Source organism: Dama dama, chromosome 7 (assembly GCF_033118175.1).
Source record: "Dama dama isolate Ldn47 chromosome 7, ASM3311817v1, whole genome shotgun sequence".
Taxonomy (NCBI): Eukaryota; Metazoa; Chordata; class Mammalia; order Artiodactyla; family Cervidae; genus Dama; species Dama dama.
In genome coordinates, this window is record NC_083687.1 from 8,668,365 (window position 1) to 8,912,157 (window position 243,793).

The window sequence follows — 243,793 nt, forward strand, 5'->3', positions numbered from 1 at the left end:
CAGAGAGAGAACACAGCCTGGACAATCAACAGAAAATTGGATTAAAGATTTACTGAGCATGGCCCTGCCCTTCAGAAGAAGATCCAGTTTCCCCACAGTCAGCTTCTCCCATCAGGAAGCTTCCTTAAGCCTCTTATCTTTATCCTTCAGAGGGCAGACAGAATGAAAACCACAGTAACAGAAAACTAACCAAACTGATCACATTGGAGGACAGCCTGGTCTAACTCAATGAGACTATGAGCCATGCCATGTGGGGCCACTCAAGACCAAGGGATCATGGTGGAGAGGTCTGACAAAATGTGGACCCAGGGAGAAGGGAATGGCAAACCACTTCAGTATTCTTGCCTTGAGAACCCCATGAAAAGTATGAAAAGGCAAAAAGATAAGACACTGAAAGATGAATCCCCAGGTCAGTAGGTGCCGAATATGCTACTGGAGAAGAGTAGAGAAATAACTTCAGACAGAATAAAGAGATGGAGCCAAGGCAAAAACAACACCCAGTTGTGGATGTGACTGGTGATGGAAGTAAAGTCCAGTGCTGTAAAGTACAATATTGTATAGGAACCTGGAATGTTAGGTCCATGAATCAAGGTAAATTGGAAGTGGTCAAACATGAGATGGCAAGAGTGAACGTCAACATTTTAGGAATCAGTGAACTAAAATGGACTGGAATGGGCGAATTTCATTCAGATAACCATTATATCTAACAGTGTGGGCAAGAATCCCTTAGAAGAAACTGAATAGCCCTCATAGTCAAAAAAAAAAAAAAAAAAGTCTGAATGCAGTACTTGGGTGCGATCTCAAAAAAGACAGAATGATTTCTTTTCATTTCCAAGGCAAACCACTCAATATTGCAGTAATCCAGTCTATGCCCCAAAGAGTAATGCTGAAGAAGCTGAAGTTGAATGATTCTATAATGACCTACAAGACCTTCTAGAACTAAACCAAAAAGATAGCCTTCTCATCATAGGATGGAATGCAAAAGTAGGAAGTCAAGAGATACCTGGAGTAACAGGAAAGTTTGGTCATGGAGTACAAAATGAAGCAGGACAAAGACTAACAGAGTTTTGCCAAGATACAACACTGTCACAGAAAACATACTCTTCCAACAACACAAGAGAAGACTCTACACGTGGACATCACCAGATGGTCAATATAAAAATCAGATTGGTTATAGTCTTTGCAGCCAAAGATGGAGAAGCTCTATACAGTCAGCAAAAACAAGACCAGGAACTGACTGTGGCTCAGGTCATGAGCTCCTTATTGCCAAATTCAGACTTAAGTTGAAGAAAGTAGGGGAAACCACTAGACCATTCAGGTATGACCTAAATCAAATCCCTTATACAGTGGAAATGACAAATAGATTCAAGGAATTAGATCTGATAAACAGAGGCCTGAAGAACTATGGACGGAGGTTCATGACACTGTATAGGAGGCAGTGATCAAGACTGTCCCTAAGAAAAAGAAATGCAAAAATAGAAAATGGTTGCCTGAGGAGGCCTTACAAATAGCTGAGAAAAGAAGAGAAAAGGCAAAGGAGAAAAGGAAAGATATATGCATTTGAATGCAGAGTTCCAAAGAATAGCAATGGGAGATAAGAAAGCCTTCCTCAGTGATCAGTGCAAAGAGATAAAGGAAAACAATAGAATGGAAAGACTAGATCTCTTCAAGAAAATTAGAGATATCAAGGGAACATTTCATGCAAAGATGGGCTCAATAAAGGACAGAAATGGTATGGACCTAAGACAGAAGCAGAAGATATTAAGAAGAGGTGGCAAGAATACACAGAAGAACTATACAAAAATGATCTTCATGACCCAGATAACCACAATGCTGTGATCACTCACCTAGAGCCAGACATCCTGGAATGCGAAGTTAAGTGGACCTTAGGAAGTATCACTCTGAACAAAGCTAGTGGAGGTGATGGAATTCCAGTTGAACTTTTTCAGATCCTAAAAGATGATGGTGTGAAAGTGCTGCACTCAATATGCCAGCAAATTTGGAAAACTCAGCAGTGGCCACAGGACTAGAAAAGGTCAGTTTTCATCCGAACCCCAAAAAAGGGCAATGCCAAAGAATGCTCAAACTACTGCACGATTGAACTCATCTCACACACTAGCAAAGTAATTCTCAAAATTCTGCAAGTCAACAGTACATGAACTGAGAACTTCCAGATGTTCAAGCTGGATTTCAAAAAGACAGAGGAACCAGAGATCAAATTGTCAACATCTTTTGGATCATTGAAAAAGCAAGAGAGTTCCAGAAAAGCAGATACTTCTGCTTTATTGACTATGCAAAAGCCTTTGACTGTGTGGATCACCACAAACTGTGGAAAATTCTTAAAGGGATGGGAATGCCAGGCCACCTTACCTGCCTCCTGAGAGACCTGTATGCAGGTCAGGAAGCAACAGTTAGAACTGGACATGGAACAACAGACTGATTCCAAATCAGGAAAGGAGTACGTCAAGGCTGTATATTGTCACCCCGCTTATTTAACTTCTAATCAGAGTACATCATGCGAAATGCTGGACTGGATGAGGCACTAGATGGAATCACAATTGCTGGGAGAAATATCAATGTCAGGTAGCAGATAACATCACCCTTATGGCAGAAAAGTGAAGAGGAACTAAAGAGCCTCTTGATGAAAGTGAGAGAGGAGAGTGAAAATGTTGGCTTAAAACTCAACATGAAAAAAGCTAAGATCATCACATCTAGTCCAATCACTTCATGGCAAAGAGTTGGGCAAACAATGGAAACAGTGAGAGAGTTTATTTTGGGGGGCTCCAAAATCACTGCAGATGGTGACTGTAGCCATGGAATTAAAAGATGCTTGCTCCTTGGAAGAAAAGCTATGACCAACGTATACAGCATATTGAAAAGCACAGACATTACTTTGCTGACAGAGGTATCCCTAGTGCAAGTTGTTGTTTTTCCAGTAGTCATGTATGGATGTGAGAGTTGGACCATAAAGAAGGCTGAACACCAAAGAATTGATGCTTTTGAACTGTGGTATTGGAGAAGACTCTTGAGAGTTCCTTGGACTGCAAGGAAATCCAACCAGTCCCTCCTAAAGGAGATCAGTCCTGAATATTCATTGGAAGGACTGATGTTGAAGTTGAGGCTCCAATACTTTGGCCACCTGATGCAACTGACTCCTTGGAAAAGACCTTGATGCTGGGAAAGACTGAAGGCAGGAGGAGAAGGGGACAACAGAGGATGAGTTGGTTGGATGATACCACCAACTCAATGCACATGAGTTTAAGCATGCTCTGGGAGTTGGTGAAGGACAGGGAGGCCTGGTGCTGCAGTCCATGGGGTCGCAAAGAGTCGGACACGACTAAGTGACTGAACTTAACTCTGTGCCGTGGAAGAGGCTCGAGGACAGACCAGCTTCCAGGGTGATAAGTTGAGCAGCTGGCTTTTCTCTAAGTTCCCCTGTAAATACGGATAAATTCTGCCTTTTTCGGTTAATTTTTCCAGAGAAGTATCTGTCAGTATCATCACAGGAAGTTTCAAACTTTTAGTGAACGTTGAGTGAGGTTTTTCAGCACTCCACAGACGTATCCTTGCCTATCTAAGGCATTGCAAAGAGTCAGACACAACTGAGCGACTGAACTGAACTGAATCTCTCTATATACAATTTTGTTCATTGTCCTCCTATGTCTTTACCTCTTTATAGCTAGATTTATATTGGGGAGGAGGGTATTACAGAGGGATGGTTATCTTTGTTTGTTTAGCAATAAACAAAGGTAAAGCAATTCTATTATAGTCAACTCCCCAAACACTCTCATATTCTACATCGCAGGCGACATCAACTTCCTGAGGCTTCCCGGGATTCCAGAGAGAAGACTGCCTTGCTTCTCACAGAAAGAAACTGCAGTAACACTGGTAAATCATGTATCTTCCCTCACTGGCCCTCTACCATCATATCAGGATAAGAAGGCTATAGAAGTCTCCTAGACATATTTGAATTCAGAATTCATATCTCTGTCTTTTCCTTGATGCCTGGGATAGAAGTGGAAAGATATATTGACTTTGGTCTTTGAAATCTAAGTCTGGTTTATATATCAAATACATATTTTAATAGAATTAATATATTTTAGCCTGAACATCTGGATTTTAAAGAATAGAAATGATTAAAAATCCAGAATCCTATCACTCTGAAATAATCACTCTTGAAGTATATATTCTTAATTGGCATGCTATTATTCTGTCTTGCTGTTCTACAATTAATTGCTTGTCCACCAGGTCATCAATTTACACCAAGTAAACACCTTCCAGAGTCAGTTTACCATTTAATGTAATGACAGTTCCTTTAGGGTATCAAGTATATCTCTTTATTTCCAGCTATTTTTCTGGAAGCTGTTTGCAAACATTAGAAAGCATAATAAAGACTCGGATTCTAAGAATCAATATTTATTGTCTATAGAAATAAATAACTCAAGTTGAAAACAAAAATTTCCTGGAATAGAGAAAATGAAAAGTGTTAGTCATTGATTGCTTCTCTAGAAAGAAAAAAATTATCTGTAGTTTCACTTTCCACAGCTCAGAAACAATAACCCTTGTGAAGTTCTCATGAGCTATGTAATTAATCAATCATGATTCATGACATTGAGAAATTCCTTCACAACAGAGAATGTCTTATTTATCCTTATCTCCTTCCTGGTGACTAGATAACTGCTTTGCACATATTTCACTCTCAAGAAAAGGATATTAAATACCTGAAAAAAACATCTCTGACATAATTTAATAGACTATATTTTTGCATTCAGGTTTATTTTTCCCTTTGCTGATATCAATTTCAATTTAGACTAAAATATGGGAGAAATTAATTTATTGTGCAGATGGCATCTGCAAGTGAAAATAAAGTATAGCTTGCTTGACTTTCCTTTGAATAAGGGTTCTTTGCTTCTCTTTCAAGCAAAAAGGGTATTATTTTTTCAGAGATGTGTGAAAGAAGTCTAACCTTTGAAAATGCCAAAAGAAAAGTGGTATGTTTGGAGTATAACAAATTTGTTTCATGTATACTTTTTAATTCAATGATATATTTATTACTAGAAAATCTATATTGATTGCATTAAAATACAGAGAAAGCCAAAACAAAGGAATGAAGATAGAAAAGGAAACTTAGAATTGTAAGCCCAATAGTCAAAGATAGCCAATGTTTACCTTTTTTTCTCTTCTTTATGCATAGTATGTTTACCATATTTAAAAGCAAAGAATTGTATAATTTGCTCATCCAAATAATTGGAAAGTTCAAACACCATGGGGGTACTATAAAGTGGTATAGCCACTTTAGAAACATTCTGGCCCTTCCTCAAACAGTTTAGCATAGAGTTTCTGTATGACCTGGCAATTCTACTATCAAAGTGAAAGTGAAAGTCCCTCAGTTATGTCTGACTCTTGGAGACCCCATGAACTACACAGTCCATGGAATTCTCCAGGCCAGAATATGGGAGTGGGTAGCCTATCCCTTCTCCAGGGGATCTTCCCAATCCAGGAATCTAACCAGGGTCTGCTGCATTAGAGGTGGATTCTTTACCAACTGAGCCACCAGGGAAGCCCATTATACTACCAGGTATCTGCCAAAAAGAAATAAAAATATATGGCCACTCAAAAGCATGAATATTCATAGGAGATTTATTCATAACAGCCAAAAGTTTGTCTACTTTTCATATCATGGTAATGCTGGCCCCGTCAAATGAGCTTGGAAGTGTTCCTTTTTCTGCACTTTTTGAAATAGTTTGAGAGGATAGGTGTTATCTCTTCCTTAAAATCTTGGTAGAATTTATCTGTGAAGCCATCTGGTCCTGGAGTTTTGTTTCTTGGAAGTAGTTGCTTTAGTGATTCAATTTCAGAAAGATAATTAGTCTGTTCTTATTTTCTACTTCTATTTCTTTCTAGTTCAGCTTTGAGAGATTGTGTCTAGGAATTTATCCATTTCTTCTAGATTGTCCATTTTACTGGTGTATTCTTGCCCATAGCAATCTCTTGTGCTTTTTGTATTTCTGTGAGGTTGGTATAAATTCTCCTCTTTTATTTCTGGTTTTATTTATTTGAGCCATCTCTTTTTTGTTGATGTGTGCTAAGTTGCTTCAATCATGTTTGACTCTTTGTGATCCTATAGGCCATTCCCGCCAAGTTCCTCTGTCCATGGGATTCTCCAGGCAAGAATATTACAGTAGGTTGCCATTTTCTTCTCCAGGGGGTCTCCCTGACCCAGAGATTGAACCTGCATCTCTTACATCTCCTGCTTTGGCAGGCAGGTTCCTTACCACTAGTGCCACCTGGGAAGTTCTGGCTAAAGAATAATCAATTTTGTTTATCTTTTCAAAGGACCAACTCCAATATTTTTTATTGTGTTTTAGTCTCATTTATTTCAGCTCTGATCTTTTTAGGGTTTCTACTAATTTTAGACCTTATTTTTTTCTTCCTTTCATCATTCCTTTGGATATAATATTAGATTGTTTATATAGGATTTTTAAAAATTTCCTGAGGTGTGCTTGTATCACTATAAACTTCACTTTTAGAACTGCTTTTGTACAATAGCATCCCAGAGATTTTTGATTGTTGTTTTCCCATTCTCAGGTGGTTCTAGTGGTAAAGAACCCACCTGCCAGTGCAGGGAGACATAAGAGACGTGGGTTCGGTCCCTGGGTCAGGAAGATCCCCTGAAGGAGGGCATGCCAATCTACTCCACTGTTCTTGCCTCGAGAATCTCATGGACAGAGAAGCCTGGCTGGCTACAGTCCATAGGTCACAAAGAGTCGAACAAGACTAAAGTGACTTAGCACACATACATGCAGGTATTTTTAAATTTCCTCTTTGATTTCTTCAATGTACCATATTTTAGTCTTCTTTTGTGTTTTGCAAGTTTGTTTGTCTTTTTCTTGTAGTTGATTTCTAGTCTTTTGCCATTGCAGTTAGAAAAAATGCTTAAGATGACTTCAGTATCTTTAAATGTGTTGAGACTTGTTTTGTGGCCTAAACTTGTGATTTATCCTGTAGAATATCCCAAATTTCCTCAAAAAGAATACATATTCCATTGCCTTTGGCTGGAATGTTGTAAACACCACTGACCCTTGAAGGTTAACCTGTGTATAATTATAGCAAGACCTCTGTTTCCATAGCCTTTTACCCTGTAGATTCTACAAGCTATGAACCATGCAGTACTGTAGTATTTACTATTGAGAAATAGCCACAGATAAGTGAACCTATGTAGTTCAAACTCATGTCACTCAAGGGTCAACTGTATGTATGAAGTCCATCTGGTCTAATGTGTCATTTAGGGCCAGTGTTTATTTATTGCTTTTCTGTCTGGATAATCTGTCCTTTGATGTAAGTGGGATGTTAAAATTACCTACTACTATTATGTTGGACTTACCAGGTGGCTCAGAGAATCTGTCTGCCAAGCAGGAGAGCTAGGTTCAGTCCTTGGATCGGGAAGATCCCTGGAGAAGGAAATGGCAGCCCACTCCAGTATACTTGCTTAGGAAATCCTGTGGACAGAGGAGCCTTGTGGGCTACAGTCCATGGGGTTGCAAAGAGCTGGACACGACTTAGCGACTAAAACAAACAGAACTGTTACGTTACTGTCAGTTTCTCCCTTCATGTCTATTAATATTTGCTTTGTGTAGTCTATTAAATATTTGCTTTGTATATGTATATACACTTGTTCTGTGTTCTTGAATTGATCTCATTATCATTATGTAAGGTCTTTCTTTGTCTCTTGCTACAGTCTGTTTTAATTTCTATTTTGCCTGATAGAAACATACTCTTCCAGCTTTCTGTTTCCATTTTCATAAGATACTTTTCCCATCCACTCATTTTCAGTCTGTGTGTGTCTTTAGAACTGAAATAAGTCTCCTGTATGCAGCATATATATGGGTTTTGTTTTTTATCCATTCAGCAATGCTATGTCTTTGAATTGATACTTAGCTCATTTACATTTAAAATGAATCTTGATGCATGTGTTTTGTTGCCACTTTGCCCATTGTTTGGGTTTGTTTTGTAGTTGTTTTCTGCTCCTTTCTTTTGCAGTTTTTGTCTGGATTTAATGACTATATTTAGTGTTATGTTTGGATTCTTTTTTTCTGTGTGTATATCTGTTACAGATTTTTGGTTTGTGGTTACCATGAGGTTCATATGTAAGAAGGTATTTATTTATTCATTTAATTTGATGTTATTTAAGTTTGTTAGAAATGCATCCTAATAACCTTGCATTTTTCTCCCCCATCACAGCTTAATAATTTTGACATCATATTTTACATTTTATTTTGTGTATCTCTTAACTACTTACTGTGTTATAGATTATTTTACTAGTTTCTTTTTAAACTTCTTACTAGTTTTATAAGAGGTTGACCAACTACATTTACTACATTTTCACGCTCACCTATAAGATTTTCCTTTTTAAAATTTTCATATTTCTAGTTATAGCCTTTTCTTTTCTGCTTTGATACATCTCATTAACATTTCTTTAAAGCCAATTTAGTAAGGCTGGCCTCTTTTTGCTTTTGCTAGCCTGTGAAACTCTTAATCTTTCCTTAAAATCTGAATGGTATCGTTGCTGGGTAGAGTATTCTTTTTTGTGGGTTCTTACCTTTCATCACTTAAAAATATCTTGCTACTTCATTTCAACCTGCAGAATTTCCACTGAAAAGTCAGCTTATTGGAGTTATTTGTAAGTTATTGTTTTTCCCTTGCTGCATTTGTGTTTTCTATTTATCTTTAATTTTGGACATTTTAATTGCAGTGTGTCTTGATATGGTTCTCTTTGGGTTGATCCTGTTTGGGACTCTCTATGTGTCCTGGCCCTGGATGTTTCCTTTCTCAGGTTAGGGAAATTTTCAGCTCTTATGTCTTCAAATATGTCTTCTACCCCTTTCTCTCTCAGTTCTCCTCCTGGAATCCCTGTAAAGTGAATGTTGGTATGATTGATACTGTCCCAGATATCTGTAAGCTATCTTAATCTTTAAGAAATTCTTTTCTCTTTTTTTTTTTCTGTTCAGCTTGGGTTGTTTCCACAACTCTACCTATCAGTTCTCTGATGGGTAGAGTTCTTCTATATCATCTAATCTACTGTTGATTCCGTCTACTATATTTTAAAATTTCAGTTATTATATTTTCAACTGTGTTTATTATAATCAGCCAGTTTACATCCAATGCAAATCATGCTCATTCCCTTCCCAACTGAGTAGCAACGAAAACTTTGACTTAATTTTGCAACCAAACATGATAACTTGAAATTACTTTGAAGCTAATTTCTAATATCACAATATACTCTCTCTAATAATCCATTTACTTTCTAGTATTTTGGACAATACCTTACTTATGCAACTTTCCAAAAGACATTTTTAGTACCAGCCTTTCATTTTCTTTCCTTTGCCTTTATCTAGTTTCTCAGTTGACCTGGGATTCTTAGTCTCACAGACTAATCTGAACCATATTTTCTAAAAGGTTTAGAGATGTCATATTTTCTCAACAACATTCAACAGAAAATAAAAGAAGGGCTCCCAAAGCCCCTTAGTTTATCTAAAAATTTTCCAAGTTCCATAGTGAGGTAGCAGAATTATTCCCCCTGTCAACATAGGGATGATATTTTTGACTTGAGATGTCCAAGATTGCAAGGTGACAGCCACAGTCTACAATTCAGTGGAACTATTTTTATATTTTACATGAAATATAAATATAAGTGTGTCTTCCTTTAGATGTTATCCACATCATACCTATGATGCAGAGATTAGAAGAAGAATATCTTGAGAATAAGACATCAGGTAAGATGTAAAAAGCACCACACCTACTACAACTCAGTTCCTAGACCAATGTCTTTAGTTATGGCAGAGGCAGCATTGCCATTGTCTCAGATCGTGTCTTACACAACAAAAGACAAAGCAGACCTCCAGCTCTTTCACTGTGAATAAGCTTTCAACAGATCAAGTTATCATTATATAAGGACAATACTTACACATGGTGTGAACATGAGTAGTTCTTTTCATGTCCTTTTATTTCTAGGAATTTAGTGCCATGGACAGATGTAACATTGATGAAAGAACTTGGTGGTATATGAGGTATTCCATAAATTCATGGCATAGGCAAAAGGAAGTTGGTCATAAGAAACAAATTTAGATTCCAAATAGTGTTTTCAACTGAGTGTAGATAATTGTCAAATTCATCCTAAAGAAGACTTGATGTGATCAGCATTCTCTCAGTGGCTAACTGTTTTTTAATAGAGTATGGTCTATAGCCTCAAAGACTGTTGCTGTGGGCAGATTTTGTCTTCAGAAATGGCTGTAGTCAGAATTGCCTTCACAATGAGAAAATAAGCTACTAGATCAAGAAAATAAGCTACTAGATCTAAGTAGTTGAGCTTCGCAGCTGGCTCAGTGGTAAAGAATCCACCTGCCAATGCAGGAGATGCAGGGCACATGAGTTTGATCCCTGGGTCACAAAGAGCCTCTGGGGAAGGAAATGGCAACCCACTCCAGTATTCCTGCCTGGAAAATTCCACAGACAGAGGAGCCTGGTGGGCTACAGTCCACGGGATCACAAAAGATCAGACATGACTGAGTGCTCATGCATGCTAAATACAGTCCCTGTTTTTTTCTGGGAAGATAACTCAGCTCCGGCCTCTCTCTTAAAATATTTATCTACACGCCCTTATCCAAAACCCTAGGACACAAATCCTCCAATTGTACTTCTTCCAATCTTTGACAATTTAACCAAATGTCTGCCACTCTCTCCAAATCAAGGTAAATTCAATTCTTAATCTAGACATCCTTCCAGACATAACAAACTGTGGTATGCCCTACTTGAAGTTCTGCTGACTGGGAGAATTTCTTCACTCCACTATATGTGGAATTCACCCTTATAAGTGCTTTAATGCTGAAGCATTCCACTTTGGGGCAGTAAATCCATACTCCATATAAACATCTCCTAAGACTTTATCCTCTTTAAGTTGAACAGATAAAATTTGCTCTGAAGCCGTAGGCATAGACTGAGTGAAGAGAAATGGCAGAGGACCCACATAGCGTCAGTGAATGTAGGAAGGATTTGTTCACATAGAGTACCCAGAGACTTGACCCCAAACAGATCCCTTTCAGTTAATGGTGGACTTCATCTTGGTGTATCCAACCATGTAGCTTAGTGGATTGCACAATTGATTAAAGCCAAATCATATCATTTCATATCTCAAGGCTATTTGTATTTCATAATCAGAATTTTTTTCTCAAAGTGTGTGCAAAATCAAATATTCTTTCTCACAAGAGCAGCAATATTCTGGTGCAAGATATATAATTGTATGTCTAAACTTCAGGGGCCACATGTAAATGTCCACCTTAGAGGTTTTGCCACCTGAGAATTCTGCTCTATTAGAGACTCCAGACTTTCCCAAATCAGTGGTATCAAAGTGACTAATGGGAAGGGCTCAGACAAGACCAGCTTAAATTCTTCAATGGCTCTATGAAGTGTACCAAGTGAAGTATGATAGAATAGCCAAAATAAATCACTAAGCGGCAAAGAACATCTCAAAGGAAAAATAAGATACTTCCAAAACAAGAGGTCAGTTAAATTCTACACTAAATTAAAAGGAGTAAGAGCTATCCTTAACCTTGGAGGGGATTATAATTCACCTCATATTTTTAGACTGATGAAAACTTCATTAAGATATATATTCCTATGGGTTTCATATCTGGCATCAATCACTCACTTCAAAACATTTGTGATACCTACAGTTTTCTGTTCTCTCGGGCCAAGTATTATGACATAACTACATTGATAGAGAGATGAAATACTGGGGGTTCCGCATGCTTGGTGACGACTTAAGAGAAATCATCCCCTGGCAGGTACAGGTGTGGATTTAGTATGCTTTTAAAAAGAGATAGCTAAAAACACTTGCACAAAGAATTAAACATATGTCAATTTTAAAACTACTAAACTACTTATTTATATATCTGCTTTCGCCTGTGCTGGGTCTTTGCTGCCATTCAGACTTTCTTCAGCTGCAGCGAGCAGGGCCTCCTCTCTAGTTCCGGTGAGCGCGGGCTTCTCCTTGCGGTGGCTTCCCTTGTTGCAGAGCTCAGGCTCTAGGGCGTGTGGGCTGTGATAGCTGCAGCAAGTGGGCCCAGCAGTTGCAGCCCCCAGGCTCGAGAGGGTCGGCTCAGTACTTGTGGCACATGGGCTTGGTTGCTCCACGCACGTGGGATCTTCTGGGATCAGGGATCAAACCACGTCTCCTGCATTTGCAGCTGGATTCTTTATCACTGAGCCATCAGGGAAGCCCTAGCATGTCAACTTTTTGCTAAGCAGAGCTAATATTCTAGGACTCAATGTGCTTAATCCAGACCAAATTGAAGAAATAAAAGCTATTGGAATTACTCTCTTCGGTGGTGACTGAAATCAGAGGTATTTTCCTAGAGATGGCATGTCATTCTGTTTCATGAATTTAGTAGATATGAGGATTACTCATATTAATAGCTTCCTCCTGGTCATCAATATCATAACTCAGTCCAACATCATTTGCTCCATGAGTTAAGGAACAGCCAGCTTGATTTTTTTTCAGTTACTAAATATGTTTTCCAAGTGTATGATCTTGAATTTGGGACCTCACTATGGGAAAAAATATATAAACCATTAACCTCACCTAGTGTGAGATAAATTCAGTCACAATCATCTATCACTTGATACCATAAGTCTCCAGTGGATCCCTGGCGTCAATGTGTGAAAACAAAATGTCCCTTCTCTAGGTGTGCCTTTATAAGTTTTTCAGCTTTTTAAGAAGACAGGGTACAGTGGAGCTTGGACCTAAGGTTATTTTCTCATTTTCTAGTTATCTCCAGTCTTATAACAAAGGAGACAAAGTATCATTGTTTTAGTAATAAGGTTTAATATTTACAATTTCCAGAAAGTATTTACAATTTCCAAAATATTTGGAATTTTCCTGAGTATTTTATATGCATTCTCTTTATTCTCTCAACAACCCCTTGGAGTAGTGCTTTTACCCCCCACTTTACATTTCTTTGGAAGAGACTGAGGCCCCAAATCACATGACAAGTACAAGGGGAGCCCAATCCTTGCTCCCAGGATGTTTGCACTACACTGTTGATACTTGTTGGTATGAAGGAAGCAGAGCTCCCATCTCTTTCAGCAGTGCAATTTCCTTGGTTATAGAGATCAAATCAAATCTTAGGGAATACTTTTAAATTTTACCTTATGCTTTCTAAGCCATGCCCAAATGTCTCTGGAGTTGTAATTTCCTGAAGCTGGAGAACCACAACTACATCTTGCACAGGTCATCCCTGTGTCTCCCAACTCTGAATGGTCCCATTATAATCAACAGCTCCTTGTGGTTACAGCCTCTCCCACCAGTGAAGAGAGGACAAGAGGTCTTCTGACCCCTCCTGGGGCTTGTTTTAAGCCTCTTCTTCTGGCTATTAACAAGGAGGACACAGTGTGTAAGAAACATAATGTGAGCTCTAACAGCCAGCCAGGTGGTAGATACATTACATAAATTTTTTCTCCCCAAATACTGAATTTCTCTGCCTAAATTATGCCAAGTGCTAACTCTTCACAGCTGTCATTATGAACCAGGTATTAGTATAATTGTGCATCAGTTAAAACAGCACGCTGTTAAATCTCTTGAGAGCCGTCCATGACTATGCATTAATGTGCATTCCTGATGGATCCAAAAAAACAAAGTGTTCTCCAAGTACATGCTCTCATCTCCTGGACAAAGGATCTCTAAAACAAAGACCATTTCATCTCTTCTACCTTCTGTCAATACTTTGATGACTTGTACACTAGTCCTTGGTCTTATTTACACTCCTTCTGAGTATGGATTTGCATAGTGAGGCTAAGGTCAGGAAAAAAACCCCAACTCTAGTTACTTCTGTCTCTTGTAGTTGGACAGATCATCATTACTATAAACAAAGAAAGATGACAAGAGGAGTTAATGTGGCAAGGAAATGGTTAGAAATGATCTGGTGTACCAAGTTTTCCCAGCTTAAAGCCTCCCTTCAGCCTTCTCAAAGTCCATGCTTCAGTGAAACATGTCCTATTTGATTGGCAAGAACCCTGGCTTTTGTAAAAAGTTAATGAAACTTGGAATTCAGTTTTCCCTCACATCTTTGTATGTGTCCTACACCATTGCGCTGCCTGGAATAGCTGTTTGTCAAGGCACTGGATTCAAGCTGAATGTGTTTTCTCCTACAGAATCACATGGTTGTCGAAGTCAGGACACCTTTGAGCCAAAGAACAATAGACCTAACTCAATGGATTTCCTTCAAGTGACACTGTTTTCTTACACAACAAAAATCTGTAGTAAGAAGTTTTGGTGTTGTTTCAAGAGCTCTGTGTCTCAAACTGAGACAATTTTTATTTTTCATTTCTATGGTACTCAGGATGATGGCTCATTGTTCCTCTGGCTCTTGTGGTCAGAAGATAGCTACTGCCATTCCAAGCATCAGGATAGCCAACAAAGCATCTGATCCAAGAAAAGGAATATTTATTCAATATTTCTGTTATTACAGGTGAAAATCCTTCCTTTCAGTTTGCAAACAAAGCTGTGGCTGCAATGAGCCAAGATGTCTCACCACAACCACCTCACAGATAGAATGAGTACCTGGCATTTTCATCTTTGGCCAAAAATGTCCTTAAGAACATAGAAAGGGAGAGGTGGCCTGTTGAGTAAGCAGTCCAGCATATTTGACACAATATGGAGCTCAGTTTTTTAAAATAAATTTTCAATAGAATATCAATATTTGCTTTTTTTTTTCTTTTTTGTCTGTGGGGTTATTTTGGCTGCACACGCAAGATCTTTTATCTTTGCCATGGTGTGCAGAATCATTAGTTGCAGCGTATGGGATCTAGTTCCCCAGCCAGGGATCCAACAGAGGCCACTGCCTTGAGAGCAAGGAGTCTTAGCCACTGAACCAGCAGGGAAGTCCTTGGAGCTCTGTGTAGTTAGTTGTCTGGACTCAGAATATCTGAATAGATTGCTTTTTCTATGTAGAATACAAAAGGTCTGAGAGGAAGAGAACAAACAAAGGTGCGTTTGGAGTAAGATGTTTATTACAAGGGAGTTCAAGGGAGTGTCTCTTTTTAAAACCATTTTAATTGGAATACATTTGCTTTACAATGCTGTGCTAGTTTCCCCGTCATAGCAGTGAGTCAGCTACACGTACACATGTGTGCCCTGCTCAGTCACTCAGTTGTGTCCGGCTCTCTGCGACCCCATGGACTGGAGCCCGCCAGGCTCCTCTGTCCTTGGGATTCTTCAGACAAGGAAACTGGAGTGGGTTGCCATGCCCTCCTCCAGGGGGTCTTCCCAACCCAGGGCCAGGACTCCTGCATTGCAGGCAGATTCTTTACCATCTGAGCCACCAGGGAAGCCTCCTCTTTTTTGGATTTCCTTCTTATTCAGGTCACTACAGAGTATTGAATAGAGTTCCCTGTGCTATACATTATGTTCTCATTAGTTATCTGCTTTATACATGCGTGCATGCGTACTAAGTGACTTCACTCGTGTCCAACTCTTTGTGACCCTATGGACTGGGGCCCGCAAGGCTCCTCTGTCCATTGGATTTTCCAGGCAAGAACACTCAAGTGGGTTGCCACGTCCTCCTCCAGGGGATCTTCTTTACCCAGGGATCAAACCTGCATCTCTTATGTCTCCTGCATTGGCAGGTAGGTTCTTTGCCAGTAGCACCACCTGGGAAACCCATTTTATGCATAGTAGTGTATATATGTCAATCAAAACTACAGTGAGATATCACTTCACACTGGTCAGAATGGCCATTATGAAAAAAAAAAATCTACAAACAATAAATGCTGGAGAGGATGTGGAGAAAAGGGAACTCTCTTACACTGTTGGTAAGGACGTGAATTGGTATATTCACTATGAAGAACAGTATGGAGGTTTCTTTAAAAACAAAATATAGAACTACCATATGACCTAGTAATCTCACTCCTGGGCACACATCCCGAGAAAACTATGATTCCTAAAGATACATGCACCCCAATGTTAATTGCAGCACTACTTACAAATGCCAGGACACAGAAGCCACCTAAACGTCCACTGACAGAGGAGTGGATAAGGAAGGTGTGGCATATATACATATATATATATATGGGGAGAAGGAAATGACAACCCACTCCAGAGTTCTTGCCTAGAGAATTCCGTGGACAGAGGAGCCTGGTAGGCCGCCGTCCATGGGGTCACACAGAGTCGGACACAACTGAAGCAACTTAGCATGCATGCATGCATTGGAGAAGGAGATGGCAAACCGCTCCAGTGTTCTTGCCTGGAGAATCCGAGGGACAGAGGAGCCTGGTGGGCTGCCGTCTATGGGGTCGCACAGAGTCGGACACGACTGAAACGACTTAGCAGCAGGAGCAACAATAGCAGCAGCAGCAATGGACTATTACTCAGCCATAAAAAGGAATGAAATTTTGCTATTTGCAGAGACATGGACAGCCTTAGAGAGTGTCATACAGAGTGAAGTAAGTCAGAAAGAGAGAAAAAATACATATATATATATATATATATATATATATATATTTGTGGAATGTATGATATATGTAAAATCTAGGCAAATGGTACAAATGAACCTATTTGCAAAGCAGAAATAGAGACACAGACATAAAGAAGGTTTCTATGTCTCTGTAACCACACCATTCATCTGAGTTTGGGTTTCAGTTTTTATAAAAGTAAGATATCATTGTAGTGGTCGTCTGCACCAGACTCTTCACAGCTAAGTCAAATGGCATGCCTTCTCTTTGTTTGTTTCCTAGTTATAGATACAAAGAATGATCATTTTTCTTCCATCGTGTAGAATGGGTCATACCCCTAAACAGAGCTTCACCTTGGCCACCTCAGGAAGAAGTGGCCTTTTCCAAGAGCAGATGCCAGTGAACATGTTTGAATCAGGAACCATAATCCCTGATTCCATCATCTGTGGCCAGGCCAGAGGTTACCTTTATTCAACCCAGCTGGGATGACCATCAGCAGTTTTTTGTTAAAGCAGTATTTATTAGAAGAATACAGTGTATTTCAAATGTACTTTACATTTTATTTCTGAACCAGTCCAAAACGTCAACAGCAGGTATTGAGAGAATGTGTGCTTCAACTTACTGTGTTGAATATTTAATCAGCATAAAGTGGTAATATCTCTTATACTACAGATGAAGAAACACAGCCAGGGAAATACTGTATAATAGACAAACCAATTTATACTCATTATCTTTATTGACTTTGTGTAGCTTGAAAGAAGATAGTGAAAAGTTGAAAGAAAGCCCTTTAAACTTGATCACCTTTTAAATCAGGGGCATGTAAAAAGAAATAAACATAAGGAGACAGTAAAATATTAACCAGGTTTTAAATGGTTATGGCTAATGTTTTTCAAGTCTTTAATGATTAAGTCAAATAGTGAATGCAAGATACATCTGAATTTTAAATAATCATCATCCAAATAGAATTCTCTGATAGCCCACCAGGCTCCTCTTCCATGGAATTCTCCAGGCAAGAATATTGGAGTGGGTGGCCATTCCCTTTTTCAGGGGGTCTCCCTAACCCAGGGATCGAACCCGGGTTTTCTGCATTGCAGGCAGATTCTTTACATCTGAGCCACCAGGGAAGCCTTCATGATATGTCTGAACTAAGTAACCATCTTCATTTGAACAGAAATCTACTTAGAGTCTCAGCTAAAGGAATTCTATAATTGCTTTTGTTTCAGTTCTTTTCTTTCTTTCCCTTGCTTTCCCCATCCATTAAACTAGAAGGAAGCTAACTCTATTCTGACAACTGCATGCCAGGCATGAGGCCAGATGCTTTATATCCACCAGGTAACTGAATTCTATTAGAAGTCTTACATTTCTCAGGCTTCCCTGTGGTCCAGGGGTTAAGAACCTGCCTGCCCGTGCAGGGCACACAGTCCCCAGTCCAGGAAGGTCCCACGTGCCAGCGAGCAGCGAAGCGCACGCACCGCAACTCGTGAGCCCGAGCGCTAGAGCCGGTGCTCGGCCTCGGCAGAAACCCCCAGAGAAAGCCACACACCGCCGCGAAGGGCACCCGCGCGCCGCAGCCAGAGAGCCCAAAGCAGCGAGGAAGGCCCGGCGCAGCCAAAGTAAATTCATCCATTTTAAAGATTTAAAAAGCCTTCCATTTCTCTCATTTGACATGTATAATTCCAGTTCCCTATTGATTAAAAAAGTAGGTCACAACGGCATACATCTCGTGAGAGCTCCTTAACATGTGTATTTAAATATTGGATCATTTACCTGAGAACCTTAGACTAACTCTGAAATATTTCCCAATTTATAAATTACGGTTTTCCAAAAGTGATTCTAGGTTTTTGTCATCCTTACCATGAGCACAGGTAATGTTTCCCAAGTTATAGCCATTCCCTAAATGTTGGGGAACAAACCAACCTGGGGAACGATTTTGATCTATAGTCTCATGATGTGGATATGCTCCTCATTCCTAATTTGTATTCACACATTCACACCAGGAGGCAAGCGTCTAATTGATTGTTCTGAAGACAGAGTGCAGACCACATGAAAATAATTGGAAATCTTGGACTCAGCCTTGTATACATAATGCATTTTTCCCCTAGTTAAGATTTCTTTTGAATTTGAGGTTGTATGGTCAAAATGAAAAGTGTTAAACAGGCAATGTATTATTATGTATACTTTGCAATTCATAGCATGTGCATTTAAAACACCAAAAAATTAGATTTTAGGGACTGGCTTTATGGTATTGGCCTAAATTCAGTTTTGTTCAAAATTTACATTTTTCATTGTTAGATTGGTAAATACAGATGACCTGTGTTCAAATTCCAAGTATCTTCTTATGAGCTTACTTAACCTCCAGCCCAAGCTCATTAAGCTTCCTTTCTAATCCATAAATGCTCATAATAATTTCACATATTATCTGTGAGAATTACGAGATAACATAAGTGAAAATGCCTAGCCCAAGATAGGCTTTGGCAAATGCTTTTATGTTTCATTTCTGCAAAATATTAGTTTGTCTAAATGCTATAGAAGCTATGTAAATCACCAAGATCAAGGGAAATTAACATTTATGGGGGAAAAAATTCTAACCACTCCCTTTTTACTCTCTCCAAGTTAAACTGCTGGATTTCAAAGTAAAGATAAAGGATTAATCTGGTAACAAAGTGGCAAGACAGAACTGTTACTGTTTTCTCCTTAAGTAGCTGAGTGTTTAAGTTCCTAAGGAATAGAAAGACTGGCTTTCTAGCTTCCACTCCAGACATACTCCCTTGTAAAATATCCACTCCTGATATTGGTCCCCACTCTTTGACTCCAAATCCAATGTCTACCCCAGGATCTAAGTTTTCTTTTTTTTTGTTTCTACACTGAAAACGTGCCATGTTCTCACCTCCCATCACGTTTTTGAAATACATCACCTACTCTCTTATCCCCTAATAGCTCACATGTCAATCTACATAATACCTGCCTAGAAAGCCTTACATGAACACCATACTCTGCCCAAAGAGAACAAAAGTACTTGCAATTCTATCCTCTTTGTGGGGAGTAGATGCTCAATAAAGAAGAATACACATCTTCAGCTTCTCTCCCATCTGTAGGAGCCAAGAGACTGTGCTAAAGTCAGCGACCCAATTTGAAGCCTTCTGAGGGTTGTGAATATGATTTTATTTGCTCAGCTTTGCATTTTGGATTCTAACTACATGTCAAGTACACGGGCACAAATAAGGTCAGAGTGGCAAGGAGAGAAGTTGGAAAAACAACCTGATCTACATTATGAATTTATGCCTGACAGCATGCTTGGGTTTAGAGAAATGATGGCAGGGACTTCCCTGGCAATCCAGTAGTTAGGACTCTGTGCTCCAAATACAGGGGGAATGAGGTTGACCCCTGGTTGTGGAACTAAAATTCCTGCATGCTGCAGTTGAAAAAAATAATAATAATGGCATAAATAGCTTTAAAGGACAGGGGATTATTGGAATTTCTTCACCTGGAAACTTATAGGTCGATCGTCTGTCACAGTTCTGCTGTGTTATTTGGTGCTAGTCCTTGATGTTGACTTTAGAATAATATTTAGAAATTCTGACTGAGCAACTTAAAGCCTCTCTCCTATAGGTGTAATAATAAGAAACAAATACAATAATGAAATTTTTTAAATGTTGGGTAGTGTAATTAAATATTATAATAGTATTAAAAGTAATTAAATAGTAGCTTGAAAACCACATGTAATAACATCCTGCATTTAATCATGTTATATTCAGGAGTATGGTGAAAACACAGCTTCTTTATTTCCGATGAACAGATATGATGTCTACCTGAACCTCTACCTCCTGGGTAGCTGGGAATGGGAGGGTGGTGGAGGTAAAAAGTAGAAAATAGTAAATTTACTTTAATATGATAACAATGGTACATGATAATACACTGAAGGCATTTTAAACTTATATGTTTTCTTTTGGGTCTCTCAGGTTTCTCAGATCTACCTCTTCCCTTGCTTCTCTGCAAATCTAAGGGATCCCCTTCAAGCCAGACCTGGGGAGACTGAAAAATCATGACACTTAAGCCTCTGGAATTGCTTACCTGCACAGGTCCCTTCTGGGGCTCTTGAATCTACTCACAGGGTGACACATTTTAATGGAACTTGCAACATTAATACATTATTAACTACAACTGGTGAAGACCATTAGCTGTTTCCATAGCCATGGGAAGTTTTGGGATCAGCCTACAGGGACATTTAGCAGGAAATGCATACTGTCTAAATTTAGCGTAATCTATTTTTGCAGTTCGCAGTCATTTCTCTCTAAGTTAAATTATTGCTAGCAGTCTTGAAAGGTTTCTAGGACTACTTTAGTCAGGTTAAAAAGTATTTAGGAGACCTGAAATGTCCAAAAATGGTAAACCACACATATGACAGAAGCTTGACTGAGGGTTTTCTAGATTTGACAGCAATGGTAAAAAAAATCTACATGGCATTGCTAATTATTAGGTTGGCCAAAAATGTTCATTTGGGTTTTTCAGTAAGTTGTTATGGAAAAACCTGAACAAAATTTTGGCCAACCCGAGGCAAGTTGTGAAGCCGAAAGGAGATTCTGTGAAACATTATTTTTTAAGAAATTAATTGCAAATTGATGATTTGTTCTTTAAAAAAAAGAATTACTATTAATCATGCCAGGGGAAAAAAAGAGTTACTTTCCTAATCTGTCTGTAGAGAGATACTAAAACATCATGTCAAGAAGCAGTTAAGATATAAGCATGGGAAAATGTAGAGGTGGAAAGTCTTGACAGAGGTGAATAAGAGAGCTCATGAGTAATGAGTAGTTATATCCTTTCTTTCCTATCTTTTTTAGAGTCTCTGATAGCTTTTGAAAATATAAATGTTCTTTTGTAAGTTCTTTGACATTCTGACCTCCCCAGTGGCTCAGATGATAAGGAGTCTGCCTACAATATGGGAGACCCCCGTTCAACCTCTGGGTCGGGAAGATCCCCTGGAGGAGGTCAGGGCAACCCACTCCAGTAGAATCCCATGGAGAATCCCATGGACGGAGGAGCCTGGTGGGCTACAGTCCACGGGGTCTCAGAGAGTCAGACACGACTTAGCGACTAAACCACCAGTCCTCTTGTGCGTTAACAGCCATCTCTAAGTGCCTCCACACCTATCGGGGAGTGGAAGTGAGGGACACAGATGCCTTGGGCTTACCTTTTCACAGCACACCCAAGCCGGGGAAAGCAGGAGCTTTTCCTCAGATTCCCTAGAGGAATTACCTTTCACCAATACCTCTAAGCTCCTGCACGAAGTGGAAGGGACTCCGGACGAGGGCTTCTCCTGGAGGTTGTGGTCCCAAGAGAAACATAGAAAAGGTGCTTCTCAAACCACCTTTAACAAGCTATAGGTTCCTCAGGACCACCATCTCATCATTTAGCCCAAATGGTGAAATTCCAACACTTAACTTGATTCCATTTCCTGGATCCATTTAGACTGATTTTACTTACTTTCTGGTGATAACTTCTGGTGCATAAAATTCGATGCCTTGACTGATAGGAAAGAAGTCAAATTCATACACCGTGGAATCCGAGCTGATTTCCTCACTCAAGTTTTAAAAATCCTGTTTTGGGTATCTGAGACGAATGAACGATTTCTTACTCTCACTGCTGCAGTGAATCGTAATTTACTACTGTTGGTCCTTTAATGGACCGGAACCTGGTGGCCCGGAGAGTAAGAGAGAGAAAGAGGCTGATATCCCCTGGTTTACGCGGAAAGCCAATAGAGCCCTGTTCTTAGGGGTCGCGCTGCTGCACGTGGGCACCGGGCGCCCTCTCGAGTGGGTGAAGGCACAGTGCGCCTTCTCGAGAGGGTCTTAGAAGCCCAGGCAAGAAAGTGAGCTCAGCGGGCCTCCGCGCTCCAAGGAATTAGCCAGAAATAGAGAGAGAGAGAAAGACAGAAAGAAGGAATAGAAAGAAAGAAAGACACGGGGACCAAATCTCTGATGGAGCAAAGGTGTTTTAATCAACATGGTGTGGGCGTATATACTGTCTTACAAGGTGGTTATTCTCAGCAAAGACAAAGATTAAAATTCCAGACTTTCAAAACATAAGATGATCCCTATCAAAGAGAGAGAGTTGCAAACAATCACCTTTTACCATTTGGCTCATAAAAAGGAAGAGGGTACTTATCACTGTAATGAGAAAAGCCTGGATTCCTCAGCCCCAGGAAAGGTGTGCCTCTCCTCTTAATTCCTGAATATTCAGGAATCAATAAGGGCCAGAGGGTTCCTGACCTATCCAAAACAGCACACAGGAAGCCTCTTGTTAAATGCTTCCTGACAATCACCAACCCATCAGCCATAAGAAATAATGGATCTCGCGCTGATTAAGGAAAAGGTCTTCTACACAAAGGAGAAACACAGGTTTTACTGGGTCTGCCCAGTCTTCTTCTCGCCCTCACTTCACATGAGCAGGTGAAAAATAAGCAAAATAATTTCAGACATGATATTTCAGAGCTAACTGGAAATGAAAATGAGAGAGAAGAAAACCTATCAAGTTATAAGCATCATGCTTTCTTGCATTTGCTTGTAATTACTCTATTTTAAAGGCTTTCCAGGGGGTTCCCTCTTTCCTGAGGGAAACATAGAGGGGAGAACAGAGTGTTGACTCCACTGCAGGCTATGCCATAGGATAGGCATCCAGGGATAGAGCTGTGAGGCTGAGGTCCAGGCATCCAGGGATAGAGCTGTGAGGCTGAAGTCCAGGCATCCAGGGATAGAGCTGTGAGGCTGAAGTCCAGGCATCCAGGGATAGAGCTGTGAGGCTTGAGGTCCAGGCATCCAGGGATAGAGCTGTGAGGCTGAGGTCCAGGCATCCAGGGATAGAGCTGTGAGGCTTGAGGTCCAGGCATCCAGGGATAGAGCTGTGAGGCTGAGGTCCAGGCATCCAGGGATAGAGCTGTGAGGCTGAGGTCCAGGCATCCAGGGATAGAGCTGTGAGGCTTGAGGTCCAGGCATCCAGGGATAGAGCTATGAGGCTGAGGTCCTGCTCCTAGAATACCAAGAAGGTTCTCCTTCAGGTGGAATTCCGTTTTTAATGGCAACAAGGCAAAGAATATAATGAGCATCCATTCTAAATGGATAACTTATATATCTATAACTAAAATAACTTATCTTTTAATCTTTCACATCCTCCTTCAGTAACTTGAGGGAATCTATGCAATAAGAATTTTTAATTTCATAACTGCTATTAACTTTTCTGACAGACATGGAATAACATGAATTTCTTTTTTTCTTGCTTCTATTTGGCCAACTATGCTACCCACTCCAGTATTCTTGGGCTTCCCTTGTGGCTCAGCTGGTAAAGAATCTGCCTGCAATGTGGGAGACCTGGGTTCCATCCCTGGATTAGGAAGATCCCCTGGAGAAGGGAAAGGCTACCACTCCAGTATTCTGGCCTGGAGAATTCCATGGACTGTATGGGGTTGCAAGAGTCGGACACGACTGAGTGACTTTCTCTTTCACATGTCACAAAGTAGGAGCAATATGTCAATGTAAGTAAATATGCCTGCTTAAAATACAATACCAATCATTAATTCTGATAGCTGAAATGTGAACTCAGTCCTGAAATTGCTGAAAGATGACTTGCCTTCTCTTGTCCACCTATTTCATTTTTCCATCAACCATTCCATCACGACCACTGAAGTATTCAGTGGTGCCAACATCTCTTTTTCCCTGAATTTTCCGCTAATACTCTAAAGTTGCTCAAATTGTAATATTTTAAACAACTCCACTTATTTTAAATTGGAAGAAACTGAGGCTCTAAAAGGAAAAAAAAATTTTCTGAAAATAGTTGTTACTCTCAGACTTCACCTTTTCTCATATGCAATAGTTTCCTTCTCTATTTGGCTACAAATAACTGCACCATTTTCATTTCACATAAGGCTGACTGGGTAGAATGACAGAATTTCAGGTCTTGAGAGATACCTCATGAAAATACCATTCAGTGTCTTTATTTTACAAATGAAGGAACAACATCCAAAGAAGTTAAATCTATTACTCAAAGTCACATACCTAAGTGGTGACAGATATAAGACTCCCATTAAAGACTCATTATATAAAAATAGTTGAAATATAAATTGAAAAATACAACATAAGATAAAGGAAAGATGCTTATATTTGTCACTGGGCAAAACAAAAGTTCTAACTTAAGACCATTAAGATTTTGTATAGCATATGTACAAAATATATTGCTTTGTACATGTTTTCATATATGAAAATATGCTCAGGACAACCATCTTTAAAAATGGCCTCAAAGAAATTCCAGGTGAGCAAAAGAGTAAATATTGAATTAAACAATATAAAATTTTATTTAAAAAGTAGGAAACAGAAGTTGATAACTTTTCATCTCTGTTTAAAGGCTTTCTAAGATCAATTAGCAATATAGTGATGAAAAAAAAAAATGAATTTGACCACACAAAAATGTAAAACATCTCTTAGTGTAGAAACATTATATAATATAAAATAAATATTGTATATGTTTGAATACAATATTTACTTTTTTTTTATTTGTATCTGTTTAATTTTATTTTTTTTTCCATTTATTTTTATTAGTTGGAGGCTAATTACTTTACAATATTGTAGTGGTTTTTGTCATACATTGACATGAATCAGCCATGGATTTGCATGTATTCCCCATCCCGATTCCCTCTCCCACCTCCCTCTCCACCCAATTCCTCTGGGTCTTCTCAGTGCACCAGGCCTAAGCATTTGTCTCATGCATCCAGCCTGGGCTGGTGATCTGTTTCACCCTAGATAATATACATGTTTCGATGTTGTTCTCTCGAAACATCCCACCCTCGCCTTCTCCCACAGAGTCCAAAAGTCTGTTCTGTACATCTGTGTCTCTTTTTCTGTTTTGCATATAGGGTTATCATTACCATCTTTCTAAATTCCATATATATGCATTAGTATACTGTATTGGTCTTTATCTTTCTGGCTTACTTCACTCTGTATGATGGACTCCAGTTTCATTCATCTCATTAGAACTGATTCAAATGAATTCTTTTTAATGGCTGAGTAATATTCCATGGTGTATATGTACCACAGCTTCCTTATCCATTCATCTGCTGATGGGCATCTAGGTTGCTTCCATGTCCTGGCTATTATAAACAGTGCTGCGATGAACATTGGGGTGCATGTGTCTCTTTCAGATCTGGTTTCCTCAGTGTGTATGCCCAGGAGTGGGATTGCTGGGTTATATGGCAGTTCTGTTTCCAGTTTTTTAAGAAATCTCCACACTGTTCTCCATAAAAAAAAAAAAAAGAAGAATACAATATCTACAACACATACAAACAAGGTAGCAGAGGCAAAATTAAAAGCAAAACAATTACCAGTCAGAAAGAGAATTAAAACTCAAGCAACAAGCCTGGAAAATATATTTGTCAAAATATTGTAGATATTTAATAGCTTTAATATTTATAAGGGGCTTCCCTGGTGGCTGAGATGGTAAAAGAATCCACCTGCAATTCAAGAGACCCAGGTAAGAAAAACACTAAGACATTGTTCTGAGTTGAACTGTATCCCTGTTAAAAAAAAAAAAAAAAAAAATTATTGAAATCCTCAGTCTTACTAACTCAGAATATGGCTTTATTTGTCATGGGTTCTTTACAGAGGTCTTTGCCAACAAAGGTCCGTCTAGTCAAGGCTGTGGTTTTTCCAGTGGTCATGTATGGATGTGAGAGTTGGAAGAAAGCTGAGCACAGAAGAATGGATGCTTTTGAACTGCGGTGTTGGAGAAGACTCTTTAGAGTCCCTTGAACAGCGAGGAGATCCAACCAGTCCATCCTAAAGGAGATCAGTCCTGGGTGTTCATTGGAAGGACTGATGCTGAAGCTGAACCTCCAATACTTTGGCCACCTGATGTGGAAGAGCTGACTCATTTGAAAAGGCCCTTATGCTGGGAAAGATTGAAGGTGGGAGAAGAAGGGGCCAACAGAGGATGAGATGTTTGGATGGCATCACCAACTCGATGGACATGAGTTTGAGTAAACTCTGGGAGTTGGTGATGGACAGGGAGGCCTGGCATGCTGCAGTCCATGGGGTTGCAAAGAGTTGGACAAGACTGAGAAACTGAACTGAACTGAACTTTACAGAGATAATCAATCAAGCTAAAATGTAAAATCTTGGGGTGGGCCCTAATCTAATAGTGGAGAAGGAAATGGCAACTCACTCCAGTATTCTTGCCTGGGAAACCCCACGGACAGAGGAGCCTGGCAGGCTGCAGTCTGTGGGGTCATAAAGAGTTGACTGTGACTGAGCAACCAACAGTAGCACTAATCTGATCATACCAATGTCTCTATAAAAGGGGAAATTTGGACACAGAGACAGATGTGCATGCGAGCAGAATGCTTTATGAAGGCGTAGGCACAGATTGGGCTGATGCAACTATAAGCCAAGGTTGCCAGCAAGCCCCCAGAGGCGAGGAGACAGGCCTAAAATAGACTCTTCCTTGCTGCCCTTAGGAACCAACCTGGATGAAACCGATCAATACCTGGGTCTGAAATTTCTAGCCTCCAAGAACTATGAGTCAATAGTCTCTGCTCTGTAACCTATCAGGTGTCTGATACTCTGTTAAGGCAGACATAGCAGACCTCTGCAAACCCCAAATCATAAATAGCCAAGGGACACAAGCTGATAAATTTGAAAAATAGCCTATACTAGTGGTTAATAAGTGTTTTGAATTGATTAAAACTTGCTAATAATTTTAAAGTGTATGTTTAAGTAACACAATTTTCTTTTTCATAAAATAAATTAGCAATTAAAATGCTAATATTGAATGCTCTTGGATATCTTTGAAGGAACAATTTTTCATTGTGAATCATGAAACAAAAATAGTATTCATACTTTTTAACTGGGCATTTTCCACTTCTCTAAATACTTCTTTTATGGAAATAGGGAGACATGATGTACACAATGTTACTTAAAAGATCAAATCACTTTACAATATTGTAGTGGTTTTTGCTATACATTGACATGAATCAGCCATGGATTTACATATTAGGTAAAGTAATTAGCCTCCAACTAATAAAAATAAATGGAAAAAAAAAGATCAAATCACTCAAAAACTTGAATTTCCAAAAATAGGGAGAAATTTAAAGAAATTAAAGTCCCTTTATAAGAGATGTTAATTTATGAAAGTTGAAAATAATATTAAACAAAGCTTTTAATATTACTGGGGAAACATTATTTAATTTTTAAAAAAGAAAGAAAAACTCACTCATGATTATGTGTGAATTCACCATTATAAACTTGGCTATAATATTTTACTTTAACAAAATAGGCAAAGGTCATTTTTAAATGTGGAAAGTAGCTCTCGAGGTACAGAGGACTTTTTTTTTTTTTTTAAACAGATAAGGAAGCCCTATAGGCTTGCCTGTTTAATGTATATCAATGGAAGAAAAAGAATCAAAATGGGAGGTATTAGTTGACATAACAAATTATGATAAATCAGAGGTTTAAAACAAGAGAGATTAATTTTCTCACTGTTCCGGAGGTCAGAAGTCCAAAATCAAGGTTTTGGCAGAACCTTTGAGCAGAACCCTTTGAAGGGTCCAGAGGAAGGTCGTCCCTGCTCTGGCACCATCTGTGGTTCTGGCTTTGTTGGCTTGGATCGGCCCGTTCCCACCATGCTCCGTCTTCATGTGGCCTTCTCCCCTGGTCTCTGTACCTTCATCTCTTCTTGAAAGGAAGCTGCTCTTTGGATGTAGGCTACGCTATGCTTGGTTACTCAGTCATGCCCAGCTCTTTGCAACCCCGTGGACTGTAGCCTGCCAGGCTTCTCTGCTCATGGGATTTTGCCAGGCAGGAACACCAGAGTGGGTAGCCATTCGCTTCTCCAGGGGATCTTCCCAACCCAGCGATAGAACCTGGTCTTGTGCATTGCAGGTGGATTCTTTACTATCTGAGCCACCAGGGAAGCCCCTTTGGATGTATGGCCCACTCAAAATCCAAGATAATTTTATCGCAGGGTCTTTAACTAATTACAACTATGAAGATCGTCTCTCCAAATAAGGTCTCATTCTGAGGTTCTAGGTAGATGCAAATTTTGGTGGTACGCTTTTCAATACATTACATAACAGAGAAGAAGAGAAAAGAAATCTTTTTTTAAAAAAGTGGCTGTGTTTGAGTTGAGATGATGCATGATACATTTTACTGAGCATCTTTTTATCAGCTCAAAGGTTGCAATATTTTTTGTACACTCAGAGAATAATTTTAGATAGGTAAGATCTTGAGTCTCATGTAATTACAATTACATATGTTTTATGTAATTCATTTGAAAAGTTCTTTTTTTTTTGAAGTATAGTTGATTCACAATGCTGTGTTAGTTTCCTGTGTATAGCAAAGTAATTTACTTATACATACATATCTAGCTTTTCCCCCAGATTCTTTACCTTTATAGGTATTAAAAATATTGAGAATAGTTCCCTGTGCTATAATACAGTAGATCCTTGTTGGTTATTTTATATATAATAGTGTGTATATGTTAATCCAAATCTCCTAGCTTATCCCTCTCCCCCCACCACTTTTCCCCTTTGGTAATCATAAATTTGTTTTCTATGTCTGTGGGTCAATTTCTGTTTTATATATAGATTCATTTGTATCAATTTTTAGATTCCATGTATAAATGATGTCATATATTTGTCTTTCTTTGTCTAAATTACTTTACTTAGTATATAATCTTTAAGTCCACAAATGGCATTATTCATTCTTTTCTATGACTGAGTAATATTCCATTGTGTATATATATATATATATATATGTATATGTATATATATCATATCTTCTTTCTCCATTCATCTGCTAAGTGGACTCATTTGATGAAAAATCAGCGAGATGTTGAAACTGGTTCAAAGATACTTCCAAGCTTGAGGGCAAGTGACACTGCCTTCAGTACAGCTAAAGTGAGGAGAGCAGAGTCAAAAACGCTGAAGCCAGGGATGCTCTGGAGATTTAGTGTTTAAGCATCGGGGTCCAGAGCCCTGTGTCCTTCCCCTAAAGAAGGCATTCTGGGCTCCTGAATCTAAGGGGCCAAATTATCCCACCTACCTACCAACAGGGGAGAAAATTTGTGTGGGGTGAGGGCAGGTTGGTTGAATAGTTTCACATGGTTGCTAACAACTTGGCACTACAATGAAATACTGTATAGCCCGGGTTGGCAAGCTACAGCCCAAGGGCCAAATTCAGCCCACTGCCTGCCTTCATAAATAAGGTTTTACTAGAACACACATGCACACACACATACACCTAGTTGGACGGGCACTTGAGAAGCTCAATATTAGTAAGTAATATAAAAATAAGATTGCTGATTTAAATAGGAAGCTAGCTGAATTTCAAAGGACGATAAACTATAGCCTTTGGAATTCTCTATTTTACCAGACAGAATTGATGTGTACCTCCATAAATAACAATCTTGAGTCAAACAGATAACTTCACTGTCTCAAGACGTTAACCAGTGGTAAATGATAAATTAAATATAGTTCTGTCATGCAGGGGTGAGAGAAGAGGAACAGAGTAAGTTCCATAATGAAGAGAAATGCATTTTTTAAATGGAAAAAAAATCACACACTGAAAATTTCAAAAGTTGAGCTTTCATTATATTCTCAGAATAAAATAGCTCATAAAATAGTGAAGAAATATGATTGGAAGTATTTATTATTCATTCATTTTAAATATAACTAATGGTCCCATATGTAATTTTAATACTAACGGTCTTAAGTGATTGTTATATTAGGCTACAACTCTTGGGGTAATTTTAAGTAACAAACATATGTTAGGATGAATCATTAATTTCATTTCAAAAGGACTAAATTCAGACTTATTTACACAGAAGGTTTTTTGGCTATAATTAAAATTGAAATGTTATCTGCATAATTTCTAAAGTAATTTACAGTTATAAAAATAAAATCATTAACTCTTATATGTACAATATTCATTTGCTGTTTCAAAATATACATATTTTATATAATTTATATGTACATATGTAATCATGCATATCTAACTATAATGTAGCTTTAAAAACTATATATATGTGTAGCTTTAAAAGTATAGTTTTATGAAAAATGGGACAGAAGTTTTAAATTATTAAAACATTTTTTTCTATATGCAATAACACCAAAAGTAAAAAATGCATTAAAAAATGTATACGCAATAACACCAAAAGTAGAAAATACATTAAAATATATAGATATATACACAATAATGAGTTTCTCAGGTGGCACTAGAGGCAAAGAACCTGCCTGCCAGTGCAGTAGCTGTAAGAGATGTGGGTTTGAACCCTGAGTCAGGAAGATCCCTAGAGGAGGGTGTGGCAACCCAGTTCAGAATCCCATAAAGAAGCTTGGCAGGCTACAGTCCATAGGGTCACAAAGAGTTGGACATGATTAAAATGAGTTAGCATGCATACACACATACACAGTAACATCAAAACTATAAAATATATTAAAAATAAAAGTAGCCAGGGAAAGGTTTCAAAATAAACAATCTTAGGTGTAGACACATGTTTCACTAAAGGCTGTTAAGAACTTTCTTAGATGAAAATTGTTAGAATCTTTTGCTCTCAGGAGAATATCTGTGTTTTTTTTATAAATCTATTCTCTGGATCTTTACAATCATATCCACCAATTATGCCAACTTGGCAACATACGCACCAGGTTTTCCTTAAGCACTTAAATACCAAGGATGAGTCACAGGAAGGGATTCGGAAAGAAGACCAAAAAATTAACTTCAAAGAAACTCACTGGAATATATACCAGAAGAATTCTAAACCTTGTAAGCATTCACTACTTCATTTCAATACAACCAAATAATAATAGAGGCTCTTCCCTGAGTCTGTACTTGCTAGATGCTTTAGGAGAAACAAAAGTCATACTTTTCGAGCTTTCACGTTTCCCTTGGAAAATTCCTTTAGCCTGAAAATGCTGATAATTACAATATCTTCTCTGTATCGCAACTGGAAGTTTCTTTCTTTGTTGATCAGTAGTCTGAGAGCCCTGCTGATATGGCAGGACTCTTGCATCATCAAGGCTGAAATTAAAAAAAAGTATATAACCAGGGACTTCTCTGGTGGCCCAGTGGTTAAGACTTTGCCTTCTAAAGCAAGAGGTGTGGGTTCAGTCCCTGGTCAGGGAGCTAAGATCTCAGATGCCTCTTGCCCCAAAAGCCAAAACAGAAAACAGAAGCAACATTGTAACAAATTTAATGAAGACTTCAGTGCTAGCCTATTCTCAACACTGCTGTGAGAAAATCTGCTTAAAATTTAAACAGGTCATAAACCACCACCACCCTCCCACCCCCACCCGAGCCCATCCCCTTTAAAACCTGCCCACAACCTCTCATTTCATTCACAACAAAAGGCATCATCCCTACAATGGCCTGCAAAGCCCTACCTGATCTGGCCCCAGCTACTTTCTGAGTCATCTTTCTTGGTTCCCACTCCCTCTGCTGGGCAAGTCAGTCAGGACACTTCATTCTTTGAAGCAAAACAAGCCTGTTCTCACTCAACATTGGGTAGTTGTTTCGCCCTCTGCCATGAATTCTATTCAGTGAGGGTGCTTCTCTCTCTAACTTTCTCCCATGTCTACGTATAAACATCAGTCCTTCACTGAGTTCTGTACGTAAAATAATAAGAGACCTCTTCCTACCTCATCCTGATTGTTGTTCCTCGTAGAAGTCAATCACCATGGTTTGCAAGAGTATTGACTCTTTTTTTTTTCCTTCTTTGTAGTTTGCAAAAGGACAGTGAGCATTCTGGACAGAAGAAAAAAAAAAGAATTTTGAGGACTTTGGGTCAGCCAGAACTAGCTGTGTCCTGGGTCAGTGGAGCTGGGAGGGAGAGAGAGAGAGAAATTGGCTGGGGGGAGGGGTCTAAATGAAAAGATTAGCAGGAGGAGGCATGGTGAGAAGCTTTCTAGCTGTGATGAGTATTTTACTTTCAGATTTACAAGGTATAAATATATTATTGAAAGATCTGCTTACTGTGTAAAAAATGGATGGAGAGGAGCATATTGGATATTTTGTGGCTCTCCTTACCCACTTTCTTCCTTGTCTATCCTAGAAGGCTGATCTTTATAGAGAATATCAATCAGGCCCTCTGGCCTTCTGGATTCCTGTTAGATTCAGCCGATGGGAGGATTAAGAAGAAGAGATCAACTGGGGAAACTTTACTTCTGACGACATGCCTGCTGAGCTGAGGCTTGACAGCCCCAAGTTCTTCTACCCGAATCCTCAGCCGATGTCAGGAGGAAGCCTGCTACAGTCACTGCTCACGCTGGCCTGCAGTGACCACCGCCTTGCCTTGCCCACCAGGACATGGGACTGGCCTTGACACGTTTCATCATTTCTTGCTGGTTCCTTCGCCACAGTCACATCTTGTCACATGCCATCTGTTTCCTGCCAGGGTCCTGACCGTGGGTAAATGGAGGATGAGTTAAATAACTGTCAGGGCCTCCCTGGTGGTGCAGTGTTTAAGAATTTACCTTGTAACATAGTGGGTGTGGGCTGGATCCCTAGTCAGGGATCTAAGAGCCGGCAGGCTGCCCTGTGCTGCAACTACTGAGCCCTTTGCTTTGAAACCCACACAACTAGAGACTCTGTGCATTGTAACAAAAGAATATACTTGTTGCAAAGAAGAACAAATGCAGCCAAAAGAAAAAAAAAAAAAAAAAAACAGTCTGGAAGAGAGATGGCTTAGCCTATTAATTTGATGCAAAAGTAATTGCAGTTTTGCATCTTTGAACTTTGCCACTTGATATTGGAATACTTTCTTAAATAAATGTGACTATGTTGTACATCATTTTAATGCTCATTTATTGCTTTTTTTGTTAATAACTTATTACTTGCTATTTATTTTATATTTATTTTGCACTATAGAAATGATGTGAGACAAAAAGCAAATCTGAATGATTTTTTTTTTGAGTTCAAAATGAGTCATAAAGCAGTGGAGACAACTCACAACATCAGCAACACATTTTACCCAGGAACTGCTAATGAATGTAGAGTGCAGTGGAGGTTCAAGAAGTTTTGCAAGTTGGAAAGATGAACAAACTTGGTATGTGAGTGCCTCACGAGCTGACTGAAAATCGAAAAAATCATTGTTTTGAAGTGTTGTCTTCTCCTTTTCTACTCAACAACAATGAACCATTTATTGATCAGTTTATGACGTGGTGCAATGAAAAGTGAAAAACAGTGACCAGCAAAGACCAGTTCAGTGGTTGGACTGAGAAGAAGCTCCAGAAATGCTTCACAAAGTCAAACTTTCACCAAAAAAAAAAAAAAGTCATGGTCACTGTTTGGTGGTCTGCTATCAGTCTGATCCACTACAGCTTTCTGAATCCTAGCAAAACCGTTATATCTGAGAAGTATGCTCAGCAAATTGATGAGATGTACCAAGAACTGTGATGCCTACAGCTGACACTGGTCAACAGAATGGGCCCAATTCTTCTCCACGACAGTGCCCAACCACATGTCGTACAACCAAAGCTTCAAAAGTTGATGAAATTGGGCTAAAAAATTTTGCTTCATCCACCGTATTCACCATATTCTCTTTCTTGCCAACTGGCTAACACTTCTTTAAGCATCTCAACAACTTTTTGCAGGGAAAGTGCTTCCACAACCAGCAGGAGGCAGAAAATACTTTCCAAGAGTAACTTGAATCCCCAAACACAAATTTTTATGCTATAGGAATAAACAAGCTTATTTCTCATTGGCAAAAATGTGTTGATTATAATGGTTTCTATTTTGATTAATAAAGATGTATTTGAGCCTAGTAATAATGATTTAAAATTTACTGTACTAAACTACATTTACTTTTGCCCCAACCTAATAGCATGGTGTCAGCAGAGATAAAGATGGATCTGAGGTATATTTTGGAGGTAGAATTAGAGGGCTTTAAAGTTGGAAATGGCAACCCACTCCAGTATTCTTGCCTGAAAAATCCCGTGGACAGAGAAACCTGGTGGTCTACAGTCCATGGGGTCCCAAATGAGTCAGACACAACTTAGCCACTAAACAACAACATCAGTCACTAGAGGACAAGAGAAAGAAAGAAGAACTCCGAGGTTTGTGCTTGAGCTTCTGGCTGGACTGTGGAGTCATAGAGAGAGGGAAACCAAGATGGTGGAAACAGTAGGGAGAAGGAAAAGATGGAGAGTCCCTTTTGACATGCAGAGCTGAAACTGCCTCTTCAGCAGAGAACTTGATTAAGGGTCTTGAGTGCCAGAGGGACTCTAGAGCTGGATCAAAGTGTGGATGTCATCAACATAGGCGGGATGTTTAACATGAGACAACCAGAAAGGGGTAACTTTAGAAGAAAGCAAGGGTTTAAATGAAAAAGTATCCAGACACAGTCCCAGACACAGTTTCAAAAGTGGGAAACTCAAATCTTTCAAACCTTTAGAAATGGGGTAGAGAAGGTGAATTCAACAAAGATAATTGAGAGATATCTCAATTCAAAATATTCAAAAAACAAAGATCATGGCATCTGGTCCCATCACTTCATGGCAAATAGATGGGAAAACAATGGAAACAGTGACAGACTTTATTTTGGGGGCTCCAAAATCACTGCAGATGGTGACTGCAGCCATGAAATTAAAAGACGCTTACTCCTTGTACGAAAAGTTATGACCAACCTAGATAGCATATTAGAAAGCAGAGACATTACTTTGCCAACAAATGTCTGTCTAGTAAAAGCTATGGTTTTTCCAGTAGTCATGTATGGATGTGAGAGTTGGACTATGAAGAAAGCTGAGCACCAAAGAATTGATGCTTTTGAACTGTGGTGTTGGAGAAGACTCTTGAGAGTCCCTTGGACTGCAAGGAGATCCAACCAGTCCATCCTAAAGGAGATCGGTCCTGGGTGTTCATTGGAAGGACTGATGCTGAAGCTGAAACTCCAATACTTTGGCCACCTGATGCAAAGAGCTGACTCATTGGGAAAGACCCTGATGCTGGGAAAGATTGAAGGTGGGAGGAGAAGGGGACAACAGAGGATGAGATGGCTGGATGGCATCACCGACTCAATAGACATGAGTTTGAGCAAGCTCTGGGAGTTGGTGATGGACAGGGAAGCCTGCTGAGCTGCAGTCCATGGAATCGCAAAGACTCGGACACGACTGAGTGACTGAACTGACTGAACTGAGAAATATGATGTATGGGGGGGTGGTTATGCAGGACAGAAGCAGAGTGTGCAGGTCCAAAGGCATGGAGGCATGAAGGTGTGTTCATTGAAAATAATTTTACATTAGGTGTGGAGTGAAGGTCAAATGAAAAAGCTTTTATTAGCATCCCATCCAGCTCATTAGAGACCTTTCCTGAGGAGAGAGAATAGAATATCATCTAGTAAAAAGAAAAAAAAAGAATGCTCTTTTGTGTTCACTTATGTATCATTTTTCATAGTTAAGGGTATATTTTTCTTGACACCATCTAGGCAGTCTCACTGGTAGGATTCAGGAGGTCGATTTCTTGCCCCAAACACTATATATTTATTTATAAGTATCTATTACCACCACATCTTAATTGAATTATAGGGCAAATTATACTTTACCAACAGAATAAAAATAGCCACAAAATAAATTACAGATGTTCAAGATGGCATAACAATGAATGTGCTGTCACCAAAAATCCCATTCCAAAAGTTCCAAGTCTATTCAGAGACCTTATTAATTTTTTTCCACTGCCTCACTTTAATAGTGACTATTCCAAATTGGCATTTATAATTTTTTTAAAAGTTTTAGCTATAATAGTTATATGGTCTCTTTCACTGATGAATTCTACAAAGTGTTTCTATAAAAAAAAATTTCCTTGCTATCAGGTGAATATACAGATCATTTTTTGGGAGAAAAAATGGCACATTTATTTTTCAAGAACACTACTTATTTCTCTTTGCAATTAAATTATTCCATTTTTTTCAATATTAATGTTTACATCACCTTTTCTTTTCCAGATAATAAGTAATCAATAACATGATCCTACCTCAGTATTAAGATAAAATTTAACTATATAGTCAAGAAAATCTTGGTAAAAACAAAATAAATTTGATTTGTAGAAGTCATTTTTAAGCTGCATTTTATTATAAACATCATACTAGACCTTACTAGTTACCCTATTTTTCAGGTGAGATTTTTTTAAGTGACATTTCTCAAAGTAGTATAAGTAACATAATTTATGTAAAATCATCCATGGGCTAGCTCTAATTTTCCCATTCTATGTTTTAAGTGTTTTTTTTTTTTTTTGGATGTGTCAATTGCCTTAGTCCTTAAGAGAATCAAACAAAATTAAAATGCAAACTAACTGATTAAGTTTTTTTTATCTATATGAAAATGAATGCTTTGAGTCAAGACATGGACAGATGGCTATTGTAGTAATTAATTAAACCATGGATCTGTTTTTTACATTTAGACAAACAACATCCCAAAGTACTCCTTTTTTACTTAAAGACAACTGTAGCTCTCAAACATCCTTCCCAGCTTCAAAATTATATTTAAATAAACCAGAATGTAAACAGATTAAAAATGAATGATTCCAGCTGGGACAATGCAATGAAAAAAGACCAACTCTCACAATAAGAACAAAGAAGAGATTTGATTTAATATCAAGCTTTACCCATTCACTCTTAGAAAAGTCAAATTTTGCTTGCATTACTTTTTTTACAAGTAAGATAAATGAGAATCTGCTTTTTTCTATTTCAGGAAGAGATTTTTGTTGTTGTTGTTATTGTAAGGGAGACTTTTTTGTCTGTTTTGTTTTGTTTGTTTTGTTGTTTTGGTTCATATTTCTAAACTGAAGAAATATGAAGTACAGCTTAAATTAGTGAGATATGTGATGACAGGTATTTGACTGAATACATCCTGAAAATTTCCAGGCGTGATAGACTGTACACTTTAATTTTAATAAGGTGTCAAATTTCTACAGTTTGGATTTGGTTTTTTTCTCTAGGGGAAAAAGAACTGATTATTCCCTGATATCAATAAAAACTCTGTGGATCACTGGTATAGGAGGAACTTATGTTTGAATAGTTCATCAGCTCATACAGAAACTGGGAGAAAACACCCAATCTGATCACTCTCATGACAAAACTTGGAAATTACGGTACCTTATATAAATATTTTATTTATTTATGCATTTTTGCAACCTAAGCCCAACTTTATTTTGCCTTCTACCACCTATTTAAACTTTATTCAGTGGAAAAAGTTTTCTTTGCTGGAAGAAAGAATTCTGGCAGGATCACTTTTCTGGTAACTTGGGGGTAATAGAAAATCCTACAGTCACAGTAAATTGTAACCTATCTTGGCTTAGATTGTATTGCCAAGACTGTTGTATTAAACAATATATCCACCCGTACTCAAAGAATAGACTGTTCCCATGTTGCAGCTAGTATACGCTTCCCTTCAGGGAAGAGTGTGCTTTCTCTTCTTTTCCTAACTTTTTTTTAGACATATATAAGATTTACAGAAAAGTTGCAAGAATAAAACAAAAAAATCCCTTATGCCCTTCATTCAGATTTCACAAAGGCTAAAATGAATATTTTACCATATATGATATTCTATTTTCTCTATCTGCATATAATTTCTTCCTGACTGTGTCAGTCACTCAGTCATGTCTGAGTCTTTGTGACCCCATGGACTGTAGCCCACCAGGCTCCTCTGTCCATGGGATTCTCCAGACAAGAATACTAAAGTGGGTTGCCATTTCTTTCTCCAGGGGATCTTCCTGACCAAGGGATCAAACACAGGTCTCCTGCATAGCAGGCAGATTCTTTACCTTCTGAGCTACAGGGAAGTCCCAATATTTTCCTGAACTGGATGAGAATAACTTGTAGCCACCATGCTTCTCTAGCCTTAGATATGTTAGCATACATTTTCTAAAAACATGAACTCTACTCAATACTTTGTAATGACCTATCTGGGAAAAGAATCTGAAAAAGAGTGGATGGATATGTGTATGCGTATAACTGAGGCACTTTGCTGTAGAGCAGAAACTAACACATTGTAAATCAACTATCCACCAATAAAAATTAATTAAAACCAAACAAGGCTATTCTCAGCTCACGGACATAGACAGCAGACTTCTGTCTGTGAGGGGAAGTGGAATGGCGGTGGGATGGTTTGGGAGTTTGAAATTAGCAGATGAAAACGATTATATATAGAATGAATAAACAACAAAATCCCTCTGTACAGCACAGGGAACTATATTTAATATCCTGTGATAGTGGAAAATAATTTGAAAAGGAATGTATATATACATATACAAAACTGAATAAAATATGTATTATGCATGTGTAAAATATATGTATATGTGAATATACATGTATCGCTTTGCTGTACAGTGGAAATGAGCATAACATTGTAAGCCAACTATGCTTCAATCAAACAAATTTGTTTTAACAAGGCTGTTCTGCTATAACGTTAGTATTATTTTCAAAATCAGGGTAATATTGATACAACACTATGATCTGCTCTGCAAACCTTATTCAAATGTTGCTAACTGTCCCCATAGCATCCTTCATAGTAAAAGAAAATCCCAGGTCTATTCAGTTGTCTTGTTTCTTTAGTCTTCTGAGGCTCTGCTCAATACTGCAACAATTTAGGACTACTCTCCTCCTAGAGAAAGGACTACTTTATATCCTAACAAAATTCTACAACCTTCAAAAGAACCAAGCGTATCTATTAATAAAATAAATGGTTACACTTCTGAATATAAAGTGTTCAGGCCTCTCTTCTTCAAATTTAGAGAACTTCCCCCCCAGGAAGAAAAAACACAGTTCCACTCAGTCCCTTCTCCAGTTCATTCTGAATGTTTGGATGAAGTGATTCCAGTCTCTGGGATTCAGACCTGGTGATATGTGAACTAAAAGCAAAGAAAAGTGTCATTTTCCCTGTTTTTCCACAGATACCAGTTCTCTATTTGTTCACAAGAACAAAATATTTCCAATGAGAGTTCCCGCCAGAATAGAAACAAATCAATCTAATCAACTGAAAGTGATTTATCTAAGGTGCTAATTAGAAATCTGTTCTGTGTCTCTTGGATTCACCTTCTGGAAGATTCTTTCTTGTCCATTTTCTTCCTTGACCACAACTGCAGTGATTGTTGAAGGTACATTATTTTGGGTCACTATATTTTGAGATTTCTAGAACTTTCACAGTCTGACTTGCTCACGCAAAAGTGGGTCCCTTGGAGCTCTTTTGATGCTAGAATAGTACAGTCTTTGTTGCTATTGTTTTGCTTAGATTTTTTATTTCTTTAGCAAACTAATTCTCTAAAAAATGTAGTAGGCTTTTACTCTATTTGCTTCTAGGTGCCAGTAGGCACATTAAAAGTATTTTTCTCACACATGATTCCTGAATGTGATTTATTTGTTTGCTTTGCCCCATATCTTTTTCTCTCAACATAATTATGTCTGCCTCGGGCCTACTGCTATGAAACATGTCACTTTTCCCCTGTTGGATTCAAGCAAGTCAAAAACTCCACATTTTCTTTCTATATTTCCACTAACAAATTCTCTCTCTTTATATATCAACATTCTATGGGCCCTATTTCCATCTTTTTTTATTTCATTAATGAAGTCCTTGGAGTATTAATTAAATGTCAACTCATAAAAGCATTTTTCCTAACAAACAACGTAAAACAGTTTTCCACTGAGTTTGCTCTATAACCCAATTTCTCTTTCTTAACATTTTCACACTCTGAAATTTTAGTTATTCATTTTTTTTATAATTCATTTATTTTTTTATTGAAGGATGATTGCTTTGTGGAATTCTGTTGTTTTCTGTCAAACCTCAACATGAATCAGCCATAGGCATACATATTCATTTTCAACCTCACAAGTTTTCTGCCTCCCCAGGGGATACACAGAGTATCAGAGAAGTAGCAGGCACCATGTCCAGCACACAGAGACACTCAGCATTTACATCCTGGATGAGCCCGTGGATATATGAGCGAGAAAAATGTGCTTCAGGTAGAACCTGTGGCACTGTGTTCCAGAATTATAATTTTTAATGCCTCTTGAGCCATTACTTTTTAAATGGTTAACAAGAACAGTACATGCAAAAAAGAAAAATGGGAAGACAATTCTAGCCAATCTCAAAGTTGTGCATTTATTTTCTGAGTCATGCTGGAACACTTGACATGGGGCAGAACACCCTCTCAGGAAGAGTAAGGCATTAAGCCGATGAGTACCTTGCCCATACAATCTGCCTGGGAAACTCATTTCAAATGGAACGCAAGAGTCTCATTAACTTGTTCCTTCTAGTTTACCAGCATAGTGCCTTACTGTTAACACTATAAGAAAGCCAAAAGCGGCCTTCCTTTGTATGGAAATTTGGCAGAAACATATGAACTTCTTAACCTCACAGTTGTTTTTTCTTTTTTTTTTTAATTTTTATTTTCAGTACATTAAATTTACTCATAAAATCATTCTAAAAATGTACAATTTTTAAACAAAGTAGAGTCAGCACAAGAATAAAACGTGTGTGTGTGTGTGTATGTGTCTCATTCAGCCATGTCCGACTCTTCATGACCCCATGGACTTATAGCCCACCACACTCCTCTGTCCATGGAATTCTCCAGCAAGAATATTGGAGTGGGTTGCCATTCCCTTCTCCAGGGGATCTTCCTGATGCAGGGATCAAACCCAGGTCTCCCATATCACAGGCAGGTTCTTTACCAGCTGAGCCACCAGAGAAGCCCAGAAGAAAACATAACTCCCCCCAAAACAGAATAATTGACATTTGCAATTCAAAATCAAATTAGCAGAATATTAAATATTTACAAAACTATTTCTTTTAAAATATGTTACATTAATTCTGTAGAATTTACATAAAAGAATGGCTCAAAATGGGAAAATTTTACTTCATTCCTAAAAGAAAATACGTCCAATAGAACCTGCGAAGATTCTTGAGTACACAAGGTCTGTCAAAGCCTGTCTTGGTGCCTCTAAGAACTTTACATGTGTGGGGGGCTTCTTTCAACAATGGGCTAGAGTGGCTGATTGGTCCATGGGTTCAGAAGAGGCTCAGTTACTGAAGAGTCCCAAGGTTCTTGGAAATATCTTTAAACTCAAGGTTTTTAGGATATTGTCAGAATCAGTAATAAAGCAAACATCCTAACCATCCAAAGAAGATACCAAATTGAAAAATATTAGAGTACTTCTATGAGGATACAAATGCATACTGAAGTATACTACATTTTAGCAAATTATGTAGAGCAGAAAGGTTAGTGTAATATTAACATACTCTACTATTCTTTTCTTTTTTTCCCCAAAGAAGACATACACAGGGCCGATAGGTACATGAAAAGATGCTCCACATCACTATTCATCAGGGAAATATAAGTCACAATGACAATGAGATATCACCTCATACCTGTTAGGGTGATTATCATCGAAGACAAGAGGCAGCAAATGTTGGTGAGAATGTGGAGAACAGGGAACACTTGTGCACTGCCTAGGGTGGGAATATAAATTGGTACAGTTCAGTTCAGTTCAGTCGCTCAGTGGTGACCCCATGAATCGCAGCACTCCAGGCCTCCCAGTCCATCGCAAACTCCCGGAGTTTACTCAAACTCACGCCCATCGAGTCGGTGATGCCATCCAGCCATCTCATCCTCTGTTGCCCCCTTCTCCTCCTGCCCCCCAGTCCCTCCCAGCATCAGGGTCTTTTCCAACAAGTCAACTCTTCGCATGAGGTGGCCAGAGTATTGGCGTTTCAGCTTCAGCATTAGTCCTTCCAATGAACACCCAGGACTGACCTCCTTTAGGATGGACTGGTTGGATCCCCTTGCAGTCCAAGGGACTCTCAAGAGTCATCTCCAACACCACAGTTCAAAAGCATCAATTTTTCGGCGCTCAGCTTTCTTCACAGTCCAACTCTCACACCCATACATGACCACTGGAAAAACCATGGCCTTGACCAGATGGACCTTTGTTGGCAAAGTAATGTCTCTGCTTTTTAATATGCTGTCTAGATTGGTCATAACTTTCCTTCCAAGGAGTAAGCGTCTTTTAATTTCATGGCTGCAATCACCATCTGCAGTGATTTTGGAGCCCAAAAAAATAAAGTCTGACACTGTTTCCACTGTCTCCCCATCTATTTCCCACAAGGTGATGGGATCAGGTGCCGTGATCTTAGTTTTCTCAATGTTAAGCTTAGACCAACATATTCACTCTTCTCTTTCACTTTCATCAAGAGGCTTTTTAGTTCCTCTTCACTTTCTGCCATAAGGGTAGTGTCATCTGCATATCTGAGGTTATTGATATTTCTCCTGGCAATGTTGATTCCAGCTTGTGCTTCTTCCAGCCCAGTGTTTCTCATGATGTACTCTGCATACAAATTAAATAAGCAGGGTGACAATATACAGCCTTGACGTACTCTTTCCGATTTGGAACCAGTCTGTTGTTCCATGTCCAGTTCTAACTGTTGCTTCCTGACCTGCATACAGGTTTCTCAAGAGGCAGGTCAGGTGGTCTGGTATTCCCATCTCTTTCAGATTTTCCACAGTTTATTGTGATTCACACAGTCAAAGGCTTTGCATAGTCAGTAAAGCAGAAGTAGATATTTTTCTGGAACTCTCTTGCTTTTTTGATGATCCAGCGGATGTTGGCAATTTGATTTCTGGTTCCTCTGGCTTTTCTAAAACCAGTTTGAACATCTGGAAGTTCACGCTTCATATATTGTTGAAGTCTGGCTTGGAGAATTTTGAGCATTACTTTACTAGTGTGTGAGATGAGTGCAATAGTGTGGTAGTTTGAGCATTCTTTGGGATTGCCTTTCTTAGGGATTGGAATGAAAACGGATCTTTTCCAGTCCTGTGGCCACTGCTGACTTTTCCAAATTTGCTGGCATATTGAGTGTCACACTTTCACAGAATCATTTTTCAGGATTTGAAATAGCTCAACTGGAATTCCATCATATCCACTAGCTTTGTTCGTAGTGATGCTTCCTAAGGCCCATTTGACTTCACATTACATTCCAGGATGTCTGGCTGTAGGTGAGTGATCACACCATTGTGATTATCTGGGTCATAAAGATCTTTTTTGTATAGTTCTTCTGTGTATTCTTGCCACCTCTTCATATCTTCTGCTTCTGTTAGTTTCATACCATTTCTGTCCTTTATTGAGCACATCTTTGCATGAAGTGTTCCCTTGGTATCTCTAATTTTCTTGAAGAGATCTCTAGTCTTTCCCATTCCGTTGTTTTCCTCTATTTCTTTGCATTGATCACTGAGGAAGGCTTTCTTATCTCTCCTGGCTATTCTTTGGAACTCTGCATTCAAATGGGAATATCTTTCCTTTTCTCCTTTGCTTTTCGCTTTTCTTCTTTTCACAGCTATTTGTAAGACCTCCTCAGAGAACCATTTTGCCTTTTTGCATTTCTTTTCCGTGGGGATGGTCTTGATCCCTGTCTCCTGTACAATGTCACGAACCTCCATCCATAGTTCATCAGGCTCTCTGTCTATCAGATCTAGTCCCTTAAATCTATTTCTCACTTCCACTGTATAGTCATAAGGGATTTGATTTAGGTCATACCTGAATGGTCTAGTGGTTATCCCTACTTTCTTCAGTTTAAGTCTGAATTTGGCAATAAGGGGTTCATGATCTGAGCCACAGTCAGCTCCCGGTCTTGTTTTTGCTGACTGTATAGAGTTTCTCCATCTTTGGCTACAAAGAATATAATCAATCTGATTTCAGTGTTGACCATCTGGTGATGACCATGTGTAGAGTCTTCTCTTGTGTTGTTGGAAGAGGGTGTTTGCTATGACCAGTGCATTCTCTTGGTAAAACTCTATTAGCTTTGCCCTGCTTCATTCCATACTCCAAGGCCAAATTTGCCTGTTACTCCAGGTGTTTCTTGACTTCCTACTTTTGCATTCCAGTCCCCTATAATGAAAATGACATCTTTTTTGGGTGTTAGGTCTAAAAGGTCTTATAGGTCTTCATAGAACCAATCAACTTCAGCTTCTTCAGTGTTACTAGTTGGGGCATAGGCTTGGATTACCATGATATTGAATGGTTTGCCTTGGAAATGAACAGAGATCATTCTGTCGTTTTTGAGATTGCATCCAAGTACTGCCTTTCAGACTCTTTTGTTGATTATGATGGCTCCATTTCTTCTAAGGATTCCTGCCCAAGTAGTAGATATAATGGTCATCTGAGTTAAATTCACCCATTCCAGTCCATTTTAGTTTGCTGATTCCTCGTAGGTCAACATTCACTCTTGTCATCTCCTGTTTGACCACTTCCAATTTGATTCATGCACCTAACATTCCAGGTTCCTATGCAATATTGCTCTTTACAGCTTCGGACCTTGCTTCTATCACCAGTCCCATCCACAACTGGGTATTGTTTTTGCTTTGGCTCCATCCCTTCATTCTTTCTGGAGTTATTTCTCCACTGATCTCCAGTAGCATATTGGGTACCTACCGACCTGGGGAGTTCCTCTTTCAGTATCCTATCATTTTGCCTTCTCATACTGCTCATGGGGTTCTCAAGGCAAGAATACTGAAGTGGTTTGCCATTCCCTTCTCCAGTGGACCACATTCTGTCAGACCTCTCCACCATGGCCCGACCGTCTTGGGTGGCCTCACACGGCATGGCTTAGTTTCATTGAGTTAGACAAGGCTGTGGTCTGTGTGATCAGATTTGCCTGTTTTCTGTGATTATGGTTTTAGTGTGTCTGCCCTCTGATGCCCTCTTGCAACATCTACCATCTTACTTGGGTTTCTCTTACCTTGGACGTGGGGTATCTCTTCATGGCTGCTCCAGCAAAGTGCAGCCACTGCTCCTTACCTTGGACAAGGGGTATCTTCTCACGGCCGCCCCTCCTGACCTTGAACGTGGAGTAGCTCCTCTTGGCCCTCCTGCGCCCCACGCAGCAGCCACTCCCATAAATTGGTTCAGCCACTATGGAAAGCAGAATGAAGTTTTCTCAAAAAATGAAAAAGTAAACTACTATATGGTCCAGCAACCTCCCTTCTGCGTACATATCCAGAAAATGAAAATAGGGTTATCTGCACCATATGTTTACTATACGGGGTTATTCAAAGTAGCAAAGGTACAGAAATAATCTAACTGATGTGGTATGTATATATGTTATCCACAATGGAATATTATCCAACCATGTGAAAGAAGAAAATTTTGACATTTGCAATAACGTGGATGGACTTTGAGGGCATTGTACTAATTGAAATAAGTCAGAGGAAGACACATACAGCATGGTGTTACTTATCTATGAAAAACAAAAAAGAAAATCCAGTGTATAGAAACAGTTGAACAGTGGTTACTAGGGGTAGGGTGGGTGAGGGAAACAGGGAAAGACTGGGAAAAAATATATATAGTTTCAGGTAAAAGATGAAGAAGAAAGACACAAGATCTGAGGCTATAATATATTACATGGTGACTCCAGTTGCTAACATGTATAATTAAATTTAAATGTTCTCACCAAAACCAAAAGCAAATGCAAGCAAACAAAATACTTTATAACTTGCAAAAACTGTAAATACCATCCAGAGAGAAATCAATAAAATGTGATATATTCATACACTTGAAAACTACAGAATCACTGGAAGTTTAAGGAGGAATGAACTGCTGTAAATGTCTCACAGACATTAAGCAGAATGAAAGAATCCGGACATAGGAGTACTTATGTGACGTTCAAAGAGAGCAAAGCTAATCTATGGTGACAGGAGGTGGAGTATTTGGGGTTACCAAATGGGAAGTGTTCTGTAGTCATGTTCTAAAATATTAGGCTGAGTGTAAAATTTACTGAGCTGAACACTTAACATTTACGCACGTTACCATAGATATGACTGGAGAAGGAAGTGGCAACCCACTCCAGTGTTCTTGCCTGGAGAATCCCAGGGACGGGCGAGCCTGGTGGGCTGCCGTCTATAGGGTCGCACAGAGTTGGACAGGACTGAAGCGACTTAGCGGCAGCAGCATAGATATGACATAACTTAATGAAAAATATATTTAATCCATGGATGACGAGTATATATGTTAACCAAACATTTCTCATCAATGCTGTATTCAGATTAATTTTTACTGCCACAAGCCATTTCCATCTGTTTCATACACACTTTCAGGGTCAGTTTCCCCTCTTTCTGCCCCAGTTAAGTGTAGGACATTTACTTGTTAACTGCCATTCTGCTGTATTATGAACCAGCTCTGTTTTCTCCGGAAACTTCTTTCTAGTTCCAAGCAATAAGGAGCATGTGGAGTGTTGAAGAGTCTGAATTAATTTGCCTACACCAACGCATCACTTTCAAGGTCAAAATCCATTTGAATCATCAAACAATTCTGCACTAACCAAGGAGTATGATTTAAATTGCAGCAGAAACCTAGTTCCAGGGCAGGAATAGAGACACAGACGTAGAAAAATGACACGTGGACACAGTGGGGAAAGTGGAGGGTGGGATGAAATGGTATATTAGGCTTGACATGAATATACTACCATGCGCAAAATAGATAGCTAGTGGGAAGCTGCTAAATAAAACTGGGAGCTCAGCTTGGTGCTCTGTTATGACCTAGATGGGTGGGATGACCTAGATGGGTGGGATGGAGCGGGGGAGGGTGAGAGGGAGGTCCAAGAGGGAGGTCCAAGAGGGAGTGGATTCATGTATGCATATGCAGGAGACGCAGGAGACATGGGTTTGATCCTGGGTCAGGAGGAACCACTAGAGTAGAAAATGTCAACTCACTCCATTATTCTTAACTGGAAAATCCCATGAACAGCAGAGATTGGTGGGTTACAGTCCATGGGGGTCACAAAGAGTTGGACATGACTGAGCATGCATAGCTGATTCATTTCATCATTCAGCAGAAAATAACACAACACTGTAAATCAGTTGCACTCTTTTTTTTTTAAGGAAAAATATTGCAGCAGAAATAGCAAGGAAATTCATAGTGAGGAGATATGCTAGAGAGAAAGCATATCTAAGAATATCTTTCTTTCTCTTATTCCAGAAGTACCAGATTAAAATGATTACTAATGCCTTTGCTACTCAGATACTCACACTTCAAGGGACCAAAGAAACCACGGATATTAGCACAGGTTTTTCTTATGAATAAGAATACCATGTGCTTTGCCTTTACTTACTTGAAGACAAATATATAGAGACTAGAAAGACTAATACCATTCAAGAAGATTACAGAAAATGCAATTTTGAAGCATAGATTAAATTTTTTAAATAAATTATATATTTTGGGGGCAAAATGGTTGTCTTGGATTGGGCTGCTGTAACAAGATACCGTAGATTGGATGGTTTAAAAAAATAGAAATTTTTTTCCTCATAGGTCTGAAGACCGGAAGTCTGAGATCTGGATGCTGGCATGGTGCTTCTCTGCCTCATGGCGTTGTGAAAAGTAAGAGAGACGTCTTTTCCTCTCTTTATAAAGGCACCAGCCTGTCAGAGTAGGCTGCCACCAGTGCGACCTTGGGCTTCCCTTCTGGCTCAGCTGGTAAATAATCCATCTGCAGTGTGGGAGACCTGGGTTCCATCCCTGGGTTGGGAAGATCCCTTGGAGAAGGGAACAGCTACCCACTCCAGTTTTCTGGCCTGGAGAATTCCATGGACTGGAATGGGGTCACAATGAGTCAGCCATGACTGAGTGACTTTCACTCTATGTGACCTTGCATGCCTGCTAAGTTGCTTCAGTTGTGTCCAACTCTGCACAACCCTATGGACTGTAGCCTCCCAGGTTCCTCTTTCAAAGAGATTCTCCAAGCAAGAATACTGGAGTGGGTTGCTGTGCCCTCCTCCAGGAGATCTCTCCAGACCAGGGATCAAACCCGAGTCTCTTCAATCTCCCGCATTGGTTCTTTACCACTAGCGCTACCTGGAAAGCCTCTGTATGACATTATTTAGCCCTAATTAACTCTTAAGAATCCTATCTCTAAATAAAGCTCTTTGGGGGTTAGGATTTCAATATATGGATTTTGGGCTTCCCTGGTGGCTCAGAGGTTAAAGCGTCTGCCTGCAATGAGAGAGACCCGGGTTCAATCCCTGGGTCGGGAAGATCCCCTAGAGAAGGAAATGGCAACCAGCTCCAGTATTCTTGCCTGGAAAATCCCATGGAGGGAGGAGTCTGGTAGGCTACAGTGCAAGGGGGACATAAATCAGTCCATGGCAATAGTCTAGTAATTAAGGGTGGGTGCTCTGGAGTTATAATAACATATAATAATATATAACTATAATATATAATCAGAGAAGGCAAAGGCAACCCACTCCAGGACTCTTGCCAGGAAAGTCCCATGGACAGAGGAGCCTGGTAGGCTGCAGTCCATGGGGTCGCGAAGAGTCGGACACGACTGAGCAACTTCACTTTCACTTTTCACTTTTCACTTTCATGCAGTGGAGAAGGAAATGGCAACCCACTCCAGTGTTCTTGCCTGGAGAATCCCAGGGACGGTGGAGCCTGGTGGGCTGCCGTCTATGGGGTTGCACAGAGTCAGACACGACTGAAGCGACTTAGCAGCAGCAGCAGCATAATATATAATAAAAATAATAAAGTTCAAATCTGATATACCATCTCCTAACTGTAACCTTAAACTCTCTATGATATATTTTTCTCATCTGTAAATCAGATAATAGTAACAACCCTATAGCATTATTGTAATATTTAAATGAATACAGACATGCATAGCAGATAGCAATTTATTCAAGATATAGTTGATGCATAACATGGTATTTTTTAGCTGTGCAATATGATTTGATGTGACTGTCTATTGCAAACTGATTACCACAAGTTTTGTTAACGTGTATCTTCCCACAGTTACACTTTCTCTTATGGTGAGAGTTTGTAAGATCTCGTAAGATCTACTCTCTTAGCAACTTTCAAATATATAATAAAATATTGTTAACTATAGTCACCATGCTGTGGATAGCATCATCAGGACTTACTTATCTTCTAACTGAAAGTTTTTATCTTTCAGTTATAAAGATAACTCCTTTATAACTCCTTTCAGCTATAAAGATGACTCCCTTTACCCGTTTTACCCACCTGCAACCTCCATGTCCTGCCATTGGCAACCGCCAATCTGTTTTATAATCTACGAATTTTTTAGATGCACATGTGAGTGAGATAATGCAATATTTGTCTTTCTCTGTCCGATATTTCATTCAACATAATTCCTTTAACGTGCATCTATGTTGTTGAAAACAGCAGGCTTCCCATCTTTTACGACTGAATAATATTCCATTTTGTATGCATGCAAGTGTAGTCCATGGGGTCGCCAAGAATCAGACATGACTTGGCAACTGAACAACAATGGATGTAGGCATGTATATATATATATATGCATGTGTAGGGGGTTTCCATGCTGCAATTGGCGGCTGTAAATAATGCTGCAATGAAGACAAGCTATACCAATATCTTTCTAAGATAGATGATAATTTAAAAAACAAATATTAGTTATTATTACTACTAGGTGCCATTGCAAGAGTACTTCTCCTCCATAGGGGATAATCTTTTAAAAATAGATTGGATGAGTCAATGCGCTACTGAATATAATTTTTTTTTTCCATAAAAATTAGCTTGTAGAAATGCAGCAAAACTAATGTAGTGGTAGTTCTCAACTTTATGTCAGACCAGAAGAATCTGGAAATTTGATATAAATGCAAATTCTCGAGCCTACACCAGATGAAATAAAGACAAGTTTTAGGGATGACATTCAGTAATCAGTGTTTTAGCATGTCCTCCAGGTAATTTTTCCACACACACATTAATGTTTGAGAATCAGTGAAAAATAAGTAAGGCAGCCCTGTGAAGGAGATAACCTTCACAGAGGGAAAGCCTTCATAAAGAGGCAATCTTTGATGAATCTTTGGCCTGGAACACTGAGCCTTCTGTTACTTTCACTGTTGAATCAATGAAATTAAAATCCATGCTTTACTGCAAATACAAAAACAGTAAACTATAAAATAATTGACATAATTTATGCCAGTAATGAATAGAAGAAATGTAGAGGGCTATAGGCAACAATCACACTACTAGTAAGGTGGTTTTACTTAGCATAAAGGCTTTTAAATTAAATCTACTTCAGAGACAGTTCTGTGAATTCTGCTATCTCTGCTGAAATCTCCAGGATTTGTCTTTTTCTAAAAAAGGAAAGGTCACATGAGGAGCTCTACTGCTAGAATTTATGCAAGCTGTTTATGTTCTAGGCTAAGCCCTTAAGGTCAGCTTCATTTAATAACCCAATTGTGCAAATACCTGCTTGAGAATCAGAGACATTTTTGCATAATCTTACTTGATCTTTCCCTTTGGCTTTGCAAATGAGCATCACTGTATTTTAAAATGACATTATGTCATTTTTCAGTTGGAGTTCATATTGACTGAAATTACTAAATGAAAGACACCAGGCTGAAGTCCAAGTTATCATCTGCAGTCATATTTTCAAGGCACTAAAAATGAATAAAATGGAGTCAAGGCCATAAGCCTATTTCACAGATGAGGAGACAGAATGGATCAAAAAATTCCTCTGACTTGTCACAGCTGAACATGAAAGTCAAGAAGTGGGTCAATGTACATGTGAGTCTTATCCAGAAAACTCTTCACCATTAATTCAACTTCAGCGTTTACTTCTCTATTCACTACTCATGCCTGGCCTAAGGCCATGGTTATAAAAGAATCTTCTCCCAGTAATTAGGGGTGAGGAGCAGATAAGTGAGTAGGTCAGAGGGAGGAGGAAGAGTTAAGAGGGAAAAAAGCGAAGGTGAGTGAAAATCTTTAACATGAGACATCCTTAATATCCTAGAATACATGAAATGCTTTATTTTGTATAGTTGTGATGGAATCTTCAGACCATAAACTAATTGACAAGAAGTTTGTGCAGTTGCTACCCATCCAATGAGGCAGGGCAAAGAGAAGCCAAATATAAAGCTGTGCAGAGAGCGGATATTCAAGAAAGACTTGATTATTACTCTGACAAACAGAATATCATGGCGTACAATCATCAGATTGCCTCTCTCCACCAGCCTCTCAGGGGCATTTCATGGGGTTCTCACAATATTGCAAAAGCCCACCTTCATGCTTGAGTTAAATTCTTCCTGTTGTTAAAGCAAGTTCATGTGCCTGATGCACAGTGAGGCCAAACAAAGGGGAACATAGGATTTTGGAGCAGAGAGAGGTTTATCACAAGGCCAAGCAAGGGGATGAGGTGGCTCATGCCCTGAAAAGCCTCAAGCTCCCCAAGGGTTTAGGCAGAGCATTTTTAAAGGACAGGGGAGAGAGCAGGAGTTGCAGGGTACATAGTCTGCTTCTGCAGTCCTCCAAATGGCAGATGAGGAGGCAGCAGCTGGCATCACAGGGGTTAAGGGGGCACTCTAGTAGTTATTCCATTTGGTGGGGGAGGCTTTTACATCTGCAAAACAACTTGGGAAATTTGCATCAGATACTATTATCTTTACCATCTGAGCAAAGAGTCAGATATGACTGAGTGACTAACACTTTCACTTTCACTGTTATCTTGGTATTTCCGAGAGGAGCTAAAGCAGATATGGGGAAGGCCCCATAGGGGTCTGCTGGGTTACAGCTGCTATTCATTCAGTGACTGGTTTACCACGCCAACTTCATTTGTACAGGAAATGAGGTACTCCACAAGTGTTTAATTAGTATTTTATTGCAAGTGGAACTGAGGTTAATGGCTTATCAAAGCCTTTTTAAGTGAGAAGTTGGCTAAAAATAGAGCATGGCATTAAACACACATGCATTAAACATTCAGACCAGAGTTTGAGGTATTGTGTCATGTTAGTGGGCTTATTATCCTGACTATCCTAGTGCTAAAGTCCTTGAAACATTAAAGTTTTCTTTAAGATTCACTAACTGTCATTGTCACATATAAATCAGAATGGCATGCTTTAATTTAAAGCTTTACACAAAAATATTGTTCAGATATTAACTCACAAGAAAGCAATTTATAGTTAAAGCAAAACTGCTCACAGCCTATCAGTTTACAATAGACCATTTAATTTTAATTAACTAAAGCTCTCAGTACCATGCCGAAGGGCTTAAAAATAGGTCTTTCAGTTTTTAAAGACAAAGGAATCTTAAATGTCAAGAAAAATCCCTTGTGAGACTCAAATGCCTTTTGAAAATTTTACTATTTAAAAATACTTCTTTGGTAGTTATCTCATTCTTAAAGAAGCCACTTTGCCCCTTAACACTGAATTGTGTGCTTGTGTGTTCAGTCACTCAGTCGTGTCCGGCTCTTTGAGACCCCATAGACTGTAGCCCACCAGGCTCCTCTGTCCATGGAATTCTTCAGACAAGAGTACTGGAGTGGGTTGCCATTTCCTACTCCAGGGGATCTTCCCGACCCAGGGATGAAACCCATGTTTCCTGTCTCCTGCATTGGCAGGTGGATTTTTGATCACTGTGTCATCTGGAAAGCCCTAATGTTGCAGAAAATGAAAGTGAAAGTCACTCAGTTGTGTCCAACTCTTTTTGACCCCATGGACTCTATAGTCCATGGAATTCTCCAGGCAAGAACACTGGAGTAGGTAACCTTTCCCATCCCCAGGGAATCTTTCCAACCCAGGGATCAAATCCAGGTCTCCCGAATTGCAGGTAGACTCTTTACCAGCTGAGCCCAAGGGTCTACCATAAATATTCCTATTTTTAAAGTTAGATTTCCATTTTATTAGGTACAATATAATTTTAAGCAGAAATTTTAACTTATTAAAATTGTCTAATGAGATTTTACATGTAGAAAGTAAAACAACTTTGAGGAAAAGAAGTTTTAATTATACAATTTAATTAGTGTCAACTAAAAAAAAATTATTCACAATGTAAATGTCAGGAATGTTTTAATGGTTCAAGTCTGGGAGGCAGAACCTCAAGTAACCCTGAGAGAACTGCTCTGAGGACGCTTGGTGGGGAGCCAAGGTATATAGAAGTGTTGCAATAAAGGGCAGGTTATCTGAGCATCAAAAGATTATTGTTAATTAAAGAAAATCAGATATCCCAAGTTGAGGAATTTAGTGCTTTTCTATGTATGGGAAGATGCAAGAGTTTGGGCTCCCTGCAATCATTTCTTTGATATGCACCTCAGCTCTCTGGGGCCAGCATCCTGTTTTCACATCCTGAGTCCCTTCAGGGCTCATCAGCTCACCTTTAGCTGTGGCTGTAATAGCTGATGACCGTGACATTCTTTATTTACTATCATTAGCAATCAATAATTTACAGATATCCTATTTTAAATTTCAGTAGTCTGCAATCATTGAAAGTCTTAACTGCTCAAAACAATTTTTTCAGAAAAGAAGTCCATTGCTGCCAAAAATAATTTTGTTCTATTGGAAAGCTTTACTACTTGATACACAGTTTTAACATGTGTTACACATTCAATGTTATGTATTTGCTATAGCTGCCTCTGTTGCCTATAAGTTTTAATCAATTTTTCTTTTTTAAAGCAAAATGGTAACTCATGCAGCCCTGGATTCAGGCTGCCTGGAATTGATTTTTGGTTTTCCATTAAACTAGCTGCAAACAAGTTGCAAGTTACTTTTTGGTTTTCATGTCTGTAAAACAGGATGCATGTGCTATGGCATGAGCTCAGTTGTGTCCAGCTCTTTGCGCCCCCGTGGACTATAACCCACCAGACTCCTTTGTCCATGGGATTTCCCAGACAAGAATACTGGAGTGGGCTGCCATTTTCTACTCCAGGGAATCTTCCTGACCCAAGGATCGAACCTACGTCTCCTGTGTCTCCTGCATTGGTAGTCGGATTCTTTACCACTGAACCACCTGGGAAACCCAAAGTGGGAGGTATTAATGATCTACTGCTGTGAAACAAGTTGCCACAAACCCAGGGGTGTCCATCAGGCTCCATTCTCTTCAACACTTATTCAAGTGCTTGACAGAGTTCATTTCCTTGACGTTGAAAGACTGAAACCCTCAGATCTTAAGACTGCCTCTCCACAAACAGTACCTGAATGAGTGCTCCAAGGCCAGAAAAGAGAGTCCCTGCCACCTCCAGTCTCTTCTCTCAGGAAAAGGCTGAGCCTTCTTTTAAAGGGCTCACCTGATAAGGTCAGGCTCACCAAGGAGATGCTCCCTTTTCATCAACTCAACATCAGCTGATTAAGGACCTTTTAATTTCACCTGCAAAATGTCTTCACCTTTGCCCTATTCTGAGTTAGAGACAAGCTGCAGCTACCACCTGAACTCACTGAAAGGATTGAGGGACCAGGAGAAAAGAATTTCACAGAACATCTGATAATTTTGCCTAACATACTGGAATAATAACGGTACATACCGCTTTGGGTTGATTTTTTTAAACTTATTTGTATAAAGTATTTAGAATAATGCGTGATACACAGGCTGTTATTTACTATATATATATTTTTTTAGTTTGACAGTCATTTCTGCAGAAGCTTGAACAAGTAAAGTGGTGTCCTTACTGGAGAAGCCTGCACGTTGACTTGGAGGTGGCAGGTCGGAAGGAGCCTCAAAAGCTCACTGTACTCCGCTGAAACTTTGGCGGCGGTAAGTGTATTCTGTTACTTTCCCATATAGCACTAATGGAACCAAGTGACAAATTTCCATGGGACCATCACATAGTTCCATAAAGCTCCGTGGTCTATTATGTTTTTTTAAAGATGTTTTTGATGTAGACCATTTTTAAAGTCTGTGTTGAATTTGCTTCAACATGGCTTCTGTTTTATGTTTTGGTTTGTTTTTTTTTTTGGCCCCAAGTATATGAGATCTTAGCGCCAACCAGGGATTGAACCCATACCCCCTGCACTGGAAGACAAAGTCTTAACCATTGGACTATCAGGAAATCCGGGTCTATCATTTCAAACGTTAAATATTTTTCCTACTGGATATTGAGAAACTAAGTTAAAGTCTAGGAGAGGTGGGGAGGTTATTACACAGATTATTCTATAGGTCTCCACATTTGTATTTTCCACATTGTTTTAATGTAGGATCAAGAATTTTTTTTCTAAGGGAATAATTTCTGCTCAAATGAATAGTAATGTACTATATTAACCAAAGAAAGTATCTTAAAGACCTATTTCTGATGATTTTGCTTTTTCCTCTACTCCCCACATTCCACAGAAAATCTGAATCATCCACAGAAATGCTCTGTTTAATTAGAATAGAGTAAGCCAGCTATGGTTGTGTTAACTTTTAACTTTGAAAAATGAGAAAGCTCTTTTTCTTCTTGAAGCCTCAGGCTGTGGTGAGGTGGAGAGAAGTGGGGTAAGAAGGGGGGAAGAAAAATTGAAAGTGAAAGTCACTCAGTCCTGTCTGATTCTTTGCAACCCCATGGACTATACAGTCTGTGGAATTCTCTAGGCCAGAATACTGGAGTGGGTATCCTTCCCTTTCTCCAGGGGATCTCCCCAACCCAGGGATCAAACCCAGGTCTCCTGCATTGCAGGCAGATTCTTTACCAGCTGAGGCACCAGGGAAGAAGGGGGATATCCTGGTAAATAAAATTTTTATTTTCCCCAGTATATTTGAAAACAAAGCCATCATCTATTTCTCTCTACAGTATTCAACTCTGCATTCAATCCCTAGAGAACTCAGAAGGAAATAGGGCTACACCAAAACACAGCCCTATTATTTTTTCAGTAACAGTCACCAGAAAAACTTCCCAGCTTTTTCTCATTAATTCTCAGAAAATCCCAGTGGAAAAAGTAAAGTCTTAAAAACAAAATGTAAAGAGCTTAGTGATTCCAAAATGTAATTTAGATAGAAATATATCTTTCTTTGCTTTGATAAATCATCAACATTTTAGCTTAATTTACTAAATGTTTTAAGGGAACTTCAAGAGTATTCTCACTCAAATATGCAACATTAAAGCAACTCATTATGTTCTTCTTCTGACATCTGATTGTTACTCCCTTCTACATTCCTCACAAAGTTTCCTTTACTAAGATTTCTTGAAAAATAATTGGTTTGCATATACTGCCAATGCAGTTGATTAGTTTCATATTCTGGTCAAAAATGTTATTAATAAGTTCACTATTTAAATTTCAAAGCAGGCACACATGTTGAAGTGACAAAGAGAAATTGTTTTGTCAGTTGTCATTTTCTTCTCTTTCACTGAGTTTTGAGGTATTTCTTAATCCTTATAGCAGTTTTTAAAATCATTTTGGGTTTTTCATTATTTGATATCTACTAACAGTTTGAGTTTATTTCTTGATTTCATAATTTTAGTGATTATTGTCTTGGTGATTTGTTTCTGTATATAGAGAAATATTTTAAAAGAAAGAATTGGTTTATGCAAACATGTATACCCTCAGATATCCATAGCATCATAATATTCTGTTTATGTTGGAAGAGAAGGAGATTTATCTCCCCGTGTGGCATGCTTTCAGGTCTTTTGAGACGACACTATCACATATTTATAATGTTCAATTTATTCTCTTATGTGTAAGATTGCATATTCAGAATCTTAGTTTTTTAGCTTAAAATGTTGATGCTATTGAAAATCAGGTCCAGGTATAAAATCCAACTTGACCATTGTTTGACAGGCAGTTACTCTGTCTCCCTCAAATCCTTAGGAAGTTACACACACACAACTTGAAAGCAGATCCCTTCTTAAAGTGGGGCTGACCACCCACTATTTCCACTAGGTTCAAAGTCCATGGAACTAGACTGCAAGCCCAATTAGTAGCAGAGCCTGTGATATATCAGTAACTCTGTTGTTTCAAAATAGTTTGAAAAATCCTGTCTGCTCCCCTCTTTCTTGAGCTCTTGTTGGGTTGCCCTGCCCACTTCCTCCAGGGGATCTTCCCAACCCAGGGACTGGATCCAGGTCTCTGGCACTGCAGGCAGATTCTTTACTATCTGAGCCACCAGGGAAGTCCTTAAAGTGAAGTCGCTCAGTCATGCCCTACTCTTTGCGACCCCATGGACTGTAGCCCACCAGTCTCCTCCATCCATGGGATGTTCCAGGCAATAGTACTGGAGTGGGTTGCCATTTCCTTCTCCAGGGTATCTTCCCGACCCTGGGATTGAACCCGGGTCTCCCCCATTGTAGACAGATGCTTTACCATCTGAGCCAGGGAAGTCCTTAGATAAACAAACAAAAGAAAAAGAAAGCTGCCAACATTTCAACTCACGGCTACATGTCTAAGGAGCCAGTGGACTCCTCCTCTTTTTATAACCTCATCAATCTCTTCTACACCACTGAGAGACTAAAACGCTTGAGAAAACAAAAAGCAAGAACAGAGCAAGGAGACTGAACTAGGCGGGGAGTCAGCTAGAGCCGGCAGGTTGCTTAATGGGAATCGCGGCTCCTGTATTACAAGGTAGACTTGGCAGAAAGAGAAAAAGTTCCTAAATGCAGGCATTCTGAGAATTACAGTTATTATATATGTGCTTCTTGTATGCTAATTCACCCTAATGTTCAGAAAATGAGTCCAACGCTGATGCCAGAAAATAAAAACTTTTGGACACGGGGAATTGACTGAGCTGGCATTTCCCCAAGTACATATGCTCTTTAAAAAATGACTGTAAGATATCAGATATTGCATAAAAGTACAGAAAAAGTACAGGATTCTGTGCTCAAGCGAATGAAAAACAAACAGGTTAATTTTAAAGAGCAGTTTTCTTTTTAAAATTTTATTTTATTGAAGTATAGTTGATTCACAGTATTGTGCTTATTTCTGTTGCGCAGCAAAGTGACATAGGTATACAGTTATACACACTTTTTCACATTCTTTTCCATCATGGTTTATCACAAAACATGGAATGTAGTTCCCTGCGCTATACTGTAGGACCACGTTGTTTATCCACCTACATATAAACACTTAATCTGTTAATACCAAACTCCCATTCCATCTTGCCCCCATACCCCCCACACACACACCACAAGTCTCTTCTCTATGTCTGTGAGTCTGTTTCATAGACAGGTTCATTCATGCTGTATTTTAGAGTCCATGGGTAATTGATACCATACAGTATTTGTCTTTCTCTGAGTGACTTAATTCATTTAGTATGATCATCTCTGGGTCCGTACATGTTGTCAAAGCAGTTTTCTTAACTCAGATTTTCTCAGATTTCGTTATGCCAATGTTTATTGTAATGATAATCGTGGGGGCAGCCAGCTGCCTGGTTTGCAGCATTTATACAAAAAAAAAAAGTATATCATAAAATACAACCTTACCGCCCCCCCCGCCCAGAACATCACAGGGGATGAGTATTCAAAAAGCAGATACAATTATTAAAACTACATATGTCAACCTACCCTTAATCTGTAAATCTAAGAACCTGTACAAGTCAGACCCTTAAAGATAAGGATTTGTAGCAAAGATGAGTAAAATGAGACAGACAGGCCTTTGGTGAATGAGGCAGACAAACCATTTCTTTTCATGGCCCTGCATGATTACCAACTCTTCTCTCACTACTAATTGGCCAACCCTTTCCCAATAGCCTCGTCTGTCCCCTCTAGTTCTCGGTCTGAATTCAGGAGGAGCCAGTGTCTGTCTTTGATTAATTAACACACCCCATTTTGGACTTTGCTCTCAGCACCTTGCCAGTTCTCTGTCCTTTGACGCCTGCGTGGGGTCCTCTTTGGCCAAAGGACCTGCCCAGTGTCCAGTTAGAGTCTACCCTGACCTGTCCTGTGTTCCTGACCTAAGGACTATTGGAAAAGAAAATTGAGCAAGGCTGAAACCCTGGTAGAGTGTTCTATATTTGCAAAATAAAATTACAGAATTAAAGGGGGGAAATAAGCACCATCCTAAAAACACAGACAAGAAGCAAATCCCTGAAAGTGACCTTTCAAAAGAAGCACAAGTGTGTGAAAATATGGGGCGATCTCAAGATTCCAGGAGATCTCATTTGTCTTGGTAAAAACAGAAATCCCTAAGAAGTGAAAAGTGGAGAAAGAAGCAGGATAAGAAGGAGAGACAGGATGTCAAAGAAAAAAGAAATGGCATAATTCAAATATACAGAACAAGGAATAGAAGCAGAATCAATGCTATAGAAATTTAAATATATGCTGTGAAAGTCAAAAGTACAAAGTGATGCAAACAGGAGAAGATGGTATTTATGTAAGAAGACATTAGCTCAAATGCAAGCCCTCTCAAATCTTCCTAGTATGCCCTCTGGGATTCATGGTCAGTTACCAGCATCTTCTCTACATCCATTCCTTACTGAAACTTTTCCTAAGGGTGACACCTAACTTAGCAACTCTTTCAGGTCAAGGCTATATTTCATTTCATGCACCATGTATCCCAGTGCACAGAGATAAGCAAAGTGCTTCTTCATTCTCCATTGCTGTTTCCAAACCATTTTTAGTTCTTTTTCCTTTGCAAATCTCAACCTCTTTAAAAATCATGTTTTGGAACTCTGCAATTTGCTACCCTCTCTGAAGTGTCATCCACATTTTTTTTTTTTTTTTTTGTACAAGACGGTATCTCCCTCTCCACCAGTATTTCTGCAATTATACTTGATGCTTTCAACATTCATTTGGATAATTCCTTTTGGCCTTCAAGTTCTTTGACCTTCTAAGCTCCAGTTATATATATATATATATACATGCATATATAATGTATTATATATACATATGTAATGTATATATACATATATAATATATAATGTATATATATATATATAATGTATACATACGTATATATATTGTATCCTACCTTGACTAAGCATGTGGTCATTGACTTGATTTGTTTATAACATCTGCTCTCCCCCTTCAAAATCACAATAAGTATTGTGGGCTTCCCTTGTGCCACTGGGCTTCCCTTGTGGCTCAGCTGGTAAAGAATCTTCCTGCAGTACGGGAGACCAGGGTTTGATCCCTGGGTTGGGAAGATCCCCTGGAGAAGGGAAAGGCTACCCACTCCAGTATTCTGGCCTGGAGAATTCCATGGACTGCATGGCATCACAGAGTCAGACATGACTGAGCGACTTTCATTCCCCTCCTTCAAAATCACAATAAGTATCCCTTTTTCTGATGACCACCTCTAATTATTCCAGCTCACCCAACCTGGGATCTCCATGCCACCAACCCCTCAAGAGTGCTGAGAGCTCCAATCTGTGAACCCATCTACATTTTCTCATATTTTTTTAAACATTTTTTGATGTGGACCATTTTTTAAAGTCTTTATTGAATTTGTTACTATACTACTTCTTCTTTTTTAATGTTTTGTTTTTTTGGCCCAGAGGCATGTGGAATCCTAGCTTCCCAATCAGGGATCAAATTTGCACCCCTGTATTGGAAGGCAAAGTCTCAACTACTGGACTACCAGGGAAGTTCCCAGTTATATTTTCAGCATTAGTAATGCTTCTTAGGTCATCCAGCACTCCACTCCATGCTCTGCCTGGATTTCAGACCTCCTGACTCCCCATCCACCCAAGCTTTTCCCTTCTCTAGTCTCCTCTATCCATCCCTTTGTACAAATAAACAACCATGCAACAATTTTTAAAGCTTTTTTTCCTCAAACCCCATCAGCAAGTCTCGCCAGCTGTTCCTCCAAACCATATCCTAAATCCATGCACTGTTCTCTGTTGCCTACCATCTCCCTAGTTCAAATGACTGTTACTTCTCACCTGAACTGTGTCATGCGTTCTCACCCTAACCACACCTCCTACTTCTTTCCTATCGATAACCACTCATGATATACCAACAAGGCTAGACATTTAGAGAATGTAGACTGAATCAGAGGTTTCCACTTTGTAAAACCCTTCAATGGCTTTCCATCTCTCTGCAGGTCCCATTAGATCCTTTGTAAGCTGGACCCAGCCTATCTCTCAGACTTTAGCTCCTAGGAAATGATGTCATATTCACTGTGCCCAAGACTTTCTGGCTTTCTTTTGTTTATGCGAACAGTCACCACTACCATGATACCTGCACACAAATGTTGCATTTCAGAGAGGCTGTTCTTATACCTCTGTTTAAAATTGAGTACCTCCTCCCTCTTTTCTCACCAGTGCTTTCTGTCAGCTTCCCTGTTTTTCTCCCCTGTGTCTATGGTCCATCTATTTCTCATAGAATAAATCTAAGGATCCACTACAACAAGGATCTTTCTATTGTACATACTGTGGCACCTTCAACAGTACACAGTGACTGCTACTCAGTAAAAAAAAAAAAAAAAGTTAAAAAAGAAACTATCAAAACTGTCAGAGTTGAAAACTGATCTGAGTGTTCAGATTTAAAGTATTCAAAGTGAATGACTGAAGTTGTTCAGTCCTTTCCGACTCTTTGTGACCCCATGGACTGTTAGTGCACCAGGCTCTGTCCATGGGATTCTCTAGGCTAGAATATTGGAGTGGGTTGCCATTTCCTCCTCCAGGGGAATCTTCCCAACCCAGGGATCGAACCTGGGTCTCCCGCATTGCAGACAGATGCTTTAACCTATGAGCCACCAGGGAAGCCCAAAGTATTCAAGTGTATTAAGAAAAATCATCAACATAGTAAGGAAAAATTTATGAAAAGTTGCAAAATTTAAAGACAGGTTGTCCACAGACTTTTCAGCTGCAACAATAGGAGCCCAAGGACAGTGGAATTATGAAAAGGGATGGCTGTTACTTTGACATTCAGAGCCAACTTAATTTTCTTCCATATGGGATGCTTCTAAAAGACTCTCAGATGGGTTATAGCTGAGGAAGGTTGCCATCAACTCTTTTAGGATTAAAATAAACAATAAACTAGAATAAAATTGTATTTTATTTCTATTACTATTATTTTTTAATGTTTATTTGTGTATTTGTCTGCACTGGATTGTAGTTGTGGTATACAGGTTCTTTGTTTCAGCATGTGAGATTTCTAGTTGGGACATGTGACCTCTTAGCTGCAGCATGTGGGACCTAGTTCTCTGACCAGGGATTGAACCCAGGCCCCCTGTACTGGGAGTGTGGAGTCAGCCACTGGACCATCAGGGAAGTCCCTAGAATAAAATATTTTAAAAGAATGAATAAAAACTCAGAGATCAAAATAAGATTTTTTTTTTTTTAACTTCAAGGGCAGATCAGGAAACTACTTAGGTACATTTTATAGACTTACAAACCATGCCTCGGAGTGCTTCTATTAGCAGTTTAATTTTTCCTACAACTTCCTTCACATACCAGGAATTATAGTTCTCATTCCACATGCTTAAGATTTCAGATGAACTATCTTGCCAACCATGATAACCAATGAAAACAATAATTGGTTCTTTTCCATTCCAAGCTTGAAATATTTTTGCTATTGTGACACTGTGCAGGGGGAGGTGTAAGTAAAATTACTCTCTCCAACCTTCATTCCATGGAGGAAGAGATTCATCAAGTTCCGTCATGACAGTTTTCATTACCTAAAAGCATAAGTAATAATTTTAATTATCTTTGAATGACTTCAAACACTTTTTTTGCTATTGTTTGTTTGTTTTAATCTCAGAAAAGATGATAAATCACCCAGATGCTGTCATGAACAAGACTCCCTTTATGTCTTTTGCTTTGTTGTTGATTATATAAATGTTTCTTCATTGACAGTACTGAATGGAAAATGATCTCATCTATGTTACATATATGCAAAGACAAAAAGGCTGAAAGGAAATTAGCCAAAATTATTCATCATTTCCCTCTTTACATATTTCTGAATTTTTAAAATAATTTGTGGCTATCATTGTGTTTATGATTTAGTTTTGTTTTCCAGTTTGTGCTTTAGTTAGTTTTGTTCTTAACTGGTAGATATAATTATTGATTTCCTCTGTTCACTGGGTCAATCTACTTTATTTTTGTTGGGCTGTTTTGGCTTTGCTCATGGGTGTATATGTATATGAGCATAGTCCATTATTTTAATTACTATTTGCCTGATTTTGTAACTGCCATTTGTCTGGGGTTCATTTTTTGGTTTCTCATTTTTGGATATTTGTTTTAATCTCACTTAATGCCATAACAAACCACTTGTGGAACCTTCATTCCTAACCAGAAATCAAGCCCTGAGCCTTTACAGTGGGAGCACTGACATGAAGACCCTTGAATACCAGAGAACTAACCCTAGTATCAGTATCAAATAGTGAGGACTCACACAAAGGAAACCACTCGAATACAAGACCCGGCATCACCCCACCAACAGTAGCACCCTGTGCTACTCCTCTAAACAACCAACAAAACAAAAATACAAACCGAATCATCAGCAGACAGGATTATCACCTCACTCAGCCTTGCCCATCAGAGGAAAAACAAACAAACAAAAGCTCAGCAGAAATCTCTACTTATACAAAGCTTACGCAACCACTGGACCAACCTTAGGAGGACAAAAACCAAAAGGAAGAAAGAATTCAACCTTCTTCAAGAAAGAATTCAACCTTCCTTCAAGCCTCGGAAAGGAGACCTCAAACACAATAAGTTAAAAATAAATAATGAGAAGTCAGAGAAATACTACACAAATGAAGGAACAGACTAGAAATACAGAAGTCCAAATAAATGAAGAGAAAATAGGCAAACTACCTGAAAAAGAATTCAGAAAAATGATAGTAAAGATGATCAAAACCTTAAAAACAAAATGGAGAAAATGCAAGAATCAATTAACAAAGACATAGAAGAATAAAAAATAAACATACAGAGACAAACAACACAATTACTGAAATCAAAAGTACTCTAGAAGGAATCAAAAGCAGAATATCTGAAGCAGAAGAACAAATCAGTGACCTGGAAGATAATATGGTGGAGATAACTTCTGAAGAGCAAAATACAGTTAAAAGAATGAAAAGAACAGAAGACAGTCTCAGAGACCTCTGGGACAATATCAAATGCACCAAGATTCAAATTATAGGGGTCGCAGGAGAAGAAGAGTAAAAGAAAGGGTATGAGAAAATTTTTGAAAAGATTATAGTTGAAAATTTCCCCACACTGGAAAAGGAAACAGTCAATCAAATCCAAGAGGCACAAAGAGTCCCATACAGGATAAACCCAAGGAGAAACACGCCAAGACACATACTAATCAAACTAACAAAAACTAAACACAAAGAAAGAATATTAAAAGCATCAAGGGAGAAGCGACAAGTAAAATAAGAAGGAAACCCTATATGCTTAAGAGCTGATCTTTCAGCAGAAACTCTGTAGGCCAGAGGGGAACAGCAGGATATATTTAAAGTATTGAAAGGGAAAAATCTACAACCAAGATTACTGTACCTGGCAAGGATCTCATTCAAAATTGATGGGGAACTCAAAAGCTTTCCAAATGCACAAAAGTTAAAAGAATTCAGTACCACCAAACCAGCTTTACAACAAATGTTAAAGGGACTGATATAGTCAAGAAATATAAGAGAAGAAAAAAGATCTACAAAATCAACCCCATGACAATAGGAACATATATATCAATAATTACTTTATTATTTTCATTTATTTTTATTAGTTGGAGGCTAATAACTTCACAATATTGTAGTGGTTTTTGCCATACATTGACATGAATCAGCCATAGATTTACATGTGTTTCCCATCCTGAACCCCCCTCCCACCTCCCTCCCCATCCCATCCCTCTGGGTCATCCCAGTGTACCAGCTCTGAGCATTTGTCTCATGCATCCAATCTGGACTGGCGATCTGTTTCACGCTTGATAATATATATGTTTCAATGCTATTCTCTCAGATCATCCCACCCTCGCCTTCTCCCATAGAGTCCAAAAGTCTGTTCTATACATCTAATGCATTAAATGCTCCAACCAAAAGACTGGCTGAATGGATACAAAAACAAGACCCATATATATGCTGTTTGAATGGATACAAAAACAATACCCATATATATGCTGGCTACAAGAAACCAACTTCAGACCTAAAGACACATATAGATTGAAAGTGAGAGGATGGAAAAATATATTCCAAGAAAATGGGAGGCAAAAGAGCTGGAGTAATAATCCTCATATCACACAAAATAGACCTTAAAATAAAGAATATTACAAGAGATAAGGAAGGATACTACATATTGATCAATCCAAAAGGAAGACATAACAATTGTAAATATCTATGCACCCAACACCAGAGTAGGCAATGGCACCCCACTCCAGTACTCTTGCCTGGAAAATCCCATGAACAGAGGAGCCTGGTAGGCTGCAGTCCATGGGGTCGCTAAGAGTCGGACACGACAGAGTGACTTCACTTTCATTGTTCACTTTCATGCACTGGAGAAGGAAATGGCCACCCACTCCAGTATTCTTGCCTGGAGAATCCCAGGGATGGGGGAGCCTGGTGGGCTGCCATCTATGGGGTTGCACAGAGTTGGACATGACTGAAGTGACTTAGTAGTAGCAGTAGCATACACCCAACACAGGAGCACCTCAGTACATATGACAGACACTAACAGACATAAAAGGAGAAATTGACAGTAACACAATAATGGTAGGAGACTTTAACACCCCACTCACATGAATGGACAGATCATCAAAACAGAAAATTAACAAGGAAACACAAGTCTTAAATGATACTTTAGATGAGATGAATCTCATTGATATCTTCAGGACATTCCATCCAAATGAAGAATACACCTTCTTCTCAAGTGAACATGGAACATTCTCCAGGATAGACCACATCTTGGGTTACAAATCAAACCTCAGTAAATTTAAGACCACACGTTATGAGACCAGATATCAAATACAAGAAAAAAACTGTAAGAAACACAAACACATTGAGATTAAACAACACGTTTCTAAATAACCAACAGGTTACTGAAGAAATTAAAAGGGAAATAAAAAACTTTCTAAAAACAAATGACAAAACATGACAACTCAAAACCTATGGGATGCAGCAAAAGCAGTTCTAAGAGGGAAGTTTATAGCAATACAATCCTACCTCAAGAAACAAGAAAAATATCCAATAGACAACCTAATTTTACACCTAAAATGAATGGAAAATGAAGAACAAATAAATCTCAAAATTAGTAGAAGGAAAGAAATCATAAAGATCTGAGCAGAAATAAATGAAAAAGAAATGAAAGAAACAATATTAAAGATTAATAAAACAAAAGCCAATTCTTTGAGAAGATAAACAAAATTGCGAACCTTTGGCAGACTCATCAAGAAAAAAGGAGAGAAGAATCAAATCAACAAAACTGGAAATGAAAAAGGAGAGGTTACAGCAGACAATGCAGAAATACAAAAGATTATAAAAGACTATTATGAACAAATATATGACAATAGGATGGATAATCTGCAAGAAATGGACAGATTCTTAGAAGAGTTCGATCTTCCAGGCGTGAACCAGGAAGAAATAGAAATTATGAACAACCCAAATATAAGCACTGTAATTTAAGTTGTGATCAAAAATCTCCCAAAAAGCAAAAGTCCAGGACCAGATGCCTTCACAGGAGAATTCTATCAAACATTTAGAGAAGAGCTAATGCCTATCCTTCTGAAACTCTTTCAAAAATTCACAAAGGAAGGAACACTTCCAAACTCATCCTACAAGGCCACCATCACCCTGATACCAAAACCAGACAAAGACAACACAAAAAAAGAAAACTACAGGCCAACATCATGGATGAACATGAGCAAAAATCCTCAACAAGATTTTAGCAAACAGAATGCAGCAACACATCAAAAAGCTCATACAGCATGATCAAGTTGGGTTTATTCCAGGGATGCAAATCAATCAATGTGATACACCATATTAACAAATTGAAAGAAGAAAACCATATGATCATCTCAATAGATGCAGAAAAAGTCTTTGACATAATTCAGCACCATTTATGATTAAAACTCTTCAGAAAATGGGCATAGAAGGAATCTACCTCAAGACAGTAAAGGCCATATATGAGAAGCCTACATCAAACATTATTCTCAATGGTGAAAAACTGAAAGTATTCACCCTAAGATCAGGAACAAGTCAACGGTGTCCACTTTCGCCACTATTATTCAACATACTTCTGGAAGTCCTAGCTACAGCAGTCAGAGAAGAAAAAGAAATAAAATGAATCCAAATCAGAAAAGAAAAAGTAAATCTCTCACTCTTTGCAGAAAGCATGATACTGTATATAGAAAACCCTAAAAATAGTATCAGAAAGTTACTAGAGCTAATCAGTGAATTTAGCAAAGTTGTAGGATACAAAATCAATACACAAGAAATCACTTGCATTTCTATATACTAACAATGAAAAATCAATTAAAGAAATTAAGGAATCAATTCCATTCACCATTGCAACAAAAGAATTAAATATCTAGGAATAAACTCACCTAAGGAGACAAAAGAACTCTACACAGAAAATTATAAGACACTAATGAAAGAAATCAAAGATTACATGAACAAATGGAAAGCTATTCCATATTCCTAGGTAGGAAGAATCAATATTGTTAAAATAACTATGCTACCAAATGCAATCTACAGATTCAATGCGATCCCTATCAAATTACCAATGGCATCTTTCACAGAACTAGAGCAAAATACCTCACAATTCATATGGAAACACAAAAGACCCAAATAGACAAAGCAGTCTTGAGAAAGAAGAATGGAGCTGGAGGAATCAACTTTCCTGACTTCAGACTATACTACAAAGCTACAGTCATCAAGACAGTATGGTACTGGCACAAAAACAGAAATATAGACTAATGGAACAAGATAGAAAGCCCAGAAATAAACCCACGTGCCTATGGGTAGCTTACTTTTGACAAAGGAGGGAACAACATACAATGGGGCAAAGACAGCCTCCTCAATAAATGGTGCTGGGAAACCTGGACAGCTACACATAAAAGAATGAAATGAGAACACTTCCTAACACCATACACAAAGATAAACCCAAAATGGATTAAAGAACTAAATATAAGACCAGAAACTATAAAACTCTTAGAGGAAAACATAGGCACAACACTCAATGGCATAAATCCAATCAAGATCCTCTGTGACCCACCTCCTAGAGTAATTGAAATAAAAACAAAAGTAAGCAAGTGGGACCTGATTAAACTTAAAAGCTTTTGCACAGCAAAGGAAACTATAAGCAAGGTGAAAAGACAACCCTCAGAGTGGGAGAATATAATAGCAAATGAAACAACAGGCAAAGGATTAATTTCCAAAATATACAATCAGCTCATACAACTCACTATCAGAAAAACAAACAACCCAATCAAAAAGTGGGGAAAACACCTAAACAGACATTTCTCCAAAGAAGACGTACAGATGGCTAACAAACACATGAAAAGACGCTCAACATTGCTCATTATTGGAGAAATGCAAATCAAAACCACAATGAGATACCACCTCACACCAGTTAGGATGGCCATCATCCAATAGTCTACAAACAATAAATGCTGGAGAGGGTGTGGAGAAAAGGGAACGCTGTTGCACTGTTGGTGACAATATAAATTGAATCAGCCACTACAGAAGATGGTATGGCAATTCCTTAAAAAACTAGGAATAAAGCCACCATATGACCCAGCAATCCCACTCCTAGGCATATACCCCGAGGAAACCAAAATTGAAAGAGACACAGGTAATCTGCTGTTCATTGCAGCACTATTTATAATAGCTAGAACATGGAAGCAACCTATATGTCCATCAGTAGATGAATGTACAAAGAAATAGTGGTACATATACACAATGGAATATTACTCAGCCATACAAAGTAATGCATTTGAGTCAGTTCTGATGAGATGGTTGAACCTAGAACCTATTATACAGAGTGAAGTAAGCCAGAAAGAGAAAGATAAATATTATATTCTTATCCTTATATATGGAATCTAGAAAAATGATACTGAAGAATTTATTTACAGGGCAGCAATGGAGAAACTGACATAGAGTTAGACTTATGTACATGGGGAGAGGGGAGGAGAGGGTGAGATGTATGGAAAGAGTAACACAGAAGCTTACATTATCATATGTGAAAGAGATAGCAAACAGGAATTTTCTGTATGACTTAGGAAACTCAAACAGGGGCTCTGTGTCAACCTAGAGGGGTGGGATGGGGAGGGAGATGGGAGGGAGTTCCAAAGGGGAGTGAATGTATGTATACCTGTGGTTGATTCATGTTGAGGTTTAACAGAAAACAGCAAAATTCTTTAAAGCAATTAGGCTTCAATAAAAAATAAATTAATTTTTAAAGTTGGGTCATTTGTAGAGACATGGATGGTCCTAAAGACTGTCATACACAGTGAAGTAAGTCAGAAAGAGAAAAACAAATATTGCATGTTAACATTCCATATATATGTGGAATCTAGGAAAATGGTATAGATGAACCTGTTTGCAGGGCAGTAATAGAGATGCAGGGGTAGAGAGTGGATGTGCAGACACAGCGGGGGACTGGGAGGGTGGGGTGAGCTGACACATATGCACCGCCACGCATGCCACAGATCCCTGGTGGGAGCCGACATTGTAGCTCAAGGAGCTCACTTGTGCTCTGCGTGAGCTGGAGGGTGGGATAGAGTGGGGGGGCTCTATATATACATATATATACATGTATTCACTTTGTCTTACAAGAGAAGCTAATACAACATTGTAAACCAGCTATACCCTGACTAAAAAACTTAGAAAGAAAACCATGTTTTCCCTGGAAAAGTTAACATATCCAGCTGCAATCAGCTGCTTTACATCTCAGTGTGAATTAAGAAATAAAGCATGGAATTGATGGGGTGGCGATGGGATGATAGGGAGGGAGAAGACTAAAGAGAGAGCAAGGGCTTTAAGGTGTAGGAAAATTCTATGCAGTAGGTAGAGGGTAGAGGAGGAACTGTAATAGATATGCAAGTTTTCCATAATCACATTCCCCAGAGATGCTCTTCTTACCTACTTCCAAACAAAGTTGAGCTATTTACTTACTTTTCAGTTTTGCTTAAGGCAGACTGGACTTTGCTTAAGTGAAACCATGAGCTGCAACATTGTCAGAATGATATTCTTGACATTGCATTTATAATTACAATGCATTACAACAATCCATTCATTCATCTCCCAGGTATTTATCTGACGTCTACTTCTAGGTCTTGGAGTACATACTAAACTAGTATGCATTAAAAACTAGTGCAAGTGTATGAGAGGAGGATGATAAGAAAAGGTAAACACATAATCATGATAATTTTAAACATTAATTAATACTGTAAAGACAAAAAATAATTAATAGAATAGGGGCAATTAGAAAAACGGGAAAATCTGGACTTTGATATGAATCTAAGGGTTCTCTACATGATGCCTGAGTGAAATGTTTAGCAAATGTCAATTTACTGAGAATTTATGTTCAACACAGTGTGTTCAGGGAGATGAAGAATGATAAGAAAATGTTATTTTTGAGGGAACTCACAAACTAGTTGATTTATAGAGCACCTATTTTAAAAAAAAATTATTTATTTGAATATGCCAGGTCTTCGTTGCTGCATGCAGGATTTTTGCTTGTGGCGAGCAGGACCTAGTTCCCAGACCAGAGATGGAACCCAGCTCCTCTGCTTTGCGAGCATGGAGTCTTAGCCGCTAGAACACCAAGGAAGTCCCTAAAGCACCAATTTTTTAATGCAGTGGTTATCAAGGTGTGGTGCTAAAATCAGCAGCATCAGACTCTCCAGGTACTTGTGAGAAAAGTAACTCCTTGGATTTGACCCTACACATACTGAATTAGAAATGGGGGAGGGGCAGTGTGGGTGTTTTAACAGCCCTCTAGGTAGTTGCGATGCATGCTAAAGTTTGGGAACCACCGCCTTCTTTCCTGCTCAGCTGAATCTGCTAATTAAGATCCAATTCTCTCAACAAACTGGAAACTACTGGTTATTTAAATAAGTTCCCTGTTAACTTAAAGAAATGCACAATGTGCAAGTTGCAAGTTAAGTTTTATCGGGACAAAATGAGGACTGCAACCTGGGAGACAGCATTTCCGATAGCGCTGAGGGACCATACACGGAGTCAAGGGCAGGAGCCAGGATATTCTGAGTTTTTGAAACAAAAGGCAGGTAGTCCAGAACATTACCATTAAAGAAACCAGATATGTCAAGTTAAGGAATTTAGCACTTCTTTGTGTATTCCAGAGCCTGTGCTCACTGAAATCATTTCTTTGATATGCACCTCAGCTATAGAGGGTCAGTATCCTGTTTTTTCACATCCCGATTTTCCTCAGGGCTCACTGGTTCATGCTGGAGCGCTGTGACTGCTGACGACTGTGACATTCTTGTTTACTGGAAAGATTCCATTTCTTATCCCTTTCTCCCTCCTTATGTAGGACTTCTCAGAAATTCAAAGACACTGTCCAGTGACTCAAATAGTCTAAAAAGTCCCAGTCCCTTCTCAGAATCCCTAGGGAAGGGCACAGGCTTTTTTTCACAAATAACTCTGCAGAGTGACTGATTACCAGGCTGCAAGAGAGACCAAGTAGGAGAGGCAGGCAGTCCCACTTGTCTCAGAACACCCGGGCTGCTGGAAGGAAAAGGGGGGAATTGTTTATTTTAAAGCCCTGAACCCAGAGGAGAGCTATTTGCTTACTGTTTCTAAGAAAAAGCATGGATCTTTATACAATGTAGATAAATTGGTCTCATGAAAAACAACTCATTCTTGCAGTTTGTTTGCTGTTAGGGAATAACTGTGCAAAGAAAAAAATGTAAGATAGAATGTAACCTTTATGACCACAAGTAACTCCACTGGAAAATTCGCTAGAATGTTGACACAGCAAACTCTAATAATCAATATTTATCATCTCTGACATATATTGCACTTTCTCTAAAGAGACTTCCAAATATTTTTTTACTGTTATGACAAGAACAGGTATGCGGATGCCAGTTCCTGTCTCTTTACAACATTTAACTTGCCAGTACTGCAGTCCATGGGGTCACAAAGAGTCAGACATGACAGAGCGACTGAACTGAACTGAATGGAATGCTACAATCAATTTTCCAAATTATAAATGAAGTTGGCATGGTGTTGAGTTGTAATTATAAATGAAGTTTATTTGTTGGTGGGTTGTGGGTTGTACCCCCACAGACCTGGAAGCCTTGAAGTTACCCAGGCTCCAGATTGAAAAAATAGCCCAGAGACAGTGACAAAGATATTGGTACCGAGTCCAAGCTCAATCTGCTCACAACACAACAGGTTAGTAATTAGGAGATGAGATGTTGAGGCAAAGGATAGTGAGTTTATTCAGAAAACTATGCATCTGAGGAGAAGGTGGGCTAGTGCCCTATGGTATCATCATATCGGGGTCCAGATGTTAGTTTCTTTTATAGAGCAGAGGAGGGGAGGAGGGGAGGAAGTAAAGTAAAAAGGCTATTAGTCTTGCAAGACAGCTCCTGCTCGGCCCACATCAGGGAAAGGATGTGTTAATTTCTTTTTTTCTGCAAGCATTCACAGGTGGGCAGGGTCAGACTGTCTCCCCATTAGTTGACCAAAGACACTTTAACATTCAGGCAGAGGGGCAGGGTTCCCTGAATCAGGCCATTATGTACACGAACAGCTATAGACAGCATCCTTTTAGTGTTTACAATAACAAGAACAATGAAAAGCAAAGTTTAAATTAAAGCAAACAGATTCAACATGGAGTCAGAATTTGCTCTTCCCTGTTACAGTATGGGTGGTTTGTTAGATGATGGACTTCACAAAGGCTCCTGGAGTGATACCCCACTGTATGCAGCGAATGATGGGCATGGCATGGCACCAGTCTTGGCTCCTCGAGGGAAAAGGAGGCTACCATGTATAGGGAAGACTGATGTCAGATGGGCTCGTCAGTTGCCAGGGACGATTCAGCCCTGTGGCTGAGAGGACTGGACAGTCATGTGAGGGAAGCAGGGATGCTGGCTGAGCAGCGGATGTATAGAGAGCGAGAGAACAGCCATGCTGAACACCCCGACCACAGCGGTGTATCACGTTCGCCTCAGCCTCATTTTAACAGAAGAAAGAGGCAAGAGTAAGAAAGGAGAGAAACTGAGGTCAAACTCTCAGCTCCAGGGCCTAGTGAAACGTAAAGCAAAATAAAGTTCAAATTAAAAATCCTTCTCAATGAAGAAAATAAAACCAATCTCAGGATTTTCCTGTTCTATATTTTTAGAGCCCAAACACATTTAAACTAAAAGGGATGAAAACAATATAATGCTAGGAAATTCTAATCACCGGATACGGCCACTGTTGCTGAATGTGTAAACCAAACAACCATTTTAAAAAATAATGCTTTTAAATGTATGTATAAATTAGACTCAGCACCATGCTAGCTGCTTATTCTGTTATTTTCAGCATCCATGTAATTCTGAGAGGCAGTGTTTCATTGCAGTTTTGAATATTTACCTGCTGTGTGTCCAAATGGTCCAGAAGAAGGTAGTTAGCCAGAATTACCATCCTCCGTCCTGCTGAAGGGCTGTCACAGACGTTTTATCGCTCTTGGTGGGTTCTGTTCATTCTGTGTCCAAAACGTGTTTATGATGAAGCCAAACTAATTACACAATTTCAATCCCAAATTGTTCCAAGTTTCTGGTAAATTAGAGTGTACAGAGTGTACAAGTTTAATTCATTCACTCATGGATGTCGAAAGCGCTGTTAATACTACACAAAATCCAGTTTAACAAGATTCATAATTATTCAACAAAAAAAATACAGATAATGAAACTCCTTTGAACTATATAATATATATAGTATATAAAATATTTCAATTCCTTGGAGTAACATTTTTGTAAAAGTATGCATTAACATACATAGCAATTTGTGGCAAATTAATAATTATTTATAATTTCATATTTTGCATCTCATTGAAATACCTTGATTTTTTGATAGTTATCTAAAAAAGAAACAGTACAGAAAACACAAAACTCTAAAAGATGGAATTTCTGTAGTAAATACAATAATATGTGAAAAATAATAATTCTCAATGAAGTCTATAAGGATTACAAAAAGAAGGAAATAAAATCAAATATTGAATGAGGAGATTATGATTTAATAGGTATCTTGTAAAGAAAGCAAATGGACTTCCCAGGGGGCTCAGTGGTAAAGTAATTCACCTGCCAATGCAGGAGATACAGGAGATACCAGTTTGATCCCTGAGTCAGGAAGATTCCCTGAAGGATGAAATGGCAACCCACTCCATTATTCTTACCTGGAGAATCCCATGGACAGGGGAGCCTGGTGGACTACAACCCATAGGGTCACAAAGAATCAGACACAATTGAGTGACTGAGCATGCACAAAGAAAGCAAATAGGGACTTCCCTGGTGATCCAAGTGGTTAAGACTCTGGGCTTCCATTGTAGGGACTTGATCCCTGGTTGGGGAACTCAGATTCTACTTGCCATGCAGAATGGGCAAAAGATTAAGGAAAAAAAAAAAAAAAAGAACAAATAGAAAACCAAACCATTGTCTTAGAACAAAGAATATGAGAAGGCCACCATAAAGTCAGAAACACTGTGAATTTATTATTTTGAAAAGAAATCTCTTTTGCAGCTCTCTCAGTAAAGAATCCTAGTCCAAAGTCACATTGCTACCAATAGTATGAGGAAGACAATTTTATGTGTAACCTTAACAGTGATCAAGACCATCCCCAAGAAAAAGAAATGCAAAAAGGCAAAATGGTTGTCTGATGAGACTTACAAATAGCTGAGAAAAGAAGAGAAGTGAAAGGCAAAGGAGAAAAGGAAACATATACTCATTTGAATGCAGAGTTCCAAAGAATAGCAAGGAGAGATAAGAAAACCTTCCTCAGAAATCAGTGCAAAGAAATAGAGGAAAAAATTAGAAAGGGAAAGACTAGAGATCTCTTCAAGAAAATTAGAGATACCAAGGGAACATTTCATGCAAAATTGGGCACAATTAATGACAGAAATAGTATGAACTTAACAGAAGCAGAAGATACTAAGAAGAGGTGGCATGAGTAAACAGAAGAACTATACAAAAAAGATCTTCAAGATCCAGATAACTACAATGGTGTGATCATTCACCTAGAGCCAGACATCCTGGAATGTGAAGTCAAGTGGGCCTTAGGAAGCATCGCTATGAACAAAGCTAGTGGAGGTGATGGAATTCCAGTTGAGCTATTTCAAATGCTAAAAGATGATGCTGTGAAAGTGCTGCACTCAATATGCCAGCAAATTTGGAAAACTCAGCAGTGGCCACAGGACTGGAAAAGGTCAGTTTTCATTCCAATCCCAAAGAAAGGCAATGCCAAAGAATGCTCAACTATTGCACAATTGCACTCATCTCACATACTAACAAAGTAATGTTCAAAATTCTCCAAGCCAGGCTTCAGCAACATGTAAATTGTGAACTTCCAGATGTTTAAGTTGAATTTTGAAAAGGCAGAGGAACGAGAGATCAAATTGCCAGCATCCACTGGATCATCAAAAAAGCAAGAAAGTTCCAGGAAAAAAAATTTACTTTTGATTTATTGATTATGCCAAAGCCTTTGACTGTGTGGATCACCACAAGCTGTGGAAAATTCTTAAAGAGATGGGAATACAAGACCACCTGATCTGCCTCATGAGAAATCTGCATGCAGGTCAAGAATCAAGAGTTAGAACTAGACATGGAACAACAGACTGGTTCCAAATAGGAAAAGAGTACATCAAAGCTCCATATTGTCACCCTGCTTATTTAACTTATATGCAGAGTACATCATGTGAAATGCAGGGCTGGATGAAGCACAAGCTGGAATCAAGATTGCTGGGAGAAATATCTATAACCTCAGATATGCAGATGACACCACCCTTATGGCAGAAAGCAAAGAAGAACTAAAGAGTCTCTTAATGAAAGTGAAAGAGGAGAGTGAAAAAGTTGGCTTAAATCTCAACATTCAGAAAACTAAGATCATGGCATCTGGTCCCATCATTTCATGGCAAATAGAGGGGGAAACAATGAAAACAGTGAGAGACTTTATTTTTCTTCGCTCCAAAATCACTGTAGGTGGTGACTGCAGCCATGAAACTAAAAGACGCTTGCTCCTTGCAAGAAAAGCTATGATCAACCTAGACAGCGTATTAAAAAGCAGAGACATTACTTTGCCAACAGAGGTCCATCTAGTCAAGGCTATGGTTTTTCTAGCAGTCATGTATGGATGTGAGAGTTGGACTATAAAGAAAGCTGAGTGCTGAAGAATTGATGCTTTTGAACTGTGGTGCTGGAGAAGACTCTTGAGAGTCCCTTGGACTTTAAGGAGATCCAACCAGGCAATCTTAGTTATCAGCCCTGAATATTCATTGGAAGAACGGATGCTGAAGCTGAAACTCCCATACTTTGGCCATCTGATGCGAAGAACCAACTCTTTGGAAAAGACCCTGATGCTGGGAAAGATTGAAGGCTGGAGGAGAAGGGGACGACAGAGGATGAGATTGTTGGATGGCATCACCGACATGATGAACATGAGTTTGAGTAAACCCCGGGAGTTAGTGATTCACAGGGAAGCCTGGTGTGCTGCAGTCCATGGGGTTGCAAAGAGTCGGACATGACTGAATGAGTGAACTGAACTGAATTAAACTGAACATCACTGAAATAGAGAGACTGGGAGAGAAACTGAGTTCTTTTCTCACTGTAGGGAAAACTCAGTTTAGATTAGGACTGTCTTGAGTAAAAGCAAGGGATCTTTTCACAGGTTTCAAAGGTATTGCTGAAATGGAAAAGGAGCCTTATCAAACTTTCAGATGTTTAATCTCAACAAAAGAAAAAAGCCTACAATTAAATGTAGCAAGTTGAAACTTTGAAAAGCCATAAATCCCAATGGATACACAAAATGTAAAAATAGATGCAATAAAAATAAATTCATTCTGTTTAAATAAATTGCATATATAATTATATTGATTTTTAATAAGCTTGGGAGTATTTGAGCCTGTTTCTAACTTCAAGCCTATTTTCACTCAAAGTATGAACACTTCTCTGTCAATCAATTGAAAGAATGAAAGCAAGGATTACTCAAAATGGAAAAATAGAGGCAATAACATAAATGCAATGTGTTTAAGCAATTATTTATCATGCAATTATTTATCAGTTTATATATAATTATAATCATCTTTTAATAAGTTTGGGAGTATTTGAGTCTGTTTCTAATTTCAAGCCTATTTTCAAAGTATGAACACTTCTCTGTCAATCAGAGCAATGAGAATAAAGAATGTAAACTCCTGGAAATGAACAGAGAGAACCAATCAGCAGAGTAAACTTATGTGTACTAACCCATGGCCAGTCTGTACTAGAGCTGACATATTGACAAGTAAAAAGAGCTAGCAATGTGTCCCCAGATGATGTCTTAGACATGTGTTCTTAAGCGGAGAGGTCATTTTGCCCTCAATCCTTCATCTCCTGGAAATAAAGTCCTTAAATTGTTGGTAATTAAGGATTCACTAGTCAAGCCTGAGTTTTCACTTGTACTAATGGGCCAGGTCAATAGGAATGAGAACTAATACTGGCATATATGTAACACTGGAAAGTCAAATTCCTCAACAGAGTCACGGGAAAGGGAACAGGATCCCAAGGCTAAAGCTCAGTGGAAATGTCTGGGCTCAGAGTCGAACCAATGTAGCAGTGAATTTGAGTTATAAGAAAGTGCCCAGTTTCCTTGAGACAAGAATATTTTTATTTTTTGTTTTTTTCTGGCTTGGAATATGGTTGTATTCTAAGGAAAGCTTCCATGAGACAAGAATCTTTTTATTTTATTTTTTTCTGGCTTGGGATATGGTTGTATTCTAAGGAAAATACAGAAATGTATCTGATGAAATTGTTGCAACCCAAGCAGGCATAAGAAGCAGCCTGAAGATGAGCATGTTCCCTGAGACTGAGAGTAAGAATAAAAAAGATAATTAGAAATAGATCTAGAAATTAGAAATAGATCATCTTTTTTTTTTTTACAATTTTTAACTTTTATTTTTTAAATGATGGGCTAAAAATAAACAGTATTAAAAGATTAAGTTTATATAATACATATGTACATATTTAGTGGCATTTTCCTTTCAGACAGAATACTGAAACATATTAGTTTAAAAATGAAAACTATACAGAAGACTTCATACCATAACAATAGCTTAAATTTATAATTTCTTCAGAGGAAAGAGTCACATGTTCAATAACAATAAACTAGTAAATCTAGGATAATTTTCTAATCTACTTTTGAGGCTGACATTTCATTTTTAAAAAAACTAGAATATTTATGTAGGAGTAGCTATATACAGTAAGTTCTTATGTCAAGGTTTTGTTGCTTTTTTTTAAAAAATAAATAGATTTCTAGGAGTCAGTATACATTTACTGCTTTTCTGCCTTAAGAAAATAGAAGTTTAGGTCAAGTGTTAAGCTTTATCACTTTGACACTGTCCTTAACTCATAATGTAAGAATTTAAAAAGGACCTTAGCAGTTTTGTAAATATAAATAAAGCCTTAGTCACACTAAATTAAGATAACTCTAAAGATTTTTTTTAGAGTAATAAAGTGACTTTGTCATATAAATAGTTTGAAAGGGTACTTAAGTTTTTCGCCCCAATTGTGATGTACAAAGAGTTATTATAAAGCAACCTTTATGTCAAAGCCCCAAGTAGGAGCCACAGCTTTTATCTTGTTTATAATTTCTTTGGTATTCCCACTGTTCAGAGTACAGTTTAAACACCATGTTCATCTAAGCTTTACTGGTTAAAAATGTTTTATATAGCAAGGCAAATAAAAATAGTCAAAAAGATGAAAGTTCACCATTTTTTAAAAATTCAAGTTTTATAATAGCTTGCTTGCTACAGCAGCTATAGATAAATTAGTCACCTTATTAAAAAACTAAACCTTTGTAAACAAGTTTAAATTTTATTTTCAAGAACCAAATTGCACTAGTTAAGAGTTTATAAATTTTGAGAATCTAAAAACTAGATTCAAAGTACTGTATCATTTAATATACCCTTTAAGGTAACAGTTATCTAGTTGAAAATTCCAATGATGAAATTCCTAGTTTATCAAGATAAACAGAGCAACACTGGGTCAAAAGACTTGTTATGGCATAAATCGTGGCTGGCTTTTATCCAGCCAGTATTGGGAATGAAGTCATCTTTGTAAACAAGTACTGCTGTTTCTTTAAACAGCTAACATGGGAATTAAATACATTTCCTCCTTAGTGCCAGTTTTAAGTGGTTTTTAAATCAAAGAATGGCAGTGAAACTTCTGAATTGGCAGGACAGTCACAGCACTATTTTCCTGTAAAACTTAAGTTCCATGAAATGCTGTGCAGCACTTCATCAGTTCCAAGTTGTTTGCTCAGTTAACTTTCTTAGTGTTTTCCTGGTGGTTTTTCAGTGCTCTTCGGTGGTGTCATAATGCCTCCATTGCACACTGGTGACAACTGTCCCTCCTTCCTGAAGGTGTCTGCATAATTTACTTCATCCAGCATAGCCAGATAATTTGTATGTGTCTGTATGTTGTGTCTGTCTTCCATAGAAATCTTCTTAAAAATCTTAAGCTTCGCTGGGCTAGTACTTTTTACTACACTGACAAAAGGTACCATCCAGTCTACACATTCAGAAATGTTGTCCCATTCCAAACCTGAGGCTTTCTTAACCACTTCAATAGAGGTAAAGTGGCACAAGGCAGCAGCAGCCAGTATTCTGTACTGGAACTCTAATGAATCGATGGCTAAAATACACAGATCTAAAAGCTGAGCAATTTGAATGAACTTTTCCTGAGAATACTGAGGTAGAAGAACTTTAGGAGCATCTTTAAGAGCATCAACTTGGAGGAAAAGATTGAGCCAGGAGATGACCGTTACAGGACAAAGTTCCCATTTTAAAGCCTTTAATATAGCAAGTTCCATACTTAAGATATCCTCTTCACTGCAAGCACCATCAGTGACATAAGCAAACTCTTGGAGCTTAGGAGCGTAGATTTCCTCAAGTTTGGAAGCAATGAATAATGAGGTAATTCCAATCAGTTGAAGCATATTTTTATTTATATCCTTTTGTGTCAACATAAATCTATCAAAAAAGTCTTGTGCAAGATAAAATGTTTCCCTATGAAGTGTGTATACTTCACATACCTCTAAAAGCCAGTCTAGAAGTATTGACTTCATCTGTGGTTCCAACTCAGAATGCAGAACTTCAAAATGTTTGTTGTGAACATACCTGGTCTCTTTTTTTAACATGTTTAGCCAAACATCTTGTGAACATCCCCAGCTTAAATCAGGTAAAGGTGACAGATTAATAAAAAGATTTTTAAATCTATAATTTGTGAATCTGGAGAAGTCACTTGTTCCTATTTCTTTGTGGGGTGTTTCAATGATAATGCAAGGACTGATCCCCCCGGATAATACAGGTGGCCAACAATTCCTAATTTCATACTGATGTTTCTTGGTGACCTCCTCTTTTCTTTTTTTGACGTCTTGGGCCGTTTTCCTCTTCTTGGCCTGAATTACTTGGGCTTCTTGCGGGGAATCCGTCTGACTGGCCTGGGGCTGCTGTTTAGCTTGTAAACGGCTACTGCGTCTTGACGTTCTCTTCTTTCAGGTGAAGGAAACCTCGCCAGACCCGCTACCGCTCGGCTCTCCCATCTTTTTACATTGATAATTTTATACCAGATTAAGTAAAATTTCATACCTCTGACCAATTTTAAAATTTGAAAATGTGGTTTGCTTCTTTAAGTGACTAAAGCAATTATATCTCTTATAGTATACTTCACAATTTTAATTACATGTTTGAAAAATCTGATTTAGTAAAAGTGTAACAGGGAAGAACAAAGTCTGATCACATGTTGTGTCTGCTTCTTTTACTTTTTTTGCTTCCCACTGCTTCTGTTCACTGAAAGGATATTGTCTATACATACATGGCCTGTCTCAAGGAACCTTGTCCCTCTGCCTAAATGTTAAACCAAAGTGCCTTTGTTCAGGGAAACATCTTGGCACTGTCCACCTATGAATGGCTGTAAGAAGGAAAAAATTAACACATCTTCTCCATGAGGCTGGTCATTCCAGGGGATAGAAGATATTTGCAGGATTTATGGCCTTTTTACTTTACTTCCTCACCCTCACTCATCTCTGTTCTATAAAAGAGACTGACATCCAGACCCCAATAAGATGGTTATTTTGAGACATTAGTCTGCCATCTTCTTGGTCCGCTGGCTTTCTGAAGTCATTATTCCTTCCCTCAGTATGTCAGGTCTGATTTATTGGCCTGTTGTGCGGTAAGCAGAGGGAGCTTGGACTTGGTAACAAAAGTAATCAATACTCAAATAACTAGGAAATTTTGCTTTTTCAACTTATAATACATTAGTTTTTTCAATAAGAATTCAGAACAATATTATTTAATTGATATACAATCTTGAAACATTGAGCATTAAGTAGATTACAAATGTATCTCTGATATTGGGCATTAAAGTTAAAAAGAAGACAACCTACTGAGTACTTACACGTGCTAGGTACTGTTTCCCATACCTGATAATGTTTTACCTTGCAGTGTATCCTGATCTCTGCATTGTCAGTTTTATTACTGTTGTATTGTACAGATGAGGATGCTCAGGCACAAAGAGATGAAATACAGTAAACCCCCTATATAGAAACCTTCAAGGTGCAAACTTTCAAAGATGTAAACGTGTATCCTATCAAATGCCAGGTGTGAGTGAATTGCAGCTTGCCTCCGCCTCCTATTGCTGCTGGCCTTTCAGCTCCACCACCTCCCTTCTCCAGCCAGGAACTCTTCTTGCCTGCTCACTCTAGGCCAGTTCCGAATGCCAGCTACTGTACTGTACCCCTGTACTTTTCAAGGTACTGTACAGCAGGATTAAAGATGTTTTCTTCATTTCTGTGCTTTTTAAAATTTATTATTCATGGGAGAAACACAATAAACCTTTCACAGCACAGTGCCGTATCGCCAGTTGTGTTAGCTGTGTACCGCAGCTAACTTTGTTGGACTTATGAACAAATCGGACTCACAAACACACTCTTAGAATGGAACTCATTCATATGTAGGAGATTTACTATAATTTGTTCTGGGTTACACATTATGCAATCCCAGCAAATGTGATTTCACTTATTCCCAATCTTAACTACTGTGATGGGGCCCCAGTCACACCCCCATATCATGAACAGCACTGAGTCACTGGTACATGAATTGAGCGTGAACTCCTCTCAGTAGGGCTGAACTGATACACTTGAACCCTGGCCAGTCTACATCCAGACAGAGCATTTGCACAAGTGCAAATGGCCCTCATAGATGCTCTGTCTTAGTATCTTCCACCTCTGCTCTGCTGACAGTAATGAAGCAAGACTTTGTTTAAAATTCAAATCTTTGGAAGAAAGTCTCTGAAGAAAATGCTTGCCCAGGCCCATAATTCATATTTTGAATGACAGTAATCATGTATGAAATAAACATTTTTGAGTTCAAAATAATTTCAACCCATTAAAAAAATGTTCTTCCTTTCATTCAAAATACCAAGAAATACAGAGACATAGGTATTTCTTATGTTTAATGTTCTTTCCAGAGTTCAACTCTCTTAATTTAATTGTACCTTTTACTTTCACACAAGGTTAAAAGGGATATGCAATGAGTCAAGACTCCAATTCTGGAAAGGACCGATTTTGCCCTGCCTCTCGACACCAGCCAACAGCGGAAGTTTCCATATTATAGTTACAGTCCCTTAATGTTTAATGATCATGGTGCCTTCCCAGGCTAGAAGAGTCTTCCTTCTTCCTGCTGGTCTCTGTCATCCTAGGGCACGAGAGCATGGTCTGGTCTCCTCACTATCTTAATTGAGGTTTCTCTTCATTAAGTTTTATAATTATCAACTTAAGTCCAACTTAAATTCTCTCATTTCTTTCAACTTTCCTTTTACTAAAATTCTTTTTTCCTATATCAGTCAACAGTCTTGATTTCATTCTGCTTGTGACATACAGCTCTTAAAATTGAATCATAAAATCTTGCCATGCACAAGCTTTGTAGAAGCTTGAGACAATCAACTCTTCTTGGATAAATTATTTGCCACTCCTGTCTTCGTAACTTCCCATAGTTTGTAAGTTTATATGACAGAACATTCAGGTTTCTGGATCTGCAACTCAAGGCAGGCTGTTGACAGTGCCAAGGCAGTGCAGGGTTAGGACGTGGGCTCTGAACACAGCCTACCTTATCACAGATCTCAGCTATGCCATGAACTTGAGAACATGGCTTCAGTCCTCCATGACAACACTTCACAGTGACTGTTTATCCCTTCAAATAATCATACTCTAATCATGCTTCAAAATTTCCTCCTCTTGGAGCCTTGTCTAGTTACAGGGGATGAATCCTTCCTCTTCTGAAATCATTTAAAAGGTAAATGTCTTTCCCGTGTCACTCAGTTGTCTCTTAACAGATTATCCACTTTGTTGGTAATGGTTCAGAAAAGGTAGTCTGTCTTTCTAAGTAGAGTCAAAGATTCTCAAGGATAGGAAGTAGTCTTTTCTGCACTTCGTACAAAACTGTTGGTTAGTTCCTTGCAGCTCATCAACAGGCTATAAACACAGACAGGATGTTTACTTGTAAATAAGGGATCTATTTCTGACATCAGCTTTTTGACTTTATATCTTTTTTATTATATTATAAAATATTTATATTATAATTTGACTTTATATCTTTTTCCAGATTCCTTAAATTTATTAAGATATGCAGGAGCAAATATCAGCTACCTTCCCTTGTGAGATTATGTTCCTAAAGCCTTTTTCCCCTATAAAATTAAACACAGGCACAAGCATAACTATGACTTTTGACTCCATACCATCCAGAAAGATGCCCACTAAGTCACTTCTTGATTTAAAGCCAACGTTAGTGTCAATACCAGTTTATGGCTGATCCTGTTCGTGACGCCAGTTGTCTTGCTGTTCACCCTGTTCGCACTGTTCACTGAATCCATGGTAGACAAGGCATGAGCTAGAAGGAGGAGCTAAGAAGCTAAGAGGCTGGAAGGAGACCCCACACATCCATTTTCTCCGGGTTGGCACGGCAGCCATAACACAGCCTCTCTCGCTGCTGGCTCAGCAGTGGTAGCAATATTCTCTCCTGGCTGATGCGGCAGCCGTTCCACAATCCTGTCCTCTGGTGGCTGACCCAACGGACACAGCCATGACACAGGAGTAATTCCCTTGCTTTTCTAGGTCGAGTTCACACATGCGTGAGCACAAAGTAGTCTATGACCAAGCGAGTGCCTCGTGATGTGCATGCACAGTGATATAAGTGATCTCAGCTGTTGCATAGTCTTTATTTACATCATTTATGAAACATGGGGCAACAGAGCCTGAACATGCCATCTTGACTAATTTGCTCTCTCCCCACAGCAGTAAAAACCATGTGTGCTCACACACACACACACACATATACACACACACACACACACAACCAGAGCTAGCTTGTAAACAGCAAATAGTTTTGAACCCTCTATTTTATTTCCAGGGTATTCCTTTCCTTATGGCATCTCCTGCATCTGATCACTAATTGGCTTCAACTGAAAGAGCACATTTTAAATGAAGGGGAATATATAACTGCTGACCATATTATCATTTTTCCTTCTCATAGTTTTATGCTCTCAAATAAGAATTGGATATTTATCTTGCACTTCTTTTTGCACATGGCAAGTTTATCTTGTGCTGTGCTGGACTTAGTCGCTCGGATGTGTCTGACCCTTTGAGACCCCATAGACTGTAGCCTGCCAGGCTCCTCTGTCCACTGGGCTTCTCTAGGAAAGAATACTGGAGTGGGTTGCCATGCCCTCCCCTCAGGGGGTCTTCCCAACCCAGGTATCAAACCTAGTTCTCCCACATTGCAGGACAGTTCTTTACCATCTGAGCCACCAGGGAAGCCCCAGGTTTATCTTCTGAGGTTATAAAAATGAAAAAAAAAAATCTGAAGCAGTGAGGAATATACTGACAGTTGGATACACTTGAATGTCAAATATTAATATTCTGAATAAGTATCTTAAGTTATTTTAGTATCTTTTGCTGGGTTGAACTTCTTTGAAGATATTTCTGTGGGAATTAGTTTAATTTTAAAGTTTACATGGGCAACTAGATCTATAGAGTCCTTAAATTTAGTGAATAACAAAAGATGAGTCATTTTGCATGGAATTTAACCTTTGTTAATCAACTGTTAATTCCTTAGAGTCTCTAAAAAGTGCTGCAAAATAATTTGAGTGTTAATAATAGCAGTCAACACTTAGGTAGTTTCTGCTGTGCAGTAGGCATTGTTCTAAATCTATGTATTAGTTTAGTTAGCAGTCAATGTTATGTTTCCTGACTTACAAATAAAGAAACTATAGCACGACCAGGATCATAGTATTATTTGTATTGCCCCAATTTTATTATATTCTATATTTAGTGAATATTTAGGAACACAGACCATATATAAGCAACTTTACATACTTTTATGTATTTTTCCCTTTGAACTGATTCTCTTGATTATTTTTTTATCCATTTCTATTTTGTATACTTTGGAAGCTCTAAAAAATTTGGACTATAACACATGTATATATTTATACACATATGTATAAACACATGTCTATGCATTCATGAAACAAAACTCCCAAGGCTGATTTTGAAGTGTGGATAATTTTTATGCCTTATGCCCTACTTCTTCTCATGAGGCCAAAACATTCTAGACTTTATCATCTCTTCAGCATCGTCATCATCACACACTGCAGTGTCCTTCATTCTCTGTTTACTTGAATCTTCTCCTGAAAGTCCCATCTTCTCCATGAAGTCAGCTCAGCTATCCCAATCCCTGTATTCTCTCTCCTCTGAAATCGGGCACTTACCATTATAACACGGTCACTGCAGAGCCATGATCCACACTTCTAAATCCCATGAGACACTTAATACTCTGGTGAATACCAACTAGACAGCTGATTGATCAAGAAGCACAGTTATTCTTTTCTCATATTTCCATTTCATATAAGTTATTACTAAGAACATATAAATTATTGGGACTTCCCTGGTGGCCCAGTAGTTAAGACTTAATGTTTCCATTGCAGGCGTGGGTTTGATCTCTAGTCAGGGAACTAAGATCCCACATGATTCATGGTGAGGCCAAAAACAAAAAAAAACTAAAGTCTTCTGTGGAGTAAGATAAGATTCTCCCAGAGCCTTAAAAATTATCTCCCTGATGTTACTTGTATAAACAATGTCCTGAATTTAATTTTTTTAAAAAACTAGAAAAAAGAACCTATAAATTATTAAAGAGTAATCAGAGAGAAAAGACCATGTCCCAGGCTTATGGTCAATAAGATTAGCATGCCCTTATTTTTTCTTCCAAGGACACCAAATTAACATGATTATTTATTAAAAGATAGTCAGAATATGTACTGAGTTGGTAAAATATCTCATATTGTTATATCAATTGTTTATTCTACATATACAGACACAACAGCTTTTATAAATGTGGATTTTATAAAAGAATGTTTTCCCAAATCAAACCTTTACAGAGGATTTGCTTTTCTCCTAGGTGAGTCATCGTTTTAGAATGATTCATAATCTTTGTTTACAGAGTCCCTTAAAATCAGAATCTCTTTTAAAAGAACAATTTTGAGAAGTAGAAACACTTTAGTGCATTGCTCATCAATTTAAGTAAATTCAAAGTGGCCGTTGAGATATGTGTGTTTGACCTCATCCTTAGAGATGGAAAGGTTACAAAAGAAACATTTGTGCTAATGGTCCTGCCAAGTACTTACTGTTGCAACACCATAGGGTCTTTCTTTTTATTATTTTTTTTTTATTAGTTGGAGGCTAATTACTTTACAATATTGTAGTGGTTTTTGCCATACATTGACATGAATCAGCCATGGATTTACATGTTTTCCCCATCCTGATCCCCCCTCCCACCTCCTTCCCCATCCCATCCCTCTGGGTCTTCCCAGTGTACCAGCTCTGAGCACTTGTCTCATGCATCCAACCTGGGCTGGTGATCTGTTTCACCCTTGATAGTATACTCGTTTCAATGCTATTCTCTCAGAATATCCCACCCTCACCTTCTCCCACAGAGTCTAAAAGTCTGTTCTGTACATCTGTGTCTCTTTTTCTGTTTTGCATATAGGGTTATCATTACCATCTTTTTAAATTCCATATATATGCATTAATATACTGTATTGGTCTTTATCTTTCTGGCTTACTTCACTCTGTATAATGGGCTCCAGTTTCATCCATCTCATTAGAACCGATTCAAATGAATTCTTTTTAATGGCTGAGTAGTATTCCATTGTGTATATGTACCATAGCTTCCTTATCCATTCGTCTGCTAATGGGCATCTAGGTTGCTTCCATGTCCTGGCAATTATAAAATACAAATCAAAACCACAATGAGGTACCATTACACGCCAGTCAGGATGGCTGCTATCCAAAAGTCTACAAGCAATAAATGCTGGAGAGGGTGTAGAGAAAAGGGAACCCTCTTACACTGTTGGTGGGAATGCAAATTAGTACAGCCACTATGGAGAACAGTGTGGAGATTCCTTAAAAAATTGGAAATAGAACTGCCATATGACCCAGCAATCCCACTCCTGGGCATACATACCGAGGAAACCAGAACTGAAAGAGATAAGTGCACCCCAATGTTCATCACAGCACTGTTTATAATCACCATAGGGTCTTAATGTAAATGGGTTCTGAAGATGTCCTTTTATAGAAAAATACTCTAGAACCCACTAGAAAGGGAAGAGTTGAGGTTCTTAACCTAAAGTGTCCAACATTAACCAAACACTTCCCTATGTAAAATAGTGTCCAGAACATCTGTACCTTTTTTTGCGATGGCAGAACTATATCATTTGTTTCCGTTCCAATCTTTAGCTGGGTGGTAAGAAGAAGGGGTTGGAAAACTGAGGTTCATGGGCCACAATCTTTCCTCCCCCACCTGTTTTTGGAAACACAGTTTTATTTTATTAGAACACAGGCACATCTACGCATTTTCATGTTGTCTATGCCTTCTCTCAGGACACAGCAATGGAGCTGAGCAGTTGCAACGAGCACCATATAGGGACTTCCCTGGTGGCCCAGAGGCTAAGACTCTGTGCTTCAAATGCAGGGAGTGTGGGTTTTATCCACACTCAGGGTCAGGGAATTAGGGTCAGCAAATTAGGATTGCACATGCCATGCAGCCAAAAAACTGAAACAAACAAACAGAAAAAGCAAACAGCAGATGGACCACAATATTTAAAAACTTTTTTCTACCCGGTCCTTTATAGAAAAGGTTTACACAGCTTTAGTGTAAAGTATATTATGTAAAATTCTTATTCTTGGGTTGACATGATGAATACACGTCATCTCTCTCCTTATAAATAGATCTGAAGTGTCAGGATGATTACTGAAACTTCACACTTGTGATATGTTAACCAGTAAGTTATATGTTAACCAGTAAGTCTTATCAAGTACATGTTGTTGCTATTATAATTTACACTATTATTGTTACTGGTTAATGTTATTGAACATTTATGGTGTGACAAGCACTTTGTATGTAATATCTTACTTATACCAAAAAAAAAAAAAACCTTGGGAGGTAGGTACTATTAAAATTTCAATTTTTGAAATGGTGAAATTGAAGTGAATTTGCCCAAAGTTACACACAGGATTAGGTAGGGCAAGAGTTGGAAACAGATCTATTCAACTCTACCACTCATATTTTAAACAATCGTGTTCACTATGCACTACCAGGAAGTAGTGGAATAGTAGACTCAGTGCTGCTGCAGCAAGCTTCTAACTGTGTTACAGGCAAGACAGACACACCGGGAACACCTAGACAGTGTTTGTGGTGGGGCTGTCCTCAGACCTTTACATACATTATCCCATTCAATCTTCAAAGCAGTCTTTTGACCTGAGCTCTGTTGTCCACCACTGCCTACAGATTAGGCAGAAAGACTAGGTCACTACTTAAGCCCATGAAGTTAGAAAGTAACTTCAGGGTGTTTGCTTCACCACGCTATTCAAGTTCCAGCAGTCAAGCAAAATGCACACAGTTGAAGCTTACAGACACTGCTTAAGTTCTTTATTCTTAAATCTGATCAGATATCCAGGAAATGCCAGACATTTAAGGAAATATTTTAACAGAAAAACAAGAAAATATAAAGGAAGTAGTCAAAGAGATTGAAGAAAAATACCTACAAATTCTTATTTGGAAAATCAAAAATGATGTTTTACTTATGAATTACAATCAGGATGCTAATTTTTTGAAGGAGGGACATTAAAAAGCACAGATATAGGTTTTAAAAAATAAAAATAGGAGACCCAACACATACAATAGAAGGAGAAAACAAACAGCAATAACAAAATGAAGTCATGAAAATGTTAGAAAATGGTAATAGTAGGAGATAATTTTAACATGAATTAGACATCTCAGAAATCATCATATTTAAGATAATAATAAATAATTTAATGTAATTTTTTAGAACTTAAGGATATGAATTTCCAAAGTGAACAGGGCCTGCTGTTGGCTAACACATTGAATACAAAAATGCAAAAATCATCATTACTATGAACAAAATCAGGCGTATGGAGAACTCAAACACTTTCAGAGAGAGGAAAAAAAAAAGAGTTTACACATAAGATACCTTATACCAGGACAACTTATGACTTGAGATGCTTAAAGAAAATGGAGCAAGGTGTTCTTTATTTTATGCAGGAATTGTAAATTCTGTGGATGTGATAAAGCTTTCAGCTAGGCTTTTCATATTGTCAGTTTCTCTTTGTGTATCTACCAGTTCTGCCTTTGGCTATTTTGATCCTATTTACTTTCCTATATAACATTTTATCTCTACTTTCTTCAAGGTTAAAGCGTCTGCCTGCAATGCGGGAGACCTGGGTTCAATCACTGAGTCGGGAAGATCCCCTGGAGAAGGAAATGGCAACCCACTCCAGTATTCTTGCCTGGAGAATCCCATGGACAGAGGAGCCTGGTGGGCTACAGTCCACCGGGTCGGACACGACTGAGCAACTTCACTTTCACTTTTTTTTCAATATGTACTTTTGTCCTTTGTAATCTTATATGTTGAATTCTTCTTTAATATTAGTAAAGTCACCTCTATTCTGCATTTTTGTACATTGATTTACCTTTTAGAGCTTTTGCCACCTCATGATATTCAACAGACTGGTTCTTTCATTTTAGAAATATGCTTTATAAATACTTAAGTTACTTAAATGTATTTGACCATATATTTTTCTATCAATATCAGTAATTAAAGTCTCCATGATCTTTCACATACTCCCCCCTTCTTGCCATGAAAATGATGGGAACTTTAATTTTACATTTCAAAATAAAATGTTTCCATTACCTTGTATTTTTTAATTAATTAATTTTTAAAAATTTGTTTATTTTTTTAATTGAAGCATAACTGTTTACCAGAATTTTGTTGTTTTCTGTCAAACATCAACATGTATCAGTCATAGGTTCTATTAAAGAAAATGAGCACACTTGAAAATTTCTTAGCATGTGAGAAAGAAATCCCATTATTTCTTTAGAATAATAATTCTGGAATTAGTGAGGCTACATTGTACTTCTGGGAATTGTGTGTTGGGGGCAATTCTTGCTAAGGAGCTATTATAATTGTTTAAGGGAGAGATGATAATTGCCCGGTGTAAGGCAGTTAAAGATTGAGAGATGACTAATTGGATTTAAGAGGTACAAAGAAGTAGAGAGAAGAGATTGCCCAAGATCTTGGGCTCTCAATTTTGAGTAATAGGGGGATGACAATAGCATTAATTATCACAGGAAGTGAAAGAGAAAGAGAAGGTTTATCTGTATTCAAGTTGAAGTGTCTCAGGAACCAGAACTCTACCTTAGAGCTGCAAATAGGGGCGAGTTCAGTAATGAGTCTGATGTTGAAGCTGAAACGCCAATACTTTGGCCACCTGATGTGAAGAGCTGACTCACTGGAAAAGATCCTGATGCTGGGAGGGATTGAGGGCAGGAGGAGAAGGGGACGACAGAGGATGAGATATTTGGATGGCATCACTGACTCAATGGACATGGGTTTGAGTGGACTCTGGGAGTTGGTGATGGACAGGGAGGCCTGGCGTGCTGTGATTCATGGGGTCGCAAAGAGTTGGACATGACTGAGCAACTGAGCTGAACTGAACTGAAGTAATGAGTCAGTCTTAAAGACTTAAAATAAAAGAGACCCTGGTTCTCCTACATTGCAGGTGGATTCTTTACCAGCTGAGCTACCAGAGAAGCCCTTAAATTAAAACTTGCCCATAATTCTGCCTTGACCTAGAACTTGAGCTCTAATTAGACTTTAACCTGACTGATCCTATGACTAAGTCTTCATCTGTGAACCAATCCCCCTTATATTTTTCTCACTTGCAAGGATAAAAAAAATTGTATCATGTTTACAAATAATATTAAACAAAAGATTATTTTTCCATAATAGTTAGTAGGCAGATGTCTGAATTTCAATAGCTTTTTGGTAAACTTTTCTGGAAAAACAGATCCTTTTGTAAAAATGATATTTGCCAGTATTTTGTATTGGAAAGTGATTTTTCACCTGACCTGTTTACATCCTATTTGTGAAAATTACAGCCGCTTTGAAACACAAAACAGAAAAAGCAAACAAACAAAAAACATTCGGAGCTGCATGTTGAGAATGTTGGCAACCTACTGTGTCATATGGAAACATTCAGGTTGGACTTCAAATGAGCAAGAAATCAAGTTGTATTGTGTTTAGCCCTGTGAGATTTGGAATTGTCTTGTTGCCACCGATAGCTTATTATTAGAACACAGAAATTAAAAATAAAATAAGAACCTTAAAAAGAAGTCCTGGAGTGCAAACCCAGGCACCAACTCTGGCTAAATTATTGTGAAGTAACAATAATAGGTATTACAAAGACTCAATAGAAAAGCTAGAGAACCAAGTTTAGAAAAGAGTTGAATCCCAAAGAAGCCTGGACAGGGAGAATCACGTCCCAAGGCCAATGAAAGATTTAGTTAAGACTCAACTTCTGGGTCATCCACCAGGATGCTGCAGAAGATGCCACTACTGCTACTGAGGATAATACCTCAACAGATCTGCATGTGTCCTTCAAGGGCCTAACTCCCTGACAAAAGTGTTTTCTTGGATGTACCAGAGTCACCTGCTCATGCCCTTGATGTCAGGTATGAAACAGAGGTTATCACCTTTCTTTGGCTTCCCTAGTGAGGGGAAGGCATTGTATCCCACCAAATTATTCAACAAATATTTATTGAGTGTGTACTGAGTGCCAGTTCTAGGCATTGGGAGAGAGTAATGAACAAGCAAAACTAAAGTAAAGCAAGCAAAATTTCTCACCCCCACAGATCTGTAGAGTAAAAATAAAAGTATCTGTAGAGTAAAAAGAGAGTTTCTGGCATGCCTTTACTCCCAATCTATTGTAAATCAGTTTTGTAAAGATCCAAACTCTAGACAATGATTGACTGATATTACAGATCTATGTTTGCTTAAGAATTTAGGTCAGCAGCAGGGTTGGAGATGTGATCTGATAACAGATACGTCTTCAAAGTTTGGAAAGTCGAAAAGGCAGCTGTGCAATCTTCCAACTCTGCACTTTCCACACAGCCCCCTATCCAAAGTCTCTCTTCAGCTGATGCTTTTAGCATCTATGATATGATTAAAATTTGTACCAGCCAAGGTTATTCATCAGGTATCTTTGACAATTTTCTGGTTCTAATTTCACATGCACAAGCAAATCCTAAAATATTATACAAATGACTAGTCCTTATCCTGTTCAGTTGCTCAGTTATGTCTGACTATTTGTGACCCCATGGACTGCAGCACTCCAGGCTTCTCTGTCCTTCACCATCTCCCAGAGCTTGCTGAAACTCATGTCCATCGAGTCAGTGATGCCATCCAACCATCTCATCCTCTGTCATCCCCTTCTCCTCTAGTCCTCAATCTTTCCCATCATCAGACTCTTTTCCAATGAGTCGGCTTTCTGCATCAGGTGATCAAAGTATTGGAGCTTCAGCTTCAGCATCAGTCCTTTCAATGAACATTCAGGTTTGATTTCCTTTAGGATTAACTTTTTGATCTCCTTGCAGTCCAAGGAACTCCTAAGAGTCTTCTCTAACAACACAGTTCGCATCACACCTGATGCGAAGAACTGACTCCTTGGAAAAAACCCTGATGCGAGAAAGATTGAAGGCAGGAGGCGAAGGGGATGACAGAGAATGAGGTGGTTCGACGGCATCACCTATTCAATGGACATAAGTTTGAGTAAGCTCTGGGAGTTGGTGATGGACAGGGAAGCCTGATGTGCTGCAGTCCATGGGGTCACAAAGAGTCATACATGACTGAGCAACTGAATTGAACTGATATCCTTCAAAGCTGCTAAGAGATAGATCTGAAATGTTCTCATCACACACACAAAATAGAAAATTATATGATAAAATGGAGGTGTCAGTTAATGCTACAGTGGTAGCCATATTGCAATACATAAATGTATCAAATCAATACATTGTACACCTTAAAGTAATATAATATGTCAATAATATGCCAATTACATGAGCAACTGACCATGCACACACAGATCTCAATTTAAAAAGATGTAAGAATATGACCATAGAACAATGCTACTATTTATATATTAGTAAGTTTTCATTGTTCCTGATCTTTTATTGTATTAACCTTCTTTTTTATACATTTTTGAGGGACTCTAAAGCTTTTATGGTATTCCATTGATACCAACAATATGTTTTTTCTGAACTGACACTGAAGTAATTATTTTCTACTCTCCCAAAATTCTTATGTACAAATTTTAGCTCTGATTCTGTTTTAACAAAGCATAACTGAAAAAATCCAAAACTTTCTGTTGTGTGAAAATGGTCTCTCTAAATATTATATATCTCAAAAATCTTGATGGCACAGGGAGCATTTTCCTTGCATCCAACTAAAAAGGAGCATCAGAAATATTGGTAACTTGTGGTCTGAGATGAAGAGAAAAAAGAATCCATAGGTAAATCAGATATATTTTCTAAGCCCTTCAACCATCACCTGATTAGTGTCCTTGGGAGGGCACCTCTGTGTTTGGTGTGGGATCCTGTTTTCAAACAATTGGCTCCTCAGGAGTCTGCCTGGGACTCTTCCTGTCAGCTTCTAGGATGAACTCTTGGGTTGGACTTGTCCTTGGCTTTCTGCTGCCACAGTGGCCATGGTGACTGGCTCAGACGTGGGCACCTGACCTTCCCTCCTTGAGGCCCAAGCAGACCTTAGGATTATGGCAAGCTAAAGGAACAGATGTTCTCTTTCCACCAGACCTGGAAGTGTGAGTTCATGACTAGACTTACTGCAATGAGGTAGAGCCCCTTTGAGAAAAGAAAAATGGTCTGGATGAGCCTATTTATAGAGCAGAGATGGAGACATGTATGAAGAGAACAGACAGGTGGACACAGGAGTGGGAGAGGGGTGAACTGGGAGGTTTGGGCTAATGGATGTGCGCTGCCCCGCATCCAGCAGAGAGTGGGGACCTGCTGAATAGCACAGGAAGCTCAGCTCGGCGCTCTGTGATAACCTCGAGGGACGGAGGAGGCAGGCGAGGAAAGCACTGGAGGGAGGGAACATGTGTATGCCTATAGCTGATTCACTCTGCTATACAGTAGAAACTATTAATAACACAACATTGTAACGCACCTGTACCTCAATTAAAAAAGAAAAAAAATAAAAAATAGAAACAATCCAGCAGGAAAGAAACTGAAACTCAAAGATAGAAATGAGATCTTGAGGCCATTACTTGAAACTTTGCCTTATGTTCACCCTAAGGCTGGTCTTCCTCAATGTCTCACTTTATATGAGCCATAAAACTCATTTTCTTTAGGCTAGATTGAGTTGGGTTTTCTGTCACTTGAAACTAAAAATATGGTAATGATTATATATTGATTTCACATAATCTTGAAATGTATTTGAAAAGTATCTGATGTATTTCAAAAATGTATGACACAAGATATTAGCATGTTGTTCTCCTAAATCATAGGTAATATGTTTTCTAAAGAGCCTCTTGATGTAAGGTGAAAGAGGAGAATGAAAAAGCTGGCTTAAAACTCAACATTCAAGATGCACTAAGACCATGGCATCCAGTCCCATCACTTCATGGCAAATAGACAAGGGGGAAAAATGGAAACAATGAAAAACTGTTTTCTTGAGCTCCAAAATCACTGCAGATGGTGACTACAGACATGAAATTAAAAGACACTTGTTCCTTGGAAGAAAAGCTATGTCAAACCTAGGCAGCATACTAAAAAGCAGTGACATCACTTTGTTGACAAAGGTTCCTCCAGCCAAAGCTATGATTTTTCCAGTAGTCATGTATGGATGTGAGAGTTGAACCATAAGGAAAGCTAAGTGCCAAAGAATTGATGCTTTTGAACTGTGGTGTTGGAGAAGACTCTTGAAATTCCTTTGGACTGCAAGGAGATCCAACCAGTCCATCCTAAAGGAAATCAGTGCTGACTATTCATTGGAAGGACTGATGCTAAAACTGAAGCTCCAACACTTTGGCCACCTGATGCGAAGAGCTGACTCATTTGAAAAGACCCTGATGCTGGGAAAGATTGAAGGCTGGAGGAGAAGGGGACGACAGAGGATGAGATTGTTGGATGGCATCACCGACTCAATGGACATGAGTTTGAGCAAACTCTGGGAAATGGTGAAGGACAGGGAAGCCTGGCATGCTTCAGTCCATTGGGTCACAAAGAGTTGGACACGACTGAGCAACTAAACAACAACAATGTCTTCTTATCAAGTGAATGGAAAGCTATATATTAATAAATATAAAACAAAATTAGTAAGCTCTAAGAAGTGAGAGCTCAGCAACCTGGATTAGGGTGGAGAACAGGCACCCAGTCAGGACACGAGGGAAAGGGTCAATGGAGGCTCAGAGCACAGAGCCAAGAGGAGACCTGGACTGAGTAGATAACCCGACGGAGGCATCAGCCATGGAGGCCAGTCCTAAGTCAGAACACAAGCAAGAGGCCACAGACCACGGGGTCTCCTAGACCACTGAAGAAGGTTTAACACTGGGGTTTTAAAGGCAGACTTGAAAGGGTGCTTGATGACTTGGAGATGAGCTGCATGCTTTAATAGGTCACCTCTGGAATCAGCACAGGGAGAGAAAACTATAAAAGCATTGAGGAGCAGGAATATGCTTGACAAAATAAAATATTCAGTTATGTATCCAGGCCAAGTGAAATACTCAGAATTCAGTAGACCTTCAAATCCCCAAGGCAACATGACTTTGAAAGGGGGAATATCTTCATGTAGAAAAACATTCCCTATTGATGAAATGGTAATTCTCTATGACCTGCCTCTGAATCACTGAAAGCAATCCAAGAACAAGGGGAACATTACATTTCTCTGCTTCTCTCCTGCACACCACCTCTCACCTAACGTCTGGCATTGACCACTTCACAATAAAAAGTAAAAATGACCTCAACTTCCTATAAACGTATGTGAGATTAACGGACAAAGTGAATATGTTCAAAGGATTGCTAATGATTAAAGAAATGAAAATCAAAAGGACAATAAGTTATCCACTCACTCGGGTCAGAATGACCATCATCAAAAAGTCAAGAAATAACAAATGCTAGAGAGAATGTGGAGAAAAGAGAACCCTTCTATGTCGCCGGTGGGAAAGTAAATTGGTGCAGCCAATATGGAGAAGAGAACAATACGGAGATTCCTTAAAAAACTAAAAATAGAGCTACCATGTGATCCAGCAATCGCACTCCTGGGCATACATCAGGAAATGGCAAAAACTCTAATTCAAAAAGATATATGGACCACAGTGTTCATAACAGCACTATCTACAATAGCCAAGATATGGAACCATCTGTTCATTGACAGATGAAGGAATAAAGAAGAGCTGCTACATAATATTCCAATATACAATGGCATATTACTCAGCCATAAAACAGAATGAAATTATACCATTTGCAGCAACATGGATGGGCCTAGAGATTGTCATACTGAGTGAAATAAGTCAGACAGAGAAACACAAATACAATATGGTATCACTTCTATGTGGAGTCTAAGAAAATGATACAAATGAACTTCTTCACAAAGCAGAAGAGTCACAGAAACATAGAAAACAAGTTTATGGTTACCAAGGGGGAAATAAGGGGGGTGTATAAATTAGACATTGGGATTAACAGATATATACTACATGTATAATAATAGGTAAATAACAAGGTCCTATTCTATAGCAGATGGAACTGTATTCAATAGCCTGTGATAAGTCATAATGAAAAAGAATATATATGAATATATGTGAATTATATGTATTGCTGGATCACTTTGCTGTATACCTGAAATTAACTCAACATTGTAAATCAAGTATACCTAAAAAAAACCTAGGCAAATAATCTTTTTAAAATGTTGCTTATATAGAGGGAACTTGGAGAGTCCACTTGCCTCACAGCTGCAGGTCAAAGCTACGCTCAGAAAGAATTATGAGATGAAATCTCACACCGGGTAGTCCTAAAAGGGCTTCCTGGACCAGCAACATCAGCATTGCCTGAAAGCTTGTTAAGCGGAACTACTGAAACCAAAACCCCAGGGATGGGGCTCAGCACACTGAGGTTTAGCTAGCCCCCCGGGGCATTCAGACTTACAAGCAAGCTTATGACCTGCTGCCTTAGCTCACCACCTCTCACCTGAAGTCACTGAGCCTTTCCTCAGACAAGTCAATTGCAGCCATTTTCTGAGCACATATCTCATTTAAAAAAAGAGAGACACAGGAAAGCTTCTTGCTATGATGGCAAATGTCCTCAAGCACTTACTAATGAAAAGAAGAAGAAATATTAACATTTGTTTAAAAGGAAGAGAAGGATGGAGATCTTACTAAGTAAAGGAAAAAAAGTAAAGTTTTTTGCCCCTTGAGGGATAGTTTTTGCTCAAGAAAAACAATTGTTTCTGACAGCCAGTCACAAAAACTTTGGCAATGTGATTGCTCTACTACAAAAATGCCTACATTGCATAAAGATTCAAACATGCATTTGTTAACATTTTTCTTTTGTTTCTAATTTTTATTTTTGCTCAGTAGTGTCTGACTTTTTGTGACCCCATGTACTGCAGCATGCCAGGCCTCCCTGTCCTGTACTATCTCCAAGAGTTTGGTCAAACTCATATCTGTTGAGTCAATCATCTCAACCTCTATCAACCCCTTCTCCTCTGGTCCGCAACCTTTCCCAGCATCAAAGTCTTTCCCAATGAGTTGGCTCTTTGCATCAGGTGGCCAAAGTATGGGAGTATCCAAAGCTTTGGCTTCAGCATCAGTCCTTCCAATGAATACTCAGGACTGATTTCCTTTAGGATGGACTGGTTGGATCTCCTTGCAGTCCAAGGGACTCTCAAGAGTCTTCTCCAACACCACAGTTCAGAAGCATCAATTCTTTGGTGCTCAGCTTTCTTTACAATTCTCATATCCATGCATGACTACTGAAAAGACCATAGCTTTGAATAGGCAGATATTTGTTGGCAAATAATGTCTCTGCTTCTTAATATGCTGTCTAGATTGATCATAGCTTTCCTTCCAAGGAGCGAGTGTCTTTTAATTTCATGGCTGCAGTCACCATCTACAGTGATTTTGGAGCACAAAAAAATAAAGTCTGCCACTGTTTCCACTGTTTCCCCATCTATTTCCCATGAAGTGATTGGACTGAATGCCCCGGTCTTAGTTTTCTGAATGTTGAGCTTTAAGCCAACTTTTTCACTCTCCTCTTTCACTTTCATCAAGAGGCTGTTTAGTTCTTCTTCACTTTCTGCCTTAAGGGTGGTGTCATCTGCATATCTGAGGTTATTGATATTCCTCCTGGCAATCTTGACTCCAGCTTGTCCTTCATCCAGCCCAGTGTTTCACGTGGTATACTCTGCATAGAAGTTAAATAAACAGGGTGACAATATACAGCCTTGACGTACTCCTTTCCTGATTTGGAACCAGTCTGTTGTTCCATGTCCAATTCTAACTGTTGCTTCTTGACCTGCATACAGATTTCTCATGAGGCAGGTCAGGTGGTCTGGTATTCCCATCTCTCAGAATTTCCCACAGTTTCTTGTGATCCACACAGTCAAAGGCTTTGGTGTAGTCAATAAAGCAGAAGTAGGTGTTTTTCTGGAACTCTCTTGCATTTTCGATGGTCCAACGGATGTTGGCAATTTGATCTCTGGTTCTTCTGCCTTTTCTAAATCATTCTCTTTTGGGGGGGAGGGGGGTTGTGAAAAGAATGTACTTGAATGCCAGCAAGTCTGAAGCTTTAAGGACCTCCAGGAGAAGAAATTATTTTAGCGCAGCAGCCTCCTCTGGCATAGCCGCTATTTTGTGGAGTAATAATGAAACATGAGAGTGTGAATAAGAAGAGCTTTTATTTCGGTACTCATTGTGGAGCTTCGCTCTGGTGCTGGCAGGAGCTGGGACCAGCAGGAATACCCATGCTGCAATGGAGGAGCATCACCTCACAGATTCTGCCATTCACCAGCTTCCATGCTGTTTGAGAGAAAGGAACTGATGGCAACAATGAGCCAATTATTTTTCTGTTCCCTTAGTGTCTGAAAATAGCACTAACTTCCTTTCGAGCAAATTAAACTCCTTGATTTTCTGTGCATTGGCAGTAGGTGGGCAGATGTCTCAAGAGAGACAGAATGGATTTACAGTTACTAAAGAAGCAAAGGACTGAATGACTAATTAAAATAATTTAAGTGGTTATATATTTATAAAAGGGAGTGAATTGGTGAGGTTGATCGTGGAGGTTATTTTTACAACAGCAATGCCTGCCATGTAAGTTTCTGTGCTATTAAGTCATGGATATGTTATATCTAACCTTCCCAGCAGTTCTGCATGCTGAACCACACTTCTGTTTATTTAACAACTGTACAATGTCACTCAGCTGTCTATCAGAAACTAATTATACACCACTGTTGGTATAGCTTAACAGTTCAAGGCTTCCTCTTATTAAACCAATAGTTTTCCATCGCATGTACTGCAGCCATACTAAACAGAAGCCACCCAAAAGAAATCAGGAATTTTTTCAATGAGGTGTCTTCATTGTGAAAACTATTAATATTATAGCAGCACAGTATTATCTTATGGAGTTCACATATTCAGAGATTTGACTTTTTTAAATTTTTTTAAGTAATCCATTTGTTTTCATCAGAAGCTAATTACTTTACAATATTGTGGTGGTTTCTGCCATACATCAACATGAATGTACACCCATTGCTGATTCATATTCAGAGATTTGAAATTGTTTATTTGATGAGCAGATTTAGCCCTCTCCTCTCAAAAATAATCTTTTCTCTTTCTGTGTCTTAGTTGGGAACCCACAGGAAGTTGAACTGACCAGGTGGCCCATCATTTGTATAATGATGACCTTCTTTTTGTGCTAAGAATCCACCTGTCTTGGAAGAGACACAGGAAATGCTGGTTCAACCCCTGGGTCGGGAAGATCCCCTGGAGGAGGGCAAGGCAGGCCACTCCAGCATTCTTGCCTGGAGAATCTCATGGCCAGAGAAGCCTGGTGGGTTACAGTCCATGGGGTCACAAAGAGTTAGACACGACTGACGCGACTGAGCTTACATGCACTGCTTCGATCACACCATTTTTATTACATGCATTTCTTCTCATCAATGTTTACTGCTCTCTGGAGAAGGAATCTAGTTTTTCACTAGTATTTTGATGCTTGGCTCTTGGACTTTCAGAGGGCACGTGCAATCATGAAGGGAAAGCTTGGAACGTTAGAAAATGAAAGTTAGTCACAGAGCTGTGTCTGACTCTTTGCGATCCCAGGGACTGTCGCCTGCCCACTCCTCTGTCCATGGCATTCTCCAGGCAAGAATATTGGAGTGTGTAGCCATTCCCTTCTCCAGAGGATTTTCCCAGACCAGGGATCAAACCCAGGTCTTCTGCATTGCAGACAGATTCTTTACCAACTGAGCCAGACCTTCAAAATTCCTTGGTAGCCTGTGGTCCTGAAAAATCAAAACGGCAGGGCTCCCAAATAATAGCATTAGAAGTTTCCCTTTGGAGTTTTGGTTCCAGTAAGTCTGCTCATGTCTTGAAATATGATTATTTATAGTAATGGTAAATAACAGAAAGGGAATCATGTATAAAATTATGTGTGAAAGATCATTTCCTTGAATTAGTACTGAAACACAGTAAATCTCTTCTTAGTGATTAGTTGAACATTATTAGGCTAATAAGGTCCAAAACTCTAGAATTTAGATGCATCTCTGCATTTATTTCCCATTCCAAAATTCTAAATGGCCATGAGTATAGAGAAGATCCTGGTATAAGTTAAAAAACAAAAACAAACAAACAAATAAAAACCCTCCAACTTTTGTGCTAGACTATTTTTGAACATGTGTACCTCTTAATTTTGCTTCAGTCTGTTTTTCAATTTCACAAGACATTTCTGAACTGCCTGTGTGCTTTTTTTGCCCACGTGTCCTCTTGTTTCAGCCCACCCTCACTCCCACCGGATAATCAACAAACCTATTAAATGTACGATGCTTGTTCAAAACAACATGTTAGATAAAACCTTCAAGTAGCTTCATCTTTTCTTTGCAAAATAAACTTATGGGCTTGGACTGTATGACAGCTCCTTATTTAGCTTTTTCATCTACTTCTGAGAACACACAATGACAGTGGCTGAGAATTTTCTAAATTCTGATCATCATTGAGATGACAAGTTATTCCCATCAAGTCTATTCCAGTGAAAACACTGCAAACATAAGACTGATAAACTAGACCATGCAGAGATCAAATACTTATGTCCTTATATGCATGCCATATTTTTATAAATTCTTAGAAAACTGAGACCAGCTGAACTCATGGAAATACATTACTTTGGGATATTAGGAAACTTCATTTTGAATTTTACAGAAGAGTTATTCAAAAAATACAACTTAAATAGCATATTTATATACAATGACATTAATTCTTTTATAATGTATTGATGGAATGTTTTTGTTTGACATCTATTTATTGAAAACTGAGTGTGTTTCAGGCATTGTTTGCGGTTCTGAGGAAACAGAACAAATAAGAAAGACAATGCTCTGTATCTCAAGAAATGTATATTCTTGTGGGAAGAAAATCTAATTAAATATATCATTAATAATTAAAAATTTTAGATGATGATAAGCTCTACGAAGAAAATGAAAATGGTAACAGTATATAGAGAGGTGCGATCTAGGAGAAATAGCCTCAGGGCAGCTTCTTTGAGAAACTGTCCTTAACTCAGACTTGACTCCATTTTAAACTTTAACATAAACTAGAACTTGATGTGAATTAAAAAATTTTTGATAAAATACAGGCTTATAAAAAAAATCAAGTATGCAAATGAGAGTTGCAAAACTCAAAGGGAATAAAGGTAATTTAAAAGATGCATTTATGTTATCTAACAGTGAAAGTTCTTGATGTGTTTTTTTAAAACAGACTTCATTGTATTGATAGGTGTTCCCTAGACATGATTGGAGGCTCTAGTGAGTATATGATTACAGGAAGATATACTCTGTGCACTTAATATGATGGAAGGAAGATAAACAGCGTAAGTCTTATTAAAAATCACCTATCTATATTTTTGCCCAGAATATCCCAGATTTTCTGTTCAAAGCACCTCCACACAGGAAAATAGGATTTGTCATGCTGGATTAGAGCATTGCTCTATTGCATGTGCAATCCTGATTCCAGAAAGAGTCAAATAGTTCTTGTATCAGAAGCAAGCAAAAGCTTACAAAACAGGTTGTCAGACTTGCTGTGCTTTCAACAGCAGCCAAAAGTCCATCTGGAGCTATGCTTCATTCACTCACACTCTCAGTTTAGATGGAAGATATTTTATTTGAGAACTTTAATAATACTGCACTCAATATTTTAAAGTTGCTAAGAAAGTAGATCTTAAAAGTTCTCATCACAAGAAAAGAATTTTATAAGTATGTATGGTGACAGGCCTTAACTAGACTTATTATGGGATCATTTCACAATGTATACAAATATTGAATCATTATACTATACACCTGAAACTAATATAGTGTTATATATCAAGTATACCTCAATAAAAAGACATTTAAACACAGAACTGTAAGACACCTTGTTTTATGAAGATCTGTGTGAAGGATGCAGGGGCAGGGGGCATCACAGGGACCTGAGTCATGGATCAAAGATGATAAAACAAAGGAAATTAACAATATTTTAAATTCAATGCTGAACTTTTATTTTTTCCATTTATTTTTATTAGTTGGAGGCTAATTACTTTACTATATTGTAGTGGTTTTTGCCATACATTGACATGAATCAGCCATGGATTTACTTGTGTTCCCCATCCCGATCCCCCCTCCCACCTCCCTCCCCATAAATGAAATGAAAATTAAAACTTCACAGAACACAAGTGACAGGATGTATCTACAACTGTTCAGAAAAAGAAAATCTATAACACGAAGTGCTTTTACATGAAAATAACAAAGTTCTAACATCATAGATTGGGCTTCCTCCTTAAGATGTTGTTGTTGTTGTTTAGTCACTAAACCATGTCTGGCTCTTTTGCGACCCCATGGACTGTAGCCCACCAAGCTACCCTGTCCGTGGGGTTTCCCAGGCAAGAATACTGGAGTGGGTTGCCATTTCTTTCTACAAGGGATCTTCCCAACCCAGGGATTGAATCCACATCTCTTGCATTACAGGCAGATGCTTCACCACTGAGCCACCAGGGACGCCCTTAAAAAGATACAAAAGTGTAAATTAAATCCAACATATGTCATAGGAAGCAAATAAAGATGAGTGAAAACACATTACATAGAAAATCACAATATAGAAAAATTAATAAAACAAATTTTTAAAGAATTAGTAAAATTTATAAACTGCTAAATAGTTTTATTATAAAATTAAAGGCATAATATCAAGAGTGAATGAAGCCACATGACTATGGGAGCTAAAAATGTTTTAAGGACAATAAGGAACTACATCAAACCATTTTATACCAACAAATCAACAATTTAAATGAACAAATCCTGTGAAAGACAAATTTCTAAAACTGACCTGGAAAGAAACAGAACATCTGAATATTCCTGTATAACTAAGGATTGGGTTGTAACTGAAATTCCCCTCAAAAAACAGAGGAATTGTCTGGTGGTTTAGTGGCTAAGACTCCACACCATCAATGCAGTGCCCCAGGTTCCATGCCTGGTCAGGGAACTTGATCCCACATGCCACAAGTGAGGATCCCACTTGCTACAGCTAAGACCCGGTGCAACCAAATAAATAAGCATTTTTTAAAAAGAAAACTACAAGCCCAGGTAACCTCACTATTAATCCTGTCAAAAAGCTGAGTTATAGTAATCCAAAACTCTTAGAAATTAGAAAAGGAGATAATACTTCCCAATCTATTTTAAGAGACCATCATTATATTAACACCAAAACCAAGCAAAGACATAAGAAGACAAAATAATCACCAAGCAGTGATGTCTATTTAATCCTCCTTATCTTTATCATGTCCATTTTACTAAGGAAACTATGACTCAGCCAATACACCAATTGTCAATGGCAAAGTGGTGGCTAGAACTCAGGCATCGACACTTTTCATTACTAAATTCATGCCTACAAGGAATTGCTCATATATTCTTTTAGAAGCTATGATTTCTAGTCCCTGTCAGATTCCAGACCTGACAGCTTGTAAAATTACTACCTCTACAAATATTAGTACTTTGATACACTTTGCAGTGAAATTGTTTTGATTGGATACAGGAGTGCTTATGTGCCTGTGTGCTCAGTCGTGTCCGACTCTTTGCGACCCCAGGGACTGCTGCCCACCAGGCGCCTCTGTCCATGGAATTCTCCAGGCAAGAATACTGGAGTGGGTTGCCATTTCCTTCTCCAGGGGATCTTCCTGACCCAGGGATCCAACCCACCTCTCTTGCATTGGCAGGCAGATTCTTTACTACTGAGCCACCTGGGAAGCTCATAGGAATGCCTAAGTTTCCTTACAAAACCTAGAAGTCTTACTATAAATACATATAAATACTAACTAGCATCCCTTATGTTGACGGCCAGCTATTAAAGACATTGGAATATTGTAAAACTTTGATACATACAAATATGTAAGTATGTTTAACAATTCTTGATTAGAATAATAGAAACCAGAGTTGGAGAAAAATTTAGAGAGCAACTGCTTTGCCCACTCTATGCAATACTTTCCTTGGGCAACTTTGCTTGAACATTTAAAGTAGGTAGTTTGGATTCATCACTGTTGACTCTGAAATTTTAATAAGGAGTCACAGTTTTAATCAAAAAGTGAAGCTTGTCTGAGCTGTTAGCTTTATCCCATGCCTTGAATATGTCAACATGCTTCTTACTACCAGGCCTGCACACAAGAACAATGAAGAAGAGCTCACAGTAGTGAAGGAAATTCAATTTGTAACACTTGCCTGCTACAGCATTTAATACTTAGCTCTTGTGAATGTGTCAGGTGGGTCACAGTTTGCTCCATTTCACAGAGAAGTAAACAGAGATCCGGGGATATTAAGTGGCTTGTTTGTCCAGAGTCGCATATCAAAGAAAGAGCAAAAAAATATGACACAACTGTCTTTTTAATGTTAAAAATTTCATTCAGTGATATGCACTTATCGACTTAATTTGATGTAAAAATTTCTCAAATTTTTCATTTCTAATAAAATAGCTTATTCTGGGTGTGGTTGTAGAGGGTTCATAATTTATATTTTAAACAGTGAACATGAAGTAAGGCATCAACAGAGGAAGATCATAATATAACTGACATTTCTTCCTCTGAATCCATGACAGAGTTACAGCATTAGCTCTAAAATCTAAGCATTCAGTGAAAGGGTAAATTTCCAGTCACTGCTCTCGTATTTTAAAAAATTAAGGTTTGAGATAATGCTTGCTACATTGTTGTATATATGACTTTTTTGGCATATGATTGCTTTACAATTATAGAATGGAGTATTACTCAGCTATAAGAAGGAACAAAATGGGTCCATTTATAGAACTATGGATGAACCTAGAGTCTGTCGTACAGAGTGAAATAAGTCAGAAAGAGAAAAACAGGTATCATATATTAATGCATATATGTGGAATCTAGAAAAATGGTACAGATGTACGTATTTCCAGGGCAGGAATAGAAATGCAGATGGACTTCTGACATTTAAGGTTAGGCATTATGAGCCAACTTCTGAGTTTGAGTGACAGGTTACATACCTTCTAATTGCCATAAAAATGAAAAGCACAGGTGGGTAATTTCATCATTTGTAAAGACATTAACATACACTAAAAGTATACATATTTGCAAAGAAATAACACTTTCTTCACAAAAGAAGAACTATGAAATGGAAATATTTCTCTGATATCTAGGTGCATGGAGAAAACATTGTTAGTATTTTCTATCTAGAATTAATAGCTTCTACAAAAGTCCTGAAAAAATGATGCCAAGTGAAATCAGCCAGATGCAAAAAGACAGATATTTCATGATTCCACTTACATGAAATATCTAGCTAAATTCATAGAGACAGAAGTAGAATAGAGATTGCCAAGTCTGAGGGAGTGGTAAGGAGTGGGGAGTTATGACTTAACAGACAACAGGGTTTCTGACTGGGGTGATGAACACATTTTAAAAATAGAAAGCTATGATGGTTTACACAATGTGAATACACTTAATGCCAATAATTTGTGTCCTGAAAAATGAAAAAAAAAAAGATGCTCTGAATAAATTACAAAGCAATCTTCTAAAAGATAAAGTAACACAAGCTGGCTAGCTGAATGCAGTTTTATGATACCCTATCCAGTGGGTTTTTTTGCAGTTGTTGTTGTTTTCCAATTTTTTTCTATTATTTCTAGATGCAAACTCAGAGAATCTCTTTGGTTGCTGCTGAATCTCAGAAATAATCAATCAGGCAAAAGAAATCTTTCTATGCAAATCCAGTCTATTCCAGACACATGAAACACTGACCACTGCCATAGGATTTAAATGGGTAGCATAAAAACTAGAAATGTGTATTTAATAATTGGATTTAACCTTTCATTACTTAATATTAAAACAACAAAAACCCATTCATTCAAGGAATAAATATTTTTGAGGACAACTATATGGGAGGCACTATAAGAGAATCAAACCTGCATTAAGACATTTATCCTAGCCTCCAAAGCATTTCATACTGTTTATGGGGTCCTCCAGGCAAGAACACTAAAGTGGTTTGCCATTTCCTTCTTCATAACTAACTAACACCACTTTGTTGACAAAGGTCTGTGTAGTCAAAGCAATGGTTTATCCAGAAGTCAGGTATGGATGTGAGATGGTCTATAAAGAAGGTTGAGTGCTGAAGAATTAATGCTTTTGAACTGTGGTGCTGGAAGCGATTCTTAGTCCCTTGGACACCAAGGGGATCAAACTAGTCAATTTTAAAGGAAATCAAACCTGAATACTCATTGGAAGAACTGAATGCTGAAGCTGAAGCTCCAATACTTTGGCCACCATCAATGCGAAGAGCTGACTCACTGGAAAAGACCCTGATGCTGGGCAAGATTAAGGACGAGAGGAGAAGGGGATGACAGAAGATGAGGTGGTTGGATGGCATCACCGACTCAGGAAACAAGTTTGAGCAAATCAGGGAGATAATGAAGGACAGGGAAGCCTAGGGTGCTGCAGATCATGGGGTCACAGAGTCAGACATGACTTAGCGACTGAACAAAAACAACCACCAAAGAGTTTACAAAAGGTTTGTCAGTTTGTGTCAGTTACCGTAACATAAGACAAGATATGATTAAAGCAATGTACAGCAGAATGAGGGGCCCCTTGATCAATGGTGAACAGGGTAGCCTTGCTGAGTGACTTTGACATCACCTCTTTTAGAACAAACATATTTTACTACAAACAGACACACACACACACATACACACAAAGAAGGGAATTCAGAAAACAGAATCTGTTTAAAAAGTGGCCTGAAATAAAGGTGAAATAGAAATAGACCATTTTCGACAAATGGTCAGCATAGTAATTTCCTGGACTGTTATTCATGAGATAATAAATATACTGTGTAATATATAATAATAAAATCATGTAATGATGTGTTAAGCTTAAGATTTATCTTAAAACAATTATTTTGGCGGATTTTGCTAATTATAACTTCCTGACCCAACATCTTTACAAGCGGGGCATTCAATCTATACCTGAAAAAGGAAATTATAAATTTAATTACAAAGGCTTACTCAAATAATTGGAGAAGGAACTGACAACCCACTTTAGTATCCTTGCCTGGAGAATCCAATGGACAGAGGAGCCTGGCGGGCCATGCTCCATGGGGTCGGAGAGTCAGACACGACTGAAGTGACTGAGCACGCACTAAAATAATGTATAGTTCAGTATTGATGCTGTGTATATAAGCAGTCAGATGTACCAAGTTACTCTCTTTCCGCTAGTCTGCATTCTTGACAGACTTACAAAGTGTTTAAAAACCATGAAAGATTCCAATTTCCTTAAAAGTGTACGCAAATTAGAAATATTTCTAAGAAAGTAGCAGTTTTATTGGGAATAAATGAATATAAAATTAGTATTATTATCAAAGTCAAAAGAACATTAAGATATATTCTATCTTCAAATTCTACAAAACAAATATTTATCTTGATTAAAAAGAATCAAACTTTGCACCCATTTTTATAGTGAACATAAATGGTCATAATGCACTTTGACATTAAAGGGAAATCCAGATTTTCAGGAACCATTTCTAGGCATACAAGTGAACAAGAGCTGGTTCCGGTGTGAAACCTGTGAGCAGTCCCTTGGTGCCTCCTGACTCCGATGGGCATTTCTTCCCACTCAGAGGCAGGATGCTGTACTGGGTCCCGGCCAAGCCTGCCCTGCTGCTCCTATATCACAGCATTTATAAACCTAAGCTTCTGACCTCAAGAGTTAAAATTCCTCAGTTCCATCCTCTTTCCCTTTCTCTACTAAAAGAAAATAATTTATCTCTCCTGTGTTACTTATTCCACTTCAAAATGCCTTAGACCTCATGTTCAACTTTTTGTGTAATAGACCCCTTTATCAGTCTGTTGAAGTCTGTAGATTCCTTCCAAGAATAATGTTTTTAAATGGAGAGTATTAAAAGGAAGTTAGTTATATTGAAATCCTGTTATTAAAATGAAAATGTGATATAGTAATATATGCTTCTTTATTGACATGTTAAACATTGATATTTGGTGAAATGTCTAATAATGCCATATTCTCCAAGGAATTGTGAGTGTAAATTATATTTTTGAAATATATAATAAATTTATATTTTTTTGTAATAAATTTAATATGCCATAAAAATATTCCAAGACTTCTGGTGATAAAGTTCACCAGTGTTGCAAATTCTACACTTTGTTGTCTATATTCGAAATTAATGAAATTGCTAATTTTGAGTGAGATGTTAGCGAGAGTTAAGATGCAATTTTGTTACTCCTCCCCAGTTCCTGGATTCTGCTAATCCTCTCTCTGCATCAGGTCAGCCTTTGCTTTAATGATGTAAAATGAGGCATTTGTGCACTGTGTCAGCTAAGAAGCAGCAGCGTATCTCAGGAAAAATGCAAGTTTTATAATCAGTGAGACCCAGAAGTCAACCCAGGGTATGCCATCTACCAAGTCCCATCACCTAGTGAGGAAAGGACTTGTCATTCTGCTGTCCCCTACAGTTGAAGTCGACTCCTGGATGTGGGCAAGGGATCTACCAGGATCTGTCAAATCTCTTGTCATCTGGTATAGACCATAGCAACTTCTAGAACCATCCCCGCTGAGTCTAAAGAAAAGGACCTTCCCACCTCTGCTTTCTTACTAATCTCTCTTCTTTGGCACTTGGTGTCTATGACTTGTGTAGGCATTTAGAGGCCAACTTGTTCTTTAAAATGTGAAAGTCGGTTTGTTTATCACTCACATTCAGTCTAACAGCCCCAGTGGAAAAGCTCTGTGTAGTTACTCAGGGCATCTTCTCTCAAGGTCCCCTATTCCTGTACTCTCTTGTTGGTGTGTGCATCTCATCCCCTCTCCCTCTTTATCAGTGGAGAGACTGAATGTGAGAACTGGTCACTTTCCCACAACCCTCCTCTTTTGCCCGTCCTCTTCAAAAGAGAATACCAACAGTGTCCCCAGAGTATTTTGTGAGCAGAGTTGATGATGCTTTAGGGCAATGGAGAAGCTGACGTCAGCACCCCCCACCACCACCCTCAGTCTCCTCCTGGCAGCTCTGCTTTTCCCCACCTAAGCATCCTTGGGGTCTCCTACAAAACTCTTTCCTTTCCTGGTATTGGGCTGAGTAATTTGGCTCTTTGCCACTTAAATGAAAACTGACATTTTCCAGTCCTGTGGGCACTGCTGAGTTTTCCAAATTTGTTGGCATATTGGGTGCAGCATTTTCACAGCATCATCTTTTAGCATTTGAAATAGCTCAACTGGAATTTCATCACCTCCACTAGCTTTGTTCATAGTGATGCTTCCTAAGGCCCACTTGACTTCACATTCCAGGATGTCTGGCTCTAGGTGAATGATCACACCATTGTAGTTATCTGGATCTTGAAGATCTTTTTTGTATAGTTCTTCTGTTTACTCATGCCACCTCTTCTTAGTATCTTCTGCTTCTGTTAAGTTCATACTATTTCTGTCATTAATTGTGCCCAATTTTGCATGAAATGTTCCCTTGGTATCTCTAATTTTCTTGAAGAGATCTCTAGTGTTTCCCATTCTGTTGTTTTCCTCTATTTCTCTGCATTGATTGCTGAGGAAGGCTTTCTTATCTCTCCTGGCTATTCTTTGGAATTCTGCATTCAAATGGTTATATCTTTCCTTTTCTCATTTGTTTTTGCTTGTCTTCTTTTCACAGCTATTTGTAAGGCCTCCTCAGACTGCCATTTTGCTTTTTTCCATTTCTTTTTCTTGGGGATGGTCTTGATCCCTGTCTCCTGTACAGTGCCACGAACCTCTCTCCATAGTTCATCAGGCACTCTGTCTACCAGATCTAGTCCCTTAAATCTAGTTTTCACTTCCACTGTATAATCATAAGGGATTTGATTTAGGTCACACCTGAATGGTCTAGTGGTTTTCCCTACTTTCTTCAATTTAAGTCTGAATTTGGCAATCAGGAGTTCATTATCTGAGCTACAGTCAGCTCCTGGTATTGTTTTTGCTGACTGTATAGAGCGTCTCCATCTTTGGCTGCAAAGACTATAATCAAACTGATTTCAGTGTTGACCATCTGGTGATGTCCATGTGTAGAGTCTTCTCTTGTGTTGGAAGAGGGTGTTTGCTATGACCAGTGCGTTCTCTTGGCAACACTCTATTAGCCTTTGCCCTGCTCATTCTGTACTCCCAAGGCCATGTGCTTTCATAACAGGGTGCTCCAAACATCACTGGCTTTCAAAGCTGCTGTGTAAATTCCATTGGGAATCAGCCATCTTTTCTCTTCCAGTGTTTGTGATTGCCACGGCCATGGTGATTAGCATTTGTGGACCTGACTGAGGTTTCTCTGGGCTACAGAGTGCTAACTGCCTCCACTCTGTCCTTTTGTGCAAAGGTCTTATCAACAACTGTGTGGATCCTTTTAGCTCCATATAAATCTTGATTCATGAGGAAAACGTCATCAAAGGGCAAACAGGATCCCATGCTGTTCTGTCTCCTCTCATTTATGGGTAATCAATGTCCATTTAGTCATGTTCTCTAACGCATGGTGTCTGCCCCAAAACATAAAATGGAGAATATTTTGTATGAATGTTAATAGCATTTATTAAACTATTTCTGGTTTCACAAAGCTAGTAAAGCATTTTTTAAACACAGAAAAAGAAGAAATTTATAATTGCCAATGCATATAATTTTTTTCCTACCAGGAGGCATAAAAAGCTTGTATTTCTAAATAAATACAGTTTTAACTGTGTCCAGTCCCCAGGAAATCTCTGTGTCAAAGCTAAAGCATAGAAGAGTTGAAAGAAAGGAATTAAGCTGTATTTGGAAGGTAGATGAGGACTCTGTAAGTGGCCAAGTGCTCCCTGTTAATTGTTTTTCTACAAGAGGGACTTGTCCTGTTTTTCTTTTCCTTGTAGGAACAACATATCATTTGATTCTTTTCTGGCCCAATAGATGTCCCTTCTTCTTATGAGGCCAGTATCAGCCTGTTACTAAAGCCAGACAAAATAAGACAAGAAAACTACAGACCAATATCTTTGATGATCATCCATTTAAAAATTCTCAACATCCAATGAGCACTTGATGAGACAGGAAAGATTCAAAAGTAGAGCGATCAAAGCAGGATTTGAGGGATAACCCATAAAGGATGTGGAAAGAAATCTGCTCAATGGCTTAAAAAGGGAAGAAATGGGTCTTCCATCTTGGCACATGGATGGAAGAGAAATAAGATGAGAGAGTGAATTTACACATCCCTTTACATGTTTTTCTATTAAGTGTTCATGTTTCCATGGGAACAAATAAGAGATGGCAAGTGGGAATAGGTGAAGCTGTATCACCTATGCATTAACATAGGCTATCTCAGCAACAAACAGTCATATTTGATAATATACACAACAAACAAATACAGAAATGTATCAGTATCACACTGTCAATAGGAAAAATGATTTTTTAATAAAAACAGCCCAGATCTATTTCACTTAGAGCATCAATATTTGCTAAAATTAAATCTCCAATGGTTGTTGAGATTCCCTAGCCACTCCCTTCCCATACTTCCTTTCTAAAAATGATATATTTAAGTATTAAAATAAAGTCCTTAGGAGTTAGGGAAAAAGGAGAGTGAATATGTTTGGGGGATAGACTCATATTTGTTTGAAACAGACTCAATTTCAAATGTATGATCTTACAGTCAACTCCATGAATTACAGTTTGAGAGGGAAAAATGCAACCAGTCAAGTGAGTCAAAGACACAGAGATGAATGGAGGTGGGAGGGAGTAGAGGCAAGAACAAATAATAAACTGTTGTCTGCCTTTTCTCTCTGCCACATGCTTCCTTTACTTGTCCCTGTTCATCCCTTTCTCAATCTGAGAAACTCCTTAGTTCCCCAGTTTACAGGGTATTCTCTGGTGAATCTAACCTGAAAATCTGCACTGCATTCTAAATGATTTTTCCTTTGTGAACGAGATAATACTGTTCATATCCTGAACACTTAGTTGGTACAGTTCTTTGTTTTTATGCCCTTCTTAAGCTTTCCCGGGTGTTTGCCTACCTGGTACTTAGCGTAGAGTAGTCACTCAATAATTGTTTTTGGATAAACTAAATAATAAGCAATGGCAGGGCTTGTCTGAGCAGAAATCAGTGTAGGACTTTCCCACATTCCCCATCCCACCATGTATCTTTTCCTTCCTCACTCAGGTCTCTTTCCTTCACTTTGGGTCCTTTCTTTTCTTACTTTTTTCTAATATTGAGAATAGAAGGGAGCAGGGCACAACCTTTAAAGGAATGACATTGCTGAGGACAAAACATAACTGACTAAAACCAACTAGATCCAAGATGGCAGATTCAACTTCCGCTTGACCTTAAGCCTCAGGGTATGCTCCGTGTGACACATCCGCATGCTACCCGACACACCCCAGGTGCTGAGGTGGTTCCAAGGACGACCACAAAAGTTCAAAAAGTGGGTGGTGGCCCAGTTCCTGGAAATCCCACCCCTTCCTGAAAATACCTGGAATATTCCTCCTACTCATTAGCCTATGAAATTACTCACTCCTACAAAAACTGACAACCCCATACCGCGGTACCTCTCTTGCCTTTCAAGATGGCTCACAGTCCATGAAGTGTGTTTCCTCCCTGAGTGAACTTTCTTTCTCTTTAGCTCCGATTGAATTTTTTCCCATATGAAGCCAAGAACTCATGCTTGGGATGTGACCATCCTCTCATGTCCCACTCTCTTTCCTGCAATAATATCTTTCTTATTTCTTCCTTATCCCCTGTCATTTTCTTCTTTTTTCTCTTTTTCCTACTTTTCACTGGAGTTTCCATTTTTTATGAGACCCAAGCAACCCAAGTTTTATATTTAGAATTACTAAAACTTAATTTTCAATTTTTTATTTGTCACAGGATTTTCTCTTTGATCTTAAGAATTTTAAGAAATGTAGAGGAATGAATGCTTTATGATTTTCTTTTTATTCATTTCCATTTCCCCAGTTCACCCTTCATTCCCAAGACTGACTCACAATAAATTCTAAGTAAAGTTATTTCAATTTGCTTTTAAGTGAAACCAAGTTTTTTGAATCATCAAAGAAGAAATAACCATCAAAAGAAAGCAGATTTCTTCTTCTTGGTGCTCAAGAATGCTAATTGGTTGGGATCTATGTAAGCTCTCAATTAACCCAGGAGATTCTTATTCCTTATAGATTAATTTTATCCTTAGGCAGAAGAAGTTATCTGGAATCAACTATAATCCTGAACTTTTTTATTGCAGAATAATAAATCAACTAATGGAAGATTGTTGATTGGCAGTTTTTATTTTTTAGCTCAAGACTTGGGGAGTTCTTTAGTTAAAGAAGTTTTTTTCTAATAGGATAATTAGTTTTGTTCTAATCAGTTCTTATATTTAAATACATTTCAGAATAATTCCTTTTTTTGTCTATTTGAAATAAACAATGTTCCCTTGCCTTCATTAAAATATTTACATTTCAAAACACAATATGTGGTATTTACCTGCGGTAACAATCCACCTATTGTGGATTGTAACAATCCACTTTCTTTTCTTTCTCTGAGAAGTAGATTTTTGTTTTGTGGAGAATACATTGCTCAAACAAAAGGTAATTTACATTATTTTTGACACCACATACTTTGAAAGATACTTCTCATCACAATGTACCAATATAATAGGGAAAGATAAGTTATTTTCTTTATTTTATAGAAAACTACACTAAATTCCCAGGAGGTTAAGTGACTTGTTCAAAGGTATATAGCAGGGAGTAGAATATGCAGATTCATAATCCCTAAACAAGTGTTTTATATAATTTTATTTCCTGATAACTCTTAAAGGTAAAGAGTTAAAATTACAGTGTTAAAATTTTGGGGTTTTGTTCTTTTGCCCTTCGTATATGGTTCTTTTTGATTCAGGCCTAAAATATCATATTATACCATCCAAAAGAAGAGGCAGAACAGACACACAGCATACCTCTTCTGGGTAGAGGGGATACACTTTTCTTGTAGTAGAACACACTGGAAAACATACTGATCACCTTGGGATCCCTGTTGATGTTCAGCTTGTAAAAGCAATGCATGTGTGCATTTTGTTGTGACTGGCTCTTTGCAACTATGCAGACTGTAGTCCACCTGGCTCTCTGTCCGTGAGATTTCCAGCATGACTACTGGAGTGGGTTGCCATTTCCTTCTCCAGGGAACCTTCCCAACCCAGGGATCAAATCTGCATCTCCTGAGTCTCCAGCATTGACAGGTGGATTCTTTACCACTGGACCATCTGGGAAGCCCAGTAAAACCAGTACCACGGTGGAACATAGGCATTTGCAGAGTATTGAAAAAATTGAAAATAAATGATCAGATTATGATGCAGTTAAACACGCAACCATCTTTCAGAATGCCTTAATGTCTTTGTCTTGTTCAGAGTTCTTGCTGCTGCTGCTAAGTCACTTCAGTCGTGTCCAACTCTGTGACCCCATAGATGGGGTCACCCCACCAGGCTCCCCCATCCCTGGGATACTCCAGGCAAGAGTACTGGAGTGGGGTTCCATTGCCTTCTCCTTCAGAGTTCTTAGCTTCTGCCAATAGAATCCATCGTAGCTAGTGTGGTTGTGGTCTAGTCACTAAGTCGTGTCCAACTCTTGCAATCCCATGGACTGTAGCCTGCCAGGCTCCTCTGTCCATGGAATTCTCCAGGCAAGAATACTGGAGTGGGTTGTCATTTCCTTCTCCAGGGGATCTTCCCAACCCAGAAATCTAACCTGGGTCTCCTGTATTGCAGGCAGATTCTTTACCAAATGAGCTAGAAGGGAAGCTAATATAAGCAAGAAAAGCAGTGGGGGGGGGGGGGGTATGGTTTCACATTGGAAGCTTTAAGAATTATTGGGCTTTGAACTCCATTGTCAGAATGTCTCTGACTCCAGAACAGGCCTGAGATGATGAACAATATTGGCTCTGCCACAACTGGGATTCTTAATTTGAGATGCTGTCACCTTACCCATTGCCAGTCCCAGACACCAAACTTACCTGTAAATTCTAAATATCGTCAATCTTAAAATCAAGTGTCAACAGTGTATTTTCCATGTTGAAACTCTTTCTTCATCTAGCGAAAATTCAAACCAGAGTCCAGGGAAGTCTTGTTTCATTGGAGAAAGTAGATCATCTGGCCCTAATATAAAGGAAGATGGAGGAGGCAATTGGGAGGCCTTCTATCTTGGGAAGGTACCACTCAATAAGGCTGTGGAAAAGTGGATACATGTTTAAGAGATTTTAGAAATTTCTGAATGGCAGATGATCATTACACCTGTGCAAAAATGTCACTCTTATTTGTAAACATATCTAGAACAAAAAGAAAAAAAATTAAAATACTAACCATGCTCTATATATTTTTTTCATGCAAATTACCCATAGTTCCTTGTTTCTCAGGTATTTCCTTGGGAAGAAGTTCTGAAGCAAGTTTAATTTTTAAAATGTAAAATTAAAGATGTTCACATAATTTAGTTGTAGTTGTTTGATAATGAAATCAAAGCAGACTTTTAAAATTATGTTCTTCAAAGAGTGAGTATCTCTGGTATTAGTTGAAAAACAAACTGTTTGACAGTGGAATGGTTAATGAAGCACACTGCTTTCTACACTTTCAGAATTGAACTTTTCAGACTCAAGACACAATGTTAAAGTTTATTTGCTTTCCTTTAATATTGGCTTCTGAGCTTTCACAATTTATTTGTAAAAGTTGATCAAATGTTATTTCCAGGTAGCTTATTGTAGAAGCCATCTTTCATTCAATAAAGACATATTATTTTGTCTTGTTAAATTAATCAAATTTGTGTCTAGTCTTTTCTCTCTTTCCTACAGTGTTTGAGCTGCAAAAAAGGTAAATAGCCAGGTGAAGGGAAGAACATTATTACCCAGATATTGTGACCGTGAGATCTTATCAACAAAATCTTTTTTAAAACCTTTTTATTTTATACTGGAGTATAAACAGGGACTTCTCTTATAACTCAGATGGTAAATCCCTGGGTTGAGAAGATCCCCTGGAGAAAGGAACAGCTACCTACCCCAGTATTGTTTCCTGGAGAATTCCATGGACAGAGGATCCTGGCAGGCTGCAGTCCATGAGGTTGCAAAGAGTTGGACATAACTGAGCAACTAACAGATAGCCAATTAACAATGTTGTGATAGTTTCAGGCACACAGCAGAGTGACTCAGCCATACATATACATGCATCTATTCTCCCCCAAACTCCCTTCCAATCCAGGCTGCCAGGTAGCAATGAGCAGAGTTCCCTGTCATATCAGCAAAATCTTGGTTTGCTAGTATGTCAGTCACATCTGACAGGCTGAGTATATTTCCTGATTTGCCATTTTGTACACTGTAGTCTAGTTTTGACTCTATCATTAGACAAATAACTTTGAACGAATCATTTAAATTTTATGTGTTGCTTTTCCACAGTGACAACATATAAGCTGATAATTCGTGACTTATGCTTTTCAAGCCAATTGATAAGATGGAATTGATAGCATATGTGCATGTTCCATTGAATTTTTAAAGGAAATGTAGGAGATAAACATTAAACTAAGGTTATCTTTGAATTGGAGAAGAAGATCCAATATCATTTTTAATAGTCTTCTATATTTTGCTTTTTAAATTGAAATATAGTTGATTTACAATGTTGTGTTAGTTTCCAGTGTACAACAAAGTGACTCAGCTATACATACATACATATATTCTTTTCATTGTAGGTTACTACAAGATACAAATCTTCTGTGTTTCCTTCATCTTTGCATACTTTGCTCCTTTATTAGGTAACAGCACTCTGTATTTGGGGGAATATCCTCTATCTCTTCTTCCACTCTGTGGTCTGGAGGAACTCCCAAACACAGAATCTCATTCTCCTGGCCAGGGGTGTGAACATATACTTTAACCAAGCTCATTACAGCTTTCTACATCCCTGGTTTTAGTCATTTATCTAAGAGTTTGAATGTAGTTGAAACTAAACCAGTAAGAGTCCTTCCCTGACATTCATGTAGAATGAAAGAGACAGTCTTTCTTTCTTTCAGAGCAGTGTTTCTCTAAAAATTTGGCACACTTCAGTGTTACCTGGACAGTATGGTAAGGCATAGATTGAGGGGAAGCCCAGGGGTAGAGCTTCTGAGTCAGTAGGTCTGGAGGGCGACCCTGGTGTTTGCATTTCTAACAACTTTCTAGGTGTTGCTAATGCTGAACCAGCAGCATCATATTCTCTGAAGCCAGTTAAGATGATGTCAACTTAAAATCACCCAGTGACTGCTTCCTTTGTTATGGGGGTAAAGTTCTGCTCATTTTTAAGTGGCATGTGATGAAGTCAAAGCTCAAGATGTGGAGAAAAGAGCGATGAAAATATGAGATAGAAAACAGGTTGCCATTTAGGCTCTGGATCCTGTTGACCCATTGCCATCTTTGTTTTATTAACCAATAAATGTTCTATCTCATCCAAATTCGAGGTGGCTTTCTAGTTTGTAAAAACAAAAATTTCATGTGGTCAGCTTCCAAAAATGGAGGAAAATTTAGTTTGATGGCATTATTTAATGATCTAAGTTTTATTTAATAAAAATTGTCTACCACCCCCCCCCCCAAAAAAAATTGATGGTACTGTAGTAGCCATGTTTAAATCTGCAGGAAGAAAATGTCTTGGCATCTTTATATACAAAAATTTCACATCAAAGTTTTTTAAAGTGTTTTCCTATTTTCATGTGTCATGCATTAAAATACATTAGTGCTATGGATTAGTGTATCAGTGACTGGTTCCTCAAGAAATAAATGCACACACACATACACAGAGAGAGAGAGAGAAATAGATACACATAATTATATGAATTGCCACCAAAAAATGGTATTAATTTCAGCAGAGCCTTATCTCTACTCATCATTCTCAGTTGGGTTTTTAAATAGTTTATCAATAGAGTTCAAATTATAATAATACAGGAGAAGCATAAAATGTCACACATTTGTAAAATGCCCACAATTTTTTTTTGCATGTATGCACTGTCTGCTTTATGAATTCTTAAGTGACTCAAACCATAGAACCTATTCAGAAGTTCAAATTTATTCCCAAAATAAAAGTGGAAGAACAGAAGAGAGTGGTGCTTGAAAGATGTAGAAGAATTTTGATGATCCCACTAGGTAATTAACACAATAAGTAATGCTTTCTTTGAATGATCTCCCAACTCTCCCACAGAGCCAAAATCAAAGTCTTTTCATCTTTTATTACACCTCCATTTCTAAGGACCTTTTCTTTACACATCACTGAAAAGTCCTTCATTTCTCATTAATGCTTTAAGTATAAAGCTAGTCCTGGTGATGATATAATTTTTCCCAAGTCTAAATTAGGTTTCATACAGAGCATTACAAAGTCAAAAGGCAGAACTCATGCTGTTCTGCTATTTTACTTAGTGTTCATATGAATGAAGAAACACAGAGTTTCAGAAGTTTGCTTTTTCTTTTATTTTCCTTTTTAAAATCAGATATTTGTAGTTGACTTAGAATTCTTTAGACAGAAAATAGTAGAAATGCTCAGTTTTAGACTTTTATGCTTGCCCAGATTTCAAAAGGATACTTAGAGTTAATGTACTAGAGGCCGATTGTAAACGTAGGCAAGGAAAGAATCATCTAAATTTAAGTATCTTTGTGTATTTGCATTTTCTGAAGTTCTATCAAACTCAAATTCCTGGTGCTATTGAAATCCAATTTTTATTGATTTCTTCTCTTCTTAGGACTTCAATTAATCAGAATTATTTCACTCTACAGACATTGCAGATACTAAACTTGGCCACTGGAATATTCACCAAAATTTTGCGTTACTTTTTTTACTATCTGCACTTTAAAATGTTGGCTATTCATTAGCAAGCATATACTAAATATCTGTCTGGAACAAGCATTACATTAGCACAATTGAGGATACAGAATTTTCTCCCTCAAGAAAATTCTAATCAACTATGAAGAGAATATGCTTTACACACACACACACACAATCTGTATATATACATAGACACATACATACATATAGAACATTTTTAGTATTTTTGTAATATTGTTCAATTTCTACTTTAATTGCCCATCCAATATTATGGGAAAATAATATCATATGAGTAAATTCTTGTTGTTGATCAGTCGCTCAGTCATGTCTGACTCTTTGCAACCTCATGAACTGCAGCATGCCAGGCCTCTCTGTCCTTCACCATCTCCTGGAGCTTGCTCAAACTCATGTCTTGGTACAGATAGTCATTTCTGTTTCAAAACTAGTTAACTGAGGATTTATTCCCAAATGCTTTCTGGGGCATAGTTAATTCCCAAGACTTATTTAGCCTTCCTTGGAGCATTGCATGATGAGAGGAAGGGAAAAGGGTATTTGGACCTCATCACTGGCAAAGAACTTTAGTTCTTTGATGAAAATGAAAGAGCCTCTTGATGAAAATGAAAGAGGAGAGTGAAAAAGTTGGCTTAAAACTTAACATTCAGAAAACTAAGATCATGGCATCTGGTCCCATCACTTCATGGCAAATAGATGGGGAAACAGTGGCAGACTTTTTTTTTTTTTTTTTTTTTTTTTTGAGCTCCAAAATCACTCCAGATAGTGACTATAGCCATGATATTAAAAGATGCTTGCTCCTTGGAAGAAAAGCTATGACCAATCTAGACAGCATATGAAAAAGCAGAGATATCACTTTACCACCAAAGGTCTGTCTGGTCAAAGCTATGGTTTTTCCAATAGTCATGTATGGATGTGAGAGATGAACTATAAAGAAAGCTGAGTACTGAAGAATTGATGCTTTTGAACTGTGATATTGGAGAATACTCTTGGAGAATCCTTGCAGTCCAACGATATCCAACCAGTCAATCTTAAAGGAAATCAGTCCTGAATATTCATTAGAAGGACTGATGCTGAAGCTGAAACTCCAGTACTTTGGCTACCTGATGTGAAGAACTGACTCATTTGGAAAGACCCTGATGCTGGGAAAGACTGAAGGCAGGAGGAGAAGGGGACAACAGGATGAGATGATGGATGGCATCACTGATTCGATGGACATCAGTTTGGGTAAGCTCCGGGAGTTGTTGATGGACAGAGAAGCCTGGCGTGCTGCAGTCCATGGGGTTGCAAAGAGTCGGACACGACCAAGCGGCTGAACTGAACTGATTGGCATTTGTCCATATCACATGCAGACATGATGCTCATTCTCCAGTTTGGTCTCCAGCAGGAGCATCCCTCTATTCAATGAGATGTCAGTCTCATTGTCATTCTCCAGTCCATTTCTTTTTGGACTAATGTAATGATTCTTCCAAACAGATGTTTAACCTATGCTTGTTGATGAATAGCCAATTTATTCAAACTTAGAAGCCACTCTTGATATTTCCCTGTACCTGTTTGTTATATGAGATTTTTATGGTCTCTCTTATGTAACTTTAGAACTATGGGAGCCTTATAGTCATATCCATTTAGCATACCTAAGTGTGAACTCTTGTTTTTATCTCAAAGCTGCTTTTCCTGATTCTTCCACATCTCAGTGAATGACACTACCATCATCAGTTCAGCTGGCCAGGGAAAGATCTGAAAGATCTAAAATTTTCTGCAAATATAAGTTATTGTAGCTACTGTGGAAAACAATATGGAGGTTCCTCAGAAAACTAAAAACAGAATTACCATATGATCCAGCAATCCCACTCCTGGGTATGTACTCAGACAAAACTATCATTCAAAAAAAAATAGATGCACCCCTATGTTCATAGCAGCACTAGTCACAATAACAAAGACATGGAAGCAATGTAAATGTCCATGACATCACTTACATGTGGAATATAAAATAGGACACAAAAGAACTTATGCAACAGAAATAGAATCACAGACATGGAGAACAGACTGGTGTGCCAAGGGTGGGAGGGGGTGGGGAATGGGTGGAGTGGGAGGTTGAGGTTAGCAGAGGTGAGCTTTTATATAGAGAGTGGATAAACAACAAAGTCCTACTGCATGGCACAGGGAACTATATTCAACATTCTATAATAAATCATAATGGAAAAGAATATTTAAAACAGTGTATGTATACATGTATATCTATCTGAATCACTTTGCTATACAGCAGAGATTAACACGACATTGTAAATCAGCTGTACTTCAGTTGAAAAAGAAGATAAAAGTCTTCCACAATCACACAAGCACATCTTTTCCTCCCTGCTTCTCATCATCCCCCACTCTTCAGTTACTGCCCTGATCTGAGCATCCCCAACCTGTCACCGGCTCTGTAGCTATAACCTCCTTACGGTTTCCTTCTTCATCTTGATTTTTCTTCATTTTCCACACAGAAAGTAAAGAGGTAATAGTTTCTCAATGCCTTCCCACCACACTGAGAATAAAATCTAAGCTCTATATTATGGCCTTCACGGTCCACATGGGTTTGTTCTCTGCTGTTTCCCAAAATCACCTTGGTCTACCTCCCATCACATCACATCCCACCCCACTGAACTTTGGCCAGTTTATTTTTCCTTCAGCTATACTATTACATCGAGAATATTTATACCTCCCTTTTGAACAGGCTGTTTTCTTTTCCTAAAATGTTCTTCCCTTCTTCATTCACCTGGCTGATTTGGGAATACTATCAGGTAACTTCCCCATAAAAGGTTTTCATGATCATGCCATCTAGATGCATCCGCCCTTCTCCTATGTCCTCTATTCTCCCTTATTCCAGCCTGTTTGAACCATAAAACTAAGTCCATTTTTGAACCCCTACATTGAGAGAACTGTTCTCAATACTTAGCAACAAAGTAGTCATTCAAAAGATCTGTTGAATTAGATACCAAAAGTGCTGAGACATAAAAATTTACATCCAGTTAACTTTTGCCTTGAAAGCAGGATTTCTAGGATAGATTCAAGGTTTGTTATTATTTTTCAGTCACTAAGTCTGTCTGATTTTTGAGACCACATGGACTGCAACACATCAGTCTCCTCTGTCCTCCATTTCCTCCCAGAGTTTGCTCAAACTCATGTCCATTGGGCCAGTGATGCCATCCAGCCATCTCATCCTCTGTTGCCTCCTTTTCCTCTTGCCTCCAATCTTTCCCAGAATCAGGGTCTTTTCCAAGGAGTTGGCCCTTCACATCAGGTAGCCAAAGTATTGGAGCTTCAGCATCAGTCCTTACAATGAATATTCAGGGTTGATTTCCTTTAGGATGGACTGCTTGGGTCTCCTTGCTGTCCAAGGGACTCTCAAGAGTCTTTTTCAGCACCCCACAATTTGGAAGTATCAGTTCTTCAGCACTTGGTCTTTTTTATGGTCCAAATTTCACATTCGTACATGGCTACTAGGGAAACTATAGCTTTGACTATGTGGACCTTTGTTGGCAAAGTGATGTCTCTGCTTTAAATACACTGTATAGATTTGTCACAGCTTTACTTCCAAGGAGCAAGTGTCTTTTAATTTCATGGCTGAAGCCACCATCCACAATGATTTTGGAGTCCAAGAAAATAAAATCTGCTACTGTTTCCACTATTTCCCCTTCTGTCTGCCATGAAGTGATGAGACCAGATGCCATGATCTTAGTTTCTTGAACATTGAGTTTCAAGCCAGCTTTTTCACCCTCCTCTTTCATCCCATCAAGAGGTTCTTTAGCTCTTCTTCACTTTCTGCCATTAGAGTGGTATCACCTGCACATCTGAGGTTATTGATATTTCTCCCACAACCTTTATTCCAGCTTTTGATTCATTCAGTCTGGAATTTTTCTTGATGTACTCTGCATGTAAGTTAAATAAGCAGGGTGATAATAAATACACATCCTTGTCTTCTGTGTTTTCTTACCACCTCTTCTTGATCTCTTCTACTTCTTTTAGGTCCTTACCATTTCTCTCTTCTATCATGCTTATCCTAGCATGAAATGTTCCCATGATATTTCCAATTTTCCTACCTATTCTATTGTTTTATTCTATTTCTTTGCATTGTTCATTTAAGAAGGCCTTCTTATCACTCCTTGTTATTCTCTGGCACTCTGCATTTACTTGGGTATATCTTATATGATAGATTATGACCTCCATGTTGTAAAATTCAGGCTTATATTGAAGAAATTAGGGAAAACCACTAAGCTGTTCAGGTATGATCTAAGTCACATCCCTTATGATGATACAGTACAGGTGATGAATAGATTCAAGGGGTTAGATCTGGTAGACAGAGTGCATGAAGAACTATGGATGGAGGTTAGTAACTTCACGTATCCCGCTGAAAATCCCTGAACTTTAACTTGGTTTAATAACCCAAACCTTTGGAATCCTTCTGGAATCCTCTCTTTCTTGCTCCTCATGATGGGTTTTAAATCAAGTCCTGATAATCTTATAACCTAAACACTTTGCCAAACAGGACATTTCTCTTCTCCATTTCCTGGTCTAAATCACCACTACATCTAGTCCCAAGCTTCTTAATCATCCACTTGATTAGTGGGAGCCTTATCTCTGGTCTTGCCCTCCTCAATCAACTCTTCAGCCAGCAGGACTTTTCAAAAAATTTTAATAGTCTCCCCTCATCATGGCTTTGGGGATAAAGGCAAAGTTCTCTAACATCATTCCTACTGTCTTATACAATTTACTTATCACCTACCTCCCTACCACCCTTATCTCACTCACTCACTTGCAAAAGAGCCTCTTCTTAACTCTTCTGAGATTACTCGCCCCCTCTTCCGGGTCTTTCTTCAGTTTAGTTCAATTCAGTCGCTCAGTTGTGTCTGACTCTTTGCGACCCCATGAATCGCAGCCTGCCAGGCCTCCATGTTCATCACCAACTCCTGGAGTTTACTCAAACTCATGTCCATTGAGTTGGTGATGCCATCCAACCATCTCATCCTCTTCCGTCCCCTTCTTCTCCCACCTTCAATCTTTCCCAGCATCAGGATCTCATCAAATGAGTCAGTTCTTCGCATCAGGTGGCCAAAGTATTGGAGCTTCAGCTTCAACATCAGTCCTCTCCAATGAACACCCAGGACTGATCTCCTTTAGGATGGACTGGTTGGATCTCCTTGCAGTCGGAGGTAATCTGAAGAGTCTTCTCCAACACCACAGCTCAAAAGCGTCAATTCTTCAGTGCTCAGCTTTCTTTATAGTCCAACTCTCACATCATACATGACCACTGGAAAAGCCATAGCCTTGACTAGATGGACCTTTGTTGGCAAAGTAATGTCTCTGCTTTTTAATATGCTGTTTTGGTTGGTCATAGTTTTTCTTCCGAGGAGTAAGTGTCTTTTAATTTCATGGCTGCAGTCACCATCTACAGTGATTTTGGAGCCCCAAAAAATAAAGTCTTTCACTGTGTCCACGGTTTCCCCATCTATTTGCCATGAAGTGATGGGACCAGATGCCATGATCTTAGTTTTATGAATGTTTAATTTTAAGCCAACTTTTTCACTGTCTTCTTGCACTTTCATCAAGAGGTTCTTTAGTTCTTCTTCACTTTCTGCCATAAGGGTGGTGTCATCCGCATATCTGAGGTTATTGATAATTCTCCCGGCAATCTTGATGCCAGCTTGTGCTTCATCCAGGCAGCGTTTCTCATTTGCCACCCAAGTGTGACTCTCCCTAGTCTACTCCTACTTTTCCTTTGGGGACTAACCTAAATATTCCTCCTGAAAAGCCGTTTACCTGCCAACACCCTGAACTAGACCAATTCCTCCTGTTACAGCTTCTAGTCATGTGGAAATTCCCTCCAAAGTATTCCTCATAAATTATTGTAATTATGCACTGAATATCTATTTTTAATACTTACTTAGCTCTTCATTTGTCCACATTATAGTTGCAGCATGCAGATCTTCCTTGCATCATGAGGGATCTTTTGTTTCTGTGTACAGACTTTATTTGTGGCATGTGGGCGTAGTTGCTCACGGACACGTGATATCTTAGTCCCTTGCAGCCATGAAATTAAAAGATGCTTGCTCCTTGGAGGAAAAGCTGTGACCAACCTAGAAGGCATCTTAAAAAGCAGAGACATTACTTTGCTGACAAAGCTTCATCTAGTCAAAGCTATGGTTTTTCCAGTAGTCATGTATGGATGTGAGAGTTGGACCATAAAGAAAGTTGAGCGTTGAAGAATTGATGTTTTTGAACTGGTGGTGTTGGAGAAGACTCTTGAGAGTCCCTTGAACAGCAAGGAGATCTAAGCAGTCCATCCTAAAGGAAATCAGACCTGAATATTCACTGGAAAAACCGATGGCTGGATGGCATCACCAACTCAATGGGCATGAGTTTGAGCAAGCTCTGGGAGTTGGTGGTGGACAAGGAAGCCTGGTGTGCTGCAGTCCATGGAGTCACAAAGAGTCAGACGTGACCGAGCAACTAAACTGAACTGAACTGAAACAGATATCAAACCTATGTCCCCTGCATTGCAAGGCAAATTCTTAACCACTGGACCACCAGAGAAGCCCCTGGAAATTTTTTCATGACAGACTAAAAAGCACATTTCTGAAAGGAGAGCCCAGGTCTTACTTTTTTGCCCCAAATATCCCTGGTGCCTGACACAGAGTCTAATACAGAACAGACTCTCAATAAATTTCTATTTAAGTAACAAACTTCCAAACTTGGACATGAAAGAGACTCCTATCTCCAAAGTTCCAAAAAGACCAAGTGTGTCTGTGTCTACATGTGTGTACACATGTGCACATTCCCACCATAGAAAATGTCAGATTATTAAAACCATTGACAACAAGTGAATGTTGAAATTATCCTCCCACTGCAAGAAGTCTAAACGATCCTGGAAGACACAGATTTCCATTTACATCTCCTAAAGTGAGATGATGTGTGTTTACCTCCAGTTTCTATCTGTAACTTGGAATCTCTTTTCTCCCCCTGTCCTAGGTAGTCCTTGAAGGATAACTTGAAAACTAGAGGAGTGTCTGTTCTGTCTATTTAGAAACATTTATTCACATAGCATCCTTGAGTAGTAGATTCTCCAGAGCCATCATGATGTCAAATAGAAGATCCCATGATCTCCCTAAGCACACGTGTAGGTATCTGTCTAGGCACCCTAATGGTTGGATCAGAAAATATGGACACTGGCCTTACACAGAACCACTCTGAGGCAAGCTGCCCACCCTTAGTCACGGTGCAGGATTGGGAGTCAGGAGTGGGGAAAAAAAGCTTCAGAGACTTGTTTGGATCATCTGTGTTCCCTCCCTTTTGCCTTCACTGCACCTGCTGCCACCTTAAGATGAGGAGAAAGTTGTCCTGTCATTAAAAGAGCCTGTGTCTTCTTTAACTTATATCTCCTGGAGCTGCGTGAACCACCTGTTAAGTGAAGTGGAGACTCTAAACAGCACTTGTCATTATCACTCAGTATATAACAAAGGCTCAATGAATGTAGGTATGATTAATATGTTTACTTAGTTGAACATGACCCCCCAAGAAGCAATAGACATTTAGTAACTTCTCAGAGGTCTCAAAGCTGCTTTACTTGATAATTTGATATTCACATGGAGAATTAAGACTAGTTTTACTGTGCAGTTGTACCTTGAACAATATGGTTTTGAACTGCATAGGTCCTCTTATACAGAGATTTTCTTCAATACTTACTACCTGATCCACAATTGGTTGAATCCATGGATGTGGAACCAGAACCTTGGAAATGAAGGCCAACTGTAAAGTTATACACAGAATTTTGACTTCCCAGAGAGTCAGAGCTCTTAATCCCTACATTTTCAGAAGTCAACTATATTTCACAGGCACTCCTCCAAACTACATTAAAATAGAAAAATGCTATTTTTATTACTTCATTGCATAATCATCTTAATTATTCTATAATCCTTTAAAGCACTGTTCATATGCATGTCATATACATATGTCAAGTATCTGACAAATAGTCAAAAGGGGTTTTTTTCTACAATGGAGTTGCTTCTGTTTGAAATTAATACATTTCCAAGGAAAGATATCTTGTGTTGTATTAATTCATGAATCAAAAGAATAAATTAGACAGAGCTGGGTAAATGCTAAAGAGATTGCAAGTGACAATTATCACTGGTATTTGCAATGGTAAGAATAAAACTTTATTCCTGTGCACAAATATCTCTTTACTGGGAATGTACCTGTGAATTCGACATACCAAATGCCAAAATATTTTAGAGAAACACAACATACTACAAAATCAGAAATGAATTTTTAATGCAAAATCATTTATAGCATGCTTGGCTTTTCTGCTACTTTATTTTCTTTATCTGAGGGAAACTAGTAGGCTAAGAAGGGAGGGATCTCATAGCAAATGGTTCTTCAAAAAGAGAATCTTGTCACTTGAAATGAAAGAACTAACACTTAATGGCCTGGCCACAGAGAGAAGTTCTCCCTGGAAATATGACTTCATAAGTAAATACATCTGAAAGCTAGCCTGCTGTGAATGTTCCAGCTTCAAATATGTATTAGAGACCTAAATATTGAAACATGTTTCTTGCAATGCAAAATACATCAATACAACTAGTTACTAAGCCATATAGTTGACACACTATGTGATTAAGTTAGTTCTACATTGTATTTGTAAACTCACTGAATAGAGATGAGCTAAGAGAGTACCTGAGAAGTAAAATATAACTGCAATTGATGCAACTTTTCTTGAGGTTCCACTTAATAGAAAATGTGTGTCTTTAAAAAAAAACAAGTAATTAGAATTATAAAGAGTGAAAGGAAGCCATGATTATACTGAGAAGCATCATTTAGAGAGCATCGTACATAAATACTTAAATTAGAACACCAGAAAAGCTCAGAATTAATGAGTTAAGGGTTTACTTTAAGAAGTTAGAAAAAAATATTCAGAATAATTGCAAAGAAATTAGGAAGAAGATAACAAAGATGGGAACAGCTATTAACTATAACTATACAGAAAACAATGATGCAGAAGAAAATATGAAAAACCACAATTGTTTCTTTGAAAAGGAAAATGAAATAGACAAATCCCTGATAAGTTTAAGAAAAGAGAAAAAATGTGTAAAGGATAAAGGATATTAAGGAGGAAAAGTGAGAAATAAATACATATCCAGAAAAATTAAAAGAATGGTAGTAATGCTATAATATAAACTAATATTTTTAGTAATATGAAAGCATATGAAATAGGAAAATATATATTTCTATTGCTTAGTATGCCACAAATATTTTCTCATTTACTTCATCTCTTCATTTTCCTTATTGTTTCAGTTGTGTCTTTTGTGGAATAATGTTATAAATTTCATGCAGTAAAATTTAGAAAACCTGTTTATTTCTTGGTTAGTGCTTTCTCTGCCTATTTATTTCTTCTTGGGTCATTTTGTCTTTTATATATATATCATATAATTTACATAACTATATAATATCTAATATATGTGTATATAAAACACAAAATGACTATATATGCTATTTTATAAAACAGTAGTTTGTGAAATAATACATATAGTTGAGTCTGAAAATGTGAAACCCATGGATAAGGAGGGCCAACTGTCAGCACTGAACCATGCTATTTTGTGCATAAAGGGGACTTGAGTGTCTGCAGATTTGGGTATCTGTAGGAGCTCCTAAAACCAATTCCCCATGTATACTGAAAGACAACTGTAATAAATATAGAATTGATAATGTGTCTTATTTAATGAGGATTTTTAAGAGAAAAGGGCTGTGGACATATATTTAATGAGGATTTTTAAGAGAAAGGGCTGTGGACATGCATGGAATCATTGTACACAACTGTACATGCTATGTACAATGTTGTGTATGTTGTATTCAATGAACCATTATATACAATGATACATATCATATACATGTACTATACAATTATGAAATAAGTCACAGTTTTATGGCAAGACCAGAGAAATTTAAACAAAACTTTGCCCTTTGGCCTCCTCACCCCATACTGCACATTGTATATCTGCTTTATTCATCAATCAGACCTCCCCCACAGGCAGGAAGACTTGCTCAACCATAAAGAGCAACACTGTTTTAACATCAATGACAAAACTCTTTAAAAGGTCCATTCCTTCTTGATCCTACACGGGGTCATATGACACACCATGATGGCACTAGATCTGATTATGTAGCTGTCAATAACACATCATTTGACATACAGACTTTTGCCTCAAAAATATTTATACAACTGTGCCTTGACTTCTAACAGGTGGAAGTGCTCTCAGAGTTTTCTGAGATTTCTGGGTTATAATCTTCAAAACTGCTTAAAAATAAAACTTTCCACTTCTTTCTTAGATGGACTTAATCATTTTTTGTCACTATGATGATCCATTGCATATAATGATACATGTTGTATACAATGTGTATGTTGCATACAATGAGCCATTGTACGCAATTGTAGATTGTATACAGCAGTACCTGCTGGTCCACACAATGAGCACCTGGCCAGGTGAGTGAGGACAGAGCCAGGCAGTTTTGCCAGGTGTCCCTGCTACAGTAGAACATCCCAGTGGCCTAACTGTAACCTGGGAACATTTTAAATGGTGGGTATAGCCCAAGATAAATCTTAAATTCCATATAACTGACACTTTTTTATAATCTCAGAAGAAACAGACTTAGTTAATTGTATAGTGGGTGGAGGTTACAAACAGGGGACCAGGGAATGGATGATAGAGGAAAAAGTTATTTCCAGCTGCAGTAATTCTAACCAATGAGGTTGTGACTAGTGGTTCTTGGGAGAAACCTCACTTTATTGGGGTTACCCGCCAATTAAACATTTACTTTAGATATCTAAACAAAATGATGCATATTAGTGCTCACTACTGAAGGTGGAAGAGATTTCCCCTTCATTCAGTCACACCATTTCTGACAGTGCTGGCCTGATTTCCCTGCTTCATAGATACCTCTGGGGAGAGAAATGTCTGTATGTCCTTTCAGCTCAGTCGCTCAGTTGTGTCTGACTCTTTGAGACCCATGGACTGCAGCACGCCAGGCCTCCCTGCCCATCACCAACTCCCAGAGTCTACTCAAACTCATGTCCATTGAGTGAGTGATGCCATCCAACCATCTCATCCTCTGTCGTCCCCTTCTCCACCTGCCTTCAATCTTTCCCAGCATCAGGGTCTTCTCCAATGAGCCAGTTCTTCATATCAAGTCACCAGAGTATTGGAGTTTCAGTTTCAACATCAGTCCTTTCCATGAATATTCAGGACTGATCTCTTTTAGGATGGACTGGTCGGATCTCCTTGCAGTCCAAGGGACCCTCAAGAGTCTTCTCCAACACCACAGTTCAAAAGCATCAATTCTTTGCTGTTAAGCATTCTTGGGCTTTCCTGGTGGCTCAGCTGGTCAAGAATCAGCTTGTAATGCAGGAGAACTGGGTTTGATCCCTGGGCTGGAAAACCCCCCTGGAAAAGGAACAGCTACCCACCCCAGTATTCTGGCTTGAAGAATTCCATGGACTATATAGTCCATGAGGTCACAAAAAGTAGGACAGGACTGAGTGACTTTCACAAGCTTTCTTTATGGTTCAATTCTCACGTCCATACTTGACAACTGGAACAACCATAGCTTTGACTATATGGACTTTGTCACAGCTTTCCTTCCAAGGAGTAAGCAAGTCTTTTAATTTCACGCCTGCAGTCACTGTCTACAGTGATTTTGGAGCCCAAGAAAAGAAAGTCTGTTGCTGTTTCCATTGTTTCCCCATCTATTTACCATGAAGTGATGGGACTGGATGCCATGAGCATTTTTTGAATGCTGAGTTTTAAGCCAGCTTTTTCACTTTCCTCTTTCACTTTCATCAAGAGGCTCTTTAGTTCCAGCTTGTGCTTCATCCAGCCCAACATTTTCATGATGTACTCTGCATATCAGTTAAATAAGCAGGGTGACAATATACAACCTTGATGTACTCCTTTCCCAATTTGGAACCAGTCCATTGTTTCATGTCAAGTTCTAAATGTTGCTTCCTGACCGGCACACAGATTTCTCAGGAAACAGGTCAGGTGGTCTGTTGCTCCCATCTCTTTAAGAATTTTCCACAGTTTCTTTTTTTTTTTTTTTTTTTATTATTATTATTTTTTTTTTTCCAGTGGGTTTTGTCATACATTGATATGAATCAGCCATGGATTTACACGTATTCCCCATCCCGATCCCCCCTCCCACCTCCCTCTCCACCCGATTCCTCTGGGTCTTCCCAGTGCACCAGGCCGGAGCACTTGTCTCGTGCATCCCACCTGGGCTGGTGATCTGTTTCACCATAGATAGTATACATGCTGTTCTTTTGAAATATCCCACCCTCACATTCTCCCACAGAGTTCAAAAGTCTGTTCTGTATTTCTGTGTCTCTTTTTCTGTTCTGCATATAGGGTTATCGTTATCACCTTTCTAAATTCCATATACATGTGTCAGTATGCTGTAATGTTCTTTATCTTTCTGGCTTACTCCACTCTGTATAAGGGGCTCCAGCTTCATCCATCTCATTAGGACTGGTTCAAATGAATTCTTTTTAATGGCTGAGTAATATTCCATGGTGTATATGTACCACAGCTTCCTTATCCATTCATCTGCTGATGGGCATCTAGGTTGCTTCCATGTCCTGGCTATTATAAACAGTGCTGCGATGAACATTGGGGTGCACGTGTCTCTTTCAGATCTGGTTTCCTCGGTGTGTATGCCCAGAAGTGGGATTGCTGGGTCATATGGCAGTTCTATTTCCAGTTTTTTAAGAAATCTCCACACTGTTTTCCATAGCGGCTGTACTAGTTTGCATTCCCACCAACAGTGTAAGAGGGTTCCCTTTTCTCCACACCCTCTCCAGCATTTATTGCTTGTAGACTTTTGGATAGCAGCCATCCTGACTGGCATGTAATGGTACCTCATTGTGGTTTTGATTTGCATTTCTCTAATAATGAGTGATGTTGAGCATCTTTTCATGTGTTTGTTAGCCATCTGTATGTCTTCTTTGGAGAAATGACTGTTTAGTTCTTTGGCCCATTTTTTGATTGGGTCATTTATTTTTCTGGAATTGAGCTGCAGGAGTTGCTTGTATATTTTTGAGATTAATCCTTTGTCTGTTTCTTCATTTGCTATTATTTTCTCCCAATCTGAGGGCTGTCTTTTCACCTTACTTATAGTTTCCTTTGTAGTGCAAAAGCTTTTAAGTTTCATTAGGTCCCATTTGTTTAGTTTTGCTTTTATTTCCAATATTCTGGGAGGTGGGTCATAGAGGATCTTGCTGTGATTTATGTCAGAGAGTGTTTTGCCTATGTTCTCCTCTAGGAGTTTTATAGTTTCTGGTCTTACATTTAGATCTTTAATCCATTTTGAGTTTATTTTTGTGTATGGTGTTAGAAAGTGTTCTAGTTTCATTCTTTTACAAGTGGTTGACCAGTTTTCCCAGCACCACTTGTTAAAGAGGTTGTCTTTTTTCCATTGTATATCCTTGCCTCCTTTGTCAAAGATAAGGTGTCCATAGGTTCGTGGATTTATCTCTGGGCTTTCTATTCTGTTCCATTGATCTATATTTCTGTCTTTGTGCCAGTACCATACTGTCTTGATGACTGTGGCTTTGTAGTAGAGTCTGAAGTCAGGCAGGTTGATTCCTCCAGCTCCATTCTTCTTTCTCAAGATTACTTTGGCTATTCGAGGTTTTTTGTATTTCCATACAAATTGTGAAATTCTTTGATCTAGTTCTGTGAAAAATACCGTTGGTAGCTTGATAGGGATTGCATTGAATCTATAGACTGCTTTGGGTAGAATAGCCATTTTGACAATATTGATTCTTCCAATCCATGAACACGGTATGTTTCTCCATCTGTTTGTGTCCTCTTTGATTTCTTTCATCAGTGTTTTATAGTTTCCTATGTATAGGTCCTTTGTTTCTTTAGGTAGATATACTCCTAAGTATTTTATTCTTTTTGTTGCAATGGTGAATGGTATTGTTTCCTTAATTTCTCTTTCTGTTTTTTCATTGTTAGTATATAGGAATGCAAGGGATTTCTGTGTGTTAATTTTATATCCTGCAACTTTACTATATTCATTGATTAGCTCTAGTAATTTTCTGGTAGAGTCTTTAGGGTTTTCTATGTAGAGGATCATGTCATCTGCAAACAGTGAGAGTTTTACTTCTTCTTTTCCTATCTGGATTCCTTTTACTTCTTTTTCTGCTCTGATTGCTGTGGCCAGAACTTCCAACACTAATAACACGCTTCTGAATAACCAACAAATCATAGAAGAAATCAAAAAAGAAATCAAAATATGTATAGAAATGAATGAAAATGAAAACACAACAACCCAAAACCTATGGGACACTGTAAAAGCAGTGCTAAGGGGAAGGTTCATAGCATTACAGGCTCACATCAAGAAACAGGAAAAAAACCAATTAAATAACCTAACTCTACACCTAAAGCAATTAGAGAAGGAAGAAATGAAGAACCCCAGAGTTAGCAGAAGGAAAGAAATCTTAAAAATCAGGGCAGAAATAAATGCAAAAGAAACTAAAGAGACCATAGCAAAAATCAACAAAGCTAAAAGCTGGTTTTTTGAAAAAATAAACAAAATTGACAAACCATTAGCAAGACTCATTAAGAAACAAAGAGAGAAAAACCAAATTAACAAAATTAGAAATGAAAATGGAGAGATCACAACAGACAACACTGAAATACAAAGGATCATAAGAGACTACTACCAGCAGCTCTATGCCAATAAAATGGACAACTTGGATGAAATGGACAAATTCTTAGAAAAGTATAACTTTCCAAAACTGAACCAGGAAGAAATAGAAGATCTTAACAGACCCATCACAAGCAAGGAAATCGAAACTGTCATCAAAAATCTTCCAGCAAACAAAAGCCCAGGACCAGATGGCTTCACAGCTGAATTCTACCAAAAATTTAGAGAAGAGCTAACACCTATCTTACTCAAACTCTTCCAGAAAATTGCAGAAGAAGGTAAGCTTCCAAACTCATTCTATGAGGCCACCATCACCCTAATTCCAAAACCAGACAAAGATGCCACAAAAAAAGAAAACTACAGGCCAATATCACTGATGAACATACATGCAAAAATCCTTAACAAAATTCTAGCAAACAGAATCCAACAACATATTAAAAAATCATACACCATGACCAAGTGGGCTTTATCCCAGGAATGCAAGGATTCTTTAATATCTGCAAAATCAATCAATGTAATACACCACATTAACAAATTGAAAGATAAAAACCATATGATTATCTCAATAGATGCAGAGAAAGCCTTTGACAAAATTCAACACTCATTTATGATTAAAACTCTCCCAAAAGCAGGAATAGAAGGAACATACCTCAACATAATAAAAGCTATATATGACAAACCCACAGCAAGCATCACCCTCAATGGTGAAAAATTGAAAGCATTTCCCCTGAAATCAGGAACAAGACAAGGGTGCCCACTCTCTCCACAGTTTCTTGAGAGCCACACAGTCAAAGGATTTGGCATAGTCAATAAAGCTGAAGCAGATGTTTTTCTGGAATTCCCTTTTTTGTATGATCCAGTGGATATTACCAATTTGATCTCTGATTCCTTTGCCTTTTCCAAATCCATCTTTAACATCTGGAAGTTCATGGTTTCCATACTGTTGAAGCCTTGCTTGGAGAATTTTGAGTATTACATTGCTAGCATATAAGATGAGTGCAATTGTGTGGTAGTTTGAGCCTTCTTTGGCATTGCCCTTCTTTGGGATTGGCATGAAAACTGACCTTTTCCAGTCCTGTGGCCACTGCTGAGTTTTCCAAATTTGCTGGCATATTGAGTGCAGCACTTTCACAGCATCATCTTTTAGGACTTGAAATAGCTTAGCTGGAGTTTCATCACCTCCACTAGCTTTGCTCATAGTGATGCTTCCTAAGGACCACTTGACTTCTCACTCCAGGATGCCTCGCCCTAGGTGAGCGATCACACCATCGTGGCTATCTGGGTCATTAAGATCTTTTTTGTATGGTTCTTCTGTGTATTCTTGCCACCTCTTAATATCTTCTGCTTCTGTTAGGACTGTTTCTGTCCTTTATAGTGCCCATCTTTGCATGAAATGTTCCTTTGGTATCTCTAATTTTCTTGAAGAGATCTCTACTCTTTCCCATTCAACTGTATTCCTCTTTTTCTTCACACTGATCACTGAGGAAAGCTTTCTTATCTCTCCTTGCTATTCTTTGGAACTCTTCCCATTTCTCCTTTGTCTTTCGATTCTCTTCTTTTCTCATCTGTTTGTAAAGACTCCTCAGACAACCATTTTGTCTTTTTGCATTTTTATCCCCTTGGGGATGGTTTTGATCACCACCTCCTGTACAATGTCACAAACCTCCATCCACAGTTCTTCAGGCACTCTGTCTATCAGATCTAATCCCTTGAATCTATTTGTCACTTCCACTGAATAAGGGATTTGATTTAGGTCATACCTGAAATGTCTGACTTCCCTGGTAGCTCAGTTGATGAAGAATTCGCCTCCAGTACCGGAGACCCTGGTTTGATTCCTGGGTCAGAAAGATCCCCCAAAGAAGGGATAGGCTACCCACTCCAGTATTCTTGGGCTTCTGTGGTGGCTCAGCTCATAAAGAATCCACCTGCAATGCAGGAGACATGGGTTTGATCGTTGGGTTATAAAGATGCCCTGGAGAAAGGAACAGCTATCCACTCCAGTATTCTGGCCTGGAAAGTTCCATGGATTGTAGAGTCCAGTGGGTTGCAAAGAGTCAGACACAACTGAGCAACTCTCACATTCAGTTTGAATGGTCTAGTGATTTTCCCTAAATTCTTCCATTTAAGTCTGAATTTTGCAATAAGGAGTTCATGATGTGAGCCACAGTCAGCTCCCAGTCTTGTTTTTGCTGACTATATGGAGTTTCTCCATCTTCAGCTGCAAATAATACAATCAATTTGATTTCAGTATTGAACATCTGGTGATGTCCATGTGTAGAGTTGCCTCTTGTGTTGTTAGAAGAGTGTGTTTGCTAGGACCAGTACATTCTCTTGGCAAAACTCAGCTAGTCTTTGCCCTGCTTCATTTTGTACTCCAAAACCAAGCTTGCCTGTTACTCCAGGCATTTCTTGACTTCCTACTTTTGCATTCCAGTCCCCTATGGTTTAAGGACATCTTTTTTGGGTATTAGTCCTAGAAGGTCGTGTAGGCCATCATAAATTTCAGCTTCTTTGGGATTAGTGGTTGGGGCATAGACTTGCATTACTGTGGTATTGTATGATTTGCCTTGGAAATGAACAGATACCATTCCGCCATTTTTGAGATTGCACCCAAGTATTGCACTTTGGACTCTTTTGTTAACTATGAGGGCTACTCCATGTTTTCTAAAGGATTCTTGCCCAAAGTAGTAAATATAATGGTCATCTGAATTAAATTCACCCATTCCAGTCCATTTCAGTTTCACTGACTCCTAAAATGTTGATATTCACTCTTGCCATCTCCTTTTTGACCACTTCCAATTTACCTTGATTCATGGACATAACATTTCAGGTTCATATGCAGTATTGTTCTTTATAGCATCAGACTTTACTTCCATCACCAGTCACATCCACAACTGGGCATTGTTTTTGCTTTGACTCCATCTCTTCTTTCTGGAGCTATTTCATCACTCTTCTCCAGTAACATATTGGGCACCTACTGAGCTGGGGAGTTCATCTTTCAGTGTCATATCTTTTTGCATTTCCACACTGTTCATGGGGTTCTTAAGGCAAGAATACTGAAGTGGTTTGCCACTCCCTTCTCCAGTGGACCACGTTTTGTCAGAACTCTCCACCATGACCCATCTGTCTTGAGTGGCCCTGCATGGCATGGTTCACAGCTTCATTGGGTTAGACAAGGCTGTGATCCATGTGATCAGTCTGGTTAATTTTCTGTGCTTGTCCTTTTCATTCTCGCTGCCCTCTGATGGATTAGAGGCCTGTGGAAGCTTCCTGATGGGACAGTCTGACTGTGGGAGGAACTGGGTCTTCTTCTGATGGGCAGGGCCATGCTCGGTAAATCTTTGATCTGATTTTCTGTTGGGTGGAGCTGTGTTCCCTTCCTGTTGCTTGGCCTGAGGCCAAACTATGATAGGGGTAATGGCAGTAACGGCGGCCTCCTTCAAAAGGACTTATGCCCTCACTGTTGTATTCAGTGCCCCTGACAGCGCAGCAGGCTACTGTGTTCCCACGCCTCCACAGGAGACTCCTAGACACTCACAGGCAAGTCTGGCTCAGTGTTTTATGGGGTCACTGCTCCTTTCTCCTGGGTCCTGGTGCACACAAGCCTTTGTCTGTGCCCTCCAAGAATCTGTTTCCCCAGTCCTGTGGAAGTTCTGTAATTAAATTCCACTGGCCTCCAAAGTCAAATTCCCTCCGGGTTCTCAGTCCCCTTGCAGGATGCCCAGGTTGGGAAATCCTTTGTGGGTCCTAGCACTTCCTTAACAGTGTGAGAATTTCCTTGGTGTAATTGTTCTTCAGTTTGTGGGTCACCTGCCCAGCGGCTCTATGGTGGGGCCAATGGCGACCTCCTCCAAGAGGGCTTATGCCACGTGCTGCGTGTCCCAGGTCTGCTGCAGCCAGAGCCCCTGTCCCCACGGCAGGCCACTGCTGCCCCGTGCCTCTGCAGGAGACACTCACACACTCAAAGGCGGGTCTGGCTCAGTCTCTGTGGGGTTTCTGGATCCTGGTGCATGCAAGGTTTTGTTTGAACCCTCTGAACATCTCTGGCGGGTATGGGGTTTGACTTTAAATGTGATTTCGCCCCTCCTTCTGTCTTGTTGGAGCTTCTCCTTTGCCTTTGGATGTGGGGCATCTTTTTTGGTGGGATCCAATGTAATCAATCCGTGATAAATTGTCCCTTCATGAACTCTTAGTTTGCAGTATCTACATGGACTGAAACAAAAGTGTACTTTCTGTTTATTCTATCATTTATCCCTTATCCTCATCCTATTCTTTGTATCTGGTAAAGGGCGGAATTTAACCATGACAGCTTGATTTCATCACCTCCTGTATCCATTGTCTTTCAGCAGGATCAGCCAATGAGAGGCACTGTTATGAGTTTGGAAGGTTTGAGCAAGGTAGAAGCTTTAGTATTTGTCTCCCTCTCTGCTTCAGGTAGCACAGTTGGCAACACCTTGCCTTTTCATAACTCCAGCTTTCACCAAACAGGTCAGTCCTGCTCCCATCTACCAGCAGGAAAACACCTGTCCCCAGATCCCAGTCACCCACTGCTTCACTTTGAGCCCTCAGTCTAGGGATTATGATAGCCTCCTCCTGCAGCATGTCCCTGGACTGACTCAGCATACTTTATTCTCTTCTCTGCTCCTCCATCACCTACACAACCAAGTCTTTTCACTCTATTCCTCTTATTGCAAACACTTAGAGACATTTCCTTTTTTTCTGGTTGAATATCAACTAACAATTCCATTTGGGGGTTTAAAGAGAATTCATGAATGTGAATTTTAAAAACCTGGAGAAGCCTTTTTCTTGTTTAGAATACAAAGAGGTGGGACTCAAATATTGTGAGCCCTGAAAGGACGTGAGTCCTGTCTTCCAGATCTTCTCTACTTCTTTTTTATGTATGTTTCCTAATGACACTTGAAGAAAGAAGCATGACTCAACAGCGTGGAGCAGCCAGGCTGTAATTCAATCTGCTATCTTGGGAATATTTCCTTTTTTTTCCAGGAAGAACTAGACGAAGTAATGGATCTCAGCTGAGACCCATGAAGAGCACATAAGTGGCACATACTCTGAATTAAACAGGAAGAAAACCAGGTCTGAGTACTCACAGTGTCACCTAATCTAAGACATATTGTCCTGGCTGTTATGTGATCATAAGGACAATCCTTCCCTCCTATGCTCTAAACACAAAATAATAAGACCTCATATGAGTAAGCAGAGACTGGAATCCTGAAGACACATGGACTGAATGTGTGGTTCTTCCCATTGCTCAGTCCAGGCTAAGGTGAGTAGGGGACGCCTACAAGCCAAGATAAGTCACAGCATAGGAGGGCACAGTCTAGTCAGCAGTCAAATCCATTCCACAAACAGCTACTTACTTCTTAGTGGGCAAAGGAAGATGCCAACCACTATTTTCTGAAGGCCAACTCGGGGACTTCAGATAATAAATATAACCAAATATGCTCTTTAAAGTTAAAAGAATGAGAAAAATTTGATTATTATGTTTATTACAAGATATTGAATATACTTCTGTGTGTTATACATTAGGTCCTTGTTATTTATCTGTTTTATACACAGTAGTATATATCTGTTAATCCCAACCTCCTAATTTATCCCTTCCTCAACTTTGTACTTTGGTAACCATAAATTTGTCTTCTGTATCTCTATGTCTGTTTCTGTTTTGTAAATAAGTTCATTTAAATATTCTCTAGATTTGACATAGAAGTGATATCATATGGCATTTGTCTTTCTCCATTTATTTCACTTAGGATGATAATCTCTAAATACATCTGTTATTGCAAATGGCATTATTTCTTTTTTCTTGGCTGAGTAATATTATATATTACATTATATATATATGTACATACAAACATATATATGTGTGTACATACACATATGTACATACGCATATATATATGCACATCAACCAACCACAACAAGGTGAATGAGACTCCTGTATGGTTTCTAGGGGAGAACTAAGTGAATAGATGCCTCTTCTGATGACACAGCAGAGATTAATGGAGAAAACAACCATTGCAGCAGCACTTCACAATTTTGTATTCCATTCTCTCACATTTTCAGCACATCTAGCTCATCTAACCAGGGAATTGTTGGATGCGACCACATAAAAGAGCTCTACACTGGAAATCCAGACAATAGAAGGCCCAGAAGTGAAGGTCATGGGTATCCCACCATTGTCATTATAATCCGCCAGGCTCACTGACAGGTCAGCTTTGCTTCTTCATTTATTAGTTTGTCATTCAAGATGTCAGTGAATTATTAGAAGATTGCATCCCTTCCCAACAAGGATGATGAGGCTATTTTTGTTTCTCTGACTATTGAGAACTGAAATTAGATACAAATTTGTGACAACTGAGCTTATTTTTTAGCATCTCCAGCAGCAAATTGTGAAATGGTTGTGATAAAGTATATTTATTCATTCTGAGTCATGACATCAGGTTGCTGTTTTAGGGGGTAAATATGTGATCTTGCCAAATACAGTTTTGCAGCTCATTTTAATAAACTTTACACCAAGTGCACTGGTTTTCAAAAATAGGAGTGTGTGTCCTACATACACATTAAGACTGTACTTCCATTGTCAGCATCTAAGTTTTTTTGTTACTTATTATCTTCCCCACATCATAAGCAATTACATAGTAGGGTAAAGAGTAGTTCTTTCCTATGGTAGTGACTCTCCCTTTGAGTTAGATTGCAAGCTCAGTTTAGATGAATGAAAAGAACCAAAATGTGAGCTTACTGAGAGAAACAATATATTTCCACTGCTTTTTAGCAAATCATAAACACTGTTGGAATTAAGAAAGCATTATTGGGCTGAAAATAATTGTAAATGATGGCAAACTGGTTTTCAGTGCTTTTTGTTGTCTGACATCCTCATTGCTCAAAGAGAGAGAAACCGGGTCACTTCCACAAACAAATGCTATGAACTTTTAAAACAAATGCCATCACACTGTTTGCAAATGATCAAAGTCAAAAAGAACATTGTCATGCGAGGGACATGAAGGCTACTGGGGAACTTAAAAGGCATTCAGTCCCTCTGCTGTCCTCTGTTAGTGTTTTTACACTCTCAGCGACATAAAGGAAAGCTTAGGGCCTGGGGTGAAACAAGAAAACATGCAGGTTGTGATAACAAGGTGAAAAGGCCAAGACTGCACTGTCACAGAGAACCTCACATGGCTTAATTTCAATTTAAAGGGTGACTTGAATGCTTGGCCTGATGGAAATTTAATGATATTCTATGGTTCATCTGCACTTGTCAGCTGGCCCCAAGCTGCGATAATCAACTTTTCAATGTCAGACTCATTTACTCCTCGAAGAATCCTAAAATAGCCATTTTCTCCCCAGGACTTTCCCCAGGAATTGGCAGCAATCTGTAGAAAAACCAAAAAAAAAAAAAAAAAGAGAGAGAGAGAGAAATACTGAGTACCATGCTTGGATATTTTTAATCCAGTCTGTAATGTTACAAGGGATTCCTGTGTCACTTAATATGACACTATGACTTATTATAGACTGTGATTATTAAGAACCTGCATATTTTCTAAATAAGAACAAAACAATTATGTTAGTCATTAATTACATTCATAGGCATGTACCCTCATGTTCAATAAGCAGAATTGGTGAATCCCCCAGAGTACAACATATGCATGAGGGTTTGAAATGCCACATTCGAAGATGACACAAAACTGCACTCACAGAGGGTCTGCTACGTGACTGGTCCACGATGAAAAAAATATACTGTGTTCAGGGAGCTTACAGTCTAACGAAAGATGATCAACATAAGGCAAGTAATAAGGTAGGAATATGTGCATAGAGAAGCATCTCATTTACCTGAATGGTTCAGGGAGGTTGTCATGGAGGAAGTACCACCCAAAATGCTTATTAAAGTCTGGAAGTCAATTGACCAGAAGAAAAAAGAGAAAGAGAGATACAGGTAAAGGGAAACAGTAAAAACATAAATATAAAAGCATAAAGCATTGAAATAAAGCAACAAAGTTGTCATTGATCATAAAACAAAAGCATGTTCGTAGCTTATGAGGCTAAGAGAAGGCAATGGCACCCCACTCCAGTACTCTTGCCTGGAAAATCCCATGGACGGAGGAGCCTGGTAGGCTGCAGTCCATGGAGTTGCTAACAGTCGGAAACGACTGAGCAAATTCACTTTCACTTTTCACTTTCATGCATCGGAGAAGGAAATGGCAACCCACTCCAGTGTTCTTGCCTGGAGAATCCCAGGGACGGGGGAGCCTGGTTGGCTGCCGTCTATGGGGTCTCACAGAGTCAGACACGACTGAAGTGACTTAGCAGCAGCAGCAGCTTATGAGGCTAGAAGGGGAGGAAAGGAAATCCACGCAGAGAAAATAATGGTGAAAACGATGCAAGTCGTTGTTACTTCCAGCAGGAAAGCAGGCGGACACATTTATATTTTGATTACATTATTCTCTATGAACTGAGATGGGTTAAGTTTTAAAAGGCTGGAAAGAAATGCAGGGGTGTAAGCAGCCCTTTGCAGAGAACAGTCCTCAGCAGGGAACCCCTTTTCTTGCCATGTTAGCGAAGCTATATTTTAACTAAACTTAAATCAGGGCCTCCTCATGCTCGGCTCATTTCAACCTAAGCATGCTTTTCAAATCTTTTGATCGCACACTACCGTGTCTAACCCGTTGGTTCTTCCCATAGATCAAAGAAGTAGAAATGAAGATTAAGTAACCAGCAGGTGACCACACCTCTTCCCCAGCTTCCCCTTCAGTAATCTCAGGAACAAACTCTGTGAATAAGATAACAACTAAAGAAAGACCACAAGAAGTTGACAAGGCAGAAGGCAGTGGGGGACACTGATGACTCTAACCCCCACCCCAGTGATTAACTGAGATCATTTCCCTTTTCCCTTTAAAACTTTTGTGATGGAGCAGAATCTTCAGACTTGTTTTTTGGGGGGCACAAACCCACCTTCTCCCCCAAGTTACTGGCTTTCTGAGAAAAAGAAACTTCCTTTTCACCTTTATTTCCAAGCTCTCAATTATGTTCCATTAATCTGTTTTTATGCCAGAATCATATTGTCTTGATTACTATAAATTTATAGTATAGCTTGAAATCAGGTAAGATGATATTTCTTTTCTTTTGTTATTTCAAAGGATTATTTTGGCTACTCTTTTTTGTTTCCATATAAATTTTAAGATGGTTTTTCTATATCTATAAAAATGCCATTGGAATCTTGATAGGGATTACATTGAATCTATATTTTTTGGCAGTATTAAATTTTTAATAATATTAATTCTTCACATTCAAGAACACAGGATACCCTTCCACTTATTTGTGACTAAAAAGTAAAACAAACATCTTTCATCAATGTCTTATAGTTTTCAGAGTAAAGATTTTTCACCTCCTTTTTTTTTTTTTTGCTAGTGTACATGGGATTGCTTATTTTCTTGATTTTTTCTGATAATCTGTTGCTAGTCTATAAAAAGGCTATTGATTTTTATATGTTAGTTTTGCTGCCCTATAATTTTACTGAATTAATTGATTTGATCTGATGACTTTGGGATGACGTCTTTAGGATTTTCCAAACATGTATACCTTGGAGATTTTGCAGATTCAGTTCCAGTTCACTGCTATAAAATGAATATTGCAATAAAGTGAGTCACATGATATTTTTGGTTTCCTGGTGCATATAAAGTTATGTTTACACTATACTGTAGTCTATTAAGTGTACAGTAGCATTATGTCAAAAAATAATGTGCATACTTCAAGAATACTTTATTGCTAAAAAATGCTAACCATCATCTGATTATTTTGCAAGTTGAAATATTTTTGCTGTTAGAGGGTTTAAAATGTTGCAAGAATTACCAAAATGTGACATAGAGACACAAAGCGAGTAAACACTGCTGGAAAAATGGTGCCTATAGGCTGCTCAACACAGTCCACTGCCAGAAATCTTCAATTTGTTAAAAAAAGGAAAAAGTTCACATAAAGTGAAGTGCAATGAAACACAGTATACCTGTATATAAAATCATGTAATCTACAAATAAAGGTGATTTTACTTCTTTCTTTCCAGCTCTGATGACTATTATTTCTTTTTTTGCCAGATGGCTCTAGAAAGGACTTCCACTACTATGTTTGCTTCTTTTAAATTAATTTATTTATTTTAATTAGAGGATAATTACTTTAAAATATCATGCTGGTTTTTGCTGTACATCAGCATGAATCAGCCACAGGTGCACATGTGTCTTCCATCCTGAATCCTCCCCCCCTCTTTCCCCACTCCATCCCTCTAGGTTGTTCCAGAGCACCAGCTTTGGGTGCCCTGCTTCATGCATCAAAATTGCACTGGTCATCTATTTTACATAGGCTAATGTATATTTTAATGTTATTCTCTCAGACTATACCACAAAATTACAGTGATCAAGACAGATTGGTACTGGCACAAAGACAGCAATATAAATCAATGGAACAAAATGGAAAGTCCAGAGATAAATTCACACACCTATGGATAGCTTATCTTTGACAAAGGAGGCAAAAATATAGAATGGAGAAAATATATTCTCTTCAACAAGTGGTGCTGGGAATACTGGTCAACTATGTGTCGAAGAATGAAACTAGAACAGTTTCTAACTCCATATACAAAAAGAAACACAAAATGGATTAAAGACCTAAATGTAAGACCAGAAAATGCACAACTTTTAGAGGAAAACACAGGCAGAACACTCTCTGACATAAATCACAACAAAATCCTCTATGAACCACTTCCAGAAATGGAAATAAAAACAAAAATAAACAAATGGGACCTAATTCAACTTAAAAGCTTTTGGACAATGAAGGAAACTATAAACAAAGTGAAAAGACAGCCTTCAGAATGGGAGAAAATAATAGCAAATGAGACAACTGATGAACAACCTAATAGAAAAGTGGGCAAAAGACCTAAACAGATATTTCTCCAAAGAAGACATGCAGATGCTAATAAACACATGAAAAGATGTTCAACTCCACTCATTAATAAATAAATGAAAATCAAAACCACAGTGAGGTATCACCTCACACTAGTCAGACAGCCATCATCAAAAAGTCTACAAAATAAATGCTGAAAAGGATGTGGAGAAAAGGAGACCCTCTCACACTGTTGGGAATGCAAACTGGTACAGTCACTATGCAGAACAGTGTGGAGATTCCTTAAAACCTGGAAATAGAAAAGCCACATGACCCGATAATCCCACTACTGGGCATACACACCAAGGAAACCAGAACTGAAAGAGACACTTGCGCCCCAGTGTTCACTGCAGAACAATTTACAATAGGTAGGACACGGGAGCAACCTAGATGTCCATCGTCAGATGAATGGATAAGGAAGCTGTGGTACATATACTGAGCCACAAGAATACTGGAGTGGGTGGCTTATCCCTTCTCCAGCGGATCTTCCCAACCCAGGAGTCGAACCAGGGTCTCCTGCATTGCAGGCGGATTCTTTACCAACTGAGCTATCAGGGAAGCCCTCATATACACAGTGAAATATTACTCAAGTATAAAAAGGAACATATTTGAGTCAGTTCTAATGAGGTGGATGAGCCTGGAGCCTATTACATAGATTGAAGTAAGTCAGAAAGAGAAAGACAAATGCTGTATATTAATGCATATATATGGAATTGAGAAAAATGGTAATGACCACCCTACATGCAGGGCAGAAAAGGAGACACAGACTTAAACAACAGATATTTAGGTCTATGTTGAGTAGGTGTAGTGAGAATGAGCACCATTTTCTTGTTTCTCAACTTAGAGGAAAAGATTTCAACCTGAAACCATTAAGTACATATATATGTGTGTGTGTGTGTGTGTGTGTGTGTGTGTGTGTGTGTGTGTATAATGCTAAATATACAGTAAATATATGTCACATATATGTTATTAAGTATAATGTTATCAGTATATATATTAATTATGCTATATATTATATACAGGAGATATAGATATATATTATCAGTATATGTATATATATAGTATATACTGACAATATACAGTCTTTATGCACTCCTTTCCAAATTTGGAAGCAGTCCATTGCTCCATGTCCAGTTCCAACTGTCGCTTCTTGTTCTGCATACAGGATTCTCAGGAGACAGGTAATGTGGTCTGGTATTCCCTACTCATTCAGAATATTCCAGTTTGTTGTGATCCACACAATCAAAGGCTTCAGCATAGTCAGTAAATCAGAAGTAGATGTTTTTTGGAAAATGTTTGCATTTTCTATCATCCAGTGTATGCTGGCAATTTGATATCTGGTTTCTCTGCCTTTTCTAAATCCAGCTTGGACATCTGGAATTTCTTGGTTCACGTACTGCTGAAGCAGAGCTTGCAGGATTTTGAGCATAATCATGCTGGCATGTGAAATGAGTGCAATTGTAAGGTAATTTGAACCTTCTTTGGCATTGCCTTTCTTTGGGATTGGAATGAAAACTGACCTTTTCCAGTCCTGTGGCCACTGCTGAGTTTTCCAAATTTGCTGGCATAATTAATGCAGCACTTTCACAGCATCATCTTTTAGGATTTGAAATAGCTTAGCTGGAATTCCACCACCTCCACTAGCTTTGTTTGTAGTGATGCTTCCTAAGGCCCTCTTGACTTCACACTCCAGGATGTCTGGATCTAGGTGAGTGACCACATCATGATGGTTATCTGGGTTATTAAGGTCTTTTTTTGTATAGTTCTGTGTATTCTTGCCACCTTTTCTTAATCTCTTCTGCTTCTGTTAGGTCCTTGCCATTTCTGTCCTTTATTGTGCCTATATTTGCATGAAATTTCCCTTGGAATCTCCAATTTTCTTAAAGAGATCACTAGTCTTTCCCATTCTATTGTATTCCTCTATTTCTTTTCATTTTTCACTTAAGAAAGCTTTCTTCTTTCTCCTTGGTTTCCTCTGGAACTCTGCATTCAGTTGGATGTATCTTTCCATCTCTCCTTTGTCTTTGTCTTTCTCTTCTCTTCTTTTCTCAACTATTTGTAAGGCCTCCTCAGACAACCACTTTGCCTCCTTGCATTTCTTTTTCTTGGGGATGGTTTTGTTCCCCACCTCCTGTACAATGTTATAAACCTCCATCCATAGCTCTTCAGGCACTCTACCAGATCTAGTCCCTTTTGAATCTATTCATCACCTCCATTGTATAGTCATAAGGGATTTTGTTTAGCTAATACCTGAATGGCCTAGTGGTTTTCCCTACTTTCATCAATTTGAGACTGAATTTGGCAATAAGGAGCTGATGATCTGAGGCACAGTCAGCTCTAGGTTTTGCTTTTGCTGACTGTACAGAGTCTCTCCATCTTTGGCTACAAAGAATATAATCAGTCTGATTTTTGTATCTACCATCTGGTGATATACATGTGTAGAGTTGCTCCTTGTGTTGTTGGAAGAGAATGTTTGCCACGACTAGTGTATTCCCTTGGCAAAATTATATTAGTGTTTACCCTGCTTCGTTCTGTACTGCAAGGCCAAACTTACCTGTTACTCCAGGTATCTCTTGACTTCCTACTTTTGCATCCCAGTCCACCATGATGAAAAGGACATCATTTTCCAGTGTTAGTTCTAGAAGGTCTTGTAGGGCTTCACAGAATCCTTCAACTTCAGCTTCTTCAGCATTATTGGTTGGGGCATAGACTTGGATTACTGTGATATCGAATGGTTTGCCTTGGAAATGGACCAAGATCAATCTTTCACTTTTGAGATTGTAACTCAAAAGGACTCTTTTGTTGACTATGAGGGCTACTCCATTCCTTCTAAGGTTTTCTTGTCCACAGTAGTAGATATAATGGTCATCTGAATTAAATTCACCAATTCCCATCCATTTTAGTTTACTGATTTATAAAATGTCAGTCTTCACTCTTGCAATTTCCTGTTTGATCACATCCAATTTATCTTGATTCATGGACCTAACATTCCATGTTTCTATGCAACATTTTTCTTTGCAGCATTGGACTTTACTTTCACCACCATATACAACTGCAGTTGGATGCTGTTTCTGCTTTGGCTCAACCTCTTCACTCTTTCTGGAGCTATTTTTCCACTCTTCCCCTGTAGCATGTGTGTGTGTGTGTGTTAAGCTGCTCAATCATGTCCCAACTCTTTGCAATCCCATGGAATGTAGCTCATCAGGCTCCTCTGTCCTTGGAATTCTCCAGGCAAGGTAATGAAGTGGGTGGCCATTCCCTTCTCCAGGGGATCTTCCCAACCCAGGGATTGAACCTGGGTCTCCAACATTGCAGGCAGATTCTTTACAAGTGAAGACTCCCAGTAGCATATTGGACACCTACTGACCTAGGGGTTTATCTTTCAGTGTTATATCTTTTTGCCTTTTCATACTGTTCATGGGGTTCTCAAGGCAAGAATACTGAAGTGGTTTGCCATTACCTTCTCCAGTGGACCATTTTGTCAGGTCTTAACTAGCAGTCCTGATAGACAGAGTGTCTGAAAAAATATGGATGGAAGTTTGTGACATTGTATAGGAGGCAGTGATCAAGAGCATCCCCAAGAAAAAGGACAACAAAAAGGCTAAATGGTTGTCTGAGGAGGCCTTACGAATAGCTAAGAAAAGAGAAGCAAAAGGCAAATAAGAAAAGGAAAGATAGACCCATTTGAATGCAGAGTTCAAAAGAATAGCAAGGAAAGATAGGAAAGCCTTTCTCGGTGATCAATGAGAAGAAATAGAGGAAAACCATAAATGGGAAAGACTAGAGATCGGTTCAAGAAAATCAGACATACCAAGGGAATATTTCATGCAAAGATGGGCACAATAAAAGACAGAAAAGGTATGGACCTAACAGAAGCAGAAGATATTAAGAAGAGGTGGCAAGAATACACAGAAGAACTATACAAAAAAGATCTTCATGACCCAGATAACTAACATGGTGTGATCACTCACCTAGAGCCAGACATCCTGGAGTCTGAAATCATGAGGTCCTTAAGAAGTATCATTACAAACAAAGTTAGTGGAGGTGATGGAATTCCAGCTATTTTCAAGTCCTAAAAGATAATACTGTGAAAGTGCTATACTAAATATACCAGCAAATTTGGAAAACTCAGCAGTGGTCACAGTACTGGAAAAGGTCAGTTTTCATTCCAATCCTAAAGAAAGGCAATGCCAAAGAATGTTCAAACTACTGCGCAGTTGCACTCATCTCACATGTTAGCAAACTAATGTTCAAAATTCTCCAAGCCAGGCCTCAACAGTATGTGAACTGAGAACTTCCAGATGTTCAAGCTGGACTTAGAAAAGGCAGAGGAACCACAAGTTCCAAAGTAAGAGAGTTCCAGAAAAACATCTGTTCCTGCTTTATTGACTACATCAAAGCCTTTGACTGTGTAGATCACAACAAACTGGAAAATTCTTAAAGAGATGGGAATACCAGGACACCTTACCTGCCTCCTTAGAAATATGTATAAAGGTCAAGAAGTAACAGTCAGAACCAGGCATGAAACAAAAAATTGGTTCCAAATAGGAAAAGGAGTACATCAAGGCTGTATATTGCCACCCTGTTTATTTAACTTATATGCAGAGTACATCATGTGAAATGCTGGACTGGATGAAGCACAAGCTGGAATCATGATTTCCAGAATAAATATCAATAACCTCGGATATGTGGATGACACCACCTTTATGGCAGAAAGTGAGGAAGAACTAAAAAGCCTCGTGATGAAAGTGAAAGAGGAGAGTGAAAAAGCCTAAAACTGAACATTCAAAAAACAAAGATCATGGCATCTGGTCCCATCACTTCATGACAAATAGATGGGGAAACAATGGACAGAGTGACTGACTTTATTTTCTTGGGCACCAAAATCACTGCAGATGGTGACTGCAGTCATGAAATTAAACAATGCTTGCTGCTTGAAAGAAAAACTATGACCAACCTAGACAGAATGTGGTCAACAGGAGAAGGGAATGTCAAACCACTTCAGTATTCTTGCCTGAGAACCCCACGAACAGTATGAAAAGGCAAAAAGATAGGACACTGAAAGATGAACTCCCCAGGTCAGTAGGTGCCCAATATGCTACTGGAGATCAGTGGAGAAATAACTCCAGAAAGAATGAAGGGATGGAGCCTAAGCAAAAACAATACCCAGTTGTGAATGGGACTGGAGATGGAAGCAGGGTTCAATGTTGTAAAGAGCAGCATTGCATAGGAACCTGGAATATTAGGTCCATGAATCAAGGCAAACTGGAAGTGGTCAAACAGGAGATGACAAGAGTGAACATCGACATTCTAGGCATCAGTGAACTAAGATGAACTGGAATGGGTGAATTTAACTCAGATAACCATTATATCTACTACTGTGGGCAGGAATCCCTTAGAAGAAAAGGAGTACCTGTCATAGTCAACAAAAGAGTCTGAAATGCAGTACTTGGATGCAATCTCAAAAACGACAGCAAGATCTCTGTTCGTTTCCAAGGCAGACCGTTCAATATCACAGTAATCCAAGTCTATGCCCCTAGCAGTAATGCTGAAGAAGCTGCAGTTGAATGATTCTATGAAGACCTACAAGACCTTCTAGAACTAACACTCAAAAAATATGTCCTTTTCATTATAGGGGACTGGAATGCAAAGGTAGGAAGTCAAGAAACACCTGGAGTAACAGGCGAATTTGGCCTTGGAGTACAGAATGAAGCAGGGCAAAGGCTAATAGAGTTCTGCCAAGAGAACACAATGGTCATAGTAAACACCCTCTTCCAGCAACACAAGAGAAGACTCTACACATGGACATCACCAGATGGTCGACACCGAAAACAGATTGATTATATTCTCTGCAGCCAAAGATGGAGAAGTTCTATACAGTCAGCAAAAGCAAGACTGGGAGCTGACTGTGGCTCAGATCATGAACTCCTTATTGCCAAATTCAGACTGAAATTGAAAAAAGTGGAGAAAACCACTAGACCATTCAGGTATGACCTAAATCACATCCCTTATAACTATACAGTGGAAGTGAGAAATAGATTTAAGGGACTAGATGTGATAGACAGAGTGCCTGATGAACTATGGATGGGGGTTGGTAACATTGTACAGGAGACAGGAATCAAGACCATCCCCAAGAAAAAGAAATGCAAAAAAGCAAAATGGCTGTCTGAGGAGGCTTTACAAATAGCTGTTGAAAGAAGGGAAGCAAAAAGCAAAGGAGAAAAGGAAAGATACGCCCATTTGAATGCAGATTTCCAAAGAATAGCAAGGGGAGATAAGAAAGCCTTCCTCAGTGATCAATGCAAAGAAATAGAGGAAAACAATAGAATGGGAAAGACTAGAGATCTCTTCAAGAAAATTAGAGATACCAAGGAAACATTTCATGCAAAGATGGGCTCAATAAAGGACAGAAATGGTATGGACCTAATACAAGCAGAAGATATTAAGAAGAGGTGGCAAGAATACACAGAAGAACTGTACAAAAAAGATCTTCATGACCCAGATAATCACAATGGTGTGTCACTCCCCTACAGCCAGACATCCTGGAATGTGAAGTCAAATGGGCCTTAAGAAGCATCACTATGAACAAAGCTAGTGGATGTAATGGAATTCCAGTTGAGCTATTTCAAATCCTGAAAAATGATTCTGTGAAAGTGCGACACTCAGTATGCCAGCAAATTTGGAAAACTCAGCAGTGGCCACAGGAATGGAAAAGGTCAGTTTTCATTCCAATCCCTAAGAAAGGCAATCCCAAAGAAGGCTCAAACTACCACACAATTGCACTCATCTCACACACTAGTAAAGTAATGCTCAAAATTCTCCAAGCCAGACTTCAACAATATAAGAAGTGTGAACTTCCAGATGTTCAAACTGGTTTTAGAAAAGGCAGAGGAACCAGAGATCAAATTGCCAACATCCACTGGATCATCAAAAAAGCAAGAGAGTTCCAGAAAAATATGTACTTCTGCTTTACTGACTATGCAAAGCCTTTGACTGTGTGAATCACAATAAACTGTGGAAAATCTGAAAGAGATGGGAATACCAGACCACCTGATCTGCCTCTTGAGAAACCTGTATGCAGGTCAGGAAGCAACAGTTAGAACTGGACATGGAACAACAGACTGGTTCCAAACAGGAAAAATAGTACATCAAGGCTGTATATTGTCACCCTGTTTATTTAATTTCTATGCAGAGTACATCATGAGAAACACTGGGCTGGAGGAAACACAAGCTGAAATCAACATTGCCAGGAGAAATATCAATAACCTCGGATATGTGGATGACACCACCTTTATGGCAGAAAGTGAGGAAGAACTAAAAAGCCTCGTGATGAAAGTGAAAGAAGAGAGTGAAAAAGTTGACTTACAGCTGAACATTCAGAAAACTAAGATCATGGCATTCAGTCCCATCACTTCATGGCCAATAGATGTGGAAACAGTGGACACAGTGGCTGACTTTATTTTGGGGGGCTCCAAAATCACTGAAGATAGTGACTGTAGCCATGAAATTAAAAGATACTTGCTGCTTGGAAGGAAAGTTATGACCAATCTAGACAGCATATTAAAAAGCAGAGACATTACTTTGCCAACAAAGGTCAGTCTAGTCAGGGCTATGGTTTTTCCAGTAGTCATGTTTGGATGTGAGAGTTGGACTACAAAGAAGGCTGAGCGCCGAAAAATTGATGCTTTTGAACTGTGGTGTTGGAGAAGACTCCTGAGAGTCCCTTGGACTGCAAGGAGATCCAACCAGTGCATCCTAAAGGAGATCAGTCCTGGGTATTCATTGGAAGGATTGATGTTGAAGCTGAACTCTGGTACTTTGGCCACCAGATGCAAAGAGCTGACTCATTTGAAAAGACCCTGATGGTGGGAAAGATTGAGGGCAGGAGGAGAAGGGGACGACAGAGGATGAGATGGTTGGATGGCATCACTGACTCGATAGACATGGATTTGGTGAACCCTGGGAGTTGGTGATGGACAGGGAGGCCTGGCGTGGTGCAGTTCACGGGGTCGCAAGGAGTTGGACATGACTGAGTGACTGAACTGAACTTAGATATTAAAAAGCAGACACATCACTTTGCCAACAAAGGTCTGTCTAGTCAAAGCTCTGGTTTTTCCAGTAGTTGTGTATGGATATGAGAGTTGGACCATAAAGGCAGCTGAGCACTGAAGAATTGATGCTTTTGAACTGTGGTGTTGGAGAAGACCCTTGGGAGTCCCTTGGACTGCAAGGAGATACAACCAGTCCATCCTAAAGGGAAAAAGTCCTGAATATTCATTGGAAGGACTAATGCTGAAGCTGAATCTCCAATACTTTGGCCACCTGATGTGAAGAACTGACTTGTTTGAAAATATCCTGATTCTGGGAAAAATTGAAGGCAGGAAGAAAAGGAGACAACATAGGATAAGGTGGCATCACCGACTGGATGGACATGAGTTTGAGAGGAGAAGGGAGCAACAGAGTAAGATAAGATGGTTGGATGGCATCACTTACTCAATGGAGATGAATTTGAGCACATTTGGGGAAATAGTGAAGGACATGGAAGCCTGGCATGCTGGAGTTCATGGTGTCGCAGAGAGTCAGACATGATTTAGTGACTGAACAACAGTATATATAATTTATATATATATATATATTGCTATATATAGTAATCTTAATAGATTCAGAAAAAACGTTTGACAAATTCTGTATTTCTTCATGATATAAACTAAACAAACTAACTGTAGAAGAAATGTACCTCACTGATAATATATATGTCATTCTATTAATGGATATTTCATATTGATTAGTTTGTGTATGTTAAAATATCCTTGCATACAAGATATAAATCATGATCAGTTGTGAATGATTTTTTTTAATGTTCTTCTACATTCAATATGCTGGTAATAAAATGTCTTAATTGCTGTAGATGTATATAAATTCTTAAAACCTGGTAGTGTACGTCCTCCAGCTTTGTTCTTTACTGTGGCTATCTTGGGACGGTAGGTTGTTTACATTATCATTTAAAGTTTAGAATCATTTTGTCAATATAATCCTCTTTCTTCCAAAAGCATAAATAAATAAATCTCTAATTCTTATATTAGAATGTTAGTAAATTAATAAATCAAGTTGGGAATGCTAATCCAGAGGTTTTGGGCCATTTATATGGTCTAATTCTCCTTTTAGCTAGGTCTTCTTTCATTTCTCCCAACACTACAATTCTTGCACATTTTTCATTGAAATATTCCCTCAGTTTTTAAATAGTTACATCATTTTAGGTCATGTTTATTTTTAATTTCCCATTGCTTCTCGCTACTATAGAGAAATATAATTTGTATTTTATATTGACCTAATTCAACTGATGTTGAAGCTGCAACTCCAATACTTTGGCCACCTCATGCGAAGAGCTTACTCATTTGAAAAGACCCTGATGCTGGGAAAGATTGAAGGCAGGAGGAGAAGAAGACAACAGAGGATGAGATGGTTGGATGGCATCACCGACTCAATGGACATGAGTTTGAGTAAACTCTGGGAGTTGGTGATGGACAGGGAGGCCTGGCGTGCTGCGGTCAATGGGGTCACAAAGAGTCAGACACAACTGAGCTACTGAACTGAACTGAATACCAAGAAAGCTTGCTAAATATGCTGTTTACAACAGTTTATTTCTGTATGTATTTTTAAATTTTCTATACACAGAGCCATGTCATCTGCAAACAACTTCAGTTGTATTTCTTTCCACACTCCGCCTTTATTTTTGGTTTGTTCGTTTATTTTACTATGCTAGATGGAAACTTCAATAAAACTTTAACAAAGATGACAATAAATGTTTTTCTTTTCATTGATGAGGGGAAAATGTTCAGCATTTGACCCTTAATTATGATGTTACCTACTGGGTTTTTGAGAGTAGACTTCAAGGTTAAGGAAGGTAGGTTCTTTTCCTAATTTGCTGAGGTTTTTAGGTCATAAGTGATGTCTGAGGTCGCAGAATTCTGTTTTTTGGTTTGTTTGTTTTTTCAGCAGGATTCTATAATGAGCCCCACATTCCTGCTCCTTGGTGTGGTTGCCCCACATAATCCTCTCACTTCCGCTCATTATGGAAAGGACCTGAGGATACAATGGGAGGTCACACCCGTGATTAGATCATGTTGTCTCACAAAGTTGAATAAGTTTTGAAGATGTGATCAAATCCCCAATCAATTGGCCGTGAGTTAATTAAAAGGGAGATTATTCTGCCTAAGCTAATCATGTGAGCCCTTTGAAAGAGTCTAGAAATCAGAAACTGTTGCTCTAATTATCTTGCAGCTACCATGTTTGGAGAGGACGTATAACAGTATCTATGAGGGGGCAGGTGGCAAAAAGCTGTTACTATTACATTTTAGCACCAATTAAAATGAGGCTTCCCTGGTGGCCCAAACAGTAAAGAATCTGCCTGCAATGCAGGCAGTCCCTAAATTGAGAAGAATCCCTGGAGAAGGAAATGGCAACCCACTCCAGCATTCTTGCTTGGGGGAAAACTCCATGGGCAGAGGAGCCTGGCGGGCTATGGTCCACAGGGTTGCAAAGAGTTGGACAAGACTGAGTGACTAACATACACACACACCAGTTAAGATAATCATTTCTTTCCATCTTTAGTCCGGCAATGTGATGAACTGTATTCATTGATTTTACATTTAAAACCAACCTCACACTCCTGTCATAAACCTCATTTGATTATAATATTTGCCCTTTTTACCTCTTACAACTGCAACATTTCGTTTAGAATTTTGTGTTCATGAGAGATACTGACCTATAGTTTTTCCTTTCTTGAGCTGTCTCTGTCAAGTTTTGGCATTGGTGTTATGCTGATTTACAAAATGAGTCAGGAACCGTTTCTCCTCTATTTTCCTAAGGTATACTGATGTAAAATTGATTTTATTTGTTCTTTAAATGTCTGGAAGAATTCACCAGTGAAGTGATGAGACCCTGATTCTGGAAAAGATTGAAGACAAAAGGAGAGGAGGGCAGCAGGAGATGAGATGGTTGGATAGCATCACTGACTCGGTGGACATGAACTTGGGCAAACTCTGGGAGACAGTGAGGAACAGGGAGGCCTGGCATGCTGCAGTCTGTGGGGTTGCAAAGAGTCAGACATGAGTTAATGACTGAACAACAGCAAAAATATCTATTGAACTGATAGATTTTGAGACTTCCTTTTTTATTTCTATGGTAATTTTTTTCTCTCTCTCTTGATTTCTTTACAAGCTTTCTTAGGAATTTAATCTTATCAAAGAATCAAATCTTTGCTCTCTTGATATTCTCTATTGTATGTCTGCTTTTTCACTGTTTTTCGCCCTTTTCCTTTTTATTCCCTTCCTTCTATTTTTTGTTTGTTTGTTTTTGAGGTTTGAGTTCTTTATCTAGATTATTAAATTGCTATTTTCAACTTTTCCTGTTTTAATATTAACCTTTTATTTTTCAAATACATTCATTTCCTATTAAATTCAGTACTGCTTTAGCTAACTAACACAAGTTTTTCCATAGCACACTCTGTAAAATTTAAATCCTTTCAATTTGTTGAACTTTCCCTATAACCAGCATATGGTCAACTTTGGCAAATATTCCATATGCACAAAAAAGTGTCCATTAATATTTGTTTCTAGTGTTGTATGAGTTTTAAGCACATAAAGCTAGCTAATAGTTTTTTTTTTTAACCTTCTATATCTTTACTTATATTTTAGCTGTTTTCTGTATGAAGTTATAAGTGGGATGTGTTGGAATATGCAACCAAATTGTAGATTTGTTTTTCTCTTTTTTCTATGACCTTTGCTTTATATTTTTAATGCTGTGTTATTTTAGCTTTTGTTTGAATGTAAGTGTTTCCTATTTGCCTTCTTTGAAGAAAGTTGTCAACTGATATATTAATAAAATTCTAGTTTTGCTTACTTGGAGTTTATTGAGCTTCCTGAACTTAGGTGGATGTCTCTCAGTTTTGGGAAACTTGTGACCATCAGTTCTTCAGATTGTGATACTTCCTCATCCTCTCTCTCATCCTTCTGAGAAATATAGTTATACATACAGTGAATTAAGGCAGAAGGAGAAAAACAAATATCATATATTTACACATATATGTGGAATCTAGGAAACTGGTACAGAGGAACCTATTTGCAGGGTGAGTACAGAGATGCAGATGCAGAAAGCAGACAGGTGGACACGAGGCTTGGCAAGGAAGTGGGGTGGGATGAGTTGGGAGACTGGGATCTCCGTATGTACACTACCACATGTAAAACAGTGAGGAGCTGCTATAGGGCACAGGGAGCTCAGGTCTGTGCTCTGTGATGACCCAGAGGGGTGGGACGGGGAGGTGAGGAGGAGGCTGAAGAGGGCGGGGACATGTGGACACACGGCTGATTTACTCCATTGTACAAAGAAACTAATCCAATGTTGGAAAGCAACTATACTCCGATAAAAACCAACAAACAAAAGTCTGATGTGTCCCACCCATCTCTTACTAGTGTTTTGGATTTTCCATTATATTTTCCTTTGTGTTCTGCAACTTGGATATATTTTATTGCATTTATTTAAGATATCTAGTTCTGTATGCTATTTAACCCATACATTGAGTTAATTTCAGACATTGCATTCATACCTACAATAACTTTTTTTTTGTATATTGAGACCATTCAATGAAATTCTCCATCTTTTCATTCATATTTTTAAATATTTTTTTACAATGGTTATTACATCTATTGCTTCTATTGATAGCCTTTTCCCTTGATTATTGCCACGTTTTCTTCTTCACATGTCTCAAAATGTTTTTTCTTATATACTTGGTCATAATAATTACAGTTGTCCCTTGATGTCTGTAGGGGATTAGTTCCAGGGGACCCCTCTCCCTCTGCATCAAAATCCATAGTTGCTCAAGTCTGCCAACTAAAAATGGACACTTTCCAGCATGGCGACCCACTCCAGTCTTCTTGCCTGGAGAACTTCACGGACAGTGGAGCCTGGTGGGCTCAGTCCATGGGGTCACAAAGAGTCAGGCGTGACTGAGCAACTAAGCCCAGCACATCTGCCTCCAAAAGGATGAAGTCACCAGCCACTGCAGCCTCTCAGCCTCAACACACCTCAAAAAAGTTCAGGGATGAGATCAGGAATGAGGTACCCTGCGTTCTGGAAAACCGGCAGAACAGGCCTTTGGATAATTAAATATTTTCAGGAGACTTTATGAGCTCAAATTCTGGCATCTTCTCATATCCAGAAAAGCACTAAAATCTTTAATGGAGACATCTGCTCCTTGTGACTAGCATTAACCTCCATAAAACTAGCAGAAACCTTCTGCAAAAACGTGTATTTGATTGCGTGTACTCTCCCTTCACCCAACCACATATATATAGGCCTCTTCCTCATCTCTCCCAAGCAGTTTCTCAGAGCTATCTGAGAGGCTATCTCCTGGGCTATAGTCCTTATTTTGCCTCAAACAAAACTTAACTCACAACTGTCACAAGTCTTTTTTACAAACTTTTATATAAAATGACATAATATCTGTGTATAACCTGTACACCTCCTCTCATACACTTTAAACCATCTCTAGGTTACTTATAATACCTAATGCAATGTAAACACTATGTAAAAAGTTGAAAATACAATATAAATACTATATAAATAGTTGTCAGTGTACAGCAAATTCAAGTTTTGCTTTTTGGAATTTGTAGAATTTCTTAAATGTGTTGGTGGAATTTGTGAATGCAGAACTGGCAGATATGGAGTGGTAACTGCATAGATATTGACACTGAGATTATTTCCTAAAGAAGGTCAACCTTTTCTTCTCTGGGAGAGATATGGTGAGGGATGAAATCCCTCTATTTAGTCAAGAACTGAGCAGGGTCAGGGCCATAGAAAAGTTTGGTTAAACTTAGTTATGTGTGTGTGTGTGTGTGTGTACCTGGTTACAAATATTTCAAGGGCTATACCTACCATGTGTGTGTTTCAGGCTCTCTTCAGGCTTTTCCGTCCCCAGTTTTGGCAGCAATGTAGACACGCTGTTCCCTACTCATACTATTCCAGCATTCAGAAATATTCCAGGAGACTCAAATAATATATTCTCTTTCAAATATTATAAAGATTAACTATTGAACATGAATGTTATTATTGACTACCTCAAGCTGTACTTTAATAAGGAAAATGATATTTGAGAAAGCTAAGTTTAAATACAAAAAAGCATCATTCTACTCAAGGGTACATGTGTGTGCCTGCTAAGCTGCTAGATCACGTATGACTCTTTGCGACCCTATGGACTGTAGCCTGCCAGGCACCTCTGTCCATGGGATTCTTCAGCCAAGAACACTAGAGTGGGTCGCTATGCCCTCCGCAAGGGGATCTTCCCAACCCAGGGATCCAATCCGTGTCTCCTGCTTTGCAGACAGATTCTTTACCACTGAGCCACCTGGGAAGCCCATACTCAATGGCATAACACCTCTATATATCAACAAGACAAACATAGGTGGTGACCACACACCAGTGTGATTGATTTTCTGCAACTGCGTTTTGGAAAAATCTAATTAACAAGAGTCACTCGAATGAGCACAAGCCCTAATAGTTAGCATTTTGTAAGTTATAATATGCCTTCTAATGCATACGTTCAAATTACAGTTCTATGATAAACAGACCTACAGACTGTAGTCATGTATGAATGTGAGAGCTGGACTGTAAAGAAAGCTGAGTGCTAAAAACTGATGCTTTTGAACTGTGGTGTTGGAAAAGACTCTTGAGAGTCCCTTGGACTGCAAGGAGATCCAACCAGTCCATCCTAAAGGAAATCAGTCCTGAATATTCATTGGAAGGACTGATGCTGAAGCTGAAACTCCATTACTTTGGCCACCGGATGTGAAGAACTGACTCATTGGAAAAGACCCTGATGCTGGGAAAGATTGAAGGCAGGAGGAGAAGGGAACGACAGAGGATGAGATGGCCCACCAACTCGATGGACAAGAGTTTGGGTAAACTCAGGGAGTTGGTGATGAACAGGAAAGCCTGGCGTGCTGTACTCCATGGGGTTGCAAGGAGTGGGACACGCCTGAGCGACTGAACTGAGCTGATGATAAATAGCATTACCTAAACTTTATTTCTGACATAATAGAGGGTATATGGGGTTTCCCTAGTGGCTCAGCAGTAAAGAATACACCCACAGTGAAGGAACTGCAGGAGACACGGAGTCCATCCCTGGGTCAGAAAGAGCCCTTGGAGGAGGGCATGGGAACCCAGTCCACTATTCTTGCCTGGAGAGTCCCAAGGACCAAGGAGCCTGGCGGGCCATAGTCCACAGGGTCACAAAGAGTCCGACATGACTGAAGCGACTTGGCACACACACACACAAAGGGTATATGATATAAGGACCTAGGACAATTCTTCAAAGTTTTTTGTAATCAACCAGGTAATAATTCCAATCTTCTTCACTGTTTCTTACATATAGCTTTCTATAATGTTAGCCTAATTATTGTTTTTTGTCAGTAAAGAAATGTGTGTTATAAGTTGGTGAAAACAAAAATAAACTCTATTTGTATATTCAATACTAACATTACAAAAGCATCACCCATAACAAAAATAATGTAAGAATACAAAGTTGACTGACCTATATGAGAGAACACTGATCAATTTTTTCAGTTTATATAGATGATAACAGACAAGTTTTTCTGTTGATTTCATTTTGAAAAAAAATACTGATTAACAGTTACAATTTGAAATAAGAAGAGTTGAAAACTATTAGGATAACATAAGTGATTACAATGGATTTTGTTCTGGAGAAAATACCAATATTACAATCAACAGTATAGTGATTTAGGATATGACTAAAGAATACAAAACAGGGAGTAGAGACACAGATGATTCTAAAATACTCACTTCACAGTAAGAATTCAACCGGAAAGTGTTACTTACCCAAAATTTTTCTTTCTGCCCCTGTGCTCCTCTTAGTGTGCCCCATCTAGAAATAATAATAAAAATTATTGGCATGGTTAAAAATGCTTGAGTTGCATCTTGATAATACACAAATTATTGTCGGAATTGTATCTTTTCTATTTCCCTTTGTCCCACCACGTTTCATTATGGAACTATCATCATTGCTTACATAAAGGTGAATGCACTGTTTCTTTTTAACCAAAACATCATTGACTTTTCAAGAGTACACTTATCTAGCCCAAATGGCTTGAAATCAAACTTGCTGATCAAAGGAAATAAGCCTTAGGGCAGCTAGAATGTAAAGGTTTAAAGTACTTAAAGACATCTCCCCTCTTTATATCTCATCTTCTGAAACTCTACTAAAACTCTCCAAGAATACTGATAAAACCATGATGTAAATAAAGATAATTGCTATAAAAGCGTGCTTTTGCAAAAATATTCATATGCATATTTTTTTTATAAAATGGCTATATGACTATGGTGGAATTTCTCTATATACATGCACATATGGAAATCAAATCCTATATTCTCAGTAAGCAAAGAGGAGAAAGTGGCAGAAAGTGAAGAGGAACTAAAGAGCTTATTGATGAGGATGAAGGAGGAAAGTGAAAAAGGTGACTTAAAATCCAGCATTAAAAAAACTAAGACCATGACATCCAGTCCCATCACTTCATGGCAAATAGAAGAGGGAAAAGTGGAAGCAGTGACAGATTTTATTTTTTGGGCTCCAAAATCACTGTGGATGGTGACTGCAGCCATGAAATTAAAAGATGCTTGCTCCTTGGAAGGAAAACTATGACAAACCTAGACAGTATATTAAAAAGCAAAGACATCACTTTGCTGACAAAGCTATAGTTTTTCCAGTAGTCATGTACAGATGTGAGAGTTGGACCGTAAAGAAGGCTAAGAACTGAAGAATTGATGCTTTTGAACTGTGGTGTTGGAGAAGACTCTTGAGAGTCCCTTGGACTGCAAGGAGATCAACCAGTCCATCCTAAAGGAGATCAGTCCTGAATATTCATTGGAGGGACTGATGCTGAAGCTGAAGCTCCAATATTTTGGCCACCGGATGCAAAAAGCTGACTCATTTGAAAAGACCCTGATGCTGGGAAAGATTGAGGGCGGGAGGAGAAGAGGATGACAGAGTATGAGATGGTTAGATGACATCACTGACTCAGTGGAAAGTGAAAGTTGCTCAGTCGTGTCTGACTCTTTGCTACCCATGGACTATACAGTCCATGGAAATCTCCAGACCAGAATACTGGAGTGGGTAGCCTTTCCCTTCTCCAGAGGATCTTCCCAACCCAGGGATTGAACTCAGGTTTCCCGCATTGCAGGCAGATCCTTTACCAGCTGAGCCACAAGGGAAGCCCAAGAATACCAGAGGGGTAGCCTATCCCTTCTCCAGAGGATCTTCCCAACCCAGGAATCAAACTGGGGTTTCCTGGATCATAGGCAGATTGTTTACCAACTGAGCTATGAAGGAAGTCCGCTCACTGACTCGATGAACATGAATTTGAGCAGACTGTGGGAGACAGTGAAGGACAGAGGAGCCTGGCATGTTACAGTCCATGGGGTTGCAAAGAGTCAAACATGACTTAAAGACCAAATGATGAGGATGATTCTCAGCACTGGTACATTCTCAGTGTAACAGATGACGATTCTTTAAAAAAAAAAAAAATCAAGACTTAAAACACCCCTTCTTTTTCTCTTGATTAAAGCCAAGGACATAGATGTTACTAACATGTTTTATTTACTAATGAAATATCAAGGTTTGTCCAAGATCCCAGAGTGGGGATGTTGAACCACAGCTCCAAATCCCATGTTCTCCTCAATATGTTATATTGCTTCTCTTATGAACATTCAGTCCCCAACTGCAGTGTGCTGTGAATGGCGTCAGTCTTACATGCAGAAAGCATATTGACCACTACTTTCATGAGCTTTGGTGGATTATGGGAAAACAATCCTGTTCACATCAATTAATCCCTAGTACCCCATATCTCAACATCAGAGTGGTTTTCCATTGTATAAAAAGCATTCTAAAAAAGATATGAATTTGTTGTTCAAATATTATCAATATGTCTATTTCCCAGAAAGCTGTTTTTAATAGAGTATAAATAGAATGATGCTGCAGTACCATAGAAGTATTGTTTAAAGATGGCAAGTTTATTGCAAGGATCTTGGGGGCATTCATGAGAATAAGTAATAATGCATTTGGATCATTTTATCCTGTGACTAAGAGGTTATCTCCTCCTTCTTCCCTGGTGGCTGAGATGGTAAAGAATCTGCCTGCAATGCAGGAGACCTGACTTCGAGCCCTGGGTCAGGAAGAACTCCAGGAGAAGCAAATGGCAACCCACTCCAGTATTCTTGCCTGGAGAATTCCATGGACAGAGAAACTTGGCAGACTACAGGCTATGGGGTTGCAAAAGAGTTGGACACAATTGAGTGATTAACACTTTCACTTTTCAAACTGATTCAGTTTTCAAAATCATTTTTCAACTTAATAATTACATCTACATTCTTGTAACTTTTCTAAATAAGCTACTGACATTGAAAAATTTACCAGTCAAATGGGAGAGGGTGAGGGTGGGATGATTTGGGAGAATGGCATTGAAACATGTATATTATCATACATGAAACGAATCGCCAGTCCAGGTTTGATGCATGAGACAGGGTGCTCAGGGCTGGTGCACTGGGATGACCCAGAGGGATGGGATGGGGAGGGAGGTGGGAGGGAGGTTCAGGATGGGGAACACATGCACACCCATGGCGGATTCATGTCAATGTATGGCAAAACCACTACAACATTGTAAAGTAATTAGCCTCCAATTAAAATAAATAAATTCATATTTAAAAAATGATTTGACCCCAAATATTCAAAGGGTATTATATGCTTCTACCAGTAGATCATATCTGAAATGTTGAGTTGCTCATTTTCTGTTCATGATGGCTATCATGACAATTTCAGAAAGGGCAAATTCTGGACCACTCAAGAAAACATTCCTTCAGGCAGTCTGTCCACTGATTACTTTAGCTATTTATACCAAATACAAAATACACGACTACATCAGAAGAATCTAAGAAGCCACTTGACTTCAAAACCATATAGGCAGGAGAGGACTCCCAAATCTGAGATCCATCAGACATGGTGAGAAGTTGAGGTACATAATGCTTGAGGCACTAAAGAGCCTCATAGGAAAGAACTTCCATTAGAGAAAGAGATATCTAGACACAACAAGCTCAATCCCGTAGTTAAACATTTGTCAACAATGAGGAGGAGCCATTGAGAGTACAGTCCATTCCCTGTCACTCAGATTCGTCCAAACTGAGCTCCATGCTAAACTCAGCTCAGTTTGGAGTTGGGGCAGAAACAGGTCAGACTTTTTATTAAAATCTGAAAAAGCTATTTCACTAAAAACTGTGTATGCCATAAAACATTTTTAGTAATACTCAAATAAAGGGTAATGATAGAAATGCATAGGTTTCTCTCCCACTTTGTAAGAGATTTCTAACTTCCTAGGTTCCACTGCATTGAGGATGGTGCATGGGAAGACAAAGTAGTATACCAGAAGAAACTGAAAAGACATCATGGCAAAATGCACCATGAAGTAAGTATTGCATGTATTATTAAGTCCATTTTAGATATTCTTATCACTCTCAGAAATATTGAGACTATTTTGGGGCATGAAGATCCACAATTGCATTATGGATTTAAGATATACCAAAATGATTGACTACACAATAATCCCATTACCAACAGATCAAAGACTAACTACAGTGGACATTTGAATAATATGGGCTTGAATTGCATAGGTCCACTTAAATGGAATTTGTTTTCACTAAATACATACTACAGTACCACAGGGTCTGAAGTTGGTTGAATCCATGGATGCTGAAGTGTGAGTGCTGAGAGCAGACTGTAGAGTTACATTCAGGATTCCAAACGTGTGGGGCTGGTGCTAACCCCAGTGTTGTTCTAGGGTCAACTATAATTCTAAGAAGCAGCATTTCATCACAAAGGAGAAGAAATGTAGCTGTATAATTTTTCTTATTCTAGTATCACTGAAAAAAACCAAATTAACTATTCTGGAGATATCTAAGAAGTAAAAAGTAACATCTTTACTTTTGTTCAAATGTGATATTTTTCATATGTTCCTAATATTTTGTTCAGTTCAGTTCAGTTCAGTAGCACAGTTGTGTCCAACTCTTCTCGACCCCATGAATCGCAGCATGCCAGGCCTCCCTGTCCATCACCAACTCCCGGAGTTTACTCAAACTCATGTCCATCAAGTCGGTGATGCCATCCAGCCATCTCATCCTCTGTCGTCCCCTTCTTCTCCTGCCCTCAATCTTTCCCAGCATCAGGGTCTTTTCCCATGAGTCAGCTCTTCACATCAGGTGGCCAAAGTATTGGAGTTTCAGCTTAAGCATCAGTCCTTCCAATGAACATCCAGGACTGATCTCCTTTAGGATGGACTGGTTGGATCTCCTTGCAGTCCAAGGGACTCTCAATATTTTGTTATGAGTATCTAAATAATATTTAATGATATAATAATCATTCTTATCTTATAAATCTATTAACTCTTTGGACTTGCCTTAAATTTCTTTTCAAGTTTGTACTGCTGTTTATTATCATTTTAAGATGCATTATTTCAAGCACCAATCATTTTTAACCCAGGGAGAAAGTCAGTGTTCAAATTATTATAAACATTCTCAAGGTAGACAGGAAAGTTCATCAAATCCTTCAATAAAAGTGAAAGAGGAAAAGGAAAATAAGTAGGATAAAGCTGATAGTTTCAGGGGTTTGGCAGCTTGTGAAAAAATTATAAACAAAGGATGTTGACGTTTATGCAAAATTCAGTCAGAAAGAACATATCACACCTCTGCACAGAAGCTATTGTTCAGTTTCCCTGTGTTACAGCCTCTGTGTCAAATGACAAGCAAGTTTCATCCATCAGAGACTCTAATCTTTGCACTGCAACCTTCAGCTATCTTTTCTTTCCTCTGTCTTCTGTAGACAGTTCCTAAGATGGTAATCCAAGTCACAAAGAAGTATTATAGGAAGGTAGACGAGTGGATTATTTTCTAAATATCCCAGGCTCTGCACGACTGGGAAGAATTAGACCCTAGGTTATTAATATCATGGTGAATGTACATATATATATATGAATAGTATATAGTGAATCCATACACACACACACATACACATACAAATACACACATATTTATACTTTCTTGAATTGTGGTACTGGATTTTGCTTGCCATTGTACCAACAGGTTGAAAATTTTAGGAACGTGTATACATTTTTACAAATATATACTCATCAGACAACAAATATCTTTGAGGACATGAGGATTTTCTTCATATTCATATTTGCTCAAAACTTGTTTACACTCTTCTTTGCCTCCCTTGTACCTCTTCAATTTGAGAAGTATTCACAAACATTTGTTAAAATGAACCAGTACCTTAACTATCCTTTGCTGACATTCTTTCCTTTTTAAAATAGAGATGTTAAAAAAAATAAAAAATAAAATAAAGATGTTTTATATAAATTATTCCAATTTGGGGGCTACCCCACATGGCCTGTGGGATCCCAGTTCCTCAATCAGGCATCAAGCCCGTGCCCCCTGCAGTGGGAGGGGATCACCTTAATTAACCACTGGACCACCAGGGAAGTCCCTGAGATCGTTTCTTAGGGAGGGATGAATTGGGAGATCGGGATTGACATATACATACTACTATATATGTGTGCATGCGTGCTAAGTCTTCAGTCGTGTCTGACTCTTTGCGACCTTATGCACTGTAGCCTGCCAGGCTCCATCTGCCCATGGGATTCTCTCAGAAAGAATAATGGAAAGGGGAAGGTTCATAGCATTACAGGCTTACATCAAGAAACAAGAAAAAACCAAATAAATAACCTAACTCTACACCTAAAGCAATTAGAGAAGGAAGAAATGAAGAACCCCAGGTTAGCAGAAGGAAAGAAATCTTAAAAATCAGGGCAGAAATAAATGCAAAAGAAACTAAAGAGACCATAGCAAAAATCAACAAAGCTAAAAGCTGGTTTTTTGAAAAAATAAACAAAACTGACAAACCATTAGCAAGACTCATTAAGAAACAAAGAGAGAAGAACCAAATTAACAAAATTAGAAATGAAAATGGAGAGATCACAACAGACAACACTGAAATACAAAGGATCATAAGAGACTACTACCAGCAGCTCTATGCCAATAAAATGGACAACTTGGATGAAATGGACAAATTCTTAGAAAAGTATAACTTTCCAAAACTGAACCAGGAAGAAATAGAAGATCTTAACAGACCCATCACAAGCAAGGAAATCGAAACTGTAATCAAAAATCTTCCAGCAAACAAAAGCCCAGGACCAGATGGCTTCACAGCTGAATTCTACCAAAAATTTAGAGAAGAGCTAACACCTATCTTAATCAAAGTCTTCCAGAAAATTGCAGATGAAGGTAAGCTTCCAAACTCATTCTATGAGGCCACCATCACCTTAATTCCAAAACCAGACAAAGATGCCACAAAAAAAGAAAACTACAGGCCAATATCGCTGATGAACATAGATGCAAAAATCCTTAACAAAATTCTAGCAAACAGAATCCAACAACATATTAAAAAAAATCATACACCATGACCAAGTGGGCTTTATCCCAGGAATGCAAGGATTCTTTAATATCCACAAATCAATCAATGTAATACACCACATTGACAAATTGAAAGATAAAAACCATATGATTATCTCAATAGATGCAGAGAAAGCCTTTGACAAAATTCAACACTCATTTATGATTAAAACTCTCCCAAAAGCAGGAATAGAAGGAACATACCTCAACATAATAAAAGCTATATATGACAAACCCACAGCAAGCATCACCCTCAATGGTGAAAAATTGAAAGCATTTCCCCTGAAATCAGGAACAAGACAAGGGTGCCCACTCTCACCACTACTATTCAACACAGTGTTGGAAGTTCTGGCCACAGCAATCAGAGCAGAAAAAGAAGTAAAAGGAATCCAGATAGGAAAAGAAGAAGTAAAACTCTCACTGTTTGCAGATGACATGATCCTCTACATAGAAAACCCTAAAGACTCTACCAGAAAATTACTAGAGCTAATCAATGAATACAGTAAAGTTGCAGGATATAAAATTAACACACAGAAATCCCTTGCATTCCTATATACTAACAATGAAAAAACAGAAAGAGAAATTAAGGAAACAATACCATTCACCATTGCAACAAAAAGAATAAAATACTTAGGAGTATATCTACCTAAAGAAACAAAAGACCTATACATAGAAAACTATAAAACACTGATGAAAGAAATCAAAGAGGACACAAACAGATGGAGAAACATACCGTGTTCATGGATTGGAAGAATCAATATTGTCAAAATGGCTATTCTACCCAAAGCAGTCTATAGATTCAATGCAATCCCTATCAAGCTACCAATGGTATTTTTCACAGAACTAGACCAAAGAATTTCACAATTTGTATGGAAATACAAAAAACCTTGAATAGCCAAAGTAATCTTGAGAAAGAAGAATGGAACTGGAGGAATCAACCTGCCTGACTTCAGACTCTACTACAAAGCCACAGTCATCAAGACAGTATGGTACTAGCACAAAGACAGAAATATAGATCAATGGAACAGAATAGAAAGCCCAGAGATAAATCCACGAACCTATGGACACCTTATCTTTGACAAAGGAGGCAAGGATATACAATGGAAAAAAGACAACCTCTTTAACAAGTGGTGCTGGGAAAACTGGTCAACCACTTGTAAAAGAATGAAACTAGAACACTTTCTAACACCATACACAAAAATAAACTCAAAATGGATTAAAGATCTAAATGTAAGACCAGAAACTATAAAACTCCTAGAGGAGAACATAGGCAAAACACTCTCTGACATAAATCACAGCAAGATCCTCTATGACCCACCTCCCAGAATATTGGAAATAAAAGCAAAACTAAACAAATGGGACCTAATGAAACTTAAAAGCTTTTGCACTACAAAGGAAACTATAAGTAAGGTGAAAAGACAGCCCTCAGATTGGGAGAAAATAATAGCAAATGAAGAAACAAAGGATTAATCTCAAAAATATACAAGCAACTCCTGCAGCTCGATTCCAGAAAAATAAATGACCCAATCAAAAAATGGGCCAAAGATCTAAACAGACATTTCTCCAAAGAAGACATACAGATGGCTAACAAACACATGAAAAGATGCTCAACATCACTCATTATTAGAGAAATGCAAATCAAAACCACAATGAGGTACCATTACATGCCAGTCAGGATGGCTGCTATCCAAAAGTCTACAAGCAATAAATGCTGGAGAGGGTGTGGAGAAAAGGGAACCCTCTTACACTGTTGGTGGGAATGCAAACTAGTACAGCCGCTATGGAAAACAGTGTGGAGATTTCTTAAAAAACTGGAAATAGAACTGCCATATGACCCAGCAATCCCACTTCTGGGCATACACACTGAGGAAACCAGATCTGAAAGAGACACGTGCACCCCAATGTTCATCGCAGCACTGTTTATAATAGCCAAGACATGGAAGCAACCTAGATGCCCACCAGCAGACGAATGGATAAGGAAGCTGTGGTACATATACACCATGGAATATTACTCAGCCATTAAAAAGAATTCATTTGAACCAGTCCTAATGAGATGGATGAAGCTGGAGCCCCTTATACAGAGTGGAGTAAGCCAGAAAGATAAAGAACATTACAGCATACTAACACATATATATGGAATTTAGAAAGATGGTAACGATAACCCTATATGCAGAACAGAAAAAGAGACACAGAAATACAGAACAGACTTTTGAACTCTGTAGGAGAATGTGAGGGTGGGATATTTCAAAAGAACAGCATGTATACTATCTATGGTGAAACAGATCACCAGCCCAGGTGGGATGCATGAGACAAGTGCTCCGGCCTGGTGCACTGGGAAGACCCAGAGGAATCGGGTGGAGAGGGAGGTGGGAGCAGGGATCGGGATGGGGAATACGTGTAAATCCATGGCTGATTCATATCAATGTATGACAAAACCCACTGAAATGTTGTGAAGTGATTGGCCTCCAACTAATAAAAAAAAATAAAAAAATAAAAAAAAGAATAATGGAGTGGGTTCCCATGCCCTTCTCCAGGGGATCAAACCCATATGTCTTATGTCTCCTGCATTGGCAGGTGAGTTCTTTGCCACTAGTGCCACCTGGGAAGCCCAGTGTTATAAATAATATATAACTAATAAGGACCTATTACATAGCACAGGTAACTCTACGCAATATTTTGCAATGACCTATATGGGAAAAGAACCTTTAAAGAAGAGTGGCTATATGTATATGCATAACTTAAACTCTGCAGTCTGGATTTATCTTATATGCTCACTTTCAGATAGTTTTGGAAACACTACTCTTTTGCATAATATTAAGTCTTTCTTAGAGAGATCATAAATTCTGCAAAGTAAGCATTAAAGAATGATGTAAGATTTTGTATTGCATTTCAATACAAATGTAAGATTTGTATTGTATTTCAAAAGGTTATTCCTTTTGAAAAGGATGTTATTCTTTTCAGACAACTGTACTAAATGATACTAGACTTCTTAAAATGCTGTTTTAAGTTCTGTCTAGATAGTAAATTCATTGGAACTAAATAAGTACTTCTTATCAATATAAGATTTTAAATGATTTTTTTTTTCTCTCCTTTGGTTTCACTTGATTTTGCCATTCAGACCCATTTATCCAATGTTGGTCATATTCAACATGGTAAATAAGAGAAAACTGAATATGCAATTTTTTAAAGTAATACTGATATTCCTATAAGTATTTTTTTAATATGAAAGCACAGAATCTCTTGTGTACTTCATCCATTTATTTCTGCCTTTATTCAGCAAGCTATTCTTTCATACAAAGAAAATGTATCTTCTCCCTTCAAGATGCTGATTATCTAATGGGAGTGATGTTGGGAAATGAAAAACAAATGAGTTTTTGTATCTTGTTCATGTCCCTGGATATGTTCCAGTGTCTTCTAGTTTACAATCTAAGGGAACTTGAATAGAATTTGTATCCTACTGTTGTGTGAAATTGTATAAATCTTAATTATATTGAGTTGGTTCAAAAACAAAAAATAGTAGAAAATAAAATAAATAAGTCATGGACATGTAATGCACAACTTAGGGAATATAGTCAATAATATTGTCATAATTTTGTATGGTGACAGATAGTAACGAGAGTTATTGTGGTGATCATTTATTAATGTATAAAAATATTGAACCACTATGCCGTATATCCAAAATGAATATGATATTGTAAGTCAAAAAAGTATAAGAATAAATTGAACTCTATAATAGCTACCTTTTTGAAAGAGTGTTTCACAACTTTTCCATAGGTTACAGATGAAGACATTAACCATGAGGGCAAAGACAACTCCCTTCACAGAGTGGAACAGAAATTCGCCAGGTGGAAATGGAGGGTAGAATTGTAAGCATGAGGGCAAAGTCACAAGAGAGCAGTGAAAACTCTCTTGCTGCCTCTTCTTACAGTAGCACTTAGTCCAGGCGGACTGGAGAACAGCAGTGGGAGTGGCTCAGCCCATAGAGAGCACTCCAGGCTACAAGCTTGGCATTTACAAATGCCATAAATCTGCTGATAAAGAGTCATCCAAATTCGGGATGTCACATGACCCGGGACAACTTCCGTGTTAGCATAGGAATAGATTCCAGAGGGAGGAGACTGACAGCTTAAGATGAATGTTGTCATTAGAGCAAGACATAATGAAATGCCCAGTAAGAATGGAAGCCCTCTCAGGCAAATGCTGATTCTTTTAACAACTGTGTCTCCAATTCCTGAAAAAGTGACTCTCACATAGGCAACCCTCAATAGACACTTTTTTGAGCAAGTACTGGGAATGAAGAGAAGGGCATAGGTTTCAGAGCTATGTTGGAGATAAAAGGGATGGAATTTACTGGCTAATATATACCAAATGTAAGGGAGAAGGACTTGAGACTAACTGCAGGATTTCAAGGGTGAATGAGCAGGAGGGTACATCAAATATGGCAAATCTTGGCATACACGTCACACAATACAAAGGTATGTTCCTGACAACCAGGTTGACTGATCATCACCAAGACTGTAATTACAGAACTGCTTGTTCTTCTTGGGAGTTCTCTCTACTGATAGTGGTTCTGCTTATTAACTTTTAAATTCATGGTTTTTCAGGGCTTCTGACAAGTAAAACACTGAAAGAAAGAAGGAAAGCTGATGATTTAAAATAATTGTGAAAGTGACTTTCTGCAGAGTGAGAACCTGGAGGAGGAAACTGCAACCCCCTCCAGGATGTTTGCCGGGAAAATCCCATGGACAGAGGAGCCTGGTGGAGGCTGGTGGGCTACAATTCATGGGGTCACAAAGAGCTGGATACAAGTGAATGACTGAGCACACACACACACACAAAGTAAGGAATTCTGTGATGAGAACAATTATTTTCTAACCTACAAAGTCAAGATATATTTGCTTAGAAATCAAGTTCTTTATATCCAGCTAAGAATCTGGAGTGACAAGAAGGAAAAAATATTATATTGATGGTAAGTATATTACACTGTGATCCAAATATCTAGATCAAAATGTTGCAATGCTTCAGATAATTTTCACATCTGGGGTCCCAGCATTTATCCAATAGACTGAACAGAGGAGTTCAAATTCATGTTGTCTGGGCAGACCAGTTCCATATTAGTGAATACAGATCCAGACAGATAAAAAGCAAAGTTTCTAAACAGTGGACATGTAAAGAAATCTGATGTAGTACAGACAACTAAAACCGGAAATTTTGGAAGAAAACAGGGAACAGATACATTAAGAGAGCCTGATATGAAACTCCAACCATTCTTATTAAGGAAATGAAAGTCAGATAGGATACAAGTATAAAGAAACCACCAAATGAGTTTCAAGTCATAACAATGATAAGACTACTCTGGATCTAGGACTTCACTTTTAAAGGTGAGACTACAGCTAGAAAATTAGGGCTCTTTAACACAAAGATTTGAAAGACAACTGCAGTAATAATGAGGCAAAGATCCACAGGGATTTGTTGTTTTATGAGTGTTCTAATGGCGACACTTAGTAACTTCATTCAAAAAATTACTCAGGCTTGGGGAGCATGGCCATCTTGAATAGGACAGAGAGACATCACAAAGTGCTAATTAATGCTAGATCAGAGATGAATGAGAATAGTTTGCATGGGAAAGCAAAATAAAATGAGGGTCTCCCTCACCCTTCTTCATTTTTCCATTGAAACAAAATGTACATCAAGCCAGGGTTCACTGAATCTAAGATTGGCTACTTTTATTGATGCATTCTGCCAATGAGCTATAAACTTCATCATTGAAAAAGCATATGGAGATGTCTGAAAGATCATTTTCTGTATGAAAGTGTCAGAGAAGATTGTATGTTTTGTGTGCTCCTTATATTAATTAGTCATCCAAACAACACTGTTTATTGAGTTGCAGGAATATTGCTTACACTACCCTATTGTAATATTTCAGGAAGCAAAGGATTGCTGGGTGTACTATCACATTTAATTTGACCTACAGAAAGGATTATGGACAAAATTGATGACAAGGTTGTACTCAGTTCATGCTCTGGTTAGAATGACCTGCTCTGAGATTGGGAGAAGTACTCCTCTGCATTTACTACATCGACAGAATATGTGCTGAGACGTCTGTGCCATGAGAAACGTGCTGGGAGAGACTGTAGGACCAATACTGTCCATCACCATCAATGACAATGAACTAGGGTAGTATCTAATGAAACTACACGGTAAGGGAAAACTTCAGCAATTTGATATTGGGAATAGAAATGGCTTTCTATTTTCTTATAAAATCTTAGCACTGAAAGGAGACTTTGGGTTTGAGTATATGACTAATAGGCTAAATCTGGCCCACAGCCTGTTTGGTTGTTTGTTATTTTATTTTTTATTGGGGGAGGGTTGATTTACAGTGTGTTAGTTTCAGGTGTAGAGCAAAGTGACTCAGTTATGGAACAGTCAAGCTCACTCATCTACATATTATTTATGTCAGCAAATGGCAGAGTTGAGTAGTCAAGATCAAACAGTGTTGCCAATTTAATCTGATTGTAATCCAATTTATTTCCTTCACAGATAATTCAACTGAGGCCAAAAGAAGTTAAGTAACAGTTAAAAATTATGTAGTAAGTGGCCAAATTGCCCTAGTGTCTAAGGAACACAAGCAACAAATGTAGGACCGGACTGCAGAAATGGGTGGAGTCCTTTCCAGCTGTGAAGAGGCAGTGAATGGTGGGACTTGAGCAATTTGTAGACGATACCAAGGGAACGGGGGCACACCTGAGGGAAGAGATGGAGATAATGCCAGGGGTTACCTTTTGGGACTTCATGGAGGTATCATGAAAGGTTTGGAATGGGAAGGATTGTAGGCAGCCCTAGAAGGATAAAGCTGGTGATGGTGAACAAGATGGACTAAAGTGAAAAGTGTGGGGATGGAGTCAGGAGGGACAGCTTGGTCGTGATAACATTCCATCAGGGTTGCATTCACTCACATCCAGCCAACTCACATATACCCAGAAACATTATTAACCTAATTATTAGAATCATGGGGTGAAAATAATATTTGATATACTTATTTTGAGGATGAAAATAAATCAAAGTTTTCATTTAGTGTCACAGATAGTACTCATTTGTCATCCATGAAATTTAGTTATCTGCCATCTTTCCCTTTCTTAGTGAAACATAGATTCGGCCCGACCTTCTCTTTGATCTTCTCTTACTGAAGGAGTGAATCACATCCCACATGTTTTTGTTGAGGAACACGTAAATTGCCATAGCAACACATGCTTTTAACAAAACCTCCCAGTTCATTCATTCATCAGAATTGTTATACTCCTGGAGCAGAAGATAAAATCCTGAGCCTAGATTACAACACAGTAAACTTCTATAATTGGTTTGGTCACAAAGCTTGTTTGGGTTTTTCCATAGCATCTTATGGAAAACCTGAACAAACCATTTGGCCAACCTAATACATACTTTCTAAAAGTGTATAGTGATTATTCTGAAAGTACTCCATCTTTCAAGGGGCAATCTTGAAAGTTCACAAACATACACTTTACCTAACCTTCATGTGAACTCTATCATATTTGAAATTTTGAGGACACTACCTACCCTAGTGATAAAGAACCCACCTGCCAGTACAGGAGGCATAAGAGATGCAGGTTAAATCCCTGGGTCAGGAAGATCCCTGGAGTAGGAAATGGCAACCCATTCCAGTATTCTTGCTTGAAAAATTCCATGGATAGAGGAGCCTGGCAAGCTACAGTCTACAGGGTCGCAAAGAGTCAGATGTAACTAAGAATGTAATGACATACCTACCACAGAAGGTATTAGATTAGAAAACAGAAATAAAACAGAATCACCAAAAATAATATACTAAGCTACAAAAAGGAAAAAGCTAAATTTGAAAGGTAGCACTGTTCCAGGGACTCATAATAAAGCTCCATCACGCAGGCCTCCCAAATCTGAAGCATCCACAGGCATTAAATCTCATCTCAGCAGGAAGGTAAAGTATGCTTTCCCAGTACCTAAAAACCATTCTCAGCCTTTTTATAATCCAAGTTCTCCATAAATCTAGGGAATTGTCTATAATCACCTTCCTCGATCAAAACACTTGTTCATGTACCATGTCTTTCCTCGATATTTACCCAATAGAAAATTATTACTTCAAACCACAAGTTTTACACAACCCTACAGAATTAAAAAGTATGTGAAACCAATGTAAGTGTAAACGTAAAACCAAACTCCCAACTACCTATCTGACTTTCTTTGTGCAAACAGAATCATACTATCTAACATCATAAGAATGTTATCACATTTATCAAAGAAATAAAGTTTTCCCTCCTATAGTCACATTTCTCTTTTCCTTCTCATTCTTAATCAATTGCTTGTCTTCTCAGAATAATTGAGTCATTGTCTAAAAAGAATAATAAATTGAAATGATAAGGGTAAAAGTACATCATGTCCTTGATCAGTACTAATGCCCTAATTAGAATCAGCTTCATATTATACTTTTAAAAAATAATTCTTAAAACAGATTCAAGGTAATACATTTAAAAGTTCAAGAAAATACAATTTTTTATAGATATTAAAGAACATGTAAAATGAGTAGCCTACTAGGAAGCAGACACACTGTCTCCCTTAATCCTAACAAGACAGTCAGGCAACTGTTATTACTCCAATGAGAAACTGAGATTTAGAGATTAAATAACCTGCCTGAGATCACCCAGGGAGCAGGGCAAGGACCAGCTTCTGCACCTAAGCTTGTCTTTAAATTACATGTTCTTAATGCTCTACAGAGTTGCCTCCATAATCAAACTTAGTCCGTACTGTTTTGGAGCAAAAACCATCTTAGACACCTTTCCGCGTTAGCGTGTGTGCATTAGTCACTCAGTCGTGTCCTACTCTCTGTGACCCCATGGACTGTAGCCCGCCAGGCTCCTCTGTCCATGAAATTCTCCAGGAAAGAATACTGGAATGGGTAGCAATTCCCTTCTCCAAGGAATCTTCTGGACCAAGGGATCAAACCTGAGTCTCCTGCACTGCAGGCAGATTCTTTACCATCTGAGCCAGCAGGGAAGCCCTGTGTGAGTGTATGTACACACAAATATGTGTTTCATGTATATATTTATATATGTGTTAAAGATGTGCTTTTATGAATGTCAGCAGAGATTTCCAACAGCTCTTTTTATCTTTTTGATTTAATTTTTATTTTCTGTTGGAGTATACTTGATGTACAATGTTGTGTTAATTTCAGGTATACAACAAGGTCCCTCAGTTACACATAAACATATACCTATGCTTCTTCAGATTCTTTTTCCATATAGGTTATTACAGAACATTGAGCAAAGTTCCTTGTGCTATACAGTAGGCCCTTACTGGTTATCTATTTTATTAATATATATAGCAGTATATATATGCTTACCTTAATGTAATATAATCTCTCCCTCGCCACCAAGTTTCCCATTTGGCAACCTCTAGTTTGATTTTGAAATCTGTTAGTCTGTTTCTATTTTGTAAATAAGTTATTTTTGTATCACGTTTTTAGGTTGCAAATAAGATGCTGAACCTGAAACTCCAGTACTTTGGCCACCTCATGCAAAGAGTTGACTCATTGGAAAAGACCCTGATGCTGGGAGGGATTGGGGGCAGGAGGAGAAGGGGACAACAGAAGATGAGATGGCTGGATGGCATTACCAACTCGATGGACATGAGTTTGGGTAAACTGTGGGAGTTGGTGATGGACAGGGAGGCCTGGCATGGGGTCGCAAAGAGTCGGACATGACTGAGCGACTGAACTGAACTGAACTGAACTGATAATTGATATCATTTATTTGTTTCTCTGTCTTTCTTCACTTAGTATGATATTCTCTGGGTCCATCCACATTGCTGCAAATGACATTATTTCATATGAAATATGAAAATTATTTGAAAATTATTTATTTTAATTGGAGGCTAATTACTTTACAATATTGTGATGGTTTTGGCATACACTGACATAAATCAGCCATGGGTGCACATGTGTCCCACCATCCTGCAACCCCGTCCACCTGCCTCCCCACCCCATCCCTCTGGGTTGTCCCAGAGCACCAGCTTTGGGTGCCCTGCTTCATGCATTGAACTCACTCTGGTCATCTATTTTGCATACGGTAATATACATGTTTCAATGCTATTCCGTCAAATCACCCCACCCTTGCCTTTTCCCACAGAATCCAAAAGTCCGTTCTTTACATCTGTGTCTCTTTGTCTGCCTTGCACATAGGATCAGCATTACCATCTTTCTAAATTACATATACACATATATATATGTGTGTGTGTGTGTGTGTGTGTGTGTGTGTGTGAGAATTCTTTTTAAACCAACCCTTCTACTTTGCCTTTCCTTAAATGAAAATAAATGTACTTTTTTCTATTGCTTTGTTTTATAAAAGCAATAATTTTTGCTGTTGTTAGTAACAGCAGTTACAGAGTGAACAGACCTGGTCAGTGTTCCAGATGACAGATCAGTGAAAGACCAATGTCAAACAAGAGAAAGGCAGGGAATACAGACTGTGCTGTCTGTTTGATTCAGCATTGACAGACAAGGCAATGTGATGCCATCAGCTCTGAACACAGAAGAAAAATAAAACCAATTTCACCTCCCTGGGTCTCTCTTCACCTCCACGCTTCTGTCAATGAACTCAGCTCAAAAGATCCCAACAGTCTGTGTAACCACTCAGTGGCTTTCCTAAATGATCGATAGCTTTCCCTAGCCAGCTGCATCAAAACAGTGGGTCTTGTTTTATTTATTAAGGCTCTCAGTGTTATTTATCTCAGTACCCTCAGCTCCTAGCATGTATAAATTTAAAATCTTAGAAAATATTAGAAAAGAAACATCAAGCCAACTTTTAAGAATTATTTAAGATGATGTCACTTATTTATAACACCCAGAATGGTTTTACTTTCCATAACATCAGTTCCATTTTCTCAGATTAGAAGTTCAACTTTCATTCACAAGGAAAGAATCTGAATAACATTTAAAATTTGAGAATGTCATTGACAATTATTAACCTCTTCAAAATGTCCCATATTGGCGGGGCAGGGGTTGGGGAGGAAATTCAGCAAATTTTAAAAGGTTTTTGGGATTTCCCTGGCAGTCCAGTGGTTAAGACTCTGCCCTCCAGTTCAGGAGGTGAGGGTCTGATCCCTGATCAGGGAGCTAAGTCGCTCAGTTGTGTCTGACTCTTTGTGACCCCATGGACTATACAGTCCATGGAATTCTCCAGGCCAGAATACTGGAGTGGGTAGCCTTTCCCTTCTCCAGGGGCTCTTCCCAACCCAGGGATCACACCCAGGTCTCCCGCATTGCAGGCAGATTCTTTACCAACTAGCTGCAATGCAGGAGACCTGGGTTTGATCCCTGGGTTGGGAAGAGTCCCTAGAGAAGGGAACGACTACCCACTCCAGTATTCAGCCTGGAGAATTCCATGGACTGTATAGTCCATGCATCACGAAGAGTGGGACACGACACCACTGAGCGACTTTCAGTTCACTTCACTCCAGGCAGCTAAGACCCCGCATACTTCACAGCAAAGCACCAAGGCATAAACAACAGAAGCAACAACATAACAGATTCAATACAGACTATAAAAATGGTCTACATAAAAAAAAAAACTTTAAAACTTAAAAAAAAGTTGTTGAATTATGTATCTGATTACAAATATGGCCCAATTGATCCCCACTGTTGATATTATTACTAATAACAGTAAACATTTATTGAATGTTCCCGTATATCCAGCATATGAGTACTGTGTTTGCATGATCCCATTTATTCCTCACAAACATCCTTTTATCCCAGCTTACAAAAGAATAAACATCTAAGTAAATTAGAGCAATAGCTTTGATATAGATTCTCTAATGTCAGTCCAGTGGTTTACTAAACAAGATTAGTATTGAACTGGTTTCAGCTGAATATTGGGTCTGCAACTAACCAGCATGTAATCTCTGGAAAATCTCTATTACTATGCCCTCTTTTTTTATATTAGGTTATTGGGAAGATAAAATCCAGGGTCCTTTACAGATCTTAGATGGATAAAATATTTTAAGTTTGAAAAGTAGCAAATTATCTAATCAATTTAATCAAATTATCATTTTAATACTTCTTTTATTTGTAATACTATTTACAATTGGAATATTTCAACACAGTAATAAAAGTAAAATAACAATTTAGCAGTCAAATAACCTCATCTTTAAAAATTGTGTTTAAGAAAGATATAAAAAGCTTAGGGTATAGTGAAGAGAAAAAAAGTTTTATAAAAAAGAAAATCTTTTAAAAATAGCATTTCTCTAAAGAAAAATAAATGCAAGGGACTTAATAGCCTTTAAAGTAAGAAAGTTTATGTTATCTTATTTATAAATATAACATACAAGTTCCAATTTAAGTTGCTCTGAGTATTTTGTTTGTTTTAATATCATTAGATAAATATTGAAAAATGAGAGCAAGACAGCAATTTGAAACAAGCTGATAGTAAAATAAAGCTGCCGGAAACTGAACAATAGCGTGTCTTTTGAACAGAACACCCCAGAGTCAAACCATAATAAATTTATATAATAACTTAATAAGCTATAAAAATGCATTTCAAAGGGTAAAGAAGGAATGCATTATTTATTATGTGGCCTTGTTGCTTTTAGTTCAGAGTTTAGAGAAAAAAATTAGATCATCACCACACATCATTCACCCAAATATCTTCCAGGTAGATCTTTGACTTAATTACCTTAGAAATAGAAGTTTGAAAATCTAGAATAAAAGTTAAAGCCTTGTCCAGGTCAAAGCCATTAAAAGTAAATTTATGAAGCCAGAAATAAACTGGAGTTTAGTCAATAGTATAAAAAAGTCAGTGTTCCCAATACATTATGAGCTCAGATCCATCAAGATTTTAAAATTGAAGTCTCTGCTAGAAAAATGAATAAAGTACAAGAATGCTAGTGACTTTTATTCTAGGGTCACTTCCTACTCTAGTCCTCACCTGCATACTTTTTGGTGAAGATTGCCCCCAACCCCAGGCTTTCAAGCACTTTGACTCCATCCATTTCAAAACCACTTACATTTCAATGCAGTTCCATTATAGGGGTTCTTTGTTTGTTTCAGTTGCTGGAGATCAGTCAAAATGGTGGAGTAGAAATACCCTGAGCTCACCTCCCCTCACACCGTGTGTTTACAGGGCTGTCTGCACTACCGGAGTGGAAATAGTTGAAGACCAGGCTAACATATGAACAATACTTCCCAGAGCTCAGGTCTGCCACAATGTGTCAGGGAAAGAAAGATTCTTTTTCTGTTTTGAATGTTATTCAATTTGTCTGCTTGCTTTATAGCAGAAACTGAACAGTGGATCTTGTTTATTGAAATCCCATTTCTATTCTTTGGTGACAATTTCTGCTCTCAGATACACCTACATCTCAAAGTAGAATGACCCAGAAATAGGCTGAGCTGAGTTAAACTGAACATCACACAATGAGGGGAGCAGAAAAACCACCTGGGCACTTGGAACTTTCACTGAAAACAAAACAATGTTGCTGCCAAGACATACAAATTCCTGCAGCTGATCGGAGGACAGGGAGGCAAACCCAGAGATGCTGAAGCACTCAGACCAGGTGAGGACCCCGAACAGGTAAGTTAATCATCATTAAAAGACGAATGCTCCAGGATTAGGCTACCTTCTAGTCTCAGTTGTCACTAGATTCCCCCTTGCTCTACTCGCTACCTAGTCAATACTTCCAGTGTCTTAAGTGGATCATGTTCTCTCTTACTGTGAGATTGGCCATTTTCTGCTCACTTTTCCTGAGACAGGCTCTTCTCTTTCCACATAGCTTTAGTAATTCCTCTCTGTTCTGCTCACCTCCACAGCAGGTGTTACCGCTTCCCTGGAGTTTTCTCTGGCCCCAGAAGTGGAGTTGTGTGCCTTCCTATATGATACGTGCCCTCACTACTCAATTTAAATTCCTATTGTATTTGCATCTCCACACTTAAGACATTGTGTGTTGTTAGCACTGCTTTCTCCTCTCTCTCCCTCTCTGTCTCCCCATCTCCTTCTCTGCAACCCCTGTTTCTCTCTCCCCACCTGCTTGAAAAATCGGAGCAGAGCAGGATATTTTTGCTGTTTGTATTCTTAATGCCTAGCACAGTACTTGACACATATTACATACTCAAAAGAAGTTTCTTGCTGAAAAATGAGGAAAAAGACTTTACGTATAGATTAAAGGTGTGTGATCAAAGCAAGGGAGAATATAAGTTTATATAGGAAAAAAGGATACATCTATTTTTACCCTAATGGAATTTTTTTGTAAAAGAAAAAATAGAACAGTTCCTTGAGAAAACCTATGTGGTAAATATACAATGAGTAAATCTTGATACTGGACCTTCCTTGATAGATAGATAATAAATGGAAAGAAAGACAGATATAGACAAATATAGTTAACATTTATATATAACCATAGTATTGTTAAAATAGATATTTTGAAGAACCTAAAGTTTTCTAAAACATTTTCAGGCTCTTATTTCTAGTAAAGTGGAATGATAATTCCATCTCATAAGGCTTTTTGAACAGAGGATTGTGTGACAGTGCTGCTCCAGCAATTATAAATATAGTTGGTATATTAATTAAATGCATTTATTAATTGGTTTAATCTTGCAGAGCAGTAATTCTTAGAATTTCCCAAGAAGATTCTCTAAAAGCAGAACACATAACCACTGAAGGAGCTAGGAGATGCAGATCAAGTCAGCGCTCCACAACCTGGAATTTGTGTTTCTGTTTTCGTTTTTTTTTTAAGTTTATGCAAATTTGGAATTCTACTTGAATATATACCTCTATTTGTTCTGATATTATAATGTTACTGACAAAACGTTTATACTTCCCTGCTGACTCCAGCTGGGTAGAGTCATATCAATGCGCTTTAGCCAAACAGACATGAATGGACTAGAAAGGTCATTTCTGAGTCAAGGCTTTAAAAGAAATGAATTTAAAAAGTCCTCCTCATGCTCTTCTTATTTTCCAGATGCAGAATAAAATAAAAACATGTGACCTTAAAAGATGGCAGAGCAACAACGTAGAAAAAGCTTGGGTGCCTGAAACCACATAGGGGAAAGTCACCCCAAATCTAAGACCTCTGATCTTGAACTATTAAATGAATAATATACTTCTATAAAAATGTATTTGAATTATCAAGTATTTTGAGTCTATTTATTGCAGCAGCTACTGTTATTCAAAGCAGTGCGCCCTCTAGTCCCCCTCCCAAAAAGAAAGAACTAAGTACTTTGCCATTAAAGATACCCCAGGACCCAAACTCAATGTTTTTGTGTTGCCTATACTTATCACATGTTTATTTTCGTTTTCTAAGTAAGTGTTCATTGATCTGTCTTAGACTTTGCTATTCATTAAAAACCTCTAATTAAAACATCTGCTCAGAATGTAACAATTTGCCAGGGGTTAAACATAATATAGCATGAAATTTCAGGTTCACCATTCAGTTATTATTTAGAAAGGAAGAAGGGGAAAGAAATGAGTGGGGAAAAACAAGTGGTAGCCCTAATAAAACTACATAAAAAAAGGTGCAGTTGCACTTAATAGTGATTTGTGTTCCTGGAATCCTTTCTGTTTGTATGTTTAGAAAATATGAGGAAATTATATTAGAAATTTAACTTTGAAGCATTATTTTTACTTTTTAAAGAAATATAGTTGATTTTATAATGTTGTCTTAGTAAAATGAGTTATATATATACACATATATTATTTTCTTCCATTCTCTTTCATTGTAAGTTATTACAAGGTGAAGCATAGCCTCTTTCATAGCCTCTTTGGGGTAACTATCTTTAAATGGATGGATGAATAGATAAATAAATATATAAGATAGATAGGCAGAAATCAAGTGTTTAGGACCTAAAAGACACTAAGTATTCCAAGATAATTAGGTGCTAACATATAAAATTATGACTTAGTCATTCTACCATGATGTTCATAATCTGTAAAATATTAACTCATTATTACACATGATTACTTTCTTCTCATAAACAATAAAAATAGAACTTTAAAGCTCTAAAAGGTAAGAAAAATAAGTTACAGAATCATAAAAATCACAAAGATTAGAATCATCATGATCTCTAGTCCAATGATTTGTCTATTTTCTTTGAATCCATCAACTCTTTCTTAATCAGACTGATTAAGTTTTCTGCCATCTTACTCATATCCTAAACCCCTTGCTTTTCCGATGCCTCACTGCATCCATATGGAGAACTGTCAGTCTTAAATGAACTCATTTCTCTTTGCATCCATCAAAGTGCTGATTACAGCCGCAGAGATCGTATATATGAGGGCAGAAGGTACCATCAGCAACGTGAGGCAATTCCTATTGGTTCCTGGGGCAACTCCCTCACCTAAATATCCAAAGGACCACTGCAAACCATGTCTATCCTCAAATTTCTGATCATTCATCCTCCCACCACCTCCTCCCTCCACAGATAACCTCGCCTCCTAATTCCTGGTTAGGAAAAGAAAAGCAATCTGATAGGAATTTTCCTCAACTGACCACTACTTTTCATGTCAGAAGTTTCGTTTAACCTTCTTTATTCCTCCTCTGTTGATATAATAGACTTGCCACTCAGTCTTTCTCTAAGACAGATGTCTTCACATACTCTGGATTGCAAGCTTAACAGTTTTCCAGTTCTCTCCAGATCTTACAATAACCACTTTTTAAAACATCTTCACTGGTTTCCACTCTTTCTTTACAGGCTCATCATTTTCTAGCCAGTTATGAATATTAGCTTTTTCCCATGCCTTAGCCTCAGTCTGTCTTCCTTTTTTTTGCTTTCCTTATTCTGTTCAGTACCATTCATCTTCAACCCTTGCCTCTACTATGACCTTGAGATCCGTATATCTACCTGTCTTCTCTGACATCTATCTGCATTTTTATGTCTCAAAGACATCTTGAAGTCACCAAGCCCAGTAGTGAACACCACATCTCCATTTTATCATTCATTTCAATATTAAATCCACATCCCATCTTCCAGCTTTTCTCTTGAAATCTTTTTTGACTCACCCTTATTTTCTCAACTCTTCCACCATCTAAGTCCAGAACATTATCTTTTATCACCATTTGCCTTTTATATCACATTCTTTATATTTATTGCTTTAACAAAGCAATATTTTTTAACAATACAAAGATCATACCACTTTCATATTTAAATCTTCAATGACTTCCCTTTGCTCTTAAGATCCTTAATGGAATACTTAATATCTTTGACTAATTTCTCTACACTAGCCTACAAGTCCTTGCCTTCCAAGATTCAGCAAACACAACTTTCTTTGTGTTCATGTACTACTTTGTATCCTGACCACAAGGACTTTACGCAAACTAGTCCCTTTGCCTGCTATTAAACAACTCATAAATCTTATCTCCTACTTTTCTTCCTCAAGTGTCTTTCTCAGATCTTCAAGTCTAGATCAGGTATTATAATAAATGTTATCACTTTCCACCCTGCCTTTGTTAAATATATCAAAACTTCCCATTTTTTAGTGTTTTTAGTTAATATATAGTTGCACTGAGAGGGCAAAGGCTGTGTGTTTATGTTTTTGTTTTCATTTTTCTCTTCACACCTGATACCTAGCACAACATGATGAAGAAGATGGGCTTTCTTTTAGTGTTTGTTGAATATGTAGAAAAGAGAAACGACTCAGCGTTCAATTTTAAGTAACATTATGGATTTGCATCAAGCTTACAGAAATCTCTGACTTGGATTTTCAATAATTTACTCAAACCAAATGCCTTCACAGTCATTTTTTGGAAATATGCCCAATTTCTATCACTTTGCAACATTTTAATGTATTTGGGGTTGTGACTCAATGGACATGAATTTGAGTAAACTCCAGGAGTGGGTGATGGACAGGGAGGCCTGGCATGCTGCGATTCATGGGGTCGCAGAGTCAGACACGACTGAGCAACTGAACTGAACTGAACTGAATTGAATTTAAAAAACTACAATCCTCATTCACAATCTACTTGAAACATCTTTGTTATTTTTTCATGTTTTTCTTGGACTTCTCAGTGTTTGCTTTCCTTTTGGCCTCCACCTTCCAATTATTTACCTTTTCTCTCTCTCTCTCAGTCAATTTTTATATGTTAAAAATTTGATACTTTTGACCCCAGACACACAAACATACCAACTTTAGCATAAAAATTCTGGCCTTTCATAAACACCATTGAATTTCCCTAACAGCCATACATCAACTCATAGAATATAAACTTGATGAAGACCCTGTGTCTATTTTGTTTCCTGATATATCCCTAGCTTCTTAACAACACATCTGGAACATAGAAGTACTCAATAAAATATTTGCTGAATAAATGAACTTTTACATAAAGCATTATTGAACCATGGCAAAAATATGTCCTAAAATAATTTTTATTATTCTCTTTTGTAACAGATAGATTATTCCTCAATAAAATCCTGTCCCACAAGCAGGGATGACAATGACTTATCCACATAATTTCCCATAACTTTCTAAAATATCTAGCTGCTACTTTTTTTTCATTTGAGTTCTAGTGGTAATTCCTGGAATCATATGCAAAAGTAAATGCCTCTAAGGTACTACGTTTTACTTCCAAATGAGGGTGTAAAGAAAGTTCATAAGTTTTAGTGGACAAAGACACAGGATGAGCTGTCACTCATATAGAGGACCATAACATAGAGACCACTGGCCACAATGAAAATCTTAATTATCATATTCTTCATTGTGTGATACACTTTCACCCCACATTTTAACATCTCTAAATTGAAATCCATCTAATAATCAATGGAGTTTCTTAGTTTAATTAGTAACATTTCATTCTTCTTATTATTATTGGCATATAAAAGAAGCCATGTTTCAAAATATCTGGCATTTTTAATTCAATTAAGTCCTTTCATGACCATAGTATCCAAAGCAGAGGTTTTGGTAAGAAAAGAGAGAAGAGTAAACTAAAATGGTGAGGCATGAAGCAGACAAGAAGATCTAGGAGGAAATAAACACCAACCAGAAAAGGATTACCATGAGGGCTATGAGGATGTCTATTACTGTGCTTCAGAGTCCTTTTGAAATGTGGGTCCCTATATGAAATCTGTCAGCCAGTCAAAGCTTCCTAATGGAGCAGTGGCTGTGAGGAGACAGAGCACCCCAGCTATAACAATGAACACAAAACATCTTCTGAACACTGGCAGAGGACCCCAGACATCCAGAAAGGAAAACCAACATCCTTGGAATGAGTCCATGAATCTCTCTGGGTGTTCTTGGCTGTTGAGAGCCATTTCACCATTAATCTAGAGGCTTTGTCTTCCGTGCTATGTCGCCTGAGAAGTCTCAATGCTACTGTAAGGAGTCAGGTCTGAACCCCAAAGGTAGGAGACTTAAATCTAGGACTCTGGACCTTCAGAGAACTCCTCACCACATGGAACATTAATAGACAAGAGCCCACCCAAAGGCCCCCAACTCAGCACAGACCGAGTACCACCCAAGAACCAGCAAGCTCCAGCTTGGGATGCCCCATACCAATCCTTCAGCAAAACAGGAGCGCAACTCTGCACATCAACAGGCAGTCTGCCCAAATCCATACTGAACCCACAGATACCCCAAAACACACTAGTGGACACAGCACAGCCCTCCAGAGAGACAAGATCCAGCTCCATCCACCAGAACACAGGCACAAGTCCCCCCACCCAGGAAACCGTCACAAGACGCTGGTCCCAACCTACCCATGGGGGACAGACTCCACAATTAAGAGGAACTGCAACCTCCCAGCCTGCAGAAAGGAGACCCCAAACTCAATACATTAAACAAAATTAAAAGACAGAGAAATATGCAGCAGATGAAGGAACACAGTACAAAGCTACAAGACAAAACAGGCGAGGAGGAAATAGGTAGTCCACCTGAAAGAGAATTCAGATTAATGATAGAAAGATGATTTAAAATCTGGAAAGCACAATGGAGGCACAGATAAGTAGACTGGAGGCAAGTCCAAGAAGATGCAAGAAATGTCTAACAAGGACCTAGAAGAATTAAAAAATAATCAACAATGAACAATGCAATAACTGAGCATAAAAATATACTGGAGGGAACCAACAGTAGAGAAACTGAGGCAGAAGAATGGATAAGTGAACTGGAAGTTAGAATGGTGGAAATAACTGAAGCAGAGTAGAAAAAATAATAAAAAGAAATGAGGACAGCCTCAGAGACCTCTGGAACAACATTAAGCATTCCAACATTCAAAGCATAGGTGTCCTAGGAGAAGAAGACAAAAGGAAAGGGTATTAGAAAATATTTGAAGAGATTATAATTGAAAATTTCCCTGAAATGGGAAAGGAAATAACCATCCAAGTTCAGGAAGCCCAGAGAGTCCCATACAGGATAAATCCAAGGAGAAACGCTAAGACACATATTAATCAAACTATTGAAAACTGAACGCAAGAACAAATATTAAAAGCAGCAAGGGAAGAGCAACAAATGACATACAAGAGGACCCCCATAAGGCCAACAGCTGACCTTCAACAGAAACTGTGCAGGCCTGAAGGGAATGGCAAGATATATGTAAAGTGATGAAAGGGGGGAAACTACAACCAAGATTATTTTACTCAGCAGGGATCTCATTCAGGTTTGAAGGAGAAACCAAAAGCTTTAAAGACAAAAAAATTAAGAGACTTCAGTACCACCAAACCAGTTCTTCAATAAATGCTAAAGGAACTTCTCTAGACAAGAAACATAAAATGAAAAGGCCTATAAAAACAAATCCAAAAACAATAAAGTAAACAGTAACAGGATGAAACTTATCAATAATTACTTTAAATGTAAATGGGCTAAATGTTCCAACCAAAAGACACAGATTGGCTGAATGGATACAAAAAGAAGACCCCTATGTATGCTGTCTAAAAGAGACCCACCTGAGACCTAAGGAGACATACAGACAGACAGCAAGGGGCTGGAAAAAGATATACCATGCAAATGGAAATCAAAAGAAAGCATGAGTAGCAATACTCATATCAGAAAAAATAGACTTTAAAATAAAGACAGTTATGAAACAAAGAAAGACACTACATAATGACCATAACATATTGTTAGCCAGACTCATCAGGAAAAAAAGGGAGAAGGCTCAAGTTAATAAAATTAGAAAAAAGAGGCATTATAACAGACAACACAGAAATACAAAAAATCGTAATATCCTACTATAAGCAACTATATCCCCATAATATGGACAACCTGGAAAAAAACCATCAAATTCTTAGAAAAGTATAGCCTTCCAAAACTGAACCAAGACAAAATAGAAAATATGAATAGGCCAATTACAGACACAGAAATCAAAACTATAATAAAAAAAAAATCTTCCAGTAAACAAACACCCAGAGACAGATGCCTTCAAAAGTGAATTCCAACAAAAGTTTAAAGAGCTAACACCTATCCCGCTCAAACTCTTCCAGAAAACTGCAGAGGAAAGGAAACTCTCAAACTCACTCGATGAGACCAGCAGCATGCTAATATCAAAACCAGACAAATATGCCACAAGAAAAGAAAATTATAGGCCAATATCACTGATGAACATAGATGCAAAAATTTTCAACAAAATTCTAGCAAACAGAATTCAACAGCACATTAAAAAGATTGAAAGGTTGTTGCTGAACGATAAGATGCCAGGATTCTTGGCCTCTGGAAGAGACGAAATCAATCCGGGGCCAAAGACGAGGCTGGATCGCTCAGAGCTTTTGTGTAATAAAGTTTTATTAAAGTATAAAGGAGGTAGAGAAAGCTTCTGACATAGGCATCAGAAAGGGGCAGAAGGAGTACCCCACTCCGAGTCTTTAGCTGTAAGTTATACAGTCACTCACAGTCTGTTAATGAAAAGAAAGGAATGTCTTAGAATTTAGAATGGCACCAGATAATTCATCTGGCCATAAAACGATTGACTTGAATCTTGTAGAAGGGCAGACTACCAAACAAATAGTTTCATTTACATAGATTAGGGGAACAATATCTGAGTAAGTAAGTTAGGCCATTTGGCGGAACTTAGAGTCTGGGATAAATTAACATATCTTAAGACAAACATTTCCATAAAAAAGAAATGTATTGGTTAACTCAAGGTTTGAGAATAGTTAGCTTCAGGTGAAACCAGGTGTCATGGCAACACAGCACTTTAAGAGAAACCTCCTTTTAAATTTGTATAGAGAAGAAAAAAATATATTGCTGGTTTGTTTCCTCCTGCCGCTTAAGAGAGATAAAAATGTCTGGCACTTGCAGCCTATTTCCTCCGTTTGGAGACCCTGGCTTTCCTGCCTGTTACCCTCTCAAGATCATGAATCATTACCAAGTGGGCTTTGTCCCAAGGATATAAGGATTCTTCAATATCCGCAAACCAATCGATGTGAGACACCATATTAACAAGCTGAAAGATAAAAACCCTATGATTATCTCAATAGATGCAGAGAAACCTTTCGACAAAATTCAATACCAATCTATGATAAAACTCTCCAGAAAGTAGGACCAGAAGTGACCTACCTCAACATAATAAAGACTATATATGACAAATTCACAGCAAATATTTTTCTCAATGATGAAAAATTGAAAACATTTCCTCTAAAATCAAGAACAAGACCAGGGTGCCCACTCTTGCCACTCATTCAGCATAGTTTTGGCAGTCCTAGACACAGCAATCAGAGAAGAAAAAGAAATAAAAGGAACCCAGATTGGAAAAGAAGTAAAACGCTCACTGTTTGCAGATGACATAATTCTTTACAAAGAAAACTCTAAAGATGTCACCAGAAAATCATTAACAGTACCCAATGAAAATAGCAAAGTCAAAGGATACAAAGTTAATACACAGAAATCATTTGCACTCTTATACACTAACAATGAAATATCAGAAGGAGAAATTAAGGAAACAATCCCATTCACCATTACAGGAAAAAGAATAAAACACCTAGTAATAAACCTACTGAAAGGGACAAAGCAGAGACATCAGTTTGCCAACAAAAGTCTGTATAGTCAAAGATATGGTTTTTCTGGTGGTCATGTACCAATGTGAGAGTTGGACCATAGAGAAGACTGAGTGGCAAAGGATTGATAGGCAATTCCTGTCAAACTGTCAATGATATTTTTCACAGAATTAGAACAAATAATTTTACAATTTGCATGGAAACACGAAACACCCCAAATAGCCAAAGCAATCTTGAGAAAGAAGAATGGAGCTGGAGAAATCAATCTTCCTGACATAAGACTATACTACAAAGTGACGGTCATCAAGACAGTATGGTACTGTCACAAAAAAAGAAATATAGACCAATGGAACAAGATAGAGATCCTGGAGATAAACCCATGCACCTATGGGGACCTTGTCTTTGATGAAGGAGGCAAGAAAATACAGTGGAGAAAAGACAGTATCTTCAATAATTGGTACTGGGAAAGTTGAGGAACTACATGTAAACTACATGTAAATTGCATGCAAAAAATTAAAACACCTCATGACACCATACACAAAAATAAACTCAAAATGGATTAAAGACCAAAAAATATAAAACTCTTAGAGGAAAATTTAGGCAGAACACTCTTTGACATAAATGACAGCAAGATCTGTGACCTGCCTCCTAGAGTAATGGAAATAAAAGCAAAATAAGAAAATGGGACCTAATTACACTTAAAAACTTTTGCACAGTGAAGGAAACTATAAGCAAGGTGAAAAGACAACTCTCAGAGAGGGAGAAAATAATAACAAATGAAGCAGTTGGCAAAGGATTAATCTCCAAAATATACAAGCTGCTCATGTGGTTCAATACTAGATAAACAAACTACCCAATCCCAAAAAGGACAGAAAAACTAAACAGACATTTTTTCAAAGAAAATGTACAAATGGCTAATAAACACATGAAAAGATGCTCAACACTGCTAATTATTAGAGAAGTGCAAATCAAATCTACAATGAGCTATCACCTCACACCAGTCAGAATGGCCATCATCAAAAAATCCACAAACAAGAATTGCTGGAGAGGATGTGGAGAAAAGGGAACTCCCTTGCATTGCTGATAGGAATATAAATTGATACAGCCACTATGGAGATTCCTATAAAAACTAGGAATAAAACCACCATTTGACCAAGCAATATCACTTCTAGACATATACCCTTAGGAAACCCAAACTGAAAAAGACACATGTACCCCAATATTTATTGCAGCACTGTTTACAATAGCTAGGATGTAGAAGCAACCTAGATGTCCATCAACACATGAATGGATAAGAAAGCTGTGGTACATATATACAATGGAAACTACTCAGCCATGAAAAGGTACATATTAGAGTCAGTTCTAATGAGGTGGATGAACCTAGAGCCTATTATACGAGTGAAGTAGGTCAGCAAGATAAAAATAATATCATTATTAATGCATATAAATGGGATCTAGAAAGATGGTGCTGACAAACCTATTTGTAAGGCAGCACTGAAGATGCAGACATCGAGAACAGACTTATAAACAAGGGTGGGTGGAGGAAGGAGAGGGTGAGATGAATGGAGAAAGAAGCATGGAAGCGTATACACTACGGTATGTAAAGTAGATAGTCAATGGAAATTTGCTGTATGATTCAGGAACAAACTGGGGCTCCATAACTACTTAGAGGACTGGGAAAGGGCAGAAGGTGGGAGGGAGGTTCAAGAGGGAGGAGACACATGTACACCTGTGTCTAATTTATGTTGATGTATGGAAGAAATCAAACCAGTATTGTGAAGCAATTATCCTTCAATTTAAAAAAATAACTAGAAATGAAACTGTCATATGACCCAGCAATTCCACTACTGGGCATACACCCTCAGGAAAGCATATTGAAAAAGACATCTGTACCCCGATATTCATTGCAGCACTATTTACAGTAGCTAGGAACCAAAAGCCACCTATATGTCTATCAACAAATAAATGGATAAAGAAACTGTGGTATATACACACAATGGAATATTACTCAGCTATAACAAAGTAATGCACTTGAGTCAGCTCTAATGAGACGGCTGAACCTAGAACCTATTGCACAGAATGAAGTAAGTCAGTAAGAGAAAGACAAATACTGTGCATTAGCACATATACATGGAATCTAGAAAGCTGGAACTGATGGTCTTGTTTGCAGCGCAGCACGGGAGACACAGACCTGAAGAGCAGACTTAGGGTCCCAGTGGGGAGGAAGGGGGTTGCAGAGAGTAATAGTAAAACAGTACATCACCATATGTAAAATAGATAGCCAGGGGGAATTTGCTATACGATGCAGGGAACCCAGGGCAGGCGCTCTGTGACAGCCTGGAGGGGTGGGATGGCGAGGAAGGTGGAAGGGAGGTTTAAGAGGGAGCGGACAGATGTTTACCTATGGCTGATTCATGTTGCTGTGTGACAGAAACCATCACAATATTGTAAAGTAATAGTCCTCCAGTTAAAAATAAAATAAAAGGATGAGGAGCAAAGAAATTTACGGGTTTATCTATCTACCTACTGTAAACATATATTGTATATAAATATATAATATATATGCAATATATAAAGTATGTATGCAGTATATATAAAATAGTATAAGTATATATTTGTAAATATATATAATATATTTTTATAATGCTATCATATGGAAATACACAACTTTTATCACCTTATACTGGAATCACTTGTAAATGTCTCTACTTTATTCCCTAAACTCCTTAAGAATAGGACTATGTATTAATCTTCCTTGTATTCCTCAGCGATGGGCATTTGATAGAAGTTTAAATTCATTAAGTACAAGTGAGTTAAATCTAATAGCTTTGTGTTTGACAAATTCATAGCAAATAGGATTTGATGCAATAAATTTGTAAGGTATTTCATAGAAGTACACTAAGCTCTCTGATAAGGAACATTAACTTACTTGGGTTATTTGATTACTCTCTAATTCATTGATGCATTAATTTTCCGAATACAGTAATTACCAAATTAGACATTACTAATAGAGAAATGAATAAAAATCTACTGCCTCAGGGCATTTAACAATGCCCAAGGGCCCTAACACATTTCTGAAAAATAAATAAAATCTCCAAAAGTTATTTGTTCACTAGAAGAATTAGCCTTGCTAATTGTCACACATATGAGATAAATTTTGAAATGTCTCAACCTTTTAGGAGTTTATTATAAAAGTGAACACATTACTTCAATTGACACACTCAACATGGAAAATACACAAACAGTGCAGAGTGATTAAATAGAAACACATTCATATTGTTCAACCCCAGCATGAACAAATTTAGGAGCAGAATGAAGAAAACCTGATCAGCATGGCAGGAGAGAGATGATAAAGGATCAGTTCTAATCAGTCAAGAAAGATTCCACGTCAAGGTTGCCATTTCCAGAGTTCTCTGAATAATAAGAAAGATCATTTCAATCACCCAGTGTACGGGAAAAATTTTTCCAAATCATGACTGTTACTAGGGGACACGAAAACTGACAATGAAACACACATAGGAAGGAGATTTAGAAGAAACAGGGCTTTCAAACTGAAGGGAAATGGAACTCCAGCGGCACTGAACTCCCAGCTCCAGTAGCAGTATAAAGGAATTTTTTACTCCGTTTGCCTTTCTGAAAAGTCACTGAACAGCTAAGAATGGAAAAGCAAAGTAAGACAAGTTTTCACAGTTCTCACATAGATTTAAACAAATAATTTTACATTGGATAAAAGGAGATCTTACCCTCTCTTCCTGCTTAATCTCTACCATTTGTAATTCCATCCAAAACCTTCTCCCCACATCCTAGCACACCTTGGTTTTGCACACTTTCCTTGATATCCCCATATGTAGAATTCCAATAGTCTATTTCCTTGCCCTTAGAACAGATTCTTAGGATGGATTCCCAAGTAATTGAGAGACTTGCTTTGGTACCTTTCCTAAAATAATGAGTTAATTTTTTACTGGACTTTAAAATAATGACTAAATAATGTCAAGGTTTTACAATTTTTAATTTGTATGAGAATCTCTCATACCAAGAGGAATTCTGGCACCTAAATGCACCACATGATCTATTTTCAATTTTATTTTCAGGAAGTATTAAATGAAGATTTTTGAGAAATCACCTTACCCAGTGAGTTTGACTGCATGTGTCCGAAACTTTCGGTATTTTTCTGAGTCTTCATTTGTGCTGGTAATGTGTCTATATATCCCTGTCTTATAATTGAAGAAATCCTCATGAACTTGCATTATAGCTAAAATAAAATCCAACAGGATAAATGACATGATTTTAAATCATTATATTAAAAAAAAAAAAACCTTCAGAAATTCTTACAGAACAGTCAACAATTACCAGGGGTAGAATCTAAAAAGGAATTTTGCAGTTCAGCTTAATTTTCTTTCCTACTTAATCGATTGAAATATTTTCTAGTTCACTTATAAAAGTAACTTTTAGCTACTTAGAATATTACTTAAGGTCACATTATACATTTAGAACTCGATCTATTTTTAATTGACATAAGCAGTATTATCAGGAGCTGAATCTTTGCAGGAAACCCACTACATTCACTAGTGATCACTATTTCTCCATTAACCGTGGGCTTCTCCACCACTCCCTTAAAATTCCAATTAAGCTATCAGTGAAGGGTGAACCTAATAAACAGTATTTAAAGTAATTGTCCTTCTTCCTTAGAAGTAAATACAAAAGTTTCCTTGGTGAGTTTGAATAAAAAGTAAACCCTTAGCAAAAAAATAGTCTGACAAGATTGCATCCCTCCAGCTCTGGGGAGCTAAGCCAATAGTGTATTATTCAGAAAGGAAGAGCTTATACTCTTCAGAAGGAAGAGCTTATATTTTATAAAACTCTCCTTTCTTCCCTCACCTAGATTATTTCTTTTTCTTTCCTGTATTGTGGCTGTTTTATTGAAAGCCTTGAACAATTTATGGTGAATACTTTAAACTTCTCCTCTAGAAGACATGAATTGAAAGCATTTTTATTTGGGCTAGTTACATATACCTTGACAACTATGCACAATGCTTGTCTTAGTTTGATGTGAATTTTAAATAAAATAAGAAATATAGCCACTAACATTTGATAGATCCTAAAATGAAGCTTCTCCTCCAAAGTCAAGTATTACTTTTGATTTCTACTTTTTATTTCATTTTTTAATGTTGCATGCCTTTTCTGACAGTGTTCAAATATTCATAAAAGAGATGAAATCTTCTTTTTTTACTTAAACACACCTTTCCATAGGATGTTAAGAATTTATATAACTGTACTCTATGCAGCTCTTTGCTTTCTTCCTTTTTCCCACACCTAAACTTCTTTCAATTCTATAGATTTTAGAAGAATGCACACAGTACTATTTATTCACCATTCTATCACATTTTACATTCTTTTGTAAGGCAGAGGGGGAAAATGTTGTACATTAGCACTGGCAACAACATGCAGACAGCCATGTTGCATCTACAGCAAGATGAGGCAACCAGCATTTATAACTGTGAAGATATTGCTATTGGCAATCTCTTCCACAGAGCTACTGACTTAGCATTCATAGCACCATGAATAAAAAGTACTCTTCAATGCAGAAAAATACCCTCCCCAACTAAAGAAACATGAGTGAGATGCCATGACAATTAACTTGAAGATGGATTCTTCCTTGAGTTTCTGACACCAAACAGACCTGATGATCTAACTACATAAGCTACCATAGTGCAATTTTACTTTTGGAAAACCGCACAAACTTATTACTTTCTACCCACACACAAGGGCAGGATACTGAGCTCTGTCTTCTGCTCTTGGTTCAGGCTGGCAGGAAGAAGGTTCTCAACAAACATTGGTTCCATGGATGCTGAATGATTTGAACTTCAACTTTATTATTTTTGAATTTTACCTCTTCATTTTTTATTTAGTCTGTAAAATTCATGAATACTTAAGTACCTGACCATTAAATAAACATGAGATATTCTCAATTTTCAATCATTATGCTGCAAATTTCTTTTAACTGATTAAAAAAATGAGAGAGAAACTTTAAACAGTAATATAATGATTTAAAGACTCAAAGAGGTTTAGATAATTCGACCGAAGTCATTTAAGTAGCAAATGTCAAAATTGGAATTTCAAATTCAACCTTGACTTCAAATGCCTGGCTTCCTTCAAGTTTGTCACACAAACTCCAGTTAATGAAGGATATATTTAAATTACATATTAATTCCCTACTGTTTTTCTAGCCTTCAAAGATTACACAACTTAAAGAAGAAAAAAAAACATTTCTTTTTATTCGTTTCAGGTTTTTTGTAAGGCCCCAGGATTTTAAAAATTGAATTCAGGCCATGTTCAGAATAAGCTTTGGTTTCTCAATAAATATTAAGTGATGATAAAGATCAATAAAAGTCTTTCCAACACAATTTTAAAAGCTGTAGTTCCTGTTAGCTGTTGAACCAATCAATATTGATTAGGCCAGCATTCGGAAACACAAAAATACATATAACCAATAGCTCCTTGGGTATACATCAAATGTTTTCAATTTAATTTTGGTTTGTTTAACCTAATTATTTTATTTATTTATCAATTCCACTGCATTGATAATATTAATGTATTTTTGGACTTTTCAGTATTCACAGCCTGAATTTCTATTTTAGGCCTCACTGGTTTTGTTCTTCCAAGCATTTCAAGGCAATATTTAATACTGGAAATATACACTGTGAACTTATTTTTATTCATACAATTGGTGCAAAATAAATTCCAATAGATAAGCAGAAGAACTGTGTATCAGATATAATATCTTCATATCAAATCAATGGACATTTTATAAATTAGTATATGATTTCCTTATTGATTTTAGTTTACTATCCATAACACATTTTCAAAATAGATCAAAATGGAAAGCATTTTGTAAAACACAAAAATCATCCTGGCTTATTTGATTTCTTTCGAGCCTATAGGAAAAGGGAAGTGTCTACTTTGTTTCTATTGCTAAACCTTCATTTTTTTACAATCCATAATCTAATCCATTTAAACTGAAGTGAGAAGATTTTTAACACTATGTATGAGTCAAATATAACTAAACAAGCAAACAAGCTCTCAGCACTTCCTATTTGAATGTCTTTTGGGTCCATGATCTCTTTGAATCGACTAAGCTGGCTTTCATCCAATGTGTCATTAACATTTGTTCAACCATTCAATTTATGAATGAGTCTATCTTCTTTAAGTATAAGGGGAGCTAATGAGGCTATTAGGTGAGAATATCTCCTATAATTACATTGGTCTTACAACCATTGAATATGTAAGAATTATCTAAAAGCAAAAAATGTCTATCATTTATTAAGCACTTTATATAGGAGTTAAATGCAAAGTTGTTTATTAAAGGGATAAATAAGACACAATCATATTTCATCCAAGCCCTACCTTGGCTGCATGCTAAGCCACTTCAAACAAGTCCGACTCTGCGATGCCATGGACTGTAGCCTTCCAGGCTCCTCTGTCCATGGGATTCTCCAGGCAAGAATACTGGAATGGATTGCCATGCCCTCCTCCAGGGGATCTTCCTGACCCAGGGATCAAACCCATGTCTCTTATATCTCCTGATTGACAGGCGGGTTCGTTACCACGAGTGCCACCTGGGAAGACCAAGCTTACCTTGAACTGGTCCATTTTGCATGATTTCTCTCATGATCTCAGTTTCCTGGAAGGAAAAATATCAACGAGCACCATTACTGTCGTCAGAGTACACTACACCTACTCTTTGGTCTGTAATGTTAGGGGTTGTACAATCAGTTTAGGAATTATGGAACCCAGTGTGTCTTGATGATTTGCAATTTACTCTTAATCATGCTTTGAAACACTTGCATGTGAATCTCCACATCGGTGAAGTTGCTAAAGACAAGACACACCATGTTTCATTGACTCTTACCACTGGCAGTAATTTTGGAACAAAGAGAAAATATAATAATTTTTAATGGTCAAAAAGAAAAAATTAAACACTGTTTTATCAGTGGAAAGTAGTGTCATCTCCATTCTTTGGTCTGCAACAGTGATCCCAGATGATTGTTTTGTAAGGTTCCTCAGTTTTAGCATACAAATATTTCTCTGTTTTCATCCACTGTGTAATGCAACTTTTAGGAATGAAGAAATTCATTCACATACGCACTTTGATTAGAGTACATCCCAGAAACTAGGACAGAAACAAATATTAACCCTGCACCAGTCCTCAAGATATTTCCACTTTGGTGAAGTAGACAGACAATCACATAACTAATTGCTAAGTAACATAACTATGAAATACTAAGTGACATAACTAATCATGATAAAAAGTTTGATTATAGAGACAAGCACAAATACCGTGTATGTAAACAAGAAAGGGACGTTGATTCTGCCTAGAAGTCAAGAAAACTTCTCAGAGAAGATGAAGTTTTGACCTACTTACTTGACTTGGAAGTGGGTGGGATAACCACTGGTGTGAGAGGAATCATCACCCGTCTAAGTAGAAGCAAAGAGGGCCGGTACACGTGGGGAGCAGACAGCAGTCAGTTTATGAGGAACATTATGGGCAGGTCGGGGATGGGTAGGTTGGTTGGACATGAGTCCAAAAAGCAGTAGATCAGAACCGTCATGAAAGACCTGTATGTTATGGTAAGAATGTTGAACTGTATTCTACAGATAATTGGAAATCACTGAAGCTTCAAACAGTCTGAAAGTGAGAATGTCTGGGTGACACTGATAAGATGCAGTAAAATTCTCCCAGGATTTTAACATGACAAACTGGAATCCAGGGGGATCTTTTTCCCACCATGACTATGTCCATTTCAAGTATTTTGTGGAGTAAGGCAAAGGATGAATAAAATAAGCTAATACCACAAAAAAGTCAATTTTTCATTGAGGTTTGCTTATCTTTTATCTGTCAAGTATGTATCTATGTATGTGTGTATAGGCTTCCCTGGCGGCTCAGTCGGCAAAGAATCCACCTGCAATGCAGGAGGTGCAGATTCAATCCCTGGGTCAGGAAGATCCCCTGGAGAAGGAAATGGCAACCCACTCCAGTATTCTTGCCTGGAGACTCCCATGGAAAGAGGAGCCTGGCAGGATCACAGAAGAGTCCATGGGGTTGCAAAAGAGCCAGACACAACTTAGCAATTAAACCACCATTTACTTTATATACACGTATATACGTGTGTGTGTGTTATATAATAAACATAATTATAAAACTCTATTCCCACATTTTAAAATGTAAGGCAATCATTTGCACAGCTAATATTACAAATATTAAAAAGTATACCCAAATTGGAAGTCATTAATAAACACTTTAATAATATCAAAAATTATGTCTGAAAGCATAGCATTATTTTAGAATATGCTTGTTTTTAAATAGTTTTAATAACAGCAGTATATATTTTTGAGAAAACTAACCGCTAAGAAGTCCTGCAATTCAGACTTACGTTGGAAGAGACCCTGTATGGAGGAGAACACTGGTAGATCCTATTGGATTTCTCGATGCTGTTGGGACATGGGGTTGTGGCATGCCGCTTCCCCCGTCCATCAGACCTACTTGCCATGGCGCAGCCATTGTTGGTTGCATTTTGGTCCTTGAAAAGTGGATAGCACGCATGGGATACCAGTCTATGAGGAATAAGCAAAGAAGTAAATGTAATACTTAGGAAATGCAGTAATGACTTATCTCCATACGATTTTACTGATTTGAATATCTATAAATTATTCTGGCTACTTACATGTAAGTTTCATGACATTGAACATAGTCGTTCAATCATAAGAACTCTTTCCCCGTCCCATTCCTATTTCTTCACTATAATTTTTTTCATGGTAAGGCATTTTATTTTAAATATAGCAGTGTGTACTTGTCAATCCCAAACTCCCAATCTATCTCTCCCTCTAACCCTTGCCCTCTGGTAACCATAAATTTTTTTCTCTAAGCCTGTGAGTCTGTTTTGTTTTATAAATAAGCTTATTTGTGTCAATTTTTTTAGGTTCTAAAACCTTGCTCAAATCCATTCTAATAGGCACATTTATCTACCAAATAGAATTTTGTGAAGATGAAAAGCAACCATTAATAAAATACGTGGTAATATTAATAGGGGAAGGACTTCTTAAGTCTTCACCCATAACTATGATATAAAAAAGCCAAATAGATAGCCAGTTTGCTGCATGACGCAGGGAAGTCAAACGGGAGCTTTGTAACAACCTAGAGGGGTGGGATGGGGAGGGAAGGGGGGGTTTCAGGAGGGACGTGTGTATACCTATGGCTGATTCGTATTGATGGTTGGCAGAAACCAACACAATACTGTAAAGCAATTATCCTTCCATTAAAAATAGATAAGCTAAAAAAGCCAAATTTCATATGAAAAACTACAGGTTTCATCATATTCAGATGGAGTATTCTGATAAATTGTGTTTTAAAATTAAGTATTTTTTATACTTTTATTGTTATAAATACTTCAATTATTATGTGCTTGTAATTCATGATCCTTTAAGAGAAATTGTATATACTATACTATAGTATTGAAGTTAATAAGGTAGAAAGTTATCAAATATATACATTATACAAATGATAAAAGAATTTTTATTTTTGATTTTGAAACTGAACATAGAAAAATACAAATTATTTGGATCCAAATCTAACACAATTTATTGAATATGGACGCAGATGATAAGGAAAATAAAACAGTGAATTTATTTTATGGATAGTTGATGTTCAGCTGGCCATAGAATTATGGTACTAGGATTGCCTCAAGGAAATTCAATAGTGTGAAAAAATAAGAGAATCTGAGTAAGGAGCATGATGAAAGCTAAGCCACTTCCAAAAAAGGTACCAGTGGATTACTTAGGGATAATGAGTACTATGGATTGAGATGTGTCATCCCAAATTTATGAGTTTAAGCTCTAATCACCAATGCAATTTAGAGATGGGACATTTGAAAGATAATTAGCTTTTATTTGTGTGTGGTAATATAACTTTATTTAAACCAGTAGTGAAAATATTCACATTCTTGAACAATTACTAGATTGGAAGCAAACCATGATTATCAGATCATGCATGAACAAGGTAAGGTTATGTACAAAATTTTCAGACAGAAGAAAGCATAGAGTCTATATATGCGAATTAGCACTTTCTTTCCAGAAAATTTTTCCTTATGCTAACTTTCAAATCTCCCTATAAAACTTCTACTCCATGTCAGTTTAGTTATTCTGTATTCATTTACTTTTGTCTACTTTTCAAACATTTGTGTGCTTTACTTTTCAACCATAGATTTATATTTCTATATACAGATATATAGTTATATCAGTATAGACAGATAATTAGCTTTAAATGAAGTCATGACGGTGGGACCCTCATGCTGAGATTAGTGCCCTGATAAGAGGAACAGAGACGTCTCTCTGCAAGTGGGGACTCAGTAAAAAGGCAAGCCAAGGGGAGGGTTCTCACCAGAAAGTGATTTGACTTTGAGCACCCTGATCATGAACTTAGCCTCCAGAAATAAAAACTCTGTGGTTTAGGCCAGAGTCTATGGCATTTTGGTATGTTAACCTAAGCAGATTAATACAAGGAGGTTAAATTGGCTTTCAATGTTAAGTTATATTTTTAAGCTCCTAAAGGGCTTTAACTTTTATTATAGTAAAATAATAAAAAAAAAGAAGCTGACCGAGCACTATTAAATCAGGAAGGTATTAGCCCAAGTTGCCCATTCTAATCACCATCTTATTAGCAAAGCATTAGATAAAAATTTTGAAGAACTTTATAAATACCTAACACACAGTCTCTTGAAGCACACCCAGAGCACCCAGTGGATGAGGAAAGAACACGTGGGCAACACATACCTCAACTATTAGTTATCAGCTGCTATCTCCTTTGCCAGATAACTCAGCTTTTAAGTGGATAAGTACTTGAGTATCAGACTATATGGGAGTAGAGAAATGCAACCTGCATCGTCTCAGCAGATGGGAGTAATGGTGACAATGATGTTGATGAGCTGAGGCAACTATACAGCATGTCTTTGTATCATTCCTCTGAGTCTTAGGCTAATTTTCCCCTGGCCTTATCTATTAATCTGCCTGGGGAACTAAGAGTCTCAAGATAAGTATCAACTCTACTTACTTTGGAGGACTCTACAACCGTTTGGCTCAGAGGCACAAGAAGACAATGGTTACTTGTCTCTATTAATTTAGCTAGAAAAGTATACATTTTTTCAAACAATTGTTTTTGATAGCTTATAACTTCAGTAGATACCAAACAGGGATTATACTTAAATGAAATTCCTGTGTTTATATAGATGTCGCATATATATTTGTAGAGTTTTGGGAAAATGCAAAATGTCTTTCCCCCCTTATTCTAACCCAAGCAGCACTCTTAAGAATCCTAGAGATGCATGTTGGGGAGCTATTTACCCACGTTTTCTCAGGTACCACCAAGCCCTATCAACACTTCCGCTATTGCATCCATGGCGCTTCTTGGCACAGCAAGAGATCAAATTCTGAGGGGATAGGTTGGCGGTGTATCGACCTTGGGACTGAATTGCTATGCGGTCAGCTGCCACACCTGTTTCAAAGAGAATATTAATTAATATTCAAATGGCATATAATATTGCCAAAATTCGCATAGCCCTTTTTGTCTGAATTATTAACAGTCTCTGAAACTTAATGGAACTTAAAGGCCAAATGTGATGCATATTCCAACACATTCCACCATGTCATAATTTCAGTCATAGTTTATGTCCAGTTTTGGCATTGCTTCATTATGTTACCATCTTCAAAGTCTTTTCTAGTTCCTTGTTCTTTTCATGTTCTATATACTTATGAATTCTTCATTAAGAAAGCTGTCAAGTGAAACACCTTACAAGCAAGAGTCATATCTTGCTTACATTTATATCACCTGCACTTAAAATGTGTGTGTGTGTGTGTGTATATAAAATGAATGTAATTAACCTGAGGCAATCAGAAAAGTTAATCACAGAAATATTCATTGAAAATTTATTCATGTTAATCTGATATAGTGGAATAAATAAAATTTTGGTTTTAGTAATTGAGACTAACATGAATCTACCTTACAAACTATCACTAATTAATACTTATGTATGGAATCTAGAAAGATAGTACAGACCTATTTGCAGGGCAGGAGTAGAGACGCAGACATAGAAAACAGATTTGTAGATACAGTCAGGGGGAATCAAAGAGTGGGGCAAATTGAGAGAGTAGGATCAACATACATACACTACCATGAGTAAAATAGATGACTGTGGAAAGATGCCATATAACACAGAGAGCTCAGCTCCTTGCTCTGTGATGACCTAGAGGGCTGGGATGGGGGCATGGCTCAAGAGGGAGGCGATACATGTATACATGTAGCTGATTCATTTTGTGGTACAGCAGAAACCAGCAAAACATTGTAAAGCAATTAAACTCCAATTTAAAAAATTATCAAAAAGCTACATAGCACACTTTTGTGCTTATAATTTTCTCGAAGATCATGTTCCTAATCTCAGTAGATGTAGAATTCACCTTGTTTTATGTATGCGTCTACCCTTTGTGACTGAACATTCTATTTGTTTAAATAATTCCCTAGCAGTTCCTTTCCCCAGCATACATTTGTTCACCACCTGCTAGGTGGCAGGCACAAGTCTAAGCAGTAGAAATTGCAACAATGAACAAAATCAAGAGTCATCATCCTGACCTCAGAGAATAATAGACTGGGGAAACTAATCAACCAGCAGCAGAAAACTATATATGTGAGCATTTTGATCATGCTACCATGATAATATGTGTGTGGAGATCACAAGAAATTGGAGTCAGTGACATTTTGGTACAGATTTTTGTTGTTGTTGGAGGCCTGATATAGTCTTCTTAATGTCTTACTCACTTTTGATTAAAGGAAGCACATTCATAACCTTTCTTCAACCTATCCACTTTTCTCAGAAGTTATAGTTTTTAGTCATCAAAATTATCTGTGTACCGGAACCCCTCACAGTGCTAGTTTAGAATTATTAAATTAGCACTGAAATAAATGATTTAAAAGTAATTCCTTTACATATGTATTTCTGTATACACATAGTTTTTATGTAATTATAGCACATGTACAATTCTGTAGTGCAATTGCTGGCATATTTTAGATGCTCAGTGTGTGTTGGATCTATAACCTCCTACTTGTATCTCAATTCCCCTGCATTTTGTGCTAGGAAACATTTCATAGGAGCAAAAATCATTATACCTCCATCTCTCTCAGTCTCAAGAAAATAACTCCCTGTTTCATAAAAGAAAATAGAAATTCCTTGATGCTTTGACTTTCAGTACAAGGACTCAGAATCAAGTATTTCCGTAACTATTCTCTGGTTCATAAAAGACTTTCACAAACAATACTGAAGGAGTCAGAAACCTGCCTCTGGGGTCACTTCTGGGACTTCTTGCCTTTCACTTTGGGCAGGTCACTTCCTTTGTTTGTGCCTCTTTTATAAAAGCAAAGGCTTGAAAATGGGGACCTCTACCTTCCCTTCTAGCCCCATGAATCTGCGGACTCCAACCAAAGGATAAGAGCTTTAAATTCTAATGATATTCAACATGTTGCTCTTATTACAGACATTCCTGAATCTCAGTGAAGGTTTAATCCAAATTCTCTTGAAATACTTAGAAAAGGTCAGAAGATTTAAGAATGACTCAGTTCAACAAATTGTTTTCCGCTCTTTATCTGAAAACTTTCAAAGGGCTTTACCTCTGAGACTCACACTGTTATTTTTCCTGCTTATTTTATTCTGTCTCCAAATTTGCTCTGCAGCCGGCATCACCCCTACCATTCGGAACTCCTCCACCTCTTAGCTTCTGACATCTTGCTTAAATTTTATTTGCCTATATAACTATATTTTTATATGTGTGTATATTTTTAATTGTCTTCTTTATCCCATTTTATAATTTTTAGCTTCTTTGAAAGACAAATTTTCTCATTGTAACTATTGCTACATTGAATATGCAGGGTACAAAACTGTCATCCATTAGGCAGATGGACAGATGGACTTAGCCCTGTGCTGAGGCCATCTATGGGACTGTGATCAATGGACCCCAAAAATACACAGCCCAGATCAGCCTAGCAGGTTACTTTCAGTATTTCACAACAAATATATTTCCTAAGACATCTTCAGAAATGCTGGTCTAGCTTAAACTTAAAGTAAAATTATTATATATCCCTTAGGAGGTGTAATACATTAACCACATAAACATAAAATGGCAAATGATGTATCTAATTAAATCTGTCCCCATCCAGTTGAAACCAGGCTCAAAGAGATTCCCATGCCAGAGAATGTTGCCCTGGGGGAGTAAGCATTGCCATAGAAGTGACAGATGGAGATGCTCCAGGGTGAGCTCAACCAAATGCATCTTTTCTAGAACAAACTAGCTTATTCTATGAAGTGATATAGAGAGGTATTTAGAGAAAGTCTCAGCACTCCTCTGTCCCAAGAAGTGCCACCCTTCAGAGCCCATGAAGTTATTTCATGATGCATTCAGTACTTGGTCTCTTTTTGAGGACTCTTGGAATTATTTCTAAGCGTAGAGCACAGTTTTATGAAACTGATCTCTGCGAGTAGACAATGTTGTGTGAGGTTGAATTGTTGTAATACAATCAACACATTTTGAGGATACTTTGGAGACCAAATCTTGGGATTAATCTGAGTCCTGATGTACTGGCCTTGTGAAACTGTATGAAGTTGCTGTAACAGTGGTATGTTATCCCTCACACTGCTTTTAATGAACTTTTTTTTAAGTCTTTACTGAATTTTTTTACAATATTGCTTCTGTTTTATGTTTTGGTATTTTGGCCAAAAGACATGTTGGATCTTAGCTCTCCCACTAAGGTTCAGACCCACACCCTCTTCACTGGAAGGCAAAGTCTTAACCCCTGGGCCTCCAGGGAAGTCCCTCCTTACACTTCTGAAGTAGTTTGAAAACTACTCTTGTTAGAAGATCAGTTGTATCACTGTAGAGTCAGAATCTACAAAACTGATTTTATCTAAAATGAGATAAAGTCCATTTAATCCATTATCACTTAGTTCTGAAGTCTCTACATCAAATATATTAATTTCATAATTAAATATATTTCTGCAGATCTAATCAAGAGAAAATAATGTAAGAATTATTTGTCTGTATAACATACATATTAGGATTACAGATAGTAATATGGGTAAAGAGGAATCTTACACTCTTCTTATGATCTGGCCTTAACTCTCAAAGAGCAAACAAATTTTGGCAACTTTTCTCTGTTGCTCTTTTGATCTACTCTCTATTTAAAATTAGTCTATGAGGATAAAGACCAATTTCAGAGTAAAAATGGATTTTTATTTAATCTTCAGGTTGCTTTCTCTGGTCAGACTAAGATTTTATTTTATTGACCAAGTGATAATATTTAAATGTTCTAAATTAAAAACCCTTTTAATTACTATCCCAGGGCCTAGAGTAAAAGGGAGAATTTAAGGAAGTAATTAAAATGATTTTATTACTTGCAGTGGAAAAAGCCCAGGATGCAGCACAATTTTTTTGATCCAAAGGGCTATGGGTCCATCCAGGCCATTTGTAAGATGCAATAAAGAATTCTGGAAGATCAGTAGTTTCAGGTAAAGAAGGCTAAAGAAGAAAAATAAGCAAATGTGTCAGAGCTTTTCCAATTTATCCCAATAACCACTATAAGAAATCCCCATGCCCTGTTATAATGTTTTATTATTTTGTACATTCAACTGTTCTGAATGACATTTCTTAAATGTATTACTTATGTAACATATCTATTTCACTCTATGTTTAGAAATAGCAATTCAATGTGGGGAATCATAACATAGTACAAAATTGAAAGAACAGTACATAGAATGTGTTTTCTCAGTTACTATATAGCTCAATAATTCCGGCCATTGTTTTTGTTATCTTGAATACCCTGAGTTTCCTTACTAAAAATGCTGCTATTTCGGTGATGAAAGAAAAGTGTCAAATTCTCAAGTAGATTGTGATAGAGCGTCTGCATGAAAACGTGAAATCCTAGAAATCCGGGTGGTTTTAGGTTCTCATGTCATCAGATTGGCCACACCGCAGAACCTTGGAGTTGAAGCAGAATAAATTTGCTTCTCTGAGTAGAGAGTTTCAGAGACATAGACACGGTCTCAAAGTCTTTCTACCTGGGACAGAAATACACATACGTTATACATTACTCATACCTTCATTTATTGGCTAATCAGTGTGCTTTTAGGAATTTATAATATTAACCTAGCCCATGTTCCAGAAAAATAGCTAGATTAACATTGTTATTGCAATTTATCACTTTAGAATTCTATTTTAATAGTGGAGCTGGGCTATTTCCCTTCTGCTCTGTGGAAGCAATAAAGGTATAACACATTTTTTTCAGGGTTGAGCTATTCAGAATTTGACATCCACTTTCCAAAGTTGACCAGAGAACTTTGTATATGGGAGGTATACAGTATGATATGGGAGGTATGATAGTAATGAGGAAACACACATCTATCTGATAGATTGCACAACTTTAAGAAAATCATTTCCTCCCCACAGGCATAATGTTATAATAATAGCATGTATTTTTTTATGATTTACTGTTTAAAAATAAAAGTATACAAATGTATAATCCTTCTCTATAAGAAAAGGTGATAGAGAAACAACAGGCAAAATACCATATTTATTGAAAACATACTTACAGTTTTTATCAATAAGATCAATTCATGAAGCTCACCTGTCAGATCTTACAAGACTTTTTACCAATTATTTAATATTGCTTTTCTTTAAAATAAGCCCATAGAACTTGAGATCCAAGAAGCACATATTAGCTTGAACCTTTATTTACTTTATGATACCAGACAATTTGATGTAATAAACACAGGGCAAATTTTACATCTCATTACTCCATGATTATTGCATTCCTCTATAAAGTAAGAATGTTTTCAAGAGCTAATAAAGAAAAGTAAACACCACAGAATAACAGTTTTTAGGAGTTGGTAATGAAGTCTGACTTCATTAAATGATTTTTTTTTCTTGGTCAAAGGATAACTTAATAAAGCAAAAAAGTCAAGAGGATCAACTGAGAGAGACAGAAATTCCAAAATGACAGTGACCTAAAAGAAGCAAAAATTTAGTTTTAAAAAGCTTTACATTCTTACATATGGACATTTTACGTTCATTGTAATGTTGAAAAATGTCAGCCACATTCTATTTCCAGATTAAGATTAGTCAAACTTGAACAGTCTCCCTGCCTTAATATTTCAATTTCCATTAGAAATTAAATATCCTGTGAAGAATGTAAGAATTAAAAGCATTGGTGAATGCTGGGGAATAATTTACAATAATTGTTGCATTTAATAGAATCAAAATCTCTAAAAGTAATGGAAACCCAGTCACAGAGCAGATTGAGAAGTAACTAATCAAATTCTGGATATTCTGGACAGTGTTACTAAGAGCCCATGCCTGCACAGTATCCACTCGGCGAATCCCCGCTTCATCCCCTAGTTGCACTTACTCCCACTTAAATGTGGATAAGGAGTGACCCAAGAATCAGAAGAAGTCTACAGAAAATATTATTCTCTTCTGACCAAGTTCAGTAGCAGTGCATACCAAGAAATTTCTTCTAAGCTACTTAATATTGGAGAAGAAAGGGCTAACTTCCAGTTGCTAACGGCAAAATGAATTTTTCATCTTCAATAATATTTGCCTTCATACCTGAAATCTGAAAGAGTTTTGCTTTGTTACTTGGCCAGTTTGGGTTTTTTATATGGAACTAATTTCTTGTAAATATCATTAATCAGTGACCACACTATGGCAAGTGCTGCTGGTCCTTCAGCGCTCCTGCTTTGAATAGGCTTTCCTTCTATTTATAAGTTTTAGTGATAGCAATTTTTGTTCAGTGCCTGCAGGCTCAGAAAAATGACTATATTTCCTGATCTCCCTTGGCTCCCAGGTGTGGCCACATTACTAAGTTCTGTCCCATGGAATTTTACCCCTTTTTATCTTTTTTTTTTTTTTTTGCTTGAATCCAGGACATTGTCAAATGTAAGAAGCATCCCAGCTTCAGAGGTGTGATAATAAAGAAAATGTGCCTGTGGAAATTGATGAACTGCTCTCTCTTAAGATGACTTCCTCAGAACACTAGTTCTGAGAAATTGTAATAGATAATTACAAGAGAAGCAGCTGATTAATCAAACAGTTCTAAGAAACACTGGCTTTAAAAATTAAATAGTCTTTTTTTTTTTGTCCTCACTGCAATATTTTTTAAAAACTACTTAAGTGCTGAGAGGCTGTAAGAAATAAAAATAATATTTGTGATTCTCAATGTGCGTGACCTAATGCAACATATTCTACTCTATTTCATTTGATTTAACATCATTTTTGCTGTGAAGCAGATCAGAGGACTAGTGTTTCATGGAACTCACTTTGGGAAGAATCATCATATAGACTAAAGTAGTTTCTAATTTGGGGAGTCTATGTAACCCAGAAGGACGCTACAAGATCATCTGGAAACAGACCCCCACCCATATCCTCCACCTGCCTTTTGTCTTTAGAAGTGAAGTGAAGTCAGTCAGTCATGTCCGACTCTTGAGACCCCATAGACTGTAGCCCACCAGGCTCCTCTGTCCATGGGATTCTCCAGGCAAGAGCACTGGAATGGGTTACCATTTCCTTCTCCATAACTTTAGAAAACTTTAGTTAAAGAATGAATTTAATTAAAGAAATGAGAAAATGCAGAAAGAAAGGAAAACAGTGAAGCAAGACAAAATAATAATACTTTAGCCATTAAACAAAGTCCAAGGCCTCCTTTAGTTATTCCTCAAGGACTCTAGATAAATATTCAAGTCATGTCCCTTGAACTGTTTTGCAGATACTGAAACTCCTACCAAGGAGGAGAAGTTAACTATATGCCACCCGCAAGGACTTAGATCCCAGATGGCTTTGAAGCAGAAGGTTAATGGTGTGGACTCCCACTTGCCTCACCACCAACCAGTCAGAAGAACGTCCAGAAGCTCATGATGCCCTCTTTGACCCATTACTATAAAACTCACTACCCTCTCCAGGTCAGAAACACGGTCTCGTGGGCAGTAGCCCGCTGTGGCCCTCTTGCCCGGCAAAGCAATAAAGTTATTATTTTCTGTCTCACACAAAACTCTCTCTCTCTCTGCATTTCTATTCAACACCGGTGACCAGAGGCCATATTTCGGCCACAGCCAGAGAGCAGGTATCAATTATATCAGCACACCAAATCACCTCAGGAATCTACTTTTTAACAGCCCCCAATTTTTGTTCCCAGAAAAGGGAAAAAGTAAATTTTCACATTTCTCTCTCGAAGATGTGTCCCGTGGTGATCAATTTGGCCCCATGATGTTGATTCAATTACATCACAGTGCTATGCATCAGGCTTCAACTAGTAAAGAAAATAAAGTGAAAACTCAGGAACAGACGGATAACACATTCATTCTGCCACAAGTTCAGCTGAATAAGGAGTGAGGACAGTGTGTATTTCCTCAAGTTTGCTGAAGGGTTTGCAATTCTATTTTGAGGAGAGAGAGAAAGAAAAGAGAGAGCCTGGAGGAAACATAAGGAAATGCTTGATGCTCTTCGAATTTCAAAACTCTTGTTTCAGAGACATCCAATTCTGTCCCTGGTTCTTCACCCACAGAGTGGAGGAGAAGCTGGGATGAACTGAGGGAACTGTGCACTTAAAGTCCACCATGACATCTGCCTGTCATGTTCTTCTGCCATATCATTGACACCTACTATATGCTATGACAAACCTAGACAGCCTATTAAAAAGCAGAGACATCACTTTGCTGACAAAGGGCTGTATAGTCAAAGCTATGGTTTTTCCACTAGTCATGTAAGGATGGGAAAGTTGGACCATAACGAACGTTGAGCGCCAAAGAATTGATGTTTTTGAACTGTGGTGCTAGAAAAGACTCTTGAGAGTTCCTTGGACAACAAGGAGATCAAACCAGTCAATCCTAAAGAAAATCAGTCCTGAATATTCATTGGAAGGACTGATGCTGAAGCTGAAGCTTCAATACTTTGGCCACCTGATGTGAAGAGCCGACTCATTGGAAAAGACCCTGGTGCTGGGAAAGATTGAAGGCAGGAGGAGAAGGGGGTGACAAAGGATGAGAGGTTTGGATGGCATCACCGACTCAATGAACATGAATCTGAGCAAGCTCTGGGAGAGTGTGAAGGACAGTGAAGCTTGGCGTGCTTGCAGCTCACAGGGTCACAAAGAACTGGACATAACTGAGTGTCTAAACAGCAACATGACAGGTAAAAAGACCTTGGTAACAGTCACTCTGATATTTCCCAAAGGTACCTCTCATCACTCAGTATTTACCAACACTAAAATAGATTTCAGAAAATAATAAACAACTTCCTCCTAGAGAAATAGATTTAGTCAATCAAATACTATGTTTTATCTAGATAATGATGATCCAGGTGATGGAGTAAATTTTTCTTTCTCACTTCAATGATCAGTGGTTTTAAAAGTTATATAATATATAAAATGTTATTTTACTTTAACTTCCAACAAACAAAAGAAAAAGATGTTATTTTTTATTTGTTGGTGAAGCCAACTTAGACACACTAATATCATGCATACTGAGTGTCTGAGAAAAGATGTGCTAGTAAACAATGAGGTTATCCCCCAAATTTAGAACATGTTTATATACATCAATGTGATACCATATAATGTAGTAAAGTTACAGGCTATAAATGTTTATTATTGCTTATTGATTTGGCTGCATCGGGTCTGAGTTGTGGCATATGAACTCCTTAGTTACAGGTTTTAAATATTATACCAGCTTTATTAATGTTTTAATAGTTTCCAAATAGCTCCACCAAAGAGGTGAGTCTTATTTGTGATAACTTAGTTAACTTCATTGTTCTTCCAGGGAATGAACAACAAAGCTATTAAAATTATATTTTTTTAACTAAGCCAAGTAGAGAAATGAACTCTGACTTTCCCTATCTCTGTTTGAAAACAGTATCTTTTATTCAAAATATTTGCAATATTTATAATAGGATATAACTCAGGGAAGCTTCTTAAAGTTATCTCTTAAATTCAGTGCACTTGAACTTGATGCCTGAAAAACAATCAGGTACAGAACTGCTCATTTGATTAGATTAGACTTGACATGATTTGATTTGATTTGATTTAGGAGCAGAGTAGAATTTTCAGGTTCACCAGAAATACATAAAGTCCGTCAGGGCCAATAAATCCAGAACAACACTCTATTTATGAAATAAAATGCTCTAAATAATGAAGCCTTTCATTATTTAGCTCTTACAGAATTAACCAGTTTCAGAAATCTGTTATTCTCCCAAGGTTAATGCAAGGAAGAAAGAACAAATTTATATATTATATAATAACATTTCTGTTATGCTCAACTATTATATGAGCATAATAGATTATGCTCAATCTATTATAACTGTGTGGTAAGTACTTCTTATTCATCATTTCATGGACTTCTCACAGGCCTGTGAGCTGGGTACCTCTGCTAAAACCATTTAAGCCAGGCTAAATAAGACCCAAGCACACAGAATGCAGAGCTCATGTCCATCAGGGCATATGAAACACAGCCATGTGACTAAATGCACTGCCTACATGTACCTATCAACAGACCTCAACTGCGTTGCTTCTGTTGGTTTCAAAGGACCTCAGTTCTCAGTTCAGTTGTTCAGTCCTGTCTGACTCTTTGCAAACCCATGGAGAGAAGCATGCCAGGCTCCCCTGTCCATCACCAACTCCCAAAGTTGCACGCCAATTTTGCCTACAATCATAATAATTCTTTTCTTTCTTAGACCCTGAGAAACCTTTGTTTTATCCCTGAATGTATTTCTGCTCCCTCCAGCACTCTTCTTTCAATATTTTAGCATCTCCTAAGTGTGTTCTGTGGAATATAAATCCTGTGGAATATTAGCCATCATTATACGCAAAGGAGAAAAGGTTCTATGATGTCATGAGTTTAGGAAACATGGGGTAACAAAAAAATGTCAATGAAGGAAGAGTGCTCTTCAGTATATTAATGAATAGTGTGACTCTTAGGAAGAAAGATACACCATTTCACAAATATATTTGACCACAGATAGGACACCATTACTCCAAACCTTGCAGGATTGATGGCTAATGGCACAAATGTTGAGAAATATTGAAATAAATTTCTGTGTTTTCTAACCTGTTTTAACTGTGTTTTTAACAGTTTCTAACATGTTTTTCTACCATAAAGAGAAAAAAAGTCTTAAGTGGTAGAATTTAAATTTGCAGGGAGCTATGGTCTTCCGAAGACCAGCTCCCCATCAGTCCTACTGTGAATTTATCAAGACAGCACACAAAGTCCCAATGGGCTGACAGAGAATTGTTGGTTCATCTAATTTAGAGGAAAACAATTTGGAACAGAGTTGTCCAATCAAGACATTATTTTGAACAATCTCAATAAAGCACCTTTAAGAAAAAGTTAGGCAAAGGTTGATCAGCCAATGTCATTTGACTTGACACTAGACATGATTCTAAAGTGGGTAGAAGTGAGTCTTCCTACAAAACAAGGAACTGCATGGTCTAGTCAGGACCCTCTTGGCCTCATTCTTTCCCCCTCTCACTTCCTCTCATTCAGTCTGCTTGTACCAGGGAAAACAATAAGTTTTTATTTCCTCTTGTCTGCTCACACTTAGGACTGTCATCCAGGAAGGGCCACCAAAATCTTTAAGCTAGATTCTTCCTAACCTCCCATGATTAATATATTCTATTCTTCATTGTTACACATTGCAGTCTACAAAAATTCATTTGGGTTGAATTAATTCATACAGATTAATCAGGTTTTTCATATTTATATGATCATGGAACTCTTTGTAGAAGACTGGTTGATAAGCCTCTAACTTAGCTCAGAAGACATATTATGGGAATAATGGCTTCAGTCAAGCCATGAAGCCAAGAAGCCAGCTAGAGAAGAGAAGAGCTTTCCCAGGAACCAGGAATGACTCACAGTTCACCTTTCGCACTCAAGATAAAGAATAAGATCAATCTCAGTTCTCATCCAGGTAATGTGCTCAAGGAAAACACCATGTCTTGGGCTGGTGATGCAGGGTTCTCAGAAGAACCACCCCAACTGTTGGTAACTGCCTATCCAGTTAGCACGGTTAGTATGTAACACACCATTCTATGTTGAAAATTGTATTTTAAAAATGTGGGGGAGGGGGAGTTTTCCAGAAGCAAACACATACAAAATAATTCATTTCTACTGTACTCAGAGTCCATTTGATGTATTGGGGGTATTTTGTATTATACGTAGTCACCAGGCTAAGAATTAGCCTATTTTTAAACCTCTTCCTGTAGCAACCATTTTAACTCAGTTCATTTGATCCCATGTTATTCACTGAAGTACTTGTTATGTTTCTGATTTTCTAATATTTGACCAAATATCAGGACAATTTCAACACTCAGAAATTTTTTGAAGAGACTTCAGCCCTCAAGCTATTGTGCCTTAGAAATGGGAAGCTATTTCCTTGCTTTGTATAATAAGTGGGTAACAGAACTCTTACAGATCAGCCAAATTTTCCTTATTGCCTTCCTGGAATTATTTGGCAACTTTATTACATTAATTCATAGTGCTGGGTAATTTAAATTCTCCCAAAGCACTAATCATTTTTCATTTAAATATCGCTTTAGTGACTTTTATGCAAACAAATCCCCAGGAGCCAATAAGTGATTTAGAATTAGATTTCCTTTTCCTATGCTATAAACTGTGGCAACCTGGGAAAGAAATGTACCTCATTTCCCCTAGAATATAAAATACTCTAAGTTGCAAGAAAATAGAGCTTCAAAAGATATGTTAGAAAGAATTCAGAGAAAATGTATATTGATACCTAAATGAGTATTTGGCTTAGTGGGCCCTCACTAGAAGCAAGTGAAAAGTATTCCTTATAAAGGGGATGAATGTTTTATTTTCCCAAACAATTCTGTCTCTTTTCATCCAGATAAGGACAAAAATGAAAAAGAAAGCAACGATCATGTAATTAGGTCACTCAAAGTTATGATAACCTCTAAAGATATTATAATTTACTGATTGTAGAAAAAAATCCAAAAATATATCTATTGTAGCTGTTCAGTCACTCAGTTGTGTCTGACTCTTTGCAACCCCATGGACTGCAGCATGCCAGGCATCCCTGTCCATCACCATCTCCCAAGCTTGCTCAAACTCATATTCATTGTATCAGTGATGCCAACCAACCATCTCATCCTCTGTCATCCCCTTCTCCTCCTGCCTTCAATCTTTCCCAGCATCACTATCTTTTCCAATGAGTTGGTTCTTCTCATCAGTGACCAAAGTAATGGCATTTCAACATCAGTCCTTCCAAAGAATATTCAGGATTGATTTCCTTTAGGATTGACTGGCTTGATCTCCTTGAAGTCTAAGGGACTCTCAAGAGTCTTCTCCAACGCCACAGTTAAAAAAAATCAACTCTTTGGTTTTTAGCCTTCTTTATGGTCCAACTCTCACATGCATACATGACTATTCGAAAAACCATAGCTTTATCAAAGATAAGGTGTCCATAGGTTCGTGGATTTATCTCTGGGCTTTCTATTCTGTTCCATTGATCTATATTTCTGTCTTTGTGCCAGTACCATACTGTCTTGATGACTGTGGCTTTGTAGTAGAGTCTGAAGTCAGGCAGGTTGATTCCTCCAGCTCCATTCTTCTTTCTCAAGATTACTTTGGCTATTCGAGGTTTTTTGTATTTCCATACAAATTGTGAAATTCTTTGGTCTAGTTCTGTGAAAAATACTGTTGGTAGCTTGATAGGGATTGCATTGAATCTATAGACTGCTTTGGGTAGAATAGCCATTTTGACAATATTAATTCTTCCAATCCATGAACACAGTATGTTTCTCCATCTGTTTGTGTCCTCTTTGATTTCTTTCATCAGTGTTTTATAGTTTTCTATGTATAGGTCCTTTGTTTCTTTAGGTAGATATACTCCTAAGTATTTTATTCTTTTTGTTGCAATGGTGAATGGTATTGTTTCCTTAATTTCTCTGTCTGTTTTTTCATTGTTAGTATATAGGAATGCAAGGGATTTCTGTGTGTTAATTTTATATCCTGCAACTTTACTATATTCATTGATTAGCTCTAGTAATTTTCTGGTAGAGTCTTTAGGGTTTTCTATTGACCCAGCAATCCCACTTCTGGGCATACACACTGAGGAAACCAGATCTGAAAGAGACGCGTGCACCCCAATGTTCATCGCAGCACTGTTTATAATAGCCAGGACATGGAAGCAACCTAGATGCCCATCAGCAGATGAATGGATAAGGAAGCTGTGGTACATATACACCATGGAATATTACTCAGCCATTAAAAAGAATTCATTTGAACCAGTCCTAATGAGATGGATGAAGCTGGAGCCCATTATACAGAGTGAAGTAAGCCAGAAAGATAAAGAACATTACAGCATACTGACACATGTATATGGAATTTAGAAAGGTGATAACGATAACCCTATATGCAGAACAGAAAAAGAGACACAGAAATACAGAACAGACTTTTGAACTTTGTGGGAGAATGTGAGGGTGGGATATTTCAAAAGAACAGCATGTATGCTATCTATGGTGAAACAGATCACCAGCCCAGGTGGGATGCACGAGACAAGTGCTCCGGCCTGGTGCACTGGGAAGACCCAGAGGAATCGGGTGGAGAGGGAGGTGGGAGGGGGGATCGGGATTGGGAATACATGTAAATCCATGGCTGATTCATATCAATGTATGACAAAACCCACTGGAAAAAAAAAAAAGAAAAAATAAATAAATTAAAAAAAAAAAAAAGAAAGAAAAACCATAGCTTTAACTAAAGAGACCCTTGTAGGTAAAATAATATCTCTGCTTTTCAGTACACTGTCTAGGTTTGCCATAGCTTTTCTTCCAAGGAGCAAGTGTCTTTTAATTCCATGCCTGTAGTCACCATCTGCAGTGATTTTGGATCCCAAGAAAATATAGTCTATCACTGTTTCCATTGTTTCCGCATCTATTGGCCATAAAGTGATGGGACCGGATGCCATGATCTTAGTTTTCTGAATGTTGAGTTTTAAGACAGCTTTTTCACTCTCCTCTTTCACCTTCATTAAGAGGTTCTTTAGTTCTTCTTCATTTTCTGCCATAAGGGTGGTGTTATCTGGATATCTGAGGTTATTGATATTTCTCCGGGAAATCTTGACCCCAGTTTGTGCTTCATCCAGCCAAGCATTTGGCATCATGTACTCAGCATATAAGTTAAATAAGCAGAGTGACAATATACAGCCTTGATGTACTCCTTTCCCAATATTGAACCAGTCTGTTGTTCCACATCTGGTACTAACTGTTGCTTCTTGACCTGCATACAGGTTTCTCAGGAGGCAGGTAAGGTGGTCTGGTATTCCCATCTCTCTAAGAATTTTTCAGTTTGTTGTGATCCACACAGTCAAAGGCTTTAGTGCCATCAATGAAGCAGAAGTAAGTGTAGTCAATGAATCATATTTGCTGATTAGAAATATATCTAAGCTGATCATTTCAGAAAGATATATGGTTCCAAGATTAAAAGCCATTTTGCTATTTTGAACCTGAATGGGTCAAAGTTAACTGATTCTACAGGAACACTCAGTACCATTTGGGATACAGATCTTTTAAAGTCCTGGCTCTGCCCACGATATAGAGCAACTTAGATGTCTATCAACAGATAAATGGATAAAGAAGACATGGTACATGTATATATACAATGGAGTATTACTCAGATATAAAAAGAAACAAAATTGGGTCATTCGTAGTGATGTGGATGAAACTAGAGTCTGTCATACAGAGTGAAGTAAATCAGAAAGAGGAAAATATCGCATATTAATATATATATTATGGAATCTAGAAAAATGCCACAGCCAAACCTATCTGCAGGGTAAGAATAGAGATGAAGACATAGAGAAGGGAATCGTGAGTAGAGTGGGGAGTGGCTGAGATGAACTGAGAGACTAGCATTGACATATATGCACTAAGATGTATAAAATAGATAGTAGAAAACTGCTTCTCGTACACACAGTGAATTCTGCCTGGTGCTGTGATGACCTAGAGGGATGAGGTGGGAGGGGAAGGGAGGCTCAGGAGGGAGAGAATAAATGTATACATATAGCTGACTCACGTTGTCATATAGCAGAAACTAACACATTGTAAAGCAATTTTACTAGAGTAAAAAAGTATAATAGTATAGTCCTGGCTCTGCCATTTAAGTCATTCTAGGTGGCGTCTCTCTACTTCAGTGGGACTTAGCCTCTCTCTTTGTCAGTGCTCTTGTCTTTAAAACATAGATATTTACAGTACCCACTACATCAAGCCAAGAATTAGATGAGATAATGTATGAAAGTGCTAGTAAGTATGCTTGGCACACAACTACTCAATCCATGGCAGCTATTATGATCTTTTCGCATACTAGTTAGAATTTAGCAGAGTCTGCTACTCGAATGTGAATTGGAATAATAACTCAGGGGATTACATCTTTCCAAAGCAAAGCACATTAAACATTTCATGAGAAACTTGTGGATTTACAACTCATCCAACAACAAACAGCGGCACTGCTTGCTCTCAGATGCTGAGAGCTTCCAGGCAGCCAGGAACTGACATCTTCATTTCAGAGTGAAGTGGCAGTCCTTTAGCAGCCTGGGCATTTGTTCTTTGGGCTTTTTTAAATTTAATTTTTATTTTATATTGGAGCATAATTGATTTTCAATGTTGTGTTTGTTTTAGGTGTACAGCAAAGTGATTCAGTTTGTCTACATGCAAATATTCATCCTTTTTCAGATCCTTTTCCCATGAAGTTTATTACAGAATACTGAGTAGAGTTCCCTGAGATATACAGGGTGTTTTGTGTTAGTTCCTCAGTCATATCTGACTCTTTGAGACCTCATGGACTGTAGCCCTCCAGGCTCTTCTGTCCATGGAATGCTCCAGGCAGGAATACTGGAGTGGGTTACCGTTCCCTTCTTCAGGGTATCTTCCTGACCCAGGTATTGAACTTGAATCTCCTGCATTGCAGACAGATTTCTTACTATTGGAGCCACCAGGAAAGCCCCGAGATATACAGCACTCTTTTTTGATTATCTATTTTATATACAAGGGCTTCCCAGAGAGCTCAGTGGTAAAGAATCAGCCTGATACTGCTGGACGCAAGAGACACGGGTGGCAAAGAATCGGACCCTACAGGCACGCAAACGATGTGTATATGCCAATTCCAAATTCCTAATTTATCCCTCCTTTCCACCTTTCCCTTTTGGTAACCATACGTCTGTTTTTGAAGTAAGTCAGACAGAGAAAGAAAAATATCCTATGATATCACTTATATGTGGAATCTTAAAAAAAGACAAATGCCCTGGGCATTTATAACAGGCCTTGAATATAATCAACATCTCAATTGAGAGGTCCACACATGAGGTGGTAAAGCTGCAGCTCTAAGTTAGAGATTTGTGATAACTAGAGAAGGAGAAGTCTCCTTATACAAGACGCCTATGATCAGAAGATAACACCTCTCAGGAACGAAAGGGAAAACTAATTCAGTAGTACAGAGCACGAAGGCGTTAGGAAAAGTGGCAACTTCATGAAGGAATTTGCCAGCTTGTCAGGCAAAGTTTGAAGGTGTTCTTTAAATGAAAAATGTGAGGATTTTTGAAGATAAACTTTATTAATCATCAAAGCACAGTCATCTGCAGTTACTGGCATTTTTTTTTTTTTATTTCATAATGGAGAACCCAAGGGAGCCATCAAAACTCTGTTTTGATGAATTCACAAAATAACTAAGTTTACTTAAAAAAAGATAAATAAGGACAATTAATGACTTGCTTAAAGCACTGAGTCACTGGAAAGCCAGTTATCAGAAACATGAATTTCCCTGAAATGATTATCAGTGTAAATGGACACATAATCATTCTTGAAGAGACTATATCTAATTGATATTAGTGAACTTTCAAAGTCCACATGAAAATTTTGAGGGGAGTAACAACCATTTTGTGGAAAGGTTTTTTTTTTTTTAATATGACAAAATTATCTCAGAATGCTCAAAACTCACTCTTTCGATTATTTTAAATGATCTTATTTGCAAAGCAGATATAGAGACAGAGACAGAGAGAACAAACGTATGGAGACCAAGGGGGAAAGGGGGTGGAGTGGGAGGAATTGGGAGATGGATACTGACATGTACACTATTGATTCTATGTGTAGATAGGTAACTAATGAGAACCTACTTATAGCAGAGTGAACTCCACTCAATGCTCTGTGTGACCTAAACGGGAAGAAAATCCAAAGAAGAGGATATGTAACTGTGGGCTTCCCCTATGTCTCAGTGGTAAAGAATTCCCCTGCAATACAGGGGACACAGGAGATGTGGATTTGATCTCTGGGTCAGGAAGTTTCCCTGGAAGAAGAAATGGCAACCCACTCCAATATTCTTGCCTGAAAAATCTCATGGACAGTAGAGCCTGGTGGGCTACAGTCCAAAGGGTCACAAAAAGTCAGACATCTCTGAATGCCTGAGCATATGTATAATTATAGCTGATTCACTTTGCTGTATAGTAGAAACTAACACAATATTGTAAAGCAACTATACTCCAATGAAAATTAATTTTAAAAATTGCTTTAAATGCACCTATGAACACACTTATACAAACACACATATACATGAATCAAACTGAGCAAATACTTACGGTCACTTCGTTCATGCTCAGAAGCAGGGGGCTGGGTGGTAAGGTGCCAAGGCGGTATTTGAAACCCTCCTCTAATGTCATTCCCCAGAACTGGCTATAGTTCTGGGCTGTCCATCTGCCTTACAAATGAAAGAGAAAAAGTAGGTACAGGTTATATGATGTCACTTTCATCAATATAGGTTCGTGTGTTTTTCTGAAATTATACAGAAGCAAGTCTGACAAAATTGGAACCATTACTGAGACCTAGATATTTGTTATATTAATGATGCATTATTGATCACTCTAATATGGAAACGTATCACTCTTCTTAAATTAGGTCTATGTCAATGATTTAAATAACTCATATGAGGAAACTAAGGCTGTATCAACACAGACTAAATTTAAGAATATGGAATCTCTACTTACGGTGAAGTGATTTTAGTAAAAGGCCAATATATGTAGTTTCTTTTAAAAATCATTAAATGAATTTTAGAAAGAAGCTTGAACATTCAGGAATGTATTTAAAGGTTAAATAAGGTAATGTTTTATCTATAATTCAGATTTGAAAAGAAGTTGACTGTGTAAAAAGAAGTATCCATGAAAAATTGAAGACAAAATAGTTACACTTAAAAAGATTACAGCAATGCTAATTAATTTTATTGAAATATTTTATTTAAATATTAAAATAGTCTATTACATATAAATGAGTTAATTTGTGTTAAGTGCCCAATAATCTTAGTCATTATTAACAACAATATGAATTCAATTGATGTAAAATTAGATAACAAAAAAGCACATACTTTTCTAGAAACATATTTCATGCCTTACATAGAAAAGGAAGGTTTGTTTTCAAAATCTTATGGTGATATTTAAAGAAAATTCCTAGAGATGATAGGAGATGACAAATGAAAAAAGATGAAAAGTAATTTAATCAAGTTTGATTAATTTAATCAGAAAAAGATGAAAATAATTTAATCAATGTTGTTTGAATTAGCTACAAATTGAGGACAATATATTTTCAGTACTTAAGTCAAAACTAAACTTTATCCTGCTGTGTTTATCCCCAAAACTGCTTATAATGTGAAAGGGTCTGAGGAATGATTCAAGATACAACTTAATTTTCAATAACATGCCTGACAAGTTAATGCTTTTCTTTCATAAGATCTGTTAGTTCATAAAACCTTAAGCAACTTTGAGCCACAGTTTTGAAATATAATGTCCATCATCCAAGGAATTTCAATAAGGAAATTTCTGAATATATTAGATACTGCAGGCTTTATTTAAGAGACTACCAGGACCAGCCTTAGGCAAAATCATGATGTCAGTAAAGCATGCTTTTTGTGCTCCACACTAGTAGTCTTCAAATATTGAGATATTTGTGGGTCTTTTAATTAATCATTCAATTTAGTAAAGAGGGATCAATATTTTAAAAGATAGAATATGGGGAAAACAATAGGAAATATTAGAGTTTATCAAACAGAGTGAGAGTAGGTACTATTTCTATACATTTAAGTACATGTATAGGTGCATATAGGTGCACATGTGTGTGTGTGTGTGTGTGTGTGTGTGTTGTTGTTGTTTAGTCAGTAAGTCATGTCTGACTCTTTTGTGACCCTATGGACTGTAACCCACCAGGCTCCTCTGCCCATGGGATTTCCCAGGCAACAGTACTAGAGTGGGTGGCCATTTCTTTCTCCAGGTTATCTTCCCAACCCAGGAATCAAACCCTCATTTCCTGCACTGGCAGGCAGATTCTTTACCACTGAACCCCCAGGGAACCCTGTATATTATATACCTTTTTTAAAAAAGAAATTTAAATATTAAAGAAATATTTAAAATATTTTTACACATATATATTTTCTAAAAAAAGAAAAATTCTATTATGGTTTATTTCAATATATTGAATATATTTCCCTGTGCTACACAGTAGAACTTTGTCGTTATCCATTCCATATGTAACAGTTTGCATCTACTAACTCCAAACTCCCAATCCATCTCTCCTCTACCCTGCTCCTGCTTGGCAACCACAAATCTGTTCTCTATGTCTGTCATCAGGTTCCAAGTTAGCATTTACTGAACCTTCTCAATTTATTGATCATATTCTCCAATAAACACTGGGAACATAGAAATAAATAAAATTCTCAACCTTCAAAAATTTCATACCCTAAAAAATGACAAAGAGAGAAATGACTTCAATTTGTGTTATTTATTAGCAGTAGGTCAAATCCTGATCAGAGTAGAGAATTGAAACATAACTCTGCCTGAAGCAGTTAGAACAATTTTTTACAGACAGTGACTTTTCAGTGCTCATCCTAGAAGAATGAGAATGAGTTAGGTGGCCAGACGTGAGAGAAGATAGAATTTATTCTAAACAAAGGCAACTCTGGAGCAAAGCAGATTTGAAATTGGGAAGCACATTTAGTGAAGAGGAGATATGTAATGCTTAAACTATGAGAGAGACCAGAAAGACAGGCTGGAAAGAGTGTAAATGATGAGGCGGTAAAGAATTTGGGCCAAATTGTCATTTATGCAGAGGAGCGTAATTATATTCTAAAGCAATGGAGTGTCATTGAAGAGTTTTTAAGAACAAGAGTGACAGAAGCAAAGCTTTGTTTTAGAAGGACAGCCATGAAAGTATAAAGGATTGGTTTGAGGTTTCGTTAAGCTGGAAACAAAAGAAAAAGTCAGATCACTTCAAACTAGGCTTGATCAAGAAATGCACTAGAATATAGCATTGAAATAAGGAAATAAATTTCTAAAATAAGCTTTGTGAGAAAAATAAGAGAATAGTGACTGAGAGTGAAGAGGGAAAAAGCCTGAAACTAACTTCGGATATTCTGGCTTAGTTGACAAGGTAGAGGGAGCTGCCAGTAACGAAGGACAAGTCAAGGGCTAATCTTTGTAGTTTGGGGTATTTTTGATTTGACACGTTATTGAGAAATCAGGACCAACTTATTCAATAGACTAGACATTGAGTTCACAATAAAAAATCAGGTTTAGAGATATGATAGATTAAAAATGGACACAAATTCTTTGTGGCTGTTAAGAAATGGAGTTCATTTCTTCAACTGTTGAAAGTGAGCTGGCCTGATGACTTGCTCTGCTCAGTAGAAAGCAGTGAAACTAGCAATATGAAAACGTCAAGCCTTGGCCTCCGAAGGGGCCATTTCTAGCCTCCACTCATGTCCCACTTGAACACTGTCATTATAGGAAGATGACAAGGCTGTCCTCCTGGAGACATGTGGGCCCCCAACAACCAGCACCAATCACCAGCCATGGGAGTGAGGCCACCTAGACAGTGCAGCCCAGCTAAGGCTCCAGATGTCTGTGGACATATGAGTAACCCAAGGAAAGATCAGGAAAAGAGCCTCAGCTAAGCCCATTCTGTATGCTGATGTGAACGTAAAAATGAAGCCATGGGTGTACATGGGTTCTCCACCCTGAACCCCCCCCCCCACCTCCCTCCCCATCCCATCCCTCAGGGTCATGCCAGTGCACCAGCCCTGAGCACCCTGTCTCATGCATCAAAACTGGACTGGTGATCTACTTCACTTATGATAATATACATGTTTCAGTGCTATCCTCTCAGATCATCCCACCCTTGCCTTCTCCCACAGAGTCCAAAAGTCTGTTCTTTACATCTGTGTCTCTTTTGCTGTCTCGCATATAGGGTCATCATTACCATATTTCTAAATTCCATATATATGTGTTAGTATACTGTATTGGTGTTTTTCTTTCTGACTTACTTCACTCTGTATGATAAGCTCCACTTTCATCCACCTCATTAGAACTGATTCAAATGCATTCTTTTTAACAGCTGAGTAATATTCCATTGTGTATATGTAACACAGTGTTCTTATCCATTCTTCTGCCGATGGTCATCTAGGTTGCTTCCATGTCAATGTATGGCAAAAAGCACTACAATATTGTAAAGTAATTAGCTTCCAATTAAAATAAATAAATTAACTTAATAAAAAATAAATAAATAAAGCTTGTGCCCCTGTTTGAGTTTCCTGAGCCATACAGCAAATTCCCGTTGGCTATCTATTTTACATATGGTGATGTAAGGTAAGTTTCTATGATACCGTATCGGTGGGGAGGGAGATGGGAGGGAATTTCAAAAGAGAGGAGATATATGTATACCTATGGCTGATTCATGTTGAGGTTTGACAGAAAACAGCAAAATTCTGTAAAGCAATTATCCTTCAATAAAAAATAAATTAATTTTAAAAAATATCCCATATGCTGCAAGGTGCAGCCAAAATAAAGAGAACTCTCAAAAATAAATAAATAAATAAAGCTTGTGGTTTTAAGCTACTAAATTCCGAAGTGATTTTGTTACACAGCATCAGATAACTGAGACTGTCTCTTTCTCCCTTTGTTCTAACTTGCTGGTTATCACTTGTGCTACGAATTTTGGATTTATAACAGCCCTATCATTAGAAACCCTTTTACAAAGCTATGACATGTGGGCTCCTCAGCTGGATTGTAAATTCCTCTAAGACATTATTTATTTGAATCCTCAGCAGTGCCAAAAGGGTACACATGTTTTGTTAATATTAATTGCATGAAAACATAATACAAGGAATAAATAAACACCAAAGTAGGTTATGCAGAATGAATAAAGGCTTGGATCTAGATACTACCAAGATGCCAGAAATAAATGCTTTAAAGCAAAGGCTGCATATATTTGCTTGTAGGTTATTTTTAAAAGAGACTAAAATAGACACTGAATGATATAAAATGATTTCATTTTCACACAAGAAAGCAACTTGAACATCAGAAACAGTAAATATCTGAGAATTAGAACTTTCTTTTAAATCCAAGGACTTTCTACACTCTGTCTTTTTCTTCCCTGGTAAATAGTTTTAGTGTTAGCCCTTTTCTTCATCACTCATCTCTTTTACTTACCTCTGTGGGCAGAGAGCAAACTGGCCAAAATGGTGTGTTCAGGCTCTCTCACCCCATGTTTTGTAAACAGTGAGTACGTAACAGCAGAGATCATTTATAGCACTGCACATGCATGTCACTAGGTACTCGCAATGGTCACGGGTTGTGTGGGGTACACATATATGTGAGCTCCACCCATAAAGTGGGGGGGATTACTGTGGTGTCACGGCTGTGTCTGTTGGATCAGTCACAAGAGGAGAGGATTGTATGGCTGCTGCATCAGCCAGGAGAGAATACTGCTATGGCTGCTGAACCGGCCAAGAGAGAGGCTGTGTTATAGCAGAGAATAAATGTGCCTGCAGTTCCTGGGGCCCCTCAAGTCCCCTTCCAGCCTCTTAGCTCATGGCTTGCCTTCCCTGGGTTCAATGAACAGTGTACACAGTGAGATACAGCAAGACAATTGGCATCACAAACAGGATGATCAGCGATACAACTGGCATAGTCAGCAGGATACCCAGCGGGTAGAGGAGTCTGAGGCTCCACTAGATGGAGGAAGCCAGCGGCCAAGAGCTAGCATATGGTTCTGTGTGGCCTCTGTTCTCTTGACATGGGCTCCCGTGGAAGACTGGGACTGGATGGTTCACCGGATACTATTGAAAAGGCATTACAGGCAGCGAGTCCCCACTTGCCAAACAAGGCGGCAGGAACTGCCTGGCACTGTGGGGTGGGTTTTCCTGAGTGCCCTGAAGGCAAATACTGATGGTGCTCTCTGTGATGCCACACTGGTGTGCAATGTAGAGACACTTGGAAGAACTAGAGCAGCATATATTGGTGTTAGAGCAAGAACCTCGTGGCCCTGAAGAACCCAGCATCCCTGACAGCGAGGCGGTAAGTGACAGTGATGATGAACATCATGAGACAGTGGGTCCCCACTTGGCAGCGAGGCCCGTTGTGCAGCAGGGAAAAAAAGTGAAGCGTGAGCAGCCGAAGGCTAAGGTGGGATGGGGGGTATCCTCAAGGGACCCCAATGTGACTGAGTATATGACATACCGACCATATACTCAGGTGGAGTTGGCCGACTTGGGTAAGCTAGTTCAGCAAACGCACAGGAAACACTTGGAAGCATGGCTTTTGTGACTTTGGGACACGGGGTGGGCCCAGCACCTGAGAGGTTTTGCAGGTCCTTACTGAGAGAAGCCCTGTAGAAGGAAATGGCAACCCCACTCCAGTACTCTTTCCTAGAAAATCCCAAGGACAGAGGAGCCTGGTAGGCTACAGTTCACGGGGTCGCTAAGAGTCGGACATGACTGAGCGACTTCACTTCACTTCACTGAGAGAAGTAGAGAGACGGCACGCAGGACGCCATTTTGAAAGTGCGAAGAACCCACAGAGGGCCTGAGCTAGCAGGCGTCCCCTCTGGGTTATGCAGATGCAAATGTGGGCTAATTTATGGGGAGGTGTACTGTAAAGGCCATGTCCTCAGATTTAGAAAAGTGTAATCATGTGGGTGGACTGTGAACACCACAAAAGATCCCTTCCTTGAGGGGTGGGCCTGGTGCCTCTTGGGGGTTTTGTGTGTCCTTAATAAAAATTCCGCAGGAGTGGAGTTGCCCCTGTGGAGGCTTTCCTACAATCTCACAAGGACAGATGGTGAACTAGACTTGGCCGTGGAAGATAAAGGCACTCCACGTGCAGCGGGTAACTCTTCTAGCCCCATGAGGGCAAGGACTGCAACATGAGTCCCAAGTGATACCTGGTGTTGGGCTTTGCCATGTGTTAGGGATGTAACTGTTTGCTGTTGTGGCTACTGCCATTGCAAGATGTAAATCCAAGGGTCAGTGTTACTGGCCAAGGGAATATCACAAATGGACGGCACATAGAATGTGAGGTGAGAGACCTTGAAGGGGTGGAGTGTGGGGAGAGAGCAAATTGGCCAAGATGGCATGTTCAGGCTCTCTTGCCCCACATTTTGTAAACAATGAGTGTGTGACAGCTGAAATCGTTTATAGCACTGCACATGCTCCTCATGAGGTACTCAGTTGGTCACGAGTTCTGTGCAGTATGCATATATGTGAGCTCCACCCATAAAGTAGGGGGAGTTACTGCTGCCTCATGGCTGTGTCCACTGGGTCAGTCAGGAGAGGGGAGAACTGCAGTACATCTGCTGAGCCAGCCGTGTTATGGCTGCCGTGCCCACCAGGAGAGAATAAACGTGTCTGAAATTCCTACGGTTCCTCGAGTCTCTTTCCAGCCTCTTAGCTTGTGCCTTGCCTACCCTGGGTTCAATGAACATTGTGCACAGTGGGATACAGCAAGACAATTGGCACCACAAGCAGGGCGATCAGCAATACTCCTCTTTTTCCCCTTTTGTCTGTGTATATTTTCTTCTGCTGCAATTCTATATCACCTTTTTTTTCTTTTTTGAGTCATCTGTGTTTGCTACTAAAAGGTAAGGCCCATGCCTCTGAAATATTCCTAGAGTACTCTCAACAGGAAACAAATGATGGAAAAATTCTTCCTTCCAAGGGAGATAGCATTCCCAACAGATCTAGACTCTTATATGACTTTCTTTCCACATTGCTTTAGGTGGTGGTTTCTTTTGGGTTCTGTGACAGCAGAAAGGTTGGCTGCTTATCTTGGCTTCCTGGAAATGCATGCTTGTCAGGTCAAGCATTTGAATCCTTTTAGGAACCTGATTCAGATAATCTCTCATGATGACACATACTCTCATGTTCTTTTAATAATTTAAATATCACTTAGCCGTGGAAAAGAATTGATTTTCCCTTGAAATACTTAAAATGTCATCATATTATCACCTAAAATATTGGTGAAACACACACACGGAGGAGTTTAAAATGGTTTGAGAATATTAATATCAACAAATGTGACTTCTGTCTTTCATGTCTTCCAAGAAAACACTCAGGATACATTGAAAATTAGTGTCCCATTGTGCTGGGAAACATACAGCTTAAGTGTGGGGAGAAATTATATTTTTAGTTTTAAAAAATTCATTTGAGGATGACTTCACTTTTATAGTTGCTAGACAATAGATCTTTTCAAGTGAAATCTTTTCCTGAAGGTGGAAAATGTTATCAAGGGTAGAGAAATCCTGAGGCAGAAACCATCCCACCATCCCTCTTCCTTTCAGTTCTATAAAGAAAGCCAGTGTTGGCATTTTTACTTTATTCCTTCTATGTAAGTGGGAAAGTGACTTTGCTAATTTATCAGAGCATCAAACCGTTATTTTGTCAATCAGCCCAAGTTTTTGTTTATTAGCAAAGTAAAATGGCCTGATCTTTCTTTTGACTCAACTATGAGTGAAATTGGCTAGATATCAGTCATCTCAGTGAAACTGTCTAGATGGACTGGTCTTCTGGGGAATCCTCAAGATAAAATACTATTCTCTTAAGGTAAGATTCTGCACAGGATAGCTTGAGCCTGTGATTGGCTAGGTCAGGGCAAATGTGGAAGGAAAGAAGATAAACATCAATGAATCAGTTTGCTACTTCCTGATTTTGTCTGACTACTTATTTAAACTAAACTTCCTCCTATGCACCTCACTCATACCATGACACTGCTCCTTCCTGAATAATTTAAGACCATGCTCCATATTTCTCCTCTGTACAAATTTTAATTTTTAGTTGTTTGACGTTTACCTCTGTGTATTCCAATTTCACATGTCTTTCTGTCTCCCTCTCCATTTCTCTCACACTCTTTTTTTTTTTTTTTTTAAGAATGATCTTTTTGCAGGTAAGTGATAGGAACTACCTTGTTTGAAACCTAAGGGGTAAAAGGGAGGTGGGCACCAAAAATCCCAGAAAGCAAAATATTTCTCACCCATAGTCTCCTTTATTGACATGTTCAATTAATCCTGGTTGAACAAGGCATACATGCTGGGAACATTTCCACTGCTGTCCTGAGCAGGTGCTGTAAAAATACAAACATTATGAAAGTGACTTGGCCTTTTAGGAGTACATTTACAAAATTAGTACCAAGAGTTGCACTTTGTTAAGGTATAAAATATATTTTTGATTAATGTTAACTGTATGACCATTTAATTCTTGACAAAAGCAAATCACAACACATTCATTAACTACACTACAACGAAACATCTTCTACTCCAGGCAGTTAATGAATGAAATGACTACTCAGTCATTGAAGTTTGAAAATAGACAACAATGAAGACAGCAGATTCAGTATGTGTAATTGGAAATTTTCTGCAGGATAATCATTTTAAGGCAGTCTGATTATAATATATTTAGTTACTGTGCTCAAGGAAACATGATTTGATTTGCCCATAGTATATCAAAATGTTTGTAATTAATAAATATGCTTAATGCACTGTAACAAACATCAAACTCAAAAGAAATATTCATGTGTAGATTTTACACATCTATTAAAATTAAATATGCTCATAAAGACTACTGACGTGTGATATCTTATGATTCTGTGTATCTGTATTTAAACATATGTTTTGTTTCACAGATATTCCTTTTATTTGAAGAAAACATACACAGACAGTAGAATTCAGTTCTGTGCCACTTAAATTTATTACCAGGAATTGCAGTTTTCTTTAATTATTGATCCTTCTTCATAATGTTGACCATCTCTGTGGCAGCCTGTCAACATAACATGTAAACAAATCAAAATTCTAAATTGATTAATAAAATGTATTCACATAACAAGTACTCTAAAATTTTGTTTAGTTTTTTCAAATATGCAAAAATATTTGGTGCCAATCTGACAGAAATCTACATGGGGTTTTTGTCAAGGTTTATATATCCAATTTTTCTGGATCTGCTCCATGAGCTTTTATCTTTGCTCTGTGTATTTGTTCCAACTGAGAGGATTTGTAAAGCATAAAAACTAGATTACTGAGGTATTAATCACTAAACACACTCAAAAAATAATTTATGTGTTTAAATAGGTAGGCAGTAAAATAGTGTTTGAAATGATTAATAGCATTTCTCATCTTAAAATCTAATCAAGTCTCATGTGGGTATAAATAGTTGCATATGATTAGAGGAAGAAGCTCAAGATTTTGGACCAAAATATGAAGCTATTTCAGCGAATTCACCTTACAAAGAGAAACTCTATTTTTTCTACAGAATTTGAATCAGCAGAAAAGTTTATAAGGTTGCAGCCCTTTGTGTTCTAAATCTAAATGTTCCTCAACTATTAACCAAAAAGTGAAAGTGTTTAGTTAGTCAGTTGTGTCCAGCTCTTTGCACCCCCATGGACTGCAGCACTCCAGGCTCCTCTGTCCATGGATTTCTCCAGGCAAGAATACTGGAGTGGGTAGCCATTCCTTTCTTCAGGGGATCTTCCCAGTCCAAGGATTAAACCTGGGTCTTCCACACTGCAGGAAGGTTCTTTATGGTCTGAGCTACCAGCCAAGTCACATTAACTGAAACTTTTTGCTAACTATTTTACCAGATTATTGAAACTACTCCAAAGAGATCAATGGTGAATTATCCTTGGATGAAAACCAATCAGAAAGATATGGTAAAATAGTGCCCTGTCTACAAACTAAATCCCTTTGTAAATTTAACTGACACAAAGTACTGAATTAGCAAAAGTAGCATAATTCGCTCCTGTGTCCCATGAAAACCTTTTTGATAGAAACATGTCATTGAGAGATCACATCAATGGTCTCTAGTTAAATAAAATGAATTCTAACTTTTTAAAAAAAAATATTTATTTTTAATTGGAGGATAATTGCTTTACAATATTGTGTTGGTTTCTGCCATACATCAGTGTGAATCAGCCAGAGGTATACATATGTCCCTTCCCTCTAGAAGCTCCCTCCCACCTCTCACCCCATCCCACCCCTCTAGGAATTCTAATTTACTGTATATAATAATAGGAGTAAATCTACATATTTAGAAAGCATTTCAAGGGACCTGGTTTAACTACAAGCCATAATGTCACAAAAGCAAATTTCAGATTAGCTATCCTCCAATTTTTCAAAAAATTGTTTCTCAGGAAACATTTACAGCTGCTTTCTTTCAGCAAGCACCATGTTCTCACAGTTCAATGTTTTGCTTAATGAATTTCAAATCTCCTTGTACTGGCATCTAACCATCCCTTTTATGTGAATTCCACCATCACAGGAAGAGAGAATGAAAACACTTCTCTTGTGGCCCACAGGGGAGGGAAAAGATTAAACTTTAAATCAAGTTCAGAGTTTTAATTACTACCCAGGATTAAACACTTTTTGTAAATAAATTTCTATGTTTCCAGTTTACAAACACCCTAGAACTTTTCATTACCTAGGCAAGCAACAGTAAAAATTCAAGCAACAATTCAAGTTTCATTCAAAGTCAAGGAAAGTACTCCACTGACTACTAGTTCTAAAGGGAGGATGAAGGGCGGGGGGGGAGGTGGGGGGAGCTGATTTTTAAAATTTATTTTACTGAAGTGTAGTTGATTTACAGTGTTGAGTTAATTTCTGCTGAACAGCAAATTATTCCATATGTATGTATATATATACATATGAATGTGTGTGTGTGCGTTCAGTGGCTCAGTCAAGTCCAACCGGGACCCCATGGACTGTAGCCTGCCAGGCTCCTCTGTCCATGGAGGAGAACGCTGGAGTAGGTTGCTGTTTCCTACACCAAGGAATCTTCCCAACCCAAGGATCAAACCCATGTCTCTTGTGTTTCCTGCATTACAGGTATATTCTTTACCTCTGCACCTCTTGGGAAGTCCATAGATAGATAGATATATGCATCTATCCATATATATATATATACACTGCTGCTGCTGCTAAGTCGCTTCAGTCGTGTCCGGCTCTGTGCGACCCCACAGACGGCAGCCCACCAGGCTCCTCCATCCCTGGGATTCTCCAGGCAAGAACACTGGAGTGAGTTGCCATTTCCTTCTCCAATGCATGAAAGTGAAACATGAAAGTGAACTCGTTCAGTCATGTCCGACTCAGCGACCCCACTGACGGCAGCCTACCAGACTCCTCCGTCCATGGGATTCTCCAGGCAAGAATATATATATGTATATATACATATACATACATACATACAAAATATACTACATTGTTTGAAACCTGAGGAGTAACAGGAAAGTGGGCACCCAAAAGCCCAAAAAGTGAAAATTTCTCTCGCTCACACACACACACACAAACACATATACATATGTATGTATGTATGAAAGCCAAAGAATGCTCAAACTACCACATGATTGCACTCATCTCACACACTAGCAAAGTAATGCTCAAAATTCTTCAAGCCACTCTTCAATAGTACGTGAACTGTGAACTTCCAGATGTTCAAGCTGAATTTAGAAAAGGCAGAGGAACCAGAAATCAAATTGCCAACATCCATTGGATCATCAGAAAAGCAAGAGAGTTCCAGAAAAATATCTACTTCTGCTTTATTGACTATACCAAAGCCTTTGACTATGTGGATCACAACAAACTGGAAAATTCTTAAAGAGGTGGGAATACCAGATCACCTGACTTGCCTCCTGAGAAACCTGTATGCAGGTCAGGAAGCAGCAGTTAGAACTGGACATGGAACAACAGACGGGTTCCAAATCAGGAAAGGAGTATGTCAAGGCTGTATATTGTCACCCTGCTTATTTAACTTATATGCAGAGTACATCATGAGAAACTCTGGCCTGGATGAAGCACAAGCTGGAATCAAGATTGCCAGGAGAAATATCAATAACCTCAGATATGCAGATGACACCACCCTTATGGCAGAGAGTGAAGAAGAACTAAAGAGCCTCTTGATGAAAGTGAAAGAGGAGAGTGAAAAAATTGGGTTAAAACTCAACGCTCAGAAAACTAAGATCATGAAATCCAGTCCATCACTTCATGGTAAATAGACGGGGAAGCAATGGAAACAGTGACAGGCTTTATTTTAGGGTGCTAAAATCACTGCAGATGGTGATTGCAGCCATGAAATTAAAAGACGTTTACTCCTTGGAAGAAAAGTTATGACCAACCTAGACAGCATATTAAAAAGCAGAGACATTACTTTGCCAACAAAGGTCATCTAGTCAAGGCTATGGTTTTTCCAGTGGTCATGTATGGATGTGAGAGTTGGACTATAAAAAAAGCTGAGTGCTGAAGAATTGATGCTTTTGAACTCTAGTGTTGGAGAAGACTCTTGAGAGTCCTCTGGACTGCAAGGAGATCCAACCAGTCCATCCTAAAGGAAATCAGTCCTAAATATTCACTGGAAGGACTTATGTTGAAGCTGAAACTCCAATACGTTGGCCACCTCATGCAAAGAACTGACTTGATATTAAGGAGGGAAGACCAAGAAATGGAACTTTTTCTAACACTATATGTAGTACTAATGATTTTGGGTAGGCCTGGGGATAGCATTCTCTTGACTTCAAAATTAGTAGCTGGGGAACAGGTCAGAGAAGGGACAGCCCCCTTCAATTAGAACCTTTGTGATTTCTGGTCCCTTTACCTATATAACTAGTACATTGGACAAGCAACATTTAAGCAATATGAATAAAAACCAGCTTTCAGATATACATATGTATACATACATATATACATCAGTTCAGTTCAGTTCAGTTGCTCAGCCATGTCCGACTCTTTGCGACCCAATGGACTGCAGCACACCAGGCCTCCCTGTCCATCACCAACTCCCAGAGTTTACTCAAACTCATGTCCATTGAGTCAGTGAAGCCATCCAACCACCTCATCCTCTGTCATCCCCTTCTCCTCCTGCCTTCAATCTTTCCAGCATCAGGGTCTTTTCCAATGAATCCGTTCTTTGCATTACGTGGCCAAAGTATTAGAGATTGCTACAATCTCACTTGAGAGTTGGCTTCTTGGACAGAAACCATTATTTGTTCATCCGAGCCTGGCCAAAGTATGGATAAAGTGAAGCAATACCTTCTACACTAATATATAAATTCAGTTCACCCCCTTCCTCTACTCCTGCCTGACTCCAGTGTATCCTTCATCCCCTGAACAGCATTTAGAGAGATCTCTTAAGATCTGTGTTATGTCACTCCCTGCTTAAAATCCTCAAGTTTTTCTGTATTAAATTTAGACTAAAACTGAACTTCTTACAAGGACTTATAAGACCTTATCCAAAGTGTCTCTTCCATAATCTGTGTCCTCACCTCCCCTAGTCTACTGCCTGGAATGGTAGTCCCAGAGGAATGAAGGATTTGCCTGATATAGATAAGGGTGGAAAGAACTGGATGAACTTAATTTGGAGCCAAAGTAAATGGGATTAACTATTGGAGAATCAGGAAAAAGAAGGGTCACAGAAGTCTCACTAAGATTTTGGCTTTAGGGATAGAGAAGCAGTGATGTTATTATTGAAATAAAGAACAGGTTTTTGGTGAGAAATCAAACTTCTGCTTTACATGTTCTAGACTAAGGTTAAATCTAAGTTAGACATCCTAATGGAGAACATCAAGTAGAGTAGTAATGGAAGTCCAAAGTCAAGTCAAGGCTGGAACATGAATTTCAGAGCCAGTAACATGCATATCTTTAAGTTTTTGAGAATAAATAACAGTCTCCTTGAGAGAGTATTTGTAGGTAAGAGAAAGACATCCAGGACTGAGCTCAAACACTGTAACCAGCAGACATTCAGAAAAACAAACTGGGAAGATGTGACCTGGGAAGAAGGGGGGAATTCAGGGGATGGTGGAGTCCTGGAAAGCAACAGACGTATTCCATAGAAGCAGAAGCCGTCACCTACATAGAGTACGGTTGAGGGGTCAAGAAAAGAATGGAGATCTGGGATTTCCCTGGTGGTTCAGTGGTTAAGACTCTGCCCTTCCAATGCAGGGGAGGCAGGTTTGATCCCTGGTAGGGAAACTAAGAACCCACATGCTGAATAGCACAGCCAAAAAATAAAAGAGAATTGGCACCTGAATACTGCACTTGAAAACATGGAAGTCTTCAATAATCCTGCCAAGATAGAGCTCGGTAAAGTAGCAGGGAACAAGGTCTTGTAGGAATGAGCTGATGAGAGGTTTAGAAGTCAGGAAGTGAAATGTTTCTTTCAGATATTTTGCCATTAAAGGAAAGGAGGAAATAAGATAAAACTGCTTAAGGACATGGAGATGAGGGTGGGCTTTTTCAAAGCTGGGAGCTACAACTACCCACCAGCTTCCTGCAAGACAATGTCTTGTAAATGACATTTGCTCACTTTCTCAGTTATTTCCTCAGGAAAAATTCCAAGAAGTGGAAGTTCTGGGTCAAAATTGAGGTTTGGACATCTTTAAGGCATTTAATTCATTCATCATTTTTTTTTTTTTTTTTGGAATGATTTCACCAATTTACACTCACCAACAGTGAAAAGATGAATTATCCTGTGTCACCCTAAGGAATAAACTGTAACTTTGGTTCCCATGCTAGGTATCACTTCGTCACAGAAACAGAGTCAGGATCAGAAATTAACCTTTGATGTTGTCTAGTTCCATCTCCCAAGCAATGTTTGTATCCTGTTTTGGATTCTACTAGTTTTAAATAAAAAATATTTCTTTTAAAATGTTAATTTGAAAACATGATTGATGCTTTAAAGGTAGTAGAAATTGAGGAGTTAAAGAAAAGTTGGGAGCTACAAAAACACTTTCATAAATCAGTAACTTTGTAAATTGATTGATCCAGAAAAGAAGGAGGGCAATGATGGTTTAGGAGAGAAAGAGGGAGAAAAAGGGAGAGAGGAAAGAAGACAAAAGGAGAGGGGGGATGGAGGAAGAGGCAACTGTAAGGGTGGAGATCTTGAAAAGACAAGAGATGATGGGATTCAGAGCTCAAGAAGAGGAATCTACTTCACGGAAATAGTAATTAAGATGGAAGTAACTTGAAAATTATGATGAGAGCTGAGAGAATTCCTGGTGTCTTTATTTTCTCAGTGAAAAGCTTATAAAGCCCTTCAGTGTGAGGTAATCAAGCTGGTTACACCTTGATATAAATAAGTAGATAGATGCATAGTAATGACTGTCAAAACCAAAGGAGTTTTGCAACATTAACAGCCATTATTATAAGAATTAGGTAAATCAGATTTTTGGAAAGTGAAATAAGTCTCTTGATTTGAGAAAAAAAATGACAGTATGATATAATTTGTTTAAAAATACTCCATCATAATGTGTTCTACTATCTGTGTTGGTCTCAATATCACTTCAGGGAAGGCAGTTGTCTGCTTAATCAGGAGTCTGCATCCCATGGGTGGTCAATATCATTTATCCTGAAAGTCCAGACTCAACGGCAGCTCCTACAAGGGGTTCCACTATCCATCTTTTAATGAACACTAGAGTATAGCATAATGCGTGTCAGAAATAGGCTTTCATTGGTAAAATTAGCGACTTGTTAATCAGCATAATGGATATAAGCAATCGACTCTTATCACTTAACAATATTCAATTTATATAGATTAGTTTAAATAGTTAAAAATCATATCCCATTCATACTCCCCAGTTTCTATGTATCTCTTAAGATCAAAAGACTTCATGCTTAAACCTGATACCCTAGGATTAATCTCTAAAACATCTATCCAGCCACTGGATAGGAAGATGTATTATAACCTGATAATCTGTAATATTATCAGATATGGGAAAATGCCAATAAATTTTTCAAGCATGGTAGATGTGGCAACATCTAACAGGATAGGGACCTGAGACTTCATGAAGCTTACACAGGTTTATAGACTAGTGTAGGTCTCTGTACCAACATATATTTTTGTAATTATCAGTATACACAGCAGAATTTGAAATGTGATTTATCTTCATTGTAATGTGGTTAAGGAGGTTGTGAAAGGGTAAATGACCCTCATTCAATTCAAATGCCAGTAATTTACATCCTTTTTTTTTTTTTTTACCAAGGTGAACATAAGAGTTGTGTGTAATCAAATTAGCTTATGTCTGTTCACAGCAGATGGTTCACTAGACTCCTTAAGATCTGTCACGCTGGAGATTTTGCTGGAAAATCCAGTCTGGTTCCATTTCAAACTCTATCACTTGTTTTCTGTATCTGACCTTTGAAATTCCCCAATGACTGGAAGTAACTATATGTCCACCTTCCAGTTTATACAAAAGGGACATTATAAACAGTGCTGCGATGAACACTGGGCTACATGTGTCTCTTTCACTTCTGGTTTCCTTGGTGTGTATGCCCAGCAGTGGGATTGCTGGGTCATATGGCAGTTCTAGTTCCAATTTTCTAAGGAATCTCCACACTGTTCTCCATAGTGGCTGTACTAGTTTGCATTCCTACCGATAGTATAAGAGGGTTCCCTTTTCTCCACACCCTCTCCAGCATTTATTGTTTGTAGACTTTTGGATAGCAGCGATTCTAACCGGCGTGAGCTGGTACCTCATTGTGGTTTTGATTTGCATTTCTCTGATAGTGAGTGATGTTGAGCATCTTTTCCTGTGTTTGTTAACCATCTGTATGTCTTCTTTGGAGAACTGTCTGTTTAGTTCTTTGGCCCATTTTTTGATTGGGTCATTTATTTTTCTGGAATTGAGCTTCAGGAGTTGCTTGTGTATATCTGAGATTAATTCTTGTCAGTTGCTTCATTTGCTATTGTTTTCTCCCATTCTGAAGGCTCTCTTTTCACTTTGCTTATAGTTTCCTTTGTAGTGAAAAAGCTTTTACGTTTAATTAGGTCCCATTTGTTTATTTTTGCTTTTATTTCCATGACTCTGTGAGGTGGGTCATAGAGGATCCTGCTGTAATTTATGTCAGAGAGTGTTTTGCCTATGTTCTCCTCTAAGCGTTTTATAGTTTCTGGTCTTATGTCTAGATCTTTAATCCATTTTGAGTTTATTTTTGTGTATGGTATTAGAAAGTGTTCTAGTTTCATTCTTTTACAAATGGTTGAGAACATGGAAGCAACCTAGATGTCCATCAGCAGATGAATGGTTAAGAAAGCTGTGGTACCTATACACAATGGAATATTACTCAGCCATTAAAAAGAATACATTTGAATCAGTTCTAATGAGGTGGGGGAAACTGGAGCCTATTATACAGAGTGAAGTAAGCCAGAAAGAAAAATACCAATACAATATTCTAAAGCATATATATGGAATTTAGAAAGATGATAATGATAACCCTATATGCGAGACAGCAAAAGAGACACAGATTATAGTACAGTTTTTTAGACTGTGGGAGAAGGCAAGGGTGGGCTGATCTGAGAGAATAGCATTGAAACATGTATATTATCATATATGAAACAGATCACCAGCCCATGAGACAGGGTGCTCAGGGCTGGTGCACTGGGATGACCCTGAGGGGTGGGATGGGGAAGGAGGTGGGAGAGGGGTGCAGGATGGGGAACATATGTACATCCATAGCTGATTCATGTCAATGTATGGCAAAAACCACTGCAATATTGTAATTAGCCTCCAAGTAAAATAAACAAATTTTTTAAAAGGGGGGACATTATTTACTTAATTGACAATTTTTTTTAAACCTTAAGATAATACAATTTTAAGTCCCAGGTTGAAAAAGAATTACAGTATAAGAAACTAGACCATATCATGCAGTTAAATAACTGAAAAGCATTTCATAAATCAGTGATTTTGTTTCTAGCATCTCAGAGGAAAGCCACTTCATTCTTGCAAAAAATTACTACAAATAGTACACCATTGTCTATTTATTTTATATAATTTTGTACCATTTTTCAATATTGTGTACTGCTATTTTCTTTCAACAAGCTACTTTTATAAGAAAGAAAAAACAAAACAATTACCTGCATGAGTATAGTTATGATGTGAACCTTTTGCTACTACATAAAATGATGAATTGCATCCCTCCATCATGAATAGAATAAAAGCTATACGAGGAACATAGTCTACCTAAAACATAACCCTAAATTAAAGTCTTAGCTTTCAAGCAAAAACGGACATAGAAGCAGAAGCAGTTTCTTTTCTAAACGGGCTCCAGGGCTCAAATAAGAAAAGCTCAAGTATGCTTTAGCACATCAAAAGTACTGCAGCTAATACATGATACTCACCCTCAACGTTCGTGAAGCCGATCCTGCTCATACCTGACAACTTTCAATGAGTTCTCAGGATAAAATCTAAAATTCTTGATATAGCCCATAAGTCCTAGTGAAATCTGACCTCTGTTCCTCTCAAACCCCTTCTTACATCACCTTCAAGCCTCTGCTGGCCATGACTCTCCAGAAATGGAGGTCTCCATCAAGCACCTAGACCACACCAAGCTCCTGGCTCCCAGATCCCGTTCCATCAGCTCCTCAGTGACCGCACACCTCACTCCCCAAGCTAATACTGTACACTGCTTTCCATGTTGACATTATATTTCTGATGGGCTTTCCCACAGCACCCTAAATGTCTCCTTCTGAGAATTTAACACAATTTGCAACTGTACAGTGAATTTGTTAATTATCTTACACCACGCACCACGACCCCCCATCCCCCGCCCCACAACACTTGACTGTCACTCCCATGAAGATAAGATTTGTCTCTTTTCTTCCCCATGGTTGCCCCAGCAAAAGTGCAATGTCTGGCATGGTGGAGACGGTCAATGAATATTTTTCAATGAATGACAAGATCTCCCATTTCTGATAGACTATCTAATTGCTGTTTGCTGGGAAAAGCAAAGGTCTAGCAGGAATGACTATGCTGTGGAAATTTTAACGTAGCATGTGTGTGTTTTACAAACAAGATGACACTATTGAAAATGAAAGCAAAATCAGCATCTGGATTTTGCTGTAAGGATACAAATCCTAATTTGTCCTGCAGTGTCTTCTAATTGTAATTTCCACTCACCACCACCTACTTATAATTATGTGACAGAGCTTTGAGGAAACCTGAATTTTCCCTCATATGAAGTGCAGGAGTAGAGTTTTGTTCTGTTTTTTTTGCAAACTTTAGATATATTGATTGCTCAGAACCTACAATCATTCTACTATAATTAAACCAACAGAGTAAATAACACCGTTCTCCTTATGAACTATTGAGTTGACCAAAATATTCATTCAGGTTGCTCTATACAATGTAATAGAAAAACCCAAATTAACTTTTTGCCCAACCCAATATTTGTATTTATTCACTCAGTCTTAGACTGTTAAAACTACTCTGTATGGAGCACTGTTTTGTTTTTCCCAGTTTAAAATCCCTGATTGGCAAAATGAACAAAAACACACAGGGAGAATCTCTTTGGTATTACTTAGCAGGGGAGGGTGGCCACCTTTATTATGCTCCTGCATTGGTTTAAACGGTATTGCTGTAACACAGGTTCTAAGGCCACTCATGGGAAAATAAGTAAAATGTTACACACATCTGCAGAGGATCCGTCTTGTGACTTTGAAGTGATTCTCTGAGGTTACACTCAAAAAAGCGTGAGAGGTTGTTTTTTGTCAAGACATTTTACAAAGAAAGAATCTTAAGTAACTTTTTATAAGCTGAGTGACTATTCAAAGCAGAATGGAAATCAGCCTTTGTGGCTGTCACAGCAGGTCTTTGCTGAAGGTGCTAGGCTGAGGCAAGTACCAGCATCTGAATCAAAGCACGTTAACAATCCAAAGAAATTTAGCCTGCTGATCAAAGTATTCATTTTTTCATTTCAACTTAAGAAAGGAAGGGAGGAAAGAAAGGAGAGAGAGAGAGGTAGGGAGGGAAAGAAGGAAAGAGGGAAGAGAAGGAGAGAAGGAGGCAGGAAGGAATGAAAGAGAAAGACAGCTGGACAGATCTTGTAATGAACTAGGACAATTCCCAAACCCTACCTTCTGGGAACCAAGGCTTTGTGTGAGGAGGCCATCCCTTTTCTTCATGGCAAAATGACTTGTAATCAGGACAGCAGTCAGAATTTTCCCTTTCACAGAATTTATCACAGTAACACAGCGCATCTGCTTCATAGAACCGAGTCACACAGCCATCATCTCTGTCTTCACAGCAACCAAAACTTCTACAGTACTGCCCTTCGAAAGCAGCTCTTTTGAATCGAGTACCTTCCAAAATGGTGTGATTCCTAGTGAACTCAGCTCCTGGGTCCACTTCTTGTTGTGAAAAATACTGTCTCTCCATCCAAATTTCTGTGGTGAGATAAGCAAGGATTAAGATCTTACAACCGGCCCACATTCTCCAGAGGTCAGCAAGGCTCCCACTGGTTGTTATGTTCGATCCCCTTGGCCTTGGGGCTTCTCCTTGGAGCCTAAGTTCTAATCATCAAGACAACTCAGCCTGAATCCTGAAACTGATACTTCACTTGAACTGACAGTATTTCTTGTAGTTAAACATTAATCAAGAATTTCAGTGCTTGCCAAAGATAACGTGCATGTTACCAATAGACCATTGTCATTCCTCCAACATTAAAATTTTATATTTCATATTACAGGAAAAACATCCATTGCCATAAAAATAAATACATAAAATCTTAGGTGTAGATGATACATTGAACATTGCTTACCTTCAAAATAACCTAGATTCTTAAATCAAAAACCTCTCTGGAATACACATGGCCCAAATTTTGGCTGCAATGACTACTGGCAAGGTGTAGGAAATTCAAAAGTCAAAAGCACAATTATTCATCTCACTTATTCGCACTGCCACTAAAATCCAGACTCTCCTGAGATTGCCTGCTCGGCTCTGTCATATCAATAACAAATGCCCAGTCACACACAGGCTTGATATCGCATCCGTACAGCACTCACCTACCAGAAGCATTTTTATTTCAAAACTTAGTGGAGCCTAATTTAGCTAGAAATTCCCTGAAGGTGACCTTAGTTTTCTCTACCTGAATTTCTGCTTGACATCAATGCAGGGGTCTACATTATCTGAAAGGCAGTTTATAGTCAAGAAAAGTCAGTGCTCTGAGCTAAGGAGCTGTTGGGGAGCAGGGAGGGAAGAGATGTGAAGGAAACTC

The 243,793-nt window shown here is 38.2% G+C and overlaps 2 protein-coding genes across 11 annotated transcripts; both read right to left on the minus strand.

Annotated features, from left to right (window-relative positions):
* Nucleotides 1–79,265: 79,265 nt before the first annotated feature.
* LOC133059991 (G1/S-specific cyclin-E2-like) lies at nt 79,266–80,780 on the minus strand (the record flags this gene model as incomplete). Its single annotated transcript, XM_061147769.1, has 1 exon — nt 79,266–80,780. A coding segment is annotated over one exon (1,224 nt), but the record flags the coding sequence as incomplete, so codon positions are not given.
* Nucleotides 80,781–87,406: 6,626 nt separating this feature from the next.
* Nucleotides 87,407–243,123, minus strand: TINAG (tubulointerstitial nephritis antigen). 10 transcript variants are annotated; one of them, XM_061146371.1, is made up of 12 exons: nt 242,655–243,123; nt 231,521–231,584; nt 230,803–230,892; nt 222,097–222,211; nt 207,876–207,999; nt 203,785–203,935; nt 200,823–201,003; nt 199,027–199,072; nt 195,520–195,643; nt 161,781–161,826; nt 88,020–88,134; nt 87,407–87,551 (listed from the first exon to the last, which is right to left on the minus strand). In XM_061146371.1, exons 1-11 carry the CDS (start codon nt 243,007–243,009, stop codon nt 88,045–88,047), a joined length of 1,386 nt encoding a protein of 461 aa, XP_061002354.1. In that variant the 5' UTR covers nt 243,010–243,123; the 3' UTR covers nt 87,407–87,551; nt 88,020–88,044. The 10 variants fall into 10 exon arrangements, 9 of the variants coding, with proteins under 9 accessions (XP_061002354.1, XP_061002353.1, XP_061002355.1 ...); XR_009693537.1 differs by lacking the exons at nt 87,407–87,551; nt 88,020–88,134 and adding exons at nt 103,603–103,940; nt 116,396–116,537; XM_061146370.1 differs by lacking the exons at nt 87,407–87,551; nt 88,020–88,134 and adding exons at nt 103,603–103,940; nt 157,791–157,900.
* Nucleotides 243,124–243,793: the final 670 nt, after the last annotated feature.

Excerpts from the sequence above, each read along its gene's own strand:
- TINAG (XM_061146365.1), bottom strand. The coding sequence starts at position 243,009 with ATGTGGGCCGGTTGTAAGATCTTAATCCTTGCTTATCTCACCACAGAA. Across the intron at positions 199,073-200,822 it reads CATACAGGGTCTCTTCCAAC|GAAACTGAGATCATGAGAGA; the intron begins GTAAGTCTGAAT and ends TTTTCCTTCCAG. Across the intron at positions 126,343-161,780 it reads GGCAGAAAGAAAAATTTTGG|ATGCCTTCTAGGTTGGTCAC; the intron begins GTAAGTAACACT and ends CTGCTTTTTAAG.